General features: G+C 50.1%; 11 protein-coding genes across 28 annotated transcripts in view; 6 read left to right on the plus strand and 5 right to left on the minus strand.

Annotated features, from left to right (window-relative positions):
• Nucleotides 1-2,157: 2,157 nt before the first annotated feature.
• Nucleotides 2,158-27,984, minus strand: LOC116957903 (uncharacterized). The gene is made up of 5 exons (XM_032980355.2): nucleotides 27,876-27,984; nucleotides 22,759-23,818; nucleotides 19,943-22,063; nucleotides 18,187-18,318; nucleotides 2,158-5,768 (listed from the first exon to the last, which is right to left on the minus strand). The coding sequence occupies exons 2-5, from the start codon at nucleotides 23,360-23,362 to the stop codon at nucleotides 5,428-5,430; spliced, it is 3,198 nt and encodes a 1,065-aa protein (XP_032836246.1). The 5' UTR covers nucleotides 23,363-23,818; nucleotides 27,876-27,984; the 3' UTR covers nucleotides 2,158-5,427.
• Nucleotides 27,985-30,593: 2,609 nt separating this feature from the next.
• Nucleotides 30,594-53,585, plus strand: LOC116957892 (uncharacterized). Of its 5 annotated transcripts, none has more exons than XM_032980333.2 (5): nucleotides 30,594-30,725; nucleotides 31,303-31,356; nucleotides 34,854-34,931; nucleotides 45,856-46,035; nucleotides 49,800-53,585. In XM_032980333.2, the coding sequence occupies exons 2-5, from the start codon at nucleotides 31,311-31,313 to the stop codon at nucleotides 51,029-51,031; spliced, it is 1,536 nt and encodes a 511-aa protein (XP_032836224.1). In that variant the 5' UTR covers nucleotides 30,594-30,725; nucleotides 31,303-31,310; the 3' UTR covers nucleotides 51,032-53,585. The 5 variants fall into 5 exon arrangements, with proteins under 5 accessions (XP_032836224.1, XP_032836225.1, XP_032836223.1 ...); XM_032980334.2 differs by having other exon boundaries at nucleotides 34,857-34,931; XM_032980332.2 differs by having other exon boundaries at nucleotides 30,598-30,725; nucleotides 31,240-31,356.
• Nucleotides 53,586-57,216: 3,631 nt separating this feature from the next.
• On the plus strand, nucleotides 57,217-79,299 carry LOC116957893 (uncharacterized). The gene is made up of 4 exons (XM_032980335.2): nucleotides 57,217-57,367; nucleotides 63,783-63,862; nucleotides 68,088-68,237; nucleotides 72,208-79,299. Exons 2-4 carry the CDS (start codon nucleotides 63,835-63,837, stop codon nucleotides 73,335-73,337), a joined length of 1,308 nt encoding a protein of 435 aa, XP_032836226.1. The 5' UTR covers nucleotides 57,217-57,367; nucleotides 63,783-63,834; the 3' UTR covers nucleotides 73,338-79,299.
• Nucleotides 79,300-82,674: 3,375 nt separating this feature from the next.
• Nucleotides 82,675-98,598, plus strand: LOC116957894 (uncharacterized). Of its 7 annotated transcripts, none has more exons than XM_076054565.1 (10): nucleotides 82,675-83,313; nucleotides 85,482-85,584; nucleotides 88,242-88,421; nucleotides 89,076-89,168; nucleotides 89,351-89,494; nucleotides 89,766-90,089; nucleotides 92,034-92,219; nucleotides 94,358-94,450; nucleotides 94,626-94,769; nucleotides 96,559-98,598. In XM_076054565.1, exons 3-10 carry the CDS (start codon nucleotides 88,274-88,276, stop codon nucleotides 97,602-97,604), a joined length of 2,178 nt encoding a protein of 725 aa, XP_075910680.1. In that variant the 5' UTR covers nucleotides 82,675-83,313; nucleotides 85,482-85,584; nucleotides 88,242-88,273; the 3' UTR covers nucleotides 97,605-98,598. The 7 variants fall into 7 exon arrangements, with proteins under 7 accessions (XP_075910680.1, XP_075910681.1, XP_032836232.1 ...); XM_076054566.1 differs by having other exon boundaries at nucleotides 82,675-83,300; XM_032980341.2 differs by lacking the exon at nucleotides 85,482-85,584.
• Nucleotides 98,599-109,325: 10,727 nt separating this feature from the next.
• Nucleotides 109,326-119,848, minus strand: LOC142906539 (uncharacterized). 3 transcript variants are annotated; one of them, XM_076054575.1, is made up of 5 exons: nucleotides 119,727-119,848; nucleotides 117,615-117,892; nucleotides 115,934-116,745; nucleotides 110,789-110,914; nucleotides 109,326-109,902 (listed from the first exon to the last, which is right to left on the minus strand). In XM_076054575.1, the coding sequence occupies exons 1-5, from the start codon at nucleotides 119,735-119,737 to the stop codon at nucleotides 109,555-109,557; spliced, it is 1,575 nt and encodes a 524-aa protein (XP_075910690.1). In that variant the 5' UTR covers nucleotides 119,738-119,848; the 3' UTR covers nucleotides 109,326-109,554. The 3 variants fall into 3 exon arrangements, with proteins under 3 accessions (XP_075910690.1, XP_075910691.1, XP_075910689.1); XM_076054576.1 differs by lacking the exon at nucleotides 119,727-119,848 and adding an exon at nucleotides 119,406-119,720 and having other exon boundaries at nucleotides 109,326-109,887; XM_076054574.1 differs by lacking the exon at nucleotides 119,727-119,848 and adding an exon at nucleotides 119,406-119,720.
• Nucleotides 119,849-119,983: 135 nt separating this feature from the next.
• LOC116957902 (uncharacterized) lies at nucleotides 119,984-124,629 on the plus strand. Of its 3 annotated transcripts, none has more exons than XM_076054584.1 (2): nucleotides 119,984-120,381; nucleotides 121,610-124,629. In XM_076054584.1, exon 2 carries the CDS (start codon nucleotides 121,620-121,622, stop codon nucleotides 122,601-122,603), a length of 984 nt encoding a protein of 327 aa, XP_075910699.1. In that variant the 5' UTR covers nucleotides 119,984-120,381; nucleotides 121,610-121,619; the 3' UTR covers nucleotides 122,604-124,629. The 3 variants fall into 3 exon arrangements, with proteins under 3 accessions (XP_075910699.1, XP_075910700.1, XP_075910701.1); XM_076054585.1 differs by having other exon boundaries at nucleotides 119,984-120,222; XM_076054586.1 differs by having other exon boundaries at nucleotides 119,996-120,035.
• A 4,606-nt stretch (nucleotides 124,630-129,235) lies between these two features.
• LOC116957899 (uncharacterized) lies at nucleotides 129,236-143,700 on the minus strand. The gene is made up of 2 exons (XM_032980352.2): nucleotides 143,529-143,700; nucleotides 129,236-131,637 (listed from the first exon to the last, which is right to left on the minus strand). The coding sequence occupies exon 2, from the start codon at nucleotides 131,627-131,629 to the stop codon at nucleotides 130,838-130,840; it is 792 nt and encodes a 263-aa protein (XP_032836243.1). The 5' UTR covers nucleotides 131,630-131,637; nucleotides 143,529-143,700; the 3' UTR covers nucleotides 129,236-130,837.
• A 7,172-nt stretch (nucleotides 143,701-150,872) lies between these two features.
• Nucleotides 150,873-153,744, plus strand: LOC142906525 (uncharacterized; the record flags this gene model as incomplete). The annotated part of the gene is made up of 2 exons (XM_076054529.1): nucleotides 150,873-151,501; nucleotides 153,645-153,744. Coding segments are annotated over 2 exons (729 nt in total), but the record flags the coding sequence as incomplete, so codon positions are not given.
• A 12,842-nt stretch (nucleotides 153,745-166,586) lies between these two features.
• Nucleotides 166,587-187,297, minus strand: LOC116957896 (uncharacterized). Of its 3 annotated transcripts, none has more exons than XM_032980347.2 (4): nucleotides 186,615-187,297; nucleotides 182,684-182,861; nucleotides 181,486-181,572; nucleotides 166,587-168,151 (listed from the first exon to the last, which is right to left on the minus strand). In XM_032980347.2, the coding sequence occupies exons 2-4, from the start codon at nucleotides 182,859-182,861 to the stop codon at nucleotides 166,842-166,844; spliced, it is 1,575 nt and encodes a 524-aa protein (XP_032836238.1). In that variant the 5' UTR covers nucleotides 186,615-187,297; the 3' UTR covers nucleotides 166,587-166,841. The 3 variants fall into 3 exon arrangements, with proteins under 3 accessions (XP_032836238.1, XP_032836237.1, XP_075910688.1); XM_032980346.2 differs by having other exon boundaries at nucleotides 181,486-181,575; nucleotides 186,615-187,295; XM_076054573.1 differs by lacking the exons at nucleotides 182,684-182,861; nucleotides 186,615-187,297 and having other exon boundaries at nucleotides 166,587-169,534; nucleotides 181,486-181,575.
• Nucleotides 187,298-196,496: 9,199 nt separating this feature from the next.
• On the minus strand, nucleotides 196,497-212,541 carry LOC116957895 (uncharacterized). 2 transcript variants are annotated; one of them, XM_032980344.2, is made up of 5 exons: nucleotides 212,475-212,541; nucleotides 208,967-209,068; nucleotides 207,947-208,079; nucleotides 206,195-206,398; nucleotides 196,497-201,526 (listed from the first exon to the last, which is right to left on the minus strand). In XM_032980344.2, the coding sequence occupies exons 3-5, from the start codon at nucleotides 208,077-208,079 to the stop codon at nucleotides 200,172-200,174; spliced, it is 1,692 nt and encodes a 563-aa protein (XP_032836235.1). In that variant the 5' UTR covers nucleotides 208,967-209,068; nucleotides 212,475-212,541; the 3' UTR covers nucleotides 196,497-200,171. The 2 variants fall into 2 exon arrangements, with proteins under 2 accessions (XP_032836235.1, XP_032836236.1); XM_032980345.2 differs by lacking the exon at nucleotides 212,475-212,541 and adding an exon at nucleotides 212,107-212,397.
• Nucleotides 212,542-278,333: 65,792 nt separating this feature from the next.
• LOC116957897 (uncharacterized) overlaps nucleotides 278,334-288,358 on the plus strand; it is a 20,709-nt gene continuing 10,684 nt past the window's right edge. The window contains exons 1-3 of the mRNA XM_032980350.2: nucleotides 278,334-278,573; nucleotides 280,706-280,826; nucleotides 285,558-285,650. Coding sequence (XP_032836241.1) covers nucleotides 280,706-280,826; nucleotides 285,558-285,650 — 214 coding nt within the window. The 5' untranslated portion in view covers nucleotides 278,334-278,573. The remainder of the gene's footprint in view (nucleotides 278,574-280,705; nucleotides 280,827-285,557; nucleotides 285,651-288,358) is intronic.

Raw genomic sequence — 288,358 nt, forward strand, 5'->3', positions numbered from 1 at the left:
TTATTATTCTTGGTTCTTTCGGTAAAGTCACCACGTAGAAGGGAAACAATAAAATAATAAAAATATAAAGCAATAAAATTCTTCTTCTTTGGTTCTTTCGGTAAAGTCACGTAGAATGATAATAAAATAATAAATTGATAAAATATCAATATCAATTTATTATTTTATTCTCATTCTACGTGACTTTACCGAAAGAACCAAAGAAGATGAATCATTGCAGTCACGAAAGCTTTAAATCGAAATTCAATAAAATTCTCACGACGTTTGGACTGCAACACAAGCAATCATCATCAGGTGTGAAAACCACAGCAAGAACAAAAGAATAAAAATATAAAACAATAAAATTCTCACGACGTTTTCGACTGCAAGAACAATTTGAAAAAAGTTCTGAATGCAACGCGCAGCAGGGAGCCCGATGCGACGTCGCGCGTTTAAATCCAGCTCGACAAACGCGCTCCGGTCACTTTGCTTGCTCCGTTGTGAGATTATTTTGTCGTTTATTTTCATCATCGCCGCCGCCGCCGCCGCCGCCGTCGCCATCACCTGCTGTCGTTGTCTATCGCGAGTGCGGCCGTTGTTACCATTCTCTATCATCATCGCCAACTAAACGCAAACTGGAGCGGAGGAAAGTTTGGTCGGGGGAGGACGGGACACCCTCCTCACCCTCGTCACCCTCCTCACCCTCTTCACCCTCCTCCTCGCCGTGACCTCGGCGTCGAACACCGAACGGAACGGAAGGGAAATTTGCGATCCCGAGTGTCATCATCCCCCCAGACCACGTTCCCTTCTCAACGTCATGAGAAGAATTGCAGCCTCTCACCCCCGCCCCCCGTAGATCACTCCCATCGCGGCCACCTACCCCTTTGTCTTCCCAGTGCTATGTTGGCCCATTGCCTTTCAGGCCCCCCCCCCTTCCTCCTCCTCCAACTAGGACCAGGTCTACCCCCCCCCCCCCCCACTATCCCTCTCTAGCCAATCGATCATCCGTCTCGGATCGCTGAATCAACACGCCGCCGATGACCCAACTCTCGTTCTTTGGCTCTTTCGGCGAAGTCGCGTGGACGGGCTCAGAGGAAACAAAAAACACCACGACGCTTCGTAGAGGTTAGGAGCACACCCCCCTTGAAGAGTGTGCTCATAATCGCAGCTCGTTGCCTGTACAAAAGACACCTGGGAGCCAGAAATCTTTCCGATTGAGAAGGGGGTCAAATACTTATTTCCCTCATTAAAATGCAAATCGATTTATAACATTTTTGACCTGCGTTTTTCTGGATTTTTTGTTGTTATTCTGTCTCTCGCTGTTCAAATAAACCTACCATTAAAATGACAGACTGATCATTTCTTTGTCAGTGGGCAAACGTACAAAATCAGCAGGGGATCAAATACTTTTTTCCCTCACTGTAACTACCTCGCCTGGTACGCAGGTCGTGGGTTCCAACCCGACCATGACGATGCCTGCTGCTGCTGTATATTTGCAGTGTGTGTGTCTCTCTCTCATCATCATCACGGCGGCTAGATGTTGACTACCTCGCCTGGTGTACAGGAGGTCGTGGGTTCCACCACCACCATCATCACGGTGGCTAGGAGATGTTGACTGCCTCGCCTGGAGTACAGGAGGTCGTGGGTTCCACCATCATCACGGTGGCTAGATGTTGACTACCTCGCCTGGTGTACAGGAGGTCGTGGGTTCCACCATCATCATCACGGTGGCTAGGAGATGTTGACTACCTCACCTGGTGTACAGGAGGTCGTGGGTTCCACCACCACCATCACGGTGGCTATGAGATGTTGACTACCTCGCCTGGTGTACAGGAGGTCGTGGGTTCCACCACCATGATCATCACAGTGGCTAGGAGATGTTGACTACCTCGCCTGGTACACAGGAGGTCGTCGGTTCCATCATCACCACGGTGGCTAGATGTTGACTACCTTGCCTGGTGTACAGGAGGTCGTGGGTTCCACCACCACCATCATCAGGGTGGCTAGATGTTGACTACCTCGCCTGGTGTACAGGAGGTCGTGGGTTCCACCACCACCATCATCATCACGGTGGCTAGGAGATGTTGACTACCTCGCCTGGTGTACAGGAGGTCGTGGGTTCCGTTCCGACCCTGCTGGTTTGCGAGTGACGCTGTGCCATGGATTGCGAGGGACAAGTTTTCTCTCGATTCTTTTTTATTTCTGTCTTGTACAGCGTTAGGAGATTTGCATGAATGACGCTTTATTAAAAAAACATTATTATAAACTCCACTCACTAACTCTGTAGAACAGGGGGAAGATCAGACAAACTCCACTCACTCACTGTGTAGAACGGAGGGAGATCACACAAACTCCACACAGTCTGTAGAACAGGGGGAGATCACACAAACTCCACTCAGTCACTCTGTAGAACAGGAGGAGATCACACAAACTCCACTCACTCTGTAGAACAGGGGGAGATCACACAAACTCCACTCACTCTGTAGAACAGGGGGAGATCACACAAACTCCACTCACTCACTTTGTAGAACAGGGGGAGACCACACAAACTCCACTCACTCACTTTGTAGAACAGGGGGAGATCATACAAACCCCACTCACTCACTCTGTAGAACAGGAGATCACACAAACTCCACTCACTCTGTAGAACAGGGGTAGATCACACAAACTCCACTCACTCTGTAGAACAGGGGGAGATCACACAAACTCCACTCACTCACTTTGTAGAACAGGGGGAGATCACACAAACTCCACTCACTCACTTTGTAGAACAGGGGGAGATCATACAAACCCCACTCACTCTGTAGAACAGGGGAAGATCACACAAACTCCACTCTGTAGACCAGGGGGAGATCACACAAACTCCACTCACTCGCTGTGTAGAACAGGAGGAGATCACACAAACTCCACTCACTGTAGAACAGGTGGAGATCACACAAACTCCACTCAATCACTCTATAGAACAGGGGGAGATTACATAAACTCCACTCACTCTGTAGAACAGGGGGAGATCACACAAACTCCACTCACTCTGTAGAACAGGGGCAGATCAAACAAACTCTACTCACTCTGTAGAACAGGGGGAGATCACACAAACTCCACTCACTCACTCTGTAGAACAGGGGGAGATCACACAAACTCCACTCACTAACTGTAGAACAGGGGGAGATCACACAAACTCCACTCACTCACTGTGTAGAACAGGGGGAGATCACACAAACTCCACTCACTCACTGTGTAGAACAGGGGGAGATCACAAACTCCACTCACTCTGTAGGACAGGGGGGGATCACACAAACTCCACTCACTCACTCTGTAGAACAGGGGGAGATGACACAAACTCCACTCACGCACTCTGTAGAACAGGGGGGTATCACACAAACTCCAATCACTCTGTAGAACAGGGGAGATCACACAAACTCCACTCACTCACTCTGTAGAACAGGGGGAGATCACACAAACTCCACTCACTCACTCTGTAGAACAGGGGGAGATTACATAAACTCCACTCACTCTGTAGAACAGGGGGAGATCACACAAACTCCACTCACTCTGTAGAACAGGGGCAGATCAAACAAACTCTACTCACTCTGTAGAACAGGGGGAGATCACACAAACTCCACTCACTCACTGTGTAGAACAGGGGGAGATCACAAACTCCACTCACTCTGTAGAACAGGGGGAGATCACACAAACTCCACTCTGTAGACCAGGGGGAGATCACACAAACTCCACTCACTCGCTGTGTAGAACAGGAGGAGATCACACAAACTCCACTCACTGTAGAACAGGTGGAGATCACACAAACTCCACTCAATCACTCTATAGAACAGGGGGAGATTACATAAACTCCACTCACTCTGTAGAACAGGGGGAGATCACACAAACTCCACTCACTCTGTAGAACAGGGGCAGATCAAACAAACTCTACTCACTCTGTAGAACAGGGGGAGATCACACAAACTCCACTCACTCACTGTGTAGAACAGGGGGAGATCACAAACTCCACTCACTCTGTAGGACAGGGGGGGATCACACAAACTCCACTCACTCACTCTGTAGACCAGGGGGAGATCACACAAACTCCACTCACTCACTGTGTAGAACAGGGGGAAATCACACAAACTCCACTCACTCTGCAGAACAGGGGGAGAACACACAAACTCCACTCACTCTGTAGAACAGGGGAGACCACACAAACTCCACTCACTCACTCTGTAGAACAGGGGGAGATCACACAAACTCCACTCACGCACTCTGTAGAACAGGGGGGTATCACACAAACTCCAATCACTCTGTAGAACAGGGGAGATCACACAAACTCCACTCACTCACTCTGTAGAACAGGGGGAGATAACACAAACTCCACTCACTCACTCTGTAGAACAGGGGGAGATCACACAAACTCCACTCACTCTGTAGAACAGGGGGATATCACACAAACTCCAATCACTCTGTAGAACAGGGGAGATCACACAAACTCCACTCACTCTGTAGAACAGGGGGAGATCACACAAACTCCACTCACTCACTCTGTAGACCAGGGGGAGATCACACAAACTCCACTCACTCACTGTGTAGAACAGGGGGAAATCACACAAACTCCACTCACTCACTCTGTAGAACAGGGGGAGATCACACAAACTCCACTCACTCTGTAGAACAGGGGGAGACCACACAAACTCCACTCACTCTGTAGAACAGGGGAGACCACACAAACTCCACTCACTCACTCTGTAGAACAGGGGAGATCACACAAACTCCACTCACTCTGTAGAACAGGGGGAGATCACACAAACTCCACTCACTCTGTAGAACAGGGGGAGATCACACAAACTCCACTCACTCACTCTGTAGAACAGGGGGAGATCACACAAACTCCACTCACTCACTCTGTATGACAGGGAGAGATCACACAAACTCCACTCACTCTGTAGAACAGGGGGAGATCACACAAACTCCACTCACTCACTCTGTAGACCAGGGGGAGATCACACAAACTCCACTCACTCACTGTGTAGAACAGGGGGAGATCACACAAACTCCACTCACTCACTCTGTAGACCAGGGGGAGATCACACAAACTCCACTCACACACTTTGTAGAACAGGGGGAGATCACACAAACTCCACTCACTGTGTAGAACATGCAGAGATCACACAAACTCCTCTCACTCTGTAGAACATGCAGAGATCACACAAACTCCACTCACTCTGTAGACCAGGGGGAGTTCACACAAACTCCACTCACTCTGTAGAACAGGGGGAGATCACACAAACTCCACTCACTCTGTAGAACAGGGGGAGATCACACAAACTCCACTCACTCTGTAGAGCATGCAGAGATCACACAAACTCCTCTCACTCTGTAGACCAGGGGGAGATCACACAAACTCCACTCACTCTGTAGACCAGGGGGAGTTCACACAAACTCCTCTCGTGCTCACTCTCAAACTCCCGGGCAATCGGCCCGCGCCGATCCCTTCGACAGCGACCGTCCCTCCTCTCCGGCCTGCGTCATCTTCCTCCTCCTCCTACTCCTCCTCCTCCTCCTCTTCTTCCGACGTTGCCCGTCATCGCTCTCCTCCTCGTCCTCGTCGTCGTCCTCCTCGTCGTCGTCGCCGCCGCCGCCGCCGTGATCGTCGCCGGCGCCGCCCGCGCCTGCCGGCGGCGCCTTCCGGCACTGGGCGCATCCTCGCCGCGCGGGCCTGGCGCGTCTCCCCCTGCCGGGCCTCGCCCTGGCGACGCCGACGCCGCCCGCGGCTCCCGTCGGCCGCTCCGCCACTTCGTCTGCCGCGCGGGAGGTGAAGAGAACGATCAGGAAGATAATAAAGACAATACAATAAAGACAATGCAATAAAGACAATGCAATGAGACAATGCAATAAGACAATACAATAAGACAATGCAATGAGACAATGCTATAAGACAATGCAATAAGGCAATGCAATAAGACAATGCAATAAGACAATGCAATGAGACAATGCTATGATACAATACAATAAGACAATGCTATAAGACAATGCAATAAGACAATGCAATAAGACAATGCAATAAGACAATGCACTAATACAATGCAATAAGACAATGCAATAAGACAATGCAATGAGACAATGCTATGAGACAATCCAATAAGACAATGCAATAAGACAATGCAATGAGACAATGCAATAAGACACTACAATAAGACCATGCAATGAGACAATGCAATAAGACAATGCAATAAGACAATGCTATGAGACAATACAATAAGCCAATGCTATAAGACAATGCAATAAGACAATGCAATAAGACAATGCAATGAGACAATGCAATAAGACACTACAATAAGACAATGCTATAAGACAATACAATAAGACAATGCAATGAGACAATGCAATGTATCAATGAAATAAGACAATGCAATAAGACAATACAATAAGACAATACAATAAGACAATGCTATAAGACAATACAATGAGACAATGCAATGAGACAATGCAATGAGACAATGCAATACGACAATGCAATGAGACAATGCACTAATACAATGCTATAAGACAATACAATGAGACAATGCAATGAGACAATGCAATAAGGCAATACAATGAGACAATGCAATAAGACAATGCAATGAGACAATGCAATGAGACAATGCAATAAGACAATGCAATGAGACAATGCAATAAGACAATGCAATGAGACAATGCAATGAGACAATGCAATGAGACAATACAATAAAGACAATGCAATGAGACAATGCAATGAGACAATGCAATGAGACAATGCAATGAGACAATACAATAAACACAATGCAATGAGACAATGCAATGAGACAATGCAATGAGACAATGCAATGAGACAATACAATAAGACAATGCTATAAGACAATACAATAAAGACAATGCAATGAGACAATGCAATAAGACAATGCCATAAGACAATGCAATGAGACAATGCAATGAGACAATGCAATAAGACAATGCAATAAGACAATGCAATGAGACAATGGTATGAGACAATACAATAAGACAATGCTATAAGACAATGCAATAAGACAATACAATAAGACAATGCAATGAGACAATGCAATGAGACAATGCAATGAGACAATGCAATAAGACAATGCAATGAGACAATGCAATGAGACAATGCAATAAGACAATGCAATGAGACAATGCAATAAGACAATGCAATGAGACTATGCAATGAGACAATGCAATAAGACAATGCAATGCGACAATGCAATGAGACAATGCAATGAGACAATGCAATGAGACAATGCTATAAGACAATGCAATAAGACAATTCTATAAGACAATGCTATAAGACAATGCAATGAGACAATGCAATAAGACAATGCAATAAGACAATGCAATGAGATAATGCAATGAGACAATGCAATAAGACAATGCAATGAGACAATGCTATAAGACAATACAATGAGACAATGCAATGAGACAATGCAATGAGACAATGCAATAAGACAATGCAATAAGACAATGCTATAAGACAATGCAATGAGACAATGCAATGAGACAATGCAATGAGACAATGCAATGAGACAATGCAATGAAACAATGCAGTGAGACAATGCAATAAGACAATGCAATAAAAAATGAAATAAGACAATGCAATGAGACAATGCAATAAGGCAATACAATGAGACAATGCAATAAGACAATGCAATGAGACAATGCAATGAGACAATGCAATAAGACAATGCAATGAGACAATGCAATAAGACAATGCAATGAGACAATGCAATGAGACAATACAATAAAGACAATGCAATGAGACAATGCAATGAGACAATGCAATGAGACAATGCAATGAGACAATACAATAAACACAATGCAATGAGACAATGCAATGAGACAATGCAATGAGACAATGCAATGAGACAATACAATAAGACAATGCTATAAGACAATACAATAAAGACAATGCAATGAGACAATGCAATAAGACAATGCCATAAGACAATGCAATAAGACAATGCAATGAGACAATGCAATAAGACAATGCAATAAGACAATGCAATGAGACAATGGTATGAGACAATACAATAAGACAATGCTATAAGACAATGCAATAAGACAATACAATAAGACAATGCAATGAGACAATGCAATGAGACAATGCAATGAGACAATGCAATAAGACAATGCAATGAGACAATGCAATGAGACAATGCAATAAGACAATGCAATGAGACAATGCAATAAGACAATGCAATGAGACAATGCAATGAGACAATGCAATAAGACAATGCAATGCGACAATGCAATGAGACAATGCAATGAGACAATGCAATGAGACAATGCTATAAGACAATGCAATAAGACAATTCTATAAGACAATTCTATAAGACAATGCAATGAGACAATGCAATAAGACAATGCAATAAGACAATGCAATGAGATAATGCAATGAGACAATGCAATAAGACAATGCAATGAGACAATGCTATAAGACAATACAATGAGACAATGCAATGAGACAATGCAATGAGACAATGCAATAAGACAATGCAATAAGACAATACTATAAGACAATGCAATGAGACAATGCAATGAGACAATGCAATGAGACAATGCAATGAGACAATGCAATGAGACCATGCAATGAAACAATGCAGTGAGACAATGCAATAAGACAATGCAATAAAAAATGAAATAAGACAATGCAATGAGACAATGCAATAAGGCAATACAATGAGACAATGCAATAAGACAATGCAATGAGACAATGCAATGAGACAATGCAATAAGACAATGCAATGAGACAATGCAATAAGACAATGCAATGAGACAATGCAATGAGACAATACAATAAACACAATGCAATGAGACAATGCAATGAGACAATGCAATGAGACAATGCAATGAGACAATACAATAAGACAATGCTATAAGACAATACAATAAAGACAATGCAATGAGACAATGCAATAAGACAATGCCATAAGACAATGCAATAAGACAATGCAATGAGACAATGCAATAAGACAATGCAATAAGACAATGCAATGAGACAATGCTATGAGACAATACAATAAGACAATGCTATAAGACAATGCAATAAGACAATACAATAAGACAATGCAATGAGACAATGCAATGAGACAATGCAATAAGACAATGCAATAAGACAATGCAATGAGACAATGCAATAAGACAATGCAATGAGACAATGCAATGAGACAATGCAATAAGACAATGCAATGAGACAATGCAATAAGACAATGCAATGAGACAATGCAATGAGACAATGCAATAAGACAATGCAATGCGACAATGCAATGAGACAATGCAATGAGACAATGCAATGAGACAATGCTATAAGACAATGCAATAAGACAATTCTATAAGACAATGCTATAAGACAATGCAATGAGACAATGCAATAAGACAATGCAATAAGACAATGCAATGAGATAATGCAATGAGACAATGCAATGAGACAATGCAATAAGACAATGCAATGAGACAATGCTATAAGACAATACAATGAGACAATGCAATGAGACAATGCAATGAGACAATGCAATAAGACAATGCAATAAGACAATGCTATAAGACAATGCAATGAGACAATGCAATGAGACAATGCAATGAGACAATGCAATGAGACAATGCAATGAGACAATGCAATGAGACCATGCAATGAAACAATGCAGTGAGACAATGCAATAAGACAATGCAATAAAAAATGAAATAAGACAATGCAATGAGACAATGCAATGAGACAATGCAATAAGACAATGCAATGAGACAATGCAATGAGACAATGCAATTATACAATGCAATAAGACAATGCAATGAGACAATGCAATGAGACAATGCAATGAGACAATGCAAGAAGACAATGCAATGAGACAATGCTATAAGACAATACAATGAGACAATGCAATGAGACAATGCAATGAGACAATGCAATAAGACAATGCAATAAGACAATGCAATAAGACAATACAATAAGACAATGCAATGAGACAATGCAATGAGACAATGCAATAAGACAATGCAATAAGACAATGCAATGAGACAATGCAATGAGACAATGCAATGAGACAATGCAAGAAGACAATGCAATGAGACAATGCTATAAGACAATACAATGAGACAATGCAATGAGACAATGCAATGAGACAATGCAATAAAACAATACAATACAACAATGCAATGAGACAATGCAATAAGACAATACAATAAGACACTACAATAAGACAATGCAATGAGACAATGCAATAAGACAATGCTATAAGACAACGCAATAAGGCAATGCTATAAGACAATGCAATAAGACAATGCTATAAGACAATACAATAAGACAATACAATAAGGACAATACAATAAAGACAATGCAATGAGACAATGCAATAAGACAATGCAATGAGACAATGCAATGAGACAATGCAATTAGACAATGCAATGAGACCATGCAATGAAACAATGCAATAAGACAATACAATAAAAATGCAATAAGACAATGTAATGAGACAATGCAATGAGACAATGCAATAAGACAATGCAATGAGACAATGCAATAAGACAATGCAATGAGACAATGCAATGAGACAATGCAATAAGACAATGCTATGAGACAATGCAATGAGACAATGCAATGAGACAATGCAATAAGACAATGCAATAAGACAATGCAATGAGATAATGCAATGAGACAATGCAATGAGACAATGCAATAAGACAATGCAATAAGACAATGCAATGAGATAATGCAATGAGACAATGCAATAAGACAATGCAATGAGACAATGCTATAAGACAATGCCATAAGACAATGCAATAAGACAATGCAATGAGACAATGCAATAAGACAATGCAATAAGACAATGCAATGAGACAATGGTATGAGACAATACAATAAGACAATGCTATAAGACAATGCAATAAGACAATACAATAAGACAATGCAATGAGACAATGCAATGAGACAATGCAATGAGACAATGCAATAAGACAATGCAATGAGACAATGCAATGAGACAATGCAATAAGACAATGCAATGAGACAATGCAATAAGACAATGCAATGAGACAATGCAATGAGACAATGCAATAAGACAATGCAATGCGACAATGCAATGAGACAATGCAATGAGACAATGCAATGAGACAATGCTATAAGACAATGCAATAAGACAATTCTATAAGACAATGCTATAAGACAATGCAATGAGACAATGCAATAAGACAATGCAATAAGACAATGCAATGAGATAATGCAATGAGACAATGCAATAAGACAATGCAATGAGACAATGCTATAAGACAATACAATGAGACAATGCAATGAGACAATGCAATGAGACAATGCAATAAGACAATGCAATAAGACAATGCTATAAGACAATGCAATGAGACAATGCAATGAGACAATGCAATGAGACAATGCAATGAGACAATGCAATGAAACAATGCAGTGAGACAATGCAATAAGACAATGCAATAAAAAATGAAATAAGACAATGCAATGAGACAATGCAATAAGGCAATACAATGAGACAATGCAATAAGACAATGCAATGAGACAATGCAATGAGACAATGCAATAAGACAATGCAATGAGACAATGCAATAAGACAATGCAATAAGACAATGCAATAAGACAATACAATAAGACAATGCAATGAGACAATGCAATGAGACAATGCAATAAGACAATGCAATAAGACAATGCAATGAGACAATGCAATGAGACAATGCAATGAGACAATGCAAGAAGACAATGCAATGAGACAATGCTATAAGACAATACAATGAGACAATGCAATGAGACAATGCAATGAGACAATGCAATAAAACAATACAATACAACAATGCAATGAGACAATGCAATAAGACAATACAATAAGACACTACAATAAGACAATGCAATGAGACAATGCAATAAGACAATGCTATAAGACAACGCAATAAGGCAATGCTATAAGACAATGCAATAAGACAATGCTATAAGACAATACAATAAGACAATACAATAAGGACAATACAATAAAGACAATGCAATGAGACAATGCAATAAGACAATGCAATGAGACAATGCAATGAGACAATGCAATTAGACAATGCAATGAGACCATGCAATGAAACAATGCAATAAGACAATACAATAAAAATGCAATAAGACAATGTAATGAGACAATGCAATGAGACAATGCAATAAGACAATGCAATGAGACAATGCAATAAGACAATGCAATGAGACAATGCAATGAGACAATGCAATAAGACAATGCTATGAGACAATGCAATGAGACAATGCAATGAGACAATGCAATAAGACAATGCAATAAGACAATGCAATGAGATAATGCAATGAGACAATGCAATGAGACAATGCAATAAGACAATGCAATAAGACAATGCAATGAGATAATGCAATGAGACAATGCAATAAGACAATGCAATGAGACAATGCTATAAGACAATGCCATAAGACAATGCAATAAGACAATGCAATGAGACAATGCAATAAGACAATGCAATAAGACAATGCAATGAGACAATGGTATGAGACAATACAATAAGACAATGCTATAAGACAATGCAATAAGACAATACAATAAGACAATGCAATGAGACAATGCAATGAGACAATGCAATGAGACAATGCAATAAGACAATGCAATGAGACAATGCAATGAGACAATGCAATAAGACAATGCAATGAGACAATGCAATAAGACAATGCAATGAGACAATGCAATGAGACAATGCAATAAGACAATGCAATGCGACAATGCAATGAGACAATGCAATGAGACAATGCAATGAGACAATGCTATAAGACAATGCAATAAGACAATTCTATAAGACAATGCTATAAGACAATGCAATGAGACAATGCAATAAGACAATGCAATAAGACAATGCAATGAGATAATGCAATGAGACAATGCAATAAGACAATGCAATGAGACAATGCTATAAGACAATACAATGAGACAATGCAATGAGACAATGCAATGAGACAATGCAATAAGACAATGCAATAAGACAATGCTATAAGACAATGCAATGAGACAATGCAATGAGACAATGCAATGAGACAATGCAATGAGACAATGCAATGAAACAATGCAGTGAGACAATGCAATAAGACAATGCAATAAAAAATGAAATAAGACAATGCAATGAGACAATGCAATAAGGCAATACAATGAGACAATGCAATAAGACAATGCAATGAGACAATGCAATGAGACAATGCAATAAGACAATGCAATGAGACAATGCAATAAGACAATGCAATGAGACAATGCAATGAGACAATACAATAAAGACAATGCAATGAGACAATGCAATGAGACAATGCAATGAGACAATGCAATGAGACAATACAATAAACACAATGCAATGAGACAATGCAATGAGACAATGCAATGAGACAATGCAATGAGACAATACAATAAGACAATTCTATAAGACAATACAATAAAGACAATGCAATGAGACAATGCAATAAGACAATGCCATAAGACAATGCAATAAGACAATGCAATGAGACAATGCAATAAGACAATGCAATAAGACAATGCAATGAGACAATGGTATGAGACAATACAATAAGACAATGCTATAAGACAATGCAATAAGACAATACAATAAGACAATGCAATGAGACAATGCAATGAGACAATGCAATGAGACAATGCAATAAGACAATGCAATGAGACAATGCAATGAGACAATGCAATAAGACAATGCAATGAGACAATGCAATAAGACAATGCAATGAGACAATGCAATGAGACAATGCAATAAGACAATGCAATGCGACAATGCAATGAGACAATGCAATGAGACAATGCAATGAGACAATGCTATAAGACAATGCAATAAGACAATTCTATAAGACAATGCTATAAGACAATGCAATGAGACAATGCAATAAGACAATGCAATAAGACAATGCAATGAGATAATGCAATGAGACAATGCAATAAGACAATGCAATGAGACAATGCTATAAGACAATACAATGAGACAATGCAATGAGACAATGCAATGAGACAATGCAATAAGACAATGCAATAAGACAATGCTATAAGACAATGCAATGAGACAATGCAATGAGACAATGCAATGAGACAATGCAATGAGACAATGCAATGAGACCATGCAATGAAACAATGCAGTGAGACAATGCAATAAGACAATGCAATAAAAAATGAAATAAGACAATGCAATGAGACAATGCAATAAGGCAATACAATGAGACAATGCAATAAGACAATGCAATGAGACAATGCAATGAGACAATGCAATAAGACAATGCAATGAGACAATGCAATAAGACAATGCAATGAGACAATGCAATGAGACAATACAATAAACACAATGCAATGAGACAATGCAATGAGACAATGCAATGAGACAATGCAATGAGACAATACAATAAGACAATGCTATAAGACAATACAATAAAGACAATGCAATGAGACAATGCAATAAGACAATGCCATAAGACAATGCAATAAGACAATGCAATGAGACAATGCAATAAGACAATGCAATAAGACAATGCAATGAGACAATGCTATGAGACAATACAATAAGACAATGCTATAAGACAATGCAATAAGACAATACAATAAGACAATGCAATGAGACAATGCAATGAGACAATGCAATAAGACAATGCAATGAGACAATGCAATGAGACAATGCAATAAGACAATGCAATGAGACAATGCAATGAGACAATGCAATAAGACAATGCAATGAGACAATGCAATAAGACAATGCAATGCGACAATGCAATGAGACAATGCAATGAGACAATGCAATGAGACAATGCTATAAGACAATGCAATAAGACAATTCTATAAGACAATGCTATAAGACAATGCAATGAGACAATGCAATAAGACAATGCAATAAGACAATGCAATGAGATAATGCAATGAGACAATGCAATGAGACAATGCAATAAGACAATGCAATGAGACAATGCTATAAGACAATACAATGAGACAATGCAATGAGACAATGCAATGAGACAATGCAATAAGACAATGCAATAAGACAATGCTATAAGACAATGCAATGAGACAATGCAATGAGACAATGCAATGAGACAATGCAATGAGACAATGCAATGAGACAATGCAATGAGACCATGCAATGAAACAATGCAGTGAGACAATGCAATAAGACAATGCAATAAAAAATGAAATAAGACAATGCAATGAGACAATGCAATGAGACAATGCAATAAGACAATGCAATGAGACAATGCAATGAGACAATGCAATTAGACAATGCAATAAGACAATGCAATGAGACAATGCAATGAGACAATGCAATGAGACAATGCAAGAAGACAATGCAATGAGACAATGCTATAAGACAATACAATGAGACAATGCAATGAGACAATGCAATGAGACAATGCAATGAGACAATGCAATAAGACAATGCAATAAGACAATGCAATAAGACAATACAATAAGACAATGCAATGAGACAATGCAATGAGACAATGCAATGAGACAATGCAATAAGACAATGCAATAAGACAATGCAATGAGACAATGCAATGAGACAATGCAATGAGACAATGCAAGAAGACAATGCAATGAGACAATGCTATAAGACAATACAATGAGACAATGCAATGAGACAATGCAATGAGACAATGCAATAAAACAATACAATACAACAATGCAATGAGACAATGCAATAAGACAATACAATAAGACACTACAATAAGACAATGCAATGAGACAATGCAATGAGACAATGCAATAAGACAATGCTATAAGACAACGCAATAAGGCAATGCTATAAGACAATGCAATAAGACAATGCTATAAGACAATACAATAAGACAATACAATAAGGACAATACAATAAAGACAATGCAATGAGACAATGCAATGAGACAATGCAATGAGACAATGCAATTAGACAATGCAATGAGACCATGCAATGAAACAATGCAATAAGACAATACAATAAAAATGCAATAAGACAATGTAATGAGACAATGCAATGAGACAATGCAATAAGACAATGCAATGAGACAATGCAATAAGACAATGCAATGAGACAATGCAATGAGACAATGCAATAAGACAATGCTATGAGACAATGCAATGAGACAATGCAATGAGACAATGCAATAAGACAATGCAATAAGACAATGCAATGAGATAATGCAATGAGACAATGCAATGAGACAATGCAATAAGACAATGCAATGAGACAATGCAATGAGACAATGCTATAAGACAATACAATGAGACAATGCAATAAGACAATGCAATGAGATAATGCAATAAGACAATGCAATGAGACAATGCTATAAGACAATACAATGAGACAATGCAATGAGACAATGCAATGAGACAATGCAATAAGACAATGCAATAAGACAATGCTATAAGACAATACAATACAACAATGCAATGAGACAATGCAATGAGACAATGCAATGAGACAATGCAATGAGACAATGCAATAAGACAATGCAATAATACAATGCTATAAGACAATACAATAAGACAATACAATAAGACAATGCAATGAGACAATGCAATGAGACAATGCAATAAGACAATGCTAAGACAATGCTATAAGACAATACAATAAGGACAATGCAATGAGACAATGCAATAAGACAATGCTATAAGACAATGCCATGAGACAATCCAATAAGACAATGCTATAAGACAATACAATAAGACAATGCTATAAGACAATACAATAAGACAATACAATAAGGACAATACAATAAGACAATACAATAAAGACAATGCAATGAGACAATGCAATGAGACAAAACGAGGACGGCGGGCTAGCGTCAAGCGAGCCGAGTCCGTGACCATTGTGAGGCGGTCCTCCTTCAAGGCGCTGGCACAGCAGTAGGGGGAGGAGGAGAGGTGGGGGGGGATGGGGAGGAGGGGGGCAGTAGTAGAAGGTGGGGAGGGAGTAGGGGGAGAGGGGAAGGGAGGGGGAGGGAGTAGGGGGAGGGAGGAGGGGGAAGGGAGTAGGGGGAGGGAGGAGGGGGGAGGGAGTAGGGGGAGGGGGGAGGCAGTAGGGGGAGGGAGGAGGGGGAAGGGAGTAGGGGGAGGGAGGAGGGAGTAGGGGGGGGGAGGGAGTAGAAGGAGGGGGGTGGGAGTAGGGGGAGGGGGGAGGGAGTAGGGGGAGGGGGGAGGGGGAGGGAGGAGGGGGGAGGGAGTAGGGGGGGGAGTAGGGGAGGGAGTAGGGGAGGGGGAGGGAGTAGGGGAAGGGAGGGGGAGGGAGTAGGGGGAGGGAGGGGAGGGAGTAGGGGGAGGAGGCGTCAAAGCGAATGGCGGCGTTGCTGAGCACAAACGTCGCGACCTCCGATGGACAGAAAATGTGGCATCTGTGCGGGGCCGCCGTATTCCTGAAACCTCGCCCACTCAATGAGTCTCACTCACAGTCTCACAGTCTCACTCACAGTCTCACTCTCACACACTCTCACTCACTCACAGTCTCACAGTCTCACTCACAGTCTCACTCTCACACACTCTCACTCACTCACAGTCTCACAGACTCACTCACAGTCTCACTCTCACACACTCTCACTCACTCACAGTCTCACAGTCTCACTCACAGTCTCACTCTCACACACTCTCACTCACAGTCTCACAGTCTCACTCACAGTCTCACTCTCACACACTCTCACTCACAGTCTCACAGTCTCACTCACAGTCTCACTCTCACACACTCTCACTCACTCACAGTCTCACAGTCTCACTCACAGTCTCACTCTCACACACTCTCACTCACTCACAGTCTCACAGTCTCACTCACAGTCTCACTCTCACACACTCTCACTCACTCACAGTCTCACAGTCTCACTCACAGTCTCACTCTCACACACTCTCACTCACTCACATGCTCACAGTCTCACTCACAGTCTCACTCTCACACACTCTCACTCACTCACAGTCTCACAGTCTCACTCACAGTCTCACTCTCACACACTCTCACTCACAGTCTCACAGTCTCACTCACAGTCTCACACTCACACACTCTCACAGTCTCACAGTCTCACTCACAGTCTCACTCTCACACACTCTCACTCACTCACAGTCTCACAGTCTCACTCACAGTCTCACTCTCACACACTCTCACTCACTCACACACTCTCACTCACTCACAGTCTCACACCACCGCCACCACCACCACCGCGTGCAAGTGATCGTCAGACTAGAGGCGGAGTCTCACCTTCACTGAATGACAACTCCACCTCGATGAAGTTCTGGTCTGCAGTGGCCAGGCACCCACGTTGGGACTCTTCCCCCGTGTCCTCTGGGTCCTCGCTGGCTCCTTCCACCTTGATGATCCTCAGATCCGGAGCTGCGATCGACACAGACGCGGCGCGTCTCGCTGCCGTGACGAGCGGGGCGACGTGGCAGCGGAAGGCGTGTGCCTCCGAAGAAGGACCCCGGCGGGCCCATCGACACTCAGGGCCGCCGGGTCAAGGGGCGAGAGCCAGAAAGGGTAAAAACCCTTTCTGTATGCCAAGTTTGTAGTCCATACCACATCGGAAAGTGGGTTCAAATCGAGTTACAAGATTTGAGGATACAAGAACAACAGCGAGTTAAATGAAAGCGTGTAAAATGGCCATTATTCCACACAAACGTTGCCTCGTGTGGCGGAGTGCGTGCGGCGTACCCATTAGGCTGGAGAGAGGAACTTTGTCCTTTGTGCGGAGCCAGGAGCCACCACGGCGTGGTCAGACCGGCGTGGGGGGGGAGGGAATCTCAGACCATTTACAGTCGGACCTCACACGTGATTGCACCGCGGGCTAAACAATGGGCTGAAGAGCAGCACTATAAAAGGAGCACCCAAATCGGCAGCGTGGATGGGGGCAGTTTGGGCAGAGCTCAACGCGGAAGCAGCGACGGCGGTGGTGGCGGCGGCGTTTCTCCACCACCACCAACACCACCACCACCTCCACCACCACCACCAACACCACCACCACCACCACCACCCAGTAGTGGCTGGGCGACCTCCCGCCCTCAAGCAGCGACACGAGTGAGGACCAGGGGATCTTCACTCGGCCGACCTGGGGATTGAACCGGGGCAGGTGGGACTTCGGGGACGGAGCAAGTGGGGCATGACAGGAGCGGGAGGAGACTGTCGCCATCTGGTTCCCCCTGGGTGGCTGTGGACATCTCCCAACTGCTCCAAGAGGGGATAAGCTCGAGGCACGAGCTGACCACCGCGGGGGGTTAGCGGGCGAGGGGTGGAAACCCGAGCGAGGAACACGGGGGTCGTCTGTAAAGCAGAGTTGCGTGTGGGAGAGCCTTAGGAATGCTCAGTGTGATTGTATGCGTGTGGGTGACCCCTGTGTTGATTCTTATTCGTTCGATGGTCTTTGTGGTAGCCAGGCTATAAACTCCCCTGCTTGGGCTGGTCGGTGTCAGCTCGTGTAGAAATAAAAGCTGACATCACTAAACAGCCAGGGGTCTCCCGAGTGGACTAACGCCGGCTCGACGCAATGCACCCCAACCGTCAGCCCTCCGTGGATAGGCAACGTGACACCTTGGGGAACTTAACATTCAACTCTGGAATCATCTATACAAACTGTTGCTTCCATGCCACATAGAAGAGGAAGAAGATCTGGTCACTGCCACCCACTCGGAGGAGCCGGAGGCTGGTCAATGCCCAGGTGTAACTATGGCCGAGGGGCACCCCCAGTGGCTTATGTCCCTGTGCATTATTAGTCTGTTGCCAGTACAGGGGGGTGACGATTGCTACTGCTGCTGCTGCTGCTTCTGCTGCTGCTGCGCGTGATCCTAATCGAGTAACCCGCGGTGCAATTTCTCAAATGTGGGACACCGCGCCAGAGACACCGAGAGGCTGGGTTGAAGCCCTGGGTCCGGGTGTCCCTCTGCCTCGAGGAGGAGGTCCATGACAGCACCACCACCACCACCACCCCACCGACGGCGGCAGGGGACGGGTTTAGAGGCCTCACCGGTTGCTTCGGAGGCCGAGGCGTCTTCGCGTTTCACCACCAGCTGAGGACTCGTCCCAGGGCCTGGGCTCTGCTCTCGTTTGACGAGAGGCGGAGGCGGAGGAGTAAGCGGAGTAGTAAGCGGAGGGGGCTGCCTCTCCGCACCTCCCGCGTTGCCGCTCGCAGGGCTTTTAACGAGCCGGGCCAGAGCCCTCCTCGCCGCGTACTTCTTCTTCTGCTTGTACAGCTCCTTGTAGCAGTGAACGGCGCCGGCGAGCGTCCGGTTCACCTTGAAGCTGCGCTCCCTGTTGGGGTCGTCCTCCCTGAAGATGTCCATCGCCGCCTCCAGGTGAACGAACGCCTCCGACAGCCGCGCCGCGGTCAGCGTCCGCCTGGGCGGCCCCTCGGCGCCTCCCCCGCCCTCGTCGCCACCCTCCCCCGAGCGCTGCTGCAGCAGCTCCACGAGGTCGTCGTTGGACAGCTCGCCGCCGTGCGATTCCAGCAGCTCGGCGACGTCCCGCTCCTCGACGTTGTCGAGGCCGGCCGACCTCGCCAGCCCCACGATGTCCCGCAGGACCTCCGCCGCCGACGCCGACGCCGACGCCGCCGCCGACGCCTCCGCCGGGCCCGGGCCCGCGGGGCGGGCGACGACGCACCGGGGCCAGATCTTGAGCCACGCGGCGTTCACGTCCGACGGCCTCACCTCCCGCCACGCCTCGGCGATGTTGTCGACCGCCGCCCTGATGTTGTAGCCGCGCCAGAAGTCCCGCGCCGAGCGCCGCCCGCCGGCGGTGTCCCCCGCGAGGCGGGCGAAGGTGCGCCGCAGGTAGTAGGCCTTGAAGGCGGCGACGACGCCCTGGTCCATGGGCTGCAGCAGGGCCGTGGTGCTGGGCGGCAGGAAGGCGACGCGGACGTTCTCCGACAGCTCCTCCAGGTTGACCGGGTGGGCCGGGGCGCTGTCCAGGACGAGCAGGGCCCTGTTCGGCAGGCCCCTGCGGCCGCAGTAGTCCGCGACGGCCGGGCAGAAGTGCGTCGCGAACCACTCCCGGAAGACCGTCGCGGTCACCCAGGCCCTCCTGTTGGAGCGCCACACGACGGGGAGGTGCTCCTTGGAGCACCCCTTGATGGCCCTCGGCGTCTCCGAGCGGTACACGAGCAGCGGCTTGAGCTTGAGGTCGCCCGAGGCGTTGGCGGCGAGCAGGAGGGCCAGGCGGTCCTTGGCCGCCTTGAAGCCCGGGGCGGTCTTCTCCTCGGCCGCGATCGAAGTCCTCGCCGGCATCCGCTTCCAGTACAGCTCCGTCTCGTCCACGTTGAACACCTGGCCCGGCACGTAGCCCCCCTCCTCGATGACGCCCCTCAGGACGTCGGGGTAGCCCGCCGCCGTGCCGGCGGCGGGCGACGCGGCCGACGGCGACGCCGCCGAAGCGGCGTCGCCGCCGCCGCCCGCGGCCTCGCCCGGCGGGCCGAGGCTCCCCAGGCCGCTGCGCTTCTTGAAGCGCTCGAACCACCCGCGGCTCGCGCCGAACGTCTCGCCGGCGCCGCCGCCGCCGCCGCCGCCGCCGCCGCTCATCTGCCGGAGGTCCTCGAAGAGGCTCCGCGCCTTCTCCTGGACGGCGGGCGCGCTCAGCGCCGCGCCCCGCTGGCTCTGGTCCTCGATCCAAACCCCGAGGAGCCTCTCCATGTTCTCGAGGACGGCCGAGCGGCTCCGGAAGATCTTGGTGGCGGTGAGCGGCGCCGCGTTCTGCGCCGACTCCAGGATCTTGCCCGCGTTCACGCAGATGGAGCGCGCCGAGCTGGCGGGCAGGCCGAGCGCCTGGGCGATCGCGGCCACCTTCTGCCCGGCCTCGAACCGCTTCACGACCTCCAGCTTCACCCCGAGGTTGATGCTCCTCCGCCGGCGTTTCTTGCCGGCGGCGGCGGCGGCGGCGTCGGCGGCGTGCATCGTTCCGGACGATCCTCTTTGCGCTCCGTGTGGTTCTTCAAAAGGTAACGACGGTGGCGACAGCGGGAGATCCGCATCGCCCGCTCGTGGGCGACGCGGGTTGGTAGGACGGAGGTGCGGTGGTGGCGGAGGAGGGGAGCCGGGCAGCGCTCGCACGGCGTTCACGTCGCAAAGCGCTCCCTTGACGACCGCGCTGGTTCCTACGTTCGAGAGGAAACAGCGGCGAGGGCAAAAAAGTGTTCGCCCGTTGTTGTACCACATCCACACAGTACTACGTCACTGCAGTGCACAGCACTGCATTACCACATCACCAAAGTACTACATTACCACATCACCACAGTACTACACCACTGCAGTACACAGCACTGCATTACCACATCACATAAACACAGTACTACATCACTGCAGTGCACAGCACTACATTACCACATCACCACAGTACTACATCACCACAGTACTACATCACTGCAGTGCACGGCACTACATTACCACAGTACTACATCACTGCAGTACACAGCACTACATTACCACATCACCACAGTACACATCACCATATCACCACAGTACACATCACCACATCACCACACACATCACTACATCGCCACACACATCCCTACAGTACAGTGGTACCCCGGAGATCGAACTTAATTCGTTCCAGAAGGCCATTCCAACGCCGAATTGTTCCAACACCGAATTAATTTTCCCCATAAGAATTAATGTAAATGACATTAATTAGTTCCAGACGCAATAAATCTCTCATTGTAAAGCATTTTTACGCGAGGTTTACAGTACTTACACGCACGCAATCGCACGAAAAAACCAACAAACACAAGAAAATAAATGGAATAAATACGTGTAACAAATGGCACAAACGAACACTGAACTTCAACTTTACCTGTGGCAAGGAGAGCTGGTGGCTTGAGTGGAAGGTGGCCAGGAGGAGGGATTAAGCCCTCGGCCTCCACCAACTCTTTAAATTCCCCAACAAATTTCTTGGAGCCTTCCGTATCGGCACCGGCACCCTCCGCGTGCCTTACGGCACTCTCAATGCCGCTTCTCTTTTTAAATTTATCAAACCAGCCTCGGCTAGCCTTGAACATTTCACCGGGACCTGGGTCGTCGCCCGTTCCTGGGGCCTTTTGGACGATGTCCGAATGCAACCTCTTGGCCTTCTCGCATATCACAGCCTCCGAAATGCCATCGCCCGCCAGCTGCGTTTCGTTGATCCAAAGCAGCAGCGATTTCTCAACCTCCTCGATTGCTTTCGTCCTTTGCTTCGACAGGGAGGACACTCCCTTGGCTACGTTGGCCCCCTTGATGGCTTCCTTATTTTTGAGCATGGTGCAGATGGTCGATTTCGGCATGCCGTACTGTTCGGATATCTCGGTGACGCGAACACCCCTCTCTGCCTTTGCAATGATCTCTTTTCTCAATTCTATCGTGGTTCTCACAACTTTCCTTTTCGGCTTCTCACTACCGCCGACCTTCTTGGGAGACATCGCGTGCGGATGAAACGCGCCCAAAACAAAACAAAAAAGACGTTAAAATACGGCGGGGCCCCGATTTACGATGCGCAGGGCTTGAGGCATTTCGATCTCTGCGATCGCTAGCGATACGCGACGAAGTGGCTGCCGCCCTGCGCGACGCCTCACCCTCACCAGCGGTCGACGGAGTCCGGTTGCCCGCAGATCATACGGGAGGGCTGAGAATTTACCTTGGATTTTTTTTTAAAGCTTGACATTTGACCGTGCAACACAGCATCGTAATTGACAAATACGTGCGGTCTGTCGTCCGTACAGTACGGTACTGTGAATTGGTCTGGTTTTTTTTTTGCTCAATTATCGCCGTCCTTTAAGGGCTCCTGGATAGGCGAGGACATCTTCGACTTACTGATACCTTTGACTTACGGTGGCGGTCGTCGGAACTTATCTCCTTGATCGTAAGTAGAGGACTCCCTGTAAAGGAAATTAACGAACACGTTAAGGGACGATGCTTTGCGGGTAACTGCACCGGGTGACAGCGACGCGTTAACCGAAGCCTCTCGCACGGCGAAACCTTTTTTTTTGTCTGGGCAAGCGTCGTGCACCCTGGGCCATGCGCGTCTCAGCTGTGTACAGGTTCCGTTGAACGTTCGACCTCCGAATTTCGTTCGGTTTCCGGGGCTAAAAATTGTTGGGGAATACTACAGTGGAGGAAAAAAAAGTATTTGATCCCCTGCTGATTTTGTACGTTTGCCCACTGACGAAGAAATTATCCGTCTATAATTTTAATGGTACAGTGAGGGGAAAAAGTATTTGATCCCCTGCTGATTTTGTACGTTTGCCCACTGACGAAGAAATGATCAGTCTATAATTTTAATGGTAGGTTTATTTGAACAGTGAGAGACAGAATAACAACAACAAAATCCAGAAAAACGCATGTCAAAAATGTTATAAATTGATTTGCATTTTAATGAAGGAAATAAGTATTTGACCCCTCTGCAAAACATGACTCAGTACTTGGTGGCAAAACCCTTGTTGGCAATCACAGAGGTCAGGCGTTTCTTGTAGTTGGCCACCAGGTTTGCACACATCTCAGGAAGGATTTTGTCCCACTCCTCTTTGCAGATCTTCTCCAAGTCATTAAGGTTTCAAGGCTGACGTTTGGCAACTCGAACCTTCAGCTCCCTCCACAGATTTTCCATGGGATTAAGGTCTGGAGACTGGCTAGGCCACTCCAGGACCTTAATGTGCTTCTTCTTGAGCCACTCCTTTGTTGCCTTGACCGTGTGTTTTGGGTCATTGTAATGCTGGAATACCCATTCACGACCCATTTGCAATGCCCTGGCCGAGGGAAGGAGGTTCTCACCCAAGATTTGACGGTACATGGCCCCGTCCATCGTCCCTTTGATGCGGTGAAGTTGTCCTGTCCCCTCAGCAGAAAAACACCCCCAAAGCACAATGTTTCCACCTCCATGTTTGACGGTGGGGATGGTGTTCTTGGAGTCATAGGCAGCATTCCTCCTCCTCCAAACACGGCGAGTTGAGTTGATGCCAAAGAGCTCCATTTTGGTCTCATCTGACCACAACACTTTCACCCAGTTGTCCTCTGAATCATTCAGATGTTCATTGGCAAACTTCAGACGGGCATGTATATGTGCTTTCTTGAGCAGGGGGACATTGCGGGCGCTGCAGGATTTCAGTCCTTCACGGCGTAGTGTGTTACCAACTGTATTCTTGGTGACTATGGTCCCAGCTGCCTTGAGATCATTGACAAGTTCCTCCTGTGTAGTTCTGGGCTGATTCCTCACCGTTCTCCTGATCATTGCAACTCCACGAGGCGAGATCTTGCATGGAGCCCCAGGCCGAGGGAGATTGACAGTTCTTTTGTGTTTCTTCCATTTGCGAAAAATCGCACCAACTGTTGTCACCTTCTCACCAAGCTGCTTGGCAATGGTCTTGTAGCCCATTCCAGCCTTGTGTAGGTCTACAATCTTGTCCCTGACATCCTTGGAGAGATCTTTGGTCTTGGCCATGGTGGGGAGTTTGGAATCTGATTGATTGATTGCTTCTGTGGACAGGTGTATTTTATACAGGTAACAAGCTGTGATTAGCAGCACTCCCTTTAAGAGTGTGATCATAATCTCAGCTCGTTACCTGTATAAAAGACACCTGGGAGCCAGAAATCTTTCTGATTGAGAGGTGGTCAAATACCTATTTCCCTCATTAAAATGCAAATCAATTTATAACACTTTTGACATGCGTTTTTCTGGATTTTTTTGTTGTTATTCTGTATTACACTGTTCCAATAAACCTATCATTAAAATTAGACTGATCATTTCTTTGTCAGTGGGCAAACGTACAAAATCAACAGGGGATCAAATACTTTTTTCCCCTCACTGTAGGTTTATTTGACCGGTGAGAGACAGAATAACAACAAGAAAATCCAGAAAAGGCATGTCAACAATGTTATATTTGCATTTTAATGAGCGAAATAAGTATCACCACATCACCACACCACTACATCACCATCACCACATTACTACATCACCATCACCACATCACCAACACATCATCACCATCACCACCACATCACTACATCACCATCATCACTACATCACCATCATCATCACTACATCACCATCACCACATCACTACATTACTACATCACCATCACCACATCACCACCACATCACCATCACCACATCACTACATCATCACCAAATCACTACATCACTACTGTACTACATCACTACATCACCACACCACTACATCACCATCATCACTACATCACCACATCACTACATCACCACATCACTACATCACCATCGCATCACCATCACCACACTACATCACCATCATATCACCATCACCACCACATCACCATCACCACATCACTACATCACCATCACTACATCACCATCACCACACTACATCATCACTACATCACCATCATCACATCACCACACTACATCACCACATCACACTACATCACTATCACCACACTACATCACCATCATATCACCATCACCACCACATCACTACATCACCATCACCACACTACATCATCACTACATCACCATCATCACACTACATCACCACATCACACTACATCACCATCACCACATCACCATCACCACACTACATCACCATCACCACACTACATCACCATCACCACACTACATCACCACACTACATCACCATCACCACATCACCACCACATCACCACATCATATCACCACACACCACATCACATCACCACCACCACAATACATCACCACATTACACTACATCACATCACCACATCACCATCACCACGACATCACCACATCATCACCACACTACATCACCATCACCACATCACCATCACCACGACATCACCATCACCACACTACATCACATCACATCACCACACTACATCACCATCACCACCACACCACACACCACATCATCACCATCACCACATCACACACCATCACCACGACATCACCATCATCACCACATCACCATCACCACATCACCACCATCACCACGACATCACCATCATCACCACATCATCACCATCACCACATCACCATCACCACATCACCACCATCACCACGACATCACCATCATCACCACATCATCACCACCACCACAATACATCACCACATTACACTACATCACATCACCACATCACCATCACCACGACATCACCACATCATCACCACACTACATCACCATCACCACATCACCATCACCACGACATCACCATCACCACACTACATCACATCACCACACTACATCACCATCACCACCACACCACACACCACATCATCACCATCACCACATCACACACCATCACCACGACATCACCATCATCACCACATCACCATCACCACATCACCACCATCACCACGACATCACCATCATCACCACATCATCACCATCACCACATCACCATCACCACATCACCACCATCACCACGACATCACCATCATCACCACATCATCACCATCACCACATCACACACCATCACCACACTACATCACATCACATCACCACTACACCATCACCACACCATCACCACATCACCACGACATCACCACCATCACCACATCACCACCACATCACCACCATCACCACATCACCACCACATCACCACCATCACCACATCACCACCACATCACCACCATCACCACATCACCACCACATCACCACCATCACCACATCATCACCACATCACCACCATCACCACCACACCACATCACCATCACCACCACACCACATCACCACCATCACCACATCACCACCACATCACCACCATCACCACATCATCACCACATCACCACCATCACCACCACACCACATCACCATCACCACCACACCACATCACCACCATCACCACATCACCACCACATCACCACCATCACCACATCATCACCACATCACCACCATCACCACCACACCACATCACCATCACCACCATCACCACGACATCACCACCATCACCACATCATCACCACATCACCACCATCACCACGACATCTCTCACCGTGCCCTGCTGCTGCTGCTCTCGTGCTAAGCGAGCTACGGGGCGCGCGAGGCGCGTTAAGCGAAACGCGTTCTGGGCGACGGCGACGGGAGGGGAGGGGCAGGGATAGGGGGAGGGGTTACAGGGGGAGGGTTTACAGGGGGAGGGGTTACAGGGGGGGTGGGGGAGGGGTTACAGGGGGAGGGGTTACAGGGGGGTGGGGGAGGGGTTACAGGGGGAGGGGTTACAGGGGGGGTGGGGGAGGGGTTACAGGGGGAGGGGTGAGAGGGGGGAGGGGTGAGAGGGGGGCGGGGTGAGAGGGGGGAGGGGTGAGAGGGAGAGCGGCAAGATGCGAGGTAATAAAAGGCGCTGACGCAAAACTCAGATTACCCCTCCACCAAACACACCACCCCATGCCCCCACCACCACCAAGAGGGAGTCACCCACACTTTACACCACCAAGAGGAGTGAGTCACCCACACTTTACCCTACCACCACCACCAAGAGGAGGGAGTCACCCACACTTTACCCCACCACCAAGAGGAGGGAGTCACCCACACTTTACCCCACCACCATCATCACGTGGCTGTGATTGCGATTCGCGTCTTGGCCGGCTTCTTGCCGCTCTCTTGTGAGAAGCGAGTCCAGTGCAGAGACACACACAGAGACACAGACACACAGAGAGACACAGAGACAGAGAGACACAGATACAGAGACATAGAGACAGAGAGACACAGAGACACACAGAGACACAGAGAGACACAGAGACACAGACACACACAGAGAGACAGATACACACAGATACACACAGAGAGACACAGAGACATAGAGACACAGAGAGACACAGAGAGACACAGAGACACAGAGACACAGAGACAGAGAGACACAGAGACACAGAGACAGAGAGACACAGATACACACAGAGACACACAGAGACACAGATACACACAGAGAGACACAGATACAGAGACATACAGAGACACACACAGAGACACAGATACACAGAGACACACACAGAGACACAGATACACAGAGACACACACAGAGACACAGAGGCACACAGAGAGACACAGAGACACAGAGACACACAGACACACAGAGACACACAGACACACAGAGACACAGATACAGAGACATACAGAGACACACACAGAGACACAGATACAGAGAGACACAGATACAGAGACACATACAGAGACACACAGAGACACATACAGAGAGACACACAGAGACAGAGAGACACACAGAGAGACACACAGAGAGACACAGAGAGACAGAGACGCACACAGAGACACACAGAGACAGAGAGACACATACAGAGACAGAGAGACACACAGAGACACACAGAGACACATACAGAGACAGAGAGACACAGAGACACACACAGAGACACAGAGACACACACAGAGACACAGAGAAACATACAGAGACAGAGAGACACATACAGAGACAGAGAGACACACACACAGAGACACATAGAGAGACACAGAGACACACACAGAGACACATACAGAGACAGAGAGACACATACAGAGACAGAGAGACACACACAGAGACACATAGAGAGACACAGAGACACATACAGAGACAGAGAGACACATACAGAGACAGAGACACACACAGAGACACACAGAGACACATACAGAGAGACACAGAGACATACAGAGACACACAGAGACACACACAGAGACATACAGAGAGACACACACACAGACACACAGAGACAGAGACACAGAGACACATACAGAGACACACAGAGACAGAGAGACACACACAGAGACAGAGACACACACAGAGACACACACAGACAGAGAGACACACACAGAGACACATACAGAGACAGAGACACAGGGAGACACACAGAGAGAGACAAAGAGACAGAGACACACAGAGACAGAGAGAGACACAGAGACACAAAGAGACAGAGAGACACACAGAGACACATACAGAGACAGAGAGACACACACACAGAGGCACAGAGACACATACAGAGACAGAGAGACACACACAGATACACACACACAGAGAGACACACAGAGACAGAGGGACACAGAGACACATACAGAGACACACACAGAGACACATACAGAGACAGAGAGATACAGAGACACACAGAGACTCACACAGAGACACATACAGAGACAGAGAGATACAGAGACACACAGAGACAGAGAGACACAGAGACACATACAGAGACACACACAGAGACACATACAGAGATATACAGAAAGACACAGAGAGACACACACAGAGAGACAGAGACACACAGAGAGACACACAGAGACAGAGAGAGACAGAGACACACACAGAGACAGAGAGACACAGAGACACATACAGAGACACACAGAGAGACACAGAGACAGAAAGATACAGAGACACAGAGAGACACACACAAAGACAGAAAGATACAGAGAGACACAGAGACACACACAGAGACACATACAGAGAGACAGAGATACACACAGACACACACAGACACAGAGACTCACAGAGAGAGACACAGAGACACACAGAGAGACACACACAGAGAGACACAGAGACAGAGAAACACAGACACAGAGACACAGACACACGCAGAGAGATACAGAGACACAGAGAAAGAGAGACACACAGAGACACAGAGAGAGATAGAGACACACAGAGACAGAGAGAGACACACAGAGACAGAGAGACACAGAGACAGAGAGAGACACAGAGACACACAGACAGAGAGACACACAGAGACACAGAGAGAGACAGAGACACACACAGAGAGAGACACACAGAGACAGAGAGAGACACAGAGACACACTGCTAGAGACAGACACACAGAGAGAGACACAGAGACACACTGCTAGAGACAGAGACAGGGAGTGAGACACAGACACGAAGGTAAGAGACAAGGACACCAGAGTGAGACACGGAGACAGTTGTCTCTGTGTGTGTCTCTATCCCTGTCTCTCTCCGTTTGTATCTGTGTGTGTCTCTGTCTCTGTTTGTGTCTCTGTGTCTCTGTGTGTGTCTCTATCCCTGTCTCTCTCCGTTTGTGTCTCTGTATCTCTCTGTGTGTCTCTATCCCTGTCTCTGTCTCCGTTTGTGTCTCTGTGTGTGTCTCTCTGTGTATCTGTGTGTCTCTGTGTGAGTCTCTGTCTCTGTGTTTGTCTCTGTGTGCGTCTCTGTGTCTCTGTGTGTGTTTCTGTGTCTCTCTTTCTCCGTGTGTCTCTCTGTCTCTGTGTGTCTCTGTGTCTCTGTGCGTGTCTGTGTGTCTCTCTGTGTGTCTCTGTGTCTGCGTGTGTCTGTCTTTGTGTCTCTGTGTGTTTCTGTGTCTCTGTGTGTCTCTGTCTGTGTCCCTGTATGTGTCTCTGTGTCTCTCTCTGTCTGTGTCTCTCCGTGTGTGCATTCAAAGTGCACTTGCCCCCAGAGTCTGGTGAAGGCTACACAGGGGACCTTTGTCTTTGTGCGAGTCCAGCCGGAGACATGACGGAAGAGACACTCAGAGCCGTGGTGAAGATTGAAGCAGAACGTGAGGCTCACAGACTCACACAGAGACCCACAGACTCACACAGAGACCCACAGACTCACACAGAGACAGAGAGACCCACAGACCCACAGACTCACACAGAGACCCACAGACTCACACAGAGACACACAGACTCACACACACTCACACAGAGACCCATAGACTCACACAGAGACCCACAGACTCACACAGAGACTCACAGACTCACACAGAGACCCACAGACTCACACAGAGACCCACAGACTCACACAGAGACCCACAGACTCACACAGAGACACACAGACTCACACAGAGAGCCACAGACTCACACAGAGACACACAGACTCACACACACTCACACAGAGACCCACAGATTCACACAGACTCACACAGAGACCCACAGACTCACACAGACTCACACAGAGACCCACAGACTCACACAGACTCACACAGAGACACACAGACTCACACACACTCACACAGAGACCCACAGAGACACACAGACTCACACAGAGACACACAGACTCACATAGAAACACACAGACTCACACAGAGACCCACAGACTCACACAGAGACCCACAGACCCACACAGAGACCCACAGACTCACACAGAGACCCACAGACTCACACAGAGACCCACAGACTCACACAGAGACCCACAGACTCACACAGAGACCCACAGACTCACACAGAGACCCACAGACTCACACAGAGACCCACAGACTCACACAGAGACACCCAGACTCACACAGAGATACACAGACTCACACAGAGACCCACAGACTCACACAGAGACCCACAGACTCGCACAGAGACCCACAGACTCGCACAGAGACCCACAGACTCGCACAGAGACCCACAGACTCACACAGAGACCCACAGACTCACACAGAGACCACAGACTCACACAGAGACCCACAGACTCACACAGAGACACACAGACTCACACAGAGACACACAGAATCACACAGAGACCCACAGACTCACACAGACACCTACAGACTCACAAAGAGACACACAGACTCACACAGAGACCCACAGACTCACACAGAGACCCACAGACTCACACAGAGACCCACAGACTCACACAGAGACCCACAGACTCACACAGAGACCCACAGACTCACAGAGACCCACAGACTCACACAGAGACCCACAGACTCACACAGAGACCCACAGACTCACACAGAGACCACAGACTCACACAGAGACCCACAGACTCACACAGAGACCCACAGACTCACACAGAGACCCACAGACTCACACAGAGACACACAGACTCACACAGAGACACACAGACTCACACAGAGACACACAGACTCACACAGAGACCCACAGACTCACACAGAGACCCACAGACTCACACAGAGACACACAGACTCACACAGAGACCCACAGACTCACACAGACTCACACAGACCCACAGACTCACACAGAGACCCACAGACTCACACAGAGACCCATAGACTCACACAGAGACCCATAGACTCACACAGAGATTCACAGACTCACGCAGAGACCCAAAGATTCACACAGAGACCCACAGGGTAAAGTGTGGGTGACTCCCACTTCTTGGTAGTGGTGGTGGGGTAAAGTGCCAAACAACAGGGAGTGGCGGATGTGGGCCCATGTCCTTGACACCAGGACCTACCGTGGAGCTGATCTGCCCTTTGACCATCGACTAGTCATCTGTAAGATGCGCCTGCCATTCTTCCACTCCGGTGGTGGGTGTACACCTTGTAGGCCATTCCAACCTAAAGTGGCCTGGTCTCAGTTATCTGATGAAAGTTGCAAGCGAGAATTTCATCATCGCTTGCGGCTGGGATTGGCATTGTCCCCAACTCCTCCTGATGTCGAGGGTAAATGGGCGAGGTTTAGGACTGTGGCTCAAGTCGCTGCAATGGCTGCTTTGGTTACACGGTCCAGACCTCCCCAGAGACCCTGGCTGACAGAGGAGGTGTTCAGGCTGGCTGAGTAAAAGCGACAGGCCCACTCTCATTGTGTACAGCATCCCACGTCAGAGAATGAGGAGGCTTACCGCAGCCTTCGCTCGGAGGTGAGGAGAGCCGTGAGGTGCTGCAAGGATGGGTGGTGGTCACGGGATGCTGACTAGATCGAGTCTGCCTTAATGGCCCGCGATCACAAATCGCTCTTTAATTCTATAACGAAAAGTTACCTGCAGCGCTACACCTATTACCATCATTAGGGGAAAGAACGGTGATCCAATCTCCGACCCCCAGGAACAGGTTTGCAGATTTTCTGAGCATTTCTGTGAGCTCCTGGGGGAGGGGAAATCCCTCAGCCTGGAAAACATCATGGGACAAAGTGGGGATGACCCTGCTGAGGCTGCGGTGCCTCAAATATTGGAAAAAGTCACCCCCTGTGAGTGACTGGCTGAGGTGCCATCTGTTGAGAAAGTACTGAAGGCGACCCAGTGCCTGAGACCAGGAAAGGCACCGGGCAGAGATGATCTCCCAAGCGAAATGCTGAGGGAGGGTGGCGTTTGTGCATGACATCATAACAACAGTCTGGACCACTGGACGGGTTCTGCAGGATCTAAGGATGCCCTGGTGGTCCCCCTCTTTCAGAAGGGGGACCGCACAGACTGTAACAACTACAGGGGCATCTCACTCCTCAGTGTGCCAGGAAAGGTCCTGGCAAGGATTATTCAACATCGCCTTGCCAGGCACGCTGAGGAGAGGCTTGCGGAGCCCCAGGAAAGGGCGGTCCTGCACGGATGCCATATTTTCTGTCCGTCTATTCCAGTGGAGGTGTAGGGAATTCCAACAAGAATTACATCTCTGCTTTATTGACCTGGTCAAGGCCTATGATACCTCTGTGGAGGAGGCTCGTGAAGGACGCTGCTGGGCAGTTGGAGGCAGTCGCCCTCCAACAACAACGGAGGGCGGAGGAGCGACGCTCACAACAACGAGCGGAGCGTCGGGTGGCTAAAGCACAGCAAGTTGGCACAGTAGGGGGCACAGGTGGTGCACCAGCCAGTCGTCTCAGTCAGTCGACCCGTGGCACCTGGGTCTGCCCCGTGACCTCCTCCCAGCGGGCGTTTGCACTTCACGTGGCCTCAATGTGCACATGTCCTGGCACAAGCGTTGTGGTGACGTCACTGCCAATTAGTGGCGAATAGCGGTTGTTGTTGTTTGGGTAAAGTGTGGGTGACTCCCACCTCTTGGTGGTGGTGGTGGGGTAAAGTGTGGGTGACTCCCTCTTGGTGGTGGTGGTGGTGGGGTAAAGTGTGGGTGACTCCCTCCTCTTGGTGGTGGTGGTGGGGTAAAGTGTGGGTGACTCCCTCCTCTTTGTGGTGGTGGGGTAAAGTGTGGGTGACTCCCTCCTCTTGGTGGTGGTGGTGGGGTAAAGTGTGGGTGACTCCCTCCCTTTCGTGGTGGTGGTGGTTGTGGAGTTGCATCTGAGTTGCGTCTGAATTGCTGTGTCTGAGTTGCCGTGTCTGAGTTGCCGCGTCTGAGTTGCGTCTGAGTTGCGTCTGCGTGCCGCTGTCGTTGCCAAGGAGACGTCAGCGTGGGTCCTGTCCGGGAGACATCGCGGCCGCTGAGGGTGAAGGCCGAACAGCAGGAGGGAGGCTCCGGTGAGGTCCCACAGACTCACACAGAGACCCATAGACTCACACAGAGACCCATAGACTCACACAGAGACCCATAGACTCACAGAGACACATAGACTCACACAGAGACACATAGACTCACACAGAGACCCATAGACTCACAGAGACCCATAGACTCCCACAGAGACCCATAGACTCACCACACAGAGACCCATAGACTCACACAGACCCATAAACTCACACAGAGACCCACAGACTCACACAGAGACCCATAGACTCACACACAGAGACCCATAGACTCACACAGAGGCCCATAGACTCACACAGAGACCCATAGACTCACACAGAGACCCATAGACTCACACATACCGATAGACTCACACAGAGAGACCCCTTGGACTCACACAGAGACCCATAGACTCACACAGAGCCCCACAGACTCACACAGAGACTCATAGACTCACACAGAGACCCATAGACTCACACAGAGACCCATAGACTCACACAGAGACCCATAGACTCACACAGAGAGACCCGTAGACTCACACAGAGACCCGTAGACTCACACAGAGACCCATAGACTCACACAGAGACACACAGACTCACACAGAGACCCATAGACTCACCACACAGAGACCCATAGACTCACACAGAGACCCATAGACTCACACAGAGACCCATAGACTCACACAGCGACCCACAGACTCACACAGAGACCCACAGACTCACACAGAGACCCATAGACTCACACAGAGACCCATAGACTCACACAGAGACCCATAGACTCACACAGAGACCCATAGACTCACAGAGGCCCATAGACTCACACAGAGACCCATAGACTCACCACACAGAGACCCATAGATTCACACAGACCCATAAACTCACACAGAGACCCACAGACTCACACAGAGACTCATAGACTCACACAGAGACCCATAGACTCACACAGAGACCCACAGACTCACACAGAGACCCACAGACTCACACAGAGACCCATAGACTCACACAGAGACCCATAGACTCACACAGAGACCCATAGACTCACAGAGGCCCATAGACTCACACAGAGACCCATAGACTCACACAGAGACCCATAGACTCACAGAGGCCCATAGACTCACACAGAGACCCATAGACTCACCACACAGAGACCCATAGATTCACACAGACCCATAAACTCACACAGAGACCCACAGACTCACACAGAGACCCATAGACTCACACACAGAGACCCATAGACTCACACAGAGACTCATAGACTCACACAGAGACCCACAGACTCACACAGAGACCCATAGACTCACACAGAGACCCACAGACTCACACAGAGACTCATAGACTCACACAGAGACCCATAGACTCACACAGAGACCCATAGACTCACAGAGAGACCCATAGACTCACACAGAGACCCATAGACTCACACAGAGACCCATAGACTCACAGAGACCCATAGACTCACACAGAGGCCCATAGACTCACCACACAGAGACCCATAGATTCAGTTTAACACGTAGGCTTTCGCGACCAATATTATTCATAATAAAGGTTTTTGGGTTAGATCGCGTTTATTTATAAATGTGTCGTAACCCTCCACCACCCGACACGGCCAATCAGCAAAAAAAGTGTCACGTTGACAAAAGACAAATAATTCACTACTTTAGCCGACCGGTGTGTTGAAGAGTGAATCCACATTTACAGTTTGAGTACGACGTTTCGCTGGTAAATACATCCAGCATCATCGGGCAATTCGCCAGAATGGTAAAGCCCTCGCTTGCTCCCGGTTTTATATAGAGCAGCAGGGTGCCGTCATCACTTAACTCATATCAGGTGCAGTGATTAGAGGCGGAGGGGGGGGGGTATTGTAATTATATAATCGATTAGTAATCAGTCATTGGTTATGATTAGTAATGAGTTGTAGATTAGTAATTATTTAAATCAAAATGTAACGTGTATTATTAAATAATACACATTACATTTTAAAGAATTACTAATCTACAACTCATTACTAATCATAAGCAATGACTGATTACTAATCGATTATATAATTACAATACCCCCCCTCCGCCTCTAATCACTGCACCTGATATGAGTTAAGTGATGACGTCACCCTGCTGCTCTATATAAAACCGGGAGCAAGCGAGGGCTTTACCATTCTGGCGAATTGCCCGATGATGCTGGATGTATTTACCAGCGAAATGTCGTACTCAAACTGTAAATGTGGATTCACTCTTCAACACACCGGTGGGCTAAAGTAGTGAATTATTTGTCTTTTGTCAACGTGACACTTTTTTTGCTGATTGGCCGTGTCGGGTGGTGGAGGGTTACGACACATTTATAAATAAACACGATCTAACCCAAAAACCTTTATTATGAATAATATTGGTCGCGAAAGCCTACGTGTTAAACTGACTAACCTCTATGGGGAGGATACTTTTCTTATAACCAGAAAATTGGAGAAGCTTCGCATTAAGCGGATGAAATTGATATCTTCACTGGCGTTCCTCAAAAGGTGCAGAGATTCAAAGGTAATACCAAACGCAGTTAAAATAACACGTCACATAAAGTCTTCTAAAGCTAACCAAATACTACACAAAGCTAGCAAATTATTATTAATAGAGAGAATACAGCACAATAGGAGTGAATTATCTTACATTTCGGAATCGCTAAAGCAGTTACACTTAGATATAAGCAATAGTGTATCTATGCATTATTGGAATATAATCGATAACATAACACAACAATCGGCTGATAATGTGTTTAAATTAACAAAAACTAACCAAATTAATAAATTTTCTAGACTACATAATAAACAAATCCCTACTGAAAACCAAAAATTTAAAAACAAAACTGTACTGAAATTGACTAACACTGTATTAACCGGTGACATGGTCTCTATCCTTTCTAAAGGCCTTAACTTTGCCGTTACCCCACGCACAATTCCAGTGGATGAGATAATTGCTGAGGTAGAATCAGCAGTTAGACTCCTTCCACATAATGAGGCAGAGATGACTAGACATGAGGTTGCTAAAATAATTGAGAATAGCAAAGTTCCAAAAGTAAATATTAGCTCTAACGAGGCAAAAGCCTTAAGAGAGCTGCGTGTAAACAAGGATATCCAAATCCTAGCAGCTGATAAAGGCCGCACTACTGTAGTGATGTCACGAGCCGATTATGATAATAAAATTAGAAATTTACTAGAGGAAAGTACCTACATTAAAATTAAACGAGATCCAACTAATACTTTAGAATGTAAGCCCACTGCAATAATTGCAAATTCATTAATCCCTAAAAATGAGCAATACCTAATTAAGCCAAGGGCCTCAAAACCACCTAGACTCTATGGGCTACCAAAGATTCATAAAATCGGCATCCCATTACGACCCATAGTCAGTACAATTGGCTCTGCCACATATCAATTAGCAAAATATATAACCAAACAAATACAGCCCTACATCGGTAAGACATCTTCATTCATAAAAAATTCAGAACATCTTGTGAATGTGATTAAAGATATTAAACTTACTCCTGATGATATTCTGGTAAGTTTTGATGTGATTTCTCTATTCACTAAGGTTCCAGTGGACGAATCGCTTAAATTACTTGATACACTAGTAAAGAATACCGGTTTACCAAAAGATATTCCGAAACTTGCTGGCCATTGTTTAAATAACACTTACTTCTTATGGAGAGGGGATTTCTTGAAACAAAAGGAAGGAGCAGCAATGGGTTCTCCTTTATCCCCTGCTATAGCAAATTTGTACATGGAAATCTTTGAAATAAGAGCACTTGCCTCGAGCACATTAAAACCATCCTTTTGGTTTAGATATGTGGATGACACTTTGGTTGTCTGGCCACATGGTAAAGATACACTTAATGATTTTCTAAATCATCTCAATGCACAAAATCCGGCCATCCAGTTCACCATGGAAATGGAGGTGAATAACACACTCCCATTCCTAGATATTTTGCTTGGACATGGCCTGAACGGTAAAATAACACACAGCGTTTATAGAAAGCAAACGCACACTGATGCCTATCTGAATGCAGAATCACATCATCATCCAGCTCAGAAATCCTCTCTTATCAAGACGCTCATACATCGGGCTAAAACAGTGTCAGATGGTGAGAGTCTAGTGAGAGAGATTAAACACGTTAAAGACGCACTACGACAGAATGGCTACAATAATGCTCAAATTAACAGAGCACTGAATGCCAAATCACGATCGCAAAGCAATACTGCTGAAAGCGACCAGATTGTTAAAACAATAAAAATTCCATATATCTCAGGAGTAACTGACAAATTAGCCCGTGTTTTGCAAAAGCAAAACATTACAGTAAGATTTGGTACAGTACACAAAATTCAAAAACTAGTATCTTGCACTAAAGACGCATTACCTAAACTATCAACAGACGGTGTATATCGGATTCATTGTTCATGTGGCAGCTGCTACATTGGGCAGACGGGACGTAACATCAGCGTAAGACTAAAAGAACATCAGAGAAATATTAAATTATTTCAAACACAACTGTCGGCAGTGGCAGAACATGCTTGTCAACAAGGACACTGAATTAATTTTGACAATGTTGCAGTGGTGTGTAAAACTAATTATTACTGGCAAAGACTAATTAGAGAATCCATTGAAATTGAGAGGAACAAGAATAACTTTAATCGCTCTGACAGCTACAGGCTTAGTGCGGCCTGGAAGCGTATTATTAAATAATACACATTACATTTTGATTTAAAGAATTACTAATCTACAACTCATTACTAATCATAAGCAATGACTGATTACTAATCGATTATATAATTACAATACCCCACCCTCCGCCTCTAATCACTGCACCTGATATGAGTTAAGTGATGACGTCACCCTGCTGCTCTATATAAAACCGGGAGTAAGCGAGGGCTTTACCATTCTGGCGAATTGCCCGATGATGCTGGATGTATTTACCAGCGAAACGTCGTACTCAAACTGTAAATGTGGATTCACTCTTCAACACACCGGTGGGCTAAAGTAGTGAATTATTTGTCTTTTGTCAACGTGACACTTTTTTGCTGATTGGCCGTGTCGGGTGGTGGAGGGTTACGACACATTTATAAATAAACGCGATCTAATCCAAAAACCTTCATTATGGACCCATAGATTCACACAGACCCATAAACTCACACAGAGACCCACAGACTCACACAGAGACCCATAGACTAACACACAGAGACCCATAGACTCACACAGAGACCCACAGACTCACACAGAGACCCATAGACTCACACACAGAGACCCATAGACTCACACAGAGACTCATAGACTCACACAGAGACTCATAGACTCACACAGAGACCCACAGACTCACACAGAGACCCATAGACTCACACAGAGACCCATAGACTCACACAGAGACCCATAGACTCACACAGAGACCCATAGACTCACACAGAGACCCATAGACTCACTCAGAGAGACCCATAGACTCACACAGAGACCCATAGACTCACACAGAGACCCATAGACTCACACAGAGACTCATAGACTCACACAGAGACCCACAGACTCACACAGAGACCCATAGACTCACACAGAGACCCATAGACTCACACAGAGACCCATAGACTCACACAGAGACCCATAGACTCACACAGAGACCCATAGACTCACTCAGAGAGACCCATAGACTCACACAGAGACCCATAGACTCACACAGAGACCCATAGACTCACACAGAGACCCACAGACTCACACAGAGACCCATAGACTCACACAGAGACCCATAGACTCACACAGAGACCCATAGACTCACACAGAGACCCATAGACTCACACAGAGACCCACAGACTCACACAGAGACCCATAGACTCACACAGAGACCCATAGACTCACACAGAGACCCACAGACTCACACAGAGACCCACAGACTCACACAGAGACCCATAGACTCACACAGAGACTCATAGACTCACACAGAGAGATCCATAGACTCACACAGAGAGACCCATAGACTCACACAGAGACACATAGACTCACACAGAGACTCATAGACTCACACAGAGATCCACAGACTCACACAGAGATCCATAGACTCACACAGAGGCCCATAGACTCACACAGAGAGACCCATAGACTCACACAGAGACCCATAGACTCACACAGAGACCCATAGACTCACACAGAGACCCACAGACTCACACAGAGACCCATAGACTCACACAGAGACCCATAGACTCACACAGAGACCCATAGACTCACACAGAGACCCACAGACTCACACAGAGACCCATAGACTCACACAGAGATCCATAGACTCACACAGAGACTCATAGACTCACACAGAGAGATCCATAGACTCACACAGAGAGACCCATAGACTCACACAGAGACACATAGACTCACACAGAGACTCATAGACTCACACAGAGATCCACAGACTCACACAGAGATCCATAGACTCACACAGAGGCCCATAGACTCACACAGAGAGACCCATAGACTCACACAGAGACCCACAGACTCACACAGAGACCCACAGACTCACACAGAGACCCACAGACTCACACAGAGAACCATAGACTCACACACAGAGACCCATAGACTCACAGAGTCTCATAGACTCACACAGAGACCCATAGACTCACACAGAGAGACCCATAGACACACACAGACCCATTAACTCACACACAGACCCATAGACTCACACAGAGACCCATAGACTCACACAGAGACCCATAGACTCACACAGAGACCCATAGACTCACACAGAGAGGCCCATAGACTCACACAGAGAGACCCATAGACTCACACAGAGACCCATAGACTCACACAGAGACCCATAGACTCACACAGAGAGACCCATAGACTCACACAGAGACCCATAGACTCACACAGAGATCCATAGACTCACACAGAGAGACCCATAGACTCACACAGAGACCCATAGACTCACACAGAGACCCATAGACTCACACAGAGATCCATAGACTCACACAGAGACCCATAGACTCACACAGAGACAATTGGCTCTGCCACATATCAATTAGCAAAATATATAACCAAACAAATACAGCCCTACATCGGTAAGACATCTTCATTCATAAAAAATTCAGAACATCTTGTGAATGTGATTAAAGATATTAAACTTACTCCTGATGATATTCTGGTAAGTTTTGATGTGATTTCTCTATTCACTAAGGTTCCAGTGGACGAATCGCTTAAATTACTTGATACACTAGTAAAGAATACCGGTTTACCAAAAGATATTCCGAAACTTGCTGGCCATTGTTTAAATAACACTTACTTCTTATGGAGAGGGGATTTCTTTAAACAAAAGGAAGGAGCAGCAATGGGTTCTCCTTTATCCCCTGCTATAGCAAATTTGTACATGGAAATCTTTGAAATAAGAGCACTTGCCTCGAGCACATTAAAACCATCCTTTTGGTTTAGATATGTGGATGACACTTTGGTTGTCTGGCCACATGGTAAAGATACACTTAATGATTTTCTAAATCATCTCAATGCACAAAACCCGGCCATCCAGTTCACCATGGAAATGGAGGTGAATAACACACTCCCATTCCTAGATATTTTGCTTGGACATGGCCTGAACGGTAAAATAACACACAGCGTTTATAGAAAGCAAACGCACACTGATGCCTATCTGAATGCAGAATCACATCATCATCCAGCTCAGAAATCCTCTCTTATCAAGACGCTCATACATCGGGCTAAAACAGTGTCAGATGGTGAGAGTCTAGTGAGAGAGATTAAACACGTTAAAGACGCACTACGACAGAATGGCTACAATAATGCTCAAATTAACAGAGCACTGAATGCCAAATCACGATCGCAAAGCAATACTGCTGAAAGCGACCAGATTGTTAAAACAATAAAAATTCCATATATCTCAGGAGTAACTGACAAATTAGCCCGTGTTTTGCAAAAGCAAAACATTACAGTAAGATTTGGTACAGTACACAAAATTCAAAAACTAGTATCTTGCACTAAAGACGCATTACCTAAACTATCAACAGAAGGTGTATATCGGATTCATTGTTCATGTGGCAGCTGCTACAATGGGCAGACGGGACGTAACATCAGCGTAAGACTAAAAGAACATCAGAGAAATATTAAATTATCTCAAACACAACTGTCGGCAGTGGCAGAACATGCTTGTCAACAAGGACACTCAATTAATTTTGACAATGTTGCAGTGGTGTGTAAAACTAATTATTACTGGCAAAGACTAATTAGAGAATCCATTGAAATTGAGAGGAACAAGAATAACTTTAATCGCTCTGACAGCTACAGGCTTAGTGCGGCCTGGAAGCGTATTATTAAATAATACACATTACATTTTGATTTAAAGAATTACTAATCTACAACTCATTACTAATCATAAGCAATGACTGATTACTAATCGATTATATAATTACAATACCCCACCCTCCGCCTCTAATCACTGCACCTGATATGAGTTAAGTGATGACGTCACCCTGCTGCTCTATATAAAACCGGGAGTAAGCGAGGGCTTTACCATTCTGGCGAATTGCCCGATGATGCTGGATGTATTTACCAGCGAAACGTCGTACTCAAACTGTAAATGTGGATTCACTCTTCAACACACCGGTAGGCTAAAGTAGTGAATTATTTGTCTTTTGTCAACGTGACACTTTTTTGCTGATTGGCCGTGTCGGGTGGTGGAGGGTTACGACACATTTATAAATAAACGCGATCTAATCCAAAAACCTTCATTATGGACCCATAGATTCACACAGACCCATAAACTCACACAGAGACCCACAGACTCACACAGAGACCCATAGACTCACACACAGAGACCCATAGACTCACACAGAGTCCCACAGACTCACACAGAGACCCATAGACTCACACACAGAGACCCATAGACTCACACAGAGACTCATAGACTCACACAGAGACCCACAGACTCACACAGAGACCCATAGACTCACACAGAGACCCATAGACTCACACAGAGACCCATAGACTCACACAGAGACCCATAGACTCACACAGAGACCCATAGACTCACTCAGAGAGACCCATAGACTCACACAGAGACCCATAGACTCACACAGAGACCCATAGACTCACACAGAGACCCACAGACTCACACAGAGACCCATAGACTCACACAGAGACCCATAGACTCACACAGAGACCCATAGACTCACACAGAGACCCATAGACTCACACAGAGACCCACAGACTCACACAGAGACCCATAGACTCACACAGAGACCCATAGACTCACACAGAGACCCACAGACTCACACAGAGACCCACAGACTCACACAGAGACCCATAGACTCACACAGAGACTCATAGACTCACACAGAGAGATCCATAGACTCACACAGAGAGACCCATAGACTCACACAGAGACACATAGACTCACACAGAGACTCATAGACTCACACAGAGATCCACAGACTCACACAGAGATCCATAGACTCACACAGAGGCCCATAGACTCACACAGAGAGACCCATAGACTCACACAGAGACCCATAGACTCACACAGAGACCCATAGACTCACACAGAGACCCATAGACTCACACAGAGACCCATAGACTCACACAGAGACCCATAGACTCACACAGAGACCCATAGACTCACACAGAGACCCACAGACTCACACAGAGACCCATAGACTCACACAGAGATCCATAGACTCACACAGAGACTCATAGACTCACACAGAGAGATCCATAGACTCACACAGAGAGACCCATAGACTCACACAGAGACACATAGACTCACACAGAGACTCATAGACTCACACAGAGATCCACAGACTCACACAGAGATCCATAGACTCATACAGAGGCCCATAGACTCACACAGAGAGACCCATAGACTCACACAGAGACCCACAGACTCACACAGAGACCCACAGACTCACACAGAGACCCACAGACTCACACAGAGAACCATAGACTCACACACAGAGACCCATAGACTCACACAGAGTCTCATAGACTCACACAGAGACCCATAGACTCACACAGAGAGACCCATAGACACACACAGACCCATAGACTCACACAGAGACCCATAGACTCACACAGAGACCCATAGACTCACACAGAGACCCATAGACTCACACAGAGAGGCCCATAGACTCACACAGAGAGACCCATAGACTCACACAGAGACCCATAGACTCACACAGAGACCCATAGACTCACACAGAGAGACCCATAGACTCACACAGAGACCCATAGACTCACACAGAGATCCATAGACTCACACAGAGAGACCCATAGACTCACACAGAGACCCATAGACTCACACAGAGATCCATAGACTCACACAGAGACCCATAGACTCACACAGAGACCCATAGACTCACACAGAGACCCATAGACTCACACAGAGACCCATAGACTCACACAAAGACCCATAGACTCACACAGAGACCCATAGACTCACACAGAGAGACCCATAGACTCGCACAGTGACCCATAGACTCACACAGACCCATAAACTCACACAGAGACCCACAGACTCACACAGAGACCCATACCCTCGCACAGAGACCCATAGACTCACACAGAGACCCATAGACTCACACAGAGACCCATAGACTCACACAGAGACACATAGACTCACACAGAGACCCATAGACTCACACAGAGACCCCTAGACACACACAGAGACCCATAGACTCACCACACAGAGACCCATAGACTCACACAGAGACCCACAGACTCACACAGAGACCCATATACTCACCACACAGAGACCCATAGACTCACACAGAGACCCATAGATACACACACAGAGACCCTCCCTCCCTCCCCCCCTCCCCCCTCCTCCCTCCCCCCCTCCCGCCTCCCTCCCCCCTCCCTCCCCCCTCCATCCCCCCCTCCCCCCTCCTCCCTCCCCCCTCCATCCCCTCCATCCCTCCTTCCCTGTTGACCCACAGCTCCGGACGTGAATTTGATCAAAGTGGAGCTGCCCGAGGACAGTGGAGAGCCTTGCGATGGACCGGCGCTCTCTCCGGATCGGAACTTCATCGAGGTCGAGCTATCGGAGCTGTCGGAGCAGGACGAGGAGGAGGATGATGTCGACGATGATGATGATGATGATGTCGACGATGGCGGAGGTGAGAGCCCCATAATGGAGGTCTAATTAAATCAATTTAAATCTCAAATCTTGCAACTTGATTTGAACCTTTCGTGGCTTACAGGAATTACCCTTTGGTCATTTCGGTAAAGTCACGTAGAAAAGGGAAAATAATAATTAAATAATAGAGCACACCGTTTCGATTGCAACACAAGCAACCTCCATCAGGTAAGAATGAATGAGAAAATAAACCCAGTGAACTTAGAATTATAATGCAGCACAACACAGAGAGCTGGCCAACACGGCAGTCAACACCCCACCTGGTCGATTGACGTTCTTCCAAAGATTGCTACATTTGAGAGAGAGTGAGAGAGACAAAACACAGACACGGAGACACACAGACAGACACACAAGCAGAGAGAGACACACAACATAGACACACAGAGACACAACATAGACACACAGAGACACACAACATAGACACACAGAGACACACAACATAGACACACAGAGACACACAACATAGACACAAGCAGAGAGAGACACACAGACAGACACACAAGTTGAGAGAGACACACACGGAGACTCACAGAGAGAGACACAAAACATAGACACAAGCAGAGAGAGACACAGACAGACACACAAGCTGAGAGAGACACACGGAGACACACAGAGAGAGACACTCACAGAGACTCACCGGCGTAGATGTTCCATTAAGGAAGTCCACATTTCACAAGCATAGAGAAGGGATAGCATGACCGTGGCCAAGAAGACCCGAAGCTTCGTGTGGAGTGACAGACCAGGTAGCTTTTACACAGCGTTACGCAACCGATGAAAATATAATGCTGCTTGACTGATTCGGAGCGAGACTTCTGCTTTCAAACTGGAGCTGGTCATAAGCAAACTGCCCAGGTATGGAAACTCTCCACTGTCTCTACAGCTGCCCTGCCAATAGGGAGTTGAGGGGGTGGAGTGTTTGATGATACAAATTCCCAGGCAGGTGCTTAGTTTTGGAGGGGCTGATGGTAAGGCCCCATCTCATAGTAGTACACTCCAGATCAAACAGCAGCGCCTCCAACTCCTCTAAGTAAGGAGCAATCAGCAGATCATCAGCATACCTAACATGGTTGACCAATAGGGAGCCATCCCTTGACCACACCTGGGCATCGAGGAGCCTTCCATTGTATCTGTACCAGATGGAGATTCTTCCGGTACAGCCATAGAAGGCTTCTCAAACTACGTGGTCGAAAAATATGTTAAATAATGTGGGAGCCAGAGGACATCCCTGTCGCACCCCAAGGTGAACAGGAACTCCTGGCCTCGTAGCTTTACCCAGGCCTGCCCATCATCATGAAGGTCCTTAATGATCGTGAGCAGAGAGTCAAGTACTCTGAAAGCACAAATAATAACCCAGAGCCCAGGCCCATTGATGGTATCATAGGCCTTGACCAGGTCAATAAAGCAGAGATGTAGGTCTTGTTGGAATTTCCTACACCTCTGCTGTAGCAGCCAGACAGAAAATATGGCATCTGTGCAGGACCACCCTTTCCTGAAACCACATTGGGGCTCCGCAAGCCTCTCCTCAGCATGCCCGGCAAGGCGATGTTGAATAATCCTTGGCAGAACCTTTCCCGGCACAATGAGGAGTGAGATGCCCCTGTAGTTGTTACAGTCTGTGCGGTTCCCCTTCTTAAAGAGGGGGACCACCAGGGCATCCTTCCAATCCTGCAGAACCCGTCCAGTGGTCCAGACCGTTGTTATGATGTCATGTCGGGCAGTCTGCGCACAAACGCCACCCTCCCTCAGAATTTCGCTTGGGAGATCATCTCTGCCCGGTGCCTTTCCTGGTGTCAGACTCTGGATCGCCTTCCGTACTTCCTCAACAGATGGCACCTCAGCCAGCCACTCACAGGGGGTGACTTCTTCCAATATTTGAGGCACAGCAGCCTCAGCAGGGTTATCCCCCCTTTGCCCCAAGATCTCACAGAAATGGTCAGTAAACATGCAAAGCTGTTCCTGGGGGTCGGAGATTGGATCATCTTTCTTTCCGCTAAGGATGGCAATAGTTGTGGTGCTGCAAGATACTTTTTGGATGGAATTAAAGAGTGATTTGTGATTTCGGGCTACTGAGGCAGACTCCATCTCCTCAGCAACCCGCGACCACAACCATCCTTGCAGCGGCTCACGGCTCTCCGAACCTCCAAGTGAAGACTGCGGTAAGCCTCCTTATTCTCTGACATGGGATGCTGTAGACGATGAGAGTGGGCCTGTCGCGTTTTTCTCAGCCAGCTTGAACACCTCTTTTGTCAGCCAGGGTCTTTGGGGAGTTATGGACCGTGGACCCAAAGCAGCCATTGCAGCTGCATGAGCCACAGTCCTAAACCTCGTCCATTTCCCTTCGGTATTTCGAGGAGTGGGGGACGATGCAAACTCCAGCTGCAAGTGATGATTAATTTCTCGCAGGTGACTTTCATCAGTTAGCTGAGACCAGGCCACCTTGAGTTTGAATGGGGTCCTAGGTGTACACCCACCACCGGAGTGGATGAATGGCAGGCGCATCTTACAGATGACAAGACGATGGTCAGTGGGCAGATCAGCTCCACGGTAGATCCTGGTGTCAAGGACATGGGCCTGCATCTGCTCGCTGTTCTGTCACTATGTAGTCCAGCAGATGTTCTTTCTTGGACCGGGTGTGCATCCATGATGTGTGATTGTGCCGATCTCAGAACAGCGTGTTGGCAATTACAAGCCCATGGGCAGCACAGAAGTCTAGCAGCCTCCTACCGTTGTTATTGAGCTGATCTGGCCCATGCCTTCCAATCACTCCAGACCAGGTGCCAGCATCATGACCAACTCGGGCATTGAAGTCACCCAACAGGATGACTCTATCCTGAGGAGCCATTTTAGCTAGCATCTGACTCATCGGCCTTGCCTGCATCCCTCCACTGATGTTCATTTTCGGTGGAAGCATACGCAACCACCACTCCTCGCCTCCGGTTGATGGGAAGGCGAGCCCACGGTAGCCTGGGGCTTACAGCTTCCCACACCTCACCGCCACGCTCCCACACCCCCTTCATTATTTTGTTCAGAAGAAGAGCCACTCCTTGCTGTTTCACACTCTCCTGCCCCGAGTAGAGGACTGTCCACCCCTCATGGTGACTGGAGCAAGAGGCAGTCCACCAGACCTCCTGATTGCCACAGAGATCCACGCGGTACCAATCCAGCTCCCGACAAAGGAGTGGCAGCCTCTTCTCTGCAGAGAGCGTTCGAGCATTCCACTTGGCCACTTGCAGTGTTTTTTTTTGCCGTATCTGGAGGAGCCCCGAGTGTACGGGTTCAGTCTCCTGGCTCCGCCAAATGGGGTTTGGCTAGGAGAGGTCACAGATGTCTGTCCCCCCCCCTGGGGCCTCCGGCACAAGCTTGGTTCGATTTTTTAAAACGTTTTTTACTCGTAATTGAATTGAAAGTGGAGGGGTTACCCACCCACCATCTTCACCCACCCACCATCTTCACCCACCCACCATCTTCACCCACCCACCATCTTCACCCACCCACCATCTTCACCCACCCACCATCTTCACCCACCTACCATGTCACCCACCCACCCACCATCCCACCCACCCACCCACTCAATCAATAAATAACCCATTCGCTCACTCACAAGTGAGACTCCATCCTGGTCTCTCTCTCTCTCTCTCTGGAGTTCTCACCTGGGGGTAGGTGGGGAGGGTCCCGCAAAATCGACTTGACTCTCACACCGAGGGAGGGGCCCTGTGTTCCTTTCTAACAAAAACGCTGCGACAGACGAAGTCGGTGCGACGGAGCGGCCGCCGTGCGCGGAGTGCGGCGGTGCCGGCGGTGCCGGCGGTGCCGGCGGTGCCGGCGGTGCCGGCGGTGCCGGCGGTGCCGGCGGTGCCGGCGACGTCGCGACCCCGAGAGCCTGCGCGGAGTGCGGCACGGCCCCGCGAGGCGACCGCGGTCACGGCCCCGGCCAACGGCAACAGCGGCCGCGGGCTAAGAAGGAGAAGCAGAAACAGCGGCAGCAGAAGGGGATGAGGACACCCGGCGGGCAGGAGCGGCGTGCACGATCGGCGATGGGGAAGGAGCCGGCACGGGTCGCCGACGACGCGGGACGGCGGCAAGAGAGGAGCGACGGCACCGCCGCCGGCGCTTCGGGGAGGAAGAAACCGAAGCCGGGGGTGACGTGCGCGGAGTGCGGCAAGGACTTCTCGTACCGCTGCCTCCTTCGCAAGCACGCGGCCACGCACACGGGCGAGCGGCCGCACGCCTGCGCCGAGTGCGGCCGCGCGTTCTCGCAGCGCTACAACCTGGAGGCGCACGCCCGCGTCCACACGGGCGAGCGGCCCCACGTGTGCGCCGAGTGCGGCCGGGGCTTCGCGCAGCGCTTCGCCCTGGCCAGGCACGCGCGGGCCCACGCCGGGGAGCGCCCGCACGCCTGCGGCGAGTGCGGCAGGCGCTTCGGGGAGCTCTCGGACCTGCGGGCGCACTCGGCGGCGCACGCCGGCGACAGGCCGCACGCCTGCCCCGAGTGCGGCAGGCGGTTCGCGCGGCGCTCCGTGCTGCGCAAGCACGCCCTCACCCACACGGGCGAGCGGCCGCACGCCTGCGCCGAGTGCGGCCGGGCGTTCGCCCGGCGTTACGCCCTGGAGGCGCACGCGAGGACGCACGCGGGCGGCCGGCCGCACGCCTGCGCCGAGTGCGGCCGGCTCTTCGCGCGGGCGTCCTACCTGAGGAAGCACGCGAGGACGCACGCCGCCGAGCGGCCGCTCGCGCGCGCCGAGCGCGGCGGGGGGCTCGCGCGGAGCTGCGGCCCGGGGGCCGGAGCGAGGCCGCACGCGGGCGAGCGGCCGCACGCCTGCGGCGAGTGCGGCAGGGGGTTCGCGCGGCGCTCGGACTTGAAGAAGCACGCGAGGACGCACTCGGGCGAGAGGCCGCACGTGTGCGCCGAGTGCGGCAGGGGGTTCGCGCGGAGCGACTATCTGAAGAGCCATTCGAGAACTCACCGCCGGCTGTAGAGACGCGATGGCGGGAGCGCCCGTAAGGGATTGGGACGCGGTGGCGGGCGCTTCAGCCGCGAAGCGTTTGGCAAGTTAGCTCGCGAAGTGCCGTGCCTTCTTCATTTTCTTCTGACCCTTCTGCTAATTCCTTTTGTTCTAAGCCTTCTTCTCATGCCAATTCTTCTGCTGCTAATTCTTCTACAACTAATTATTCTTCTAATTCTTCTTCTAATCCTTCTTCTACTACTAGTTCTTCTTCTAATTCTTCTACTAATTCCTATACTAATTATTGTTATAATTCTTCCACTAATTGCTATACTAATTATTCTTATAATTCTTCTACTAATTCCTATACTAATTCTTCTAATTCTTCTACTAATTCCTATACTAATTCCTATACTGTCTTCTAATTCTTTTACTAATTCTTCAACTAATTATTTTTCTAATTTTTCTTCTACTAAATCTTTTAATTCTTATTCTTCTAATTCTTATTCTTCTAATTCCTCTTCTAAGCCGTCTTATTCTAAACCTTATTCTTCTTCTTCTTCGTACGGCTGCTGGAGTAGACGCAGAGCAACGGCCACATTGTCACATTCGGGTGGTCAAGCCAGCGGGTACCCGCGTCGGTGGGAGCAGCGGAGTAGCAGTGCATCGCCGCGATGTCTCCTCCGTGTGCCTCGCGGAGTCTCGGGGCGTTGCGTCGCTACGTGCTTCGTACGGCCTGGCCGAATGCATTCATTGGGCTGTGCCGGGCCTCGGCTACTTCCTCCGTCCTTCGAGGTGCCGCAAATTTTTAGTTTGTGCCGAGACAGACGGCTTGACTCCTCGCAAGGACGCACACGCAGGCACACACACACGCAGGCACGCACGCACACGCGCACACACACGCACACGCAGGCACACACGCACACGCAGGCACACACGCACACACACACGCACACACACGCAGGCATGCACACGCACGCACACGCGCACACACGCACGCAGGCATGCACGCACTCACACGCGCACGTACGCACGCACACACGCAGGCACGCACGCAGGCACGCATGCACACGCACACACGCACACACGCACACACGCAGGCACGCACGCACACACACGCAGGCATGCACGCACACACACGCAGGCATGCACACGCACACACGCACACACGCACGCACGCACACACGCACGCACGCACACGCTTTGGTCCCACGTGCCCCGGAGCGGAACGGGTCCGGGTGTCGTGCGGCGCCAACCTCCCGCACCTCCGATTGGCGCGCTTGGCTACATTATACGGTGCAGAAAGAAGTTCAACGTAACTACATACACACTGCCTGTAGACTCTTTAACACCGCACCATAGACTCAACACTGCCTGTAGACTCAACACTGCACCATAGACGTAACACTGCACCATAGACTCATTGATTGATTGAATCAATCAATCAGATTCCAAACTCTCCACCATGGCCAAGACCAAAGAGCTCTCCAAGGATGTCAGGGACAAGATTGTAGACCTACACAAGGCTGGAATGGGCTACAAGACCATTGCCAAGCAGCTTGGTGAGAAGGTGACAACAGTTGGTGCGTTTATTCGCAAATGGATGAAACACAAAAGAACTGTCAATCTCTCTCGGCCTGGGGCTCCATGCAAGATCTCACCTCGTGGAGTTGCAATGATCATGAGAACGGTGATGAATCGGCCCAGAACTACACAGGAGGATCTTGTCAATGATCTCAAGGCAGTTGGGACCATAGTCACCAAGAAAACAATTGGTAACACACTACGCCATGAAGGACTGAAATCCTGCAGCGCCCACAAGGTCCCCCTGCTCAAGAGAGCACATATACATGCCCGTCTGAAGTTTGCCAATGAACATCTGAATGATTCAGAGGACAACCGGGTGATTGTGTTGTGGTCAGATGAGACCAAAATGGAGCTCTTTGGCATCAACTCAACTCTCCGTGTTTGGAGGAGGAGGAATGCTGCCTATGACCCCAAGAACACCATCCCCACCGTCAAACATGGAGGTGGAAACATTATGCTTTGGGGGTGTTTTTCTGCTAAGGGGACAGGATAACTTCACCGCATCAAAGGGACGATGGACGGGGCCATGTACCATCAAATATTGGGTGAGAACCTCCTTCCCTCAGCCAGGGCATTGAAAATGGGTCGTGGATGGGTATTCCAGCATGACAATGACCCAAAACACACGGCCAAGGCAACAAAGGAGTGGCTCAAGAAGAAGCACATTAAGGTCCTGGAGTGGCCTAGCCAGTCTCCAGACCTTAATCCCATAGAAAATCTGTGGAGGGAGCTGAAGGTTCGAGTTGCCAAACGTCAGCCTCGAAACCTTAATGACTTGGAGAAGATCTGAAAAGAAGAGTGGGACAAAATCCCTCCTGAGATGTGTGCAAACCTGGTGGCGAACTACAAGAAACGTCTGACCTCTGTGATTGCCAACAAGGGTTTTGCCACCAAGTACTAAGTCATGTTTTGCAGAGGGGTCAAATTTATAACATTTTCTGGATTTTGTTGTTGTTATTCTGTCTCTCGCTGTTCAAATAAACCTACCATTAAAATTATAGACTGATCATTTCTTCGTCAGTGGTCAAACGTGCAAAATCAGCAGGGGATCAAATACTTTTTTCCCTCACTGTACAGATACACTCATATACATATGCAGTGTAGCTCTCAGAGACACCGTCTTGTGCAGTTATATGTATATATTATCGTGAATAAAGTCCACCGACTCACTGATAACTTAACGGGTAACCGCGAGTGACTATACACACCTGGGTAACGCTACGCTCCCTGCCTAGTTGGCTGGTTACACAGGAGCGGACGCATAGCAGTCACGGAGACGAGATGTAACGCTCGCCTGGCAAGACCACAAGGTGACAACGACGACAACAGCTCCTCGGCTTCCCCAAAACAGCAGCAGCAGCCCAGAGCGACGACACGTCCTTGAACGCGTAGCAGTCACGGAGACGAGTTGTACCGTATTTTTCCCGCATATAACCTGCGTGGTATACCACTTTTTACAAACAAAACAAGACCCTGCGGGGGTATATGGAGGTGCGGGCTATCCCAAAAATATTTTACACTCGTTTAATTTTTTCATGGTACGACTATCCACTATGCGACACTTACCTTTGACTAAAGCACTGCTGAATAAACCATTCATACTAAAATTGCACTGTCATCACGTTTTAAATGATTCGAATTGTTTGTACAATGAAACGACAATGTTTGAAGTGGGCGCACTTTGTTTACCGGCGACGGGAGAGCTGGGGGAGAGAGAGGTGGGGGGGTTGGGGGCGAGGCGATGGCGTTACCGTAGTGCCGCTATTGTCTGCGCAGTGCGCAATCTACCAGTGCTAAAACTGTACTTACATAGCTATGTGTTACTTATTAGATATTTACTTTTGTTACTTATTTACTGTTTTTAGTTCACTCGTTTCCGGTTCGTTTGTTTTATTTGTGCACGTTATGATTTTAATGTTAACGATTGATAGTGGAATGTATTACAAATGTAAACTTCGTATTAATATGATGGTATTAAGGTGCGGTAACGACGTTAAATATATGAATGCATGCGGGGTATGTGGAGGTGCCGGCTGTCTGAAATTTGTTTTACACAAAACGCTATTTTTGCGGGGTATATGCGTCCGCGGGTTATATGTGTATGCGGGCGATATGCGGGAAACTCTCGCCTCGCAAGACCACAAGGTGCCCGGTCCAAGACGATGAAGACGACCCACTCCAAGGTGACGATGATGATGGAGGCGGCGGCGGCAGCTCCTCGGTTCCCCCACAGCAGCAGCAGCCCAGAGCCCCGTTCCACGCCGGCTTTTATCCCCCCTCACGACCCGGCCACGCCCCTTTCCCCCCCCTCCCCTCGAACTCTCTATCACCGCACCTGGCCCTGTCTGTCTCTGTCCCAGTTACTATTGACGACCACTTATCCTCACGTGACCCTGTCTGTTCCTGTCAAGGCAATTAGTAACCATGGCCACGGGGAGCCGTCCTGTCCTTACACGTATATAGACTCATCGATATCCATCGAAACCCATATACAGAGAGATATCGAGACTCGTAGAGACATGGGCTAAGTGGACTACGGTTTGCCCAATCCTGGCCCAGCCGGATCAACAAACTTAATAAACTAACATAGAGACGCATAGACATACATAATGACTCATTGAAATACATAGAGACTCGTGGAGATACATAGACTCATAGAGATACATAGAGACTCAGAGACGCATAGAGACTCGTATGGATAGAGACTCATAGAGATACATAGAGACTCAGACGCATAGAGACTCGTATGGATAGAGACTCACAGAGATACATAGAAACTAATAGAGACTCGTAGAGATAGACTCATAGAGAAACATAGAGACTCATAGAGATACATAGACTCATAGAGATACATAGAGACTCGTAGAGATACATAGACTCATAGAGATGCATAGAGACTCAGAGACGCATAGAGACTCGTATGGATAGAGACTCATAGATATACATAGAAACTCATAGAGACTCGTAGAGATAGACTCATAGAGATACATAGAGACTCATAGAAATGCATAGAGACTCAGAGACGCATAGAGACTCGTATGGATAGAGACTCATAGAGATACATAGAAACTCATAGAGACTCGTAGAGATAGACTCATAGAGATACATAGAGACTCATAGAAATGCATAGAGACTCAGAGACGCATAGAGACTCGTATGGATAGAGACTCATAGAGATACATAGAAACTCATAGAGACTCGTAGAGATAGACTCATAGAGATACATAGAGACTCATATAGATACATAGAGACTCATATAGATACATAGAGACTCAGAGACGCATTAGAGACTCGTAGCGATAGAGATTCATAGAGACTCGTAGATATATAGAGAGATGTATAGGGTTACACTGATACATAGAGATACACATGGACTCATAGAGATACATGTAGGCTAATAGAGATACATATAGACTCGTATACATAGACTAGCTCTACTGTCCGGTTTCACTCGAGACTTGGATTCTTCTCTTGGATTAATACACGGCCTTGCATTGTGTACAGTCTGGAAGCTACCCACATGGCAAATTTCAAGTGTGTTGCATTTTGGGAAGTATGCTAAACATTTAGAACGGACACACATTCACAAATTTCCCTTTTATATCTACAGACTCAGAGATACATAAAAACCCATACACAGAGATAGCAAGACTCATAGAGATACATAAATATATAGGGACTCGTGGAGGTAGAGATTGGGTGAAAAGTGGGGCTAAGTTTTGCCTAACTGGCCCAGCTGGTTCAAGAAACTTAGTGAAAGAATGAGACGATCATGGATCTAAACGTCAACGATTTGTTAGCCTGGCACAGCAGGGGGGGGGGGGTCACATCTGATGGTGGTGCCTCTACCACGCATCTCAGTCGACCCGTGGCACCTGCTGGGTCTGTCACGTGACCTCCTGGTGCACCTAGCCTGGCACAGCAGGGGGGGTCACAGCTGATGGTGGTGCCTCTACCACGCATCTCAGTCGACCCGTGGCACCTGCTGGATCTGTCACGTGACCTCCTGCCAGCAGCGAGAGCCTTCGACACTTCACGTGGCAGCCTCAAAGTGCACCTAGCCTGGCACAGGCGAGGTGGTGACGCCACAATCACTTCGTGTGTGGGTGAATGGGCACGTGCTAGAGAACAGATGGGATGACGCGAGGGCGGTGACGTCATCGCCCATGGTAACACCACCACACTGAGGAATCACGTCCCCACCAGATATGCGATGACGTCATCAACGGTGGTAACACCCCTACATAGGAATGACGTACCCACAAGGTCTGCGATGACGTCATCGACGGTGGTAACACCCCACAAGGGAATGACGTCCCCATAAGATCTGTGAAGACGTCATCACGCGTGGTAACACCCCACAGAGGAATGATGCCCCCACCAGATCTGCGATGGCGTCATCACGTGTGGTAACACCCCCTCGAACTGAAAAACAACGTCACCATCAGATTGGCGGTTGACTTCATCACGCATGGGACCACCCCCACAGAGGAATGACGTCCCCACCAGATCTGCGAGACGTCATCACGTGTACTAACCCCCCCCCCCCCCTACTGAGGAATGACATCACCACCAGATTGGCTGGTGACGTCGTCACGTATGGCAACCCCCCACCTACGGAGAAATGACGTCCCCACCAGATCGGCTGATGACGCCATCACGTATGGTAACATCCCCGCCTACTGAGAAATGACGTCACCACCAGATTGGCGGTTGACGTCACGGGGCGAGAGGTCGCAGCTGGTGGCGCGAGGAGCAGGCGAGGGGCAGGAGGCGCTAGAGGTGAGGGCCCAACTCCTCTTCCACCTCCACCTCGTCAACACCTCCACCTCGTCAACACCTCCACCACCTCCTCGTCAACCTCCTACTCCTTCACCACCACCACCTCGTCAACACCTCCACCACCTCGTCAACACCAACTCCTCTTCCTCCACCTCGTCAACACCTCCACCACCACCTCGTCAACACCTCCACCTCGTCAATACCAACTCCTCTTCATCCACCTCGTCAACACCTCCACCTCGTCAACACCAACTCCTCTTCCACCTCCACCTCGTCAACACCTCCACCACCTCGTCAACCTACTCCTTCACCACCTCCTCCACCTCGTCAACACCGAATCCTCCACCTCGTCAACACCGACTCCTCCTCCACCTCGTCAACACCACCACCACCACCTCGTCAACACCGACTCCTCCACCTCTTCACCACCACCTCTTCACCACCACCTCGTCAACACCAGCTCCTCTTCCACCTCCACCTCGTCAACACCACCTCGTCAACCTCCTACTCCTTCACCACCTCCTCCACCTCGTCAACACCGACTCTTCCACCTCGTCAACACCAGCTCCTCTTCCATCTCCACCTCGTCAACACCAACTCCTCCACCTCGTCAACACCAACTCCTCCATCTCGTCAACACCGACTCCTCTTCCACTTCCACCTCGTCAACACCACCACCACCTCGTCAACCTCCTACTCCTTCACCACCTCCACCTCGTCAACACCGACTCCACCTCGTCAACACCAACTCCTCTTCCACCTCCACCTCGTCAACACCACCTCGTCAAGACCGACTCCACCTCCTCTACCTCCACCATCACCACCATCACCATCGTCACCACCATCATCACAAACACCATCATCACAAACACCATAATCATCACCATCATCATCACAAACACCATCATCGTCACAAACAACATCACCACCATCATCATCATCGTCACCACCATCATCACCATCGTCACCATCACCACCATCATCACAAACACCACCACCATCATCACAAACACCATCACCACCACCATCACAAACACCATCACCACCATCACCATCGTCACCACCATCATCACAAACACCATCATCACAAACACCATAATCATCACCATCATCATCACAAACACCATCATCGTCACAAACAACATCACCACCATCATCATCATCGTCACCACCATCATCACCATCGTCACCATCACCACCATCATCACAAACACCACCACAATCATCACCATCATCATCACAAACAACATCATCACCATCATCATCACAATCACCATCATCATCACCACCACCATATCACCAACACCATCACAAACACCATCATCATCACCACCATCATCATCACCATCATCACCACCACCTCTGTTGGTCAGATTCACAGAAGTCGTGAACGAGTGGGTGGGAGTGGTGGTGTAGTGGTTAGCGCACTGTGTGTGTGTGTGTGGGGAGTGGTGGTGCAGTGGTTAGCGCACTGTGTGTGTGGGGAGTGGTGATGCAGTGGTTAGCGCACTGTGTGTGAGTGGTGGTGCAGTGGTTAGCGCACTGTATGTGTGTGTGGGGAGTGGTGGTGCAGTGGTTAGCGCACTGTGCATGTGTGTGGGGAGTGGTGGTGCAGTGATTAGCGCACTGTGTGTGTGTGGGGGGAGTGGTGGTGCAGTGGTTAGCGCACTGTGTGTGTGGGGAGTGGTGGTGCAGTGGTTAGCGCAGTGTCTGTGTGTGGGGAGTGGTGGTGCAGTGGTTAGCGCACTGTGTGTGTGGGGAGTGGTGGTGCAGTGGTTAGCGCACTGTGTGTGGGGAGTGGTGGTGCAGTGGTTAGCGCACTGTGTGTGTGTGTGTGGGGAGTCGTGGCACAAAGTGATGATGACCCTGCTGAGGCTGCGGTGCCTCAAATATTGGAAGAAGTCACCCCCTGTGAGTGGCTGGCTGAGGTGCCATCTGTTGAGGAAGTACTGAAGGCGATCCGGAGTCTGAGACCAGGAAAGGCAACGGGCAGAGATGATCTCCCAAGCGAAATGCTGAGGGAGGGTGGCGTTTGTGCACAGACTGCCCTATATGATATCATAACAACAGTCTGGACCACTGGACGGGTTCCGCAGGATTGGAAGGATGCCCTGGTGGTCCCCCTTTTAAGAAGGGGGACCGCACAGACTGTAACAACTACGGGGGCATCTCACTCCTCAGTGTGCCGGGAAAGGTCCTGGCAAGGATTATTCAACATCGCCTTGCCAGGCACGCTGAGGAGAGGCTTGCGGTGCCCCAATGCGGTTTCAGGAAAGGGTAGTCCTGCACAGATGCCATATTTTCTGTCCGTCTGCTACAGCAGAGGTGTAGGGAATTCCAACAAGACCTACACCTCTGCTTTATTGACCTTGTCAAGGCCTATGATACCATCAGTAGGCCTGGGCTCTGGGTTCTTCGTGCTTTTGGAGTACCTGACCCTCTGCTCACGATCATTAAGGACCTTCATGATGGTGAGCGGGCCCGGGTAAAACTACATGGTCGGGAGTTAGAGCCATTCCCTGTACACCTTGGGGTGCGACAGGGGTGTCCTCTGGCTCCCACATTATTTAACATCTATTTTGACCACGTAGTTCGTGAAGCCTTCAATAGCTGTACCGGGGGAATCTCCATTTGGTACAGATATAATGGGAGGCTGATCGATGCCCGGGTGCGGTCAAGGGATGGCTCCCTATTGCTCAACCACGTTATGTATGCTGATGATTTGGTAATAGCTGCTCATTCAGAGGAGGAGTTGGAGACGCTGCCGCTGAGACTGGAGCATGCCACTAAGAGGTGGGGCCTTACCATCAGCCCCACCAAAACTAAGCACCTGCCTGGGTATTTTGTACCATCGGACACTCCACCCCCACAACTCCCAATCGGTGATGGGGCAGTTGTGGAGATAGTGGAGTTTCCCATACCTGGGCAGTGTGCTTATGACCGGCTCCAGTTTAATAGCAGAGGTCTCACTCCGAATGAGTCGAGCGGCAATATCTTTTCATCGGTTGCATAACGCTGTGTGGAAGCTACCTGGTCTGTCGCTCCGCACTAAGCTTCAGGTCTTCTCGGCCACGGTCATTCCCTCTCTTCTCTACGCTTGCGAAACGTGGACCCCCCTAATGGAACATCTTCGCCAGTTAGAAACATTTAGGCTGGCCTGCCTACGATCCATCCTGGGTTTAACCAGATTGGATTGTGTGAGGAGCTCACAAATCCTTGGAAGATCTGGGCAAGGTCCCATCGGTGAGCTCCTCCGGCGGGCAAGGCTGCGATGGCTGGGTCATGTAGCCTGCATGTCCAGCCATCGCATGCCGAAACAGCTTTTGTTCGGCCGGATTGAGGGGGCTAAACGGGCGCGGCACGTGCTAGAGAAGAGATGGAGTGATGTGGTACAGGAGGACGTGGAGCTGAGTGGACTTGCCAATGACTGGTACCAGCGGTGTCAAGATCGGCCTCTGTGGAGGAGGCTCGTGAAGGACGCTACTGGGCAGTTGGAGGTAGTCGCCCTCCAACAACAACGGAGGGCGGAGGAGCGACGCTCACAACAACGAGCGGAGCGCCGGGTGGCTGAAGCACAGCAGGTTGGCACAGTAGGGGGCACAGGTGGTGCATCAGCCAGTCATCTCAGTCAGTCGACCCGTGGCACCTGGGTCTGCCCCGTGACCTCCTGCCAGTGGGCGTTCGACACTTCACGTGGCCTCAGGGTGCACATAGCCTGGCACAAGCGTCGTAGTGACGTCACCGCCACTTAGTGGCGAATGGCGGTTGTTGTTGGTGCAGTGGTTAGCGCACTGTGTGTGTGGGGTGTGGTGGTGCAGTGGTTAGCGCACTGTGTGTGTGTGGGGAGTGGTGGTGCAGTGGTTAGCGCACTGTGTGTGTGTGGGGAGTGGTGGTGCAGTGGTTAGCGCAGTGTCTGTGTGTGGGGAGTGGTGGTGCAGTGGTTAGCGCACTGTGTGTGTGGGGAGTGGTGGTGCAGTGGTTAGCGCACTGTGTGTGGGGAGTGGTGGTGCAGTGGTTAGCGCACTGTGTGTGTGTGTGTGGGGAGTCGTGGCACAAAGTGATGATGACCCTGCTGAGGCTGCGGTGCCTCAAATATTGGAAGAAGTCACCCCCTGTGAGTGGCTGGCTGAGGTGCCATCTGTTGAGGAAGTACTGAAGGCGATCCGGAGTCTGAGACCAGGAAAGGCAACGGGCAGAGATGATCTCCCAAGCGAAATGCTGAGGGAGAGTGGCGTTTGTGCACAGACTGCCCTATATGATATCATAACAACAGTCTGGACCACTGGACGGGTTCCGCAGGATTGGAAGGATGCCCTGGTGGTCCCCTTTTTAAGAAGGGGGACCGCACAGACTGTAACAACTACGGGGGCATCTCACTCCTCAGTGTGCCGGGAAAGGTCCTGGCAAGGATTATTCAACATCGCCTTGCCAGGCACGCTGAGGAGAGGCTTGCGGTGCCCCAATGCGGTTTCAGGAAAGGGTAGTCCTGCACAGATGCCATATTTTCTGTCCGTCTGCTACAGCAGAGGTGTAGGGAATTCCAACAAGACCTACACCTCTGCTTTATTGACCTTGTCAAGGCCTATGATACCATCAGTAGGCCTGGGCTCTGGGTTCTTCGTGCTTTTGGAGTACCTGACCCTCTGCTCACGATCATTAAGGACCTTCATGATGGTGAGCGGGCCCGGGTAAAACTACATGGTCGGGAGTTAGAGCCATTCCCTGTACACCTTGGGGTGCGACAGGGGTGTCCTCTGGCTCCCACATTATTTAACATCTATTTTGACCACGTAGTTCGTGAAGCCTTCAATAGCTGTACCGGGGGAATCTCCATTTGGTACAGATATAATGGGAGGCTGATCGATGCCCGGGTGCGGTCAAGGGATGGCTCCCTATTGCTCAACCACGTTATGTATGCTGATGATTTGGTAATAGCTGCTCATTCAGAGGAGGAGTTGGAGACGCTGCCGCTGAGACTGGAGCATGCCACTAAGAGGTGGGGCCTTACCATCAGCCCCACCAAAACTAAGCACCTGCCTGGGTATTTTGTACCATCGGACACTCCACCCCCACAACTCCCAATCGGTGATGGGGCAGTTGTGGAGATAGTGGAGTTTCCCATACCTGGGCAGTGTGCTTATGACCGGCTCCAGTTTAATAGCAGAGGTCTCACTCCGAATGAGTCGAGCGGCAATATCTTTTCATCGGTTGCATAACGCTGTGTGGAAGTTACCTGGTCTGTCGCTCCGCACTAAGCTTCAGGTCTTCTCGGCCACGGTCATTCCCTCTCTTCTCTACGCTTGCGAAACGTGGACCCCCCTAATGGAACATCTTCGCCAGTTAGAAACATTTAGGCTGGCCTGCCTACGATCCATCCTGGGTTTAACCAGATTGGATTGTGTGAGGAGCTCACAAATCCTTGGAAGATCTGGGCAAGGTCCCATCGGTGAGCTCCTCCGGCGGGCAAGGCTGCGATGGCTGGGTCATGTAGCCTGCATGTCCAGCCATCGCATGCCGAAACACCTTTTGTTCGGCCGGATTGAGGGGGCTAAACGGGCGCGGCACGTGCTAGAGAAGAGATGGAGTGATGTGGTACAGGAGGACGTGGAGCTGAGTGGACTTGCCAATGACTGGTACCAGCGGTGTCAAGATCGGCCTCTGTGGAGGAGGCTCGTGAAGGACGCTACTGGGCAGTTAGAGGTAGTCGCCCTCCAACAACAACGGAGGGCGGAGGAGCGACGCTCACAACAACGAGCGGAGCGCCGGGTGGCTGAAGCACAGCAGGTTGGCACAGTAGGGGGCACAGGTGGTGCATCAGCCAGTCATCTCAGTCAGTCGACCCGTGGCACCTGGGTCTGCCCCGTGACCTCCTGCCAGTGGGCGTTCGACACTTCACGTGGCCTCAGGGTGCACATAGCCTGGCACAAGCGTCGTAGTGACGTCACCGCCACTTAGTGGCGAATGGCGGTTGTTGTTGTTGGTGCAGTGGTTAGCGCACTGTGTGTGTGGGGAGTGGTGGTGCAGTGGTTAGCGCACTGTGTGTGTGTGGGGAGTGGTGGTGCAGTGGTTAGCGCGCTGTGTGTGTGAGGAGCGGTGGCGCAGTGGTTAGTGCACTGCGTGTGTGCATTTGGGGAGCGGCGGTGCAATGGTTAGCGCACCACACTGCGCTACGAAGCCAGCACAGACCCGAGATCAATTCCCGCTCACGGCCAGCAACACCAACGACAGAGAATATGCGACCTGGTTCTGGTGCACCCCCAAGGTTGACTGCTTGGTGCTGTTTGCCTCGCGCCTCACCACGGGTGGGGGGGGGGGTACAAAGGCGGCCGGGCACGGCCTTCAATCGGTGCCACTGGCTTACAATACTTGGCCCAACAACCCCCATCAAGGTTACTTGTTTTTGTGTCGTGCGAAGGTCCCTCAAGCATAGCGAGGGCGGCCCCATTCCAGGGTGGAACCGTGCAGTGATGGTGAGGACCAAGAAGAAGATCACAGGTAGACTCAACACTGCACCGTAGACTCAACACTGCACCGTAGACTCAACACTGCACCGTAGACTCAACACTGCACCGTAGACTCAACACTGCACCGTAGACTCAACACTGCACCGTAGACTCAACACTGCACCATAGACTCAACACTGCACCGTAGACTCAACACTGCACCGTAGACTCAACACTGCACCATAGACTCAACACTGCACCATAGACTCAACACTGCATCATAGACTCAACACTGCACCATAGACTCAACACTGCACCATAGACTCAACACTGCACCATAGACTCAACACTGCACCATAGACTCAACACTGCACCATAGACTCAACACTGCACCATAGACTCAACACTGCACCATAGACTCAACGCTACACCATAGATTCAACGCTGCACCATAGACTCAATGCTGCACCATAGACTCAACGCTGCACCATAGACTCAACGATGCACCATAGATTCAACGCTGCCCCATAGACTCAACACTGCCCCATAGACTCAACACTGTACCGTAGACTCAACGCTGCACCATAGACTCAACACTGTACCGTAGACTCAACACTGCCCATAGACTCAACACTGCCCCATAGACTCAACACTGTACCGTAGACTCACCACTGCCCCATAGACTCAACACTGCACCATAGACTCAACACTGCACCATAGACTCAACACTACTCAGACTCGACACTGCACCATAGACTCAACACCGCACTATGGACTCAACACTGCACCATAGACTCAACACTGCCCATAGACTCAACACCGCACCATAGACCCAACACTGCACCATAGACTCAACACTGCACCATAGACTCAACGCTGCACCATAGACTCAACACTGCACCATAGACTCAACGCTGCACCATAGACTCAACACTGCACCATAGACTCAACGCTGCACCATAGACTCAACACTGCACCATAAACTCAACACTGCCATAGACTCAACACTGCACCGTAGACTCAACACTGCACCGTAGACTCAACACTGCACCGTAGACTCAACACTGCACCGTAGACTCAACACTGCACCGTAGACTCAACACTGCACCGTAGACTCAACACTGCACCGTAGACTCAACACTGCACCGTAGACTCAACACTGCACCGTTGACTCAACACTGCACCATAGACTCAACACTGCACCATAGACTCAGCACTGCATCATAGACTCAACACTGCACCATAGACTCAACACTGCACCATAGACTCAACACTGCACCATAGACTCAACACTGCACCATAGACTCAACACTGCACCATAGACTCAACACTGCACCATAGACTCAACACTACACCATAGATTCAACGCTGCACCATAGACTCAACGCTGCACCATAGACTCAACGCTGCACCATAGACTCAACGATGCACCATAGATTCAACACTGCCCCATAGACTCAACACTGCCCCATAGACTCAACACTGTACCGTAGACTCAACACTGCACCATAGACTCAACACTGTACCGTAGACTCAACACTGCCCATAGACTCAACACTGCCCCATAGACTCAACACTGTACCGTAGACTCAACACTGCACCATAGACTCAACACTGTACCGTAGACTCAACACTGCCCATAGACTCAACACCGCACCATAGACTCAACACTGCACCATAGACTCAACGCTGCACCATAGACTCACCACTGCCCCATAGACTCAACACTGCACCATAGACTCAACACTGCACCATAGACTCAACACTACTCAGACTCGACACTGCACCATAGACTCAACACCGCTCTATGGACTCAACACTGCACCATAGACTCAACACTGCACCATAGACTCAACACTGCCCATAGACTCAACACCGCACCATAGACCCAACACTGCACCATAGACTCAACACTGCACCATAGACTCAACGCTGCACCATAGACTCAACACTGCACCATAAACTCAACACTGCCATAGACTCAACACTGCACCGTAGACTCAACACTGCACCGTAGACTCAACACTGCACCGTAGACTCAACACTGCACCGTAGACTCAACACTGCACCGTAGACTCAACACTGCACCGTAGACTCAACACTGCACCGTAGACTCAACACTGCACCGTAGACTCAACACTGCACCATAGACTCAGCACTGCACCATAGACTCAGCACTGCATCATAGACTCAACACTGCACCATAGACTCAACACTGCACCATAGACTCAACACTGCACCATAGACTCAACACTGCACCATAGACTCAACACTGCACCATAGACTCAACGCTACACCATAGACTCAACGCTGCACCATAGACTCAACGCTGCACCATAGACTCAACGCTGCACCATAGACTCAACGATGCACCATAGATTCAACACTGCCCCATAGACTCAACACTGCCCCATAGACTCAACACTGTACCGTAGACTCAACACTGCACCATAGACTCAACACTGTACCGTAGACTCAACACTGCCCATAGACTCAACACTGCCCCGTAGACTCAACACTGTACCGTAGACTCAACACTGCACCATAGACTCAACACTGTACCGTAGACTCAACACTGCCCATAGACTCAACACCGCACCATAGACTCAACACTGCACCATAGACTCAACGCTGCACCATAGACTCACCACTGCCCCATAGACTCAACACTGCACCATAGACTCAACACTGCACCATAGACTCAACACTACTCAGACTCGACACTGCACCATAGACTCAACACCGCTCTATGGACTCAACACTGCACCATAGACTCAACACTGCACCATAGACTCAACACTGCCCATTGACTCAACACTGCACCATAGACTCAACACCGCACCATAGACTCAATACCGCACCATAGACTCAACACCGCACCATAGACTCAACACTGCACCATAGACTCAATACTGCCATAGACTCAACACTGCCCATGGATTAATATTCTTGGTTTTTTCGGTACAGTCACGTAGAAGGGAAACAATAAAATAATACGTGATATTTTTATTATTTTTATAAATTTATTGTTTCCCTTCTACGTGACTTTACCGTAAGAACTAAGAATATGAATCCCTGCAGTCACGAAAGCTTTTAATAAAAACTGCCCATAGACTCAACACTGCCCATAGACTCAACACTGCACCATAGACTCAACACTGTACCATAGACTCAATACTGCACCATAGACTCAACACTGCACCATAGACTTAACACTGCACCATAGACTCAATACTGCACCATAGACTCAACACCGCACCGTAGACTCAACACCGCACCATAGACTCAACACCGCACCATAGACTCAACACTGCCCATAGACTCAACACTGCACCATAGACTCAACACTGCACCATAGACTCAGCACTGCACCATAGACTCAACACTCCCCGATAGACTCAACACTGCCCCATAGACTCAACACTGCCTATAGACTCAACACTGTACCATAGACTCAATACTGCACCATAGACTCAACACTGCACCATAGACTCAACACTGCACCGTAGACTCAGCACTGCACCGTAGACTCAACACTGCACCGTAGACTCAACACTGCACCATAGACTCAACACTGCACCATAGACTCAACACTGCCCATAGACTCACCATAGACTCAACACTCCCCGATAGACTCAACACTGCCCCATAGACTAAACACTGCACCATAGACTCAACACTGCACCATAGACTCAACACTGCACCATAGACTCAACACTGCACCATAGACTCAGCACTGCACCATAGACTCAACACTGCACCATAGACTCAACACTGCACCATAGACTCAACACTGCACCATAGACCAAACACTGCACCATAGACTCACCACCGCACCATAGACCCAACACTGCACCATAGACTCAACACCGCACCATAGACTCAACACTGCCCCATAGACTCAACACTGCACCATAGACTCAACACTGCACCATAGACTCAACACTGCACCATAGACCAAACACTGCACCATAGACTCACCACCGCACCATAGACCCAACACTGCACCATAGACTCAACACCGCACCATAGACTCAACACTGCCCCATAGACTCAACACTGCACCATAGACTCAACACTGCACCATAGACTCAACACTGCACCATAGACTCAACACTGCACCATAGACTCAACACTGCAACACAGGGTCACACACAATCAGTGCAAATGAGACTCCTATGCTGGTCCCTTTTGAGTTTCCGGCGGCGCGGACTCAACCGGAATCGTGGCATCTTCACACAACGGCGCTCGCTTTGCACTTTGTTCCGAGAGCGCAGCACGGAGCGTGAAGTCCGTGAAGCTCGAGCGAGCCAATGAGACTCCAGAGGAGGAGCTGGAGGAGGCTGCCCAAGATTCCCCCGAGTACCTGGACGACGCGGAGCAAGGCTACATCAAGATGGAGTTCTCGGACGAGGACGTAGACCAAGGTTAGTGGGGGGGGGGGGGTGGTGAGAAACGTCGCCGTCAATGACGTCGGGCGCGGGGGCGAGGGGCGAGCGCTCGAGTTGACGGTGTCCTGGGCCGAGGCTGAGAGAGCCGTTTCACGTCAGGTGGCGCCGCCGCAGCAGCAGGAGGTCGTGGGTTCGTGTTCAGTCTATGGTGCCGTGTTGAGTCTATGGTGCAGTGCTGAGTCTATGGTGCAGTGCTGAGTCTATGGTGCAGTGTTGAGTCTATGGTGCAGTGTTCAGTCTATGGTGCCGTGTTGAGTCTATGGTGCAGTGCTGAGTCTATGGTGCAGTGTTGAGTCTATGGTGCAGTGTTGAGTCTATGGTGCAGTGTTGAGTCTATGGTGCAGTGCTGAGTCTATGGTGCAGTGTTGAGTCTATGGTGCGGTGTTGAGTCTATGGTGCGGTGTTGAATCTATGGGCAGTGTTGAGTTTATGGTGCAGTGTTGAGTCTATGGTGCAGTGTTGAGTCTATGGTGCAGTGTTGAGTCTATGGTGCAGTGTTGAATCTATGGTGCAGTGTTGAGTCTATGGTGCAGTGTTGGGTCTGTGGTGCAGTGTTGAGTCTATGGTGCAGTGTTGAGTCTATGGTGCAGTGTTGAGGCTATGGTGCAGTGTTGAGTCTGTGGTGCAGTGTTGAGTCTATGGTGCAGTGTTGAGTCTATGGTGCAGTGTTGAGTCTATGGTGCAGTGTTGAGTCTATGGTGCAGTGTTGAGTCAATGGTGCAGTGTTGAGTCTATGGTGCAGTGTTGAGTCTATGGTGCAGTGTTGAGTCTATGGTGCAGTGTTGGGTCTATGGGGCTGTGTTGAGTTTATGGTGCAGTGTTGAGTCTATGGTGCAGTGTTGGGTCTATGGTGCTGTGGTGAGTCTATGGTGCGGTGTTGGGTCTATGGTTCGGTGTTGAGTCTATGGTGCAGTGTTGAGTCTATGGTGCAGTGTTGAGTCTATGGGCAGTGTTGAGTCTATGGTGCAGTGTTGAGTCTATGGTGCGGTGTTGAGTCTATGGTGCAGTGTTGGGTCTATGGTGCGGTGGTGAGTCTATGGTGCAGCGTTGGGTCTATGGTGCGGTGTTGAGTCTATGGTGCAGTATTGAGTCTATGGTGCAGTGTTGAGTCTATGGTGCAGTGTTGGGTCTATGGTGCGGTGGTGAGTCTATGGTGCAGTGTTGGGTCTGTGGTGCAGTGTTGAGTCTATGGTGCAGTGTTGAGTCTATGGTGCAGTGTTGAGTCTATGGTGCAGTGTTGAGTCTATGGTGCAGTGTTGAGTCTATGGTGCAGTGTTGAGTCTATAGTGCGGTGTTGAGTCTATGGTGTGGTGTTGAGTCTATGGTGCGGTGTTGAGTCTGGGAAGTAGTGTTGAGTCTATGGTGCAGCGTTGAGTCTATGGTGCAGTGTTGAGTCTATGGTGCAGCGTTGAGTCTATGGTGCAGTGTTGAGTCTATGGTGCAGTGTTGGGTCTATGGTGCGGTGGTGGGTCTATGGTGCGGTGGTGAGTCTATGGTGCAGTGTTGAGTCAATGGTGCGGTGTTGAGTCTATGGTGCGGTGTTGAGTCTATGGTGCGGTGTTGAGTCTGTGGTGCGGTGTTGAGTCTATGGTGCGGTGTTGAGTCTATGGTGCGGTGTTGAGTCTATGGTGCGGTGTTGAGTCTATGGTGCGGTGTTGAGTCTATGGTGCGGTGTTGAGTCTATGGTGCGGTGTTGAGTCTATGGTGCGGTGTTGAGTCTATGGTGCGGTGTTGAGTCTATGGTGCAGTGTTGAGTCTATGGTGCGGTATTGAATCTATGGTGCGGTGTTGAGTCTATGGTGCGGTGTTGAGTCTGGGAAGTAGTGTTGAGTCTATGGTGCAGCGTTGAGTCTATGGTGCAGTGTTGAGTCTATGGTGCAGTGTTGAGTCTATGGTGCAGTGTTGAGTCTATGGTGCAGTGTTGAGTCTATGGTGCAGTGTTGAGTCTATGGTGCGGTTTTGAGTCTGGGAAGTAGTGTTGAGTCTATGGTGCAGCGTTGAGTCTATGGTGCAGGGTCTGAGTCTATGGTGCAGCGTTGAGTCTATGGTGCAGTGTTGAGTCTATGGTGCAGTGTTGGGTCTATGGTGCGGTGGTGGGTCTATGGTGCGGTGGTGAGTCTATGGTGCAGTGTTGAGTCAATGGTGCGGTGTTGAGTCTATGGTGCGGTGTTGAGTCTATGGTGCGGTGTTGAGTCTGTGGTGCGGTGTTGAGTCTATGGTGCGGTGTTGAGTCTATGGTGCGGTGTTGAGTCTATGGTGCGGTGTTGAGTCTATGGTGCGGTGTTGAGTCTATGGTGCGGTGTTGAGTCTATGGTGCGGTGTTGAGTCTATGGTGCAGTGTTGGGTCTATGGTGCGGTGGTGAGTCTATGGTGCAGCGTTGGGTCTATGGTGCGGTGTTGAGTCTATGGTGCAGTATTGAGTCTATGGTGCAGTGTTGAGTCTATGGTGCAGTGTTGGGTCTATGGTGCGGTGGTGAGTCTATGGTGCAGTGTTGGGTCTGTGGTGCAGTGTTGAGTCTATGGTGCAGTGTTGAGTCTATGGTGCAGTGTTGAGTCTATGGTGCAGTGTTGAGTCTATGGTGCAGTGTTGAGTCTATGGTGCAGTGTTGAGTCTATGGTGCGGTGTTGAGTCTATGGTGTGGTGTTGAGTCTATGGTGCGGTGTTGAGTCTGGGAAGTAGTGTTGAGTCTATGGTGCAGCGTTGAGTCTATGGTGCAGTGTTGAGTCTATGGTGCAGCGTTGAGTCTATGGTGCAGTGTTGAGTCTATGGTGCAGTGTTGGGTCTATGGTGCGGTGGTGGGTCTATGGTGCGGTGGTGAGTCTATGGTGCAGTGTTGAGTCAATGGTGCGGTGTTGAGTCTATGGTGCGGTGTTGAGTCTATGGTGCGGTGTTGAGTCTGTGGTGCGGTGTTGAGTCTATGGTGCGGTGTTGAGTCTATGGTGCGGTGTTGAGTCTATGGTGCGGTGTTGAGTCTATGGTGCGGTGTTGAGTCTATGGTGCGGTGTTGAGTCTATGGTGCGGTGTTGAGTCTATGGTGCGGTGTTGAGTCTATGGTGCGGTGTTGAGTCTATGGTGCAGTGTTGAGTCTATGGTGCGGTATTGAATCTATGGTGCGGTGTTGAGTCTATGGTGCGGTGTTGAGTCTGGGAAGTAGTGTTGAGTCTATGGTGCAGCGTTGAGTCTATGGTGCAGTGTTGAGTCTATGGTGCAGTGTTGAGTCTATGGTGCAGTGTTGAGTCTATGGTGCAGTGTTGAGTCTATGGTGCAGTGTTGAGTCTATGGTGCGGTTTTGAGTCTGGGAAGTAGTGTTGAGTCTATGGTGCAGCGTTGAGTCTATGGTGCAGGGTCTGAGTCTATGGTGCAGTGTTGAGTCTATGGTGCAGTGTTGAGTCTATGGTGCGGTATTGAGTCTATGGTGCGGTGTTGAGTCTATGGTGCGGTTTTGAGTCTGGGAAGTAGTGTTGAGTCTATGGTGCAGCGTTGAGTCTATGGTGCAGGGTCTGAGTCTATGGTGCAGTGTTGAGTCTATGGTGCGGTATTGAGTCTATGGTGCGGTGTTGAGTCTATGGTGCGGTGTTGAGTCTGGGAAGTAGTGTTGAGTCTATGGTGCAGCGTTGAGTCTATGGTGCAGTGTTGAGTCTATGGTGCAGTGTTGAGTCTATGGTGCAGTGTTGGGTCTATGGTGCGGTGGTGAGTCTATGGTGCAGTGTTGAGTCTATGGTGCAGTGTTGAGTCTATGGTGCGGTGTTGAGTCTATGGTGCGGTGTTGAGTCTATGGTGCGGTGTTGAGTCTATGGTGCGGTGTTGAGTCTATGGTGCGGTGTTGAGTCTATGGTACGGTGTTGAGCCTATGGTGCAGTGTTGAGTCTATGGTGCAGTGTTGAGTTTGTGCTTCATCGCTAACCACCACCAGCACCGCCTAACGCTCCCCGCGCTGTGCCGCAGACGAGGCGGCGGCGGCGGCGGGGCCGCTGTGCGAGCGCTGCAAGAAGGACGGCGTGGGCACGGGACGGGGCCGGCTCGGCTCCCACGGCCAGCAGAGCCGACGCGCCTGCGCCCACTGCGGAAAGTCCCTGCACGGCGCCACCTGGTCCATCAACCGGCAGCAGAGGAGGAGGACGGCGACGGTCGAGGAGCGGCGCCTGCGCTCGGCCCGGGCCTCCGTCAAGGGCTCCGCGCAGGCGAACTCGAGCAGCAGCAGCAGCAGCAGCAGCGGCAGCAGCGTCAGCAGCGGAAGCAGCGGCGGCGGCAGCGGCGGCGGGAAGCCGGCGGGCGCGGCGCAGAAGGTGACGAGCGTGACGAGCGAGGTGAGGCACGTGTGCGACGAGTGCGGCAAGCTCTTCTCGCACTACTTCAAGCTGAAGCGCCACGTGAAGACGCACACGGGCGAGAAGCCCTTCTCCTGCAAGGAGTGCGGCCGCGGCTTCACGCGGCGCGCCGTGCTGGAGACGCACGCCAAGATGCACACGGGCGAGCGGCCGCACTCGTGCGCCGAGTGCGGCCGGGCGTTCCTGCACGCGTCGTCGCTGCGCGTGCACGCCAAGAAGCACTCGGGCGAGCGGCCCTTCTCGTGCGGCGAGTGCGGCAAGGGCTTCACGCAGCGCTGCATCCTGGACGCGCACGCCAAGATCCACACGGGCGAGAGGCCGCACGTGTGCGAGGTGTGCGGCCGCGGCTTCCTGCACGCCTCCTCGCTCAAGGCGCACGCGCAGAAGCACACGGGCGAGCGGCCGCACGCGTGCGCCGAGTGCGGCAAGGGCTTCGCGCAGCGCTCGCACCTCAAGAGGCACGCGCGATCCCACTCGGGCGAGAGGCCGCACGTGTGCGACGAGTGCGGCAAGGCGTTCACGCGGCCCTCCATCCTGGCGACGCACGCGCGGACCCACACGGGGGAGTGGCCGCACGCGTGCGACGAGTGCGGCAAGGGCTTCGCGCACCGCTACAACCTGGAGACGCACTACAGGACCCACACGGGCGAGAAGCCGCACGTGTGCAAGGAGTGCGGCAAGGGCTTCTCCTGGATCAACAACCTCAAGAGGCATTCCAAAACGCACTCCGTCGACTGGAGCAATTGAGAGTCGGGACGGCTGGCCGGGTGGCCGCGGGGCGGAGAGGTGGTCGGGAGGTGGTGGTGGTGGTGGTGGTGTTTGCCAGGCGGTGGTGGTGGCCAGGTGGCGGCGGCGGCGGCGGCGGTGGTGGCGGCCGGGGCAAGGCTTTGTTGGAGAAGGAATCCAAACGAAGGAATTTGCGCGAGTCGCTTAAGTGACGGCGGTCACGCCGGCGACTTCCCGATTTCCGGGTTTTCTGAATGACATCTGAAAGATCCGCAAATGATTTTTAGTCCCTCCCCCCTCGTTTGCAAAATGTTGTACGAACCGCCGAGACGGAGCCACCTCCTCGCGTCTGTCACGCTGAGAGACGCGCCGGAGCGCGCTGCGTCCCTAGCCGTGTTGGGACAAAAACAACTCCGGGCCGGTTTTCGACCTCCCCCCCCCCCCCCCACCCGGGGTTTTCGTCGCGCCGCGGAGCCGAGCTCGTCGCTGGACCTGACGCCGCCGAGGTTGCGGCTGCCGCTGAGGTCGCCCTCCCGCAGGCGCTGCGGACGAGCGGCGCGTTGAGCGGACGCCACGGCGAACTTGGCCGCCGGCCACGGCGAACGTGGCGGCGGTGGAGAGAGAGCGCGGACGTGGCGCCCCCCACCCACCCCCCCGCGGTTTGCGACTCTGTGAAAAGCGCCTCGCGGGTAGGGAAAGAGGCGGCGCAAGCAGCAACAGCAGCAGCAGCAGCCCATACAGCCGCAGATTCTGCAGCAGCGGGGCCAACGTGCAGCAGTTGCGGACTGAGCAGCAGCTGATAATGAATTTCTAGCAGTGGCAGCAGCAGATGCTGCAGCAGCGCAAAACGATTGGACGGCAACAGCTGCCGGGAGCGGATCATGCAGCCGCGGGGAATACTGTGCAGCTGCAGTTCTGTGATAGCAGCCGCTGCGGCAGCAGAATGTGCGGACTTCGAGGGTCCGGTTTGCGTGAAGCCTCGCGTGGCATCCGGACTCGCGTGTCGTGCCGCAGAGGGCGAGCGGGGATCGTGACGGTGCCGGACGAGGGCCGAAAGGTCACGCGCGCCATCAACCAAACGAACACCGGGGTCACGCTGGGCGTGTGACTCGCGCGTCCACGGCCCGCGGACAACCTTCGGCGCAAATGCTGCCGGGTTTTTCCCGGATTATGATTATTAGCGAGAGCACTCCACCCACAGCATTGGGGCCGCATAGCATGGCTGAGGTGGTAAATTAAAAGAGAAAAGTGTTCACTGCATTCTCCGGATTGTACGAAGATGCACTTTGTCCCTCCCCCTGTGTTTTAGACCTTTAACGTTGCCGGGAGGGTTGTCTTATAATCGGGTGCGAGTGTGCGGTGGAGTGGTGGCACATTGGTTAGCTCGCCGCGCTACGAGGCCTGCGACCCAGAGTTCTATTACCAATAACAGTGACTGCGAATACCTTGAACCCGGTCCTGGGTCTCTTCTCCCCCCCCCCGCGTCGAATGAGTACCTGGTGCGGTGTGTGTAGTCAACCTCGGCGCTGGTGAGACAAAGGCAGCCGGGCGTGGTGTTAACCACACCATCCCTCCTCGTGTGCTGCACTTACCATAACAGGCGCTTGCTCGCACCGCTCGTCCTAACAGCCTGTTACAGGCAACGCGGGGGAATGAGGCCAGGTCTGCGCAACTTTGTCGACACTGGGCACACGTTTGGGGTGTGCCTTGCTTTTCCGGAGGGTCTTCCGATCCGGATTGAGACGAGCGTTAGGCGGTCGAGTGAATTGGAAATGGCAAAGGTCAGCCCCGTGATTGGTTTTGGCCTCTCGACGCTACGTGGAAGTTGATCTGTGGCGTTTGCCATCCTCTTGAAACTTGTAGCGGTGTATAACAACCGACGATAATCTTGCACGAATTTAACATAAGATTCGTGAATTGCCTGACGGATTGATTGCATGCATCGTGAAGCATAAGACTTATTTTTGCCGAATCCGTATGACGTGAATATTTACATGCGCGCACACACACACTCACACGGGTATGAGCTCGGTTGTAATATCTGTTGGGATCGGTTTTTGTTGTTTGAATAGTTTTTGAGGAAGTGCTGAACTTGTGACGGAAGCTCGCTCCCGAGTGTGGGCAACAAACAAGTACCTCTTGAAGGTGACATAGATGAGAGTGTTAATGCCTTTCTTGAATTGAGCGAGGTTACTCTGCGAACTTCGGGATGATGGGGGGGGGGAATTGAGGCGGCGATGATGACGATGAGAGGAGGGAATTCCCAAGTGGAGTAGTGCAAGGGAAGAAGCATTCGAAGAAGTGTTTGTGACTTTGTAGTGTGGTGCGTGAGTGAATTATGGAGCGAGTGGGTGAGTGAGTGAGTGGGTGGGGATGGGTTGGGTGAGTTTGTGAGTTGTTGTGACCGGCAGGTGCGGTCGTTGGACAATGTGATGGGTGAGATGAAACAGTCTGGTGGTCCGGGTCCTCAACATGGATAGAGGAATTATTGGGTGAGGTTCACGGAATTGGTGGCCCCCGGGTGTTGTTTTTCGAGAGAGGTGGAATAAAGCAGAAGTTGGCCCTGGAAGATGGCCTCAGAACTAATTCTGAATCCCCTTGAGACTCTGTGAGGCTTAATTATACTTAATGAAATTAAGTATCATTTATTGCAATACACACACTGGGACTCCAAACAAAGACAACAAACGGGACCGAATTATTATTCTAGTGGGAGAAACCGCCATTGCCAGTCTGTCCGACTCAGCTGACTGGTTTGTTACTTGATGTATCAGACCTCTCCTTAAGTTCGTGGGAGAATCTTTAGCGGATGTGCCGAGCATTTGGCTGTGTGGTTCCTCCTAAGAGAAAGCTGACATGTGTTACACAGCCATCGGCAATGCACCGTGTTTCGGTTGGGATCGTATCTCATTAGCAGCGACGCCTTCAGATGCTTTACAGGAAGGCGGATGGATGCAGCAATACCACTTGTTATTTGGTACAGCATGCTGCCACAGAGATTGGCAACGGACTTTTGGAACGGCCACACGGCTTGCAAATTGACGGCTGGGTTCATTGGGCGTTCGGCCACGTTTGTTCTCGGCCGATGAGTTGCTTTGTTGCCGCTGTTCAGCGGTCTTGGTGGATGACAGCCACCCATGGTGTTTGTTCTGCTCCGCGTGGATCACAGTGACACTGGTGAGATGTTAAACAATACGGGGTAGGGCAAGAGTCGGTGAAAACGTGGGAGAGAGAGAGGCTAACACGGGTACGGCCCCCATCGCCCTTTGAGGCCATTTGTCTATGGGTGTTGGTGCAGTTGGGTTGGGCAAATTGCGGGTATAAGGTCAGGTGATGGCCAGAGTACAGAACGTGCTACGACATAGTAGCAATGTCCTAAGTTCGGTTTAAGATCCGATTTTCTCTTAACTCAAAGTAAATAGAGCATTACGACGATGAAACGTACGTTTGGTCTGGAGCACTCGTCACAATAACGCAGCCTAATGACAATAACAACGCTAAAATCAACATTACTAACAAACCAGCTGGGATTTACCGAGTGATGACGTGCCGGCAATGTTGCAATTGGGACGTCGCGGTGGCCATGTTGTTTGAGAGAAAGTCACCTTGGTCATGACGCTTGAGGGTTGTCTTGAGAAGCGATTGTCTGGTCCAGTGAGAGTGATGGTGCAACCCCTAGCAACGTGGCCATGACGCCTGAGGGTTGTCTTGACAAGCGATTGTCTGGTCCGGTGGGAGTGATGGTGCAGTCCCTAGCAACGTGGCCATGACGCCTGAGGGTTGTCTTGACAGGCGATTGTCTGGTCCAGTGGGAGTGATTGTGCAACCCCTAGCAACGTGGCCATGCCGCCTGAGGGTTGTCTTGACAAGCGATTGTCTGGTCCAGTGGGAGTGATGGTGCAACCCCTAGCAACGTGGCCATGCCGCTTGAGGGTTGTCTTGACAGGCGATTGTCTGGTCCAGTGGGAGTGATGGTGCAACCCCTAGCAACGTGGCCATGCCGCTTGAGGGCTGTCTTGACAGGCGATTGTCTGGTCCAGTGGGAGTGATGGTGCAGTCCCTAGCAACGTGGCCATGACGCTTGAGGGTTGTCTTGATAGGCGATTGTCTGGTCCAGTGGGAGTGATGGTGCAGTCCCTAGCAACGTGGCCATGACGCCTGAGGGTTGTCTTGACAGGCGATTGTCTGGTCCAGTGGGAGTGATGGTGCAACCCCTAGCAACGTGGCCATGCCGCGTGAGGGCTGTCTTGACCAGCGATTGTGTGGTCCAGTGGGAGTGATGGTGCAACCCCTAGCAACGTGACCATGCCGCCTGAGGGTTGTCTTGACAGGCGATTGTCTGGTCCAGTGGGAGTGATGGTGCAGTCCCTAGCAACGTGGCCATGCCACCTGAGGGCTGTCTTGACAGGCGATTGTCTGGTCCAGTGGGAGTGATTGTGCAACCCCTAGCAACGTGGCCATGATGCTTGGGGGTTGTCTTTACAGGTGATTGTCTGGTCCAGTGGGAGTGATGGTGCAGTCCCTAGCAACGTGGCCATGCCGCCTGAGGGCTGTCTTGAGAAGCGATTGTCTGGTCCAGTGGGAGTGATTATGCAGTCCCTAGCAACGTGGCCATGACGCCTGAGGGTTGGCTTGATAGGCGATTGGCTGGTTCAGTGGGAGTGATTGTGCAGTCCCTAGCAACGGCTCTTACGAGTGTATGGCTGTCACGATCTCAGTACGACACCCATACTTTGACTTTGGATACGTTTTTTTCTACTTGTGACATGTTATGATCGCTCTATAATTTTAGACTGCCCGTCAGGGGTCGTGGGAGTGATGACGTCACCCTGAACAACGGGCAGTCCGGGACTTGAGAGAATTACGAGCTCACTGCGACTCGTCACGTAACTTTAAGGAGTCGCGATCTCGCTACCGGACTCCTTTAACATTACTTTGACTTACAATCAGTTTTCTCCTAAGCAACGAATCTTATTTGAGTTGAGAGTGTTACGATTTCACCACTACGTCATATGTAAAGTTCAAGTAATAACATTCTCACTACGACACACTCATTTTACATTACTTTGATTTGCAATCAGTTTTCTCTTAAGGAATCTTACTTTCGTTAAGAGTTAACGATCTCACTGCGACATATGTAAGTTTAAGGCGTTACAATCTCACTACAGTGCCCAACTTTTACCTGACTTTGACTCGCGATCAGTTTCCTCTTCAGCAAGGACTTTTACTTTTAGACAGAGTTATGACCTATATAAGTTTATGGAGTTATGATCACACTACAACGTCCCCGTTCCACAGTTCTTTGACTTACGGATTCGCCTCCTCTTCCGTCAGTTTTCATCGTACCATCATTTGTAGCCTGGCGGACTTAGCGCGAATCTTAAGGGCGTTTGATGTACTCTAGCCCCCAGAGGTAGGTTAACAGGTGGGGCGGCGAGAGTAAATCTACAATATGGAAAGAAGAAAAAGCAAAGTAGATTGGTCGTGGAGTGGAGGGCTGTGGACAGGCATTGTTTGGGCAGCAGTAATCTCATTTATATTGATTTATTTTGTTCTCCTGCTTTTTACTGGGGTTGCCGGCTTCCTACTGGCGCCCATAGCGCACACTCGTCCAACGCAAAGAGTGGATTTATCGAACAGCGACGCGTGATGAAAATCTCTCGCGATAAGATACGATCCCCTTCCAAATACGTCTGGCAGCGTGGAAGAGTAGGCCATTTATACCCCCCCCCCCCCCACCGTTTAGAGCTTCCTCTTGTGAATGCTCCTTCCACAAGCAGCGGCGTGAGTGGGCAGTTGCAGGTCTGAAACATCTACAATACGATATGACATTTCGCGACTTGACGGTTATCGCGATATCGCTTGCTCCATGAACGACTCTGTAATTGTGTTTCACGATTCGTGTCGTGTTTATGTGATTTGCTGTACCGCCCCACGAATAAAGATTCACGCGCGCGAGTTCATTAAATCACCGTTAATGCAACACGGGCCTCCCACGAGTCGTCTGTCATTGCGATGCCATAGTCCGCTTCGTGCATATTTGTCGTCGTCGTCGGCGGCGGCAGTCGTCCCTCTTGGTTCGAGGATGATGTCCATCAAGTTCGGTGGCGGCTCTTGAGGTGGCTGATGAGTCCCAGTTGTGGATCTGCAGATTTTTGGGCACGAGGAGCCACGCGGTCTCCCGGGTGGAAGTGGGGATCCGCAGTGCCCCGTTGGCTTCCTTTTCCTTTCTCTTTTTGGCGGCGATTCAAACCTCCGGCGTCGAGACGTTGGGTCTCGAAGTGGGCCATGGATGTTGCAGCCGTAGAGCTGGGCGGGGGGGGGAATCCTCGATCCCGGTGCGGGTGCCCAAAGAACCATCCACGCGTTTTGCCTCCTGCGTGCGGAGTCTTGACCGAGGGCTTCGAGGTTTCACGGGCCCAGCCTCCTTCGCCAATCGTCCCATCGCCTGCTGTGACTTTTCCTGACCTGGCGAAAGCCTGCGTTGGGGGGTTGATTTACGTGGGTTGGGGGGGGGTCTCCCGGTGCGCGAGGGGTGGGATCGACGCCACCTTGACGCATTTGGGTGGCCGAGTCGAGTGGCTCGACTCAGCCACCTTGACGCGTTTGGGTGGCTGAGTCGAGGCAACCGGAGCCACTTCCAGCCTTCGTCGTCCGCCTTCGCAGCCGTTGAGACCCAAAGCCCCCCCCCCCGTCCACATGTTCCACAGCCATGGAGGACTTCTTGTATAGCTTTTAGTCTGGAACCTCTCGTTTCGCTTTGCCGCCAGGCTCCCGAGGACTTCGCTCTTGGGATCGGTGGAACGCCCAAACCTCTCCACTACGACAAGGTGGCGATCCTCGGGGATTACTGTTGCGACGACACCGCCCTCGGTAGGGTAAAACTCGCCTGTCCCACGGCGGTATAGATCCAGCTCGTGTTCCCCATTAGTTGGGGGGGGAACAATCCAACGCTTGGTGAATTCTGCTTCGCAATGACAGGAAGAGCCGACGTTGAAGGAACGCTTGGCCGCCACAAGCCAGTTTACCCCTGTGGTAACTTTTACGACACCTCTTGCTTTTTAACTCTAAGTTAATAAGTAATATTTAAACAAATTTAAAAAAAAACAAAAACACGCTTTAATGAAATGTACCCTACTAGTAATGGCAGAACTTCACGATTCCAGGAAGTGGCCGAGAAGCTTTGCCACAACGTAAGGGGACCGTGGTGATTTACAGCCAACGTCAGTTGAGCGTGGACAATTAGACCCAAGCCGAAACATAACATACACAAAATAATGTTTAAAAATATGTATATTTTTATGATAGAATATAGTGTTGTCATCGGTGTGACACAAGTATACCAAGTTTACAGTCGATACCGCATTGGGAAGTGGGTTAACATTGAGTTACAAGATTTGAGGATACAACAACAACAGACAGTGAGTTAATAAAAAGCGTGTAAAAGATTGTTTAAAAATTGTATTTTTTATTTTAATGATAGAATCTAGTATTGTTATCGGTATGACATTAGTATACCAAGTTTGCAGTCGATACCGCATTGGGAAGTGGGTTAATATTTGTTGCAAGATTTGAGGATACAACAACAGACAGTGAGTTCATAGAAAGCGTGTAAAAATATATATTCTTGGTTATTTCGGTAAAGTCACCACGTAGAAGGGAAACAATACAATAATTAAAATATATATAAAACAATAAAATTCTCGCGACGTTTCGACTGCAACACAAGCAATCATCATCAGGTGTGAAAACCACAGCAAGAAAAAAGCGTGTCAAAACATCGCGAGACCCCGTTTTCACGGTCTGCACTCGTATTGAAAATGAAGATCAAGTGAACTTTGTGCCCTTCTGCTCCCTGGGAGGCTTCTTTCCTCCCCGAGCTCGCCTTAGGGAACCTGCATTACCGTTTGACAGGCGTGTACCGCCCAGCGTTACAGATTGCGTGACACGTGCTATCATGCGACGTATGGACGTTCCACTTCCATCGCACCGTAAGTAGCCAAACGTGCGAATTGACGGCGCGATCTGTAACTCATCGTGGTAATGCTGTCGGACAAAAGCTAAGATCCCCCGTGCAGCCGTACAAGTTTTGGAGAGGGTGCTGTTAGCGAGTAGCAGCTAAGAAGGTCGGCCAGAATCGCCACCAGCCCCCTTTGTCTCCTCGATGGGCGACGTTTATTTACACACCGCACCAGGTACTCATTGTTGAAGCTGAATCGACTCAGGGGAGGTCCAGGACCGGTTCCCGTGAAAGCGATCGCTGTCCTTGGTGTTAGCCATGAGCAGGAATCGACATTTGATATCTGCCGGGTTCGTATCGCAGCGCTCACCGCTGCGCCACCGCTCCCCACACGCTGTCAGTCGCTCTAGAGAATGAATCAAATAATAGATAAGCAGACTATATATATACATCTTCATACATTTGACTCTGCACGATCTAAATACGGAGTAAACACCTTGGATTGCGAGTAACTTGGTCTGCGAGCGTTTTGCAAGACGAGCAATTTTTTTTTCTCTAAATGAATATTAATTTGATATACGAGCGAGGGTCTTGCATTACGAGCAGTGTACTGCCGAGCATCACGTGATCACAACTGATTATACGACGGGTGCTTTGATGTACGAATGCTTTGATGTACGAGTACTTTGGATTACAAACACGTTTCGGGAACGAATTGTGCTCGCAATCCAAGGTCTTACTGTATTTTATTTTGCACATCCCGTCAGCCACACAGCCTCCTAGGGGTTAATCATTTTAACAGCATTTGTTCAACACAATGCTAGACCGGTTTTGATTTACGACGCCTCATCAGTAGGACGATGTGAGTATTGCCATTATTCGTCTGCGCAGTGTTGAGTCTGGTGCAGTGTTGAGTCTATCGTGCAGTATTGAGTCTATGGTGCAGTGTTGGGTCTATGGTGCAGTGTTGAGTCTATGGTGCAGTGTTTAGTCTATGGGCAGTGTTGAGTCTATGGTGCAGTATTGAGTCTATGGTGCAGTGTTGGGTCTATGGTGCGGTGTTGAGTCTATGGTGCAGTGTTGAGTCTATGGTGCAGTTTTGAGTCTATGGTGCGATGCTGAGTCTATGGTGCAGTGTTGAGTCTATGGTGCAGTGTTGAGTCTATGGTGCAGTGTTGAGTCTATGGTGCAGTGTTGAGTCTATGGTGCAGTGTTGAGTCTATGGTGCAGTTTTGAGTCTATGGTGCAGTTTTGAGTCTGTGGTGCAGTGCTGAGTTTGTGGTGCAGTGTTGAGTCTGTGGTGCAGTGTTGAGTCTGTGGTGCAGTGTTGAGTCTGTGGTGCAGTGTTGAGTCTGTGGTGCAGTGTTGAGTCTGTGGTGCAGTGTTGAGTCTATGGGCAGTGTTGAGTCTATGGTGCAGTGCTGAGTCTATGGTGCAGTGTTGAGTCTATGGTGCAGTGTTGAGTCTATGGTGCAGTGTTGAGTCTATGGTGCAGTGTTGAGTCTATGGTGCAGTGCTGAGTTTATGGTGCAGTGTTGAGTCTATGGTGTAGTGTTGAGTCTATGGTGCAGTGTTGAGGTGCAGTGTTGAGTCTATGGTGTAGTGTTGAGTCTATGGTGCAGTGTTGAGTCTATGGTGCAGTGTTGAGTCTATGGTGCAGTGTTGAGTCTATGGTGCAGTGTTGAGTCTATGGTGCAGTGTTGAGTCTATGGTGCAGTGTTGAGTCTATGGTGCAGTGTTGAGTCTATGGGTAGTGTTGAGTCTATGGGGCAGTGTTGAGTCTATGGTGCAGTGTTGAGTCTATGGGTGGTGTTGTCTTGTACCCCATCTTGCCTTCTGCTTCTCTTGTTCCACATCCTTTCGTCTTGTTCCGCATCTTGCTGCTAAACTCCCCACCCCCCCCTCCACTCTGTCCGGTCAACTCGTGCTGCTTTTTGTTGCCCGCTTGACGTTTCGCTTCGTGGAACTTATCCACCGCTGGATGAGAGGGCCACGTGACAGCCTGACCATACTTCACCACGCAGGTCAGCCACAGAGGTGCGGTGCTGTGCAAGGTGCAGGCCCAGCCCCGCAATCGCTACCAACTCTTGCAAGAGACCCACAGATTCATGTGGAGGAGACCCATCTCCATATATATGAAAGGCAAAGTTGTGAATGTGTGTCTGTTCAAAATGTTTAGCGTACTTCCCGACATGCAACAAACTGCACTTTTTCTACGTGGGTACTTTCCAGACTGTACACCGTGCAAAAAATATTTTTAAAAATACACTTTTTTGGGGGGGGGAGGGGGGGGTGGAGCTCAATAATGCATTTTTTTGCACGGCAAGTGAGCTGTGACGTCAAATCTGTCACGTGACCCGCGCACGTGGAAGCGTAACGCATTGTAGTGTAGCGGTTAGCGCGCTGTCTGTATCTGTGTGTCTGTGTGTGTGTATCTGTGTGTGTGTCTGTGTGTGTGTGTGTCTGTGTGTGTGTATCTGTGTTTAACTCGTGGTTTCGTGGTAATTAATTGAAGGTCCTGGCAAGGATTATGCAGCATCGCCTTGCCAGGCACGCTGAGGAGAGGCTTGCGGAGCCCCAATGCGGTTTCAGGAAAGGGCGGTCCTGCACAGATGCCATATTTTCTGTCCGTCTGCTACAGCAGCGGTGTAGGGAATTCCAACAAGACCTACATCTCTGCTTTATTGAACTGGTCAAGGCCTATGATACCATCAGTAGGCCTGGGCTCTGGGTCGTTCTTCGTGCTTTTGGAGTACCTGACCCTCTGCTCACGATCATTAAGGACCTTCATGATGGTGAGCGGGCCCGGGTAAAACTACGTGGCCGGGAGTCAGAGCCATTCCCTGTACACCTTGGGGTGCAACAGGGATGTCCTCTGGCTCCCACATTATTTAACATCTATTTTGACCACGTAGTTCGTGAAGCCTTCAATAGCTGTACCGGGGGAATCTCCATATGGTACAGATATAATGGGAGGCTGATCGATGCCCGGGTGCGGTCAAGGGATGGCTCCCTATTGCTCAACCACGTTATGTATGCTGATAACTTGGTAATAGCTGCTCATTCAGAGGAGGAGTTGAAGACCCTGCTGCTGAGACTGGAGCGTGCCACTAAGAGGTGGGGCCTTACCATCAGCCCCACCAAAACTAAGCACCTGCCTGGGTATTTTGTACCATCGGACACTACACCCCCACAACTCCCAATCGGTGATGGGGCAGTTGTGGAGAGAGTGGAGAGTTTCCCGTTCATGGACAGTGTGCTTATGACTGGCTCCAGTTTAACAGCAGAGGTCTCACTCCGAATCAGTCGAGCGGCAATATCTTTTCATCGGTTGCGTAACGCTGTGTAGAAGCTACCTGGTCTGTCGCTCCGCACTAAGCTTCAGGTCTTCTCGGCCACGGTCATTCCCTCCCTTCTCTACGCTTGCGAAACGTGGACCCCCCTAATGGAACATCTTCGCTGGTTAGAAACATTTAGGCTGGCCTGACTACGATCCATCCTGGGTTTAACCAGACTGGATTGTGTGAGGAGCTCACAGATCCTTGAAAGATCTGGGCAAGGTCCCATCGGTGAGCTCCTCCGGCGGGCAAGGCTGTGATGGCTGGGTCATGTAGCCCGCATGCCCAGCCACCACATGCCGAAACAGCTTTTGTTCGGCCGGATCGAGGGGGCTAAACGGGCGCGGCACGGGCTAGAGAAGAGATGGAGTGATGTGGTACAGGAGGACGTGGAGCTGAGTGGACTTGCCGATGACTGGTACCAGCGGTGTCAAGATCGGCCTCTGTGGAGGAGGCTCGTGAAGGACGCTACTGGGCAGTTGGAGGTAGTCGCCCTCCAACAACAACGGAGGTCAGAGGAGCGACGCTCACAACAACGAGCGGAGCACCGAGTGGCTAAAGCACAGCGGGTTGGCACAGTAGGGGGCACAGGTGGTGCATCAGCCAGTCATCTCAGTCAGTTGACCCGTGGCACCTGGGTCTGCCCGTGACCTCCTGCAAGCGGGCGTTCGACACTCCACGTGGCCTCAAGGTGCACATGTCCTGGCACAAGCGTCGTAGTGACGTCACCGCCACTTAGTGGCGAATGGCGGTTGTTGTATCTGTGTGTGTGTCTGTGTGTGTGTATCTGTGTGTGTATCTGTGTGTGTATCTGTGTGTGTGTCTGCGTGTATTTTATTATTTTAACCGGTCCTTGGCCTCCCCTAGGTTGACTCAGCCTCAAACGAGTAACTGCTCTGCTGTGTGAACATCGCCACTGGGGAGACAAAGGCGGCCGGGCATGGTGGATCCAAGTCCCGGGCGAAGCCGGGTAGCACAGCTAGTACACATATATATTACCTTTTCGACTAATATACTTATATATAAACCTATACACTAATATACTTATATATAAACCTATACACTAATATAGAGTCAGCATGTACTACTGCGGTGATTGCAGGTACCACCACAGTATGCACTGCTGTAGTGAAAGCAGGTACCACCGCAGTATTCACTGTTGTAATCATAGCAGGTACCACCACAGTCAGTATGCACTGCTGTAATCATAGCAGGTACCACTACAGTCAGTATGCACTGCTGTAATCATAGCAGGTACCACCGCAGTCGGTATGCACTGCTGTAGTGATAGCAGGTACCACCACAGTCGGTATGCACTGCTGTAGTGATAGCAGGTACCACCACAGTCGGTATGCACTGCTGTAGTGATAGCAGGTACCACCACAGTCGGTATGCACTGCTGTAGTGATAGATGGTAACCACCACAGTCGGTATACACTGCTGTAATCATAGGTACCACCACAGTCAGTATGCACTGCTGTAATCATAGCAGGTACCACCACAGTCGGTATGCACTGCTGTAATCATAGCAGGTACCACCACAGTCAGTATGCACTGCTGTAGTGATAGCAGGTACCACCACAGTCGGTATGCACTGCTGTAGTGATAGTAGGTAACCACCACAGTGGTTACCTACTATCTGCAAGCGGGTCTCGCCCGCCTGCAGATGAGATGGGGAGCCGTTCTGGTGAGGTGAGCCCCGATGGGCTGGCTCCGGTGAGCCGACCGAACTCAGCTCCGATGGGCCGGCTGAACTGATGATGAGTCGAGCCGACCCGCCGGTCGCAGCTCGCTCCTGAGCCGACCCACCGGTCGAACTGAGGTTTCGATGGGCCGGCTCCGGTGAGCCGGCCGAACTCCTCCGAGTTCCGACCGAACTGAGGTTTCAATGCTGCAGGGTCCACTCTTTATGCCAAAAATCCCTTCACTTGGATCCTGCCCACAAGGCGGAGCTTCTTCCGATTTTGCTGTGTCATGATCTGTCCATATGTGTGTGTCCGTACGTGTGTCAGTGTGTGTCCTTGTGTGCGTCACCCACGGCCAATACCGCTGTCCTCCTTCCATAAACCATCAAAAAGTAAAACAACCAGATGTTACAAATTGTCTCGAAGGCGTATCTTGGTCTGCCTCTCTGTCTGCCGGTGCGAGAGGGAGGGCAAGCTTCCCCCCCTGCATCATGTCCCCGACACACAAGGGAATGGTTAAAAAGTTTTAAGTTAACATTTCATTTCACCACCGTTCCACAGTTATGATTTGCTACGTAACACAAGGTCTGTGTCAGCTTTCCGTCGTGGTGTTTGACTCATGTCAAGGGAAGGTGCTCCCTTAAGCGTAAGCATATTCTTATCATGTACTGCAGGGATACAAAGGCGGCCGGGATCTCCCTTTCTCTCTGACCCTGGGTTTAACATCGCCCAAGTCATGCAGTTTATGTTTAGCAAAGTTGTGTAAACGTAGTATAGTTTTCGGTGAATAGCGCCAACATGAATGTTATGTATGAAATGATGTATTGTGAATTTTATTTATTAACTTTGCCTTGTGTTTTCGCTGACATGCTGGCATTCCAAGCATCTCTTTTCTGCTCGCCCTTATTCCTGCTCGCGCGGGGTCCGCCACCCTTTGCCCCCACTCTCTCTACCCGCCCGTTGTGGCCGCTGTCTCGCTGACGCCGCCAATTCAAGGCCTCATTAATTTCCGTCACTCCATGTAGGTGAGGGAGTGTTAGTTATCGCCGTTTTCGGCCTTGTTGAGTGCAGGTGTCAGTGACAATGAGTTGTTTGATTCATGCCACTCTTATTCTTATCTCTAGTGTCCCGATGTCAGCTTCACAAGCTGGCATTCATTTGCCTCTCTTTCCACGCCCATGGGTTTTTCCAGGCTCTTTGCTTACGTTTGCAGTTTTGCTGTGCTCTTGTTTTTTCCCCTCTCTAATCTTATATTAACTCTGCTTATTATTCGCTTATGGCTGGAGGTTAGAGCATTCATTTTGACTTAGGAAAATTCTGATTGTCATACGCTTCGGGTCAAGTTGTATAGAAAGTATTAAAACATGGAAACAACATTTCATTTCGAATTAATAGATGGGTGATGGCTCGCTATGTAGCTTGTGGCCTGGTTTAATTGGAGTGGGTGTGAAGATTAATAACTTTAGCCTACCCTGTTGTTAAATTCCGAACTTTAATGTTACTTTGATAGCAATGCAGAATAAATTAGCTTTTTGACTTAACTATGTCTAGGCTAACGCAAACTCTTGGTGACCCTAGGCTCCTTTGCATTTACGTCAGTCTCCTGCAATTCGCTGTGCTCTGCTCTGTCTGCTCCCTCTGGCCCTGGGAGTTTGTGAACTGTCACCAGTAGGTCATGGCAAATGGCTTTTCATGACCTCCACATGCCATGCTGAGGCCTGGGTTGGTGTTGTTTTTATTCATTATTAAAATTAAATATAAACAACAGAAATATGTATCTATATGTATCGGAAAATTACCTGTTAATATTAAGGTGGAAAAAGGGGGGGCATATATACAACATGACGTCACCGCCACGTCGCGGTGAACGGCGGTCGTTGTTGAGTGAATGGGTCCGGTGGTGGCGAGGAGGCCGCAAGACGGGCGCTGTTGTTTGTTTCAGCTGCCTCGCCACGAGATCGGACGGCTCCTCAGATGGCTTCGCCACTTCCTGCACCTCCTCCTCCTCCGCTCATCAAACGAGAGACCGATGACGAGGAGAACCCAGGCACTGGAAGGAGTCCTGAGCTGCCGGTGAAACGTGAAGACGCCGCCGCTGATGACGGCGACGATGAAGCAGCCGGTGAGATCGCTCGGCTCGTCTCCTGTCACCGTCAGCTGGTTTGGACCAGGGGTGGTGAACCGCCTGAGACAGCGAGAGAGAGACACCCAGACCCAGGGCTTGAACCCAGCCTCTCTGTGTCTCTGGCTTGGTCATCATGAACCCCCTGAGACAGAGAGAGACACCCAGACCCAGGGATCGAACCCAGCCTCTCTGTGTCTCTGACTCGGTCATCATGAACCCCCTGAGACAGAGAGAGACACCCAGACCCAGGGCTTGAACCCAGCGTCTCAGTGTCTCTGGCTTGGTCATCATGAACTCTTGAGAGACAGCTAGAGACACCCAGACCCAGGGCTTGAACCCAGCCTCTCTGTGTCTCTGGCTTGGTCATCATGAACCCTCTGAGAGACAGAGAGAGACACCCAGACTCAGGGCTTGAACCCAGCGTCTCAGTGTCTCTGGCTTGGTCATCATGAACCCCCTGAGACAGAGAGAGACACCCAGACCTAGGGCTTGAACCCAGCATCTCCGCGTCTCTGGCTCAGCCACCGTCTCCCTGAGCCTCTCGGTCTCCTCTCGTCAGTGCAGCAACAGCAGCAGCAGCAGCGTGTGTGTGTGCAGCAGCAGGAGCGTGTGTGTGTGCGTGCAGCAGCAGCAGCGTGTGTGTATGTGCAGCAGGAGCAGCGGTGAAGCAGGAGGAGGGTGAGGGCCCTCTGGGCCGCGAGATCGTGAGGACGCTGGTGAAGAGCGAGGTGGAGGAGGAGGACGGTGAGTGAGGCAGCGAGAGAATTTTACTTTGCGCAGTGATGGCAGAAACCTTGACAAGATATTTCCAGAGGGGCCAAACATCTTGTGTCTCTCTCCTCGCCAGCTTGAGCCATCGGTTGCGCAACTGAATCAGTGTGGATCCCGCACGCCCCACGCCCGACGATGCACTCTGTCACCCGCAGCTCCAGACCTGAAGATCGTTAAGGTTGAAGACGCAACCGAGATTTCGGATGAGGCGGCGGCGGATTCCCGCGATGGGCGTCCGGAAGCACCGGATCGGAACTTCGTCGAGGTTGAGTTGTCCGAAGAGGACGACGTCGGTGGAGGTGAGAGTTCCCCCGGTGATTGCCTCACGCGCAGAGAGACAAAGATCCCCCGTGTAGCCCCTAACGGGCTGTTGGAGCGAGTGCCGTTAGCGAGTGGCGCCGTGGGAAGGCCGCCGCGTTGCGAGCGCGGAGGCACGGGAATCTAACCGGCCCCCGGCGGATTCGGGTACCTCGGAGGCTCGCGAGGCACCGGTCGGCCGGCCTCCCCCCGTGACGGAGCCGTGCGCTGTGCGTTCCCCAAACCGTGCGGCGGCGGCGGCGGCCGCGGCAGACGGAGCCCGCCCGAGGACGCGGCACGACCTGGCGACGCGCGCGCCGAGCCGCGCGGGCGAGCGGCCGCACGCCTGCGGCGACTGCGGCCGCCGCTTCGCGCGGCGCGGCGACCTGAGGAGGCACGGGCGGACGCACGCGGCCGGCGGCAGGGAGAAGCCGCACGCCTGCGGCGACTGCGGCCGCCGCTTCGCCCGGCGCGGCGACCTGTGGAACCACGCGCGGACCCACGCGGCGGCGGATTCCCGCGACGGGCGCCCGGAAGCGCCGGACCGGAACTCCGTCGAGGTTGAGTCGTCCGAAGGGGAGGACGACGTCGGTGGAGGTGAGAGTTCCCCCCGGTGATTTGCGTGACGCGCAGAGAGGCAAAGGTCCCCCGTGTAGCCCCCTAACGGGCTGCTGGGGCGAGTGCCGTTAGCGAGTGGCGCCGTAGGGAGGCCGCCGCGGTACACGAGGGGGCGGGGTGGCCGTGCCTGGCCGCCTTTGACGCCCTAGTGGCAGTGTTTTCTAAGCACCGCGCCAGGTGTTCATTTGAGGTTGAGTTGACCTAAGCGGAGACCCAGGTCCGGTTCACGTAATCGCCACTGGTGGTGGCGCTGGTGGTGGCCGTGAGCGGGAATGGAATTGCGGTCTCCGCCGGGTTCGTAGCGCGGCGTAGCGCTAACCGCTCCACCGTGAAAGCGCATCATTACTCTTTGGCGTCTTTCTCTGGTCTCTCACCGTTTTTGACTGGGCTCTGAAGAAAGCTGTCTCTGGTGTGGACCAATCACTTTCAAAGACAATGCATCAGATACTATCAGAGCAGTGTGTTTTCTTTTTGTATTTTCGCCACGGCAGTGGGACTGCTGAGCCAAGCAGTTCTGCTGCTGGATTATTTTTTTCCGCCTGAGGACGACCGCTTGTGTTGCGATCGAAACGTCGTGATGTATATTATTATTATTCCTTGTTTCATTTTTATTTTTCTAACCACGCGACTTTACCGAAGGAACCAAAGGGTTGGGATTCCCGCAGTCACGAAAGCTTCAAATCAAGGTGGGGCCTTTTACCATCAGCCCCACCAATAATAGCACCTGCCTGGGTATTTTGATCCATCAAACACTCCACCCCCCCACAACTCCCCATTGGCGATGGAGCAATTGTGGAGAGAGTTGAGAGTTTTCCTCACCTGAGCAGCGTGCTCATGACCAGCTCTGGTTTAACAGCAGACATCTCACCACGAATGATTTGGGCGGCATCAATTCGTCGGCCGCGTAACGCTGTGTGGAAGGTACCTGGTCTGTTGCTCCACACGAAGCTTCGGGTCTTCTCGGCCACGATCATTCCCTCCCTTCTCTTTGACTGTGAAACGTGGACCCCTCTAATTGAACATCTTCGCCAGTTATAAACATTCAGGCTGGCCTGCCTACAATCCATTCTAGGTTTAACCAGGCTGGATTGTGTGAGGAGCTCACAGATCCTTGAAAGATCTGGACAAAGTCTCATCAGTGAGCTCCTTTTGGCAGGCAAGGCTGCATTGGCTGGGTCACGTAGCCCGCATGCCCAGCCACTGCATGCCCAGCCACTGCATGGCCAAGTAACTTCTGTTTGGCCGGATAGAGGGGGCTAACCGGGCGCGGCACGGGCTAGAGAAGAGATGGACTGTTGCATTACAGGAAGATGTGGAGCTGTGTGGACTTGCCGATGACTGGTACCAGCGGTGTCAAGATCGGCCTCTGTGGAGGAGGCTCGTGAACGATGCTACTGGGCAGTTGGAGGCAGTCGCCCTCCAACAACAATGAAGGGCGGAGAAGCGACGCTCACGACAACGAGCGGAGCGCCGGGCGGCTCAGGTGCAGCAAATTGGCACAGTAGGGGGCACAGGTGGTGGCGCATCTGCCAGTCATCTCAGTCAACACATGGCACCTGCTGGGTCTGTCCCGTGACCTCCTGTCAGTGAGCCTTCGACACTTCACGTGGCCTCAAAGCGCACCCGGCCTGGCACGGGTGCCGTGGTGACGTCACCATAGCTTAGTGGCGAATGGCGGTTGTTGTTGTTGTTGATAGTGGCGAGCGGATAGGCGGTGGCGAGTGGCTGGGTGGGTGGCGTGGCTATGGTGGTGGTCGTAGTGTTGGTGGTGGGCGGGGTCGTTGTGGGTGGGTGTGCGGCCTGGCACGGCACAAGCGCCGAGGTGACGTCACCGCCACGTCGCAGTGAACGGCGGTCGTTGTGGAGTGAATGGGTCCGGTGGTGGCGAGGAGGCCGCAAGACGGGCGCCGTTGTTTGTTTCAGCTGCCTCGCCACGAGATCGGACGGCTCCTCAGATGGCTTCGCCACTTCCTGCACCTCCTTCTCCTCCTCCTCCGCTCATCAAACGAGAGACCGATGACGAGGAGAGCCCAGGCACTGGGAGAAGTCCTGAGCTGCCGGTGAAACGTGAAGACGCCGCCGCTGATGACGGCGACGATGAAGCAGCCGGTGAGATCGCTCGGCTCGTCTCCTGTCACCGTCAGCTGGTTTGGACCAGGGGTGGTGAACCGCCTGAGACAGCGAGAGAGAGACACCCAGATCCAGGGCTTGAACCCAGCCTCTCAGTGTCTCTTGCTTGGTCATCATGAACCCCTGAGAGACAGCGAGAGACACCCAGATCCAGGGCTTGAACCCAGCCTCTCAGTGTCTCTTGCTTGGTCATCATGATCCCCCTGAGACAGAGAGAGACACCCAGACCCAGGGATCGAACCCAGGGTTCTCCGTGTCTCTGGCTTGGTCATCATGAACCCCCTGAGACAGAGAGAGACACCCAGACCCAGGGCTTGAACCCAGCATCTCAGTGTCTCTGGCTTGGTCATCATGAACCCCCTGAGACAGAGAGAGACACCCAGACCCAGGGCTTGAACCCAGCATCTCAGTGTCTCTGGCTTGGTCATCATGAACCCCCTGAGACAGAGAGAGACACCCAGACCCAGGGATCGAACCCAGCATCTCAGTGTATCTGGCTCAGTCATCATGAACCCCCTGAGACAGAGAGAGACACCCAGACCCAGGGCTTGAACCCAGCGTCTCAGTGTCTCTGGCTTGGTCATCATGAACCCCCTGAGACAGAGAGAGACACCCAGACCCAGGGCTTGAACCCAGCATCTCAGTGTCTCTGGCTTGGTCATCATGAACCCCCTGAGACAGAGAGAGACACCCAGACCCAGGGATCGAACCCAGGGTCCTCCGTGTCTCTGGCTTGGTCATCATGAACCCCCTGAGACAGAGAGAGACACCCAGACCCAGGGCTTGAACCCAGCGTCTCAGTGTCTCTGGCTTGGTCATCATGAACCCCCTGAGACAGAGAGAGACACCCAAACCCAGGGATCGAACCCAGCCTCTCAGTGTATCTGGCTCGGTCATCATGAACCCCGTGAGACAGAGAGAGACACCCAGACCCAGGGCTTGAACCCAGCCTCTCAGTGTCTCTAGCTTGGTCATCATGAACCCCCTGAGACAGAGAGAGACACCCAGACCCAGGGATCGAACCCAGCCTCTCAGTGTCTCTAGCTTGGTCATCATGAACTCCCTGAGACAGAGAGAGACACCCAGACGCAGGGCTTGAACCCAGCGTCTCAGTGTCTCTGACTTGGCCATCATGAACCCCCTGAGACAGAGAGAGACACCCAGACCCAGGGTTCGAACCCAGGGTTCTCCGTGTCTCTGGCTTGGTCATCATGAACCCCCTGAGACAGAGAGAGACACCCAGACCCAGGGCTTGAACCCAGCGTCTCAGTGTCTCTGGCTTGGTCATCATGAACCCCCTGAGACAGAGAGAGACACCCAGACCCAGGGCTTGAACCCAGCATCTCAGTGTCTCTGGCTTGGTCATCATGAACCCCCTGAGACAGAGAGAGACACCCAGACCCAGGGCATGAACCCAGCTTCTCAGTGTCTCTGACTTGGCCATCATGAACCCCCTGAGACAGAGAGAGACACCCAGACCCAGGGATCGAACCCAGGGTCCTCCGTGTCTCTGGCTTGGTCATCATGAACCCCCTGAGACAGAGAGAGACATCCAGACCCAGGGCTTGAACCCAGCGTCTCAGTGTATCTGGCTCGGTCATCATGAACCCCCTGAGACAGAGAGAGACACCCAGACGCAGGGCTTGAACCCAGCGTCTCAGTGTGTCTGACTTGGCCATCATGCACCCCCTGAGACAGAGAGAGACACCCAGACCCAGGGTTCGAACCCAGGGTTCTCCGTGTCTCTGGCTTGGTCATCATGAACCCCCCGAGACAGAGAGAGACACCCAGACCCAGGGCTTGAACCCAGCTTCTCAGTGTCTGACTTGGCCATCATGAACCCCCTGAGACAGAGAGAGACACCCAGACCCAGGGCTTGAACCCAGCTTCTCAGTGTCTCTGGCTTGGTCATCATGAACCCCTGAGAGACAGCGAGAGACACCCAGACCCGGGGCTTGAACCCAGCGTCTCAGTGTCTCTGGCCCAGCCACCGTCTCCCTGATCCTCTCGGTCTCCTCTCGTCAGTGCAACAACAGCAGCAGCAGCAGCGTGTATGTGTGCAGCAGCAGGAGCGTGTGTGTGTGCGTGCAGCAGCAGCAGCGCGTGTGTGTGTGCAGCAGGAGCAGTCGTGAAGCAGGAGGTGGGTGAGGGCCCTCTGGGCCGCGAGATCGTGAGGACGCTGGTGAAGAGCGAGGTGGAGGAGGAGGATGGTGAGTGAGGCAGCGAGAGAATTTTACTTTGCGCAGCGAGGGCAGAAACCTTGGCAAGATATTTCCAGAGGGGCCTTGATCATCCAGCCAAGCATCTTGTGTCTCTCTCCTCGCCAGCTTGAGCCATCGACTCTGCAACTGAATCACGCCCCACGATTCACTCTGTCACCCGCAGCTCCAGACCTGAAGATCGTTAAGGTTGAAGATGCGACCGAGATTTCGGATGAGGCGACGGCGGATTCCCGCGATGGGCGTCCGGAAGCGCCGGACCGGAACTCCGTCGAGGTTGAGTTGTCCGAAGAGGACGACGTCGGTGGAGGTGAGAGTTCCCCCCGGTGATTGCCTCACGCGCAGAGAGACAAAGATCCCCCGTGTAGCCCCTAACGGGCTGCTGGGGCGAGTGCCGTTAGCGAGTGGCGCCGTGGGAAGGCCGCCGCGGTGCACGAGGGGGCGGGGTGGCCGTGCCTGGCCGCCTTTGACTCCCTAGTGGCGATGTTTTCTACGCACCGCGCCAGGTGTTCATTTGAGGCTGAGTTGACCTAAGGGGAGACCCAGGCCCGGTTCACGTAATCGCCTCTGGTGGAATCGAATTGCGGTCTCCGCCGGGTTCGTAGCGCGGCGTAGCGCTAACCGCTCCACCGTGAAAGCGCGTCATTACTCTTTGGCGTCTTTCTCTGGTCTGACACTGTTTGAGACTGCGCTCTAAAGAAAGCTGTCTCTGGTGTGGACCAATCACTTTCAAAGACAATGAATCATCATCAAATGCTGTCAGAGCGTGTATTGTTTTGTATTTTCACCGCAAGTATCTGTGGTTAATGCAGCCGTTTGGCGCTTCGACATCTTAACACGACTGTTTTGTCGCCGGTTAAAAGGGAAAAAACCTATTCTCATATGTTGACACTGGCAAAGGAGGTCCCGTGACTAGCGTCGCCCTCTCGCAAGGCGGCGTCGCGGGATATTTTTTAATATTTAGCGTTCGCCGCGAGCGTGGAGGACCGCCGCTGCCGGGTGGCGTTGTCGCCGCTCGTCCACGCGTTCGTCATCGGCCACGGCAGCATCTTCGGCTGGGCCAGCGCTGTTCCACCTGCGGCCACTCGCTTCGGCGTTTAAACGCTGCGGCTCGCCCCGATGGTCGTGAAGCAGAAATACGATCCGATCACGAGTTTGATAGCCGACGGGACGCACCGGCCCACCTATTGAATTCCCCGATTGTGCATCGACGATGCCCGCTCGTCTTCAAGCGTCTCGACTTGAAGCTTTCGCGACCGCAGGGATTCATTTTTTCCTCGCGTCTTTTGGTAAAGTCACGTGGATGGGCTCAAAGATTGCGACGCAAAAACGACGACGTTTCGATCGTCGTCAGGAGGATGACGGCCGCTTGCGTTGCGATCGGAACGTCCTGGGTCTTGTTTGCCATTCTCTGTGAACCCATCCACGTGACTTTGCCGAAAGACCCAAGGAATATTCGAGAGTCCCCGTCAATCTGCTCCGTCCTATCTCGCCTGATCGGCGAGTACCGGCTTCAACAGGTCCTCCGCCCCACTCTCTTCGATCGCAACACAACCGTCATGAGGTAGAACTAAAGCTGAGAGGGAGACAAAACGCAGGCTCTGTGTGTTGTCTCTCTCTCTGTTTGCGCGTCTGTCTGCGCGGTGTCTCCGTGTCTGCGTTTTGTCTCCCAAATTTAGTCCTACCTCATGACGGTTGCTTGTGTCGCGATCGTAACGCCGCGTTCTGCTGTCTTAATTTATTTTCTTTCCGCGTCACTTCACCGGAAGAACCAAAGGGTAATTGCTGCAGTCGCAAAAGCCTCAAGTCAAGTTCTAGACCCAAAACGGTGGCGGTGTCGTTGGTGTCGCTGGTGTTTCAGAGAGCCGACGCGAGCGCGTGATCGACGCGCGTTCGCGACGGACGACTCACGGCGGCGCTCAACGAGAAACGTTCTTACTTTCACTCATCCACGCTAACGAGGCCGGCCGCCGCGTTGCGACCGGCCCCGGCGGATTCGTATACCTCGGAGGCTCGCGAGGTACCGGTCGGCCGGCCTCCCCCCGTGACGGAGCCGTGCGCTGTGCGTTCCCCAAACCGTGCGGCGGCGGCGGCGGCAGACGGAGCCGACCCGGGGACCGAACCGCGGCCTGGGCGCCCCGCGGCGACGACGGCCGCGGACGCCGCCGACGGCGGGCGGCACGCCTGCGCGGAGTGCGGCAAGCGGTTCGCCCGCGCGTACGGCCTGAAGACGCACGCGCGGACGCACACGGGGGAGCGGCCGCACGCCTGCGGCGCCTGCGGCAAGCGGTTCGGGACGCGGCACAACCTGGCGACGCACGCGCGCGTCCACACGGGCGAGAGGCCGCACCCCTGCGGCGCCTGCGGCCGCGCCTTCTCGCAGCTCGGCGACCTGCGGAAGCACGCGCGGACCCACACGGGCGAGCGGCCGTACGCGTGCGGCGTCTGCGGCCGCGGCTTCGTCAGGCGCTTCGCCCTGAAGACGCACGCGCGGACCCACGCCCGGCCGCCCGACGTCGCGAACGCGCGCCGGGCGGCCGTTGGAGCGGGCTCCCCGAAACGCCGACAACGCCGCGGGCCTCCGGCGCGCGGCGGGGAGAGGCCGCACGCCTGCCCCGAGTGCGGCCGCGGCTTCGCCCACCGCTACCTCCTGGAGATCCACGCGCTGAGCCACACGGGCGAGCGGCCGCACGCGTGCGGCGTCTGCGGCCGGGGCTTCGCGCGGCGCGGCGACCTGAGGAAGCACGCGCGGACGCACGCGGCCGGCGGCGGGGAGAAGCCGCACGCGTGCGGCGACTGCGGCCGAGCGTTCTCCCACCGCTACCTCCTGGGGATCCACGCGCGCGTCCACACGGGCGAGCGGCCGCACGCGTGCGGCGTCTGCGGCCGCTCGTTCGCCCAGCGGAACGTCCTGAAGAGCCACGCGCTGACGCACACGGGCGAGAGGCCGCACGCCTGCGCCGAGTGCGGCCGCGCGTTCTCGCAGCGCTCCAACCTGGAGGCGCACGCCCGCGTCCACACGGGCGAGCGGCCCCACGCCTGCGGCGACTGCGGCCGGGGCTTCTCGCGCCGCTCCGACCTGAGGAGGCACGCTCGGACGCACGGCGCGGGGGGCGCCGATGCCGCTTCCGCGCCCGGGAGCTGACCGGGCGCGCAAACGTTGGGGACCGCAGGAGCTTGGGCGATCTTCAGAGACGATTCTTCGCTGCTGCTGCCGCTGCTGCTGCTGCCTTCCCACGCTCGTCTGCGCCTCTGTGGGACCACTGCGCGCGTTGAAAATTCTCCAGCGGTTTTGCTCGAATGAGCCCGCCAGCGGCCGGGCTTTGAAGGCGGCGCCGCGGTGCCGGGATGTTATCTCGCTCGCCCGGCATGCAGGAGGCCGTGGGGGTTGATCCCAACCCCTGATGCTTCTACCTCTCACTCCTTAACCTCTCTACCTACCTCCCTCCCTACCTACCTACCGCCCTCCCCTCCTTTGTTTCTAAAAACAAATTTTTATCGATCAGAAGAAAGACAAAAAAATGCTCGGTTACGCGGCACTCGGCTTCGTTCATCATGTCGTTTTTTTTTTAATTTTTAAATGTCCGGCTTTCACGGCGTTTTCCTTTTTCATATATACACGAAATATTACGCGTGTACTCCCCCTCTTCCCATGTAACAGAAACCCCTTTGTGGGCTGTGTTCACAGACGCAGCGTAAAAAAACAACAACCTTTAAACACCCGTCGGTCACATCGCACGGAGCACCCACCGCGGCCGAACGCGTCGAAAAGGACGGAACTCGCCCGTCAACTGAGCGGAGCGAAATTCCGGCCAAATTCTGGCAGAAACCGGGGCTTTGAACATGCGGCAGTGGCTGAATTAGGCCAGTGCCCTCTCTTGCACGCTGCCCGGCTGCTATAGATCGCCAGTTTCGCATCGTTTGTGACCAAGGTCACGAAGCCCTCTTATAAACTTTGGAGTCTGCATTCTCGCAATGTCCAAAATTAAGAATCGCGGGAGAGAAATGAAGCTTGAATTACGTGAAGTTGTTTTGTATCAATTTGAATAAGTGAGTCGGGGGATTTGACGATGCATGCACCGATGCGCTTCTGTTTCATTCAAGCGTGGAATAAACATTCTGGCTTCATATCTGTGAAACATGCCCGAAAATGACTTGTGGTCACAGTTGTCACGTTGACCGTGTTGGGTTGCGCTTACGGTAGACCACTCGGAGGCCCGACTGTTAAGGGATGCCAGCTTTTATTTCCCGTGAGAGCCGACACCAGCCCCCACCAGTACAGGGGGGCTAATCGCCTGGAAAAAGACGGCTAACACATTCATATTCTTGGGTCTTTCGGTAAAGTCACGTAGATAGGTTCAAAGACAGTAACAAAAAAATAACAAAGAAACTACGACGTTTCGATCGCGACACAAGCGGTCGTCTTCTTTGAACCGATCTACGTGACTTTACCGAAAGATCCAAGAATATGAATTCCTGCAGTCACGAAAGCTTTAAGTCAAGGGCTAACACATTAGCGGGCGTACACGTAACAACAACAACCGCCATTCACCACTAAGTGGCGGTGACGTCACCACGTCGCTTGTGCCAGGCCATGTGCACATTGAGGCCACGTGAAGTGCAAACGCCCGCTGGCAGGAGGTCACAGGGCAGACCCAGGTGCCACGGGTCGACTGACTGAGATAACTGGCTGGTGCACCACCTGTGCCCCCTACTGTGCCAGCTTGCTGTGCTTTAGCCACCCGGCGCTCTGCTCGTTGTTGTGAGTGTCGCTCCTCCACCCGCCGTTGTTGTTGGAGGGCGACTGCCTCCAATTTCCCAGTAGCATCCTTCACGAGCTTCCTCCACTCAGCTCCACATCCTCCTGGACCACATCACTCCATCTCTTCTCTAGCCCGTGCCGCGCCCATTTAGCCCCCTCTAGCCGGCCGAACAAAAGCTGTTTCTGCATGCGGTAACTGCGCATGCGTGCTACATGACCCAGCCAACGCAGCCTTGCCTGCCGGAGGAGCTCACCGATGGGACTTTGTCCAGATCATTCAAGGATTTGTGAGCTCCTCACAATCCAGCCTGGTTAAACCCAGGATGGATCGTAGGCAGGTCAGCCTAAATGTTTCTAACCGGCGAAGATGTTCCATTAGGGGGGGTCCACGTTTCGCAAGCATAGAGAAGGGAGGGAATGACTGTGGCCAAGAAGACCCGAATCTTCGGGCGGAGCGACAGACCAAGTAGCTTCCACACGTTACACAACCAATGAAAAGATTATGCCGCGCGACTGATTCGGAGTGAGACCTCTGCTGTCAAACCGGAGCCGGTCATGAGCACACTGCCCAGATATGGGAAACTCTCCACTCTCTCTACAAGTGCCCCATCACCAATTGGGAGTTGTGGGGGTGGAGTGTCCGATGGTCCACAATACCCAGGCAGGTGCTTAGTTTTGGTGGGGCTGATGGTAAGGCCCCACCTCTTAGTGACATGCTCCAGGTTCAGCAGCAGCGCCTCCAACTCCTCCTTTGAGTGAGCGGCAATTACCGGGTCATCGGCATACATAATGTGGCTGACCGCACCCGGGCATCGATCAGCCTCCCATTGCATCTGTACCAGATGGAAATTCCTCCGGTACAGCTACTGAAGGCTTCACGGACTACGTGGTCAAAATAGATGTTAAATAATGTTGGAGCCAGAGGACATCCCTGTCGCACCCCAAGGTGAACAGGGAATGGCTCCGACTCCCGGCCACGTAGTTTTACCCGGGCCCACTCACCATCATGAAGGTCCTTAATGATTGTGAGCAGTGGGTCAGGGACTCCGAAAGCACGAAGAACAACCCAGAACCCAGGCCTACTGATGGCATCATAGGCCTTGACAAGGTCAATAAAGCAGAGATGTAGGTCTTGCTGGAATTCCCTACACCTCTGCTATAGCAGACGGACAGAAAATATGGCATCTGTGCAGGACCACCCTTTCCTGAAACCACATTGGGGCTCCGCAAGCCTCTCCTCAGCGTGCCTGGCAAGGCGATGTTGAATAATCCTTGCCAGGACCTTTCCTGGCACACTGAGGAGTGAGATGCCACTGTAGTTGTTACAGTCTGTGCAGTCTCCCTTCTTAAAGATGGGGACCACCAGGGCATCCTTCCAGTCCTGCAGAACCCGTCCAGTGGTCCAGACTGTTTTATGATGTCATGTAGGGCAGTCTGTGCACAAACGCCACCCTCCCTCAGCATTTCGCTTGGGAGATCATCTCTGCCCGGGCATTAAAGTTACCCAACAATTTGACTGTCCCGAGGGGCCACTTTACACAGGACCTATGACAGGAGGTCATAGAAGGCATCTGACTCATCAGCCTTGCCTGCATCCCTCCACGGATGTTCATCTTCAGTGGGGGCATAAGTAACCACGACCACCACTCCTCGCCTCCGGTTGATGGGAAGGCGAGCCCAAAGTAGCCTGGGGCTTACAGCTTCCCACACCTCAACGCCACGCTCCCACGCCCCCTTCATTCTTTTGTTCAAAAGAAGAGCCACACCCTGTTGTTTGGCAGTCTGCTGCCCCGAGTAGAGGACTGTCCACCCCTCATGGTGGCAGGAGCCAGAGCCGGTCCACCAGACCTCCTGAATGCCACAGAGATCCAGGCGGTACCGGTCCAGCTCCCGACAGAAGAGTGGGCAGCCCCTCCTCCGCAGTGAGCGTTCGAACATTCAATGTGGCCATCCGTAATGGCTTTTCGTTGTTTCTGGAGGATCCCCGCGGGTAAGGATTCAATCTCCTGGCTCCGCCAAATGGGGTTTGGCCAGGAGACGTCACAGACGCCTGTCCTCCTGGGGCCTCCGGCACAAGCTTGTTAATTACATTTTTCAGTCGTAGTTTAGTGGTAGTTAATTGAAGGTGGAGGGGTTACCAGCCCCTCGCACCCGTCCAGAGCCCCCATTTAGCCGCTGTGGTGGTCACAGACGCCATGAGGGGAAAGAGCAATCGGATTTGGCCCTCCCCCCCCCCACAGCACTGTCCACGACAACGTTGCCCGTCCGGCACCACGAAGAGGTAGGGGGTTGTTTTACCGGACAGACTCACCACACAGAGACCCACAAACTCACCACACAGAGACCCACAGACTCACCACACAGATACCCACAGAATCAACACACAGAGACCCACAGACTCACCACACAGAGACCCACAGACTCACCACACAGAGACCCACAGACTCACCACACAGAGACCCACAGACTCACCACACAGAGACCCACAGGCTCACCACACAGAGACCCACAGACTCACCACATAGAGACCCACAGACTCACCACACAGAGACCCACAGACTCACCACACAGACCCACAGACTCACCACACAGAGACCCACAGACTCACCACACAGAGACCCACACTCACCACACAGAGACCCACAGATTCACCACACAGAGACCCACAGACTCGCCACACAGAGACCCACAGACTCGCCACACAGAGACCCACAGACTCACCACACAAACCCACAGACTCACCACACAGAGACCCACAGACTCACCACACAGAGACCCACAGACTCACCACACAGAGACCCACAGACTCACCACACAGAGACCCACAGACTCACCACACAGAGACCCACAGACTCAACACACAGAGACCCACAGACTCACCACACAGAGACCCACAGACTCACCACACAGAGACCCACAGACTCACCACACAGAGACCCACAGACTCACCACACAGAGACCCACAGACTCACCACACAGAGACCCACAGACTCACCACACAGAGACCCACAGACTCACCACACAGAGACCCACAGACTCACCACACAGAGACCCACAGACTCACCACACAGGGAACCACAGACTCAACACAGACCCACAGACTCACCACACAGAGACCCACAGACTCACCACAGATACCCACAGAATCAACACACAGAGACCCACAGACTCACCACGCAGAGACCCACAGACTCACCAGAGACCCACAGACTCACCACACAGAGACCCACAGACTCACCACACAGATACCCACAGAATCAACACACAGAGACCCACAGACTCACCACACAGAGACCCACAGACTCACCACACAGAGACCCACAGACTCACCACACAGAAACCCACAGACTCACCACACAGAGACCCACAGACTCACCACAGATACCCACAGAATCAACACACAGAGACCCACAGACTCACCACGCAGAGACCCACAGACTCACCAGAGACCCACAGACTCACCACACAGAGACCCACAGACTCACCACACAGATACCCACAGAATCAACACACAGAGACCCACAGACTCACCACACAGAGACCCACAGACTCACCACACAGAGACCCACAGACTCACCACACAGAGACTCACAGACTCACCATACAGAGACCCACAGACTCACCACACAGAGACCCACAGACTCACCACGCAGAGACCCACAGACTCACCACGCAGAGACCCACAGACTCACCACACAGAGACCCACAGACTCACCACATAGAGACCCACAGACTCAACACACAGAGACCCACAGACTCACCACACAGAGACCCAGACTCACCACACAGAGACCCACAGACTCACCACACAGAGACCCACAGACTCACCACACAGGGACCCACAGACTCAACACAGACCCACAGACTTACCACACAGAGACCCACAGACTCACCACACAGAGACTCACAGACTCACCATACAGAGACCCACAGACTCACCACACAGAGACCCACAGACTCACCACGCAGAGACCCACAGACTCACCACACAGAGACCCACAGACTCACCACACAGAGACCCACAGACTCACCACACAGGGACCCACAGACTCAACACAGACCCACAGACTCACCACACAGAGACCTACACTCACCACAGATACCCACAGAATCAACACAGAGACCCACAGACTCACCACGCAGAGACCCACAGACTCACCAGAGACCCACAGACTCACCACACAGAGACCCGCAGACTCACCACACAGAGCCTCACAGACTCACCATACAGAGACCCACAGACTCACCACGCAGAGACCCACAGACTCACCACACAAGCAAATAATTCCAATTTTGTTTTTATTCATCAGCAGTGCCACTGGCTCTACCTGAAGCCACGGGGAAGGGGCAGTCCCCCCGTCACTTAGAGTGCAGCACAGCAACAACTAAACAGCTACACAACAACTAACCAACAGCTACACAACAACTAACCAACAGCTACACAACAACTAACCAACAGCTACACAACAACTAACCAACAGCTACACAACAACTAACCAACAGCTACACAACAACTAACCAACAGCTACACAACAATTAACCAACAGCTACGCAGTGAATGGGTGGGTTAGTGAGGGAGTGAGTGGGTGGGTGAGTGATTGGGTGAGTGGGTGAGTGAGTGGGTGAGTGGGCGAGTGAGTGAGTGAGTGGGCGAGTGAGTGGGTGGGTGAGTGGGTGGGTGAGTGGGTGGGTGGGTGAGTGGGTGGGTGGGTGAGTGGGTGAGTGAGTGGGTGGGTGAGTGGGTGGGTGAGTGAGTGGGTGAGTGGGCGAGTGAGTGTGTGAGTGGGTGAGTGTGTGAGTGGGTGAGTGAGTGTGTGAGTGAGTGTGTGAGTGAGTGGGTGAGTGAGGTGAGTGTGTGAGTGGGTGAGTGTGTGAGTGAGTGGGTGGGTGAGTGAGTGAGCGAGTGGGTGGGTGGGTGAATGGGTGGGTGAATGGGTGAGTGGGTGAGTGAGTGGGTGGGTGAGTGAGTGGGTGGGTGAGTGGGTGAGTGAGTGGGTGGGTGGGTGAGTGGGTGGGTGGGTGGGTGAGTGAGTCAGTGGGTGGGTGGGTGAGTGGGTGGGTGGGTGAGTGAGTGAGTGAGTGAATGGGTGAGTGAGCGAATGGGTGAGTGAGTGAATGGATCAGTGGGTGAGTGAGTGAGGGAGTGAGTGGGTGAGTGAGTGAGTGGGTGGGTGGGTGAGTGTGTGGGTGAGTGAGTGAGTGTGTGGGTGAGTGAGTGGGTGAGTGTGTGAGGTGAATGGGTGTGTGGGCGAGTGTGTGTGTGTGTGTGAGTGAGTGGGTGAGTGAGTGTGTGAGTGAGTGTGTGAGTGTGTGAGTGGGTGAGTGGGTGAGTGTGTGGGTGAGTGAGTGGGTCGGTGAGTGTGTGGGTGAGTGAGTGTGTGGGTGAGTGAGTGGGTGAGTGTGTGAGGTGAGTGAGTGGGTGAGTGAGTGTGTGGGTGAGTGGGTGAGTGTGTGAGTGAGTGTGTGGGTGGGTGAGTGTGTGGGTGAGTGTGTGGGTGAGTGGGTGAGTGAGTGTGTGAGTGAGTGTGTGAGTGGGTGAGTGTGTGGGTGAGTGAGTGGGTGAGTGTGTGGGTGAGTGAGTGTGTGGGTGAGTGAGTGGGTGAGTGGGTGAGTGAGTGTGTGGGTGAGTGGGTGAGTGTGTGGGTGGGTGGGTGAGTGTGTGGGTGAGTGAGTGTGTGGGTGAGTGAGTGGGTGAGTGTGTGGGTGAGTGAGTGGGTGATTGGGTGAGTGTGTGAGTTGAGTGAGGTTATTTTCTTTCTCGGGGCCAGGTCTCCAACAGGAGCAGCTCCACATTCGGGCCTCCTTTTCACTCTGGGACAACTTTACAAATCTCACTCCAGGTCATACACAGACACACACAGAGAGAAACACAGAGACACACACAGACACACACACCGCAGACACACACAGACACACACAGCCACAGACACACACACACAGCAGACACACACAGACACAGAGACACACAGCAGACACACAGAGACACAGATAGACACAGAAACACACACACAGACACAGAGACACACACAGACACAGAGACACACACACAGACACAGAGACACACACGGACACACACAGCTGACACACACACAAACACACACACAGACACAGCTGACACACACAGACACACACAGACACACACACAGCTGACACACACAGCTGACACACACTGACACACACAGCTGACAACAACCGCCATTCGCCACTAAGTAGCGGTGACGTCACCACGACGCTTGTGCCAGGACATGTGCACCTTGAGGCCACGTGGAGTGTCGAACGCCCGCTGGCAGGAGGTCACGGGGCAGACCCAGGTGCCACGGGTCGACTGACTGAGATGACTGGCTGATGCACCACCTGTGCCCCCTACTGTGCCAACCTGCTGTGCTTTAGCCACCCGGCGCTCCGCTCGTTGTTGTGAGCGTCGCTCCTCCGCCCTCCGTTGTTGTTGGAGGGCGACTGCCTCCAACTGCCCAGTAGCGTCCTTCATGAGCCTCCTCCACAGAGGCCGATCTTGACACCGCTGGTACCGGTCATCGGCAAGTCCACTCAGCTCCACGTCCTCCTGTACCACATCACTCCATCTCTTCTCTAGCCCGTGCCGCGCCCGTTTAGCCCCCTCGATCCGGCTGAACAAAAGCTGTTTCGGCATGCGGTGGCTGGGCATGCGGGCTACATGACCCAGCCATCGCAGCCTTCCCCGCCGGAGGAGCTCACCGATGGGACCTTGCCCAGATCTTTCAAGGATTTGTGAGCTCCTCACACAATCCAGTTTGGTTAAACCCAGGATGGATCGTAGACAGGCCAGCCTAAATGTTTCTAACCGGCGAAGATACAGCTGACACACACAGACACACACACACTGACACACACAGACACACACACAGCTGACACACACTGACACACAGACACACACTGACACACACACAGACACACAACTGACACACTCAGACAGCTGACACACACTGACACACACACACTGACACACACACTGACACACACAGACACATACACACTGACACACACACACACACAGAAACACAGCTGACACACACACAGCTGCCCATGATCCATCCTAGGTTTAACCAGGCTGGATTGTGTGAGGAGCTCACAAATCCTTGAAAGATCTGGGCAAGGTCCCTTCGGGGAGCTCCTCCGGCAGGCAAGGCTGCGTTGGCTGGGTCATGTAGCCCGCATGCCCAGCCACCGCATGCCGAAACAGATTTTGTTCGGCCGGATTGAGGGGGCTAAACGGGCGCGGCACGGCCTAGAGAAGAGACGGAGTGATGTGGTACAGGAGGAGAGGACGTGGAGCTGAGTGGACTTGCCGATGACTGGTACCAGCGGTGTCAAGATCGGCCTCTGTGGAGGAGGCTCGTGAAGGACGCTACTAGGCAGTTGGAGGCAGTCGCCCTCCAACAACAACGGAGGGCGGAGGAGCGACGCTCACAACAACGAGCGGAGCGCCGGGTGGCTAAAGCACAGCAGGCTGGCACAGTTGGGGGCACAGACACACACACAGACACACACACACAGACACACACACAGAGACACACACTGAGACACGCACACACACAGACACAGACACACACAGAGAGACACACACACAGACACACACACAGACACACCTACAGAAACACACACACAGAGACACACACAGAGACACACACACACAGACACACACACACAGACACACACACACAGACACACACACACACAGACACACACAGACACACACACACAGACACACACACAGACACAGACACACACACACAGAGACACACACACAGAGACACACACACAGACACACAGACACACACACAGACACACACACACAGACACACACACACAGACACACACACAGACACACACACACAGACACACACACAGACACACACACACAAAGACACACACACAGACACACACACACACAGACACACACACAGACACACACACAGACACACACACAGACACACACACACACACAGACACACACACAGAGACACACACACAGACACACACACACACAGACACACACACACAGACACACACACAGACACACACACAGACACAGACACACACACAGACACACACACACACACAGACACACACACACAGACACACACAGAGACACACACACACACAGACACACACACAGAGACACACACACACAGACACACACACAGAGACACACACAGACACACACACAGAGACACACACAGACACACACACAGAGACACACACACATAGACACACACACACAGACACACACACAGAGACACACACACACAGTCACACACACACAGACACACACACACACAGTCACACACACACAGAGACACACACACACAGTCACACACACACAGAGACACACACACACAGTCACACACACACAGACACACACACACAGTCACACACACACAGAGACACACACACACAGTCACACACACACAGACACACACACAGTCACACACACACACACAGTCACACACACACAGACACACACAGACACACACACACAGACACACACACAGTCACACACACACACAGTCACACACACACAGAGACACACACACACACAGTCACACACACACAGAGACACACACACACAGTCACACACACACACAGTCACACACACACAGACACACACAGAGACACACACACACAGACACACACACACACACAGTCACACACACACAGAGACACACACAGAGACACACACACACAGAGACACACACACAGACACACACACAGAGACACAGACACACACACAGACACACACACACACAGTCACACACACAGACACACACACAGACACACACACAGAGACACAGCTGACACACACAGAGACAGGAAGCATCCCGACGGGAGTGGATCACTCATCGCAGTCCTCCTCGTTGCTGCGGCAATGACGAGGAGGAGGTGATGGAGGAGGTGATGGAGGAAGTGATGTAGGAGGTGATGGAGGAGGTGATGGAGGTGGTGATGGAGGTGGTGCTGGAGGAGGTGATGGAGGAGGTGACAGAGGTGATGGAGGAGGTGATGGAGGAGGTGATGGAGGTGGTGATGGAGGTGGTGATGGAGGAGGTGACAGAGGTGATGGAGGAGGTGATGGAGGAGGTGATGGAGGAGGTGATGGAGGAGGTGATGTAGGAGGTGATGTAGGAGGTGATGGAGGAGGTGATGGAGGAGGTGATGGAGGAGGTGATGGAGGAGGTCATGGAGGTCATGGAGGAGCTGATGGAGGAGGTGATGGAGGAGGTGATGGAGGTGGTGATGGAGGTGGTGATGGAGGAGGTCATTGAGGAGGTCACGGAGGAGGTGACGGAGGAGGTGACGGAGGTGACGGAGGAGGTGACGGAGGAGGTGATGGAGGAGGTGATGGAGGTGGTGATGGAGGTGGTGATGGAGGAGGTGACGGAGGTGATGGAGGAGGTGATGGAGGAGGTGATGGAGAAGGTGATGGAGGAGGTGATGGAGGAGGTGATGTAGGAGGTGATGTAGGAGGTGATGGAGGAGGTGATGGAGGAGGTGATGGAGGAGGTGATGGAGCAGGTGATGGAGGTCATGGAGGAGCTGATGGAGGAGGTGATGGAGGAGGTGATGGAGGTAGTGATGGAGGTGGTGATGGAGGAGGTCATTGAGGAGGTGATGGAGGAGGTGATGGAGGAGGTGACGGAGGAGGTGACGGAGGTGACGGAGGAGGTGATGGAGGAGGTGATGGAGGAGGTGATGGAGGAGGTGATGGAGGAGGTGATGCAGGAGGTGATGGAGGAGGTGATGGAGGAGGTGACGGAGGAGTTGATGGAGGAGGTCATGGAGGAGGTGATGGAGGAGGTGATGGAGGTCACGGAGGAGGTCACGGAGGAGGTGATGGAGGAGGTGATGGAGGAGGCGATGGAGGAGGTGACGGAGGAGGTGATGGAGGTGGTGATGGAGGAGGTGACGGAGGAGGTGACGGAGGAGGTGATGGAGGTGGTGATGGAGGAGGTCATGGAGGAGGTGATGGAGGTCACGGAGGAGGTCACGTAGGAGGTGATGGAGGAGGTGATGGAGGAGGCGATGGAGGAGGTGACGGAGGAGGTGATGGAGGTGGTGATGGAGGAGGTGACGGAGGAGGTGACGGAGGAGGTGATGGAGGTGGTGATGGAGGAGGTCATGGAGGAGGTGATTGAGAAGGTGATGGAGGTGACGGAGGAGGTGATGGAGAAGGTGACGGAGGTCATTGAGGAGGTCATTGAGGTCATTGAGGAGGTCACGGAGGTGATGGAGGAGGTGACGGAGGTCATTGAGGTTATTGAGGTCATTGAGGAGGTCATTGAGGTCATTGAGGAGGTCATTGAGGAGGTGGCGGCTGCGAAGTCAGCCGCAGCCGTTTGGGGGGCCGCCGCCGCACCAACAAGGGGGGGCACAGCAGGCGGACGCAGTCGAGGCAGAACAGGGGGTGGGTGTCCATGAGGGGTCCCAGCGCCAGGCGCAGGACGCGCTGCGGACTCCCAACGATCACCTCCCCGTGCTCCACCTCCTCCCCGTGCTCCACCTCCTCCCTGTGCTCCACCTCCTCCCCGTGCTCCACCTCCTCCCCGTGCTCCACCAGCCCCGCCACGTGCACAGCGTCCAGCATGCTCAGCAAGAAGTAGGAGTTGTCGTACAGGGCAGCCGCCCCCGTCTGGGGAGATGGAATCTGTCTCTGTCTCACCGCTCTGTCTCACCGCTCTGTCTCTGTCTCACCGCTCTGTCTCACCGCTCTGTCTCTGTCTCACCGCTCTGTCTCTGTCTCTGTCTCACCGCTCTGTCTCTGTCTCACCGCTCTGTCTGTCTCTGTCTCACCGCTTTGTCTCTGTCTCATCGCTCTGTCTGTCTTGTCACTCTGTCTCACCGCTCTGTCTCTGTCTCACGTCTCTGTCTCACCGCTCTGTCTCTGTCTCACCGCTCTGTCTCTGTCTCACCGCTCTGTCTCTGTCTCACCGCTCTGTCTCTGTCTCACCGCTCTGTCTCTGTCCCACCGCTCTGTCTCTGTCTCACCGCTGTCTCTGTCTCACCGCTCTGTCTCACCGCTCTGTCTCTGTCTCACTGCTGTCTATGTCTCACCGCTGTCTCTGTCCCACCGCTGTCTCTGTCTCACTGCTGTCTCTGTCTCACCGCTCTGTCTCTGTCCCATCACTCTGTCTCTGTCTCACCGCTCTGTCTCTGTCTCACTGCTGTCTCTGTCTCACCGCTCTGTCTCTGTCTCACCGCTCTGTCTCTGTCTCTGTCTCACCGCTGTCTCTGTCCCACCGCTGTCTCTGTCTCACTGCTGTCTCTGTCTCACCGCTCTGTCTCTGTCCCATCACTCTGTCTCTGTCTCACCGCTCTGTCTCTGTCTCACTGCTGTCTCTGTCTCACCGCTCTGTCTCTGTCCCATCGCTCTGTCTCTGTCTCACCGCTGTCTCTGTCTCACCGCTCTGTCTCTGTCTCACCGCTCTGTCTCTGTCCCACCGCTGTCTCTGTCTCACCGCTCTGTCTCTGTCTCACCGCTCTGTCTCTGTCCCATCGCTCTGTCTCTGTCTCACCGCTGTCTGCCTACTCACCATGGTGAGTGCGCGTGCCGTGGTCTCGAGGTGGCGCAGGAGAGCAGCGGAGAGAACCTGGCGCAGCGACGCGGAGGACGCAAAGAGGCGGACGACGCAGTCGGCGAGGGAGTGCAGGCGGTCGAACTGCACGCACGAGCAGAGACACACAGACACAGAGAGACACACACAAACAGACACACAGAGACACAGAAAGACACACACAGAAAGACACACACAGAGACACACAGAGACACACAGAAACACACACAGACACACACACAGAGACACACACACAGAGACACACACACAGACACACACACAGAGACACACACACAGACACACACAGACACACACAGACACACACAGAGACACACACACAGACACACACACAGACACACACACAGACACACACAGAGACACACAGACACACACACAGACACACACACACACATACAGAGACACACACACACATACAGAGACACACACACAGACACACACACAGACACACACACACAGAGACACACACAGACACGCACACAGACACACATACAGAGACACACACAAAGAGACACACACACAGACACACACACACACAGACACACACACACACAGAGACACACACACAGACACACACAGAGACACACAGACACACACACAGACACACACACAGACACACATACAGAGACACACACACACATACAGAGACACACACAGACACACACACAGACACACATACAGAGACACACACACACAGACACGCACACAGACACACATACAGAGACACACACAGACACACACACAGACACACACACAGTCACACACAGACACACACACACACAGACACACACAGACACACACACACACAGACACACACACACACAGACACACACACAGACACACACACACAGACACACACACACAGACACACATACAGACACACACAGAGACACACAGACACACACACAGACACACATACAGAGACACACACACATACAGAGACACACACAGACACACACAGACACACATACAGAGACACACACACACACAGACACGCACACAGACACACATACAGAGACACACACACAGACACACATACAGAGACACACACAGACACACACACACAGACACACACACAGACACACACACACAGAGAGATGATGGTGCCGCCGTGGCGGAACGCCGACGGCCGATCTCCCTGTGCTGACGACGCAGTGGTGGTGGTTATGGTGTTTGTGGTGGTGGTGGCGGTGGTAGCGGTGGTGGTTGTGGTGGTAGTGGCGCTGGTGGTGGCGGTTGTGGTGGTGGCAGTTATGGTGGCGGTTGTGGTGGTGTCCGGCAAAAACCCCCTACCTCCTCGTGGTGCCGGACGGCAAAGCTGTGGTGGGCAGTGCCGTGGGGGAATGGCCAACTGAGATTGGCCATTCCCTTCACGGCGTTTGTGACCACCACAGCGGCCAAATGGGAGCTCTGGACAGGTGCGAGAGGCTGGTAACCCTTCTACCTTCAATTAACTACCACCAAACTACGATTAAAAAAAATGTATTAAGCTTTTGCCGGAGGCCCCGGGGGGCAGGCGTCTATGACGTCTCCTGGCCAAACCCCATTTGGCGGAGCCAGGAGACTGAATCCTTATCCCCGGGCCTCCTCCAGAAATAACAAAAAACCACACTACGTGTGGCCACGTGGAATGTTCAAACGCTCACTGAGGAGGAGAGGCTGCCACTCCTCTGTCGGGAGCTGGACCGGTACCGCCTGGATCTCTGTGGCATTCAGGAGGTCCGGTGGACCGGCTCTGGCTCCTGCCACCATGAGGGGTGGACAGTCCTCTACTCGGGGCAGCAGACTGCCAAACAACAGGGTGTGGCTCTTCTTCTGAACAAAATAAATAAGGGGGCGTGGGAGCATAGCGGTGAGGTGTGGGAAGCTGTAAGCCCCAGGCTACTTTGGGCTCGCCTTCCCATCAACCGGAGGCGAGGAGTGGTGGTCGTGGTTACTTATGCCCCCACCGAAGACGAACATCCGTGGAGGGATGCAGGCAAGGCTGATAAGTCAGATGCCTTCTATGACCTCCTTTCACAGGTGCTGGCTAAAATGGCCCCTCAGGATAGAGTCATCTTGTTGGGTGACTTCAATGCCCGAGTTGGTCATGATGCTGGCACCTGGTCTGGAGTGATTGGAAGGCATGGGCCAGATCAGCTTAATAACGGTAGGAGGCTGCTAGATTTGTGCAGCCCATGGGCTTGTAATTACCAACTCGCTGTTCCGGCATCGGCGCATCCACACGTCATGGATGCATGCCGGGTCCAAGCAAGAACATCTGCTGGACTATGTAGTGACGAAACAGCGGATACGGGCCCATGTCATTGGCACCAGGACCTACCGTGGAGCTGATCTGCCCTCTGACCATCGACTTGTCATCTGTACGATGCTCCTGCCATTCTTCCATTCCGGTGGTAGGTGTACACCCAGGACCCCATTCAAACTCATAGTGGCATGGTCTCAGCTAGCTGATGAAAGTTGCAAGTGCGAATTTCATGATCGCTTGCGGCTGGGGTTGGCATCGTCCCCCACTCCTTCTCATGTCGAGGGGAAATAGGCGAGGTTTAGGAATGTGACTCAGGCAGCTGCAATGGCTTTGGGTACACGGTCCAGAGCTCCTCAGATACCCTAGCTGACACAGGAGGTGTTCAGACTCGCTGAGAAAAAGCGACAGGCCCACTCTCATCGTCTCCAACATCCCATGTCAGTGAATGAGGCCTACCGCAGCCTTCGTTTGGAGGTTTGGAGAGCCGTGAGGCGCTGCAAGGATGGGTGGTGGTCACGGGCTGCTGAGGAGATGAAGTCTGCCTCAATGGCCCGCGATCACAAATCGCTCTTTAACTCCATCAAAAAAGTAACCTGCAGCGCCACACCTATTACCATCATTAGGTAAAAGAACGGTGATCCAATCTCCGACCCCCAGGAACTGGTTTACAGATTTGCTGAGCATTTCAATGAGGTCCTGGGGGAGGGGAAATCCCTCAGCCTGGAAAATATCGTGGGACAAAGTGGGGATTACACTGTGAGTGGCTGGCTGAGGTGCCATCTGTTGAGGAAGTACTGAAGGCGATACAGAGTCTGAGACCAGGAAAGGCAGCGGGCAGAGATGATCTCCCAAGCGAAATGCTGAGGGAGGGTGGCGTTTGTACACAGACTGCCCTACATGACATCATAACAACAGTCTGGACCACTGGACGGGTTCCGCAGGATTGGAAGGATGCCCTCGTGGTCCCCCTCTTTAAGCAGGGGGACCGCACAGACTGTAACAACTACAGGGGCATCTCACTCCTCAGTGTGCCGGGAAAGGTCCTGGCAAGGATTAATCAACATTGCCTTGCCAGGCACGCTAAGGAGAGGCTTGCGGAGCCCTAATGCGGTTTCAAGAAAGGGCAGTCCTGCACGGATGTCATATTTTCTGTCCGTCTGCTACAGCAGAGGTGTTGGGAATTCCAACAAGACCCACATCTCTGCTTTATTGACCTGGTCAAGTCCTATGATACCATCAGTAGGCCTGGGCTCTGGGTTGTTGTTTGTGCTTTCGGCGTCCCTTACCCGCTGCTGACAATTATAAAGGACCTTCATGATGGTGAGCGGGCCCGGGTAAAACTACGTGGTCGGGAGTCGGAGCCATTCCCTGTTCACTTTGGGGTGCGACAGGGATATCCTCTGACTCCTACATTATTGAACATCTATTTCGATCACGTAGTTCGTGAAGCCTTCAATAGCTGGGAGGCTGATCGATGCCCGGGTTCGGTCAAGGGATGGCACCCTATTGCTCAACCATGTTATGTATGCCCATGATCTGGTAGTTTCTGCTCACACAGAGGAGTTGGAGGCACTGCTGCTGAACCTGGAGCTTGCCACTAAGAGGTGGGGCCTTACCATCAGCCCCACAAAAACTAAGCACCTGCCTGGGTATTTTGAACCATTGGACACTCCACCCCCACAACTCCCAATTGGTGATAGGGCAGTTGTGGAGAGAGTGGAGAGTTTCCCATACCTGGGCAGTGTGCTCATGACCGGCTCCGGTTTGACAGCAGAGGTCTCACTCCGAATCAGTCGAGCGGCAATATCTCTTCATCGGTTGTGTAACGCTGTGTGGAAGCTACCTGGTCTGTCGCTTCGCACGAAGCTTCAGGTATTCTCGGCCATGGTCACTCCCTCCCTTCTCTACGCTTGCGAAACGTGGACTCCCCTAATGGAACATCTTCGCCGGTTAGAAACATTTAGGCTGGCGTGCCTACGATCCATCCTGGGTTTAAACAGGCTGGATTGTGTGAGGAGCTCACAAATCCTTGAAAGATCTGGACAAAGTCCCATCGGTGAGCTCCTCCGGCAGGCAAGGCTGCGATGTCTGGGTCATGTAGCCCGCATGCCCAGCCACCACATGCCTAAACAGCTTTTGTTCGGCCGGATCGAGGGGGCTAAACGGGCACGGCATGGGCTAGAGAAGAGATGGAGTAATGTGGTACAGGAGGACGTGGAGCTGAGTGGACTTGCCGATGACCGGTACCAGCGGTGTCAAGATCGGCCTCTGTGGAGGAGGCTCGTGAAGGACGCTACTGGGCAGTTGGAGGCAGTCGCCCTCCAACAACAACAGAGCGGAGGAGCGACGCTCACAACAATGAGCGGAGCGCCGGGTGACTAAAGCACAGCAGGTTGGCACAGTAGGGGGCACAGGTGGTGCATCAGCCAGTCATCTCAGTCAGTCGACCCGTGGCACCTGGGTCTGCCCCGTGACCTCCTGCAGCGGGCGTTCGACACTTCACGTGGCCTCAAAGTGCACATAGCCTCGCACAAGCGTCGTGGTGACGTCACCGCCATTGAGTGGCGAATGACGGTTGTTGCTGTTGGTTGTGGCGGTGGTGGCGGTGGTTGTAGTGGTGGCGGTGGAGAGCCGCATCCAGAATGGGAATAATTTTCTCCTCCAGCAAGAGGACTCTGGTGTTGTGTTGTTGCGATGTTGCGTTGTTGCTGTGTTGTTGTTGTGTTGTTGTTGTTGATGACACAGCTGTCCGGCAGGGGGACACGGGGTCACGACGAGGCACTCGTTTAGGGCCGAGGCGACCTGGGGGTGGGGGGTGGGGGGGTGGGGGTGGGGTGGGGGGTGGACCCCGCACGCACCCTGTCCAGGCTGTCGTCGCTCACGATCTGCACGCAGGCGCGGTCCGCAAACTCGGCGGCGAAGGCTCCTCCACCTCCTCCTCTTCTTCCTCCTCCCTCACCTCTTCCTCCCTCACCTCTTCCTCCTCCCTCACCTCTTCCTCCTCCCTTACCTCTTCCTCCTCCCTCACCTCTTCCTCCTCTCTCTCCCCCTCCTCCTACCGCCTCTCCCAGCCGCCTCCCGGCCTCCCGCAGCGCCACCCTCAACGCCGCCAGCAGCGTGGCCCTGGACCCCGACTCCCACGGCCAGACCCGGGCACCCGGCCCGGGCTCCCGGCCCCGGCCGGGGGGCTCCTCGGGGCCGTGAATCGTCAGCGTCGTGGAGCAGATGTGCCGGAGGTAGCGCGACCATCGCCCCTCCGCTCCCTCCTCCGCTGGTGAGCGGGCACCGCCGCCGCCGCCGCCGCTGCCGCCGTCGTCATCGCCGTCACCATCATCACTACCATTGCGACCATCATCCATGCCAACAGCACCACCACCACCACCGTCGTCGTCATCACCACCACCATCATCATCATCAACATCATCACCACCACCACAGCCACAACCACCATCACCATCACCACCGTCAAGCCGATCGGTGATGTCGCCCTGGCGATGGTGATGGTGACGATGTCGTTGATGGGGGAGGACGCCGGTGATGTCATTGTTGACGTCACTGTTGACGTCATTGTTGACGTCATTGTTGACGTCACTGTTGACGTCATTGTTGACGTCAACAGTGACGTCGTCCTGGATGCTCGTCGTCGGTGTTTGAGCGGCGACCTGGCCAACTGGGACACATCGACATCACCACCATCAACATCGTCATCGCCATCATCATCACCATCATCATCGCCATCATCATCACCATCATAATCACCATCATCATCATCACCATCATTAACATCATCACTATCATCAACATCATCAACACATCAACATCATCAACATCATCACCGTCAACCCACAGACTCACAGACTCACACACAGACCCATAGACTCACACACAGACCCACAGACTCACACAGGGAGACCCATAGACTTACACAGAGACTCATAGACTCACACACAGAGACCCATAGACTCACACAGAGACCATAGACTCACACAGAGACCCATAGACTCACACACAGAGACCCATAGACTCACACACAGACCCATAGACTCACACACAGAGACCCATAGACTCACACACAGAGACCCATAGACTCACACACAGAGACCCATAGACTCACACACAGAGACCCATAGACTCACACACAGAGACCCATAGACTCACACAGAGACCCATAGACTCACACAGAGACCCATAGACTCACACAGAGACTCATAGACTCACACACAGAGACCTATAGACTCACACAGAGACCCATAGACTCACACAGAGACTCATAGACTCACACAGAGACCCACAGACACACACAGAGACCCACAGACTCACACAGAGACCCATTCACTCACACACAGAGACCCATAGACTCCGTGTGCCCGTGTCTCCGTTTCTCCCTGTCCCAGTGTCTCCCTGTCTCCGTGTCTCCCTCTCCCAGTGTCTCCCTGTCTCCCTGTGTTCCCGTGTCTCCGTGTCTCCGTGTCTCCGTGTCCCCGTGTCTCCGTGTCTCCATGTCTCCGTGTCTCCATGTCCCCGTGTCTTCGTCCTCACGCTGTATCAGCCGAAACGGCTCCAGCTGCTGTCCCGGTCCCCGCGCTCTGTCCCCACGTCTCCCCACGCGGCCTCCGCCTCCACCTCCACCGCCTCCTCCACCGTCTCCTCCACCTCCTCCACCTCCTCCGCACGGCCTCGCCGCGTCTTCGCCGAGCTCTATCCACTGCTGCAGCTCCCTCGCTCGCTCGACCGCCCGCCCGGGGGGAGCCCCCCGGATCACCGCGACCGCCAGGGCCATGGAGAGCATGGGGGGCACACACACAGGGGGTGGGGCTCTGGGGGGGGGGGGGGGGGGAGACGTTACCCACACCACGTGACACACACACCACGTGACACACACACCACGTGACACACACCACGTGACACACACACCACATTACTCACACCACGTGACACACACACCACGTGACACACACCACGTGACACACACACCACGTGACACACACACCACGTGACACACACACCACGTTACTCACACCACGTTACCCACACCACGTGACACACACACCACGTTACACACACCACGTGACACACACACCACGTGACACACACACACCACGTGACACACACACCACGTGACACACACCACGTGACACACACCACATTACCCACACACCACGTTACCCACACCACGTTACCCACAACAACGATAACAACCGCCATTCGCCACTAAGTGGCGGTGACGTCACCACGACGCTTCTGCCAGGCTATGTGCACCTTGAGGCCACGTGAAGTGTCGAACGCCCGCTGGCAGGAGGTCACAGGGCAGACCCAGCAGGTGCCACGGGTCGACTGACTGAGATGACTGAGATGACTGGCTGATGCACCACCTGTGCCCCCTACTGTGCCAACCTGCTGTGCTTTAGTCACCCGGTGCTCCGCTCGTTGTTGTGAGCGTCGCTCCTCCGCCCTCCATTGTTGTTGGAGGGCGACTGCCTCCAACTGCCCAGTAGCGTCTTTCACGAGCCTCCTCCACAGAGGCCGATCTTGACACCGCTGGTACCGGTCATCGGCAAGTCCACTCAGCTCCACGTCCTCCTGTACCACGTCACTCCATCTCTTCCCTAGCCCGTGCCGCGCCTGTTTAGCCCCCTCGATCCGGCCGAACAAAAGCTGTTTGGGCATGCGGTGGCTGGGCATGCGGGTTACATGGTTCAGCTAACGCAGCCTTGCCTGTCGGAGGTGCTCACCGATGGGACTTTGTCCAGATCTTTCGAGGATTTGTGAGCTCCAGACACAATCCAGCCTGGTTAAACCCAGGATTGATCGTAGGCAGGCCAGCCTAAATGTTTCTAACCGGCGAAGATGCTCCATTAGGGGGGTTCACGTTTTGCAAACATAGAGAAGGGAGGGAATGATCGTGGCCGAGAAGACCTGAAGCTACATGCGGAGCGACAGACCAGGTAGCTTCCACACAGCGTTACGCAAGCGATGAAAAGATATTGCCGCTCGACTGATTCGGAGTGAGACCTCTGCTGTTAAACCGGAGCCGGTCATGAGCACACTGCCCAGGTATGGGAAACTCTCCACTCTCTCCACAACTGCCCCATCACCGATTGGGAGCACCACGTTACCCACACACCACGTTACCCACACACCACGTTACCCACACACCACGTGACACACACACCACGTTACCCCCACACCACGTGACACACGTTACCCACACAACACGTGACCCACACACCAGGTGACACACGTTACCCACACACCACGTTACCCACACACCACGTTACCCACACACCATGTTACCCACACACCAAGTTACCCACACACCACGTGACCTACCTCGATTCCATGGCGCGCGCTGCCTCCCCGGCATACACACACCACGTGACCCCACCACTGTACCCACACACCACGTTACCCACACACCACGTTACCCACACACCACGTTACCCACACACACGTTACTCACACACACGTGACCCACACACCACGTTACCCACACACCACGTGACCCACACACCACGTTACCCACACACCACGTGACCCACACACCACGTGACCCACACACCACGTTACCCACACACCACGTGACCCACACACCACGTTACCCACACACCACGTTACCCACACACCAAGTTACCCACACACCACGTGACCTACCTCGATTCCATGGCGCGCGCTGCCTCCCCTGGCCTCGAGAGCTGCCGTAAACCGTATATTTTGGTATTGTGTTTTACGACACCAGCTGTAATTTTACGACACTCGACGTAAACACAGCTTGCCTGACGCCTGCCGCAAAGCCGAGGGTTTTTTTTACGACACCTGCCGTAAACCAGTGCGTTGTGTTTTACGACACCCTCCGTAATTTTTACGCCACTTCACGAGGTAATGAATTTACGACACCTGTCGTAAATCTCAGGGTTGTGTTTTACGACATCCGCCGTACATTTTTACGACACCTGCCGTAAGGTAAACGAATCTCTGAATGAACATCCCTTCAGGACGGTGATGAATCAATGATGAATCTATAACAGATCTATCATTAATCTATAAATAATCTATAGCAGATCTATACTTAATCTATAGCTACGACGGAGCAGATCAGCGAGGATCTCACAGCTGGTATCAAACAACCACAGTCTTGGGCAGGGCGTTCGTAAGTCGGGGACTGTACACTGCGTAAGATAAGAGTATTTTTTTTAAATAAATGTATAACACATTTATAATTAAGATGTAAGAGTATTTAGATGATTAGCTGACTGCCGACGTTAACGTTGAAAGCAGCCGGAGCAGACCGATGGGTAGCAACGCGTTCGTAAGTCGGGGACGCATACTTGTTAAGATTTAAGATAATTTAGATGATTTGGCTTGCGGCTTAATTGAACGTCCGCGGCCTTGAGCCATCTCCGTCGAAAGCGGCCGCAAGCTTCGTGGCAGCTACGACGGAGCAGATCGCCTTAATAAAACAAAGCCGCCGCGTCCGTACGTCGGGGCGTCCGTACGTCGGGGCGTCCGTACGTCGGGGCGTCCGTACGTCGGGGCGTCCGTACGTCGGGGCGTCCGTACGTCGGGGCGTCCGTACGTCGGGGCGTCCGTACGTCGGGGCGTCCGTACGTCGGGGCGTCCGTACGTCGGGGCGTCCGTACGTCGGGGCGTCCGTACGTCGGGTACCACATCTTGGGGAGATTCGAGATACGAACGCGGCGTCTGCCGTTAAGTGAAATTGAAGTTTGACTTCGAACTGGTGATGTTGGAGCGGTCTCCACGTTCCGGTGTCTCATCAGCAGCGTGTGGCTGTGGGGGTGTCGGGTGATGTTGGAGCGGTCTCCACGTTCCGGTGTCTCATCAGCAGCGTGTGGCTGTGGGGGTGTCGGGTGATGTTGGAGCGGTCTCCACGTTCCGGTGTCTCATCAGCAGCGTGTGGCTGTGGGGGTGTCGGGTGATGTTGGAGCGGTCTCCACGTTCAAGTGTCTCATCAGCAGCGTGTGGCTGTGGGGTGTCGGGTGATGTTGGACCGGTCTCCACGTTCCGGTGTCTCATCAGCAGTGTTGTATGTCGGTGTGTCCGGTGATGTTGGACCGGACTCCACGTTTCAGTGTCTCATCAGCAGTGTGTGGCTGTGGGGTGTCGGGTGATGTTGGACCGGTCTCCACGTTCCGGTGTCTCATCAGCAGTGTTGTATGTCGGTGTGTCCGGTGATGTTGGACCGGACTCCACGTTTCAGTGTCTCATCAGCAGCGTGTGGCTGTGGGGGTGTCGGGTGATGTCCGAGCGGTCTCCACGTTTCAGTGTCTCATCAGCAGCGTGTGGCTGTGGGGGTGTCGGGTGATGTCCGAGCGGTCTCCACGTTTCAGTGTCTCATCAGCAGCGTGTGGCTGTGGGGGTGTCGGGTGATGTTGGAGCGGTCTCCACGTTACGGTGTCTCATCAGCAGCGTGTGGCTGTGGGGGTGTCCGGTGATGTTGGAGCGGTCTCCACGTTCCGGTGTCTCATCAGCAGTGTTGTCTGTCGGTGTGTGGGGTTGGTGGGCCGCGTGGAGAGCAGAGCGCCGGCCATGTGCGTGGGCTGCGTCGTGACGGCGTTCCCCGCCCGGGGCTCCACCTGCCTGGAGACCGGCGCCTTCCTCCTCAACTTCGCCGCCTGTGCCGCCTGCAGGCGCCGCGACACCGTGGACGCCCGCGGCCGGCAGGTGCGGCGGCCCGGGGGCGGTGGCCGCCGGCAGCGCCGCCGTGGGGCGACCGGTGCCGTGACCGCCGGCGGTGGTGGCGGCGGTGGTGGCGGTGAAGGTGGTGATGATGGCGAAGGGATTGGTGGTGGTGGTGGTGGTGACGGTGGTGGTGGAAGAGGTAGTGGTGGCAGTGGTGGTGAAGGCGTTGATGGTGGCGGCAGTGGCGGCGGTGGTGGCTGTGAAGGTGGTGATGGTGGTGATGGTGGTGAAGGGATTGGTGGTGGTGGTGGTGACGGTGGTGGTGGAGGAGGTGGTGGTGACAGTGGTGGTGAAGGCGTTGATGGTGGTGGTGGCGGTGGTGGCGGCGTTGATGGTGGTGGTGGCGGTGGTGGCAGTCGTGATGAAGGCGTTGGTAGCAGTGGTGGCGTTGATGGTGGTGGTGATGGTGGTGGTGGCAGTCGTGGTGAAGGCGTTGGTAGCGTTGTTGGTGTTGATGGTGGTGGTGGTGGCGTTGATGGTGGTGGTGATGGCGGTGGTGGCAGTGGCGGTGGTGGCGAGCGGCGCACGCGAGAGGCGCGGGAGGGAAGCAATGACGGCGACGGCGACGACGATGATGACGACGACGACGAAGACGACGAGGAGGAGGAGGACGACGATGAGGACGACGACGATGACGACGAGGAGGAGGAGGTAGTGACGTACGAGCACGTGTGCGCGGCGTGCGGCCACACGGTGGCCACGCACGAGTTCACGTGCGCGCTGTCCGGGGGCTACCGGGCGTACGCCATGCACTGCCTGCTGTGCGGGCGTGCCGAGCGCGAGGTCAGCGTGATGCCACACGACCCGCGCTGGGCACTCGCCTCGTTCTGAGGCACGCGGGCGCGCGGATTGATGGAGGGGTTGGTGGGCCGATTGACTGATTGATGGGCTGAGTGATGAACTAATTGATGGACTGTTTGATGAACGAATTGATGGTTGCATGCACTGATTGATTAATGGACGGATTGATATATAGATTGATTTACTGATTGATGGGCTGACTGATAAACTAATTGATGGACTGATTGATGGGCTGATTGATGAACAAATTGATGGATGCATGCACTGATTGATTAATGGATGGATTGATGGACAGATTGATTGACTGATTGATGGGCTGTGATAAACTCATTGATGGACTGTTTGATGAACGAATTGATGGTTGCATGCGCTGATTGATTAATGGACGGATTGATGGACAGATTGATTGACTGATTGATGGGCTGAGTGATAAACTAATTGATGGACTGTTTGATGAGCAAATTGATGAATGCATGCACCGATTGATTAATGGATGGATTGATATATAGATTGATTGACTGATTGATGGGCTGACTGATAAACTAATTGATGGACTGATTGATGGGCTAATTGATGAACAAATTGATCGATGCATGCACTGATTGATTAATGGATGGATTGATTGACTGATTGATGGGCTGAGTGATAAACTCATTGATGGACTGTTTGATGAACGAATTGATGGTTGCATGTGCTGATTGATTAATGGATTGATGGACAGATTGATTGACTGATTGATGGGCTGAGTGATAACCTAATTGATGGACTGTTTGATGAACGAATTGATGGTTGCATGCACTGATTGATTAATGGACGGATTGATGGACAGATTGATTGACTGATTGATGGGCTGACTGATAAGCTAAGTGATGGACTGATTGATGGGCTGATTGATGAACAAATTGATGGATGCATGCACTGATTGATTAATGGATGGATTGATGGATAGATTGATGGGCTGAGTGATAAACTAATTGATGGACTGATTGATGGACTGTGATGAACAAATTTATGGATGCATGCACTGATTGATTAATGGATGGATTGATGGATAGATTGATTGACTGATTGATGGGCTGACTGATAAACTAATTTATGGACTGAATGATGGGCTGATGAACAAATTGATGGATGCATGCACTGATTAATGGACGGATTGATGGACAGATTTATTGACTGATTGATGGGCTGAGTGATAAACTAATTGATGGACTGATTAATGGACTGTTTGATGAACAAATTTATGGATGTATGTGTAGTGACTCAACCCGGAGACAGTAATACTTAGAGGCACTTATTTTTTATTAACAAACACCATCGGAGTAACACAACACCCTACGTGGGTGCACACTATGATTATTATGAAGACCGTCTATTGTCGGCGGCACTACTAGGTTAGAACAGTTGGTAGGCCGTCTGACTAACAGCGCCCCGGGATGGTGAAGACGGAGATGACGACGAGGAGATGACGACGACGGTGGCCTTGAGCAGCACGACGGGGATCCCGCTTCCAGCGACAGCCCCCGAGCTCCCGCTCAGGGCCCCCTTTTATACTCCCAGCGCGGATTTGCTCCGCCCCGGCCACGCCCCCTTTCTGGAACCTCCTGGCGGGTTCCCGGGGCTCCCCGATTGGCCCCTTCTATGAACTTTCCCCGAGATCTCCCCCTCTCGTATATACCGTGGCCTGCTGGCCTGAGTACTTCTGTTCACCGCAGTTCCCCTTTTCCGCCAGCAGCCAGCGCTATACTCCTACATATGCACTGATTGATGAATGGACGGATTGATGGACAGATTGATTGACCGATTGATGGACTGAGTGATAAACTAATTGATGGACTCATTGATGGACTGCTTAATGAACGAATTGATGGATGCATGCACTGATTGATTAATGGGCAGATTGATGGATGGATTTATGGAATGATTGATTGCTGGGTGGATAGTTGTATTGAATGGTGAATGGATTGATGGATGTGGTTGATTGACGTGTTTTTGTTATAGTTTGGTGGTCGTATTGCCCAATAAAATTCGCACTCCTGGGCGCTCAAGGACTGGATGTCCTCTGTCTGTGCGTCTTCGTCCCTCTCCCTCGCTGCTTTCTCGCAAATTCATTTTCTCAAAGGCGAAACATGGACACACCTCCCGTTTATTACAGATTCGTTTTATTCGTTCATATACCCCACCACCACCACTCCTCTGCACACCCCAAAGAATTCACCCCTTCTACCATGATCCTAGTAGCAAAAGTAACAAATGCTACGGGCCCCGGCAACTTTCAAGGGCCCCGCGCTAAACGCTTTCAAGCTATAAATTCCGGTTCAGTGATTCTGCACTTGCTCTATTACTATAGTACTATACCGCCCTTCAACTTATGAACGACTGGGTGTTTAAGGTTTGCGATTTGTCGTATTATCTAGTTGTATAGAAAATGAAAACATACAATTACTTTACTCTGCAAGTTAAACATATATGTGTTTGAATATTTACATGTTTTAATATATATTTTTAAATCTAGGGCCCCTTTATAACAACGCATGCTGCAGGCCCCGTACTAGCTTCGTCCGGCACTGTCTGTTACTATAGTACTATACTGCCTTTCAACTTTTAGCCTTCATCCGGCGCTGACAGCGGTGCCGGGAAAAATGTTGCCACGTTTCATCAAAATTCACCGGCAGGAGCGCTTCCTTCTGTGGGCGAGGCCCCTCGTTGGCAACACGATCCCTGACTGGCAGGGTGACATCGAAATTCGGTCACAGTCCTTTGTGATCACTGTTACGTTGCAATTATGGCCTTATTTTTTTTGGTGATTTGGAAAAGTTTTATTGGTTTGGACATGTTTGTGTTGTAGTACAGAGTTAGACTGATGGCCTTAATCTGAGTTTTCTTGTGGTTGTTGTTGTTTGACTTGCATCCCCACTGGGATTGTTTGCACACACAGCGTTGGTGGTGTACGGTGCTTTTTTCAGGAATATTTTTGCTGGGTTTTTTTCCATGGATTTTCTGTTTTGCGCACAGTCAACACACGTAGTAGTCACTTTAAGATGTTTTTCTTGTTCGTGTTTTTGTTTGTTGTGGTTGCACCCGATTCAAGAGCCGAATGGCTCACAGGGCTATACCAAAATAAACTGAACTGAACTGACTGCTCCACGCCTTCTGCCACGCAGGCACTGCTGCCCTCTGGACGGCGGAGTGTTGTGTATATTGGGTCTTGAAAAATTCTACAAATTAAATGCAAATTGAACGTGCAATTTTCCGATATTATGCTAATTTGTGTAATTATGCAAAGTATGCGCTTATGCTCATTTGGAAGGTGTACTGTATGAAGTTATGCAAGTGCATGTAATTATGCTAATTTTTGATAATTAGGCTCGGCTTTGTTATCTAGGGTTGTAATATCAATCAGGATATTATCGTTGAGTTTCACTTTAACGTTTGCTGATTATGTTTTAGTGCGTTTATGTCAGCTCTCAAAATTCAGATCTCGCCGCAGGAACAGTTCTTAGAATTAAGATTCTTAAGCATGAACTTAGGAAGGCACCACTCAGACACTTCTGTGTTAAGCAACTTTAATTTCTAAATAAAAACACGCAACACTCCAATATGCGAACTCTTATGCTAGGAATGTCAACACAGTACTCCTGGAGATGTCCTCCTCATTGATCCGTACATTTAAGCCTCAATGGTTTTGTTTGTTAAACTGGATAACAGAACAGGCGGCTAATTCCTCGGTGAAGTAAAGCGAGCATATACGGCGATAGGAAAAGGTCCTTAAAAATTAATGAGACAATATTCACGCGAACAGTAATAAAGAAACGTCCCGAAAGCAAAAGTAGACCTCGATGAATTTATTGGCAAGATCATGCAATTAACGGCATGTCTTGGAACAATGTTGTACGGAAGTGTGCCTGTCTGTCTAGAAAATGCTTATCAATTGCCTAAGGCTTCAATAAATTCGCGGATTCTGTGATCAAAAGAAAGATTGCAACACAATATTCTCCCTGTGAATGTGTAGATTCGTAACATAGATGTCTCTAAATGTTTAATTTCATCAATGAATTCATTGGTACAGTTATGCAATTAACAAAAATAATTACTAAAATAATAATTCTTGGTTCTTTCAGTAAAATCACGTAGAATGGAAATAAAATAATAGAAATAAAACATTAAAATTCTACGTGGTGACTTTACCAGAAGAACCAAGAAGATGAATCCCTGCAGTCACGAAAGCTTTAAATCGAAATAATTACTAAAATACTTCAAACGACCATATCCACGCAGCTCAATGGGTAGCAATGCTGTTCACGATCAGCTAAGGTTTAGCGCACCACCTCAGGATGGCCCTGTTCGAAACACAAGGAGAACTTTTGGAGTACTCTTATTAGTCCCGACATGTGCGCCGGTCACACTCTCTTTTTTGCACCAGGCACGGTTGGTCCTTTCAGACTTGACCTTTGCAGGAGTGTGAGCTGCCACTCTCTTTCTGCCCCCCCCCCCAACCTTATTTCTTATTTAAGCTGCTGTTCATCCCTCTCTCTCTCCTTGCCTCTGTCCGTCTTTCTTACTGACCATGTACCTCGTATTTTCACTCTGTCTATGCTGGTTTGTGCAATCCAGAAGTTGAACACGAAATTTAACACTCTTCTGAAATTCGTAGTCCGCCAGGAAGTGTCTAACTGTGTTGTTGGCCTGACTGGTTGTGCTCCACATAATGTTTTTTAGGTTTGTTAAATTCTCGTCTCTCATCTTTTTTGTTGTATTTACCTCCATGATTTGTTCTTTCCATGATTTGTTCTTGACACCTGATGAAGATCGCTTGTGTTGTGATCCAAACGTCGTGATTGTTTTGTTTTAATGTAATTGTATTGTATTTCTACATACGTGACTTTACCGAAAAAAAACAATGAGTCGTGGGGGTAGTCGTTAGCCGCCGCTGCTGCTGGTCCTGTAGCGATGCTCGCTTGGTCGATGCTTGGCGCTGTTCCGCCCTTTCTCCATGTTGATTGCTTGTCGTTCTTCTCTCTGGCTGCAGCCGCTGGTGGGGGGCTGGCACTCAATGTATTATACAACTTTTTAGCGATGCTTCGTTTTGTCAGCGCCGAACTCGTACTCGGTGACACATCGCTACCCTGCAAGCCTCGCCGTGCTTGGTCGACTGCGTGGCTCACCCCCCGGAGTTTGCCGCAGCAAGACTCCGTTGGTCTTCGTAGACTCGTGGCTACTGCCGATGCAGCTCCCTATCGGTGTGCCTGTCACGGGGGCAGATTCCCGGAGCCTGCCGCTTGCAGAACTGAATTGTGTGTGTTGTGTCCCTGCCTATATCTGAAATACTCTCCCCTCGGCTTGCCTTCTCACAAAGGACCGGAATTCCTTTGATTTCGCTCTCAGCTTGTGGGGGCAGTTGTTTTTGTTCGGTGTACGTGCGTGTGTGCGCGTGCGTGTATGTTCTGATTTATTAAAGGAACTGTTACGTTTCATCAAGGCCTGGTTCCTGTCCCCCTCCTCAAGCCATCTCGCCAACTGTGGAAACAGATGCTTCAATTGCCCCTAAGTATGTTTTTCTAGTTTTTCAACTTTCGCAAGTTGGGGTGTTACATTCTCTTGTCTCTCACAAAGAGAGGGGTACTGTGGCCTTTGAAGTCCTCTCATGCACCGGTTGGAAGTAAAAAATATAATTTTACATCTTACAGCTTGGGTTTACGGTACTTCCATCGTGTTTTGGACTTTTCGTGGTGTTTGATATTTCAAGTGGAGGCGCCCTCCCTGCATTTGTGATGTATTGCTGCCACGTGCTTCTGGAAGACAAAGGCGGTTGGGGGGCTCTTATTCTATGGAACACATTATCTTGGTCGTGTGTGATTGACCTGTTTGGCATTGTATTCTTCTGGATGACCCTCGGTCTAATACTCTTTGGTTTTATTCGGTAAAGTCACGTAGGTAAAAAAAAAAACATTAAAATAAAAGAAAACAATTAAAACACGACGTTTCGGCCACAACACAAGTGGCCTTCTTCAGGTGAAGGAACGGAAACGGTCGGGACGACGGCGCTTCAGTGACCGCTGCTAAGATTCGCAACGTCTTTTAAGCTCGGTGGGAGGAGCAGGGCGCCTTGACAAAGGAGTTTACATGTCAACAATAGCTGTGTTGAAGTGTTGAAGCAGCAGGGTGTTAAAGTCAGAAAATTAGCATGTAACTGGGGGATTAGCATGTTTTTGTTGTGTAGAGGGTGCGGGAGATGGGTCACTGTGTGTGTGCAATAGAAACGGAAATTGGAAAAATTAAAGATCGGCAAGAATGTGCTGTAAGGGGGGGAGCAGGAAACATGGGAAAAAGAAAAGCTTAAATACAGGTTAAGGGGGGGGGGGTGGGAGGAGCCATGTAGGGGGACCTTGGTGGGGTGCGCGGCTGAGTTAATCCGTCTATTGTTGTGTAGAGGTCTAATACTTCATAATTGTTATTTGAATTTTGATTTAAAGCTTCCGTGACTGCAGTAATCCATATTCTTAGCTCTTTCGGTAAAGTCACGTTGAAGGGAAACAATAAAATAATAAAATATATATAAAACAATAGAAATTCTCACGACGTTTCGACCATAACCTGATGACGACCGTTTGTGTTATGGTCGAAACGTCGTGAGAATTTTTATTGTTTTGGGGGGAGCTGACTTCAATATTCTGAGATATCTCAGCGCGTTTATGTTTTCCAATGGGCGCCACAAATGTATAAAACAAATTTTATTGGATTTGAACGCGGAGTTTATGAATAGGTCGGAGCCGCCGACGTGGCTAATAAGTTCGGTAAGTTCGAAAGGCTGCCGCTCAAGCAGCCTGCAGGGCAGCAGCACAAGGTGGTAGCCTGCAGGGCAGCACAAGGTGACAGCCTGCAGGGCAGCAGCACAAGGTGGCAGCTAGCAGGGCAGCACAAGGTGGCAGCTAGCAGGGCAGCACAAAGTGGCAGCCTGCAGGGTAGCACACAAGGTGGCAGCCTGTAGGGCAGCACGAGGTGGCAGCTTGCAGGGCAGCACACAAGGTGGCAGCCTGCAGGGTAGCACGAGGTGACAGCCTGCAGGGTAGCACACAAGGTGGCAGCCTGCAGGGTAGCACGAGGTGACAGCCTGCAGGGCAGCACGAGGTGGCAGCCTGCAGCATTTTGCAACAGCCGGATATATCCGGTTATCCCAGTTACCGACTTTCCCAAAATTTCAAGGGGGGCTGAGCCCCAGCCCCCCAGCCCCCCCCCTATGGCTCTGCCCCTGCTGTATATCCAACAGGAGGAGGGGTCCACTTAGCTTGAGGTGGTGGGCAAACGAAGTAAAGAGAAGAGGAATTTTTTTTCGGATTCGGTTAAAATAAATAAAACCTCGAAATCACGGGGTGCTTCCAAAAAGATGTTTTAACGCTTCTGAAAAATTTGCAACAACACCACAAGAAATGTGCCTCCGCCAGGCTCTGGAGGACCACCTGGAGAATATTCCAGGCGTGTGTTGACAATGATGGCGAACAAGTGAGATAGATCTTGACTTAAAGCTTTCATGACTGCAGGAATTCATATTCTTTGGGGCTTTCGGTAAAGTCGCGTAGATAGGCTCAAAGAAAATAACCAAAAGATATGCCAAGATATTTTGTTCGTTATTCAAAGAAAATAACCAAAAAAATATACCGATATGTTTTTTTCGTTATTCAAAGAAAATACCAAAAAAATATACCAAAATATTTTTTTGTTATTCTCTTTATACCAAAAAATATACCAAAATATTTTTTTTTGTTATTCTCTTTGTACCAAAAAATATACCAAAATATTTTTTTGTTATTCTCTTTATACCAAAAAATATACCAAAATATTTTTTTGTTATTTTCTTTATACCAAAAAATATACCAAAATATTTTTTTGTTATTCTCTTTTTACCAAAAAATATACCAAAATATGTTTTCGTTATTTTCTTTGAACCTATCTACGTGACTTTACCGAAAGACCCAAAGAAGTGGGATAGACTCTGACCCTTTGAAGCTATTAACATTACATTTGTCATGTCACGCTGTATTATTATCCATTCCTTTTTCATTAAAAACGACGGTCCCATTTAAGCGATAAAATAACATTTTAAGCAGCCCGCATTTCGAGAGCCTCCAACGTGCGCTGCTGTGGAATACCGGACGGCCGACGGTCCGTGATAAACGAAGAGAGCCACCGGCAGGTCGCCTGGCCCCCTGCCGTGAGCTAGACTGCGGTGGGGCCGTGCCAACGCCTGACGCGAGGCTGCGAGCCGCTTAACCAAGCCCCACCTGGGACCCAAAAGCTGCCCCCGCCATCATCCCGGGGCCGCCGGGCCTCTCGGTGAGTTTGATGACCGCTCTCGTGAAGTAGATCGCCTTGACGACGACTCGCAGCCACTTGCCCGACTGGATCCACCCGAACCTATCCATCAGCTCGGCCACCAGGTCCAGTCCCGTTTGCAGCGCGAACAGAACGTTATCCACGTAGACGCGCCACTTGGGCGACGGCCCGAAGGGACCCGCGTCCGGCCCTTCGGCTTCGGCCGCTGCCGCCCCCGGGAGGTCGGGCAGCGTCTTCTGGAGCGCGCTCAGAACCTTGACGGCCATCGCCAGGTCCAGCGCCTCGCCGCCCCTCTTCCTCTCGTCGTCCCCCCGCTCGGATTCCCCCAGACACTCTGCGAGGGCCGCCACCACCGCGGCCACCTTCCGCAACGCCACGGCCTCTTCTGCCCGGCTCTCCACGTCCGCCGAGAGGCCCAGGGCCTTGACGAGCAAGCGGAGCGCCTTGACGACGGCCTCGGAGGCGACGGCGGTCGATGTGGCGGTTGAACCCGTGGTCAAGGTCGGGCCTTCCACGGTCGCCGCGCCGATCGGCCCGATTGCCCGGAACAACCTGCCGGCCCTCGCCAAGCCCTCGACCTTGGAGCCCAGCTCGTCCCGGCTCTCCGCCAACCTCCCGTCCAGCGCGCCAAGCATCAGGTTCATCGCCTCCGTGCCAACCACGTGGAGGGTCCAGTGGGGCGCGGCTGTCGTCGGAGTGGCCGCGTGCTTGGGTCCGCCGGCCATTTTGTTATCTGGGTGGGGAGGTTGGGGGGGGGTGGAGAGAAACAAAATGGTGGCCGTTTCCTAGCCTAGAGCCGCGTCGTTTGGGCAATTTGGTGACACTTTTGGTTTCATTCCGCTGGGGGATCACAGTCTCCCCGTACTTGGGGCGACTGACTGTGTGGGTTAGAAACGAGGTGGATAGGTGCATCATTCACCGTCAGCAACAGCCATGATAAATCGACTGCTGGATGAAGGCATCGCTCCCTGCCCATAGGCTCAACACTGCACCATAGACTCAACACTGCACCATCAACTTAACACTGCCCATAGACTCAACACTGCACCATCAACATAACACTGCGCATAGACTCAACACTGCCCATAGACTCAACACTGCACCATTAACTCGAAACTGCACCACAGACTCAACACTGCACCATAGACTCAAAACTGCCCATAGACTCAACATTGCACCATAGACTAAACATTGCACCAAAGACTCAACACTGCACCATAGACTCAACACTGCACCATAGACTCAACACTGCACCATAGACTAAACACTGCACCATAGACTCAACACTGCACCATAGACTCAACACTGCACCATAGACTCAACACTGCACCATAGACTCAAAACTGCACCATCGACTCAACACTGCCCATAGACTCAACACTGCACCATAGACTCAACACTGCCCATAGACTCAACACTGTCCATAGACTCAACACTGCACCATAGACTCAACACTGCACCATAGACGCAACACTGCACCATAGACTCAACACTGCACCATAGACTCAACACTGCCCATAGACTCAACACTGCACCATCAACTCAACACTGCCCATAGACTCAACACTGCACCAAAGACTCAACACTGCACCATCAACTCAACACTGCACCATAGACTCAACACTGCACCATAGACTCAACACTGCACCATAGCCTCACACTGCCCATAGACTCAACACTGCACCATAGACTCAACACTGCACCATAGACTCAACACTGCACCATAGACTCAACACTGCACCAAAGACTCAACATTGCACCATCAACTCAACACTGCCCATAGACTCAACACTGTCCATAGACTCAACACTGCACCATAGCCTCACACTGCCCATAGACTCAACACTGCACCATAGACTCAACACTGCACCATAGACTCAACACTGCACCATAGACTCAACACTGCACCATAGACTCAACACTGCACCATAGACTCAACACTGCACCAAAGACTCAACATTGCACCATCAACTCAACACTGCCCATAGACTCAACACTGTCCATAGACTCAACACTGCACCATAGACTCAACACTGCACCAAAGACTCAACACTGCACCATCAACTCAACACTGCACCATAGACTCAACACTGCACCATCAACTCAACACTGCACCATAGACTCAACACTGCACCATAGACTCAACACTGCCCATAGACTCAACACTGCCCATAGACTCAGCACTGTCCATAGACTCAACACTGTCCATAGACTCAACACTGCACCATAGACTCAACACTGCACCATCGACGCAACACTGCACCATAGACTCAACACTGCCGATAGACTCAAAACTGCCCATAGACTCAACACTGTCCATAGACTCAACACTGCACCATAGACTCAACATTGCCCATAGACTCAACACTGCACCAAAGACTCAACATTGCACCATCAACTCAACACTGCCCATAGACTCAACACTGCACCATAGACTCAACACTGCACCAGAGACTCAACACTGCCCATAGACTCAACACTGCCCATAGACTCAACACTGTCCATAGACTCAACACTGCACCATAGACTCAACATTGCCCATAGACTCAACACTGCACCAAAGACTCAACATTGCACCATCAACTCAACACTGCCCATAGACTCAACACTGTCCATAGACTCAACACTGCACCATAGACTCAACACTGCACCAAAGACTGAACACTGCACCATCAACTCAACACTGCACCATAGACTCAACACTGCACCATCAACTCAACACTGCACCATAGACTCAACACTGCACCATAGACTCAACACTGCCCATAGACTCAACACTGCCCATAGACTCAACATTGTCCATAGACTCCACACTGTCCATAGACTCAACACTGCACCATAGACTCAACACTGCACCATAGACTCAACACTCCATAGACTCAACACTACACCATAGACTCAACACTGCCCATAGACTCAACACTGCCCATAGACTCAACACTGCACCATAGACTCAACACTGCACCATAGACTCAACACCGCGCCATAGACTCAACACTGCCCATAGACTCAACACTGTCCATAGACTCTACACTGTCCATAGACTCAACACTGCACCATAGACTCAACACTGCACCATCGACGCAACACTGCACCATAGACTCAACACTGCCCATAGACTCAACACTGCCCATAGACTCAACACTGCACCATAGACTCAACACTGCACCATAGACTCAACACCGCACCATAGACTCAACACTGCCCATAGACTCAACACTGTCCATAGACTCAACACTGTCCATAGACTCAACACTGCACCATAGACTCAACACTGCACCATCGACGAAACACTGCACCATAGACTCAACACTGCCCATAGACTCAACACTGCACCATAGACTCAACACTGCACCATAGACTCAACACTGCACCATAGACTCGACACTGCACCATAGACTCAACACTGCCCATAGACTCAACACTGCCCATAGACTCAACACTGCCCATTGACTCAACATTGCACTATAGACTCAACACTGCACCATAAACTCAACACTTCACCATCAACTCAACACTGCACCATAGACTCAACACTGCACCATAGACTCAACACTGCACCATAGACTCAACACTGCCCATAGACTCAACACTGCCCATAGACTCAACACTGTCCAAAGACACTGTCCATAGACTCAACACTGCACCATAGACTCAACACTGCACCATAGACGCAACACTGCACCATAGACTCAACACAGCCCATAGACTCAACACTGCACCATAGCCTCAACACTGCACCATAGACTCAACACTGCACCATAGACTCAACACTGCACCATAGACTCAACACTGCCCATAGACTCAACACTGCCCATAGACTCAACACTGTCCATAGACTCAACACTGCACCATAGACTCAACATTGCCCATAGACTCAACACTGCACCAAAGACTCAACATTGCACCATCAACTCAACACTGCCCATAGACTCAACACTGTCCATAGACTCAACACCGCACCATAGACTCAACACTGCACCAAAGACTCAACACTGCACCATCAACTCAACACTGCACCATAGACTCAACACTGCACCATCAACTCAACACTGCACCATAGACTCAACAATGCACCATAGACTCAACACTGCCCATAGACTCAACACTGCCCATAGACTCAGCACTGTCCATAGACTCAACACTGTCCATAGACTCAACACTGCACCATCGACGCAACACTGCACCATAGACTCAACACTGCCCATAGACTCAACACTGCCCATAGACTCAACACTGCACCATAGACTCAACACTGCACCAAAGACTCAACACGGCACCATCAACTCAACACTGCACCATAGACTCAACACTGCACCATAGACTCAACACTGCACCATAGACTCAACACTGCACCATAGACTCAACACTGCACCATAGACTCAACACTGCCCATAGACTCAACACTGCCCATAGACTCAACACTGCCCATTGACTCAACATTGCACTATAGACTCAACACTGCACCATAAACTCAACACTTCACCATCAACTCAACACTGCACCATAGACTCAACACTGCACCATAGACTCAACACTGCACCATAGACTCAACACTGCCCATAGACTCAACACTGCCCATAGACTCAACACTGTCCAAAGACACTGTCCATAGACTCAACACTGCACCATAGACTCAACACTGCACCATAGACGCAACACTGCACCATAGACTCAACACAGCCCATAGACTCAACACTGCACCATAGCCTCAACACTGCACCATAGACTCAACACTGCACCATAGACTCAACACTGCACCATAGACTCAACACTGCCCATAGACTCAACACTGCCCATAGACTCAACACTGTCCATAGACTCAACACTGCACCATAGACTCAACATTGCCCATAGACTCAACACTGCACCAAAGACTCAACATTGCACCATCAACTCAACACTGCCCATAGACTCAACACTGTCCATAGACTCAACACTGCACCATAGACTCAACACTGCACCAAAGACTCAACACTGCACCATCAACTCAACACTGCACCATAGACTCAACACTGCACCATCAACTCAACACTGCACCATAGACTCAACACTGCACCATAGACTCAACACTGCCCATAGACTCAACACTGCCCATAGACTCAGCACTGTCCATAGACTCAACACTGTCCATAGACTCAACACTGCACCATAGACTCAACACTGCACCATCGACGCAACACTGCACCATACACTCAACACTGCCCATAGACTCAACACTGCACCATAGACTCAACACTGCACCATAGACTCAACACTGCACCATAGACTCAACACTGCACCATAGCCTCAACACTGCCCATAGACTCAACACTGCACCATAGACTCAACACTGCACCATAGACTCAACACCGCACCATAGACTCAACACTGCCCATAGACTCAACACTGTCCATAGACTCATCACTGTCCATAGACTCAACACTGCACCATAGACTCAACACTGCACCATCGACGCAACACTGCACCATAGACTCAACACTGCCCATAGACTCAACACTGCCCTTAGACTCAACACTGCACCATAGACTCAACACTGCACCAAAGACTCAACACGGCACCATAAACTCAACACTGCACCATAGACTCAACACTGCACCATAGACTCAACACTGCACCATAGACTCAACACCGCACCATAGACTCAACACTGCACCATAGACTCAACACTGCCCATAGACTCAACACTGCACCATAGACTCAACACTGCACCATAGACTCAACACTGCACCATAGACTCAACACTGCACCATAGACTCAACACTGCCCATAGACTCAACACTGCCCATAGACTCAACGCTGCCCATTGACTCAACATTGCACCATAAACTCAACACTTCACCATCAACTCAACACTGCACCATAGACTCAACACTGCACCATAGACTCAACACTGCACCATAGACTCAACACTGCCCATAGACTCAACACTGCCCATAGACTCAACACTGTCCAAAGACACTGTCCATAGACTCAACACTGCACCATAGACTCAACACTGCACCATAGACGCAACACTGCACCATAGACTCAACACTGCCCATAGACTCAACACTGCACCATAGCCTCAACACCGCACCATAGACTCAACACTGCCCATAGACTCAACACTGTCCATAGACTCAACACTGTCCATAGACTCAACACTGCACCATAGACTCAACACTGCACCATCGACGCAACACTGCACCATAGACTCAACACTGCCCATAGACTCAACACTGCCCATAGACTCAACACTGCACCATAGACTCAAAACTGCACCAAAGACTCAACACTGCACCATCAACTCAACACTGCACCATAGACTCAACACTGCACCATAGACTCAACACTGCACCATAGACTCAACACCGCACCATAGACTCAACACTGCACCATAGACTCAACACTGCCCATAGACTCAACACTGCACCATAGACTCAACACTGCACCATAGACTCAACACTGCACCATAGACTCAACACTGCACCATAGACTCAACACTGCCCATAGACTCAACACTGCCCATAGACTCAACGCTGCCCATTGACTCAACATTGCACCATAAACTCAACACTTCACCATCAACTCAACACTGCACCATAGACTCAACACTGCACCATAGACTCAACACTGCACCATAGACTCAACACTGCCCATAGACTCAACACTGCCCATAGACTCAACACTGTCCAAAGACACTGTCCATAGACTCAACACTGCACCATAGACTCAACACTGCACCATAGACGCAACACTGCACCATAGACTCAACACTGCCCATAGACTCAACACTGCACCATAGCCTCAACACTGCACCATAGACTCAACACTGCACCATAGACTCAACACTGCACCATAGACTCAACACTGCCCATAGACTCAACACTGCCCATAGACTCAACACTGTCCATAGACTCAACACTGCACCATAGACTCAACATTGCCCATAGACTCAACACTGCACCAAAGACTCAACATTGCACCATCAACTCAACACTGCCCATAGACTCAACACTGTCCATAGACTCAACACTGCACCATAGACTCAACACTGCACCAAAGACTCAACACTGCACCATCAACTCAACACTGCACCATAGACTCAACACTGCACCATCAACTCAACACTGCACCATAGACTCAACACTGCACCATAGACTCAATACTGCCCATAGACTCAACACTGCCCATAGACTCAGCACTGTCCATAGACTCAACACTGTCCATAGACTCAACACTGCACCATAGACTCAACACTGCACCATCGACGCAACACTGCACCATACACTCAACACTACCCATAGACTCAACACTGCACCATAGACTCAACACTGCACCATAGACTCAACACTGCACCATACACTCAACACTGCACCATAGCCTCAACACTGCCCATAGACTCAACACTGCACGATAGACTCAACACTGCACCATAGACTCAACACCGCACCATAGACTCAACACTGCCCATAGACTCAACACTGTCCATAGACTCAACACTGTCCATAGACTCAACACTGCACCATAGACTCAACACTGCACCATCGACGCAACACTGCACCATAGACTCAACACTGCCCATAGACTCAACACTGCCCATAGACTCAACACTGCACCATAGACTCAACACTGCACCAAAGACTCAACACTGCACCATCAACTCAACACTGCACCATAGACTCAACACTGCACCATAGACTCAACACTGCACCATAGACTCAACACCGCATCATAGACTCAACACCGCACCATAGACTCAACACTGCCCATAGACTCAACACTGCACTATAGACTCAACACTGCACCATAAACTCAACACTGCACCATCAACTCAACACTGCATCATAGACTCAACACTGCACCATAGACTCAACACTGCACCATACATTCAACACTGCCCATAGACTCAACACTGCCCATAGACTCAACACTGTCCATAGACTCAACACTGTCCATAGACTGAACACTGCACCATAGACTCAACGCTGCACCACAGACTCAACACTGCACCATCAACTCAACACTGCACCATAGACTCAACACTGCACCATAGACTCAACACTGCACCATAGACTCAACACTGCCCATAGGCTCAACACTGCCCATAGACTCAACACTGTCCATAGACTCAACACTGTCCATAGACTCAACACTGCACCATAGACTCAACACTGTACCATAGACGCAACACTGCACCATAGACTCAACACTGCCCATAGACTCAACACTGCACCATAGACTCAACATTGCCCATAGACTCAACACTGCACCATAGACTCAACACTGCACCATAGCCTCAACACTGCCCATAGACTCAACACTGCACCATCAACTCAACACTGCACCATAGACTCAACACTGCACCATAGACTCAACACTGCACCACAGTCTCAACACTGCCCATAGACTCAACACTGCCCATAGACTCAACACTGTCCATAGTCTCAACACTGTCCATAGACTGAACACTGCACCATAAACTCAACGCTGCACCACAGACTCAACGCTGCACCACAGCCTCAACGCCGCACCATAGACTCAACACAGCACCATAGACTCAACACCGTCCATAGACTAAACACTGCACCATAGACCCTTCGCTGCACCACAGGCTCAACGCTGCACCATAGACGCAACATTGCCCATAGACTCAACACTGTCCATAGACTCAACACTGCGCCATAGACTCAACACTGCCCATAGACTCAACACTGCACCATAGACTCAACACTGCACCATAGACTCAACACTGCACCATAGACTCAACACTGCACCATAGACTCAACACTGCCCATAGACTCAACACTGCCCATAGACTCAACGCTGCCCATTGACTCAACATTGCACCATAAACTCAACACTTCACCATCAACTCAACACTGCACCATAGACTCAACACTGCACCATAGACTCAACACTGCACCATAGACTCAACACTGCCCATAGACTCAACACTGCCCATAGACTCAACACTGTCCAAAGACACTGTCCATAGACTCAACACTGCACCATAGACTCAACACTGCACCATAGACGCAACACTGCACCATAGACTCAACACTGCCCATAGACTCAACACTGCACCATAGCCTCAACACCGCACCATAGACTCAACACTGCCCATAGACTCAACACTGTCCATAGACTCAACACTGTCCATAGACTCAACACTGCACCATAGACTCAACACTGCACCATCGACGCAACACTGCACCATAGACTCAACACTGCCCATAGACTCAACACTGCCCATAGACTCAACACTGCACCATAGACTCAACACTGCACCAAAGACTCAACACTGCACCATCAACTCAACACTGCACCATAGACTCAACACTGCACCATAGACTCAACACTGCACCATAGACTCAACACCGCACCATAGACTCAACACTGCACCATAGACGCAACACTGCCCATAGACTCAACACTGCACCATAGACTCAACACTGCACCATAGACTCAACACTGCACCATAGACTCAACACTGCACCATAGACTCAACACTGCCCATAGACTCAACACTGCCCATAGACTCAACGCTGCCCATTGACTCAACATTGCACCATAAACTCAACACTTCACCATCAACTCAACACTGCACCATAGACTCAACACTGCACCATAGACGCAACACTGCACCATAGACTCAACACTGCCCATAGACTCAACACTGCACCATAGCCTCAACACTGCACCATAGACTCAACACTGCACCATAGACTCAACACTGCACCATAGACTCAACACTGCCCATAGACTCAACACTGCCCATAGACTCAACACTGTCCATAGACTCAACACTGCACCATAGACTCAACATTGCCCATAGACTCAACACTGCACCAAAGACTCAACATTGCACCATCAACTCAACACTGCCCATAGACTCAACACTGTCCATAGACTCAACACTGCACCATAGACTCAACACTGCACCAAAGACTCAACACTGCACCATCAACTCAACACTGCACCATAGACTCAACACTGCACCATCAACTCAACACTGCACCATAGACTCAACACTGCACCATAGACTCAATACTGCCCATAGACTCAACACTGCCCATAGACTCAGCACTGTCCATAGACTCAACACTGTCCATAGACTCAACACTGCACCATAGACTCAACACTGCACCATCGACGCAACACTGCACCATACACTCAACACTGCCCATAGACTCAACACTGCACCATAGACTCAACACTGCACCATAGACTCAACACTGCACCATACACTCAACACTGCACCATAGCCTCAACACTGCCCATAGACTCAACACTGCACGATAGACTCAACACTGCACCATAGACTCAACACCGCACCATAGACTCAACACTGCCCATAGACTCAACACTGTCCATAGACTCAACACTGTCCATAGACTCAACACTGCACCATAGACTCAACACTGCACCATCGACGCAACACTGCACCATAGACTCAACACTGCCCATAGACTCAACACTGCCCATAGACTCAACACTGCACCATAGACTCAACACTGCACCAAAGACTCAACACTGCACCATCAACTCAACACTGCACCATAGACTCAACACTGCACCATAGACTCAACACTGCACCATAGACTCAACACCGCATCATAGACTCAACACCGCACCATAGACTCAACACTGCCCATAGACTCAACACTGCACTATAGACTCAACACTGCACCATAAACTCAACACTGCACCATCAACTCAACACTGCATCATAGACTCAACACTGCACCATAGACTCAACACTGCACCATACATTCAACACTGCCCATAGACTCAACACTGCCCATAGACTCAACACTGTCCATAGACTCAACACTGTCCATAGACTGAACACTGCACCATAGACTCAACGCTGCACCACAGACTCAACACTGCACCATCAACTCAACACTGCACCATAGACTCAACACTGCACCATAGACTCAACACTGCACCATAGACTCAACACTGCCCATAGGCTCAACACTGCCCATAGACTCAACACTGTCCATAGACTCAACACTGTCCATAGACTCAACACTGCACCATAGACTCAACACTGTACCATAGACGCAACACTGCACCATAGACTCAACACTGCCCATAGACTCAACACTGCACCATAGACTCAACATTGCCCATAGACTCAACACTGCACCATAGACTCAACACTGCACCATAGCCTCAACACTGCCCATAGACTCAACACTGCACCATCAACTCAACACTGCACCATAGACTCAACACTGCACCATAGACTCAACACTGCACCACAGTCTCAACACTGCCCATAGACTCAACACTGCCCATAGACTCAACACTGTCCATAGTCTCAACACTGTCCATAGACTGAACACTGCACCATAAACTCAACGCTGCACCACAGACTCAACGCTGCACCACAGCCTCAACGCCGCACCATAGACTCAACACAGCACCATAGACTCAACACCGTCCATAGACTAAACACTGCACCATAGACCCTTCGCTGCACCACAGGCTCAACGCTGCACCATAGACGCAACATTGCCCATAGACTCAACACTGTCCATAGACTCAACACTGCACCATAGACTCAACACTGCCCATAGACTCAACACTGCCCGTAGACTCAACACTGCCCATAGACTCAACACTGCCCATAGATTCAACACTGTCCATAGACTCAACACTGCACCATAGACTCAACACTTTCCATAGACTCAACACTGCACCATAGACTCAACACTGCACCATAGACTCAACACTGCACCATAGACTCAACACTGCCCCATAGACTCAACACTGCCCATAGACTCAACACTGCACCATGGAATCAACACTGCACCATAGACTCAACACTGCCCATAGACTCAACACTGCACCATAGACTCAACACTGCCCATAGACTCAACACTGCACCATAGACTCAACACTGCACCATGGAATCAACACTGCACCATAGACTCAACACTGTCCATAGACTCAACACTGCACCATAGACTCAACACTGCCCATAAACTCAACACTACACCATAGACTCAACACTGCACCATAGACTCAACACTGCTCATAGACTCAACACTGCTGTAGACTCAACACTGCACCATAGACTCAACACCGCACCATAGACTCAACACCGCACCATAGACTCAACACCGTCCATAGACTCAACACTGCACCATAGACTCAACACTGCACCATAGACTCAACACTGCACCATGGAATCAACACTGCACCATAGACTCAACACTGCCCATAAACTCAACATCACACCATAGACTCAACACCGTCCATAGACTCAACGCTGCACCATAGACTCAATGCTGCACCATAGACTCAATGCTGCACCATAGACTCAACACCGCACCATAGACTCAACACCGTCCATAGACTCAACACTGCACCATAGACTCAACGCTGCACCACAGACTCAACACTGCTCATAGACTCAACACTGCACCATAGACTCAGCACTGCACCATAGACTCAACACTGCACCATAGACTCAACACTGCACCATAGACTCAACACTGCACCATAGACTCAGTACTGCACCATAGACTCAACACTGCACCATAGACTCAACACTGCTCATAGACTCAACACTGGACCATAGACTCAGCACTGCAGAACAGACTCAACACTGCACCATAGACTCACCACAGGGCTTTATCAGAAAGATAATTCGTGTAATTATGCTGTTGTTGCTCCTCCGTTGATGCAGCGTGGAGACCAAAGTCGTTTTACTTTATGGCCAATGTTCGTGCAGATACTGGCGCCGACTTGAGAGACACAGGGACTGTGCGAGCTCGCCTCCTCTCTCCTCCTCCTCCCTCTCTCCTCCCCCTCCTCCTCCCCCCTCCTCCTCCTCCCCCCTCCTCCTCCTCCCCCCTCCTCCTCCCCCTCTTCGCCCCCTCCTTTCTCCTCCAACCTCCCATCTCCTCCTCCTCCCCCCTCTCTCCACCTCCTCTCTCTACCTTCTCCTCCCTCTCTCCTCCTCCCCCTCTCCTCCCCCTCTCCTCCCTCTCTCCTCCTCCTCCTCCCTCTCTCCTCCTCCTCCCCCTACTTCCTCCTCCAACCTCCCACCTCCTTTCCATCTCCTCCTCCCTCTCTCCACCTCCTCTCTCTACCTTCTCCTCCCTCTCTCCACCTCCTCCTCCCTCTCTCCACCTCCTCTCTCTACCTTCTCCTCCCTCCCTCCACCTCCTCTTCCCTCTCTCCAACTCCTCTCTCTTCCTCCTCCTCCCTCTCTACCTCCTCCTCCCTCTCTCCTCCTCCTCTCTCCACGTCTTCCTCCTCCCACCTCCTCATTCCCCCTTTCCATGACCACCTGACAAAAGGTCGCCGCTTGGACCGCAACGAGGGCTCAACCAGGTCCAGCGAATGAGCAAGCCAGGGGCGGAGCCAAGATTTTCAGCCCCGGGGTGACATTCAACAAATGTTAATTTCAAGAATTATTGAATGAGAAATCGGCTGTACCCCACGCCATCGGTTGGCGACACACTCTGACAGTGCAGTTGCACTGAGTCCGCCAGACCGAGTGTCGTACACATACGCAGAATGTTTCAGATTTTCTCGGGGGTGACAATTGTCTTTCCTGTTACCCCCCTGGCTCCGCCCCTGGAGCAAGCTCAAAGCTGGGGAGCGTCGGCACCCAGTGCCACGGACGTCGACGATGGCCCTTTGCGTAACTCTGTAGCCCGAGTATGGAATGGGGACCAATGGCAGAGCCAAGATTTTCAGGGGGGGGCAACCCCTCCAGCAATGAAAAATGATAGAGGAGTTGTTAGCGACTAAGGACTTGTCCCTTGGTTATCGATTCGACGCGTGTGCGTTCGATGGCGCAGCCGTCGATCGAGCGTCAAATTCGCACCGCGTTGTGTGATCGGCATCGCGCTCGCTGAAGATGAATGCCTTCAGGGAAGTCGTGTACCGTATACGAGACTTCGCACAATTCTGTGAGTCACTTATAACTCCTTTGCCGTTACTTATTCCTATCATCTCCTAGAATCCCTGGCACGTAATCATATGCTACACGGTGGCAGTGGGGGTCGCAAAATGCCGATTTATCTATATTTTATATATATAAGTCAAAAGTTGTGTGTGGGTTTGTGGCGGGGTTTGTGTGTGTGGGTTTGTGGCGGGGTTTGTGTGTGGGTTTGTGTGTGGTCGCGCGCTTAGCTCTCCAACGGTGGAGTTTACGTTAAAAAAATAATTGCCAGTTACCACGCCGTAAGCCCAGCAGTGAGCAAGCGCTATTCCTTTTTCACACCCGTCAACTTTAAATTAGTTTAGGTAGCGATTTTGTGCGATTTCTGTGCGCTTTCTTATTTATTTATGACGCGTGTACGGCCATACCAACTCACGCGCCTTTGGTGGGAGGGACGGCCCATGCCAAGTCGCACGCCTTCGGTGGGAGTGAGGGGGACATTTTCTTTCGCGTTAAAAATCCTATAAAAATACACTAAACGCTCAGGTAATTATTCACTGTCCCATGTCCCCCCACCCCGATGCTTGCAGTTATTACTACTATATAGTCGCTAGCTGCTACCACTATAGGCCACAGATATTACTGCAGAGCGGCCAGGGACATCGTGCCTGGGGGGGGGGGGGGGAGGGGGGGGGGTCAGGGGTAGCAGCCCAGCCTGCCAAGGTGCCACCTCGACCGGCTGGACTATCTAGGCAAGGCCGGAGGCTCTGCACGGGACTAGGCCTCACCACGCCACTCTGTCAGGTGAGTACTTTGTGTGCTATAGAGTCGATAAATACTGCTATAGAGTCAGCATGTACTACTGTGGTGATAGCAGGTACCACCACAGTCGGTATGCCCTGCTGTAATCATAGTAGGTACCACCGCAGTTAGTATACACTACTGTAATAATAGCATGTACCACCACAGTCAGTATGCACTGCTGTAATCATAGCATGTACCACCACAGTCAGTATGCACTGCTGTAATCATAGCAGGTACCACCGCAGTCAGTATGCACTGCTGTAATCAGCAGGTACCACCGCAGTCAGTATGCACTGCTGTAATCATAGCATGTACCACCGCAGTCAGTATGCACTGCTGTAATCATAGCAGGTACCACCACAGTCAGTATGCACTGCTGTAATCATAGCAGGTACCACCGCAGTCAGTATGCACTGCTGTAATCATAGAAGGTGCCACCACAGTCAGTACGCACTGCTGTTAGATTTTTAAGAGTAGTTTTGAAATATTTTTAAGACCTGGGCAACGCCGAGTACTTCCCGCTAGTTACCAATAAACCCCAATGATCCGATTGAAATTAGGGATTTCGATCAGATAATTGGGGGGGGGGCACGTACCACCCCCCCCCCCACCCACTGGCTCCGCCAGTTGTATGGAGCAGTCGGTAAGTCACCACCCGTGTCCAGTCGATGTAAACCAACTGAACGCTGCGATGCGGCGGATGGATCGCCGGGGAAACCTCGAGTCGACGACCCCCAACACCGCGGGCCGCCCGTAACGTTGCCACACCTCTCCCCCTCGGCCCATCCGTCGCAACCCCTGCGGAGAAGTCCCCTCCCTGCGAGTCGATGAAGACGGTCGCCCCTCGCCACATTCGCCGTGGACCTCAATGACATCCCCCGCGATCACTTTGAAGTCACGGCGCGAGCCCCCCTTTTGGACCCCACGCGATTATAACCCTTCAATGATGTCGCGTTCAATCCAACCAACCCCGCCCCCCCCCCCCCGACGAAGATTGGGAGAGGTGAATGAAGTTGAAAGGAACTCGCAAGCGAACACCGCCCCCGTTGTGAAAGGCATCAACGCAGAAGATCCCCCTGAGGTTTGTTTGATCTTCCGCGAAGCTGCTCGTGGGCAGCAGCAGATGATGCACAAATGGGAAATGAAAGGCTCTCTCCGGTGTTCCTGGTTCTTTCGGTAAAGTCACGTAGATAGAAAGTAAAAATTATAAAATTGAATTAAACAAAAAATATACTGAAAATAATAAAAGCAAAAAAACACGATAAAAAAATTTTAATAGGAAAATAAAATTGAAAATAAAATTAAATTGAAAGTAATAAAAGTAAAAAAATGCCACGACGTTTCGATCGCAACACAAGCGGTCTTCATAATTTTGCTATTTTTATTTTTTATCGTGGTTTTTTTTGCTTTTATTTTTTTAAATGTATTTATATTTAAATTTTTTATTAAATTTCAATTTTTTTTTATTTTCTATCTACGTGACTTACCGAAAGAACCGAGAATACGAATCCCTGCAGTCACGAAAGTTTTAAGTCGAAAAAAAAGAAAAACCTCTCTCCGTTAAGACCCCCAGGGCCGGTAACGCAACGTGGATCCTCATCACTTTACCACACCATCACTTTACCATACATAGCAGGGGTTGCCAAAAAATATTTCCGACCACCATCCAGCCCAAAATAATTCACAAGGGAGCAGACAATCGTGCTGCTCGCAGCAGATAACGCAGTTATCGCGATTGTCACCTGAAGACAAACGCTTGGGTGTTGCGTTCGAAACGTCGTGATTTTGTTACTTTACCGAAAGAACCAAAGAGTATGGATTATTGTAGTCACGGAAGCTTCAAATCAAGATGGCCCATAGACTAACAACATTGCCCATAGACTAACAACATTGCCCATAGACTAACAACATTGCCCATAGACTAACAACATTGCCCATAGACTAACAACATTGCCCATAGACTAACAACATTGCCCATAGGCTAACAACATTGCCCGTAGACTGACAACATTGCCCGTAGACTAACAACATTGCCCATAGACTAACAACATTGCCCATAGAGTAACAACATTGCCCATAGACTAACAACATTGCCCATAGACTAACAACATTGCCCATAGACTAACAACATTGCCCATAGACTAACAACATTGCCCATAGACTAACAACATTGCCCATAGACTAACAACATTGCCCATAGACTAACAACATTGCCCATAGACTAACAACATTGCCCATAGACTAACAACATTGCCCATAGACTAACAACATTGCCCATAGACTAACAACATTGCCCATAGACTAGCAACATTGCCCATAGACTAACAACATTGCCCATAGACTAACAACATTGCCCATAGACTAACAACATTGCCCATAGACTAACAACATTGCCCATAGTCGTCTAACATTGACCATACACTAACATTGACCATACACTAACATTGACCATAGACTAACATTGACAATACACTAACATTGACAATACACTAACATTGACAATACACTAACATTGACCATACACTAACATTGACAATACACTAACACTAACCGTACACTAACATTGACTATACACTAACATTGACCATACACTAACATTGACAATACACTAACATTGACCATACACTAACATTGTCCATACACTAACATTGTCCATACACTAACATTGACAATACACTAACATTCACCATACACTAACATTGACTATACACTAACATTGACGATACACTAACATTGACAATACACTAACATTGACAATACACTAACATTGACGATACACTAATATTGACCATACACTAACATTGACAATACACTAATATTGACAATACACTAACATTTACCATACACTAACATTGACCATACACTAGCATTGACAATACACTAACATTCACCATACACTAACATTGACTATACACTAACATTGACGATACACTAACATTGACAATACACTAACATTGACAATACACTAACATTGACGATACACTAATATTGACCATACACTAACATTGACAATACACTAATATTGACAATACACTAACATTTACCATACACTAACATTGACCATACACTAGCATTGACAATACACTAACATTGACAATACACTAACATTGACAACACACTAACATTGACGATACACTAACATTGACAACACACTAACATTGACAATACACTAACATTGACAACACACTAACATTGACGATACACTAACATTGACAATACACTAACATTCACAATACACTATCATTGACAATACACTAACATTGACGATGCACTAACATTGACAATACACTAACATTGACCATAGACCAACATTGACAATACACTATCATTGACAATACACTAACATTGACGATACACTAACATTGACAATACACTAACATTGACAATACACTAACATTGACAATACACTATCATTGACCATAGACCAACATTGACAATACACTAACATTGACCATACACTAACATTGACGATACACTAACATTGACAATACACTAACATTGACCATAGACCAACATTGACAATACACTAACATTGACCATACACTAACATTGACCATAGACCAACATTGACAATACACTAACATTGACCATAGACTAACATTGACAATACACTAACATTGACCATACACTACCACTAACACTATTAGACATTATTGTAAAACATAAATTAAAATTCCATCCCACGTGCTAGTGAGTTTTTTATATTTTAGGCAGGAAATTCGTTTTCAAATTTATAAAAAAATTTCCGGGGTGGGATGGGGGGGATCCCCCCAGACCCCCTGTAAGATTCCCACCCCCCCCCCCCCAATGTTGAATCCATGGCTAACGCAGTTGTCTTGACCACTTGGAATGACTCCCTCGCTCCAGCCGTACGAGAAGAAGCTGAAGAAGCTGAAGTAGCTGAAGAAGAAGCTGAAGAAGCTGTAGCTGAAGAAGGAGAAGAAGAAGCTGTAGCTGAAGAAGAAGAAGCTGAAGTAGCTGAAGAAGAAGAGGCTGAAGAAGCTGAAGTAGCTGAAGAAGAAGAAGCTGTAGCTGAAGAAGAAGAAGAAGAAGCTGTAGCTGAAGGAGAAGAAGAAGCTGAAGAAGCTGAAGAAGCTGAAGTAGCTGAAGAAGAAGAAGCTGAAGAGGCTGTAGCTGAAGAAGAAGCTGAAGAAGCTGTAGCTGAAGAAGAAGAAGCTGAAGTAGCTGAAGAAGAAGAAGCTGAAGAAGCTGAAGAAGAAGAGGCTGAAGAAGCTGAAGTAGCTGAAGAAGAAGAAGCTGTAGCTGAAGAAGAAGAAGCTGTAGCTGAAGGAGAAGAAGAAGCTGAAGAAGCTGAAGAAGCTGTAGCTGAAGAAGAAGAAGCTGAAGAAGCTGTAGCTGAAGAAGAAGAAGCTGAAGTAGCTGAAGAAGAAGAAGCTGAAGAAGCTGTAGCTGAAGAAGAAGAAGCTGAAGAAGGAGAAGCTGTAGCTGAAGAAGAAGCTAAAGAAGAAGCTAAAGAAGAAGCTGAAGAAGAAGCTGAAGAAGCTGTAGCTGAAGAAGCTGAAGTAGCTGAAGAAGAAGAACCTGAAGAAGAAGCTGAAGAAGAAGAAGCTGAAGAAGAAGAAGAAGCTGAAGAAGAAGAAGCTGAAGAAGGAGAAGCTGAAGAAGAAGCTGTAGCTGAAGAAGAAGAAGCTGAAGTAGCTGAAGAAGAAGCTGAAGAAGAAGCTGAAGAAGAAGCTGTAGCTGAAGAAGAAGCTGTAGCTGAAGAAGAAGCTGAAGAAGCTGTAGCTGAAGAAGAAGAAGCTGAAGAAGAAGCTGAAGAAGAAGAAGCTGTAGCTGAAGAAGAAGCTGTAGCTGAAGAAGAAGCTGAAGAAGAAAAAGCTGAAGCTGAAGAAGCTGAAGAAGGAGAAGAAGAAGAAGAAGCTGAAGCTGAAGAAGAAGGAGAAAGAGAAGCTGAAGAAGCTGTAGCTGAAGAAGAAGAAGCTGAAGAAGGAGAAGCTGTAGCTGAAGAAGAAGAAGCTGAAGAAGAAGCTGAAGAAGAAGCTGAAGCTGAAGAAGCTGTAGCTGAAGAAGAAGCTGAAGAAGAAGAAGAAGCTGTAGCTGAAGAAGAAGAAGCTGTAGCTGAAGAAGAAGCTTAAGAAGAAGCTGAAGAAGCTGTAGCTGAAGAAGAAGCTGAAGTAGAAGAAGATGAAGTAACTGAAGAAGAAGCTGAAGAAGCTGTAGTTGAAGAAGAAGAAGCTGAAGAAGGAGAAGCTGCAGCTGAAGAAGAAGAAGCTGAAGAAGAAGCTTAAGCTGAAGAAGCTGAAGTAGCTGAAGAAGCTGAAGTAGCTGAAGAAGAAGAAGCTGAAGAAGAAGCTGAAGAAGCTGTAGCTGAAGCAGAAGAAGCTGAAGAAGAAGAAGCTGAAGGAGAAGAAGAAGCTGAAGAAGGAGAAGAAGAAGCTGAAGAAGAAGAAGCTGTAGCTGAAGAAGAAGCTGTAGCTGAAGAAGAAGCTGAAGTAGCTGAAGTAGCTGAAGAAGAAGAAGCTGAAGAAGAAGCTGAAGAAGAAACAGCTGAAGCTGAAGAAGCTGAAGAAGAAGAAGAAGCTGTAGCTGAAGAAGAAGCTGAAGAAGCTGAAGTAGCTGAAGAAGAAGAAGCTGAAGAAGCTGAAGAAGCTGTAGCTGAAGAAGAAGCTGAAGAAGAAGCTGTAGCTGAAAAAGCTGAAGCTGAAGAAGGAGAAGAAGAAGCTGAAGCTGAAGAAGAAGGAGAAGCTGAAGAAGCTGTAGCTGAAGAAGCTGTAGCTGAAGAAGAAGAAGCTGAAGAAGAAAAAGCTGAAGCTGAAGAAGGAGAAGAAGAAGCTGAAGCTGAAGAAGAAGGAGAAGCTGAAGAAGCTGTAGCTGAAGAAGAAGAAGCTGAAGCTGAAGAAGCTGAAGCTGAGAAGCTGAAGCTGAAGAAGAAGAAGAAGCTGAAGAAGGAGAAGAAGGAGAATCTGAGATAGGAGGAGGGCTCGCAGACTCACCTCTTCACTGCTGCTTTCCTCTGTCGCCGTGCAGGCTGATGGTGGTGATGATGGTGGTGATGGTAGTGATGATGGTGATGGTGGTGATGATCGTGGTGGTGATGGTGGTGATGGTAGTGGTGATGGTGGTGATGGTGGTGATGGTGATGATGTTGATGATGGTGGTGATGGTGATGATGGTGGTGATGATGGTAATGATTGTGGTGATGATGGTGGTGATGATGGAGCGTGTGGAGTAACTGCCGCTGGTGATGATGGTGGTTGTGGTGGAGCGTGTGGAGTGGCTGGTGGTGGTTGTGGTGGTGGTGGTGATGGAGCGTGTGGAGTGACTGGTGGTGGTTGTGGTGGTTGTGGTGGTGGTTGTGGTGGTGGTGATGGAGCGTGTGGAGTGACTGGTGGTGGTGGTTGTGGTTGTGGTGGTGGTGATGGATCGTGTGGAGTGACTGGTGGTGGTTGTGGCGGTGGTGATGGATCGTGTAGAGTGGCTGGTGGTGGTGGTGGTTGTGGTGGTGATGGAGCGTGTGGAGTGACTGGTGGTGGTGGTTGTGGTGGTGGTGGTGATGGATCGTGTGGAGTGACTGGTGGTGGTTGTGGTGGTGGTGATGGATCGTGTGGAGTGGCTGGTGGTGGTGGTGGTTGTGGTGGTGGTGGTGATGGAGCGTGTGGAGTGACTGGTGGTGGTGGTTGTGGTTGTGGTGGTTGTGGTTGTGGTGGTTGTGGTCAGCGCCTTGCGGTTGGAACCGTGAAGTTGGCTCGACCCCACGAAATAATGAACGCGTTGTAGAATTATTTAACTAATTTTCTACGGGATTAAAACTCATTATAATTTGTTTTTTTTTCTATAGAAACTAAAACGCAATTTCTTTAGAAAAAACGAATTATAAAAAAACTAATGATAATTTTTTTCTAAAAAATCTCATTATAATTTATTTTTTGAAAACAAATTTATTATAATTACTACATATATACGCAGTGTATATACTGCATCTTTACATAGTGTACATATATACTGCATATATACACAGTATGTATATACTGCATATATACACACTATATATACAGTGAGGGAAATAAGTATTTGATCCCCTGCTGATTTTGTACGTTTGCCCACTGACAAATAAATGATCAGTCTATATCCAGAGATGTGTGTAAACCAAACCTGGTGGCCAACTACAAGAAACGTCTGACCTCTGTGATTGCCAACAAGGGTTTTGCCACCATGTACTAAGTCATGTTTTGCAGAGGGGTCAAATACTTATTTCTCTAATTAAAATGCAAATTAATTTATAACATTTTTGTCATGCGTTTTTCTGGATTTTTTTGTTGTTATTCTGTCTCTCACTGTTCAAATAAACCTACCATTAAAATTATAGACTGATCATTTCTTTGTCAGTGGGCAAACGTACCAAATCAGCAGGGGATCAAATACTTTTTTCCTTCACTGTATACCCTAACCGCAACCTTCATGGAGCTGACGCAGCGGCGAAGCTATCGGGGGCGGCGATCTCCATCGCCTCGGCCCGGCTGCCTCATCGCGTGGGCGAATGCTGCCTGGCCTTTGATTGGTGGAGCCTCGTGGCGACGTCACAGGGTGGGCTAGGAGATTTTGACGACCTCGCTTGGTGTACAGGAGGTCATGGGTTCCACCACCACCACCATCATCATCACGGTGGCTAGGAGATGTTGACTACCTCGCCTGGTGTACAGGAGGTCGTGGGTTCCACCACCATCATCACGGTGACTTGGAGATGTTGGCTACCTCGCTTGGTGTACAGGAGGTCGTGGGTTCCACCACTATCATCATCACGGTGGCTAGGAGATGTTGACTACCTCGCCTGGTGTACAAGAGTTCGTGGCTTCCACTACCATCATCACGTTGGCTAGGAGATGTTGACTACCTCGCCTGGTGTGCAGGAGGTCGTGGGCTCCATCCCGACCACTGACGCCTTTTGCTGCTGCTGTATATTTGGAGTCTGCGTGTCTCTCTCTACCCCGTGGTCACGTGTCTTTATCTACCCGTGGTCACGTGTCTCTCTCTACCCCCTCCTCCCCTCCACATTTATAATCGACATCATGACGCGTTCAGAGTCCTTTGTTTTCGGTGCCGCTGCTGTCAATTTCTAACACGACGAGCCCGCTGGGCTTGAGCTCTGCCTCTACCACCACCTCTACCACCTCCACAACCACCACCACCACCTCCACCACCACCACCACCTCTACCACCTCCACAACCACCACCACCACCACCTCTACCACCACCTCTACCACCTCCACAACCACCACCACCTCCACCACCACCTCCACCACCTCCACAACCACCACCACCACCTCCACCACCACCACCTCTACCACCACCTCTACCACCTCCACAACCACCACCACCTCTACCACCACCTCTACCACCTCCACAACCACCACCACCTCTACCACCACCTCTACCACCTCCACAACCACCACCTCCACCACCACCACCACCACCTCTAACACCACCTCTACCACCTCCACAACCACCACCACCACCACCACCTCTACCACCATCTCCACCACCTCCACCTCTACCACCACCACCTCTACCACCACCACCTCTACCACCTCCATCACCACCACCACCACCTCTACCACCACCTCTACCACCACCACCACCATCTCGCCGTTTGTGGCGGGCTCACGGTCCGCTTCCTGGAACTGAAATCTGCACACGCCGCACAATGCTCTCTGGGATCTTTTTTTCATCGTCGTGGTCGTGGTCGCTGTAAATTTCACTGCGTCTCTCTCACGCGCACGCACAGGGGTGGTGCTTCTTTCGGCAAAGTCACGCAGGTAGAAAAACTAAAGTAAAACAAGATAGTAAACATCACAACGTTTCCATCGCAACACAAATAACCCAACAGTGGAACTGCTGAACCAGCGACTGCTGCGATAGAAACGTCGTGATATTATATTTAGCTTCATTTTAGTTTTTCCACCTACGTGACTTTGCCGAAAGAACCAAAGAGTATGGATGTTCATAGCTTCACAAAATATATAGTAGTGTATAGTGTAGTGTATAGTGTAGTGTGTAGTGTCGTGTATAGTGTAGTGTAATATATAGTAGTGTATAGTGTAGTGTATAGTGTAGTGTATAGTGTAGTATAGTGTAGTGTATAGTAGTGTATAGTGTAGTGTATAGTGTAGTGTATAGGGTAGTGTATAGTAGTGTATAGTGTAGTGTGTAGTGTCGTGTATAGTGTAGTGTAATATATAGTAGTGTATAGTGTAGTGTATAGTGTAGTGTATAGTGTAGTGTATAGTGTAATGTATAGTGTAGTATAGTGTAGTGTATAGTGTAGTGTTTCGTGTAGTGTATAATGTAGAGTGATGTGTGTAGTGTAGTGTATAGTGTAGTGTATAGTAGTGTATAGTGTAGTGTATAGTGTAGTGTACAGTGTAGTGTATAGTGAAGTGTCGAACGCCCGCTGGCAGGAGGCCACGGGGCAGACCCAGCAATTGCCACGGGTCGACTGACTGAGATGACTGGCCGATGCACCACCTGTGCCCCGTACTGTGCCAACTTGCTGTGCTTTAGCCACCCGGCGCTCCGCTCGTTGTTGTGAGCGTCGATCCTCCGCCCTCCTTTGTTGTTGGAGGGCGACTGCCTCCAACTGCCCAGTAGCGTCCTGGCCTGCCTACGATCCAGGCTGGATTGTGTGAGGAGCTCACAAATCCTTGAAAGATCTGGGTAGAGTCCCATCGGTGAGCTCCTCCGGCAGGCAAGGCTGCGTTGGCTGGGTCATGTAGCCCGCATGCCCAGCCACCGCATGCCGAAACAGCTTTTGTTTGGCCGGATCGAGGGGGCTAAACGGGCGCGGCACGGGCTAGAGAAGAGATGGAGTGACGTGGTACGGGAGGACGTGGAGCCGAGTGGACTTGCCGATGACCGGTACCAGCGGTGTCAAGATCGGCCTCAGTGGAGGAGGCTCGTGTATACACACACACATGGACAACCACTAACATGTTGTGTGCGTGCAGATACATTTACGTTAACTTACACACCCGTTACTCTCACACAGACACACACAGATACGTTTGACATAGGCAGCTAAACTTACTTGGGTAAACATACGCACATACCAAGATGAAATTCCCAGCCATTGGCCACTACCGTGACTGTGACATCACCACGGCGCCTGTGCCAGGCTAGGTGCACTTTGAGGCTGCCACGTGAAGTGTCGACAGGAGGTCACGTGACAGACCCAGCAGGTGCCACGGGTCGACTGAGATGCGTGGTAGAGACACCACCATCAGCTGTGACCCCCCTGCTGTGCCAGGCTAGGTGCACCAAGAGGTCACGTGACAAACCCAGCAGGTGCCACGGGTCGACTGAGATGCGTGGTAGAGACACCACCATCAGCTGTGACCCCCCCCCCTGCTGTGCCAGGCTAGGTGCACCAGGAGGTCACGTGACAGACCCAGCAGGTGCCACGGGTCGACTGAGATGCGTGGTAGAGGCACCACCAATCAGCTGTGACCCCCCCCCTGCTGTGCCAGGCTAGGTGCACCAGGAGGTCACGTGACAGACCCAGCAGGTGCCACGGGTCGACTGAGATGCGTGGTAGAGACACCACCACCATCTGTGACCCCATCCCTGCTGTGCCAGGCTAGGTGCACCAGGAGGTCACGTGACAGACCCAGCAGGTGCCACGGGTCGCTCCTCTGCCCTCCGTTGTTGCTGCTGAAGGGCGACTGCCTCCAGCTGCCCGGTAGCCTCGAGGTGCACCTAGCCTGGCACTGCCCAGTAGCAGCAGCAGCAGCGTCCTTCACGAGCCTCCTCCTTGACACCGTTGGTGCCAGGCCTTTGGCACGCGCACCAAGGCCGTAGCATTGGAGTCAACATTGGGGGGGGGGGGACGAAATCTTGCAGTGGGTCTGGGCGGGGGGGGGGGGTCCCCCTCCTAGAAAAAAATAAAATCTACATTTGAAAACGAATTTCCTGCCTAAAATATAAAAAAAAAATTCACTAACACATGGCACGGACTCTTTTTTATTTATGTTTTACAAGAATGTCTAAGTGTGTATTATTGTATTTATTACATTGCTCTGTTTTTATCTCTTTTTTTCTTCTTTCATTGTATGTCATGGCAGAGGTGAGGGATTTATAAAGTACAACCATAACCACAATCACATAAACACACATCTAGTTTATAGCAATATATTGTGGGGTGGGGGGGGGGGAGATTTTGAGCATATTTGAATATTGGGAGGGATGTGTCCCCCAACATTTATTATAATGACGGCCTTGACGCACAGGCGCGACTCACGCACACGCGGACGCTTCTCCAGCTTACAACTCCTCTACAACTGGGGCCTCCTCGTATTAGTGCTGGGTCACTGCCGGTGGTGTCCTTGACGGGGCTCACCTGTACAGGTGTCTGTGCTGGGTGGGTGGCGTCCTTGACGGGGCTCACCTGTACAGGTGTCTGTGCTGGGTGGGTGACGCCCTTGATGGGGCTCACCTGTACAGGTGTCTGTGCTGGGTGGGTGGGTGGTGTCCTTGACGGGGCTCACCTGTACAGGTGTCTGTGCTGAGGTGGGTGGCGGTGATGTCCTTGACGGGGCTCACCTGTACAGGTGTCTGTGCTGAGGTGGGTGGGTGGCGTCCTTGACGGGGCTCACCTGTACAGGTGTCTGTGCTGGGTGGGTGACGCCCTTGACGGGGCTCACCTGTACAGGTGTCTGTGCTGGGTGGGTGGGTGACGTACTTGATGGGGCTCACCTGTACAGGTGTCTGTGCTGGGTGGGTGGCGTCCTTGACGGGGCTCACCTGTACAGGTGTCTATGCTGGGTGGGTGACGTCCTTGACGGGGCTCACCTGTACAGGTGTCTGTGCTGGGTCACTGCGGGTGGCGTCCTTGACGGGGCTCACCTATACAGGTGTCTGTGCTGGGTGGGTGGCGGTATCGTCCTTGACGGGGCTCACCTGTACAGGTGTCTGTGCTGGGTGGGTGTCGTCCTTGACGGGGCTCACCTGTACAGGTGTCTGTGCTGGGTGGGTGACGTCCTTGACGGGGCTCACCTGTACAGGTGTCTGTGCTGGGTGGGTGGTGTCCTTGACGGGGCTCACCTGTACAGGTGTCTGTGCTGAGTGGGTGGGTGACGTCCTTGACGGGGCTCACCTGTACAGCTGTCTGTGCTGGGTAGGTGGCGTCCTTGACGGGGCTCACCTGTGCAGGTGTCTGTGCTGGGTGGGTGGGTGACGTCCATGATGGGACTCACCTGTACAGGTGTCTGTGCTGGGTGGGTGGCGTCCTTGACGGGGCTCACCTGTACAGGTGTCTGTGCTGAGTGGGTGGCGGTGACGCCCTTGATGGGACTCACCTGTACAGGTGTCTGTGCTGAGTGGGTGACGTCCTTGACGGGGCTCACCTGTACAGGTGTCTGTGCTGGGTGGGTGGGTGTCGTCCTTGATGGGGCTCACCTGTACAGGTGTCTGTGCTGGGTGGGTGGGTGTCGTCCTTGACGGGGCTCACCTGTACAGGTGTCTGTGCTGGGTCACTGCCGGTGGTGTCCTTGACGGGGCTCACCTATGCAGGTCTCTGTGCTGGGTGGGTGACGTCCTTGACGGGGCTCACCTGTACAGGTGTCTGTGCTGGGTGGGTGGTGTCCTTGACGGGGCTCACCTGCACAGGTGTCTGTGCTGGGTGGGTGGGTGACGTCCTTGACGGGGCTCACCTGTACAGGTGTCTGTGCTGGGTAGGTGGCGTCCTTGACGGGGCTCACCTGTACAGGTGTCTGTGCTGGGTGGGTGGGTGACGTCCTTGACGGGGCTCACCTGTACAAGTGTCTGTGCTGGGTGGGTGGCGGTATCGTCCTTGACGGGGCTCACCTGTGTAGTGATGGTAGCATCACTACTGTGTACACACGCACAAGCGTGACGTCACTATGCGGGGGAGCATCATGACCACGCGGGTCTACACACATGCATGACGTCATCCCGGCTGGAGGCGGGAATGACGTCAGGGCCGGTGCTGGGCTCGGGAGGCCACGAGGGTGGTGTGAGGCCGTGGCACTCTCTGTGACCCCGGCTGGACACGTGACTGGACCCCAGTGGGGGCCGGGGGCCTAGGGGGCACCTCGGAGGGCATGTGGACAGCAGGGGCGCTTCGAGAGGGTTCTCGAAGGGAGGTGTGGCCGGGGTGGGGCCCGGGCACGCCGAGGCCCATATAAGCAGCCTCCTCACGAGGTTCGAGGCTGCCCGTATCAAGAACGAAGATGCATCGTGAAGACGCCAAGAAGAGTCAAGCATCCAGTCAGCGGACCTGGCAGTAGCCCACCTGGCTGGGTCACGCTAGAGTATTTGAGAAGTATGTGTTAGCTAGAGTAGGTCGGTGGTCACCACCTTATGTGCAGTGTTATATTACTTACCGTTCTAATAAATCAGCGTTGCCTCCCAAGGAGTCGTGTGTGCACCTAATTCGAACCCACTACATTTGGTGTCAGAAGTTGCGGAAAAATAAATAACGTTAGGTGTTATCCTAGTCAGCTTATTATATGTGCACGATTACTACAACTTACCTGCTCGCTTTCACACGACGAGGAGGCGAGACGATCATCTTCGGGGCAGCCCCGGGGTTCTGCAGCCTCGGTGAAGGAGGGAGATGGCGCTGCAGGCGGGGCAGCAGCACGCACATCACGTCGCTGCTTCGCCGCCATCGAGAGAGAGAGAGCGCGACGGAGCTGGAGGAGAGAGGACGCCGCCGCCGCTGCTGCTGCTGCGGGTGCCTGGGCGGGAAATTCGCGCGCGCATGGTGCACGCGCCGCCGCCATTTTGGCGGGCGGTCGGGACGCGGTTCCCGCCAAAACGCCGTTCCCGCCATTCTCAACGGCTGTGGAGGGAGATCTTGGGCCGTCTTGGTGGCATCCTGTGCTCACCATCCAAGAGTCTTCAAGTTCCACAGTGCAGCCTCCGTTCCTCACAGCCTCTCAGGCGAGTCGTGACACAATGCACCCGGCCCTAAAAACACACTTCACCCATCTTGCGTGTGCCGGGTTGCGATTAGGTGGTTTTTTTTTACTCGCTGGGTTGCGAAGCGTGTTAGTTGGGTTGGGTGCGTGGCAGATTGACGCGGCGCCCGTGCGTGTGTCTGCTTTGTAACAGTGTTAAGTACGGCGTCGGGATTGTTATCTTAAGGAGCCGGTTAATGATTAATTCGGCTATGTGGGGGGTCTCGGGCTCCGTTAAGATCCAGTGAATTGCCGGGTTAATGATTTGTTGACACTTTGTTTGATTGCCGTTGCGGAGTCGCCATTGTTTTTGGGTATACGGTATGGAGCTTCGCTCGTGAATGTCGTCAATGTGTGACTGTGCGAAACTTTGCTTGTGAGTGTTAACAATGTATGCTTTGTATGGAGCTTTGTTCGTGATTGTTAATATATAGCTTGTGCCACATTTGTTAACGAAGTGTTGATTGTATGGGATTTTTCTCGAGATCGCGATGTGTGGACTGTATGTACTGCATAGACTGTCTCTCTGCACTGATACGGGTTGTGACGTACATTGTTGTGATCCTTGGTACGGATCGTTAAATTGTGATGATGACATATGGTGCCAGTGATTTGGATTGTGCTGCTGGCTGTGGCTAATCTGGGTCAAAGATCCTGACCAGAATGCCCCTGTCATTGTTGCGTGTTGACACGAGTGTGGTCCCGTCATGGTGTGGCTGATGGCTTGACCTGGCGGCCCGGAGATCGAGACACTCCGAGGCGCGTTTGAGACAGTGAGCCAGAGGCTCAGGGAGCTTGTGGTGAGTTGCTCTCTCAGCTCGGTTGGTACAGCTAAATGCTGCAATGCGAGTCCTGGAGAGAGGTGTTCTTGTGTCTTCTCAGCTCGGTCGGAACAGCTACATGCTGCGATGCGAGTCTTGTGAGAGAGACTGGGTTATAATTTCCCCGATACGGCCGACAGGTGCGCGTCGGAAAGGCTGGGGGTGCTACCGAGTGGCATGAGATGTCTGGGTTGGCCTTCAAGGGAGGGCTTCTGAGTTGTGCGAGCGCGGGAAACCGCAGGGGATGCGGGTCGTGCATGCGGCCGCCATTTTGTACGTGCATGGGTATTTGTGTGAACCATTTCTGGGCAAGAGCAGGCATTTTTTTTGTCACGTCGATTTAACATTTTTTTTGCAAAAAATGTAGATACTGAGGCAACGCTGAAGTGCGACTTCTTTGCCCAGTACATGGGTCAACCTGGAAGCATGACTTACTTGACCCGGGATGTTGTACAACATCCAACGGTTGTACCTTTGGTTGCAGCATACTGGCTCGACCTTGAAGAGTGACTTCCTTGAGCCAGTACATGGGTCGAGCCTGAAGTGCGACTTCTTGACCTGGGACGTAGGGAGACGTCCGGAATGTTAAGTGGTGTTTGTAGGTGGGTGTTAGACTTTCGGTCTTCGCCCTATTGCCACCTGTGGGGTGGAACGGTAACAGGGCGGTGTGAGACCCTGCCATCTATGGGGTGGTTGTGTGGTTTTGGTTTGATTTACCGGTGTTGGTTGTGCATCCAATGCGTCGGAATCTATGTATTTTTGTTTTTATTTCTTCCGCCGGGCGGAATACGATCATCTCCACTTCTCTGGGCCGGGTTGCTGTCGTGTCCGACGAGCTGAGGCGTGGGCTTGTGGTGCTGTGCCTCAGGAGGTGGTTTCTTCTTGTCACAGGATTCCTGCACCTGCCGCCCTTGGAGTCGCCGGTTGTGCTGACCGGATGTGGACTTGAAGGGGAGAGTGGAGCGCCCGTACGTCACTCCTGCTCATCCTGTTGCCCAACTCCTGGGGAGGGGCCGTGCCCTTTTTGGGCCTTTTTCAAGTTCCCCCAGGACCTCCAGGGAGAGCGTGCTCGCCTCCCCTGGGGGCTCGGCCACGCGAACTCGTTTGAAGACTGGCCGCTGTCCATGACTCTCACACCTTGTTGATTGCCTACACCGTTGGCAAGCAGCCACATTCATATGTCGGTGCATGTGTACAAATTCACACGGATGGGCTGTGCTGAGGGATAAGTGGGTTGACCAATTCTTTTGGTGTACATGTGGTTGTTGGTTCCCCTCATTCTCTACATTCTTCCCTTTCCCCCCTCTCGGTGTGTGTACATGTTTCTCGGGGTGATTATTGTCGGTCGCTGGTTGTTTGTTGACGTTCTTGTTGGAGGCACACTGTTTTTTTTCTGTATTGTCACAGCTGAGACGGCTGTTTTTTTACATGGGGGAGGGTGATGTAGTGATGGTAGCATCACTACTGTGTACACACGCACAAGCGTGACGTCACTATGCGGGGGAGCATCATGACCACGCGGGTCTACACACACGCATGACGTCATCCCGGCTGGAGGCGGGAATGACGTCAGGGCCGGTGCTGGACTCGGCAGGCCACGAGGGTGGTGTGAGGCCGTGGAACTCTGTGACCCTGGCTGGACACGTGACTGGACCCCAGTGGGGGCCGGGGGCCTAGGGGGCACCTTGGAGGGCACGTGGACATTAGGGGGGCTTCGAGAGGGTTCTCGAAGGGAGGTGTGGCCGGGGCGGGGCCCAGGCACGCCGAGGCCCATATAAGCAGCCTCCTCACGAGGTTCGAGGCTGCCCGTATCAAGAACGAAGATGCATCGTGAAGACGCCAAGAAGAGTCAAGCCTCCAGTCAGCGGACCTGGCAGTAGCCCACCTGGCTGGGTCACGCTAGAGTATTTGAGAAGTATGTGTTAGCTAGAGTAGGTCGGTGGTCACCACCTTATGTGCAGTGTTATATTACTTACCATTCTAATAAATCAGCGTTGCCTCCCAAGGAGTCGTGTGTGCACCTAATTCGAACCCACTACACCTGTACAGGTGTCTGTGATGGGTGGGTGGTGTCCTTGACGGGGCACACCTGTACAGGTGTCTGTGCTGGGTCACTGCCGGTGGTGTCCTTGACGGGGCTCACCTGTGCAGGTGTCTGTGCTGGGTGGGTGACGTCCTTGATGGGGCTCACCTGTACAGGTGTCTGTGCTGGGTGGGTGGGTGACGTCCTTGATGGGGCTCACCTGTACAGGTGTCTGTGCTGGGTGGGTGGCGTCCTTGACGGGGCTCACCTGTACAGGTGTCTGTGCTCAGTGGGTGGCGGTGACGTCCTTGACGGGACTCACCTGTAGAGGTGTCTGTGCTGAGTGGGTGACGTCCTTGACGGGGCTCACCTGTACAGGTGTCTGCTGGGTGGGTGTCGTCCTTGACGGGGCTCACCTGTACAGGTGTCTGTGCTGGGTGGGTGGGTGGTGTCCTTGACGGGGCTCACCTGTACAGGTGTCTGTGCTGGGTCACTGCCGGTGGTGTCCTTGACGGGGCTCACCTGTGCAGGTCTCTGTGCTGGGTGGGTGACGTCCTTGACGGGGCTCACCTGTACAGGTGTCTGTGCTGGGTGGGTGGTGTCCTTGACGGGGCTCGCCTGTACAGGTGTCTGTGCTGGGTGGGTGTCGGTGATGTCCTTGACGGGGCTCACCTGTACAGGTGTCTGTGCTGAGGTGGGTGGGTGGCCATCTCAATCCTGCCACCTGCGGCTCGCGTGTTTTATATTTTTTTTCCCCGACGCCGAAGGCCGCCGTCCCAGGCACCGCTGCCACCGCCGTTGCTCCATCGGCGCCACCTCATGGTGCCCTTCGTCCCCCGTGGGGGGGGGCGGGGCTCTGAGGCGTCGTCATGTCCCCGCCCCCCCCTCCCCGCCTCTCATCCTCTGCACCTGATGGGATTCACAGTGAAGTCTTCGTCCGGCAGCAGCTGCTGCTCTACTTGAGGCCGCCAGCGGGTGGATGGCTTCGATGTTCCGGCAAATCGCCCGACGATGGTTCCATCGGTAAAGTCACGTAGGTAGGAATGAAATCAAATGAATCATCCTCAGGTGAGGATGGCGACAGCTGCGATGTTTGCTCCCTTGTGACTTCATCGGAGGAACCACAGAGTATGGATTCCTGCAGTCGCGAAAGCTTCAAATCACGATTGATGATGATGCTGGTTGATGTCATTACCGGCGAAACGTCACGGTACTACTCACGTTGTGAATGTTGTGGATTTACTCTCCAACATGCCGGTGGGCTGTAGTCTCCTACACTATACACTACACTACTATATAGTACACTATACACTACACTACTATATAGTACACTATACACTACACTGCTAAATACAACACTATTATACACTACACTACTACACACCATACTATTCACTACACTACCCCACACTACACTATACACTACACTACTATATACTACACTATACACTACACTACTACACACTACACTACTATACACTACACTACTATATACTACACTATACACTACTATATACTACACTACTATACACTACTGCACACTACAACATGCACTACACGACTATACACTACACTACTATATACTACACTAAATACTGTATACTACACTACTATATACTACAATATACACTACACTACCACACACTACACTATACACTACACTACTATACACTACGCTATACACTACACTACTACAAGCTACACTATACACTACATTATATACTAAACTATACACAACACTATACACTACTATACACTACACTACTATACACTACTACACACTACACTATACACTACACTACTATACACTACACTACTACACTATACACTACACTACTACACTATACACTACACTACTATATACTACACACTACACTATACACTAGACTACTACACACTACACTATACACTGCACTACACACTACACTACTATACGCTACACTACTATATACTACACTATACACTACACTACTATACACTATACTACACACTACACTATACACTCCACGACTATACACTACACTACTATATACTACACTATACACTACACTACTACATACTACACTATACACTACACTACTATATACTAAACTATACACAACACTATACACTACACACTATACTATACGCAACACTACTATAAACTATAATACACACTACACTATACACTACACTATACACTACACTATATACTAAACTATACACACTACTAAACACTACACTACTACACTATACTACTATATACTACACTGTACACTACACTACTACACACTACACTATACACTACACTACTATAGACTACACTACTATATACTACACTACTATATACTACACTACACTACTATACACTACACAATACACTACACTATACTACTATATACTACACTATACACTACTATACACTACACTATTATACACTACACTACTATACACTACACTATACACTACACTATACACTACACTATACACTACACTACTATATACTACACTATACACTACACTACTATACACTACACTACTATACACTACACTACTATATACTACACTACACTATATACTACACTATACACCACGCTACTACACACTTTGGCGTTTTGCTTACGTGACAAATCCCTTACTAATTGGCTGTGTCGGGTGGTGGAGGGTTACGATGCAACGCTCAGCGATCCGACCCCAACAAACACTCCGTCACCATGGGCCCTGTACGATTCCTCTCCTTTTCCCCTTCTCCACAAGCGTCACCTCTTCTGTCCGACCGCGGCAGGGCACGGGCAGCGGGATGACCGCTCTACCCGAGCAAAAAATGTAGATACTGAGGCAACGCTGAAGTGCGACTTCTGTGCCCAGTACATGGGTCAACCTGGAAGCATGACTTACTTGACCCGGGATGTTGTACAACATCCAACGGTTGTACCTTTGGTTGCAGCATACTGGCTCGACCTTGAAGAGTGACTTCCTTGAGCCAGTACATGGGTCGAGCCTGAAGTGCGACTGCTTGACCTGGGACGTAGGGAGACGTCCGGAATGTTAAGTGGTGTTTGTAGGTGGGTGTTAGACTTTCGGTCTTCGCCCTATTGCCACCTGTGGGGTGGAACGGTAACAGGGCGGTGTGAGACCCTGCCATCTATGGGGTGGTTGTGTGGTTTTGGTTTGATTTACCGGTGTTGGTTGTGCATCCAACGCGAGAGCGACTTGAACGGGTGCACTCCGGCGGGTCGTCTCTGATGGCCTCGCTGTAATCCACGGTCGCGCTTTTCGTTTGAACCCCCCCCCCCCCCCGCCGACGTAACCTCCGCTTGTGTCTTGAAGCTTTCGTGACCGCAGGAATCCACGCGCTTTGGTTCTTTCGGTCAAGTCTTCACGTAGCGGATGGAAATTAAACGAAATAAGTCACCTATGTGTCGACCGCAACGGAAGTGGTCCTCGTGATCCTGACGGGGACCGTTTTTGTTTGTTTGTAAATATCCTTCGAGCCGTTAAGGTAACGCCGCGCGCACAGCGCCGTTCGTCGCGAATTGCCCCCCCCCCCGCTCCGTTCCCGAGTCGCTATTTTAACAATCACGCAGATAGAAAAATTATGACGCGAAATAAAGTGAATAAAAATGATTTTAAAAAATTACAAAAATATTTTAAAAAGCACCAAAAAAAGCACTAATGTAGACTGTAGCCTGGTTCTTAATCGGAGTGAGTGTACTGACAGTCTATAATGCAGACTGTAGCCTGGTTCTTAATCGGAGTGTACTGGCTGTCTATAATGTAGACTGTAGCCTGGTTCTTAATCAGAGTGTACTGGCAATCTATAATGTAGACTGTAGCCTGGTTCTTAATCGGAGTGTACTGGCAGTCTATAATGCAGACTGTAGCCTGGTTCTTAATCGGAGTGTACTGGCTGTCTATAATGTAGACTGTAGCCTGGTTCTTAATCGGAGTGTACTGGCAATCTATAATGTAGACTGTAGCCTGGTTCTTAATCGGAGTTTACTGGCAGTCTATAATGTAGACTGTAGCCTGGTTCTTAATCGGAGTGAGTGTACTGGCAGTCTATAATGCAGACTGTAGCCTGGTTTAAAGCTGGCCAATACGCTCACCAGCAGAAAATTCTACCGGATGATGATTTGCGACATCACTCGGATCCACGTCGCCTTACGCCGCAGCGTGCAGAGAGTGTCGGGCGTCGGGCACAGATCACCAAAACTACATCGATAATTCGTTTTAGTTTTTCATTTTATTGGCATTTCGAGTGTAGTCGTTGACATCATTATTTATCGGCTGTCCACGTTGAGCTTCTTTCGCACGGTGCGCAGCCGACTGCGCACCAATCGGATTTCATCTCTACTTGCGAGTTTCATTTCTACGCACGGCGCTTTGAGATGCTTCAATATGAAAGGCGCTTCGTGAAACGGAGGCGGTTATTATTTGCGCATCGCGTAGGCGAACGCGGGCTCGATAGGAACGGGGCCGTCAGTGGGCGGGCGAGGCCATGGACGGCTCCCCGTCGGGCCCTATCACGACGGAAAAAAATCCGTCGCCCCGCACCGCCTCCCGGCCGTGCTTTCTCGAGTGCCTCGCGAGCGTGTCCCTCCGCGCGTAACGTCGGCCGCACTCGGCGCACGCGTGCGGCTTCTCGTCGCCGCCGGCGTGCGTCCTCGCGTGCTGCTCGCGGTAGGAGCGCCGCGCGAAGCGCCGGCCGCACTCGGCGCACGCGTGCGGCCTCGCGACTCCGCCGTCGGCGGCGTGCGCCCGCCCGTGCCTCGTCAGGTCGGAGCGCCGCGCGTAGCGACGGCCGCACTCGGCGCACGCGTACGGCTTCGCCCCGGCGTGCGTCCCGAAGTGCCGCTCGAGCGCCGAGCGACGCCGGAAGCGCTCGCCGCAGAGGCCGCAGGCGTGCGCCTCCGCGCCGGCGTGCGTCCGCGCGTGCCGCTCCAGGTTGGAGCGCCGCTCGAAGCGCCGGCCGCACTCGGCGCACGCGTGCGGCTTCTCGACGGCGCCGGGGCCGCCGGCGGCGTGCGTCCTCGCGTGCCGCTCCAGGTTGGAGCGCTGCGAAAAGCGGCGGCCGCAGTCCTCGCACGCGTACGGCCGCTCGCCCGTGTGGGTCCGCGCGTGCTTCTCCAGGCTCGAGCGCTGCGAGAAGCCCCGGCCGCAGTCCTCGCACGTGTACGGCCGCTCCCCCGTGTGGGTCCGCGCGTGCTTCTCCAGGCAGGACCGCTCCAGGAACGCCTTCCCGCACTCACCGCAGGCGTGAGGGCGCTCGTCCGCGTGGGTCCTCGCGTGCCTCCTCAGGTAGCAGCGCAGGGAGAACGCCTTCCCGCACTCCCCGCAGACGTGCGGCCGCTCGTCCCCCGGGGTCCTCGCGTGCTGCCGCAGCTCCGGGCGGTGGGCGAAGCGCTCGGGGCAGCGCTCGCGGGCGTGCGGCCTCTCGCCCGTGCGCGCCGTGACGCGCGCCCTCGGGTGGCAGCGCTGCGCGAACCGCTCGCCGCACTCGTGGCTCCGCCGTCCGCCGCCGTCGTCGTCGCCGTCGTTGGCGGCCCCCGGCCGGCTCGCCCCCGACGCCTCGGCACGCGCGGGGAAGTTCCCGAGCGACGGACGCGTCCGCGGGGTCTCCGCGCGTTCCCTCTCTCCGCGTGCGACGCGTTCAGGGGCGGGACTCTCAACTTCGCCAGCGTCCTCCTCCGACAGCTCCACCTCGATGAAGCCGCCGTCCGCAGGGGCCAGACGGCCTTCCCGGGAATGCCGCGACTCCTCCGGCCGCTCGCTCTTCACGACGTTCGAATCTGGAGCGGCGTCAAATTGAACGGTCAGCACGTTTACCGTGGAACTGGACTCCCATGATAAACGGGACTCCTCTAGTATACTAGACTCCCATGGTAAACCAGACATTTCATGGTAAACTGGACTCCCGTGGTAAACTGGACCCCCATGGTAAACTGGACTTCCATGGTAAGCTTTACTCCCACGGTCAACTGGACTTCCATGGTAAACTGGACTCCCATGGTGAACTGGACTTTCAAGGTGAATTGGACTTCCATGGTGAATTGAACTTCCACGCCGTTTATTTCCAATTTCAAGAGCCGCACTACAGCCCTCAAAGAGCGAACACCTGGACCAAGCATTACCAACCTAGAATTCAAACCAATGATAACGTATTTAAGAATTACAGCTTGAGAGACACCATTGTGTATACACACCATTGTGTAAACAACAACAACCGCCATTCGCCACTAAGTGGCGGTGATGTCACCACGGCGCTTGTGCCAGGCTATGTGCACCTTGAGGCCATCACGTGAAGTGTCGAACGCCCACTGGCAGGAGGTCACGGGGCAGACCCAGGTGCCACGGGTCGACTGAGACGACTGGCTGATGCACCACCTGTGCCCCCTACTGTGCCAACTTGCTGTGCTTTAGCCACCCGGCGCTCCGCTCGTTGTTGTGAGCGTCGCTCCTCCGCCCTCCGTTGTTGTTGGAGGGCGACTACCTCCAACTGCCCAGTAGCGTCCTTCACGAGCCTCCTCCACAGAGGCCGATCTTGACACCGCTGGTACCGGTCATCGGCAAGTCCACTCAGCTCCACATCCTCCTGTACCACGTCACTCCATCTCTTCTCTCAGCCTATATATTGGCACACACTATTAAAAATAATTAAAACGTTTATTTTTAAACTAAATGAATCCGCCGTTCCAGTACCCAACCAGGATGCTATATATATATAAAAAAAAAAAAATGAAAACGCCGAGAGCCAACCGACCAATCCCATTTTCCCTTCCGATACTCTGTGCCTCGAATCGTCATTGTTTTTTGTCGTCTTTTGGCCTCGCTGCAAAAGCGACGGGCGCCACCGGAGCGGCCGCCCCCGTTCGCTTGCGATGGCTCTGGCAAGGATTTCACCCTCGGGGGGTGGCCTACCAAGCCATCCAATGGCGCTGCAAAACCCACAGCTGACCTCGTGCGGCACAAAAAATAAATTGTCTCTGTTGTGCACGCAGGCCTTATTATTGGGATTTTGGAAATGGCCTCGTTGTAACATTCTTACCCCGTACCCCGACTGGAAGATCCGTGAACAGAAAGCCTCACAGCTCATCGGATTCCTCCAGGATGAATAACGATTTTCAATTCCGACGAAGGCGCCGCCGTGTCCCCCGCCGGACGGAATGGCCACTCTGGAGGAAATTCGATCCTGTTTGTTTCTCTTTCTGCGCGAGTATAAACTCTATCTCTCTACGTATATATAATATGAGGTGTTTCACGCTTTCTGGCCGTAATAAAAAAACAGTTGTCGTGTTAAGATGTTCAGATGCCAAACTGAAACCTTTTGCAAGGAATTGTGTCGCTGCATTAACCACACATACTCTTGGCGGACATGCAAACACAAACTATGCTCTGGTAAATTTTGATTTAAAGCTTTCGTGACTGCAGGGATTCATATTCTTGGTTCTTTCGGTAAAGTCACATAGAAGGGAAACAATACAATAATAAAAATATAAAACAAATACAATTCTCACGACGTTTCGACTGCAACACAAGCAATCATCGTCAGGTGTGAAAACCACAGAGATTTTCCGAACATAGATGGACTCTGATTTAAAGCTTTCATGACTGCAGGGATTCATATTCTTGGTTCTTTCGGTAAAGTCACGTAGAAGGGAAACAATAAAATAATAAAAAAATAAAACAATACAATTCTCACGACGTTTCGACTGCAAAAAAGTGGCGGTTATTTTTATTATTATTTTATTGTTTCCCTTCTACGTGACTTTACCGAAAGAACGAAGAATATAGATGGACTCTTCCATCTATGTTCAGAAAGAGAGGAGGGGGTAGCCATCTGGCTACCATGAGAGATTCGTTCATGAGGCTATCCACATATACAAACACAGAGGCAATTTCAACCGAGAAGATGGATTCTGGCTTAGCAATCATTGGAAGGATTTGATCAACCATTTCATGTCTTAATTGATCGTTCACGCTTAAGGTTACCATGATAGATTCGTTCGTGAGGCTATCCACATATACAAACACAGAGACAATTTCAACCGAGAAGATGGATTCTGGGCTTAGCAATCATTGGAAGGATTTGATAAACCATTTCATGTCTTAATTGATCGTTCACGCTTACGGTTACCATGAGAGATTCGTTCGTGAGGCTATCCACATATACAAACACAGAGACAATTTCAACCGAGAAGATGGATTCTGGGCTTAGCAATCATTGGAAGGATTTGATAAACCATTTCATGTCTTAATTGATCATTCACGCTTGCGGTTACCATGAGAGATTCGTTCGTGAGGCTATCCACGTATACAAACACAGAGACAATTTCAACCGAGAAGATGTATTCTGGCTTAGCAATCATTGGAAGGATTTGATAAACCATTTCGGGTCTTAATTGATTGTTCACGCTTACGGTGGCTTTCAGACTGTATCCATTATTTTCGTCTCCCCCCTCCTCTTTTCCGAACATAGATGGACTCGTCCATTTGAGTAACTGCCAAATCGCTCTCCATGGTGCTAACGTAAAAAAAAAACGCCACTTCTTTCAAATTTTCTTGCTGTGGTTATCACACCTGATGATGATTGCTTGTGTTGCAGCCAAAACGACGTGATAATTTTATTGTTTTATATTTTTATTATTTTATTGCTTCCCTTCTACATGGTGACTTTACCGAAAGAACCAAGAATATGCTCTGGCAGTAGATGATGATGATGCGTTGTCTTTGCAACTGATTGGTCCACAGCAGGGACAGCTTTCTTTAGAGCCTCGTCTCAAACGGCATGAGACCAGAGGAGGACCCCAAAAAGCGAACAGCACAAGACAACGCCACTATCAGGACACTGAGAGATTGGGGTTCAGCAGCAACATCATGGGACCACCTTTGCCAGTGTCACAAGAAAGAAGAGGTTTGACCCTTACTGGCAATAAAACAGTTGTTGTGTTAAGATGTTTGAACACCAATCGGAAACATTTTGCAAGGATTAATGCACTGCATTAACCGCACGCGTACTCATGGTGAACATGCAAACAACAAACGCGCAAAAGGTTTCTGATTGGTGTTTTAACATCTTAACAGAAATGATATAACCTTTATTTAATTTATTTTATTTATTTTCTTTCTACGTGACTTTAACGAAGAGAACCCAGGAGTTATTTTTTTATTTTTTGATACTGGCGAGGGAGGTCCCATTAAACTCGTTCTGTCTGTTTAGAATAAACGTCGCGTGCGTTTAAGAGTATTTAGCGACTGCGGTAAATTTCCACGTGGTGATGGTGATGAAGATAGCAAGCCCACTTCTACGAGTTGCTATTATTTGCGTGGCCAGGTCGCGTCTGCAAAAGGGCTACACAGGGAACGCTCTACTTAAGAACGAGTCGGGTTCCAGAGGTTCTGTGTCCACAAGTCGACTTGTTCGTAGGCCCAACTTTACTCCTGACTATTCTCAGCGTGTTTTACGGCGCGCACACTAAACACGGGGGAATGGCTTTAAAAGTTGTAGAATCTCCTGTAGATGTAGATGCCACTGGTTCTTCATCTTCTGCAGATGTAGATGCCACTGGTTCGTCACCTTCTGCAGATGTAGATGCCACTGGTTCTTCACGTCTTCCAGATGTAGATACCACTGGTTCTTCATGTTCTGCAGATGTAGATGCCACTGGTTCTTCACGTTCTACAGATGTAGATGCCACTGGTTCTTCATGTTCTCCAGACGTAGATACCACTGGTTCTTCATGTTCTGCAGATGTAGATGCCACTGGTTCTTCATGTTCTGCAGATGTAGATGCCACTGGTTCTTCATGTTCTGCAGATGTAGATGCCATTGATTCTTCATGTTCTGCAGATGTAGATGCCACTGGTTCTTCATGTTCTGCCGATGTAGATGCCACTGGTTCTTCATATTCTGCAGATGTAGATGCCACTGGTTCTTCACGTTCTGCAGATGGAGATGCCACTGGTTTTTAACGTTCTGCAGATGTAGATGCCACTGGTTCTTCATGTTCTGCAGATGTAGATGCCACTGGTTTTTAACGTTCTGCAGATGTAGATGCCACTGGTTCTTCACTTCTGCAGATGTAGATGCCACTGGTTCTTCATGTTCTGCCGATGTAGATGCCACTGGTTCGTCACCTTCTGCAGATGTAGATGCCACTGGTTCTTCACGTCCTCCAGATGTAGATACCACTGGTTCTTCATGTTCTGCAGATGTAGATGCCACTGGTTCTTCACGTTCTACAGATGTAGATGCCACTGGTTCTTCACGTTCTCCAGATGTAGATACCACTGGTTCTTCATGTTCTGCAGATGTAGATGCCACTGGTTCTTCATGTTCTGCAGATGTAGATGCCACTGGTTCTTCATGTTCTGCAGATGTAGATGCCATTGGTTCTTCATGTTCTGCAGATGTAGATGCCACTGGTTCTTCATGTTCTGCCGATGTAGATGCCACTGGTTCTTCATATTCTGCAGATGTAGATGCCACTGGTTCTTCACGTTCTGCAGATGGAGATGCCACTGGTTTTTAACGTTCTGCAGATGTAGATGCCACTGGTTCTTCATGTTCTGCAGATGTAGATGCCACTGGTTTTTAACGTTCTGCAGATGTAGATGCCACTGGTTCTTCACTTCTGCAGATGTAGATGCCACTGGTTCTTCATGTTCTGCCGATGTAGATGCCACTGGTTCTTTATGTTCTGCAGATGTAGATGCCACTGGTTCTTCACGTTCTGCAGATGGAGATGCCACTGGTTTTTAACGTTCTGCAGATGTAGATGCCACTGGTTCTTCATGTTCTGCAGATGTAGATGCCACTGGTTCTTCATGCTCTGCAGATGTAGATGCCACTGGTTCTTCACGTTCTGCAGATGTAGATTCCACTGGTTCTTCATGTTCTGCAGATGTAGATGCCATTGGTTCTTCATGTTCTGCAGATGTAGATGGCACTGGTTTTTAACGTTCTGAAGATGTAGATGGCACTGGTTCTTCACGTTCTGTAGATGTAGATGGACCTGGTTCTTCACGTTCTGACATATGTAGATGCTACTGGTTCTTCACGTTCTGCAGATGTAGATTCCACTGGTTCTTCACGTTCTGCAGATGTAGATTGCACTGGTTCTTCATGTTCTCCAGATGTAGATGCCATTGGTTCTTCACGTTCTGACATATGTAGATGCCACTGGTTCTTCACGTTCTACAGATGTAGATGCCACTGGTTCTTCACGTTCTGCAGATGTAGATGGCACTGGTTTTTAACGTTCTGCAGAGGTAGATGCCACTGGTTCTTCATGTTCTACAGATGTAGATGCCACTGGTTCTTCACGTTCTGCAGATGTAGATGCTACTGGTTCTTCACGTTCTGCAAATGTAGATGCCACTGGTTCTTCACGTTCTGCAGATGTAGATTCCACTGGTTCTTCACGTTCTGCAGATGTAGATGTCACTGGTTCTTCACGTTCTACAGATGTAGATGCCACTGGTTCTTCACGTTCTTTAGATGTAGATGCCACTGGTTCTTCACGTTCTGCAGATGTAGATTCCACTGGTTCTTCACGTTCTGCAGATGTAGATGTCACTGGTTCTTCACGTTATACAGATGTAGATGCCATTGGTTCTCCACGTTCTGACATATGTAGATGCCACTGGTTCTTCACGTTCTACAGATGTAGACGCCACTGGTTCTTCACGTTCTGCAGATGTAGATGCCACTGGTCCTTCACGTTCTGCAGATGTATATGCCACTGGTTCTTCATGTTCTGCAGATGTAGATGCCACTGGTTCTTCATGTTCTCCAGATGTAGAATCCACTGGTTCTTCATCTTCTGCCGATGTAGATGCCACTGGTTCTTCATGTTCTGCCGATGTAGATGCCACTGGTTCTTCACGTTATACAGATGTAGATGCCACTGGTTCGTCACATTCTACAGATGTAGATGCCACTGGTTCTTCACGTTCTGCAGATGTAGATGCCACAGATTCTTCATGTTCTGCAGATGTAGATGCCACTGGTTCTTCACATTCTGCAGATGTACATGCCACTGGTTCTTCACGTTCTGACATATGTAGATGCCACTGGTTCTTCACGTTCTACAGATGTAGATGCCACTGGTTCTTCACGTTCTTTAGATGTAGATGCTACTGGTTCTTCACGTTCTGCAGATGTAGATTCCACTGGTTCTTCATGTTCTGCAGATGTAGATGCCATTGGTTCTTCATGTTCTGCAGATGTAGATGGCACTGGTTTTTTAACGTTCTGAAGATGTAGATGGCACTGGTTCTTCACGTTCTGTAGATGTAGATGGACCTGGTTCTTCACGTTCTGACATATGTAGATACTACTGGTTCTTCACGTTCTGCAGATGTAGATTCCACTGGTTCTTCACGTTCTGCAGATGTAGATTGCACTGGTTCTTCATGTTCTCCAGATGTAGATGCCATTGGTTCTTCACGTTTTGACATATGTAGATGCCACTGGTTCTTCACGTTCTACAGATGTAGATGCCACTGGTTCTTCACGTTCTGCAGATGTAGATGGCACTGGTTTTTAACGTTCTGCAGAGGTAGATGCCACTGGTTCTTCATGTTCTACAGATGTAGATGCCACTGGTTCTTCACGTTCTGCAGATGTAGATGCTACTGGTTCTTCACGTTCTGCAAATGTAGATGCCACTGGTTCTTCACGTTCTGCAGATGTAGATTCCACTGGTTCTTCACGTTCTCCAGATGTATATGCCATTGGTTCTCCACGTTCTGACATATGTAGATGCCACTGGTTCTTCACGTTCTACAGATGTAGACGCCACTGGTTCTTCACGTTCTGCAGATGTAGATGCCACTGGTCCTTCACGTTCTGCAGATGTAGATGCCACTGGTCCTTCACGTTCTACAGATGTAGATGCCACTGGTTCTTCACGTTCTCCAGATGTAGATACCACTGGTTCTTCATGTTCTGCAGATGTAGATGCCACTGGTTCTTCATGTTCTGCAGATGTAGATGCCACTGGTTCTTCATGTTCTGCAGATGTAGATGCCATTGGTTCTTCATGTTCTGCAGATGTAGATGCCACTGGTTCTTCATGTTCTGCCGATGTAGATGCCACTGGTTCTTCATATTCTGCAGATGTAGATGCCACTGGTTCTTCACGTTCTGCAGATGTAGATTCCACTGGTTCTTCACGTTCTCCAGATGTAGATGCCATTGGTTCTCCACGTTCTGACATATGTAGATGCCACTGGTTCTTCACGTTCTACAGATGTAGACGCCACTGGTTCTTCACGTTCTGCAGATGTAGATGCCACTGGTCCTTCACGTTCTACAGATGTAGATGCCACTGGTTCTTCACGTTCTCCAGATGTAGATACCACTGGTTCTTCATGTTCTGCAGATGTAGATGCCACTGGTTCTTCATGTTCTGCAGATGTAGATGCCACTGGTTCTTCATGTTCTGCAGATGTAGATGCCATTGGTTCTTCATGTTCTGCAGATGTAGATGCCACTGGTTCTTCATGTTCTGCCGATGTAGATGCCACTGGTTCTTCATATTCTGCAGATGTAGATGCCACTGGTTCTTCACGTTCTGCAGATGGAGATGCCACTGGTTTTTAACGTTCTGCAGATGTAGATGCCACTGGTTCTTCATGTTCTGCAGATGTAGATGCCACTGGTTTTTAACGTTCTGCAGATGTAGATGCCACTGGTTCTTCACTTCTGCAGATGTAGATGCCACTGGTTCTTCATGTTCTGCCGATGTAGATGCCACTGGTTCTTTATGTTCTGCAGATGTAGATGCCACTGGTTCTTCACGTTCTGCAGATGGAGATGCCACTGGTTTTTAACGTTCTGCAGATGTAGATGCCACTGGTTCTTCATGTTCTGCAGATGTAGATGCCACTGGTTCTTCATGCTCTGCAGATGTAGATGCCACTGGTTCTTCACGTTCTGCAGATGTAGATTCCACTGGTTCTTCATGTTCTGCAGATGTAGATGCCATTGGTTCTTCATGTTCTGCAGATGTAGATGGCACTGGTTTTTAACGTTCTGAAGATGTAGATGGCACTGGTTCTTCACGTTCTGTAGATGTAGATGGACCTGGTTCTTCACGTTCTGACATATGTAGATGCTACTGGTTCTTCACGTTCTGCAGATGTAGATTCCACTGGTTCTTCACGTTCTGCAGATGTAGATTGCACTGGTTCTTCATGTTCTCCAGATGTAGATGCCATTGGTTCTTCACGTTCTGACATATGTAGATGCCACTGGTTCTTCACGTTCTACAGATGTAGATGCCACTGGTTCTTCACGTTCTGCAGATGTAGATGGCACTGGTTTTTAACGTTCTGCAGAGGTAGATGCCACTGGTTCTTCATGTTCTACAGATGTAGATGCCACTGGTTCTTCACGTTCTGCAGATGTAGATGCTACTGGTTCTTCACGTTCTGCAAATGTAGATGCCACTGGTTCTTCACGTTCTGCAGATGTAGATTCCACTGGTTCTTCACGTTCTGCAGATGTAGATGTCACTGGTTCTTCACGTTCTACAGATGTAGATGCCACTGGTTCTTCACGTTCTTTAGATGTAGATGCCACTGGTTCTTCACGTTCTGCAGATGTAGATTCCACTGGTTCTTCACGTTCTGCAGATGTAGATGTCACTGGTTCTTCACGTTATACAGATGTAGATGCCATTGGTTCTCCACGTTCTGACATATGTAGATGCCACTGGTTCTTCACGTTCTACAGATGTAGACGCCACTGGTTCTTCACGTTCTGCAGATGTAGATGCCACTGGTCCTTCACGTTCTGCAGATGTATATGCCACTGGTTCTTCATGTTCTGCAGATGTAGATGCCACTGGTTCTTCATGTTCTCCAGATGTAGAATCCACTGGTTCTTCATGTTCTGCCGATGTAGATGCCACTGGTTCTTCATGTTCTGCAGATGTAGATGCCACTGGTTTTTAACGTTCTGCAGATGTAGATGCCACTGGTTCTTCACGTTCTGCAGATGTAGATGTCACTGGTTCTTCACGTTCTGCAGATGTAGATGTCACTGGTTCTTCACGTTATACAGATGTAGATGCCACTGGTTCTTCACGTTATACAGATGTAGATGCCACTGGTTCGTCACATTCTACAGATGTAGATGCCACTGGTTCTTCACGTTCTGCAGATGTAGATGCCACAGATTCTTCATTTTCTGCAGATGTAGATGCCACTGGTTCTTCACATTCTGCAGATGTACATGCCACTGGTTCTTCACGTTCTGACATATGTAGATGCCACTGGTTCTTCACGTTCTACAGATGTAGATGCCACTGGTTCTTCACGTTCTTTAGATGTAGATGCCACTGGTTCTTCACGTTCTGCAGATGTAGATTCCACTGGTTCTTCATGTTCTGCAGATGTAGATGCCATTGGTTCTTCATGTTCTGCAGATGTAGATGGCACTGGTTTTTAACGTTCTGAAGATGTAGATGGCACTGGTTCTTCACGTTCTGTAGATGTAGATGGACCTGGTTCTTCACGTTCTGACATATGTAGATACTACTGGTTCTTCACGTTCTGCAGATGTAGATTCCACTGGTTCTTCACGTTCTGCAGATGTAGATTGCACTGGTTCTTCATGTTCTCCAGATGTAGATGCCATTGGTTCTTCACGTTCTGACATATGTAGATGCCACTGGTTCTTCACGTTCTACAGATGTAGATGCCACTGGTTCTTCACGTTCTGCAGATGTAGATGGCACTGGTTTTTAACGTTCTGCAGAGGTAGATGCCACTGGTTCTTCATGTTCTACAGATGTAGATGCCACTGGTTCTTCACGTTCTGCAGATGTAGATGCTACTGGTTCTTCACGTTCTGCAAATGTAGATGCCACTGGTTCTTCACGTTCTGCAGATGTAGATTCCACTGGTTCTTCACGTTCTCCAGATGTAGATGCCATTGGTTCTCCACGTTCTGACATATGTAGATGCCACTGGTTCTTCACGTTCTACAGATGTAGACGCCACTGGTTCTTCACGTTCTGCAGATGTAGATGCCACTGGTCCTTCACGTTCTGCAGATGTATATGCCACTGGTTCTTCATGTTCTGCAGATGTAGATGCCACTGGTTCGTCATGTTCTGCAGATGTAGAATCCACTGGTTCTTCATGTTCTGCCGATGTAGATGCCACTGGTTCTTCATGTTCTGCAGATGTAGATGCCACTGGTTTTTAACGTTCTGCAGATGTAGATGCCACTGGTTCTTCACGTTCTGCAGATGTAGATGTCACTGGTTCTTCACGTTCTGCAGATGTAGATGTCACTGGTTCTTCACGTTATACAGATGTAGATGCCACTGGTTCTTCACGTTATACAGATGTAGATGCCACTGGTTCTTCACATTCTACAGATGTAGATGCCACTGGTTCTTCACGTTCTGCAGATGTAGATGCCACAGATTCTTCATGTTAGATGTAGATGCCACTGGTTCTTCACATTCTGCAGATGTACATGCCACTGGTTCTTCACGTTCTGACATATGTAGATGCCACTGGTTCTTCACGTTCTACAGATGTAGATGCCACTAGTTCTTCACGTTCTTTAGATGTAGATGCCACTGGTTCTTCATGTTCTGCAGATGTAGATGCCACTGGTTCTTCACTTCTGCAGATGTAGATGCCAATGCTTCTTCACATTCTGCAGATGTAGAAGCCACTGGTTCTTCACGTTCTGTAGATGTAAATGCCACTGGTTCTTCACGTTCTGTAGATGTAAATGCCACTGGTTCTTCACATTCTGCAGATGCAGATGCCATTGGTTCTTCACGTTCTACAGATGTAGATGCCACTGATTCTTCACGTTCTGTAGATGTAAATGCCACTGGTTCTTCACTTCTGCAGATGTAGATGCCACTGGTTCTTCACATTCTGCAGATATAGATGCCACCGGTTTTTCACGTTCTGCAGATGTAGATGCCACCTGTTCTTTATGTTCTACAGATGTAGATGCCACTGGTTCTTCACGTTCTGTAGATGTAGATGCCACTGGTTCTTCACGTTCTGTAGATGTAGATGTCACTGGTTCTTCACGTTCTGCAGATGTAGATGTCACTGGTTCTTCACGTTCTGCAGATGTAGATGCCACTGGTTCTTTATGTTCTACAGATGTAGATGCCACTGGTTCTTCATGTTCTGTAGATGTAGATGCCACTGGTTCTTCACGTTCTGCAGATGTAGATGCCACTGGTTCTTCACGTTCTGCAGATGTAGATGCCACTGGTTCTTCATGTTATGTAGATGTAGATGCCACTGGTTATTCACGTTCTACAGATGTAGATGCCACTGGTTCTTCACGTTCTGCAGATGTAGATGCCACTGGTTCTTCACGTTCTGCAGATGTAGATGCCACTGGTTCTTCATGTTCTGTAGATGTAGATGCCACTGGTTCTTCACGTTCTGCAGATGTAGATGCCACTGGTTCTTCACGTTCTGCAGATGTAGATGCCACTGGTTCTTCACGTTCTGCAGATGTAGATGCCACTGGTTCTTTATGTTCTACAGATGTAGATGCCACTGGTTCTTCATGTTCTGTAGATGTAGATGCCACTGGTTCTTCACGTTCTGCAGATGTAGATGCCACTGGTTCTTCACGTTCTGCAGATGTAGATGCCACTGGTTCTTCATGTTATGTAGATGTAGATGCCACTGGTTATTCACGTTCTACAGATGTAGATGCCACTGGTTCTTCACGTTCTGCAGATGTAGATGCCACTGGTTCTTCACGTTCTGCAGATGTAGATGCCACTGGTTCTTCACGTTCTACAGATGTAGATGCCACTGGTTCTTCACGTTCTGTAGATGTAGATGCCACTGGTTCTTCACGTTCTGTAGATGTAGATGCCATTGGTTCTTCACGTTCTGCAGATGTAGATGCCACTGGTTCTTCACGTTCTGCAGATGTAGATGCCACTGGTTCTTCACGTTCTGCAGATGTAGATGCCACTGGTTCTTCACGTTCTGCAGATGTAGATGCCACTGGTTATTCACGTTCTAGAGATGTAGATGCCACTGGTTATTCACGTTCTACAGATGTAGATGCCACTGGTTATTCACGTTCTACAGATGTAGATGCCACTGGTTCTTCACGTTCTACAGATGTAGATGCCACTGGTTCTTCACGTTCTGTAGATGCCACTGGTTCTTCACGTTCTGTAGATGTAGATGTCACTGGTTCTTCACGTTCTGCAGATGTAGATGTCACTGGTTCTTCACGTTCTGCAGATGTAGATGCCACTGGTTCTTTATGTTCTACAGATGTAGATGCCACTGGTTCTTCATGTTCTGTAGATGTAGATGCCACTGGTTCTTCACGTTCTGCAGATGTAGATGCCACTGGTTCTTCACGTTCTGCAGATGTAGATGCCACTGGTTCTTCATGTTCTGTAGATGTAGATGCCACTGGTTATTCACGTTCTACAGATGTAGATGCCACTGGTTCTTCACGTTCTGCAGATGTAGATGCCACTGGTTCTTCACGTTCTGCAGATGTAGATGCCACTGATTCTTCACGTTCTACAGATGTAGATGCCACTGGTTATTCACGTTCTGTAGATGTAGATGCCACTGGTTCTTCACGTTCTGTAGATGTAGATGCCATTGGTTCTTCACGTTCTGCAGATGTAGATGCCACTGGTTCTTCACGTTCTGCAGATGTAGATGCCACTGGTTATTCACGTTCTACAGATGTAGATGCCACTGGTTCTTCACGTTCTGTAGATGTAGATGCCACTGGTTATTCACGTTCTACAGATGTAGAATGCCACTGGTTCTTCACGTTCTACAGATGTAGATGCCACTGGTTCTTCACGTTCTGCAGATGTAATGCCACCACCGCCATCTATTGTGCGGCAGTTGAACTTACGACTCTCAGTCTGAACATGCTGCAACTGGACATACGGACCACGTTTGTTCATATCTTTGAGAGCTCATAAGTCAAATGTTCGTAAGTAGAGGGGTCCCTGTGTAGCTCAGTGGGCCTTACAGGGTATCATAAAAAAATAGTTCATGGTTTAGCAAATGGTTTGGCCGTATGAGTTGAGTCTTGGTTTTTTCTCCACGTGCCGGTAGAGAGAGCTCTTACCCTCCTCCTCCTCCACTTCGCCCTTCACCAGAATCCTCACGATCTCAGAGTCCACGCACCTCTCACCCTCCTGCTTCACGGCCGCTCCTGCTGCACACGCACACACATGCTGCTGCTGCTGCACACACACACGCTGGTGATGCTGCACACACACACACGCTCCTGCTGCACACACACACACATGCTGCTCATGCTGTACACACACAAACACGCTCCTGCTGCACACACGCACACACACATGCTCCTGGTGCACACACACACACGCACGCTCCTGCTGCACACACACATGCTGCTCCTACTGTACACACACACACACGCTCCTGCTGCACACGCCCACTCACACTGCTGCACTGCTCCTGCTGCTGCTGCGGAGAGACGAGAGGAGACCGAGGGGTTCAGGGAGACGGTGGCTGAGCCAGAGACACGGAGGACCCTGGGTTCGATCCCTGGGTCTTGGTGTCCCTCTGAGAGGGTTCATAATGGCCATGTCAGAGACACTGAGCCAGAGACACTGGGAGCCTGGGTTCAAGCCCTGGGTCTGAGTGTCTCTCTCTGGCTCGGGGGGTTCATGATGACCAAGCCAGAGACACTGAGAGGCTGGGTTCAAGCCCTGGGTCTGGGTGTCTCTCTTTGTCTCAGAGGGTTCATGATGACCAAGCCAGAGACACTGAGATGCTGGGTTCAAACCCTGGGTCTGGGTGTCTCTCTCTGTCTCAGGGGGTTCATGATGACCAAGCCAGAGACACTGAGAAGCTGGGTTCAAGCCCTGGGTCTGGGTGTCTCTCTCTGTCTCAGGGGGTTCATGATGACCAAGCCAGAGACACGGAGGACCCTGCGTTCGATCCCTGGGTCTTGGTGTCCCTCTTAGAGGGTTCATGATGGCCATGTCACAGACACTGAGCCAGAGACACTGGGAGCCTGGGTTCAAGCCCTGGGTCTGGGTGTCTCGCTGTCTCTCAGGGAGTTTATCATGACCGAGCCAGAGACACTGAAAGCACTGGGTTCAATCCCTAGGTCTGGGTGTCTCGCTCTGTCTCTCAGGGAGTTCATAATGACCGAGCCAGGGACAATAAGCCAGAGATACTGAGAGCCTGGGTTCAATCCCTGGGTCTGGGCGTTTCTCTCAGGAGGCTCACGGATGCACCGTTCCTGGTCCAAGTCAGCTGACGACGGCAGGAGATGAGCCGAGAGATCTCACCGATTGGCGCTGCCACTGCTGCCATTGCTGATTCATCGTCTTCGTCATCGTCAGGGGCGGCGTCTTCACATTTCACCACCAGGTGAGGGTTCATCCCAGACTCTGGGCTCTCCTCCTCATCAGCCTCTTGTTTGATGAGCAGAGGAGGAGGTGGAGGAGACTTGCCGAGTGAAGCCATCTGAGAGGCAGGGACAAGGAATCTCAGACGACAACTTAGATAGAGTACACACACACTAACACACACTAACACACAGACTAACACACACACTAACACACACACTAACAAACACACTAACACACACACTAACACACTAACAACAAAAACCGCCATTCGCCACTAAGTGGCGGTGACGTCACCACGACGCTTGTGCCAGGCCATGTGCACCTTGAGGCCACGTGAAGTGTCGAACACCCGCTAGCAGGAGGTCACAGGGCAAACCCAGGTGCCACGGGTCGACTGAGATGACTGGCTGATGCACCACCTGTGCCCCTTACTGTGCCAACCTGCTGTGCTTTAGCCACCCGGCGCTCCGCTCATTGTTGTGAGCGTCGCTCCTCCACCCTCTGTTGTTGTTGGAGGGCGACTGCCTCCAACTGCCCAGTAGCGTCCTTCACGAGCCTCCTCCACTGAGGCCGATCTTGACACCGCTGGTACCAGTCATCGGCAAGTCCACTCAGCTCCACGTCCTCCTGTATCACATCACTCCATCTCTTCTCTAGCCCGTGCAGCACCCGTTTAGCCCCCTCTATCCCGCTGAACAAAAGCTGTATAGGCATGCGGTGGCTGGGCATGCAGTCTACATGACCCAGCCAACGCAGTCTTGCCTGCCGGAGGAGCTCACCGATGGGACTTTGCCCAGATCTTTCAAGGATTTGTGAGCTCCTCACACAATCCAGCCTGGTTAAACCCAGGATGGATCGTAGGCAGCCCAGCCTAAATGTGTATAACTGGCGAAGATGCTCCATTAGGAGGGTCCACGTTTCACAAGCGTAGAGAAGGGAGAGAATGACCGTGGCCGAGAAGACCTGAAGCTTTGTGCGGAGCGACAGACCAGGTAGCTTTCACACAGCGTTACGCAACCGATGAACATATATTGCCGCTCGACTGATTCGGAGTGATACCTCTGCTGTTAAACCAGAGGCGGTCATGAGCACACTGCCCAGGTATGGGAAACTCTCCACTCTCTCCACAACTGCCCCATCACCGATTGGGAGTTATGGGGGTAGAGTGTCCGATGGTACAAAATACCCAGACAGATGCTTCGTTTTGGTAGGGCTGATGGTAAGGCCCCACCTCATAGTGGCGTGCTCGAGTTTCAGCAGCAGCATCTCCAACTTCTCCTCTGAATGATCAGCAATTACTAAATCATCGGCATACATAATGTGGTTGACCAATCGGGAGCCATCCCTTGACCGCACCCGGGCATCAATCAGCCTCCCATTATATCTGTACCAAATGGAAATTCCCCCGGTACAGCTATTGAAGGCTTCATGAACGACGTGGTAAAAATGAATGTTAAATCATGTTGGAGCCAGAGGACATCCCTGTTGCACCCCAAGGTGTACAGGGAATGGCTCAGACTCCCAGCCCCGTAGTTTTACCCGGGCCTGCTCACCATCATGAAGGTCCTTAATGAGCGTGAGCAGAGGGTCAGGGACTCCGAAAGCACGAAGAACAACCCAGAGCCCAGGCCTACTGATGGTATCATAGGCCTTGACCAGGTCAATGAAGCAGAGATGTAGGTCTTGTTGGAATTCGCTACACCTCTGCTGTAGCAGACGGACAGAAAATATGGCATCTGTGCAGGACCACACTTTCCTGAAACTGCATTGGGGCTCCGCAAGCCTCTCCTCAGCATGCCTAGCAAGGCGATGTTGAATATTCCTTGCCAGGACCTTTCCCCGCACACTGAGGAGTGAGATGCCCCTGTAGTTGTTACAGTCTGTGCGGTCCCCCTTCTTAAAGAGGGGGACCACCAGGGCATCCTTCCAGTCCTGCAGAACCCGTCCAATGGTCCAGACTGTTGTTGTGATGTCATGTAGGGCAGTCTGTGCACAAACACCACCCTCCCAGTGCCTGTCCTGGTCTCAGTCTCTGGATCGCCTTCAGTACTTCCTCAACAGATGGTACCTCAGCCAGCCACTCACAGGGGGTGACTTCTACTTGCAATATTTGGGGCACTGCAGCCTCAGCAGGGTCATCCCCACTTTGTGCCACAATGTTTTCCTGGCTGAGGTATTTCCCCTCCCTCAGCACCTCACAGAAATGCTCAGCAAATCTGTTCCTGGTGGTCGGAGATTGGATCACCGTTTTTTCCCCTAATGCTGGTAATAGGTGTGGCGCTGCAGGTTACTTTTTTGATGGAGTTAAATAGGGATTTGTGATCGCGGGCCAATGAGGCAGACTCCATCTCCTCAGCAACCCGCGACGACCACCCATCCTTGCAGTGCCTCACGGCTCTATGAACCTCCGAGCGAAGGCTGCGGTAAGCCTCCTCATTCTCTGACGTGGGATGCTGTAGCGGATGAGAGTGGGCCTGTCGCTTTTTCTCAACCATCCTGAACACCTCCTCTGTCAGCCAGGGTCTCTGGGGAGGTCTGGACAGCGTACCCAAAGCAGCCATTGCAGCTGCATGAGTAACAGTCCTAAACCTTGCCCATTTACCCTCGACATCAGGAGGAGTGGGGGACGATGCCAACCCCAGCCACAAGCGATGATGAAATTCTCACTTGCAACTTCATCAGCTAAATGAGACCAGGCCACCTTAGATTGGAATGAGGTCCTGGGTGTACACCCACCACCAGAGTAGAAGAATGGCAGGCGCATCTTACAGAAAAACTAGTCGATGGTTAGAGGGCAGATCAGCTCCACGGTAGGTCCTGGTGTCAAGGACATGGGCTCGCATCCGCTGGTCTGTCACTATGTAGTCCAGCAGATGTTCTTGCTTGGACCCGGCATGCATCCATGATGTTGTGTGGATGCACCGATGCCGGAACAGCGTGTTGGTAATTACAAGCCCATGGGCTGCACAAAAATCTAGCAGCCTCCTACAGTTGTTATTGAGCTGATCTGGCCCATGCCTTCCAATCACTTCAGACCAGGTGCCAGCATCATGACCAACTCGGGCATTGAAGTCACCCAACAAGATGACTATCCCGAGGGGCCACTTTAGCCAGCACCTGTGAAAGGTCATAGAAGGCATCTGACTCATCGGCCTTGCCTGCATCTCTCCACGGATGTTCGTCTTCGGTGGAGGCATAAGTAACCACGACCACCACTCCTCGCCTCCGGTTGATGGGAAGGCGAGCCCAAAGTAGCCTGGGGCTTACAGCTTCCCACACCTCACCGCTACGCTCCCACGCCCCCTTATTTCTTTTGTTCAGAAGAAGAGCCACACCCTGTTGTTTGGCAGTCTGCTGCCCCGAGTAGAGGACTGTCCACCCCTCATGGTGGCAGGAGCCAGAACTGGTCCATTGGACCTCCTGAATCCCACAGAGATCCAGGCGGTACCGGTCCAGCTCCCGACAGAGCAGTGGCAGCCTCCTCCTCAGTGAGCGTTCGAACATTCCACGTGGCCATCCGTAGTGGCTTTTCGTTGTTTCCTGAGGAGCCCCGAGGGTAAAAATTCAATCTCCTGGCTCCGCCAAATGGGGTTTGGCCAGGAGACGTCACAGACGCCTGTCCCCCCGGGGCCTCCTTCACAAGCTTATTAGTTAGATATTTCAGTCGTGGTTTATTAACACACACACTAATACACCACACACTAACACACACCACACTAACACACTATAGACACAAACAAACCAACGCACACAGACACATACACACACACACACGTGTACATGCACAGCAAAGACAAAGCTTCGCCCGGCCGCCTTTGTCTCCCCAGTGCTGATGTGATGAGATCACTGCGAGTGATGGTCGACTCACCTCGTGTCTCTGTACGTCCACGTTGCTTTTCTCTCTAGGTCTCTGTGTGTCTCTGTGTCTCTGTGTGTCTCTGTCTCTCAAGGTCTCTGTGTGTCTCTGTCTCTCTGTGTCTCTCTAGGTCTCTGTGTATCTCTGTCTCTCTGTGTCTCTGTGTGTCTCTGTCTCTCTCTGTGTCTCTGTGTGTCTCTGTGAGTCTCTCTGTGTCTCTCTCCCACTGTCTCACTCTCTCTGTGTGTCTCTCTCTGTCTCTCTGTGTGTCTCTCTCTGTGTCTCTCTGTGTCTCTGTGTGTGTCTCTCTCTGTGTGTCTCTCTGCGTGTCTCTCTCTGTGTGTCTCTGTGTCTCTCTCTGTGTCTCTCTGTCTCTCTCCCACTGTGTGTCTCTCTCTGTCTCTGTGTGTCTCTTTGCGTGTCTCTCTCCGTCTCTCTCTGCGTGTCTCTGTGTCTCTCTCTGCGTGTCTCTGTCTCTCTCTCTGTGTGTCTCTCTGCGTGTCTATGTGTCTCTGTCTCCCTCTGTGTCTCTGTCCGTGTCGTGGCCCCACCTCCGCCTCTCTCCAGCAAGGGACAAGATGCAGAACAAAACGAAACAACAAGACACTGGGCAATGTTGAGTCTTTGGTGCAGTGTTGAGTCTATGGTGCAGTGTTGAGTCTATGGTGCAGTGTTGAGTCTATGGTGCAGTGTTGAGTCTATGGTGCAGTGTTGAGTCTTTGGTGCAGTGTTGAGTCTATGGTGCAGCGTTGAGTCTATGGTGCAGCGTTGAGTCTATGGTGCAGCGTTGAGTCTATGGTGCAGCGTTGAGTCTATGGGCAGTGTTGAGTCTATGGTGCAGTGTTGAGTCTATGGTGTAGCGTTGAGTCTATGGTGCAGCGTTGAGTCTATGGTGCAGCGTTGAGTCTATGGTGCAGCGTTGAGTCTATGGTGCAGCGTTGAGTCTATGGTGCAGCGTTGAGTCTATGGGCAGTGTTGAGTCTATGGTGCAGTGTTGAGTCTATGGTGTAGTGTTGAGTCTATGGTGCAGTGTTGAGTCTATGGGGCAGTGTTGAGTCTATGGGGCAGTGTTGAGTCTATGGCAGTGTTGAGTCTATGGTGCAGTGTTGAGTCTATGGTGCAGTGTTGAGTCTATGGCAGTGTTGAGTCTATGGTGCACTGTTGAGTCTATGGTGCAGTGTTGAGTCTATGGTGCAGCGTTGAGTCTATGGTGCAGCGTTGAGTCTATGGTGCAGTGTTGAGTCTTTTGTGCAGTGCTGAGTCTATGGTGCAGTGTTGAGTCTATGGTGCAGTGTTGAGTCTATGGGCAGTGTTGAGTCTATGGTGCAGTGTTGAGTCTATGGTGCAGTGTTGAGTCTATGGTGCAGTGTTGAGTCTATGGCAGTGTTGAGTCTATGGGCAGTGTTGACTCTATGGGCAGTGTTGAGTCTATGGGCAGTATTGACTCTATGGCAGTGTTGATTCTCTGGTGCAGTTTTGAGTCTATGGGCAGTATTGACTCTATGGCAGTGTTGATTCTCTGGTGCAGTTTTGAGTCTATGGGCAATGTTGAGTCTATGGTGCAGTGTTGAGTCTATGGCAGTGTTGAGTCTATGGTGCACTGTTGAGTCTATGGTGCAGTGTTGAGTCTATGGTGCAGCGTTGAGTCTATGGTGCAGCGTTGAGTCTTTTGTGCAGTGCTGAGTCTATGGTGCAGTGTTGAGTCTATGGTGCAGTGTTGAGTCTATGGGCAGTGTTGAGTCTATGGTGCAGTGTTGAGTCTATGGTGCAGTGTTGAGTCTATGGTGCAGTGTTGAGTCTATGGGCAGTGTTGAGTCTATGGGCAGTGTTGAGTCTATGGGCAGTATTGACTCTATGGCAGTGTTGATTCTCTGGTGCAGTTTTGAGTCTATGGGCAGTCAAGCCGCTTGGCGTGGCGGCGAGGGTTCAGTAGATCTGAATCATGCTTCTCTTCACAAGGGAGCAGACATCGCGGCCATCGCGATTTTCACCCGAAGATGGACGCTTGTGTTGCGTGTTTTGAAACGTCGCGAATGCATTTTATTTTATTTCCAGCTACGTGACTTTACCAAAAGAACCAAAGAGTCTGAAGGGTTTGGTAGTCGACGCGGCTGTGCGCAATTGGTGGAAGTTGAGGTCGACAAAAAGTCAGGGCTTACGTTAACGATGTTACAGTGTTCCGATTTGGGGGGTGGGGGGGGCGCTGCACGGGCTAAGTAGCTTGACAGAGACTGCTAAGGGGAGACCAAAATGTTTGCATTTAAGTGAGCCGCTACCTCGTGTACCAGGGCGAGGGCGGTCGGGGTTCGTCGGGGTGCACCGGCAACCTACTCTACACACATCAATCATCGCTCCAACTCCTCCACAGTGGTCCGTCCTCACCTCTTAACTGCATTCCGATGCGTGGCCCGTCTCTCCGTGATCAGCCTCGACCACCTGAGCTGGTCAGGAAAGCCTCTTGAGGGTTTGCGGTGAGGGTTTGGTGGCCGACGTGGCTGTGCGCGATTGGTGGGAATTGGGGTCAGCATGAGGTGGCCTTGACGCGTCCTGCACCGACATCTCTATCCTGCGCGCGTTCTCCAACTTAATCGATGCGTTCCCCTTTCTCAGTTGCAATTCCGAGCAAGCGTCTCTGCGAGCTTCTTTGCGCACTTCCGATCCAGCGGTGGAGTGACCGTGGCTGGTGATTACCGGTAAATGGGTCGCTGTCAGAACCAGCGTCTCCCTTGCCTGCCTCATCGTCCGACGGTTCCACGCGAATACGTGGAACTGTCGGGGTACACAGGAGGTCGTGGGTTCGATCCCGAGCCCCGACGCCTCTCTCTCTCTCCCCATCGACTCCCGACTACGAACCCGCGGCTAGCGGCCACCTGCTCCTGTCCCCCCGCTGCGCGTAAAAACCTCGCGAGGGATGTGCCCCAGCGCAGTTTGGGGTGTCCCCGGCCCAAAGGACTGGAACACCGCTGCCGGGCTCACGTTCGGGACCCATCCCTGAGCCTGAGCCAGTTCTGCGACAAGACTCAAAACATATTCTTGGTTCTTTCGGTAAAGTCACCACGTAGAAGGGAAACAATAAAATAATATATATAACAAAACTTTTATATTGATTTAAAGCTTTCGTGACTGCAGTAATTCATATTCTTAGTTCTTTCGGTAAAGTCACGTTGAACGTGACTTTTTCGAAAGAACTAAGAATATAAAAAAACTTTTATCGTTTCATATTTTTATTGTTACTTTTTTGTTTCCCTTCTACGTGGTGGCGACTTTACCGAAAGAACCAAGAAGATGAATCCCTGCAGTCACGAAAGCTTTAAATCGAAAAGACTCAAAACGGTGGTGTTATTTCAGGCAGCCCACTTCAACGTGTGATCGACGCGCATTCGTGATGGACTGCACTCCTTAGAGTGCGCAATGAGAAATGTTCCTACTTTTCTGCGGGGCCTGCGGATTTTCCCTCCGCATTTACAAGCAGCGTTCAGATTCTTTGGCTACTGCTATCAATATGCACGTGATGATGATAAGCTCACTTCGTTGGAACTATAATTTGTGATAGGCAAGTGGCTTGTGACAAAGAGCTGGACGTCTCAGTGAGGCCTTACCTGGTAAAGCCAAACTTGTTGAGTTTAGTATGAATTTCTGTGGGTCTGTGTGGATCTCTGCTTCTATATGAGTATGGGTATCTGTGGGTATGTGTGGATCTCTGTTTCTATATGAGTATGGGTATCTGTGGGTCATGTGGATCTCTGTTTCTATATGAGTATGGGTATCTGTGGGTCTGTATGGATCTCTGTTTCTAAATGAGTATGGGTATCTGTGGGTCTGTATGGATCTCTGTTTCTATATGAGTATGGGTATCTGTGGGTCTGTGTGGATCTCTGCTTCTATATGAGTATGGGTATCTGTGGGTCCGTGTGGATCTCTGTTTCTAAATGAGTATGGGTATCTGTGGGTCTGTTTGGATCTCTGCTTCTATAGGAGTATGGGTATCTGTGGGTCTGTATGGATCTCTGCTTCTATATGAGTATGGGCATCTGTGGGTCTGTATGGATCTCTGTTTCTAAGTGAGTATGGGTATCTGTGGGTCTGTATGGATCTGTTTCTATATGAGTATGGGTATCTGTGGGTCTGTATGGATCTCTGTTTCTATATGAGCATGGGTATCTGTGGGTCTGTATGGATCTCTGTTTCTATATGAGTATGGGTATCTGTGGGTCTGTATGGATCTCTGTTTCTATATGAGTATGGGTATCTGTGGGTCTGTGTGGATCTCTGTTTCTATGTGAGTATGGGTATCTGTGGGTCTGTGTGGATCTCTTCTATAGGAGTATCTGTGGGTCTGTATGGATTGCAGTGCGTATTTAATGTGGCGCTGCACTCTGGTATTGTAGGAGAAAACATTTATTAAAAAGTATATTTAATTAACTAGAACGTGTTGTCTGTATTTATTTAAAGTTGCGCATTTTGATGTGACGTCACATTTCTCAACCCCCCCCCCACCTCGTCGCACATCGTCACAAATGTCTGACCCCCCCCCCCCCAGGTGTGTGACGTCATTTATGGACGGCCCCTTAGAGGATTTGGCTGCTGCTATGTCAACGTGATGATGACGACGACGTCTCTACTATCAACTCCCCCACCTATAAACTGGCACGTTTTCTTGCTGATATACTGCGACCTTTCACTGGAAAAACCACCTCTGCGGTACTAAATTCTACTCACCTGGTATCGACAATCAAAGGCATTTCCCTGTCCCCAGACGACCTGTTTGTCAGTTTTGATGTGGTGTCCTTGTTCACCAAAGTCCCGGTACCTGACACCATCGCTATCATTGAAGACCTGGTTCATCAAGGACTGCACACTGATGTACCCCCCCCTGGTGAGACATTGCTTAACCAACACATACTTCACCTGGAATGGAACTTTCTACAAACAAACTGAGGGCACCCCAATGGGCTCCCCCCTATCTCCGGTTGTAGCCAACGTATTCATGGAAAAAATTGAAACTGACGCCATCCAGACTGCCACTCTACGCCCGACCTTATGGAAGAGGTACGTGGATGACACCTTTGTCATCTGGCCACAAGGCCAGCCTGCTCTAGACCAATTCCACGACCACATCAATTCCATACACCCAGCCATCAGATTTACCATGGAGGTCGAAAAATATGGCAAACTACCCTTTTTGGATGTCTTAATTAAAAGGAGACATGATGGTTCAATGAGCCACTCTGTCTACAGGAAAGCTACCCATACAGATGCTTACTTGAAACCGGATTCCCACCACCATCCATCCCAGAAGAACTCCCTCATCAAGACTCTATACCATAGAGCCCAATGCATTTCCGACCAGGAACACATTACCAGTGAACTCAAGCACGTACACCAGACTCTCAGGGCTAATGGTTACTCCGACTACACAATCCGCAAAGCCATCACTCCAGTCATGAAGAAGGATCCTCTTGTGGAGCCACTCAAAACCATCACCTTACACTACATTGCAGGGGTCACTAAAAAGATCTCCAAAATCCTGAATAAACACAAGATCCAGGTCCGATTCAACACAGTACATAAAATCCGTGATCTAGTTCCATCTGCAAAAGATGCTGTTCCAGACATACAGTACCTGGGCGTTTACAAACTAAAGTGCCTCTGTGGTAGTAGCTACATTGGAGAAACCAAACGACATATCTCGGACCGCATCCGCGAACATAAAGCAGACTTGAAACACGGTAGAACGAACTCCTCTGCCGTGGCAGATCACTGTTATAATTCAGTGGGCTCACATGACATTGACTTCTCCAAGACGGAGGTTCTTTGCAAACCAACCGGCTACCATGAGAGATTCGTTCATGAGGCCATTCACATATACAAGCACAGAGACAATTTCAACCGAGAAGATGGATTCTGGTTTAGTAACCATTGGAAAGATGTTTTAAACCATTTCCGTTCTTAATTAATTGTATTTTACGATGACCTTCAGACCGCAGCTCTTTCGCTGGCATTGACTCTTAATACATCTCACCACGGTTAATGGTATGGTTTACAACATGGAGTATAACAGCGCCTCACAGCTGTCTCTCTCCCCCTCCTCTGTTCCGACCATGGATGAACTCGTCTGTCTGAACGGGACCCGTAGCTATCCGTGTTGCTAAAGTTGAGGGTAAGAATCCACCTATTTTTCGCCATATAGCATTGTGATATATAATGACTTATTGTTGGTAGCTTAGCTGATTGGAGAATATATAGAGTTTATTGATAACATTGAGGTAATTTATATTTTAGTTTTTTATTGGTTCACTATATAGTATTCATTATATATTGTATTGTATACCCAGCTACTGTGAATAGCTCAGATGTGTAGGCCTTAACTTCACCAGTCACAAGCTAATCACTCAGTTATTTCAATGCTAAATTCGCCTAGTTATTTCAATGCTAAATTCTCCTGTTTGATTTGTACTAGGTGCCTCGGTGAATGTATATGCTCTGACTTTAACATAGCTATTTCTGTGACCAGTTACAAGCTAATCACTCAGCTATTTCAATGCTAAATTCTATGCTAATTCCTTTGTCAAGGAGTGCCTCTGCGGATGTGTATACTTTAACTTACCTATTTCAATGCTAAATTCTATGCTAATTCCTTTGTCAAGGGGTGCCTTTGCGGATGTGTATGCTTTAACTTTAACATAGCCTTTTCTGTGACCAGTCACAAGCTAATCACTCAGCCATTTCAATGCTAAATTCTATGCTAATTCCTTTGTCAAGGCGCTTTGTTTCTTCTCACACAGCTTAAAGGTCGTGATCTCAGCGTGGCTTTCTCACTCCAGCGCTGTCCTCCAGACAGTCTCGTCCCCTTCACCTGATGAAGGCCGCTTGTGTTGTGGCCGAAACGTCGTGAGAATATTATTGTGTTATTTAATTTTATCAATTTATTATTTTATTCTCATTCTACGTGACTTTACCGAAAGAACCAAAGAAGAATAATAATTTTATTGTTTTACAATAATTGTATTGTTTTACAATAATTTTATTGTTTTATATTTGTATTCTTTTATTGTTTCCCTTCCACGTGGTGGTGACTTTACCGAAAGAACCAAGAATATGAATCCCTGCAGTCACGAAAGCTTTAAATCAAAATTATTTTTTATATCTTATGTTTCGGCTTGGGTCTTAATTGTCCACGTTCAACTGACGTTGGCTGTGAATCACCACGGTCCCCTTACGTTCTGGGCAAACTTCGGGGCCACTGCCTGGAGTCGTGGATTTCTTACATTACTAGGAGGGTACATTTCATGAAAGCGTGTTTTAAAAAAAACTAAGTTTTGCTTTTTAAATATTACTTTTAATTGTTTTAAATCGTTTACAGTGCATTTCAAACTCGTGAGTTGGCAGTAACTTGAGGCAGGTGCCATCACCGGGCAGTGGATTGATCATGGCTGATGGTGGCGGAATGCGGTGGCTATGCACGCGGCTGCCTGTCATCCAGCGCTGTGGAGGCAACAGTGGGTGGACTAATCTCCATCTGTTCCATGTCACTCCCTTCTACACCGTGTGTGGACTAATCTCCATCTGTTCCATTTCGCTCCCTTCTATACCCGTGGGTGGACTAGTCTCCATCTGTTCCATCTCACTCCCTTCTACACCCGTGTGTGGACTAATCTCCATCTGTTCCATCTCGCTCCCTTTCCTGTGGGTGGACTAATCTCCATCTGTTCCATCTCATTCCCTTCTATACCCGTGGGTGGACTAGTCTCCATCTGTTCCATCTCAATCCCTTCTACACCGTGGGTGGACTAATCTCCATCTGTTCCATCTCACTCCCCTTCTACACCGTGTGTGGACTAGTCTCCATCTGTTCCATCTCACTCCCTTCTACACCCGTGTGTGGACTAATCTCCATCTGTTCCATTTCGCTCCCTTCTATACCCGTGGGTGGACTAGTCTCCATCTGTTCCATCTCACTCCCTTCTACACCCGTGTGTGGACTAATCTCCATCTGTTCCATCTCGCTCCCTTCCCTGTGGGTGGACTAATCTCCATCTGTTCCATCTCATTCCCTTCTATACCCATGGGTGGACTAGTCTCCATCTGTTCCATCTCAATCCCTTCTACACCGTGGGTGGACTAATCTCCATCTGTTCCATCTCACTCCCTTCTACACCGTGTGTGGACTAATCTCCATCTGTTCCATCTCAATCCCTTCTACACCGTGGGTGGACTAATCTCCATCTGTTCCATCTCACTCCCTTCTACACCGTGTGTGGACTAATCTCCATCTGTTCCATCTCACTCCCTTCTACACCCGTGTGTGGACTAATCTCCATCTGTTCCATCTCACTCCCTTCTACACCGTGTGTGGACTAATCTCCATCTGTTCCATCTCACTCCCTTCTACACCGTGTGTGGACTAATCTCCATCTGTTCCATCTCGCTCCCTTCCCTGTGTGTGGACTAATCTCCATCTGTCCCATCTCACTCCCTTCTATACCCGTGTGTGGACTAATCTCCATCTGTTCCATCTCACTCCCTTCTACCCCGTGTCTGGACTAATCTCCATCTGTTCCATCTCACTCCCTTCTACCACGTGTGTGGACTAATCTCCATCTGTTCCATCTCACTCCCTTCTACCTGTGGGTGGACTAATCTCCATCTGTTCCATCTCACTCCCTTCTAGACCGTGTGGACTAATCTCCATCTGTTCCATCTCGCTCACTTCTACACCGTGTGTGGACTAATCTCCATATGTTCCATCTCACTCCACCTTCTACCCCGTGTGTGGACTAATCTCCATCTGTTCCATCTCACTCCATCTTCTACACCGTGTGGACTAATCTCCATCTGTTCCATCTCACTCCACCTTCTACACCGTGTGTGGACTAATCTCCATCTGTTCCATGTCACTCCCTTCTATACCCGTGGGTGGACTAATCTCCATCTGTTCCATCTCACTCCCTTCTACACCGTGTGTGGACTAATCTCCATCTGTTCCATCTCACTCCCTTCCCTGTGTGTGGACTAATCTCCATCTGTCCCATCTCACTCCCTTCTATACCCGTGTGTGGACTAATCTCCATCTGTTCCATCTCACTCCCTTCTACCCCGTGTCTGGACTAATCTCCATCTGTTCCATCTCACTCCCTTCTACCACGTGTGTGGACTAATCTCCATCTGTTCCATCTCACTCCCTTCTACCTGTGGGTGGACTAATCTCCATCTGTTCCATCTCACTCCCTTCTACACCGTGTGGACTAATCTCCATCTGTTCCATCTCGCTCACTTCTACACCGTGTGTGGACTAATCTCCATATGTTCCATCTCACTCCACCTTCTACCCCGTGTGTGGACTAATCTCCATCTGTTCCATCTCACTCCATCTTCTACACCGTGTGGACTAATCTCCATCTGTTCCATCTCACTCCACCTTCTACACCGTGTGTGGACTAATCTCCATCTGTTCCATGTCACTCCCTTCTATACCCGTGGGTGGACTAATCTCCATCTGTTCCATCTCACTCCATCTTCTACACCATGTGTGGACTAATCTCCATCTGTTCCATCTCACTCCACCTTCTACACCGTGTGTGGACTAATCTCCATCTGTTCCATCTCACTCCCTTCTATACCCGTGGGTGGACTAATCTCCATCTGTTCCATCTCACTCCACCTTCTACACCGTGTGTGGACTAATCTCCATCTGTTCCATCTCACTCCACCTTCTACACCGTGTGTGGACTAATCTCCATCTGTTACAACTCTCCACCCGAGTCGTCCTCTCTCTCTCTCTCCGCGTCTCTGTTGGGAGAGCGATCGCTTCGTCGCGGTGCAGTGTTTCAAGTCGACACAAATTCCGACGTGTTGACGCAAGCGGACGCGAAAGTTGAGACAAGTTGACACAAGTTCGATCATCGGTGGCGTTGGCCAGCGAAGCCGACCAGTTGCCTTGCACCGTCGCCGCAAAACACCGCAACAAATCGGCGCTCGCGAGAGGGCACAGCGGCTTTATTGACACGGCGACTACACACACGGAGAGAGCGGAGGCCCGGACACGGTCGCCGCCGCCGCCACCACGACATCAAGAGCACCAACGGGGTGAACGGTTAGACAACAAATAATTTAAATGTACAAAGCGCCGTTCAGAGACAATCGTCCTCAGGGCACTCACAAAGACCAAGATTCACCTCCCCACCCCACCCCCCTCCCCCCCTCCCCTCCCATGTACAGCCTTAAATAGACTGTTGGGGCAAGTGCTGTCAGCGGGTAGCAGCGCCTACGAAAAGGCCGGCAATGGCGTACAAAAGGGTGGGTGTCCAACGCCACGTCCGGCCGCCTTTGTCTCCCTAAGCGGCGATGTCCATGCGTCGCACCGGTACTCGATTTGAGGCCGAGTCGGCTCCGGGGAGGCCCACGAGCGATCCGGATGTTCGGTCGCCGGCGTTGGCCGCGAGCGGGACTCCAACTCAGGTCGCCGGGTTCGCAGCGCGCTAACCGCTACGCCGCCGCTCCCCACACTCATTCGGTCACTGGTACCATCACGCCACGCTCCCTCCTACCGATAGGAATGATCGCACGCCAATGCACGAGGCTACATCGTGGATTTCAAAATGTCGCTGCGGGTTGGGGGTGGAGGGGGGGGGGCTCCACAAATTCCAGGCGCAACGTTGTGAAACACTTTCAAAGATGCGGGAAAACATCGTCGTCATCGTCGTCGTCATCACCCCCATCACCCGTCGTCATTCCGCGTCCAGTGCACCGCGGTGGAGGTGGAGCACTGCCCCTTAACCCTAACTAAGCTAAACCACTTCACTCGTAATATCAACAACAATACGAATACGATGCCGAGTCACAATATGCATTGCTTGGCTAAAGCCTAAAATCTACAACCGACGACGGGCACGCTCCCGATTGCACATGCGGCGCATGCAGCGAGGTCCACATTCTGCTAAGAGAGGTCGACCGCTCCAGACAATCACCATCCCTCACTCCGGGGTCAACGAACCAGCCAATCGTCATGGCTGACCCTTTGAGCCACACAGGGGCAGCTGCCACTGGGGGGGGGGGGGGTCCCCTAAACTAGACCACAGCAGGGCATTGGGAACGATCGACGCCTTGAGCCACACAGGCGCAGCTGTCACTGGAGGAGTCCCCCTAAACTAGACCACAGCAGGGCATTGGGAATGATCGACGCCTTGAGCCACACAGGGACAGCTGCCACTGGGGGGGGGGTCCCCCTAGGCTAGACCACAGCGGGGCATTGGGAACGATCGACGCCTTGAGCCACACAGGGGCAGCTGCCACTGGGGGGGGGGGTCCCCCTAGGCTAGACCACAGCAGGGCATGGGGAATGGTTGAGAGTAGCTGTACGGTGCTCCAATGCCCTGGCAAATGCAAAGCCCATCATCAACACCGAGCCAATGTACCCGGACATCTCGTCACTATACCCGTCTGTTAAACACAGCGCCAGCCGGGTTAGCCTCTGCGCTGTAAGATTTGGCGAGGAATATCCACGCGCGTGCGCTGATCTCACCGGATTAAGATACTTAAAACGTGATTCCGATGTAAACAAATAGACAACCTACGAAGCCGTGTGCGTATGTGTATATATATATCTATATATAAATATGCAACAATTCATTAAGAGTCTCACATGCTGCGATACGTGCACTAGGTCATGCATTTCACCGGTTGATTATTTAACGGTGAGACTTCTCGTTAATATGCGAGTCGACGCTGGGCCAAGCAAAGCTCGCGATAAACTTCCGAGCAGTCGGGGCTCCTCCCTAGGTCGACCGATCGTAACACCGATAACAACTGGGCGACGGGACCTGATCAATATAGATTGGTCAACGAATCAAGCCGTCGATGGTTACACTTGTCAAAGTTCCTTCCACGCATGGCGTCGCCTCTGCTTTCCTCGGCCACGCAAAATGGCCGAGGGGCGCGCAGCACGCGGGGAGGGGGGGGAGGGGCTATGACGTCACGCAGGGCCGTGCCGCCTGGGCGCCTTCAGCTCCCGCTGGCGGCCGATTGGCCGGTGCGGTGTGAGCGGGCGATGCAGCGCCCAGCGACGGCAACGCCCGCCGGCGGCGCAGCGGTTACAGAGCGAACCCCGGCTCCCACGTTCACTTCTGACTCGCGATCCTTTTTTTGCGATCGTACTGTATACTCTTTGGTTCTATTTGGTAAAGTCACGTCGGTAAAAAATAAAACAACAAAAATCACGACGTTTCGGCCACAACACAAGCGGCCTTCATCAGGTGAAGGGACCAGGCTGTCTCTTATTTTTTACCTACGTGACTTTACCGAATAGAACCAAAGAGTATGGATCCTTGCAGTCACAAAAAGCTTTAAATCTAGGATCGTACTGTAATCGTAGCCCTTCGCCGGAGCTTTCGACGCATCTTCACGAGCGTTCTCTGTGCCCGGGGCCCCTGATCCCGAGACCCGGTCACACTATGAGACCCGGATTTACTGTGAGTCACGATCCGATTTCCCCCTCTCACGGTGTTTACGATCGTACCACAATCGTAGCCCTTCGCCAGGCTTATCCACACATTCTAGATTTGAAGCTTGAGGGGGGTTGTAATTGCTTTCGTGCAGCGCGCCATCGCTCCCCCCAAACACCCCCTTGCAGCATAACAAAAGGCGGCTTAACCCAGCCTTCCCCTCCCCACCCACGTCCCTTCCTGGCTCCTCCCCCCCCCCCCTTAACCTGTATATAATCCCGGTCGTCTCAAGAGCTCTCCACTTGACGCAGCTATTCTGCTGTGACTGTTCCACCTGTGGACGGAAGCTTGCGTTGCCTCCGAAACGTCGTGATTTCATTAAGTTGTTTTATTTTATTTTACCTACGTGACTTTACCGAAAAAACCAAAGAGTATTATCCACACATCTTAAACAGAGTACGCACGTGCTCTGACCCCCCCACCAGGGTAGCCGGTGAAGCGACTTCTCAACGGCGCGCGCGCGTCCCAGACTGCCACGCTGGAACGTGTACTTACGTTTGGCAATCACCGGGGGTCGACAAGATCACCATCCCGTGCGTTGCGTGCAATGCGCTGGCGTCGCCGACGCCTGCCCGATGTTGAGAGCCGGCGCCGACCTTGGACCGGACAGCCCTTGAGTACAAAGTCCACGGGCTCCGGACTGACCTCTGGCCTCTGCGCCCTCTTCGGCTGTCAACTCCTAGTCTGGTCATCCCCACCTGCTAAATCTCGGGCAACAGGCCAGACGGGGAGACTAAGATCCACGGCTGAAGGAGACGAGGCCTCCCTCCCTTCCGCCGGGGGGGTTTGAACCGGGGACCCCATGTCCATCAAACAGTGAAACCAATTCCAATGCCGATAAAGATGAGCCAATGTCTGACATGGCCGTTGTTCACAATTTGCACCCAATGGAAAAACAAAACAACGAAAAAACCGCGCGCAATGAAATGCGGCGCGGGTAGAGAGCCCGGCGTGTAGCGTACGCACGTTGCACTTCGTTCCCGCCGCGAGTAGCCCGCCGTGTTCAGCGGGGGGGAGGCGCGGGGAAGGATAACGGAACTGAGCGGGGCCGGGGGACGACGACTCCTCCTCAGCTCGGAACTTTTCGAGGGCCCCTGCGCGCTCGCGGCTTCCCGGCGGCGTGCGTGAGCGCGTGCGTCTTCAGGTTGGAGTGCTGCGTGAAGCCCCGGCCGCACTGGACGCACACGTGCGGCCGCTCGCCCGTGTGCGTCAGGGCGTGGATGTTGAGGTTGGAGCGCTGCGCGAACGCCTTGCCGCACTCCTTGCACGCGTGCGGCCTCTCCCCCGTGTGGGTGCGCGCGTGCGTGATCAGGTACGAGCGGTGCGAGAAGCCCTTGCCGCACCCCTCGCACACGTACGGCTTCTCGGTGGCGTGCGTCAGGACGTGGATCTTGAGGTTGGAGCGCTGCGTGAACCTCTTGCCGCAGTCGAGGCACGCGTGCGGCCGCTCGCTCGTGTGGATGCGCGCGTGCGTCTCCAGGTGCGAGCGCTGCGTGAAGCCCTTGCCGCACTCGGCGCACGCGTGCGGCCGCTCGCCCGTGTGCGTCCTGCTGTGCCGCTTCAGCTGGTAGCGGTAGCAGAAGCCCTTGCCGCACTGGACGCACGGGTGCGGCAGGTCGCCGGCGTGCGCCAGCGCGTGCGTCTTCAGGTTGGAGCGCTTCGCGAAGCCCCTGCCGCACTCGGCGCACGCGTACGGCTTGACGCCGGCGCGGGGCGGCGAGTGCACGCTGAGGCTCGAGCGCTTGGAGAACGCCCGGGCGGCCCCGGCGCGGGGGGCGCCGGGGCCCCCGGCCGCGCCGTGCGTCCTCGAGTGCGCCGCGAGGTGCGAGCGGTGGGAGAAGCGCTCGCCGCAGTCGGCGCAGGCGTGCGGCCGCTCGCCCGTGTGCGTCGCCGCGTGGATCTTGAGGTTGGAGCGCTGGCGGAAGCCCTTGCCGCACTCGGCGCAGGCGTGCGGCCGCTCGCCCGTGTGGATGCGGGCGTGCGTCTCCAGGTGGGAGCGCTGCGAGAAGCGCTTGCCGCACTCGGCGCAGGCGTGCGGCCTCTCGCCCGTGTGCGTCCTGCTGTGGCGCTTCAGCTGGCACCGGTAGAGGAACGCCTTGCCGCACTCCCGGCACGCGTGCTTCCTGCCGTCGGACGCCGGCGACGCGGGGCGCCGCGTCGGCGGCGTCGCCGGCGGCGGCGGCCGCTCCTCCTCCTCCTCCTCTCCGCGGGCCTCCGTCGGCCTCGTCCGCTGGCCGTAGACAAACGCTGCGGCGCCGACGGCGATCGCGTCGCCGCACCGCGCGCAGGCCCGCGGTGACCGCGGTGACGGCGGTGGCGGTGCCGCCGCCAGTGCGTCGTCCACCTTCAGGCGGAGGCATCGGCGGCCGAGCTCCAGGCCGCAGCCCTCGCACAGCGGCCACGTGTCTTGGGCCTCGTGCCGCGCTGCACTCACGGTGCCACGCGGGGGGGCGGGGGGGCGGGGAGGGGGGAACGCGTCGGTGTGACGTTGGGGGGGGTGTCGCCTGCCAGCGGACGTCCACCCCCGCGCGCTCGCTGGAGCCGCGTGCTTTTACATGCGAAGTTGAAGACTCGTTACTTTTAGAATACATTTTTACACTGCACTACACGACACGCACTACGCTACACACTACACTATACACTAGGCTACACTATACACTACGCCATACACTATACACTACGCCATACACTATATACTATACTATACTACACATACACTACACTATACACTACACTATGCACTACACTACACTATACACCACACACAATACACTAATTAACTATGCACTACACCAGAGGTGTCCAAACTCTTTTTCCAGAGAGCCCCATCCGTTGCAATTCCACACAGCTTGTCCCATTTAAATCCAGCCTGGTCAATTGCATGTGACACAGCTTCAAACATGTCCTTCCCAGTTGTTGTCCCCTTTAGACTCCGAAGATCGAGCAGTTCCTCCGTAATGCAAAAATTATCAACTCCCCGCAAAAAAAATTACGGCTGTGCAGTGTCCGTGGCTTCTGTGCTCTCATCACATGCAATCGAGTAAAAATCGAAAGCACAAGCTTTATCTGACACTTGCTGTTGTAAGTTAGCCGACAAGTCTTCAATTCGCCGCACAACCGTATTTCTGGACATGCTATCATCGTTGAAATCCTGAATTTTCTCCGGGCACATTATTCCCACGACTTTAGCGAGGCACTGTTTGATGAAGTCACCGTCTGAGAAAGGTTTTCCGTGTAGGGCAATGAGTCGAGCTACTTCATAACTGGCCATTGTTGCATTTTCTTGAGCTTTGTTAGCACGGAAAAAAACCTGCTGCTGCGTTAGCAGGCTAGCTGCCATTTGCTTTACCTTCTCTTTACGCTCGGCGCCAGTGTAGGACGTGAAGGTCTGATGTTTCATATTCTTGGTTCTTTCGGTAAAGTCACATTATTGTTTCCCTTCAACGTGACTTTACCGAAAGAACCAAGAATATGAATCACTGCAGTCACGAAAGCTTTAAATCAAAATTTAAAGTCTGATGTTTCGTTTCATAATGCCGTCGTACATTATACTCTTTCATCACGGCAACACTCTCATTACAAATCAAACAAACACACTTCCCCTTGGTTTCTATGAAAAAATATTAATTCTTCCACCGAGTCTGAAATTTTCTGCACTCGCTTGCAATCTTGCGTCTCTTCGGTTCCGGCATTTCTGGTGACCCTGAGCAATTTTTTTCTTCGATTGCTTGGTTTGTGGAGACGCTGCCTTGATCAAGACAATAGCGCCACCTAGTGTTTAAACTAAGAAGTGCAATACAGTGGGCCATAGTCCATTATATTTTTAGACTTTGATACGGGCCAATTAAAAATGGATGGCGGGCCGCAGTTGGCCCGCGGGCCGAAGTTTGGACACCCCTGCACTACACTATACACTACAGTAGTGCTGTACTAGTATACTACACTATACACTACAGTAGTGCTGTACTAGTGTACTACACTATACACTACAGTAGTACTGTACTAGTGTACTACACTATACACTACAGTAGTGCTGTACTAGTACACTACACTATACACTACAGTAGTGCTGTACTAGTATACTACACTATACACTACACTAGTGCTGTACTAGTATACTACACTATACACTACACACTAGTGATGTACTAGTATACTACACTATACACTACAGTAGTGCTGTACTAGTATACTACACTATACACTACAGTAGTGCTGTACTAGTGTTCCACACTATACACTACAGTAGTGCTGTACTAGTATACTACACTATACACTACACTACTAGTGCTGTACTAGTATACTACACTATACACTACACTACACACTAGTGCTGTACTAGTATACTACACTATACACTACACTATACACTAGTGCTGTACTAGTATACTACACTATACACTACAGTAGTGCTGTACTAGTATACTACACTATACACTACACTAGTGCTGTACTAGTATACTACACTATACACTACATACCACACTACACACCGGTGCGCCGTACATACACAAAGGGAGTGAAGGGATGGTGAGTGAGAGGGTGGTGTAGCTACACACAGGAAGTGAAGGGATGGTGACTGAGAGAGTGGTGTAGCTAGGGAGTGAAGGGATGGTGAGTGAGAGAGTGGTGTAGCTAGGGAGTGAAGGGATGGTGGGTGAGAGAGTGGTGTAGCTACACACAGGGAGTGAAGGGATGGTGACTGAGAGAGTGGTGTAGCTAGGGAGTGAAGGGATGGTGAGAGAGTGGTGTAGCTATACAGGGAGTGAAGGGACGGTGAGTGAGAGGGTGGTGTAGCTAGGGAGTGAAGGGATGGTGAGTGAGAGGGTGGTGTAGCTAGGGAGTGAAGGGATGGTGAGTGAGAGAGTGGTGTAGCTAGGGAGTGAAGGGATGGTGAGAGGGTGGTGTAGCTAGGGAGTGAAGGGATGGTGAGTGAGAGAGTGGTGTAGCTAGGGAGCGAAGGGATGGTGAGTGAGAGAGTGGTGTAGCTAGGGAGTGAAGGGATGGTGAGTGAGAGAGTGGTGTAGCTAGGGAGCGAAGGGATGGTGAGTGAGAGAGTGGTGTAGCTAGGGAGTGAAGGGATGGTGAGTGAGAGGGTGGTGTAGCTAGGGAGGGAAGGGATGGTGAGTGAGAGAGTGGTGTAGCTAGGGAGTGAAGGGATGGTGAGTGAGAGAGTGGTGTAGCTAGGGAGTGAAGGGATGGTGAGTGAGAGAGTGGTGTAGCTAGGGAGTGAAGGGATGGTGAGTGAGAGAGTGGTGTAGCTAGGGAGCGAAGGGATGGTGAGTGAGAGAGTGGTGTAGCTAGGGAGTGAAGGGATGGTGAGTGAGAGGGTGGTGTAGCTAGGGAGCGAAGGGATGGTGAGTGAGAGAGTGGTGTAGCTAGGGAGCGAAGGGATGGTGAGTGAGAGAGTGGTGTAGCTAGGGAGTGAAGGGATGGTGAGTGAGAGGGTGGTGTAGCTAGGGAGGGAAGGGATGGTGAGTGAGCGGGTGGTGTAGCTAGGGAGTGAAGGGATGGTGAGTGAGAGAGTGGTGTAGCTAGGGAGCGAAGGGATGGTGAGTGAGAGAGTGGTGTAGCTAGGGAGTGAAGGGATGGTGAGAGAGTGGTGTAGCTAGGGAGTGAAGGGATGGTGAGTGAGAGAGTGGTGTAGCTAGGGAGTGAAGGGATGGTGAGTGAGAGAGTGGTGTAGCTAGGGAGTGAAGGGATGGTGAGAGGGTGGTGTAGCTAGGGAGTGAAGGGATGGTGAGTGAGAGAGTGGTGTAGCTAGGGAGCGAAGGGATGGTGAGTGAGAGAGTGGTGTAGCTAGGGAGTGAAGGGATGGTGAGTTAGAGAGTGGTGTAGCTAGGGAGCGAAGGGATGGTGAGTGAGAGAGTGGTGTAGCTAGGGAGTGAAGGGATGGTGAGTGAGAGGGTGGTGTAGCTAGGGAGGGAAGGGATGGTGAGTGAGAGAGTGGTGTAGCTAGGGAGTGAAGGGATGGTGAGTGAGAGAGTGGTGTAGCTAGGGAGTGAAGGGATGGTGAGTGAGAGAGTGGTGTAGCTAGGGAGTGAAGGGATGGTGAGTGAGAGAGTGGTGTAGCTAGGGAGCGAAGGGATGGTGAGTGAGAGAGTGGTGTAGCTAGGGAGTGAAGGGATGGTGAGTGAGAGGGTGGTGTAGCTAGGGAGCGAAGGGATGGTGAGTGAGAGAGTGGTGTAGCTAGGGAGCGAAGGGATGGTGAGTGAGAGAGTGGTGTAGCTAGGGAGTGAAGGGATGGTGAGTGAGAGGGTGGTGTAGCTAGGGAGGGAAGGGATGGTGAGTGAGCGGGTGGTGTAGCTAGGGAGTGAAGGGATGGTGAGTGAGAGAGTGGTGTAGCTAGGGAGCGAAGGGATGGTGAGTGAGAGAGTGGTGTAGCTAGGGAGTGAAGGGATGGTGAGAGAGTGGTGTAGCTAGGGAGTGAAGGGATGGTGAGTGAGAGAGTGGTGTAGCTAGGGAGTGAAGGGATGGTGAGTGAGAGAGTGGTGTAGCTAGGGAGTGAAGGGATGGTGAGTGAGAGAGTGGTGTAGCTAGGGAGTGAAGGGATGGTGAGTGAGAGAGTGGTGTAGCTAGGGAGTGAAGGGATGGTGAGAGGGTGGTGTAGCTAGGGAGGGAAGGGATGGTGAGTGAGAGGGTGGTGTAGCTAGGGAGTGAAGGGATGGTAAGTGAGAGATATGAAATTGGAGCTTCTCTGTCAACCACAAGGACATCAAAGGTGAGGAACCAGGCACACGGAATATCTCTCCTCTCAATATCTCTCTTCTCTCTGTATATATCTCTCAATATTTCTCTTCTCTCTGTATATATCTCTCAATATATCTCTTCTCTCTGTATATATCTCTAAATATTTCTCTTCTCTCTGTATATCTCTCAATATTTATCTTCTCTGTATATATCTCTCAATATCTCTCTTCTCTCTGTATATATCTCAATATTTCTCTTCTCTCTGTATATATCTCTCAATATTTCTCTTCTCTCTGTATATATCTCTCAATATCTCTCTTCTCTCTGTATACATCTCTCAATATATCTCCTTTCTTTCTCTCAATCTCTCCTTGATCTCCCCTCCGCCCTGTGCCCTCTCACCTCGGCCAACGTCCTCTTCCAGCAGCTCCACCTCGACAAACTTCTTGACGTCCTCCGCCCAGACCTCCACCTTGACCGGGACTCGTCCCGGAGTCTCCGGGAATCCTGGGCGGTCCCCCGTCACCTCCTCCTCCTCCTCGCCCTCCTCCTGCTGGGGTCTCTCCGGAGTGCCTTCCACTTTAACGATGTTCAGGCATGGAGGAGCTGCGGTTCGGGGAGAGAATGCGTCTTGTGTTCATCGTGCGATGATGATGATGATTACAGTAGCGATGTGGTGATGTGGTGATGATGATGATTACAGTAGTGATGTAGTGATGTGGTGATGATGTTGATTACAGTAGTGATGTAGTGATGTGGTGATGTTGTGATGATGATTACAGTAGTGATGTAGTGATGTGGTGATGTTGTGATGATGATGATGATGATTACAGTAGTGATGTAGTGATGTGATGATGATGATTACAGTAGTGATGTGGTGATGTAGTGATGTTGTGATGATGATGATTACAGTAGTGATGTGGTGATGTTGTGATGATGATGATGATTACAGTAGTGATGTGGTGATGTTGTGATGATGATGATGATTACAGTAGTGATGTGGTGATGTTGTGATGATGATGATTACAGTAGTGGTGTAGTGATGTGGTGATGTTGTTATGATGATTACAGTAGTGATGTAGTGATGTGATGTTGATGATGATGGTGATGATTACAATAGTGATGTAGTGATGTTATGATGATGATGATTACAGTAGTGATGTAGTGATGTGGTGATGTTGTTATGATGATGATTACAGTAGTGATGTGGTGATGTTGTGATGATGATGATGATTACAGTAGTGATGTGGTGATGTTGTTATGATGATGATGATGATTACAGTAGTGATGTAGTGATGTGGTGATGTTGTGATGATGATGATTACAGTAGTGATGTAGTGATGTGGTCATGTTATGATGATTAAAATAGTGATGTAGTGATGTTGTGATGATGATTACAGTAGTGATGTGGTGATGTGATGATGATGATTACAGTAGTGATGTAGTGATGTGGTGATGTTGTTATGATGATGATTACAGTAGTGATGTGGTGATGTTGTGATGATGATGATGATGATTACAGTAGTGATGTGGTGATGCAGAACCACGGATATTGGATGCACCAGAACTCGAACAAATCGGTGTTTGAACGACACAGATCGTCCCCGACTTACGACACTTCCATCTTACGGTGGGGTCGTGGTAACCCATCTCCATCGTAAGTAGAGGACTGCCTGTGTAGTGTAGTGTGTAGTGTAGTGTGTAGTGTATAGTGTAGTGTATAGTGTAGTGTATAGTGTGTAGTGTATAGTGTAGTGTATAGTGTAGTGTGTAGTGTATAGTGTAGTGTATAATGTAGTGTATAGTGTAGTGTATAGTGTGTAGTGTATAGTGTAGTGTGTAGTGTATAGTGTAGTGTATAGTGTAGTGTATAGTGTAGTAGTGTAGTGTAGTGTATAGTGTAGTGTGTAGTGTATAGTGTAGTGTGTAGTGTATAGTGTAGTGTATAGTGTAGTGTATAGTGTAGTATATAGTAGTGTATAGTGTAGTGTATAGTAGTGTAGTGTATAGTGTAGTGTGTAGTGTATAGTGTAGTGTATAGGAGGGGGGAGGGAGGAGGAGGGGGGAGGGAGGGAGGAGGAGGGGGGAGGGAGGAGGAAGAAACCGGAGATGCCCTGAGGAAGCAACGTGCGAGGGAGCAACGTGCGATCTCACCGACGCCGTCGCCGCCACCGGCGTCGTCGTCCGTCTCCTCGAACTTGACGATGAGGTCTGGGCAAGCGTCGGCGCTGAGCTGCCCTTCCTCGTACTCCTCCTTGATGAGCGTCACTTTGACGCACCCCTCCATCTGCGGGAAGCGCAGCAGAAGGCCCACACATCGGCCTAGAGCCGGCCTGGCACGGGAGCACTCTGTGGTGGTGGTGGTGGTGCTGGTGGTGGAGGTGGTGGTGGTGCTGGTGGTGGTGCTGGTGGTGGTGGTGCTGGTGGTGGTGATGGTGGTGGTGCTGGTGCTGGTGGTGATGGTGCTGGTGGTGGTGGTGCTGGTGGTGCTGGTGGTGGTGCTGGTGGTGGTGCTGGTGGTGCTGGTGGTACTGGTGGTGGTGATGCTGGTGGTGGAGGTGGTGCTGGTGGTGGTGCTGGTGGTGGTGGTGCTGGTGGTGGAGGTGCTGGTGGAGGTGGTGCTGGTGGTGGCGGTGGTGCTGGTGCTGGTGGTGGTGCTGGTGGAGGTGGTGCTGGTGCTGGTGGTGGTGGTGCTGGTGGTGCTGGTGGTGGAGGTGATGGTGCTGGTGCTGGTGGATGTGGCGGTGCTGGTGCTGGTGGTGATGGTGGAGGTGGTGCTGGTGATGGTGCTGGTGGTGATGGTGGAGGTGGTGCTGGTGGTGGTGCTGGTGCTGGTGGTGCTGGTGGTGGTGCTGGTGATGGTGGTGGAGGTGGTGGAGGTGGTGATGGTGGTGGAGGTGATGGTGGTGCTGGTGCTGGTGGTGGTGGTGCTGGTGGTGGTGATGGTGGAGGTGGTGCTGGTGGTGGTGCTGGAGGTGGTGCTGGTGGTGGTGCTGGTGGTGCTGGTGGTGGTGGTGCTGGTGGTGGTGCTGGTGGTGGTGGTGCTGGTGGTGCTGGTGGTGGAGGTGGTGGTGCTGGTGATGGTGGAGGTGGTGCTGGTGATGGTGGCGGTGCCCCACCACTACCGGTGATGCCACGACCGGTGACACCGCAGCCCTGCAACTGTCGACTCACCGCCACTGCTGTTGCAGAGGCCCCCTCGCCCACTCTGTAGAGTTGTACTTTGCCTACTCTTCCTCTCCTCCTCCTCCTCCTCGCCGCTCAATCAGCGGCGTCCTGAGAGTTAACAGGTTCGGCATCATCAGAGGCGGAGCCAGGATTTTCAGGCGGGGGGCGGCAACCCCTCCAGCAAATGAAAAATTATAGAGGAGTTGTTAGCAAGCAAGGACTTGTCCCTTGCTGTCTATTGGATGCGCGCGCGGCGTTCGACGGCGCATGAAGAGTAAGCGGTGGACCGGCTCGGTGTGTGGAACGAGCATTCGAGGCAATGGCACGTCTCAAACCACGACTCAAACCACGTCTCTAACCACGACTCAAACCACGTCTCAAACCACGTCTCTAACCACGACTCAAACGACGTCTCAAACCACGTCTCAAACCACGTCTCTAACCACGACTCAAACGACGTCTCAAACGACGTCTCAAACCACGACTCAAACCACGTCTCAAACCACGTCTCAAACCAGGTCTCAAACCACGTCTCAAACCACGTCTCAAACCACGTCTCAAACCACGACTCAAACCACGTCTCAAACCACGTCTCAAACCACGTCTCAAACCACGTCTCAAACCACGTCTCAAACCACGACTCAAACCACGTCTCAAACCACGTCTCAAACCACGTCTCAAACCACGACTCAAACCACGTCTCAAACCACGTCTCAAACCACGTCTCAAACCACGTCTCAAACCACGACTCAAACCACGACTCAAACCACGACTCAAACCACGACTCAAACCACGTCTCAAACGACGTCTCAAACCACGTCTCAAACCACGTCTCAAACCACGACTCAAACCACGTCTCAAACCACGACTCAAACCACGTCTCAAACCACGACTCAAACCACGTCTCAAACCGCGTCTCAAACCACGTCTCAAACCACGACTCAAACCACGTCTCAAACCACGACTCAAACCACGTCTCAAACCACGACTCAAACCACATCTCAAACCACGTCTCAAACCACGTCTCAAACCACGTCTCAAACCACGTCTCAAACCACGTCTCAAACCACGACTCAAACCACGTCTCAAACCGCGACTCAAACCGCGACTCAAACCGCACCTCAAAAAGCGTCTCAAACCGCGTCTCAAACCACGACTCAAACTACGACTCAAACCACGTCACAAACCACGACTCAAACGACGACTCAAACCACGTCTCAAACCGCGTCTCAAACCACGACTCAAACCACGACTCAAACCACGTCACAAACCGCGTCTCAAACCACGACTCAAACCACGTCACAAACCGCGTCTCAAACCACGACTCAAACCACGACTCAAACCACGTCACAAACCACGACTCAAACGACGACTCAAACCACGACTCAAACCGCGTCTCAAACCGCGTCTCAAACCACGACTCAAACCACGTCTCAAACCACGACTCAAACCGCGTCTCAAACCACGTCTCAAACCACGACTGCTTTGCGGGCAGCGCTTTTGTTCGCCCCATCATCTCTGCACTACCCAACTGCGCACAATCCCGTGAGTCGCTGGTAACCGCTTTGCCGTTACTTATCGACAATTATGGACTCCGACTATTGTCCTGTCATCTCGTGGAGTCCCGGGCACGTCATAAAACGCTACACGGTGGCAGTGGGTGGGGGGGGGAGGGTCGCAAAATGTCGATTTATTACTAATAATTATCCGATCGAAATCGCTCATTTCGATCGGATCATTGGGGGGGGGGGGGGGGCACGTGTCACCCCACCCCCCACCCTACTGGCTCCGCCACTGGGCATTACCCACACTTCACTGCACCACTACCACCACTACGGAGAGGGAGTCACCCACACTTTACCCCACCACCACCACCACCAAGAGGAGGGAGTCACCCACACTTCACCCCACCACCACCACCAAGAGGAGGGAGTCACCCACACTTTACCCCACCACCACCACCAAGAGGAGGGAGTCACCCACACTTTACACCACCACCACCACCACCACCAAGAGGAGGGAGTCACCCACACTTTACCCCACAACCACCACCACCAAGAGGAGGGAGTCACCCACACTTTACCCCACCACCACCACCACCAAGAGGAGTGAGTCACCCACACTTTACCCCACCACCACCACCAAGAGGAGGGAGTCACCCACACTTTACACCACCACCACCACCAAGAGGAGGGAGTCACCCACACTTTACCCCACCACCACCACCATCACCACCAAGAGGAGGGAGTCACCCACACTTTACCCCACAACCACCACCACCAAGAGGAGGGAGTCACCCACACTTTACCCCACCACCACCACCACCAAGAGGAGTGAGTCACCCACACTTTACCCCACCACCACCATCACCAAGAGGTGGGAGTCACCCACACTTTACCCCACCACCACCACCAAGAGGAGGGAGTCACCCACACTTTACCCCACCACCAAGAGGTGGGAGTCACCCACACTTTACTCCACCACCATCACCAAGAGGGAGTCACCCACACTTTACCCCACCACCACCACCACCAAGAGGTGGCAGTCACCCACACTTTACCCCACCACCACCACCACCAAGAGGTGGGAGTCACCCACACTTTACCCCACCACCACCATCACCAAGAGGTGGGAGTCACCCACACTTTACTCCACCACCACCACCAAGAGGAGGGAGTCACCCACACTTTACCCAAACAACAACAACCGCTAAGTGGCGATGACGTCACCACGACGCTTGTGCCAGGCTAGGTGCCCGTTGAGGCCACGTGAAGTGTCGAACGCCCGCTGGCAGGAGGTCACGGGGCAGACCCAGGTGCCACGGGTCGACTGACTGAGATGACTGGCTGATGCACCACCTGTGCCCCCTACTGTGCCAACCTGCTGTGCTTTAGCCACCCGGCGCTCCGCTCGTTGTGAGCGTCGCTCCTCCGCCCTCCGTTGTTGTTGGAGGGCGACTGCCTCCAACTGCCCAGTAGCCTCAAGGTGCACCTAGCCTGGCACTGCCCATTAGCAGCGTCCTTCACGAGCCTTCTCCCGTTTAGCCCCCTCGATCCGGCCGAACAAAAGCTGTTTCGGCATGCGGTGGCTGGGCATGCGGGCTACATGACCCAGCCATCGCAGCCTTGCCTGCCGGAGGAGCTCACCGATGGGACCTTGCCCAGATCTTTCAAGGATTTGTGAGCTCCTCACACAATCCAGCCTGTGTGTGTCTGTGTGTCTCTCTGTCTATCTGTGTGTCTCTCAGTTTAACACGTAGGCTTTCGCGACCAATATTAGTCGGGTGGTGGAGGGTTACGACACATTTATAAATAATGCGATCTACCCAAAAACCTTTATTATGACTGTGTCTCTATCTGTCTCTGTGTGTCTGTGTCTCTCTGTGTGTCTCTCTGTCTGTGTGTGTCTCTCTGTCCCCCTCTTATTTGTCCCCCTTGTCTCCCCCCCGCCCCCCCCCCCCCGTGTCTCCCCCTCCGTCTTTGTCTCCCCGTGTCCCCCCGTGTGCGCCTCTCACCGCCTCTTTGTCCTGCGTCTTCGTCTCTCGCAGCGAGCGGCAAGATGCCGCACAAGGCGCCTCGAACAGACGCCGCTACCAGTAGGGTCAGAATCTGTAGTATTTAGACTGTAGGATCAGAATCTGTAGTATTTAGACTGTAAGATCAGAATCTGTAGTATTTAGACTGTAGGATCAGAATCTGTAGTATTTAGACTGTAGGATCAGAATCTGTAGTATTTAGACTGTAGGATCAGAATCTGTAGTATTTAGACTGTAGGATCAGAATCTGTAGTATTTACACTGTAGGATCAGAATCTGTAGTATTTACACTGTAGGATCAGAATATGTAGTATTTACACTGTAGGTCAGAATCTGTAGTATTTACACTGTAGGTCAGAATCTGTAGTATTTACACTGTAGGGTCAGAATCTGTAGTATTTAGACTGTAGGGTCAGAATCTGTAGTATTTAGACTGTAGGATCAGAATCTGTAGTATTTAGACTGTAGGATCAGAATCTGTAGTATTTACACTGTAGGATCAGAATCTGTAGTATTTACACTGTAGGATCAGAATATGTAGTATTTACACTGTAGGTCAGAATCTGTAGTATTTACACTGTAGGTCAGACTCTATAGTATTTACACTGTAGGGTCAGAATCTGTAGTATTTAGACTGTAGGATCAGAATCTGTAGTATTTACACTGTAGGGTCAGAATCTGTAGTATTTAGACTGTAGGATCAGAATCTGTAGTATTTACACTGTAGGGTCAGAATCTGTAGTATTTAGACTGTAGGGTCAGAATCTGTAGTATTTAGACTGTAGGATCAGAATCTGTAGTATTTAGACTGTAGGGTCAGAATCTGTAGTATTTACACTGGAGGGTCAGAATCTGTAATATTTAGACTGTAGGGTCAGAATCTGTAGTATTTAGACTGTAGGATCAGAATCTGTAGTATTTAGACTGTAGGGTCAGAATCTGTAGTATTTAGACTGTAGGGTCAGAATCTGTAGTATTTAGACTGTAGGTCAGAATCTGTAGTATTTAGACTGTAGGTCAGAATCTGTAGTATTTACACTGTAGGATCAGAATCTGTAGTATTTAGACTGTAGGGTCAGAATCTGTAGTATTTAGACTGTAGGGTCAGAATCTGTAGTATTTACACTGTAGGATCAGAATCTGTAGTATTTAGACAGTAGGATCAGAATCTGTAGCATTTAGACTGTAGGATCAGAATCTGTAGTATTTACACTGTAGGGTCAGAATCTGTAGTATTTAGACTGTAGGGTCAGAATCTGTAGTATTTAGACTGTAGGGTCAGAATCTGTAGTATTTAGACTGTAGGTCAGAATCTGTAGTATTTACACTGTAGGGTCAGAATCTGTAGTATTTAGACTGTAGGATCAGAATCTGTAGTATTTACACTGTAGGGTCAGAATCTGTAGTATTTAGACTGTAGGGTCAGAATCTGTAGTATTTAGACTGTAGGATCAGAATCTGTAGTATTTACACTGTAGGGTCAGAATCTGTAGTATTTAGACTGTAGGTCAGAATCTGTAGTATTTAGACTGTAGGGTCAGAATCTGTAGTATTTACACTGTAGGATCAGAATCTGTAGTATTTAGACTGTAGGATCAGAATCTGTAGCATTTAGACTGTAGGATCAGAATCTGTAGTATTTACACTGTAGGGTCAGAATCTGTAGTATTTAGACTGTAGGGTCAGAATCTGTAGTATTTAGACTGTAGGGTCAGAATCTGTAGTATTTAGACTGTAGGTCAGAATCTGTAGTATTTACACTGTAGGGTCAGAATCTGTAGTATTTAGACTGTAGGATCAGAATCTGTAGTATTTACACTGTAGGGTCAGAATCTGTAGTATTTAGACTGTAGGTCAGAATCTGTAGTATTTAGACTGTAGGGTCAGAATCTGTAGTATTTACACTGTAGGATCAGAATCTGTAGTATTTAGACTGTAGGATCAGAATCTGTAGTATTTAGACTGTAGGATCAGAATCTGTAGTATTTAGACTGTAGGATCAGAATCTGTAGTATTTAGACTGTAGGATCAGAATCTGTAGTATTTACACTGTATGATCAGAATCTGTAGTATTTACACTGTAGGATCAGAATATGTAGTATTTACACTGTAGGTCAGAATCTGTAGTATTTACACTGTAGGATCAGAATCTGTAGCATTTAGACTGTAGGATCAGAATCTGTAGTATTTACACTGTAGGGTCAGAATCTGTAGTATTTAGACTGTAGGGTCAGAATCTGTAGTATTTAGACTGTAGGGTCAGAATCTGTAGTATTTAGACTGTAGGTCAGAATCTGTAGTATTTACACTGTAGGGTCAGAATCTGTAGTATTTAGACTGTAGGATCAGAATCTGTAGTATTTACACTGTAGGGTCAGAATCTGTAGTATTTAGACTGTAGGGTCAGAATCTGTAGTATTTAGACTGTAGGATCAGAATCTGTAGTATTTACACTGTAGGGTCAGAATCTGTAGTATTTAGACTGTAGGGTCAGAATCTGTAGTATTTACACTGTAGGATCAGAATCTGTAGTATTTAGACTGTAGGGTCAGAATCTGTAGTATTTAGACTGTAGGATCAGAATTTGTAGTATTTAGACTGTAGGATCAGAATCTGTAGTATTTACATTGTAGGTCAGAATCTGTAGTAGTGTAGGTGTCGTGTAGAATCACACAGGCGGACACATAACAGGTCACCTGCTTACACTTTATTAGCCAATTCTTGTACCAGTTGTAGGCACTCCTATCTCTGTGTATTGGGTCACTTCTGTTAACCAAATTCCCCTATCTACTTTACACCTCGCTAACCTACCTACGGCAGCTCTTGCTCTCAGCAGCTCCGCACTCACTGCTCCACACACAGCAGCGCTCACACAGAGGCTTGCACACACCAGCACTCACACAGAGACTTGCACACAGCGGCACTCACACAGAGACTTGCACACAGCGGCGCTCACACGGAGACTCGCACACAGCAGCGCTCACACAGAGACTTGCACACAGCAGCACTCACACAGAGACTTACACAGCTTCACTCACACAGAGACTTGCACACAGCAGCGCTCACACAGAGACTCGCACACAGCAGCGCTCACACAGAGAATAGCACACAGTGGCACTCACACAGAGACTTGCACACAGCGGCACTCACACAGAGACTCGCACACAGCAGTGCTCACACAGAGACTCGCACAGAGACTTGCACACAGCTTCACTCACACAGAGACTTACACACAGCTTCACTCACACAGAGACTTGCACACAGCAGTACTCACACAGAGACTTGCACACAGCTTCACTCACACACACAGAGGCTTGCACACAGCGGCACTCACACAAAGACTAGCACACACCAGCACTCACACAGAGACTTACACACAGCGGCACTCACACAGAGACTCGCACACAGCAGCGCTCACACAGAGACTTGCACACAGCAGCACTCACACAGAGACTAGCACACAGCAGCTCTCACACAGAGACTAGCACACAGCGGCACTCACACAGAGACTTGCACACAGCGGCACTCACACAGAGACTTGCACACAGCGGCACTCACACAGAGACTTGCACACAGCGGCACTCACACAGTGGCCTGCACACAGCAGCGCTCACACAGAGACTTGCACACAGCAGCACTCACACAGAGACTTGCACACAGCTTCACTCACACACACAGAGGCTTGCACACAGCGGCACTCACACAAAGACTAGCACACACCAGCACTCACACAGAGACTTACACACAGCGGCACTCATACAGAGGCTTGCACACAGCAGCACTCACACAGAGACTTGCACACAGCAGCACTCACACAGAGACTAGCACACAGCAGCTCTCACACAGAGACTAGCACACAGCAGCTCTCACACAGAGACTTGCACACAGCAGCGCTCACACAGAGACTTACACACAGCGGCACTCACACGGAGACTTGCACACAGCGGCACTCACACAGTGGCCTGCACACAGCAGCGCTCACACAGAGACTTGCACACAGCAGCACTCACACAGAGACTTACACACAGCTTCACTCACACAGAGACTTACACACAACTTCACTCACACAGAGACTTACACACAGCTTCACTCACACAGAGACTTGCACACAGCAGCTCTCACACAGAGACTCGCACACAGCAGCGCTCACAGAGACTAGCACAGAGACTTGCAAACAGCAGCGCTCAAACAGAGACTAGTACAGCACTAATGTATAGTGTAGTGTATAGTGTAGTGTATAGTGTAGTATACTAGTACAGCACTAGTGTATAGTGTAGTGTATAGTGTAGTATACTAGTACAGCACTAGTGTATAGTGTAGTGTATAGTGTAGTGTGTAATGTATAGTGTAGTGTATAGTGTAGTGTATAGTGTAGTATACTAGTACAGCACTAGTGTGTAGTGTAGTGTATAGTGTAATATACTAGTACAGCACTACTGTAGTGTATAGTGTAGTGCAGGGGTGTCCGAACTACGGCCCGCGGGCCAACTGCGGCCCGCCATCTATTTTTAATTGGCCCGTATCAAAGTCTAAAAATATAATGGACTACGGCCCACTGTATTGCACTTCTTAGTTTAGGTGGCGCTATTGTCTTGATCAAGGCAGCTTCTCCACAAAGCAAGCAATCGAAGAAAACATTTGCTCAGGGTCACCAGAAATGCCTGAACCGAAGAGACGCAAGATTGCAAGCGAGTGCAGAAAATTTCAGACTCGGTGGAAAAATGAATATTTTTTTCATAGAAACCAAGGGGAAGTGTGTTTGTTTGATTTGTAATGAGAGTGTTGCCGTGATGAAAGAGTACAATGTACGACGGCATTATGAAACGAAACATCAGACTTTAAATTTTGATTTAAAGCTTTCGTGACTGCAGTGATTAACATTCTTGGTTCTTTCGGTAAAGTCACGTTGAAGGGAAACAATAACGTGACTTTACTGAAAGAACCAAGAATATGAAACATCAGACCTTCACGTCCTACACTGGCGCCGAGCGGATAGAGAAGGTAAAGCAAATGGCAGCTAGCCTGCTAACGCAGCAGCAGGTTTTTTTTCCCGTGCTAACAAAGCTCAAGAAAATACAACAATAGCCAGTTATGAAGTAGCTCAACTCATTGCCCTACACGGGAAACCATTCTCAGACGGTGACTTCATCAAACAGCGCCTCGCTAAAGTCGTGGGAATAATGTGCCCGGAGAAAATTCAGGATTTCAACGATGATAGCATGTCCAGAAATACGGTTGTGCGGCGAATTGAAGACTTGTCGGCTCACTTAAAACAGCAAGTGTCAGATAAAGCTTGTGCTTTCGATTTTTACCCGATTGCATGTGATGAGAGCACAGATGCCACGGACACTGCACAGCTGTTAATTGTTTTGCGGGGAGTTGATGATAATTTTTGCATTACGGAGGAACTGCTTTAGACTCTTCGGAGACTAAAGGGGACAACAACTGGGAAGGACATGTTTGAAGCTGTGTCAGATGCAATTGACCAGGCTGGACTTAAATGGGACAAGCTGTGTGGAATGACAACGGATGGGGCTCCAGCAATGACAGGCGAGCGCAAAGGAATGGCCTCTATGGTGAGTGCCAAGGTGCGGGAGAGCGGAGGTGAGGCTGTCATAATGCACTGTATCATCCACAGAAGCCCTCTGTGCCAAGATAATCCCGCTTGGCGATGTGATGAACACAGTTGTGAAAACTGTCAACGTAATTCAGGCACGAGGGCTTTACCACAGAGAATTTCAAGCGTTCCTCTCTGACGTCGATGCTGAATACGGGGACCTACTCTACCATTCTGTAGTGCGCTGGCTCAGTCGCGGCTCCGTGCTGCAGCGGTTTTATTCCCTGAGATCAAATATCGACAAGTTTTTGAAAGAAAAGGGCAGACCTCTCCATGAGATCAGTGACCCTTTATGGTTGGCAGACCTGGCTTTTTTTAGTTGATCTCACTGGACCATCTCAACACCCTGAACAAGAGACTACAAGGCAAAGAGCAGCTGGTACCACAGCTGTATGAAAGCATTCCGTTTCGAAGCTCCGTCTCTTCGAGTCACAAACTGCGAACTTCAATGTAGCGCACTTCCCCATGCTGACCCAAATCAAAAGCGCATTTCAAAATGCCAAGCTCTCTGAAAAAACGTGAGAATGTGTCTGTGATCACATCTCTCATGACATAATTCAGTCAGCGCTTCCAATATTTTTCTATCATTGAGAAGGAAATCACACTGTTTGCGGCTCCGTTTTCAATGGATGCAGACGAAGTGGAGGAGAGTCTGCAATTAGAACTGATCGAAATTCAGTGTGATGATTCTCTGAAGAATCAGCATCAGCTTCTCTCCCTACCTGGCTTCTACCGGAGCTTGGAAAAGGCCAAGTTTCCTCTGATGAGACGCCACGCAAAGCGAATGATGAGTCTGTTCGGCTCAACATACATCTGTGAGCAGACATTCTCTCTGTTAACGCTGAACAAAAGCAGACTGAGAACCAGAACGGTCGACACCCATCCCCGTGACGTCCTTCGCATCTCAATCACCAAACTTACTCCTGACCTGCCAGTATAGTGTAGTGTATTGTGTGTGTATAGTGTAGTGTATAGTGTAGTGTATAGTGTAGTGTATAGTATAGTAGTGTGTAGTGTATAGTGTAGTGTATAGTGTAGTGTAGTGTATAGTGTAGTGTATAGTGTCGTGTATAGTGTAGTGTATAGTGTAATATACTAGTACAGCACTAGTGTGTAGTGTAGTGTATAGTGTAGTGTATAGTGTAGTATACTAGTACAGCACTAGTGTTCAGTGTGATCTATAGTGTAGTGTATAATGTAGTGTATAGTGTAGTGTATAGTGTAGTATACTAGTGCAGCACTAGTGTATAGTGTAGTATATAGTGTAGTGTATAGTGTAGCGTACTAGCACAGCACTAGTGTATAGTGTAGTATACTAGTACAGCACTACTGTAGTGTATAGTGTAGTATACTAGTACAGCACTAGTGTATAGTGTAGTATACTAGTACAGCACTAGTGTATAGTGTAGTGTATAGTGTAGTATACTAGTACAGCACTACTGTAGTGTAAAGTGTAGTATGCTAGTACAGCACTAGTGTATAGTGTAGTGTATAGTGTGGTATACTAGTACAGCACTAGTGTGTAGTTTATAGTGTAGTATACTAGTACAGCACAAGTGTGTAGTGTAGTGTATAGTGTGGTGTACTAGTACAGCACTAGTGTAGAGTGTAGTGTATAGTGTAGTGTACTAGTACAGCACTAGTGTGTAGTGTATAGTGTAGTGTATAGTGTAGTATACTAGTACAGCACTAGTGTATAGTGTAGTGTATAGTGTAGTATACTAGTGCAGCACTAGTGTGTAGTGTATAGTGTAGTATACTAGTACAGCACTAGTGTATAGTGTAGTGTATAGTGTAGTATACAAGTACAGCACTAGTGTATAGTGTAGTGTGTAGTGTAGTATACTCGTACAGCACTACTGTGTAGTGTAGTGTATAGTGTAGTATACTAGTACAGCACTAGTGTATAGTGTAGTGTATAGTGTAGTATACTAGTACAGCACTAGTGTGTAGTGTAGTGTGTAGTGTAGTGTATAGTGTAGTGTATAGTGTAGTGTATAGTGTGGTATACTACTACAGCACTACTGTGTAGTGTAGTGTATAGTAGTATAGTTTTCAGTTGATTTATTTTGGTATAGCCCTGTGAGCCATTCGGCTCTTGAATCGGGTGCAACCACAAAAAAACACGAACATAATGTAGTGTATAGTGTAGTGTATAGTGTAGCCCACTAGTACAGCACTTACCGGTGCGTTGGAGAGCAAAGCCACAACATTTACAATATGACTCTTTCGGTAAAGTCACGTCGGTATAAAGTAAAATAAAATGTATTTTATTTTCTACCTACGTGACTTTACCGAAAGACTACCAAAGAGTATGGATTCCTGCAGTCACGAAAGCTTCAGATCAAGATTTACAATCTTGAGTGTGACGTTCCGTCAGCAATTACAACCACCTTCATCAGGCGGCCGCCAAATTTGTGACCATTGCGTTTCCGCCGTCACGTGCCCGCGTCGCCCATTTTTTGGGGGGGCGTGGTTTGTGACGCAAGTGACGGAAGTGACGCAGCGGCGGAAGTGACGGAAGCGGCGTCGCGTTTTATTATTTTTCCGCAAAGTCACTCTTCGCGTTTCTCTTGAGCTCTCGCTTTGTGCAACTCACGTGGACACACAAAGACAAAGGTCCCCCGTGTAGCCTGTGACAGACTGGAGGAGCAAGTGCTGTTAGCGAGTGGCAGCACCTGTAAAGGCCGGCACGGCACACGAGGGGGTGGGTGGCCAGCAGCACCACCACCAACACCACCACGCCCGGCCGCCTTTGTCTCCCGCCAGTGACGTTGCGCATCACACACAGCACCAGGTTACTCGTTTGAGGCTGAGTCGACCTAGGGGTAAGCCCAGGACCGGTTCAGAGTAATCGTCATCGTGGGTGTTGGCCGGGGTTCGTAGCGCTAACCACTACACCCACCGCTCCTTCTACACAAACACCAAGCAGACACGCACGCAAACATACAAACACATAAATACTCTTTGGTTCTATTGGGTAAAGTCACGTAGGTAAAAAATAAAATAACCAAAATCACGACGTTTCGGCCACAACACAAGCGGCCTTCATCAGGTGAAGGGACCAGGCTGTCTGGAGAACAGCGCTGGAGTGAAAAAAGCCACGCTCAGATCACGACCTTTAAGCTGTGTGAAAGCGATGGGTATTACCTTGTGATCGCGGCATCTTTTGAGGAAGGTCAGCGTCTACGATGAGCTGTGACTTCTTGTCCCGTTGTCTGTTAAAAGCTCTAACAGATAGGTGAAAGCCGTCCCCATAGAGGTTATCAATTCTAGATTTAAAGCTTTCGTGACTGCTAGGATCCATACTCTTTGGTTCTATTGGGTAAAGTCACGTAGGTAAAAAAATAAAATAACAAAAATCACGACGTTTCGGCCACAACACAAGCGGCCTTCATCAGGTGAAGGGACAAGACTGTCTGGAGGACAGCGATGGAGTGAAAAAAGCCACGCTCAGATCACGACCTTTCTGCTTAAAGGTCGTGACAGTCTCGTCCCTTCACCTGATGAAGGCCGCTTGTGTTGTGGCCGAAACTTCGTGATTTTTGTTATTTAATTTTTTTACCTACGTGACTTTACCCAATAGAACCAAAGAGTATGGATCCTAGCAGTCACGAAAGCTTTAAATCTAGAAACACATAACAAACAAGCAGAGAGAGGGAGGGAGTTTGTACACGATAGGACACCGACACACTTTTTCAAAGTTCGACCCAAGGGAGGCTTCGAAACTTTCCCTCACTCGCCCAGCGATGGCGCTGCCGTGCTCGACGCCGGCCCTCGACGCGAACCCTCGACGCCTGCCGCAACGGGAGATCGACTCGCGAGCGGCGAAGCAACCCCGTGAGGCTCGCGCAGACGCAGCCTGTCGCGACGGCCTCGAACGGAACGTCGGACACGCCCGCTCCGATGTTTGGTGGTGGGGGTAGGGCAACTAGGAAGGTTTAAAGAAAAAAGCGCACGCGCGCGTGTGTGTGTGTCTGTGTGTCAGCTGTGTGTGTGTGTGTCAGCTGTGTGTGTGTGTCAGCTGTGTGTGTGTGTCAGCTGTGTGTGTGTGTCAGCTGTGTGTGTGTCTGTGTGTCAGCTGTGTGTGTGTCTGTGTGTGTGTGTCTGTGTGTGTGTTAAACTGTTTAACAGCAGAGGTCTCACTCCGAATCAGTCGAGCGGCAATATCTTTTCATCGGTTGCGTAACGCTGTGTGGAAGCTACCTGGTTTGTCGCTCCGCACTAAGCTTCAGGTCTTCTCGGCCACGGTCATTCCCTCCCTTCTCTACGCTTGCGAAACGTGGACCCCCCTAATGGAACATCTTCGCCGGTTAGAAACATTTAGGCTGGCCTGCCTACGATCCATCCTGGGTTTAACCAGACTGGATTGTGTGAGGAGCTCACAAATCCTTGAAAGATCTGGGCAAGGTCCCATCGGTGAGCTCCTCCGGCAGGCAAGGCTGCGATGGCTGGGTCATGTAGCCCGCATGCCCAGCCAACGCATGCCGAAACAGATTTTGTTCGGCCGGATTGAGGGGGCTAAGCGGGCGCGGCACGGGCTAGAGAAGAGATAGAGTGATGTGGTACAGGAGGACGTGGAGCTGAGTGGACTTGCCGATGACTGGTACCAGCGGTGTCAAGATCGACCTCTGTGGAGGAGGCTCGTGAAGGATGCTACTGGGCAGTTGGAGGTAGTCGCCCTCCAACAACAACGGAGGGCGGAGGAGCGACGCTCACAACAACGAGTGGAGCGCCGGGTGGCTAAAGCACAGCAGGTTGGCACAGTAGGGGGCACAGGTGGTGCATCAGCCAGTCATCTCAGTCAGTCGACCCGTGGCACCTGGGTCTGCCCCGTGACCTCCTGCCAGCGGGCGTTCGACACTTCACGTGGCCTCAGGGTGCACATAGCCTGGCACAAGCGTCGTGGTGATGTCACCGCCACTTAGTGGCGAATGGTGGTTGTTGTTGTGTGTGTGTGTCAGCTGTGTGTGTGTCAGCTGTGTGTGTCTGTGTGTGTCAGCTGTGTGTGTGTGTCTGTGTGTGTGTCTGTGTGTGTGTCTGTCTGTGTGTGTGTGTAACTGTGTGTGTCTGTGTGTGTGTGGTTTAATTTCGCCCGAGTCGTAAGTTCGTAATTTAAGGGTCTGTTACTCTTTCGTTCTTTCGGTAAAGTCCACGTAGGTATAAAATGAAATAAATCACGACGTTTCGGGCGCAACACCCAAGCGTCCGTCATCAGGTGGTTCATAGTTCATATTTTCATTTATTTGGTATAGCCCTGTGAGCCAATTCGGCTCTTGAATCGGGTGCAACCGCAACAAACAAAAAACCAAAAACATGAACAAGAAAACATTTTAAAGTGACTTTGTGTTGACTGTGCACACAGAAAATCCAGGAAAAAACATCAAAATATTCCTGAAATCGCACCGTACACCAACGCTGTGTGCAAAAATCCCAGTGGGATGCAAGTCAAACAACAAGAAACTTAGATTAAGGCCATCAGTCTATCTCTGTACTACAATAAACAAAAACATGGCCAAACCAAAAAACTTTTAGAAATCACCAAAATAAAGCCATAAATGCAATATAACAGTGATCATAAGAACTGTGACCGAATTTTTAACAAACTACATAAATAACATGTAACACCAAACCCTAGAGCCATAGCTGGCTGCATGAGTCACTCCACAAACAACAGGAGCATCAGTCGGAGTATCAAATTTTTCAATGCACCTTTAAGATCAGCACGCTAAATCAAAATACAGATAATACTTTGCAGCATCATCCGGAGCGAAACATTTTATTTTATTTTAGGCCACTGAATAGCAGTGGCAGCTAGGGGTGTACAACTCCTCTTGAGCAGTTTTGAGTGAAGATCTCATTGGTAGTGATTCAAGTTGCAGTTTATTGGCAATAGCATTCCAGACCCTGGGGGCATCAATAGCAAAGGCCCTTCCTCCGGTTTTTGTACGGCAATAGGGAATGTGAAGCAGGTAGATGAGCGAAGACCTAAGGTCAAATTTGTTCTTTGAAAGAGAGAGGAGATCCAGTAGGTAGTCTGCGGATTTTTTTGTAAGTACATCGTGAATAAATAAGATCTGGTGCACAAGCCGTTGAACATTAAGAGATGTTAAGTTTGACCCAATGTAGAGATCACAGTGGTGAGTCCTATATGGGCAGTTCAATGCAAATCTTAAGGGCGAGTGATAGATGGAATCAAGCTTCTTCAGTACAGTACTTGGGGCTGATTTATACACGATATCACAGTAATCAAGTAGAGGCAGTATGGTAGCTTTTATCAATTACAAACGGAACATAGAGGAGAAGCAGTGCTTGTGTCGATACAGAGAACCAATTTTTATTTTTGTCTTTTTACCAATATAATCAATGTGATCTTCAAAATTCAGTTTTGAATCCAGGATGACCCCAATATACTTATAGATCTTGACTTGCTCTATTTGACAATTATTTAAGGAATGTAATTTGGGAAAAATTACTTCCTGCTTTAGTCCCGGTGAGAAGCATAGCACCTTGGTTTTGGAGGTATTTAGGACTAGTTTAAGAGCAACTAGCTGATGTTGTAGTTTGTTGAAATCACCCTGGAGCTTAGCAATCACGTCATCCGGAGAGCGGCCAGCAGTAATCAGTATCGTGTCATCTGCAAAAAGATTTACCCTGGAATGATCCAGGTCAGTGCCCAAGTCATTGACATAAAGAGAGAACAAGAGGGGGCCGAGGATGGAACCCTGTGGAACCCCTTTTATTATCTTAACACTGTTTGACCTCCAACCATCTGTGAATACAGTTTGGGTGCGAGAAAAGAGGTATTTTTTAACCATTTTACTGTCTTTTTGGAAAAACCGAGGCAACTTAGTTTACCAAGCAGGGTGTTGTGGTCTGCTGTATCAAAAGCTTTGGACAGGTCAAGAAAAAGGCAGGCACAGTACTGCTTATTATCAAGGCTACTGTAAATTTGATTCAGAGAGTCTAATGCAGCAGATGTGGTGCTGTATTTTTTTCGGAACTCAGATTGTTTTAGATGTAGTAGATTGTTGGTGGACAGGAAACTGCTAATTTGGTAGTTCAATAATTTTTCAAAAATTTTCATCAATGGGGACAAAATTGAGATAGGTCGGTAGTTATTGGGATCATCTTTAGGGGCCCCCTTTGTGAAGTGGACGGACATAGGAATGTTTCCATTCTAGAGGAACTGATGCTTCTTTGATGGACAGGTTGAAAATATGGGCTATAGGTTTGTATATTAGGTGACCAACAGTTAGTAGAGCAAAGACGGGAAAACTATCTGCTCCGGTAGAGGAGGACCCTTTGAGGTAGGACAGCTGTTTCAGAACATTACTTTCGTGGATTGGCTGGAAACTAAATTCATTTAATGTTTGGACAGGGGTGTAGGAATTTGCATGAGCAGGGGTGACTCCCAATACATTATCAAAAAGATTACCAGCTTCAGAAAAATGAAGGTTAAAATTGTCAACCATTTTTTTGGGATCTGAAAAATATTCCCCATTTCGGTTTAGCTCAACGGGCAGATTGTCTGTTTTGGATGCCTTTTCGATACATTTGATTGTTTTCAAAAAAATCCTGGCATTTCCATGTGATTCCAGGAGAGTGGAGGAAAAGTAGGCATTTTTTGCATGCCGTATTTTTTTGGTCTGCTGCTGAGGCAGACTGTTTTAAAGGGTTTGAAATGGGTGTAGCCCAAGGGTCCTAAAGGGCTTCTTTACCGAAAGAACCAAAGAGTATGGATTCCTGCAGTCACGAAAGCTTCAAATCGCCATTGTTCTACTTATAATTGTTATACGACGTTGTTAAGCGAGGTTGTTATACTTCGTATATTTCAACAGGAAGAGCCCGATCTGCTAGTTTTAAATGCCGCGCGTGTTCTGTTGCGACAGAGATGTCGCCACCCTAGACTGCTAGGCCGTGGTGACAACTTGGTCACATTCATGAATGAATGAGTAACATTAATAAACAATGAATTAATGTGTAACAATAACAATGAATTAATAACATTAATAAACAATGAATGAATGTAACATTAAACAATTAATGAATGTGTAACAATAACAATGAATGAGTAACATTTATAAACAATGAATGAATGTAACAAACAATGAATGAATATGTAACAATAACAATGAATGAGTAACAATAAACAATGAATGAATGTAACATTCATTTAAAAAATAATGAATGTGTAACAAGGATTGACTAACATAAATAAGTAATAAATGTAACATTCATGAAAAAAATTATGAATGTGTAACAATGAATGAGTAACATTAATAAACAATGAATGTAACATTAATACACCTAGTACTCATCAAATAGGAGAACTAGGTGCCTCGGTCAATGTGTATGCTCTAACTTTAACATAGCTATTTATGTGACCAGTTACAAGCTAATCACTCAGCTATTTCAATGCTAAATTCGATGCTAATTCCTTTGTCAAAGGGTACCTCTGCGGATGTGTATACTTTAACTTAGCTATTTCAATGAGCCATTTCAATGCTAAATTATATGCTAATTCCTTAGCAAAGGCGCTTGGTCTTTTTCTTCTCACACAGCTTAAAGGTCGTGATCTAAGCGTGCTTCTTCCACTCCAGTGCTGTCCTCCAGTCTCGTCCCTTCACCTGATGAGGGCCGCTTGTGCTGTGGCCGAAACGTCGTGATTTTTTGTTATTTTATTTTCACTTACGTGACTTTACCCAATAGAACCAAAGAGTATGGATCCTAGCAGTCACGAAAACTTTAAATCTAGAATCGATTTTAAGCATGTTTTATTTTTTTGAGGGGGGGGGGTGGGGCAGAGCTTTGTGACGTCATATTTGAGGGGGGGGAGGGGGGTCTGACTTTGTGTGACGCCGCGTGACGAGGGCGGTCGAGGGGGTCAAAAAAATCGTCCAAAATGGCGTGACGTCATTTATGGACGGCCCCTTGATCCGTGCGTGTGAGTGCAGAATCGGCAGGGAAGGCGAAGTTCGAGGCTGGCGCCGCGGCCGAGGATCCAGGGCGGCATCCGATACGCGTGGTGTCTGGAGATGACTGCTGCTGGGTTATTGGTACGAGCCCCACCTGCTTCACTGCCTGCAGATTCGATCAACACCAACACGCTAACACACATGCATGCTAACACACTCGCGTGCTAACACGTGATAACACGCTAACACACGTGCATGCTAACACACGTGATAACACGCTAACACACGCACATGCGAACAAACTCGTCGCTATCTCGTCCCCCCCCACCCCCCCACCCCCGTCATCCGCAAGATCCCAACTCGTCCCACGTCAACCATTACTTGAAGATCGGCGAACAGAACCCTGCGTGGAGCTCCCAGATTGCCGAGCTCGCGTCCACGCCTCCGCCGAAGGTAACCGCTGACGCGTTCCCATCGCCGACGAGCTGCCAGGCTCCCCCCCCCCCCCCCCCGTCCGTCCGTGCCCTTTCCGCTCTGCCCATTTTTTTTTGCTTCGCCAAACAGCAAGAAAATGCTGAAGCGGGCGAGAGAATTGCCGTGGCAAGAGGTTATGTAGGTAAGAAAGGGGGGAGAGAGAGAGAGGGTGGGGGGGGGGGTAGTGGGGAGGGAGGGGGCCGCGTGAGCACTAGGGGAAGAGGACGTGAGGCTGGGAGGGGGGGGAAGTGGGCGGGGCTAGAAGTGGGAAGCTGAGTGTGGGACACGGGGAGGGGGGGGGAAACAGAAAAAAAGGTGCTAGTAGACCGGCGGTTACGATGGAAATAACCACAACCAGTTGAGGCATTACCTGGTTAATAACATCCTTCCAATGAACCACCATTGCGGGTTGCGGGCGTTCGCGACCGGCGTTACGGTCCGTGACTGATTTTTGTTGTTCGGGGGGGGGGGGGGGGGTTGAGATCGCCGCGTAAGTAAAAACCTTTCGTTATATAAACTCCCCCCCTTGCCTTCCACCGCCGACACGGCCCGGGTTAACACAGCGAGCGACGCGATGAACAATCGCGGCCAATCGGTCACTATTTCGGCACCACGGGCGGCGTTGTTGTTGGACAGCCATCCACGGCGACGTTTAACAATCGGGGAGTGTGGCGGGGGGGGGGTGCTGAGTCGGAGGCTCCAGGAGGTGGAACCTCCAGACGAGCGGGGAAGGCAGCAGCAGGTGGTGAAGAGCCGGCACCATCAACGAGTTCCCAGCGGTCCTCTGTGCCCGTAGCCTCTCGGTTGACAGCGACGTCATCGGCTCACGTTTCTTTTTTTTTGCGGTCAACGCTTCGCCTCACGTAGAACTTACCCACCCCCCCCGCGACTAACGTTAACTTTTAGATTAGCGGCGGTGACGTACTTCCTTTATACACGCGGTGGGTTGGGGGTGGAGCACCAATCTCGGCCAATCGGAGCGCTCGTTAAGTTAGGCTAAGCCATGCTCTCAGCCAATCGGTGATGCCCATTCATGAGGCGTTTGGACCTGGACTTGGCTTTGTTTAAGTTTTTTTGTTTTGGCAGTGGAAACGGCTCTCTTGCAAGACCCGCAGATGTTTGATTATTCAACTTATAAGTGAATTCGATGAATCAGTTTTTGTCGGTTAACGGTAGTTTTTGTGGAACGGATTAAAAAAAAAACGTTAACCAAGGGACTACTGTATACAAAGTTGTTATCGATCCAATTAATAAGCGGTTTATCGACGTGGGAGGGAAATGGAGTGCCTGGCGAAAAACAACGCGCATCAGCGAGGGGGAAATGCTCGATCCTGTACAGACAGGAAGAGATGGAGATTAGTCCACCCACGGGTATAGAAGGAAGTGAGAAGGAACAGATGTAGATTAGTCCACCCACGGGTGTAGAGGGGAGTGAGATGGAACAGATGGAGATTAGTCCACACACGGGTCTAGAAGGGAGTGAGATGGAACAGATGGAGATTAGTCCACACACGGGTGTAGAAGGGAGTGAGAAGGAACAGATGGAGATTAGTCCACCCACGGGTGTAGAAGGGAGTGAAATGGAACAGATGGAGATTAGTCCACACACGGGTATAGAAGGGAGTGAGAAGGAACAGATGGAGATTAGTCCACCCACGGGTGTAGAAGGGAGTGAGACGGAACAGATGGAGATTAGTCCACACACGGTGTAGAAGGGAGTGAGATGGAACAGATGGAGATTAGTCCACCCACGGGTCGAGAAGGGAGTGAGAAGGAACAGATGGAGATTAGTCCACACACGGTGTAGAAGGGAGTGAGATGGAACAGATGGAGATTAGTCCACACACAGGTGTAGAAGGGAGTGAGAAGGAACAGATGGAGATTAGTCCACCCACGGGTGTAGAAGGGAGTGAGATGAAACAGATGGAGATTAGTCCACCCACGGGTATAGAAGGGAGTGAGAAGGAACAGATGTAGATTAGTCCAAACACGGGTCTAGAAGGGATTGAGATGGAACAGTTGGAGATTAGTCCACACACGGGTATAGAAGGGAGTGAGAAGGAACAGATGGAGATTAGTCCACCCACGGGTATAGAAGGGAGTGAGAAGGAACAGATGGAGATTAGTCCACATACGGGTCTGTAGAAGGGAGTGAGAAGGAACAGATGGAGATTAGTCTACCCACGGGTATAGAAGGGAGTGAGAAGGAACATATGGAGATTAGTCCACCCACGGGTATAGAAGGGAGTGAGATGGAACAGATGGAGATTAGTGCACACACGGGTATAGAAGGGAGTGAGATGGAACAGATGGAGATTAGTCCACCCACGGGTATAGAAGGGAGTGAGAAGGAAGAGATGGAGATTAGTCCACCCACGGGTATAGAAGGAAGTGAGATGGAACAGATGGAGATTAGTCCACCCACGGGTCTCTAGAAGGGAGTGAGAAGGAACAGATGGAGATTAGTCCACACACGGTGGAGAAGGGAGTGAGATGGAACAGATGGAGATTAGTCCACACACGGGTGTAGAAGGGAGTGAGAAGGAACAGATGGAGATCAGTCCACCCACGGGTGTAGAAGAGAGTGAGATGGAACAGATGGAGATTAGTCTACCCACGGGTATAGAAGGGAGTGAGAAGGAACAGATGGAGATTAGTCCACACACGGGTCTAGAAGGGAGTGAGATGGAACAGATGGAGATTAGTCTACCCACGGGTATAGAAGGGAGTGAGAAGGAACAGATGGAGATTAGTCTACCCACGGGTATAGAAGGGAGTGAGAAGGAACAGATGGAGATTAGTCCACATACGGGTCTGTAGAAGGGAGTGAGAAGGAACAGATGGAGATTAGTCTACCCACGGGTATAGAAGGGAGTGAGAAGGAACATATGGAGATTAGTCCACCCACGGGTATAGAAGGGAGTGAGATGGAACAGATGGAGATTAGTGCACACACGGGTATAGAAGGGAGTGAGATGGAACAGATGGAGATTAGCTCACCCACGGGTCTAAAATGGAGTGAGATGGAACAGATGGAGATTAGTCCACACACGGGTCTCTAGAAGGGAGTGAGAAGGAACAGATGGCGATTAGTCCACCCATGGGTATAGAAGGGAGTGAGAAGGAACAGATGGAGATTAATCCACACACAGGTGTAGAAGGGAGTGAGATGGAACAGATGGAGATTAGTCCACCCACAGGTATAGAAGGGAGTGAGATGGAACAGATGGAGATTAGTCCACACACGGTGTAGAAGGGAGTGAGATGGAACAGATGGAGATTAGTCCACACACAGGTGTAGAAGGGAGTGAGAAGGAACAGATGGAGATTAGTCCACCCACGGGTGTAGAAGGGAGTGAGATGAAACAGATGGAGATTAGTCCATCCACGGGTATAGAAGGGAGTGAGAAGGAACAGATGGAGATTAGTCCAAACATGGGTCTAGAAGGGATTGAGATGGAACAGATGGAGATTAGTCCACACACGGGTATAGAAGGGAGTGAGAAGGAACAGATGGAGATTAGTCCACCCACGGGTGTAGAAGGGAGTGAGAAGGAACAGATGGAGATTAGTTCACACATGGTGTAGAAGGGAGTGAGATGGAACAGATGAAGATTAGTCCACCCACGGGTCTAGTAGGGAGTGAGAAGGAACAGATGGAGATTAGTCCACCCACGGGTATAGAAGTGAGTGAGAAGGAACAGATGGAGATTAGTCCACCCACGGGTATAGAAGGGAGTGAGATGGAACAGATGGAGATTAGTCCACCCACGGGTCTCTAGAAGGGAGTGAGAAGGTACAGATGGAGATTAGTCCACACACGGTGCAGAAGGGAGTGAGATGGAACAGATGGAGATTAGTCCACACACGGGTGTAGAAGGGAGTGAGAAGGAACAGATGGAGATTAGTCAACCCACGGGTGTAGAAGGGAGTGAGATGGAACAGATGGAGATTAGTCTACCGACGGGTATAGAAGGGAGTGAGAAGGAACATATGGAGATTAGTCCACATACGGGTCTGTAGAAGGGAGTGAGAAGGAACAGATGGAGATTAGTCCACATACGGGTCTGTAGAAGGGAGTGAGAAGGAACAGATGGAGATTAGTCTACCCACGGGTATAGAAGGGAGTGAGAAGGAACATATGGAGAATAGTCCACACACGGGTCTCTAGAAGGGAGTGAGAAGGAACAGATGGAGATTAGTCCACCCACGGGTATAGAAGGGAGTGAGATGGAACAGATGGAGATTAGTGCACACACGGTGTAGAAGGGAGTGAGATGGAACAGATGGAGATTAGTCCACACACAGGTGTAGAAGGGAGTGAGAAGGAACAGATGGAGATTAGTCCACCCACGGGTGTAGAAGGGAGTGAGATGAAACAGATGGAGATTAGTCCACCCACGGGTATAGAAGGGAGTGAGAAGGAACAGATGTAGATTAGTCCAAACACGGGTCTAGAAGGGATTGAGATGGAACAGTTGGAGATTAGTCCACACACGGGTATAGAAGGGAGTGAGAAGGAACAGATGGAGATTAGTCCACCCACGGGTGTAGAAGGGAGTGAGAAGGAACAGATGGAGATTAGTTCACACACGGTGTAGAAGGAGTGAGATGGAACAGATGAAGATTAGTCCACCCACGGGTCTAGAAGGGAGTGAGAAGGAACAGATGGAGATTAGTCCACCCACGGGTATAGAAGGGAGTGAGAAGGAAGAGATGGAGATTAGTCCACCCACGGGTATAGAAGGAAGTGAGATGGAACAGATGGAGATTAGTCCACCCACGGGTCTCTAGAAGGGAGTGAGAAGGAACAGATGGAGATTAGTCCACACACGGTGGAGAAGGGAGTGAGATGGAACAGATGGAGATTAGTCCACACACGGGTGTAGAAGGGAGTGAGAAGGAACAGATGGAGATCAGTCCACCCACGGGTGTAGAAGAGAGTGAGATGGAACAGATGGAGATTAGTCTACCCACGGGTATAGAAGGGAGTGAGAAGGAACAGATGGAGATTAGTCCACACACGGGTCTAGAAGGGAGTGAGATGGAACAGATGGAGATTAGTCTACCCACGGGTATAGAAGGGAGTGAGAAGGAACAGATGGAGATTAGTCTACCCACGGGTATAGAAGGGAGTGAGAAGGAACAGATGGAGATTAGTCCACATACGGGTCTGTAGAAGGGAGTGAGAAGGAACAGATGGAGATTAGTCTACCCACGGGTATAGAAGGGAGTGAGAAGGAACATATGGAGATTAGTCCACCCACGGGTATAGAAGGGAGTGAGATGGAACAGATGGAGATTAGTGCACACACGGGTATAGAAGGGAGTGAGATGGAACAGATGGAGATTAGCTCACCCACGGGTCTAAAATGGAGTGAGATGGAACAGATGGAGATTAGTCCACACACGGGTCTCTAGAAGGGAGTGAGAAGGAACAGATGGCGATTAGTCCACCCATGGGTATAGAAGGGAGTGAGAAGGAACAGATGGAGATTAATCCACACACAGGTGTAGAAGGGAGTGAGATGGAACAGATGGAGATTAGTCCACCCACGGGTATAGAAGGGAGTGAGATGGAACAGATGGAGATTAGTCCACACACGGTGTAGAAGGGAGTGAGATGGAACAGATGGAGATTAGTCCACACACAGGTGTAGAAGGGAGTGAGAAGGAACAGATGGAGATTAGTCCACCCACGGGTGTAGAAGGGAGTGAGATGAAACAGATGGAGATTAGTCCACCCACGGGTATAGAAGGGAGTGAGAAGGAACAGATGGAGATTAGTCCAAACATGGGTCTAGAAGGGATTGAGATGGAACAGATGGAGATTAGTCCACACACGGGTATAGAAGGGAGTGAGAAGGAACAGATGGAGATTAGTCCACCCACGGGTGTAGAAGGGAGTGAGAAGGAACAGATGGAGATTAGTTCACACATGGTGTAGAAGGGAGTGAGATGGAACAGATGAAGATTAGTCCACCCACGGGTCTAGTAGGGAGTGAGAAGGAACAGATGGAGATTAGTCCACCCACGGGTATAGAAGTGAGTGAGAAGGAACAGATGGAGATTAGTCCACCCACGGGTATAGAAGGGAGTGAGATGGAACAGATGGAGATTAGTCCACCCACGGGTCTCTAGAAGGGAGTGAGAAGGTACAGATGGAGATTAGTCCACACACGGTGCAGAAGGGAGTGAGATGGAACAGATGGAGATTAGTCCACACACGGGTGTAGAAGGGAGTGAGAAGGAACAGATGGAGATTAGTCAACCCACGGGTGTAGAAGGGAGTGAGATGGAACAGATGGAGATTAGTCTACCCACGGGTATAGAAGGGAGTGAGAAGGAACATATGGAGATTAGTCCACATACGGGTCTGTAGAAGGGAGTGAGAAGGAACAGATGGAGATTAGTCTACTCACGGGTATAGAAGGGAGTGAGAAGGAACATATGGAGATTAGTCCACACACGGGTCTCTAGAAGGGAGTGAGAAGGAACAGATGGAGATTAGTCCACCCACGGGTATAGAAGGGAGTGAGATGGAACAGATGGAGATTAGTGCACACACGGGTATAGAAGGGAGTGAGAAGGAACAGATGGAGATTAGCTCACCCACGGGTCTAGAATGGAGTGAGATGGAACAGATGGAGATTAGTCCACACACGGGTCTCTAGAAGGGAGTGAGAAGGAACAGATGGAGATTAGTCCACCCATGGGTATAGAAGGGAGTGAGAAGGAACAGATGGAGATTAATCCACACACAGGTGTAGAAGGGAGTGAGATGGAACAGATGGAGATTAGTCCACCCACGGGTATAGAAGGGAGTGAGATGGAACAGATGGAGATTAGTCCACCCACGGGAGTGGAATTTCACAGCTCATCTGTGCGGCGATCCACGAGCCCCCCGCTGCTGCTACTCCCTCCATAGCGCTGGGTTACCACAGGCAGCAGCGACAGCAACCGTAGCCACGCGTAGCAGCGTAGCCTCCACCACTACGGCCACCGCCTGCCGGCTAAACACCCCCACCCCACCCCGGGATGTTGTTGACCGGAATTTGTTTTTCAAGCGTTAAGAGATGGATTCGCTTCATAAGTCCATGATTTTTGTGTTTCAGCTCGCCAACAAACTGACCACCTACACCCTGATCGCCATGGCCATCTTCTTGCGTAGGTCTACCGCATGCAGAGACTCGCGTGGAGACCCGTAGGCTCACGCAGAGAGACACAAAGACTCGCACAGACTCGCGTAGAGACGGACTCGCATTGAGAGATCCACACTCACGTAGACACAGAGACAGACTCGTGTAGAGACCCACAGACCTGCACAGAGACCCATAGACTAACATACAAAATAACACTCGCTTATAGCGATGTTTAGATCATGGCTGATGATTATGATGGTGCGAATGATGCTGCTGCTGCTAATAATCCTTCTGATGATGACGATGATGACACTTCTGAAAAACGATTTTATCATTTCCCAGATGCTGGTGGCGGTGCTGCTGCTGCTGCTGATGATGATGACGCTGCTGATGTTACGATACGGGAAGGTCTGAACGTCACGGTTCCATTCGAAATGAGTCACCCCGACACCAAGCAAGTCTCCCTGCTCAGAGGCAACGCTTCGCTGGCGAGTGGCACAAACGGGGTGCACAGTGGCCGTGCCAAACGCCACCGACTCGCACGCAGGGACCCAGCGATGCACGCCGAGAGCCACGGACTCGCTCAGAGCGGGAGAGAGAGAGACGCGGAGGAGGCTCGCGAATTGACCCCACGGGGCCACGTTTGGAGGCAGTCGGTCCTCCAGCAACAACAGCGGAGGAGAGAAGGGGGGCGGGGCGGGGCAGAGCGACGCTCACAACAACGAGCGGAGTCGCCGGGCGGATAAAACGGAGAGTTGGTGCAGTGGGGAACACAGGTGGTGCATCTGCGAGTGATCTCGGTCAGTCAACCCATGGGTGTTGTTTAGCTGCTGTAAATTTCCACATGATAAAGCCACTAAGTTGCGCTATCATTTGTGGCCAGGTCGCTTCTGAAAAATAGCTATTAACTCAGTGGGCTTTACCTGGTAAAACTAAAACTAAATCGTAAAAATAGAAACTGGCTCTGCCCCGTGACCTCCTGCACCTAGCCTGGCTCAGCAGTCAACCCACAGCATTTGGGACTGTCCCGTGACCTCCTCCTGCACCTAGCCTGGCACAGCAGTCAACCCATGTCACCTGGGTCTCTCCCGTGACCTCTTCCTCCTGCACCTAGCCTGGCACAGCAGTCATCCCATGTCACCTGGGTCTCTCCCGTAACCTCTTCCTCCTGCACCTAGCCTGGCTCAGCAGTCAACCCATGTCACCTGGGTCTCTCCCGTAACCTCTTCCTCCTGCACCTAGCCTGGCTCAGCAGTCAACCCATGTCACCTGGGTCTCTCCCGTGACCTCTTCCTCCTGCACCTAGCCTGGCACAGCAGTCATGCCATGTCACCTGGGTCTCTCCCGTAACCTCTTCCTCCTGCACCTAGCCTGGCTCAGCAGTCAACCCACAGCATTTGGGACTGTCCCGCGTTTTCCTCCTGCCAGCAAGCAATGAGAGTCTTCCACACTTCACTTGACAGCCTCAAAAGTGCACCTGGCCTGGCACGAGTGCCGTGGTGAGGTCACCGTCACTTGGTTGCAAACAGCTGCTGCCGATGGCGAGATGTTAACTACCTCGCCTGGTACGCAGGAGCTCGTGGGTTCAATCCTGACCCTGTGACGCCTGCTGCTGTATATTTGGAGTTTGCGTCTCTACTCCCCCGTGAGCGCGTGGATTTTTTTCCTTCGAGTCCTCCGGTTTTGTCCCTCCACGTTGAGAATCTGCATCGCGCGTTTAGATGATTTGACTGCCGCTATAAATGTCCACATGATGATGATGAGCCCACTTAGTTGAGCTGTTGTTTGTCAAGGGCAGGTGGCTTGTGAAAAAGAGCTACGCATCTCAGTGGGCGTTACCTGGTAAAGTAAAAATTGATAAGTTTAGTATGAATTTATGTGGGTCTCTATGGTTCTGTATGAATATGGGTATCTGTGGGTGTGGAGATATCTGCTTCTATATGAGTATGGGTCTCTATACATTTAGAGGATTTGGCTGCTGATATAAATGTCCACGTGATGATGATGATGATGATAAGCCCATTTGGTTGAGCTGTCATTTGAGATGACCGGGTCGCTTCTGAAAAAGATACATTGCTCAGCGGGGCCATACCTGGTAAAGTAAATATTGTTGAGTTTAGTATGAATTTCTGTGGGTCTCTATGGTTCTAGGGTTTGTATGGATATCTGCTTCTATATGAGTGTAGTGGGTTCACGGGACACGGAGACGGTGGAGTAGAGGCAGCACTGTTTATTCAACTTAACAGGGGTTACATTGGAAGGGGTAACGGCCCCTTCACCCATATACACGCTGGGACACCCCCTAGCCTATCTAGCCTAACTCCTGTGCTCCCAGTTCCTCCAGCTACAGGCGCTAGAGGACGCTATCTGATCTGGCCCTGGTCAAGCACAGATCACGGCACCCCACCCACCAGACCGACCCTTAAAAGGGCTCCGGCTCTGAGGCTCTGGGGCCGCACCACCGGCTTACCCTGCCGGCCCTCAAAAGGACAGCGGTCAGTGAAGTCCCAGGGTCTATCTAGCCGGCCTTCCTTCTTCACTGGTTCTTCATTCTTGGCCCCAACACACTGCCCCGAGCTCTCTGGCTCTCCCCGCCCTTTATACCCACACACCACTGAGGGCGGGGCTATAGCGGACGTGGTTGTAGCCACCAAGGTGTTGCTGTGTTACCTTCCCACACTGTGTGTTTCCTTCCCACAACACCCCTACATGAGTATGGGTCTCTATACATTTAGAGGATTTGGCAGCTGCCATAAATGTCCACGTGATGATGATGATATGCCCACTTGCTTGAGCCATCATTTGTGATTGGCAGGGGTCGCTCCTGAAAAAAGAGCTACTCAGCTCAGCGGGGCGGGGCCTCACCTTCGTAAAATAAAAATGGCTTCTTAAGTTTTAGTCGTCGTCTTGTTGCTGGTTTCTCCCGGCGCGTGAGCTGCGTGACTCTGTCCCACTGCAGGCCACGTGCTACACGATGGGCACGACGAGCTGCCACGCGTCGACCGGCGCCACCCTCGCTGTGATGGACTGGTCCCCCCTCCGAGGACTGGTTTTCTTCCCCATAGGCGAGCATCGGAATTTACATCGTGACGCCTCTAGACGCCAACGGGCACTTGGGTGCAAGGCTCCGCATCAACGGTGTGTACGCGCGTGCGCCTGTATGTGTGTGCACGTGCATGAATGTGCGCGTGTTGGAGTGCGTGTGAGCGTGCATTTGTGCGAGTGTGTGTGTGTAACGTAGGTCGAAAAAATGATAGATCACGAACGTTTCGATCGCAACACAAGCAGTCGTCGTCGGGTGGGGACGATTGCTTGTGTTGCGATCGGCGGTTGTTGTTGTTGTGTGTAAATGTGTGTGTGTGTGCGTTGCTCACACCATGGTGCTGGCCACTCACCCCCTCTGTGTGTGCCACAGTACCGGCCTTCATAAGTGCTACTCGCGAACAGCACTTACCCCAACAGTCTGTTTAAGGCTATACGGGGAATCTTTGTTGCTCACGGCATTTGTCCTAACGGTCTATTAAAGGCTATACGGTGGATCTTTGACATTGTCTTTGTGTATGTATGCGTGTGTGTGTGTTTGTGCGCAGCTGCTGCTGCTGTTGTGTTTATTGACGCAAGGTGTCTGTTGTTGGTTCCTGCGTTCACAGTGAAGCCCCTTCCCACGGCGACTCCTCCCGTTCACCCATCGGACCGGCCACCCTCCTCCACCACTTCGTGGTTAAAGTCTAATGTCACCCGTCTGGTCGTAGGGCTATTTGCCACATTTTCCACACTAGCCACAGCCACAGGCATTTTCTATGCCGTGCGTGTGTCAATTGCCGTGGTGAATACCGCTGTGTGATGAAACGAGACCTCACTGAGCTTGCGACCGCCCGGTAGAACGCCGCGGATTTGTAGTGACGCTGTTTTTTTTGTCGTTTGGGGAACAATTTTTTAGTTTATTTACAAACAAATTTTTTTAAAGATAATCCCAATACAGGAACTCCTCTACTCACGAGCATTCGACTTACGAACTTTCAGTTATACAAACAGACCTCTTCGCATGACTAGTTGCCTGTTCGGACCGAGAGTTGGACGTTCAACTGCCCCGCAATAGATAACCAGTGGCATCTACATCTGCAGATCATGAAGAACCAGTGGCATCTACATCTGTAGAACGTGAAGAACCAGTGGCATCTACATCTGCAGAACGAGAAGAACCAGTGGCATCTACACCTGTAGAACGTGAAGAACTAGTGGCATCTACATCTGCAGAACGAGAAAAACCAGTGGCATCTACACCTGTAGAACATGAAGAACCAGTGGCATCTACACCTGTAGAACGTCAAGAGCCAGTGACATCTACATCTGCAGAACGTGAAGAACCAGTGACATCTACATCTGTAGAACGTGAAGAACCAGTGGCATCTACATCTGCAGAACGTCAAGAACCAGTGGCATCTACATCTGTAGAACATTAAGAACCAATGGCATCTACATCTACAGAACGTGAAGTACCAGTGGCATCTACACCTGCAGAACATGAAGAACCAGTGGTATCTACACCTGCAGAACGTGAAGAACCAGTGGCATCTACACCTGTAGAACGTGAAGAACCAGTCGCATCTACACCTGTAGAACGTGAAGAACCAGTGGCATCTACACCTGTAGAACGTCAAGAACCAGTGGCATCTACACCTGTAGAACGTGAAGAACCAGTGGCATCTACACCTGTAGAACGTGAAGAACCAGTGGCAACTACATCTGCAGAACGTGAAGAACCAGTGGCATCTACATCTGCAGAACGTGAAGAACCAGTGGCATCTACATCTGTAGAATGTGAAGAACCAGTGGCATCTACATCTGCAGAACGTCAAGAACCAGTGGCATCTACATCTGTAGAACGTGAATAACCAGTGGCATCTACATCTGCAGAACGTGAAGAACCAGTGGCATCTACATCTGCAGAACGTCAAGAACCAGTGGCATCTACATCTGTAGAACGTGAAGAACCAGTGGCATCTACATCTGTAGAACGTGAAGAACCAGTGGCATCTACATCTGTAGAACGTGAATAACCAGTGGCATCTACATCTGTAGAACGTGAAGAACCAGTGGCATCTACATCTGTAGAACGTGAAGAACCAGTGGCATCTACATCTGCAGACTGTGAAGAACCAGTGGCATCTACATCTGTAGAACGTGAATAACTAGTGGCATCTACATCTGTAGAACGTGAAGAATCAATGGCATCTACATCTGTAGAACGTGAAGAACCAGTGGCATCTACATCTGCAGAACGTCAAGAACCAGTGGCATCTACATCTGTAGAACATGAATAACCAGTGGCATCTACATCTGCAGAACGTGAAGAACCAGTGGCATCTACATCTGTAGAACGTGAATAAGCAGTGGCATCTACATCTGTAGAACGTGAAGAACCAGTGGCATCTACATCTGTAGAACGTGAAGAACCAGTGGCATCTACATCTGTAGAACATGAATAACCAGTGGCATCTACATCTGCAGAACGTGAAGAACCAGTGGCATCTACATCTGTAGAACGTGAATAAGCAGTGGCATCTACATCTGTAGAACGTGAAGAACCAGTGGCATCTACATCTGTAGAACGTGAAGAACCAGTAGCATCTACATCTGCAGAACGTCAAGAACCAGTGGCATCTACATCTGTAGAACATGAATAACCAGTGGCATCTACATCTGTAGAACGTGAAGAACCAGTGGCATCTACACCTGCAGAACGTGAAGAACCAGTGGCATCTACATCTGTAGAACATTAAGAACCAGTGGCATCTACATCTACAGAACGTGAAGAACCAGTGACATCTACATCTGCAGAACGTCAAGAACCAGTGGCATCTACATCTGCAGAACGTGAAGAACCAGTGGCATCTACATCTGTAGAACGTGAAGAACCAGTGGCATCTACATCTGTAGAACGTGAAGAACCAGTGGCATCTACATCTGTAGAACGTGAAGAACCAGTGGCATCAACATCTGCAGAACGTGAAGAGCCAGTGGCATCTACATCTGTAGAACGTGAATAACCAGTGGCATCTACATCTGTAGAACGTGAAGAACCAGTGGCATCTACATCTGTAGAACGTGAAGAACCAGTGACATCTACATCTGCAGAACGTCAAGAACCAGTGGCATCTACATCTGTAGAACATGAATAACCAGTGGCATCTACATCTGCAGAACGTGAAGAACCAGTGGCATCTACATCTGTAGAACGTGAATAACCAGTGGCATCTACATCTGCAGATCATGAAGAACCAGTGGCATCTACATCTGTAGAACGTGAAGAACCAGTGGCATCTACATCTGCAGAACGAGAAGAACCAGTGGCATCTACACCTGTAGAACGTGAAGAACTAGTGGCATCTACATCTGCAGAACGAGAAAAACCAGTGGCATCTACACCTGTAGAACATGAAGAACCAGTGGCATCTACACCTGTAGAACGTCAAGAGCCAGTGACATCTACATCTGCAGAACGTGAAGAACCAGTGACATCTACATCTGTAGAACGTGAAGAACCAGTGGCATCTACATCTGCAGAACGTCAAGAACCAGTGGCATCTACATCTGTAGAACATTAAGAACCAATGGCATCTACATCTACAGAACGTGAAGTACCAGTGGCATCTACACCTGCAGAACATGAAGAACCAGTGGTATCTACACCTGCAGAACGTGAAGAACCAGTGGCATCTACACCTGTAGAACGTGAAGAACCAGTGGCATCTACACCTGTAGAACGTGAAGAACCAGTGGCAACTACATCTGCAGAACGTGAAGAACCAGTGGCATCTACATCTGCAGAACGTGAAGAACCAGTGGCATCTACATCTGTAGAATGTGAAGAACCAGTGGCATCTACATCTGCAGAACGTCAAGAACCAGTGGCATCTACATCTGTAGAACGTGAATAACCAGTGGCATCTACATCTGTAGAACGTGAAGAACCAGTGGCATCTACATCTGTAGAACGTGAATAACTAGTGGCATCTACATCTACAGAACGTGAAGAACCAGTGACATCTACATCTGCAGAACGTCAAGAACCAGTGGAATCTACATCTGCAGAACGTGAAGAACCAGTGGCATCTACATCTGTAGAACGTGAAGAACCAGTGGCATCTACATCTGTAGAACGTGAAGAACCAGTGGCATCTACATCTGTAGAACGTGAAGAACCAGTGGCATCAACATCTGCAGAACGTGAAGAGCCAGTGGCATCTACATCTGTAGAACGTGAATAACCAGTGGCATCAACATCTGTAGAACGTGAAGAACCAGTGGCATCTACATCTGTAGAACGTGAAGAACCAGTGACATCTACATCTGCAGAACGTCAAGAACCAGTGGCATCTACATCTGTAGAACATGAATAACCAGTGGCATCTACATCTGTAGAACGTGAAGAACCAGTGGCATCTACACCTGCAGAACGTGAAGAACCAGTGGCATCTACATCTACAGAACGTGAAGAACCAGTGACATCTACATCTGCAGAACGTCAAGAACCAGTGGCATCTACATCTGCAGAACGTGAAGAACCAGTGGCATCTACATCTGTAGAACGTGAAGAACCAGTGGCATCTACATCTGTAGAACGTGAAGAACCAGTGGCATCTACATCTGTAGAACGTGAAGAACCAGTGGCATCAACATCTGCAGAACGTGAAGAGCCAGTGGCATCTACATCTGTAGAACGTGAATAACCAGTGGCATCTACATCTGTAGAACGTGAAGAACCAGTGGCATCTATATCTGTAGAACGTGAAGAACCAGTGACATCTACATCTGCAGAACGTCAAGAACCAGTGGCATCTACATCTGTAGAACATGAATAACCAGTGGCATCTACATCTGCAGAACGTGAAGAACCAGTGGCATCTACATCTGTAGAACGTGAATAACCAGTGGCATCTACATCTGCAGATCATGAAGAACCAGTGGCATCTACATCTGTAGAACGTGAAGAACCAGTGGCATCTACATCTGCAGAACGAGAAGAACCAGTGGCATCTACACCTGTAGAACGTGAAGAACTAGTGGCATCTACATCTGCAGAACGAGAAAAACCAGTGGCATCTACACCTGTAGAACATGAAGAACCAGTGGCATCTACACCTGTAGAACGTCAAGAGCCAGTGGCATCTACACCTGCAGAACATGAAGAACCAGTGGTATCTACACCTGCAGAACGTGAAGAACCAGTGGCATCTACACCTGTAGAACGTGAAGAACCAGTGGCATCTACACCTGTAGAACGTGAAGAACCAGTGGCAACTACATCTGCAGAACGTGAAGAACCAGTGGCATCTACATCTGCAGAACGTGAAGAACCAGTGGCATCTACATCTGTAGAATGTGAAGAACCAGTGGCATCTACATCTGCAGAACGTCAAGAACCAGTGGCATCTACATCTGTAGAACGTGAATAACCAGTGGTATCTACATCTGCAGAACGTGAAGAACCAGTGGCATCTACATCTGCAGAACGTCAAGAACCAGTGGCATCTACATCTGTAGAACGTGAAGAACCAGTGGCATCTACATCTGTAGAACGTGAAGAACCAGTGGCATCTACATCTGTAGAACGTGAATAACTAGTGGCATCTACATCTACAGAACGTGAAGAACCAGTGACATCTACATCTGCAGAACGTCAAGAACCAGTGGCATCTACATCTGCAGAACGTGAAGAACCAGTGGCATCTACATCTGTAGAACGTGAAGAACCAGTGGCATCTACATCTGTAGAACGTGAAGAACCAGTGGCATCTACATCTGTAGAACGTGAAGAACCAGTGGCATCAACATCTGCAGAACGTGAAGAGCCAGTGGCATCTACATCTGTAGAACGTGAATAACCAGTGGCATCTACATCTGTAGAACGTGAAGAACCAGTGGCATCTACATCTGTAGAACGTGAAGAACCAGTGACATCTACATCTGCAGAACGTCAAGAACCAGTGGCATCTACATCTGTAGAACATGAATAACCAGTGGCATCTACATCTGCAGAACGTGAAGAACCAGTGGCATCTACATCTGTAGAACGTGAATAACCAGTGGCATCTACATCTGCAGATCATGAAGAACCAGTGCCATCTACATCTGTAGAACGTGAAGAACCAGTGGCATCTACATCTGTAGAACGTGAAGAACCAGTGGCATCTACATCTGTAGAACGTGAATAACCAGTGGCATCTACATCTGTAGAACGTGAAGAACCAGTGGCATCTACATCTGTAGAACGTGAATAACTAGTGGCATCTACATCTACAGAACGTGAAGAAACAGTGACATGTACATCTGCAGAACGTCAAGAACCAGTGGCATCTACATCTGCAGAACGTGAAGAACCAGTGGCATCTACATCTGTAGAACGTGAAGAACCAGTGGCATCTACATCTGTAGAACGTGAAGAACCAGTGGCATCTACATCTGTAGAACGTGAAGAACCAGTGGCATCAACATCTGCAGAACGTGAAGAGCCAGTGGCATCTACATCTGTAGAACGTGAATAACCAGTGGCATCTACATCTGTAGAACGTGAAGAACCAGTGGCATCTACATCTGTAGAACGTGAAGAACCAGTGACATCTACATCTGCAGAACGTCAAGAACCAGTGGCATCTACATCTGTAGAACATGAATAACCAGTGGCATCTACATCTGCAGAACGTGAAGAACCAGTGGCATCTACATCTGTAGAACGTGAATAACCAGTGGCATCTACATCTGCAGATCATGAAGAACCAGTGGCATCTACATCTGTAGAACGTGAAGAACCAGTGGCATCTACATCTGCAGAACGAGAAGAACCAGTGGCATCTACACCTGTAGAACGTGAAGAACTAGTGGCATCTACATCTGCAGAACGAGAAAAACCAGTGGCATCTACACCTGTAGAACATGAAGAACCAGTGGCATCTACACCTGTAGAACGTCAAGAGCCAGTGACATCTACATCTGCAGAACGTGAAGAACCAGTGACATCTACATCTGTAGAACGTGAAGAACCAGTGGCATCTACATCTGCAGAACGTCAAGAACCAGTGGCATCTACATCTGTAGAACATTAAGAACCAATGGCATCTACATCTACAGAACGTGAAGTACCAGTGGCATCTACACCTGCAGAACATGAAGAACCAGTGGTATCTACACCTGCAGAACGTGAAGAACCAGTGGCATCTACACCTGTAGAACGTGAAGAACCAGTCGCATCTACACCTGTAGAACGTGAAGAACCAGTGGCAACTACATCTGCAGAACGTGAAGAACCAGTGGCATCTACATCTGCAGAACGTGAAGAACCAGTGGCATCTACATCTGTAGAATGTGAAGAACCAGTGGCATCTACATCTGCAGAACGTCAAGCACCAGTGGCATCTACAACTGTAGAACGTGAATAACCAGTGGCATCTACATCTGCAGAACGTGAAGAACCAGTGGCATCTATATCTGCAGAACGTCAAGAACCAGTGGCATCTACATCTGTAGAACGTGAAGAACCAGTGGCATCTACATCTGTAGAACGTGAAGAACCAGTGGCATCTACACCTGCAGAACATGAAAAACCAGTGGTATCTACACCTGCAGAACGTGAAGAACCAGTGGCATCTACACCTGTAGAACGTGAAGAACCAGTGGCATCTACACCTGTAGAACGTGAAGAACCAGTGGCAACTACATCTGCAGAACGTGAAGAACCAGTGGCATCTACATCTGCAGAACGTGAAGAACCAGTGGCATCTACATCTGTAGAATGTGAAGAACCAGTGGCATCTACATCTGCAGAACGTCAAGAACCAGTGGCATCTACATCTGTAGAACGTGAATAACCAGTGGCATCTACATCTGCAGAACGTGAAGAACCAGTGGCATCTACATCTGCAGAACGTCAAGAACCAGTGGCATCTACATCTGTAGAACGTGAAGAACCAGTGGCATCTACATCTGTAGAACGTGAAGAACCAGTGGCATCTACATCTGTAGAACGTGAATAACTAGTGGCATCTACATCTACAGAACGTGAAGAACCAGTGACATCTACATCTGCAGAACGTCAAGAACCAGTGGCATCTACATCTGCAGAACGTGAAGAACCAGTGGCATCTACATCTGTAGAACGTGAAGAACCAGTGGCATCTACATCTGTAGAACGTGAAGAACCAGTGGCATCTACATCTGTAGAACGTGAAGAACCAGTGGCATCAACATCTGCAGAACGTGAAGAGCCAGTGGCATCTACATCTGTAGAACGTGAATAACCAGTGGCATCTACATCTGTAGAACGTGAAGAACCAGTGGCATCTACATCTGTAGAACGTGAAGAACCAGTGACATCTACATCTGCAGAACGTCAAGAACCAGTGGCATCTACATCTGTAGAACATGAATAACCAGTGGCATCTACATCTGCAGAACGTGAAGAACCAGTGGCATCTACATCTGTAGAACGTGAATAACCAGTGGCATCTACATCTGCAGATCATGAAGAACCAGTGCCATCTACATCTGTAGAACGTGAAGAACCAGTGGCATCTACATCTGTAGAACGTGAAGAACCAGTGGCATCTACATCTGTAGAACGTGAATAACCAGTGGCATCTACATCTGTAGAACGTGAAGAACCAGTGGCATCTACATCTGTAGAACGTGAATAACTAGTGGCATCTACATCTACAGAACGTGAAGAACCAGTGACATGTACATCTGCAGAACGTCAAGAACCAGTGGCATCTACATCTGCAGAACGTGAAGAACCAGTGGCATCTACATCTGTAGAACGTGAAGAACCAGTGGCATCTACATCTGTAGAACGTGAAGAACCAGTGGCATCTACATCTGTAGAACGTGAAGAACCAGTGGCATCAACATCTGCAGAACGTGAAGAGCCAGTGGCATCTACATCTGTAGAACGTGAATAACCAGTGGCATCTACATCTGTAGTACGTGAAGAACCAGTGGCATCTACATCTGTAGAACGTGAAGAACCAGTGACATCTACATCTGCAGAACGTCAAGAACCAGTGGCATCTACATCTGTAGAACATGAATAACCAGTGGCATCTACATCTGCAGAACGTGAAGAACCAGTGGCATCTACATCTGTAGAACGTGAATAACCAGTGGCATCTACATCTGCAGATCATGAAGAACCAGTGGCATCTACATCTGTAGAACGTGAAGAACCAGTGGCATCTACATCTGCAGAACGAGAAGAACCAGTGGCATCTACACCTGTAGAACGTGAAGAACTAGTGGCATCTACATCTGCAGAACGAGAAAAACCAGTGGCATCTACACCTGTAGAACATGAAGAACCAGTGGCATCTACACCTGTAGAACGTCAAGAGCCAGTGACATCTACATCTGCAGAACGTGAAGAACCAGTGACATCTACATCTGTAGAACGTGAAGAACCAGTGGCATCTACATCTGCAGAACGTCAAGAACCAGTGGCATCTACATCTGTAGAACATTAAGAACCAATGGCATCTACATCTACAGAACGTGAAGTACCAGTGGCATCTACACCTGCAGAACATGAAGAACCAGTGGTATCTACACCTGCAGAACGTGAAGAACCAGTGGCATCTACACCTGTAGAACGTGAAGAACCAGTCGCATCTACACCTGTAAAACGTGAAGAACCAGTGGCAACTACATCTGCAGAACGTGAAGAACCAGTGGCATCTACATCTGCAGAACGTGAAGAACCAGTGGCATCTACATCTGTAGAATGTGAAGAACCAGTGGCATCTACATCTGCAGAACGTCAAGAACCAGTGGCATCTACAACTGTAGAACGTGAATAACCAGTGGCATCTACATCTGCAGAACGTGAAGAACCAGTGGCATCTATATCTGCAGAACGTCAAGAACCAGTGGCATCTACATCTGTAGAACGTGAAGAACCAGTGGCATCTACATCTGTAGAACGTGAAGAACCAGTGGCATCTACATCTGTAGAACGTGAAGAACCAGTGGCATCTACATCTGTAGAACGTGAATAACTAGTGGCATCTACATCTGTAGAACGTGAAGAATCAATGGCATCTACATCTGTAGAACGTGAAGAACCAGTGGCATCTACATCTGCAGAACGTCAAGAACCAGTGGCATCTACATCTGTAGAACATGAATAACCAGTGGCATCTACATCTGCAGAACGTGAAGAACCAGTGGCATCTACATCTGTAGAACGTGAATAAGCAGTGGCATCTACATCTGTAGAACGTGAAGAACCAGTGGCATCTACATCTGTAGAACATGAATAACCAGTGGCATCTACATCTGCAAAACGTGAAGAACCAGTGGCATCTACATCTGTAGAATGTGAATAAGCAGTGGCATCTACATCTGTAGAACGTGAAGAACCAGTGGCATCTACATCTGTAGAACGTGAAGAACCAGTGGCATCTACATCTGCAGAACGTCAAGAACCAGTGGCATCTACATCTGTAGAACATGAATAACCAGTGGCATCTACATCTGTAGAACGTGAAGAACCAGTGGCATCTACACCTGCAGCACGTGAAGAACCAGTGGCATCTACATCTGTAGAACATTAAGAACCAGTGGCATCTACATCTACAGAACGTGAAGAACCAGTGACATCTACGTCTACAGAACGTCAAGAACCAGTGGCATCTACATCTGCAGAACGTGAAGAACCAGTGGCATCTACATCTGTAGAACGTGAAGAACCAGTGGCATCTACATCTGTAGAACGTGAAGAACCAGTGGCATCTACATCTGTAGAACGTGAAGAACCAGTGGCATCAACATCTGCAGAACGTGAAGAGCCAGTGGCATCTACATCTGTAGAACGTGAATAACCAGTGGCATCTACATCTGTAGAACGTGAAGAACCAGTGGCATCTACATCTGTAGAACGTGAAGAACCAGTGACATCTACATCTGCAGAACGTCAAGAACCAGTGGCATCTACATCTGTAGAACATGAATAACCAGTGGCATCTACATCTGCAGAACGTGAAGAACCAGTGGCATCTACATCTGTAGAACGTGAATAACCAGTGGCATCTACATCTGTAGAACGTGAAGAACCAGTGGCATCTACATCTGTAGAACGTGAAGAACCAGTGGCATCTACATCTGCAGAACGTCAAGAACCAGTGGCATCTACATCTGTAGAAGATTAATAACCAGTGGCATCTACATCTGCAGAACGTCAAGAACCAGTGGCATCTACATCTGTAGAACGTGAATAACCAGTGGCATCTACATCTGTAGAACGTGAAGAACCAGTGGCATCTACATCTGTAGAACGTGAAGAACCAGTGGCATCTACATCTGCAGAACGTCAAGAACCAGTGGCATCTACATCTGTAGAAGATTAATAACCAGTGGCATCTACATCTGCAGAACGTCAAGAACCAGTGGCATCTACATCTGTAGAACGTGAAGAACCAGTGGCATCTACACCTGTAGAACGTGAATAACCAGTGGCATCTACATCTGTAGAACGTGAAGAACCAGTGGCATCTACATCTGTAGAACGTGAAGAACCAGTGGCATCTACATCTGCAGAACGTCAAGAACCAGTGGCATCTACATCTGCAGAACGTCAAGAACCAGTGGCATCTACATCTGTAGAACGTGAATAACCAGTGGCATCTACATCTGTAGAACGTGAATAACTAGTGGCATCTACATCTGTAGAACGTGAAGAACCAGTGACATCTACATCTGTAGAACGTGAAGAACCAGTGGCATCTACATCTGCAGAACGTCAAGAACCAGTGGCATCTACATCTGTAGAACGTGAAGAACCAGTGGCATCTACATCTGTAGAACGTGAAGAACCAGTGGCATCTACGTCTGTAGAACGTGAAGAACCAGTGGCATCTACATCTGCAGAACGTCAAGAACCAGTGGCATCTACATCTGTAGAACGTGAATAACCAGTGGCATCTACATCTGAAGAACGTGAAGAACCAGTGGCATCTACATCTGTAGAACGTGAAGAACCAGTGGCATCTACATCTGTAGAACGTGAAGAACCAGTGGCATCTACATCTGCAGAACGTTAAGAGCCAGTGGCATCTACATCTGTAGAACGTGAATAACCAGTGGCATCTACATCTGTAGAACGTGAAGAACCAGTGGCATCTACATCTGTAGAACATGAATAACCAGTGGCATCTACATCTGCAGAACGTGACGAACCAGTGGCATCTACATCTGTAGAACGTGAATAACCAGTGGCATCTACATCTGTAGAACGTGAAGAACCAGTGGCATCTACATCTGTAGAACGTGAAGAACCAGTGGCATCTACATCTGCAGAACGTCAAGAACCAGTGGCATCTACATCTGTAGAAGATTAATAACCAGTGGCATCTACATCTGCAGAACGTCAAGAACCAGTGGCATCTCCATCTGTAGAACGTGAAGAACCAGTGGCATCTACACCTGTAGAACGTGAATAACCAGTGGCATCTACATCTGTAGAACGTGAAGAACCAGTGGCATCTACATCTGTAGAACGTGAAGAACCAGTGGCATCTACATCTGCAGAACGTCAAGAACCAGTGGCATCTACATCTGCAGAACGTCAAGAACCAGTGGCATCTACATCTGTAGAACGTGAATAACCAGTGGCATCTACATCTGTAGAACGTGAATAACTAGTGGCATCTACATCTGTAGAACGTGAAGAACCAGTGACATCTACATCTGTAGAACGTGAAGAACCAGTGGCATCTACATCTGCAGAACGTCAAGAACCAGTGGCATCTACATCTGTAGAACGTGAAGAACCAGTGGCATCTACATCTGTAGAACGTGAAGAACCAGTGGCATCTACGTCTGTAGAACGTGAAGAACCAGTGGCATCTACATCTGCAGAACGTCAAGAACCAGTGGCATCTACATCTGTAGAACGTGAATAACCAGTGGCATCTACATCTGAAGAACGTGAAGAACCAGTGGCATCTACATCTGTAGAACGTGAAGAACCAGTGGCATCTACATCTGTAGAACGTGAAGAACCAGTGGCATCTACATCTGCAGAACGTTAAGAGCCAGTGGCATCTACATCTGTAGAACGTGAATAACCAGTGGCATCTACATCTGTAGAACGTGAAGAACCAGTGGCATCTACATCTGTAGAACGTGAAGAACCAGTGGCATCTACATCTGTAGAACGTGAAGAACCAGTGGCATCTACATCTGCAGAACGTCAAGAACCAGTGGCATCTACATCTGTAGAACATGAATAACCAGTGGCATCTACATCTGTAGAACGTGAAGAACCAGTGGCATCTACACCTGCAGCACGTGAAGAACCAGTGGCATCTACATCTGTAGAACATTAAGAACCAGTGGCATCTACATCTACAGAACGTGAAGAACCAGTGACATCTACATCTACAGAACGTCAAGAACCAGTGGCATCTACATCTGCAGAACGTGAAGAACCAGTGGCATCTACATCTGTAGAACGTGAAGAACCAGTGGCATCTACATCTGTAGAACGTGAAGAACCAGTGTCATCTACATCTGTAGAACGTGAAGAACCAGTGGCATCAACATCTGCAGAACGTGAAGAGCCAGTGGCATCTACATCTGTAGAACGTGAATAACCAGTGGCATCTACATCTGTAGAACGTGAAGAACCAGTGGCATCTACATCTGTAGAACGTGAAGAACCAGTGACATCTACATCTGCAGAACGTCAAGAACCAGTGGCATCTACATCTGTAGAACATGAATAACCAGTGGCATCTACATCTGCAGAACGTGAAGAACCAGTGGCATCTACATCTGTAGAACGTGAATAACCAGTGGCATCTACATCTGTAGAACGTGAAGAACCAGTGGCATCTACATCTGTAGAACGTGAAGAACCAGTGGCATCTACATCTGCAGAACGTCAAGAACCAGTGGCATCTACATCTGTAGAAGATTAATAACCAGTGGCATCTACATCTGCAGAACGTGACGAACCAGTGGCATCTACATCTGTAGAACGTGAATAACCAGTGGCATCTACATCTGTAGAACGTGAAGAACCAGTGGCATCTACATCTGTAGAACGTGAAGAACCAGTGGCATCTACATCTGCAGAACGTCAAAAACCAGTGGCATCTACATCTGTAGAAGATTAATAACCAGTGGCATCTACATCTGCAGAACGTCAAGAACCAGTGGCATCTCCATCTGTAGAACGTGAAGAACCAGTGGCATCTACACCTGTAGAACGTGAATAACCAGTGGCATCTACATCTGTAGAACGTGAAGAACCAGTGGCATCTACATCTGTAGAACGTGAAGAACCAGTGGCATCTACATCTGCAGAACGTCAAGAACCAGTGGCATCTACATCTGCAGAACGTCAAGAACCAGTGGCATCTACATCTGTAGAACGTGAATAACCAGTGGCATCTACATCTGTAGAACGTGAATAACTAGTGGCATCTACATCTGTAGAACGTGAAGAACCAGTGACATCTACATCTGTAGAACGTGAAGAACCAGTGGCATCTACATCTGCAGAACGTCAAGAACCAGTGGCATCTACATCTGTAGAACGTGAAGAACCAGTGGCATCTACATCTGTAGAACGTGAAGAACCAGTGGCATCTACGTCTGTAGAACGTGAAGAACCAGTGGCATCTACATCTGCAGAACGTCAAGAACCAGTGGCATCTACATCTGTAGAACGTGAATAACCAGTGGCATCTACATCTGAAGAACGTGAAGAACCAGTGGCATCTACATCTGTAGAACGTGAAGAACCAGTGGCATCTACATCTGTAGAACGTGAAGAACCAGTGGCATCTACATCTGCAGAACGTTAAGAGCCAGTGGCATCTACATCTGTAGAACGTGAATAACCAGTGGCATCTACATCTGTAGAACGTGAAGAACCAGTGGCATCTACATCTGTAGAACGTGAAGAACCAGTGGCATCTACATCTGTAGAACGTGAAGAACCAGTGGCATCTACATCTGCAGAACGTCAAGAACCAGTGGCATCTACATCTGTAGAACATGAATAACCAGTGGCATCTACATCTGTAGAACGTGAAGAACCAGTGGCATCTACACCTGCAGCACGTGAAGAACCAGTGGCATCTACATCTGTAGAACATTAAGAACCAGTGGCATCTACATCTACAGAACGTGAAGAACCAGTGACATCTACATCTACAGAACGTCAAGAACCAGTGGCATCTACATCTGCAGAACGTGAAGAACCAGTGGCATCTACATCTGTAGAACGTGAAGAACCAGTGGCATCTACATCTGTAGAACGTGAAGAACCAGTGTCATCTACATCTGTAGAACGTGAAGAACCAGTGGCATCAACATCTGCAGAACGTGAAGAGCCAGTGGCATCTACATCTGTAGAACGTGAATAACCAGTGGCATCTACATCTGTAGAACGTGAAGAACCAGTGGCATCTACATCTGTAGAACGTGAAGAACCAGTGACATCTACATCTGCAGAACGTCAAGAACCAGTGGCATCTACATCTGTAGAACATGAATAACCAGTGGCATCTACATCTGCAGAACGTGAAGAACCAGTGGCATCTACATCTGTAGAACGTGAATAACCAGTGGCATCTACATCTGTAGAACGTGAAGAACCAGTGGCATCTACATCTGTAGAACGTGAAGAACCAGTGGCATCTACATCTGCAGAACGTCAAGAACCAGTGGCATCTACATCTGTAGAAGATTAATAACCAGTGGCATCTACATCTGCAGAACGTCAAGAACCAGTGGCATCTACATCTGCAGAACGTGAAGAACCAGTGGCATATACATCTGCAGAACGTGAAGAACCAGTGGCATCTACACCTGTAGAACGTGAATAACCAGTGGCATCTACATCTGTAGAACGTGAAGAACCAGTGGCATCTACATCTGTAGAACGTGAAGAACCAGTGGCATCTACATCTGCAGAACGTCAAGAACCAGTGGCATCTACATCTGCAGAACGTCAAGAACCAGTGGCATCTACATCTGTAGAACGTGAATAACCAGTGGCATCTACATCTGTAGAACGTGAATAACTAGTGGCATCTACATCTGTAGAACGTGAAGAACCAGTGACATCTACATCTGTAGAACGTGAAGAACCAGTGGCATCTACATCTGCAGAACGTCAAGAACCAGTGGCATCTACATCTGTAGAACGTGAAGAACCAGTGGCATCTACATCTGTAGAACGTGAAGAACCAGTGGCATCTACGTCTGTAGAACGTGAAGAACCAGTGGCATCTACATCTGCAGAACGTCAAGAACCAGTGGCATCTACATCTGTAGAACGTGAATAACCAGTGGCATCTACATCTGAAGAACGTGAAGAACCAGTGGCATCTACATCTGTAGAACGTGAAGAACCAGTGGCATCTACATCTGTAGAACGTGAAGAACCAGTGGCATCTACATCTGTAGAACGTGAATAACCAGTGGCATCTACATCTGTAGAACGTGAAGAACCAGTGGCATCTACATCTGCAGAATGTCAAGAACCAGTGGCATCTACATCTGTAGAACATGAATAACCAGTGGCATCTACACCTGCAGAACGTCAAGAACCAGTGGCATCTACATCTGCAGAACGTGAAGAACCAGTGGCAAATACATCTGCAGAACGTGAAGAACCAGTGGCATCTACATCTGCAGAACGTGAAGAACCAGTGGCATCTACATCTGTAGAACGTGAAGAACCAGTGGCATCTACACCTGTAGAACGTGAATAACCAGTGGCATCTACATCTGTAGAACGTGAATAACCAGTGGCATCTACATCTGTAGAACGTGAAGAACCAGTGGCATCTACATCTGTAGAACGTGAAGAACCAGTGGCATCTACATCTGCAGACTGTGAAGAACCAGTGGCATCTACATCTGTAGAACGTGAATAACTAGTGGCATCTACATCTGTAGAACGTGAAGAATCAATGGCATCTACATCTGTAGAACGTGAAGAACCAGTGGCATCTACATCTGCAGAACGTCAAGAACCAGTGGCATCTACATCTGTAGAACATGAATAACCAGTGGCATCTACATCTGCAGAACGTGAAGAACCAGTGGCATCTACATCTGTAGAACGTGAATAAGCAGTGGCATCTACATCTGTAGAACGTGAAGAACCAGTGGCATCTACATCTGTAGAACGTGAAGAACCAGTGGCATCTACATCTGTAGAACATGAATAACCAGTGGCATCTACATCTGCAGAACGTGAAGAACCAGTGGCATCTACATCTGTAGAACGTGAATAAGCAGTGGCATCTACATCTGTAGAACGTGAAGAACCAGTGGCATCTACATCTGTAGAACGTGAAGAACCAGTAGCATCTACATCTGCAGAACGTCAAGAACCAGTGGCATCTACATCTGTAGAACATGAATAACCAGTGGCATCTACATCTGTAGAACGTGAAGAACCAGTGGCATCTACACCTGCAGAACGTGAAGAACCAGTGGCATCTACATCTGTAGAACATTAAGAACCAGTGGCATCTACATCTACAGAACGTGAAGAACCAGTGACATCTACATCTGCAGAACGTCAAGAACCAGTGGCATCTACATCTGCAGAACGTGAAGAACCAGTGGCATCTACATCTGTAGAACGTGAAGAACCAGTGGCATCTACATCTGTAGAACGTGAAGAACCAGTGGCATCTACATCTGTAGAACGTGAAGAACCAGTGGCATCAACATCTGCAGAACGTGAAGAGCCAGTGGCATCTACATCTGTAGAACGTGAATAACCAGTGGCATCTACATCTATAGAACGTGAAGAACCAGTGGCATCTACATCTGTAGAACGTGAAGAACCAGTGACATCTACATCTGCAGAACGTCAAGAACCAGTGGCATCTACATCTGTAGAACATGAATAACCAGTGGCATCTACATCTGCAGAACGTGAAGAACCAGTGGCATCTACATCTGTAGAACGTGAATAACCAGTGGCATCTACATCTGCAGATCATGAAGAACCAGTGGCATCTACATCTGTAGAACGTGAAGAACCAGTGGCATCTACATCTGCAGAACGAGAAGAACCAGTGGCATCTACACCTGTAGAACGTGAAGAACTAGTGGCATCTACATCTGCAGAACGAGAAAAACCAGTGGCATCTACACCTGTAGAACATGAAGAACCAGTGGCATCTACACCTGTAGAACGTCAAGAGCCAGTGACATCTACATCTGCAGAACGTGAAGAACCAGTGACATCTACATCTGTAGAACGTGAAGAACCAGTGGCATCTACATCTGCAGAACGTCAAGAACCAGTGGCATCTACATCTGTAGAACATTAAGAACCAATGGCATCTACATCTACAGAACGTGAAGTACCAGTGGCATCTACACCTGCAGAACATGAAGAACCAGTGGTATCTACACCTGCAGAACGTGAAGAACCAGTGGCATCTACACCTGTAGAACGTGAAGAACCAGTGGCATCTACACCTGTAGAACGTGAAGAACCAGTGGCAACTACATCTGCAGAACGTGAAGAACCAGTGGCATCTACATCTGCAGAACGTGAAGAACCAGTGGCATCTACATCTGTAGAATGTGAAGAACCAGTGGCATCTACATCTGCAGAACGTCAAGAACCAGTGGCATCTACATCTGTAGAACGTGAATAACCAGTGGCATCTACATCTGTAGAACGTGAAGAACCAGTGGCATCTACATCTGTAGAACGTGAATAACTAGTGGCATCTACATCTACAGAACGTGAAGAACCAGTGACATCTACATCTGCAGAACGTCAAGAACCAGTGGAATCTACATCTGCAGAACGTGAAGAACCAGTGGCATCTACATCTGTAGAACGTGAAGAACCAGTGGCATCTACATCTGTAGAACGTGAAGAACCAGTGGCATCTACATCTGTAGAACGTGAAGAACCAGTGGCATCAACATCTGCAGAACGTGAAGAGCCAGTGGCATCTACATCTGTAGAACGTGAATAACCAGTGGCATCAACATCTGTAGAACGTGAAGAACCAGTGGCATCTACATCTGTAGAACGTGAAGAACCAGTGACATCTACATCTGCAGAACGTCAAGAACCAGTGGCATCTACATCTGTAGAACATGAATAACCAGTGGCATCTACATCTGTAGAACGTGAAGAACCAGTGGCATCTACACCTGCAGAACGTGAAGAACCAGTGGCATCTACATCTACAGAACGTGAAGAACCAGTGACATCTACATCTGCAGAACGTCAAGAACCAGTGGCATCTACATCTGCAGAACGTGAAGAACCAGTGGCATCTACATCTGTAGAACGTGAAGAACCAGTGGCATCTACATCTGTAGAACGTGAAGAACCAGTGGCATCTACATCTGTAGAACGTGAAGAACCAGTGGCATCAACATCTGCAGAACGTGAAGAGCCAGTGGCATCTACATCTGTAGAACGTGAATAACCAGTGGCATCTACATCTGTAGAACGTGAAGAACCAGTGGCATCTACATCTGTAGAACGTGAAGAACCAGTGACATCTACATCTGCAGAACGTCAAGAACCAGTGGCATCTACATCTGTAGAACATGAATAACCAGTGGCATCTACATCTGCAGAACGTGAAGAACCAGTGGCATCTACATCTGTAGAACGTGAATAACCAGTGGCATCTACATCTGCAGATCATGAAGAACCAGTGGCATCTACATCTGTAGAACGTGAAGAACCAGTGGCATCTACATCTGCAGAACGAGAAGAACCAGTGGCATCTACACCTGTAGAACGTGAAGAACTAGTGGCATCTACATCTGCAGAACGAGAAAAACCAGTGGCATCTACACCTGTAGAACATGAAGAACCAGTGGCATCTACACCTGTAGAACGTCAAGAGCCAGTGGCATCTACACCTGCAGAACATGAAGAACCAGTGGTATCTACACCTGCAGAACGTGAAGAACCAGTGGCATCTACACCTGTAGAACGTGAAGAACCAGTGGCATCTACACCTGTAGAACGTGAAGAACCAGTGGCAACTACATCTGCAGAACGTGAAGAACCAGTGGCATCTACATCTGCAGAACGTGAAGAACCAGTGGCATCTACATCTGTAGAATGTGAAGAACCAGTGGCATCTACATCTGCAGAACGTCAAGAACCAGTGGCATCTACATCTGTAGAACGTGAATAACCAGTGGCATCTACATCTGTAGAACGTGAAGAACCAGTGGCATCTACATCTGTAGAACGTGAATAACTAGTGGCATCTACATCTACAGAACGTGAAGAACCAGTGACATCTACATCTGCAGAACGTCAAGAACCAGTGGAATCTACATCTGCAGAACGTGAAGAACCAGTGGCATCTACATCTGTAGAACGTGAAGAACCAGTGGCATCTACATCTGTAGAACGTGAAGAACCAGTGGCATCTACATCTGTAGAACGTGAAGAACCAGTGGCATCAACATCTGCAGAACGTGAAGAGCCAGTGGCATCTACATCTGTAGAACGTGAATAACCAGTGGCATCAACATCTGTAGAACGTGAAGAACCAGTGGCATCTACATCTGTAGAACGTGAAGAACCAGTGACATCTACATCTGCAGAACGTCAAGAACCAGTGGCATCTACATCTGTAGAACATGAATAACCAGTGGCATCTACATCTGTAGAACGTGAAGAACCAGTGGCATCTACACCTGCAGAACGTGAAGAACCAGTGGCATCTACATCTACAGAACGTGAAGAACCAGTGACATCTACATCTGCAGAACGTCAAGAACCAGTGGCATCTACATCTGCAGAACGTGAAGAACCAGTGGCATCTACATCTGTAGAACGTGAAGAACCAGTGGCATCTACATCTGTAGAACGTGAAGAACCAGTGGCATCTACATCTGTAGAACGTGAAGAACCAGTGGCATCAACATCTGCAGAACGTGAAGAGCCAGTGGCATCTACATCTGTAGAACGTGAATAACCAGTGGCATCTACATCTGTAGAACGTGAAGAACCAGTGGCATCTACATCTGTAGAACGTGAAGAACCAGTGACATCTACATCTGCAGAACGTCAAGAACCAGTGGCATCTACATCTGTAGAACATGAATAACCAGTGGCATCTACATCTGCAGAACGTGAAGAACCAGTGGCATCTACATCTGTAGAACGTGAATAACCAGTGGCATCTACATCTGCAGATCATGAAGAACCAGTGGCATCTACATCTGTAGAACGTGAAGAACCAGTGGCATCTACATCTGCAGAACGAGAAGAACCAGTGGCATCTACACCTGTAGAACGTGAAGAACTAGTGGCATCTACATCTGCAGAACGAGAAAAACCAGTGGCATCTACACCTGTAGAACATGAAGAACCAGTGGCATCTACACCTGTAGAACGTCAAGAGCCAGTGGCATCTACACCTGCAGAACATGAAGAACCAGTGGTATCTACACCTGCAGAACGTGAAGAACCAGTGGCATCTACACCTGTAGAACGTGAAGAACCAGTGGCATCTACACCTGTAGAACGTGAAGAACCAGTGGCAACTACATCTGCAGAACGTGAAGAACCAGTGGCATCTACATCTGTAGAACATGAATAACCAGTGGCATCTACATCTGCAGAACGTGAAGAACCAGTGGCATCTACATCTGTAGAACGTGAAGAACCAGTGGCATCTACATCTGTAGAACATGAATAACCAGTGGCATCTACATCTGCAGAACGTGAAGAACCAGTGGCATCTACATCTGTAGAACGTGAATAAGCAGTGGCATCTACATCTGTAGAACGTGAAGAACCAGTGGCATCTACATCTGTAGAACGTGAAGAACCAGTAGCATCTACATCTGCAGAACGTCAAGAACCAGTGGCATCTACATCTGTAGAACATGAATAACCAGTGGCATCTACATCTGTAGAACGTGAAGAACCAGTGGCATCTACACCTGCAGAACGTGAAGAACCAGTGGCATCTACATCTGTAGAACATTAAGAACCAGTGGCATCTACATCTACAGAACGTGAAGAACCAGTGACATCTACATCTGCAGAACGTCAAGAACCAGTGGCATCTACATCTGCAGAACGTGAAGAACCAGTGGCATCTACATCTGTAGAACGTGAAGAACCAGTGGCATCTACATCTGTAGAACGTGAAGAACCAGTGGCATCTACATCTGTAGAACGTGAAGAACCAGTGGCATCAACATCTGCAGAACGTGAAGAGCCAGTGGCATCTACATCTGTAGAACGTGAATAACCAGTGGCATCTACATCTATAGAACGTGAAGAACCAGTGGCATCTACATCTGTAGAACGTGAAGAACCAGTGACATCTACATCTGCAGAACGTCAAGAACCAGTGGCATCTACATCTGTAGAACATGAATAACCAGTGGCATCTACATCTGCAGAACGTGAAGAACCAGTGGCATCTACATCTGTAGAACGTGAATAACCAGTGGCATCTACATCTGCAGATCATGAAGAACCAGTGGCATCTACATCTGTAGAACGTGAAGAACCAGTGGCATCTACATCTGCAGAACGAGAAGAACCAGTGGCATCTACACCTGTAGAACGTGAAGAACTAGTGGCATCTACATCTGCAGAACGAGAAAAACCAGTGGCATCTACACCTGTAGAACATGAAGAACCAGTGGCATCTACACCTGTAGAACGTCAAGAGCCAGTGACATCTACATCTGCAGAACGTGAAGAACCAGTGACATCTACATCTGTAGAACGTGAAGAACCAGTGGCATCTACATCTGCAGAACGTCAAGAACCAGTGGCATCTACATCTGTAGAACATTAAGAACCAATGGCATCTACATCTACAGAACGTGAAGTACCAGTGGCATCTACACCTGCAGAACATGAAGAACCAGTGGTATCTACACCTGCAGAACGTGAAGAACCAGTGGCATCTACACCTGTAGAACGTGAAGAACCAGTGGCATCTACACCTGTAGAACGTGAAGAACCAGTGGCAACTACATCTGCAGAACGTGAAGAACCAGTGGCATCTACATCTGCAGAACGTGAAGAACCAGTGGCATCTACATCTGTAGAATGTGAAGAACCAGTGGCATCTACATCTGCAGAACGTCAAGAACCAGTGGCATCTACATCTGTAGAACGTGAATAACCAGTGGCATCTACATCTGTAGAACGTGAAGAACCAGTGGCATCTACATCTGTAGAACGTGAATAACTAGTGGCATCTACATCTACAGAACGTGAAGAACCAGTGACATCTACATCTGCAGAACGTCAAGAACCAGTGGAATCTACATCTGCAGAACGTGAAGAACCAGTGGCATCTACATCTGTAGAACGTGAAGAACCAGTGGCATCTACATCTGTAGAACGTGAAGAACCAGTGGCATCTACATCTGTAGAACGTGAAGAACCAGTGGCATCAACATCTGCAGAACGTGAAGAGCCAGTGGCATCTACATCTGTAGAACGTGAATAACCAGTGGCATCAACATCTGTAGAACGTGAAGAACCAGTGGCATCTACATCTGTAGAACGTGAAGAACCAGTGACATCTACATCTGCAGAACGTCAAGAACCAGTGGCATCTACATCTGTAGAACATGAATAACCAGTGGCATCTACATCTGTAGAACGTGAAGAACCAGTGGCATCTACACCTGCAGAACGTGAAGAACCAGTGGCATCTACATCTACAGAACGTGAAGAACCAGTGACATCTACATCTGCAGAACGTCAAGAACCAGTGGCATCTACATCTGCAGAACGTGAAGAACCAGTGGCATCTACATCTGTAGAACGTGAAGAACCAGTGGCATCTACATCTGTAGAACGTGAAGAACCAGTGGCATCTACATCTGTAGAACGTGAAGAACCAGTGGCATCAACATCTGCAGAACGTGAAGAGCCAGTGGCATCTACATCTGTAGAACGTGAATAACCAGTGGCATCTACATCTGTAGAACGTGAAGAACCAGTGGCATCTACATCTGTAGAACGTGAAGAACCAGTGACATCTACATCTGCAGAACGTCAAGAACCAGTGGCATCTACATCTGTAGAACATGAATAACCAGTGGCATCTACATCTGCAGAACGTGAAGAACCAGTGGCATCTACATCTGTAGAACGTGAATAACCAGTGGCATCTACATCTGCAGATCATGAAGAACCAGTGGCATCTACATCTGTAGAACGTGAAGAACCAGTGGCATCTACATCTGCAGAACGAGAAGAACCAGTGGCATCTACACCTGTAGAACGTGAAGAACTAGTGGCATCTACATCTGCAGAACGAGAAAAACCAGTGGCATCTACACCTGTAGAACATGAAGAACCAGTGGCATCTACACCTGTAGAACGTCAAGAGCCAGTGGCATCTACACCTGCAGAACATGAAGAACCAGTGGTATCTACACCTGCAGAACGTGAAGAACCAGTGGCATCTACACCTGTAGAACGTGAAGAACCAGTGGCATCTACACCTGTAGAACGTGAAGAACCAGTGGCAACTACATCTGCAGAACGTGAAGAACCAGTGGCATCTACATCTGCAGAACGTGAAGAACCAGTGGCATCTACATCTGTAGAATGTGAAGAACCAGTGGCATCTACATCTGCAGAACGTCAAGAACCAGTGGCATCTACATCTGTAGAACGTGAATAACCAGTGGCATCTACATCTGCAGAACGTGAAGAACCAGTGGCATCTACATCTGCAGAACGTCAAGAACCAGTGGCATCTACATCTGTAGAACGTGAAGAACCAGTGGCATCTACATCTGTAGAACGTGAAGAACCAGTGGCATCTACATCTGTAGAACGTGAATAACTAGTGGCATCTACATCTACAGAACGTGAAGAACCAGTGACATCTACATCTGCAGAACGTCAAGAACCAGTGGCATCTACATCTGCAGAACGTGAAGAACCAGTGGCATCTACATCTGTAGAACGTGAAGAACCAGTGGCATCTACATCTGTAGAACGTGAAGAACCAGTGGCATCTACATCTGTAGAACGTGAAGAACCAGTGGCATCAACATCTGCAGAACGTGAAGAGCCAGTGGCATCTACATCTGTAGAACGTGAATAACCAGTGGCATCTACATCTGTAGAACGTGAAGAACCAGTGGCATCTACATCTGTAGAACGTGAAGAACCAGTGACATCTACATCTGCAGAACGTCAAGAACCAGTGGCATCTACATCTGTAGAACATGAATAACCAGTGGCATCTACATCTGCAGAACGTGAAGAACCAGTGGCATCTACATCTGTAGAACGTGAATAACCAGTGGCATCTACATCTGCAGATCATGAAGAACCAGTGCCATCTACATCTGTAGAACGTGAAGAACCAGTGGCATCTACATCTGTAGAACGTGAAGAACCAGTGGCATCTACATCTGTAGAACGTGAATAACCAGTGGCATCTACATCTGTAGAACGTGAAGAACCAGTGGCATCTACATCTGTAGAACGTGAATAACTAGTGGCATCTACATCTACAGAACGTGAAGAACCAGTGACATGTACATCTGCAGAACGTCAAGAACCAGTGGCATCTACATCTGCAGAACGTGAAGAACCAGTGGCATCTACATCTGTAGAACGTGAAGAACCAGTGGCATCTACATCTGTAGAACGTGAAGAACCAGTGGCATCTACATCTGTAGAACGTGAAGAACCAGTGGCATCAACATCTGCAGAACGTGAAGAGCCAGTGGCATCTACATCTGTAGAACGTGAATAACCAGTGGCATCTACATCTGTAGAACGTGAAGAACCAGTGGCATCTACATCTGTAGAACGTGAAGAACCAGTGACATCTACATCTGCAGAACGTCAAGAACCAGTGGCATCTACATCTGTAGAACATGAATAACCAGTGGCATCTACATCTGCAGAACGTGAAGAACCAGTGGCATCTACATCTGTAGAACGTGAATAACCAGTGGCATCTACATCTGCAGATCATGAAGAACCAGTGGCATCTACATCTGTAGAACGTGAAGAACCAGTGGCATCTATATCTGCAGAACGAGAAGAACCAGTGGCATCTACACCTGTAGAACGTGAAGAACTAGTGGCATCTACATCTGCAGAACGAGAAAAACCAGTGGCATCTACACCTGTAGAACATGAAGAACCAGTGGCATCTACACCTGTAGAACGTCAAGAGCCAGTGACATCTACATCTGCAGAACGTGAAGAACCAGTGACATCTACATCTGTAGAACGTGAAGAACCAGTGGCATCTACATCTGCAGAACGTCAAGAACCAGTGGCATCTACATCTGTAGAACATTAAGAACCAATGGCATCTACATCTACAGAACGTGAAGTACCAGTGGCATCTACACCTGCAGAACATGAAGAACCAGTGGTATCTACACCTGCAGAACGTGAAGAACCAGTGGCATCTACACCTGTAGAACGTGAAGAACCAGTCGCATCTACACCTGTAGAACGTGAAGAACCAGTGGCAACTACATCTGCAGAACGTGAAGAACCAGTGGCATCTACATCTGCAGAACGTGAAGAACCAGTGGCATCTACATCTGTAGAATGTGAAGAACCAGTGGCATCTACATCTGCAGAACGTCAAGAACCAGTGGCATCTACAACTGTAGAACGTGAATAACCAGTGGCATCTACATCTGCAGAACGTGAAGAACCAGTGGCATCTATATCTGCAGAACGTCAAGAACCAGTGGCATCTACATCTGTAGAACGTGAAGAACCAGTGGCATCTACATCTGTAGAACGTGAAGAACCAGTGGCATCTACACCTGCAGAACATGAAGAACCAGTGGTATCTACACCTGCAGAACGTGAAGAACCAGTGGCATCTACACCTGTAGAACGTGAAGAACCAGTGGCATCTACACCTGTAGAACGTGAAGAACCAGTGGCAACTACATCTGCAGAACGTGAAGAACCAGTGGCATCTACATCTGCAGAACGTGAAGAACCAGTGGCATCTACATCTGTAGAATGTGAAGAACCAGTGGCATCTACATCTGCAGAACGTCAAGAACCAGTGGCATCTACATCTGTAGAACGTGAATAACCAGTGGCATCTACATCTGCAGAACGTGAAGAACCAGTGGCATCTACATCTGCAGAACGTCAAGAACCAGTGGCATCTACATCTGTAGAACGTGAAGAACCAGTGGCATCTACATCTGTAGAACGTGAAGAACCAGTGGCATCTACATCTGTAGAACGTGAATAACTAGTGGCATCTACATCTACAGAACGTGAAGAACCAGTGACATCTACATCTGCAGAACGTCAAGAACCAGTGGCATCTACATCTGCAGAACGTGAAGAACCAGTGGCATCTACATCTGTAGAACGTGAAGAACCAGTGGCATCTACATCTGTAGAACGTGAAGAACCAGTGGCATCTACATCTGTAGAACGTGAAGAACCAGTGGCATCAACATCTGCAGAACGTGAAGAGCCAGTGGCATCTACATCTGTAGAACGTGAATAACCAGTGGCATCTACATCTGTAGAACGTGAAGAACCAGTGGCATCTACATCTGTAGAACGTGAAGAACCAGTGACATCTACATCTGCAGAACGTCAAGAACCAGTGGCATCTACATCTGTAGAACATGAATAACCAGTGGCATCTACATCTGCAGAACGTGAAGAACCAGTGGCATCTACATCTGTAGAACGTGAATAACCAGTGGCATCTACATCTGCAGATCATGAAGAACCAGTGCCATCTACATCTGTAGAACGTGAAGAACCAGTGGCATCTACATCTGTAGAACGTGAAGAACCAGTGGCATCTACATCTGTAGAACGTGAAGAACCAGTGGCATCTACATCTGTAGAACGTGAATAACTAGTGGCATCTACATCTACAGAACGTGAAGAACCAGTGACATCTACATCTGCAGAACGTCAAGAACCAGTGGCATCTACATCTGCAGAACGTGAAGAACCAGTGGCATCTACATCTGTAGAACGTGAAGAACCAGTGGCATCTACATCTGTAGAACGTGAAGAACCAGTGGCATCTACATCTGTAGAACGTGAAGAACCAGTGGCATCAACATCTGCAGAACGTGAAGAGCCAGTGGCATCTACATCTGTAGAACGTGAATAACCAGTGGCATCTACATCTGTAGAACGTGAAGAACCAGTGGCATCTACATCTGTAGAACGTGAAGAACCAGTGACATCTACATCTGCAGAACGTCAAGAACCAGTGGCATCTACATCTGTAGAACATGAATAACCAGTGGCATCTACATCTGCAGAACGTGAAGAACCAGTGGCATCTACATCTGTAGAACGTGAATAACCAGTGGCATCTACATCTGCAGATCATGAAGAACCAGTGCCATCTACATCTGTAGAACGTGAAGAACCAGTGGCATCTACATCTGTAGAACGTGAAGAACCAGTGGCATCTACATCTGTAGAACGTGAATAACCAGTGGCATCTACATCTGTAGAACGTGAAGAACCAGTGGCATCTACATCTGTAGAACGTGAATAACTAGTGGCATCTACATCTACAGAACGTGAAGAACCAGTGACATGTACATCTGCAGAACGTCAAGAACCAGTGGCATCTACATCTGCAGAACGTGAAGAACCAGTGGCATCTACATCTGTAGAACGTGAAGAACCAGTGGCATCTACATCTGTAGAACGTGAAGAACCAGTGGCATCTACATCTGTAGAACGTGAAGAACCAGTGGCATCAACATCTGCAGAACGTGAAGAGCCAGTGGCATCTACATCTGTAGAACGTGAATAACCAGTGGCATCTACATCTGTAGTACGTGAAGAACCAGTGGCATCTACATCTGTAGAACGTGAAGAACCAGTGACATCTACATCTGCAGAACGTCAAGAACCAGTGGCATCTACATCTGTAGAACATGAATAACCAGTGGCATCTACATCTGCAGAACGTGAAGAACCAGTGGCATCTACATCTGTAGAACGTGAATAACCAGTGGCATCTACATCTGCAGATCATGAAGAACCAGTGGCATCTACATCTGTAGAACGTGAAGAACCAGTGGCATCTACATCTGCAGAACGAGAAGAACCAGTGGCATCTACACCTGTAGAACGTGAAGAACTAGTGGCATCTACATCTGCAGAACGAGAAAAACCAGTGGCATCTACACCTGTAGAACATGAAGAACCAGTGGCATCTACACCTGTAGAACGTCAAGAGCCAGTGACATCTACATCTGCAGAACGTGAAGAACCAGTGACATCTACATCTGTAGAACGTGAAGAACCAGTGGCATCTACATCTGCAGAACGTCAAGAACCAGTGGCATCTACATCTGTAGAACATTAAGAACCAATGGCATCTACATCTACAGAACGTGAAGTACCAGTGGCATCTACACCTGCAGAACATGAAGAACCAGTGGTATCTACACCTGCAGAACGTGAAGAACCAGTGGCATCTACACCTGTAGAACGTGAAGAACCAGTCGCATCTACACCTGTAGAACGTGAAGAACCAGTGGCAACTACATCTGCAGAACGTGAAGAACCAGTGGCATCTACATCTGCAGAACGTGAAGAACCAGTGGCATCTACATCTGTAGAATGTGAAGAACCAGTGGCATCTACATCTGCAGAACGTCAAGAACCAGTGGCATCTACAACTGTAGAACGTGAATAACCAGTGGCATCTACATCTGCAGAACGTGAAGAACCAGTGGCATCTATATCTGCAGAACGTCAAGAACCAGTGGCATCTACATCTGTAGAACGTGAAGAACCAGTGGCATCTACATCTGTAGAACGTGAAGAACCAGTGGCATCTACATCTGTAGAACGTGAAGAACCAGTGGCATCTACATCTGCAGAACGTCAAGAACCAGTGGCATCTACATCTGTAGAACATGAATAACCAGTGGCATCTACATCTGCAGAACGTGAAGAACCAGTGGCATCTACATCTGTAGAACGTGAATAAGCAGTGGCATCTACATCTGTAGAACGTGAAGAACCAGTGGCATCTACATCTGTAGAACGTGAAGAACCAGTGGCATCTACATCTGTAGAACGTGAATAAGCAGTGGCATCTACATCTGCAAAACGTGAAGAACCAGTGGCATCTACATCTGTAGAATGTGAATAAGCAGTGGCATCTACATCTGTAGAACGTGAAGAACCAGTGGCATCTACATCTGTAGAACGTGAAGAACCAGTGGCATCTACATCTGCAGAACGTCAAGAACCAGTGGCATCTACATCTGTAGAACATGAATAACCAGTGGCATCTACATCTGTAGAACGTGAAGAACCAGTGGCATCTACACCTGCAGCACGTGAAGAACCAGTGGCATCTACATCTGTAGAACATTAAGAACCAGTGGCATCTACATCTACAGAACGTGAAGAACCAGTGACATCTACATCTACAGAACGTCAAGAACCAGTGGCATCTACATCTGCAGAACGTGAAGAACCAGTGGCATCTACATCTGTAGAACGTGAAGAACCAGTGGCATCTACATCTGTAGAACGTGAAGAACCAGTGGCATCTACATCTGTAGAACGTGAAGAACCAGTGGCATCAACATCTGCAGAACGTGAAGAGCCAGTGGCATCTACATCTGTAGAACGTGAATAACCAGTGGCATCTACATCTGTAGAACGTGAAGAACCAGTGGCATCTACATCTGTAGAACGTGAAGAACCAGTGACATCTACATCTGCAGAACGTCAAGAACCAGTGGCATCTACATCTGTAGAACATGAATAACCAGTGGCATCTACATCTGCAGAACGTGAAGAACCAGTGGCATCTACATCTGTAGAACGTGAATAACCAGTGGCATCTACATCTGTAGAACGTGAAGAACCAGTGGCATCTACATCTGTAGAACGTGAAGAACCAGTGGCATCTACATCTGCAGAACGTCAAGAACCAGTGGCATCTACATCTGTAGAAGATTAATAACCAGTGGCATCTACATCTGCAGAACGTCAAGAACCAGTGGCATCTACATCTGTAGAACGTGAAGAACCAGTGGCATCTACACCTGTAGAACGTGAATAACCAGTGGAATCTACATCTGTAGAACGTGAAGAACCAGTGGCATCTACATCTGTAGAACGTGAAGAACCAGTGGCATCTACATCTGCAGAACGTCAAGAACCAGTGGCATCTACATCTGCAGAACGTCAAGAACCAGTGGCATCTACATCTGTAGAACGTGAATAACCAGTGGCATCTACATCTGTAGAACGTGAATAACTAGTGGCATCTACATCTGTAGAACGTGAAGAACCAGTGACATCTACATCTGTAGAACGTGAAGAACCAGTGGCATCTACATCTGCAGAACGTCAAGAACCAGTGGCATCTACATCTGTAGAACGTGAAGAACCAGTGGCATCTACATCTGTAGAACGTGAAGAACCAGTGGCATCTACGTCTGTAGAACGTGAAGAACCAGTGGCAACTACATCTGCAGAACGTCAAGAACCAGTGGCATCTACATCTGTAGAACGTGAATAACCAGTGGCATCTACATCTGAAGAACGTGAAGAACCAGTGGCATCTACATCTGTAGAACGTGAAGAACCAGTGGCATCTACATCTGTAGAACGTGAAGAACCAGTGGCATCTACATCTGCAGAACGTTAAGAGCCAGTGGCATCTACATCTGTAGAACGTGAATAACCAGTGGCATCTACATCTGTAGAACGTGAAGAACCAGTGGCATCTACATCTGTAGAACATGAATAACCAGTGGCATCTACATCTGCAGAACGTGACGAACCAGTGGCATCTACATCTGTAGAAGATTAATAACCAGTGGCATCTACATCTGCAGAACGTCAAGAACCAGTGGCATCTCCATCTGTAGAACGTGAAGAACCAGTGGCATCTACACCTGTAGAACGTGAATAACCAGTGGCATCTACATCTGTAGAACGTGAAGAACCAGTGGCATCTACATCTGTAGAACGTGAAGAACCAGTGGCATCTACATCTGCAGAACGTCAAGAACCAGTGGCATCTACATCTGCAGAACGTCAAGAACCAGTGGCATCTACATCTGTAGAACGTGAATAACCAGTGGCATCTACATCTGTAGAACGTGAATAACTAGTGGCATCTACATCTGTAGAACGTGAAGAACCAGTGACATCTACATCTGTAGAACGTGAAGAACCAGTGGCATCTACATCTGCAGAACGTCAAGAACCAGTGGCATCTACATCTGTAGAACGTGAAGAACCAGTGGCATCTACATCTGTAGAACGTGAAGAACCAGTGGCATCTACGTCTGTAGAACGTGAAGAACCAGTGGCATCTACATCTGCAGAACGTCAAGAACCAGTGGCATCTACATCTGTAGAACGTGAAGAACCAGTGGCATCTACATCTGTAGAACGTGAAGAACCAGTGACATCTACGTCTGTAGAACGTGAAGAACCAGTGGCATCTACATCTGCAGAACGTCAAGAACCAGTGGCATCTACATCTGTAGAACGTGAAGAACCAGTGGCATCTACATCTGTAGAACGTGAAGAACCAGTGGCATCTACGTCTGTAGAACGTGAAGAACCAGTGGCATCTACATCTGCAGAACGTCAAGAACCAGTGGCATCTACATCTGTAGAACGTGAATAACCAGTGGCATCTACATCTGAAGAACGTGAAGAACCAGTGGCATCTACATCTGTAGAACGTGAAGAACCAGTGGCATCTACATCTGTAGAACGTGAAGAACCAGTGGCATCTACATCTGCAGAACGTTAAGAGCCAGTGGCATCTACATCTGTAGAACGTGAATAACCAGTGGCATCTACATCTGTAGAACGTGAAGAACCAGTGGCATCTACATCTGTAGAACATGAATAACCAGTGGCATCTACATCTGCAGAACGTGACGAACCAGTGGCATCTACATCTGTAGAACGTGAATAACCAGTGGCATCTACATCTGTAGAACGTGAAGAACCAGTGGCATCTACATCTGTAGAACGTGAAGAACCAGTGGCATCTACATCTGCAGAACGTCAAGAACCAGTGGCATCTACATCTGTAGAAGATTAATAACCAGTGGCATCTACATCTGCAGAACGTCAAGAACCAGTGGCATCTCCATCTGTAGAACGTGAAGAACCAGTGGCATCTACACCTGTAGAACGTGAATAACCAGTGGCATCTACATCTGTAGAACGTGAAGAACCAGTGGCATCTACATCTGTAGAACGTGAAGAACCAGTGGCATCTACATCTGCAGAACGTCAAGAACCAGTGGCATCTACATCTGCAGAACGTCAAGAACCAGTGGCATCTACATCTGTAGAACGTGAAAAACCAGTGGCATCTACATCTGTAGAACGTGAATAACTAGTGGCATCTACATCTGTAGAACGTGAAGAACCAGTGACATCTACATCTGTAGAACGTGAAGAACCAGTGGCATCTACATCTGCAGAACGTCAAGAACCAGTGGCATCTACATCTGTAGAACGTGAAGAACCAGTGGCATCTACATCTGTAGAACGTGAAGAACCAGTGGCATCTACGTCTGTAGAACGTGAAGAACCAGTGGCATCTACATCTGCAGAACGTCAAGAACCAGTGGCATCTACATCTGTAGAACGTGAATAACCAGTGGCATCTACATCTGAAGAACGTGAAGAACCAGTGGCATCTACATCTGTAGAACGTGAAGAACCAGTGGCATCTACATCTGTAGAACGTGAAGAACCAGTGGCATCTACATCTGCAGAACGTTAAGAGCCAGTGGCATCTACATCTGTAGAACGTGAATAACCAGTGGCATCTACATCTGTAGAACGTGAAGAACCAGTGGCATCTACATCTGTAGAACGTGAAGAACCAGTGGCATCTACATCTGTAGAACGTGAAGAACCAGTGGCATCTACATCTGCAGAACGTCAAGAACCAGTGGCATCTACATCTGTAGAACATGAATAACCAGTGGCATCTACATCTGTAGAACGTGAAGAACCAGTGGCATCTACACCTGCAGCACGTGAAGAACCAGTGGCATCTACATCTGTAGAACATTAAGAACCAGTGGCATCTACATCTACAGAACGTGAAGAACCAGTGACATCTACATCTACAGAACGTCAAGAACCAGTGGCATCTACATCTGCAGAACGTGAAGAACCAGTGGCATCTACATCTGTAGAACGTGAAGAACCAGTGGCATCTACATCTGTAGAACGTGAAGAACCAGTGTCATCTACATCTGTAGAACGTGAAGAACCAGTGGCATCAACATCTGCAGAACGTGAAGAGCCAGTGGCATCTACATCTGTAGAACGTGAATAACCAGTGGCATCTACATCTGTAGAACGTGAAGAACCAGTGGCATCTACATCTGTAGAACGTGAAGAACCAGTGACATCTACATCTGCAGAACGTCAAGAACCAGTGGCATCTACATCTGTAGAACATGAATAACCAGTGGCATCTACATCTGCAGAACGTGAAGAACCAGTGGCATCTACATCTGTAGAACGTGAATAACCAGTGGCATCTACATCTGTAGAACGTGAAGAACCAGTGGCATCTACATCTGTAGAACGTGAAGAACCAGTGGCATCTACATCTGCAAAACGTCAAGAACCAGTGGCATCTACATCTGTAGAAGATTAATAACCAGTGGCATCTACATCTGCAGAACGTCAAGAACCAGTGGCATCTACATCTGCAGAACGTGAAGAACCAGTGGCATATACATCTGCAGAACGTGAAGAACCAGTGGCATCTACACCTGTAGAACGTGAATAACCAGTGGCATCTACATCTGTAGAACGTGAAGAACCAGTGGCATCTACATCTGTAGAACGTGAAGAACCAGTGGCATCTACATCTGCAGAACGTCAAGAACCAGTGGCATCTACATCTGCAGAACGTCAAGAACCAGTGGCATCTACATCTGTAGAACGTGAATAACCAGTGGCATCTACATCTGTAGAACGTGAATAACTAGTGGCATCTACATCTGTAGAACGTGAAGAACCAGTGACATCTACATCTGTAGAACGTGAAGAACCAGTGGCATCTACATCTGCAGAACGTCAAGAACCAGTGGCATCTACATCTGTAGAACGTGAAGAACCAGTGGCATCTACATCTGTAGAACGTGAAGAACCAGTGGCATCTACGTCTGTAGAACGTGAAGAACCAGTGGCATCTACATCTGCAGAACGTCAAGAACCAGTGGCATCTACATCTGTAGAACGTGAATAACCAGTGGCATCTACATCTGAAGAACGTGAAGAACCAGTGGCATCTACATCTGTAGAACGTGAAGAACCAGTGGCATCTACATCTGTAGAACGTGAAGAACCAGTGGCATCTACATCTGCAGAACGTTAAGAGCCAGTGGCATCTACATCTGTAGAACGTGAATAACCAGTGGCATCTACATCTGTAGAACGTGAAGAACCAGTGGCATCTACATCTGTAGAACGTGAAGAACCAGTGGCATCTACGTCTGTAGAACGTGAAGAACCAGTGGCATCTAAATCTGCAGAACGTCAAGAACCAGTGGCATCTACATCTGTAGAACGTGAATAACCAGTGGCATCTACATCTGTAGAACGTGAAGAACCAGTGGCATCTACATCTGTAGAACGTGAAGAACCAGTGGCATCTACATCTGTAGAACGTGAAGAACCAGTGGCATCTACATCTGCAGAACGTTAAGAGCCAGTGGCATCTACATCTGTAGAACGTGAATAACCAGTGGCATCTACATCTGTAGAACGTGAAGAACCAGTGGCATCTACATCTGTAGAACGTGAAGAACCAGTGACATCTACATCTGCAGAACGTCAAGAACCAGTGGCATCTACATCTGTAGAACATGAATAACCAGTGGCATCTACATCTGCAGAACGTGAAGAACCAGTGGCATCTACATCTGTAGAACGTGAATAACCAGTGGCATCTACATCTGTAGAACGTGAAGAACCAGTGGCATCTACATCTGTAGAACGTGAAGAACCAGTGGCATCTACATCTGCAGAATGTCAAGAACCAGTGGCATCTACATCTGTAGAACATGAATAACCAGTGGCATCTACACCTGCAGAACGTCAAGAACCAGTGGCATCTACATCTGCAGAACGTGAAGAACCAGTGGCATATACATCTGCAGAACGTGAAGAACCAGTGGCATCTACATCTGCAGAACGTGAAGAACCAGTGGCATCTACATCTGTAGAACGTGAAGAACCAGTGGCATCTACACCTGTAGAACGTGAATAACCAGTGGCATCTACATCTGTAGAACGTGAAGAACCAGTGGCATCTACATCTGTAGAACGTGAAGAACCAGTGGCATCTACATCTGCAGAACGTCAAGAACCAGTGGCATCTACATCTGCAGAACGTCAAGAACCAGTGGCATCTACATCTGTAGAACGTGAATAACCAGTGGCATCTACATCTGCAGAACGTGAAGAACCAGTGGCATCTACATCTGTAGAACGTGAAGAACCAGTGGCATCTACATCTGCAGAACGTGAAGAACCAGTGGCATCTGCGCCTACAGGAGATTATGCAGCTTGTAAATCCATTCCCTCATTGTTTAGTGTGCACGCTATACAGCGTGTTTGGAATTGACAGGGAGTAAAGTTGGACACACGAAGAAATCGACTTATGAAGGCAGAACTTCTGTAACCTAACTCGTTCGTAAGTAGAGGATTCCTTACTTCCGGGGTGTGGGGGTCGTCCCTCGCCCCCATTATTCGCTCCGCCAATGAGAGGGCGACGTACGGCTCCGAGCCAAATCACCAGCAACTCCAACCCCGCCCCGCCGGCGCGATTCGATTTTACTGTGTAACAAATATAATTTTTGTTCCCGGGTAGTCAGTGTTATCTTTCAAATTTCTCATGCCTCCAAAGTACAGAAAGTGGCTATTGTTCCCCACAAACTTTGCTTTTGTGACCAGGACAGTGTTATTTTGAAATGTACCTGTTTTCAATGAGAAAACGTGCTGTGCATTTGTGTCATTCCTTCACGTAAAGTGCTGGTCACAGAAGTAAAGTTTGTGGGGAACAAAAGCCACTAACGTGACTTTAACGAAATAACCCAACGAGTATAGTATAGCCACTTTCTGTACTTTGGAGGCATGAGCAATTTGGAAAATAAAACTTACTACCCAGGAACAAAAAATCGTGCTACATAGGGTTATTTTGTAACGACATTGGCGATCGCGATGACGGTTTTGAAAAAAACGTTTTGCCGGGTGAGAGCTCACGAGGCCCACGATAGAGAGAGAGGGGGGGGGAGTCTCGTGCTCCGCCCAAAAGAGACCTTCGCCAACGATATTTAGACCGAGGGCATCGCAAAGTTCCACGGAGGTTCCCGGGGAGACCTTCGGGGCTATCCATAAATGATGTCAAGCACCTGGGGGGGGGGGGGGGGGGTCAGACATTTGTGACGATGTGTGACGTGGGGGGGGGGTTGAGAAATGTGACGTCACATCAAAATGCGCAACTTTGAATAAGTATAGACAAACACGTTTCTACTTAATTAAGTAGACTTTTTAATGTTTTCTCCGACATCAGAGTGCAGCGCCACATTAAATACGCACTACGATGACAATAGCTTAAAGCGATTTGAAGCACGTTTTATTTTTGGGGGGCAGAGCTTTGTGACGTCATATTTGAGGGGGCGGGGTCTGACTTTTCGTGTCGGCGTGTGACGAAGGGGGGGGGGGGGGTCAAAAAATCGTCCAAAATCGCGTGACGTCATTTATGGACGGCCCCTTTAGCCAGGTGAGAGCTCACGAGGCCCACGATAGAGAGAGAGAGGGGGGGGGGTGATCTCGTGCTCCGCCCAAAAGAGACCTTCGCCACCGATATTTAGACCGAGGGCATCGCAAAGTTCCACGGAGGTTCCCGGGGGAGGCCACCTGCGATCCCGGGCTGCGATCGATAGAAGCTCCCCGCGACCCAGTCTCCCACCGCCGCCTTGTAGGCAGGGGGCACAGTCTGAGGCACTCGCCAGTGCAGGACACAATTGCGGATAGACAACGCAGCAGAACCCCCTCTTAACCGCGATGTAATTGGTTCCACGAAACGTAACTCTGGTCCTTAAGCGAGTGGAGGAAATGCACGCTGTAAGGGCCTAATTCGTTCCGATAGCGTCGAAAGTTACACCTCTTTAACCCAAGAAAACGTACTCTATAATGTTGCCCGTACCTTTATGTATTCGTATCCATTGTTTAAATATTACAAACACGTAACAAGAGAGCGCCATCTCCTGTATTATTGTGGGGGTTACATTACCTATCATACAGTGCACGGTTTATCGACAGTAGGGGTTATATCCGGGGTAAGGGTGAATGGGCGGATCTACCAGGAAAGCCTCTGGAACGTTCCCGAAGGCTCCAGAAGGGGCGTGGCCAGAGGCGGGGCGTGGCCAGAGGCGGGGCTTGGCCTCCGGGGAGCGAATATAAGCCGGGGGGCACGGCAACGTTAGAGAGTCGGTGTCTGAAGATCAAGAGGAGGGCGTGTCCTCACCGAGGGGGGGGGGTGTGTCTAACACGCCCCCCCTCGGTGAGGACACGCCCTCCTAAGCGAGTCCACGCCCCCCCCCCCTCCGTGAGGCCACGCCCCCCTCGGTGTGCGAATCTGCCTCTTGACACGAGCCAGTGGCCTCCGCAGCCATTGACCTCGCCGCACGTCGCCGGCTACGCTGCCGCCCCGCCGTCTTCACCGGCCACGTGGCGGCACGACCTCTGGCCTCCGGCCGCTTTCCCCGGCGCTCCGCCAGCCGGCGACGCGGCGGTGAGCCGGGGTGAGCGCCACGTGGCGCGGGGGCAGCGCAGCCGCGGCAGCGGGCAGACGTCCGCAGAGAGAGAGAGGGAGAGTGGCCGTACCGAAGATGTATTCACAAACAACTTGAAGTCTTTTATCGTGTCGGAGCCACCCGTTACACATCGATCACACCGCATTGATCACGCCGACTCCATCACACCGCATTGATCACGCCGCATTGATCACGCCGACTCCATCACACCGCATTGATCACGCCGAATTGATCACGCCGACTCCATCACACCGCATTGATCACACCGCATTGATCACACCAACTCGATCGCACCAACTCGATCATACCGCATTGATCACACCGACTCGATTGCACCGCATTGAAGGCATTGCGTCGAACCGATCAGCGATCGTGGCATGGGTCATCACCTCGGCGCTCTGTCCAAGTAACTGTCCAAGAGAATATTGCAGAGGCTCCCTTACTAGTGTCGTGGGTTCAGCTGAGGTGCAGACGGAGACTTGGAGGCAACGCATTAATTCAACACCAACACACACGGGGTGACTTTCCCCTTAACAGAATAACAACCACGCTAGTCACCACGTGACTGGTGTAGTGGCTAACCACGCTAGCCACAACGTGACTGCTGTAGTGGCTAACCACGCTAGTCACCACGTGACTGGTGTAGTGGCTAACCACGCTAGTTACCACGTGACTGGTGTAGTGGCTAACCACGCTAGCTACCACGTGACTGGTGTAGTGGCTAACCACGCTAGTCACCACGTGACTGGTGTAGTGGCTAACCACGCTAGCTACCACGTGACTGGTGTAGTGGCTAACCACGCTAGTCACCACGTGACTGGTGTAGTGGCTTACCACGCTAGTTACCACGTGACTGGTGTAGTGGCTAACCACGCTAGCTACCACGTGACAGGTGTAGTGGCTAACCACGCTAGCTACCACGTGACTGGTGTAGTGGCTAACCACGCTAGCTACCACGTGACTGGTGTAGTGGCAAACCACGCTAGCTACCACGTGACTGGTGTAGTGGCTAACCATGCTAGTCACCACGTGACTGGTGTAGTGGCTAACCACGCTAGTTACCACGTGACTGGTGTAGTGGCTAACCACGCTACTGCCAAGGGGTCCACTTTCTGCCCCCCCCCCCCTACTACCGAGGCCTACTGTTTACTATAATGGCCTCGTGCCACGTGTCACAGACCTGTCGCCTACTTTAGCAGTCTTTCTTCTCGCTGTGGTTGTCCCACCTGATGACGATCGATCGAAGCGTCGTGATCTGTTGAATGGTCTACCTTCGCTAGACCTCTAACGGGGGATGCAGATCCTCGCCGACCTGCTCGCACTGCTTTAAAAAACGCGAATCTGTCACTCTCAATGCAATATTTTTTCGTATTTTTAAGAGTTCATTTTGACCACGGGCCATGGTCAAATTCACTGCAGGATGGACACGCCTCTGCAAGCCACCAACCACCACCTCTCATGTGTCTGAAATGTATTAATACATCTAGCACCTGCACATGAACCAAGTTGTTCCATTACTCGGTGATTTCTTGCTCAAGTAAGGCAGAGGCAGTGCTCATTTTTGTTGCCGTGTGGAATATTTGCTCGGTGGAATTCCGGGATGCATTCTGTTGCGCGTCGTCGCTTTGAGGTGTTCTGTGTTCAAATGTCGTCTTGTTGCGCTTGCACCCGACTCACAGGGCTCTGCCAAAGAATGTAAATAAAGCATTTAAAGCTGCTAAAGTCTTGCCCAACACCTACCCCCGTCTTGTACCGCATCGCCTCGTCTTGTCCTGCATCTCCTCTCCGTCTTGTCCCGCATCGCCTCGTCTTGTATCCCACCACCTCTTCGTCTTGTCCCGCATCTCCTCGTCTTGTCGTCCCGCAACTCGTCTTGCCCTGCATCTCCTCTCCGCCTTGTCTCCCATCTCGTCTTGTCCCGCATCTCCTCGTCTTGTCTCCCACCACCTCTTCGTCTTGTCCCGCATCTCCTCCTCGTCGTCGAAGCCCCTCCCCCTCTCTTCTCGTCACGTGCCCCAGCGACAGCAGCAGCGGCGGCTCGCTCTCTCCACTGCTGGATGAGGTGGCTATGAGATGTTGACTACCTCGCCTGGTGTACAGGAGGTCGTGGGTTCCACCACCGTCATCATCACGGTGGCTAGGAGATGTTGACTACCTCGCCTGGTGTACAGGAGGTCGTGGGTTCCACCACCACCATCATCACGGTGGCTAGGAGATGTTGACTACCTCGCCCGGTGTACAGGAGGTCGTGGGTTCCACCATCATCACGGTGGCTAGATGTTGACTACCTCGCCTGGTGTACAGGAGGTCGTGGGTTCCACCACCATCATCACGGTAGCTAGGAGATGTTGACTACCTCGCCTGGTGTACAGGAGGTCGTGGGTTCCACCACCACCATCATCACGGTGGCTATGAGATGTTGACTACCTCGCCTGGTGTACAGGAGGTCGTGGGTTCCACCATCACCACGGTGGTTGAGATGTTGACTACATCGCTTGGTGTACAGGAGGTCGTGGGTTCCACCACCACCATCATCACGGTGGCTATGAGATGTTGACTACCTCGCCTGGTGTACAGGAGGTCGTGGGTTCCACCACCACCATCATCACGGTGGCTAGATGTTGACTACCTCGCCTGGTGTACAGGAGGTCGTGGGTTCCACCACCACCATCATCACGGTGGTTAGATGTTGACTACCTCGCCTGGTGTACAGGAGGTCGTGGGTTCCACCACCACCATCATCACGGTGGCTAGGAGATGTTGACTACCTCGCCTGGTGTACAGGAGGTCGTGGGTTCCACCACCATCATCACGGTGGCTAGGAGATGTTGACTACCTCGCCTGGTGTACAGGAGGTCGTGGGTTCCACCACCACCATCATCACGGTGGCTAGGAGATGTTGACTACCTCGCCTGGTGTACAGGAGGTCGTGGGTTCCACCACCACCATGGTGGTTGAGATGTTGACTACCTCGCCTGGTGTACAGGAGGTCGTGGGTTCCACCACCATCATCACGGTGGCTAGGAGATGTTGACTACCTCGCCTGGTGTACAGGAGGTCGTGGGTTCCATCACCATCATCACGGTGGCTAGGAGATGTTAACTACCTCGCCTGGTGTATAGGAGGTCGTGGGTTCCACCACTGTCATCATCACGGTGACTAGGAGATGTTGACTACCTCGCCTGGTGTACAGGAGGTCGTGGGTTTCACCACCATCATCACGGTGGCTAGGAGATGTTGACTACCTCGCCTGGTGTACAGGAGGTCGTGGGTTCCACCACCATCATCATCACGGTAACTAGGAGATGTTGACTACCTCGCCTGGTGTACAGGAGGTCGTGGGTTCGATCCTGACCCTGATACCCGCTGTATATTTGGAGTCTGCGTGTCTCTGTGGTCGCGTGGATTTTCTTCGGGTCATTGAGAATCAACATCACTGGGTCTGTGTGTCTCTATGGGTATCCGTGTACCACTCCCAACACACATATAGTGCGCTAACCACTGCACCACCACTCCCCACACACAGACACTGCGCTAACCACTGCACCACCACTCCCCACACACACAGTGCACTAACCACTGCACCACCACTCCCCACACACAGACACTGCGCTAACCACTGCACCACCACTCCCCACAGTGCGCTAACCACTGCACCACCACTCCCCACACACACAGTGCGCTAACCACTGCACCACCACTCCCCACACAGTGCGCTAACCACTGCACCACCACTCCCCACACACACTGCGCTAACCACTGCACCACCACTCCCCACACACATACACAGTGCGCTAACCACTGCACCACCACTCCCCACACACTCACACACACAGTGCGCTAACCACTGCACCACCACTCCCCACACACACAGTGCGCTAACCACTCCACCACCACTCCGCACACACAGACACTGCGCTAACCACTGCACCACCACTCCCCACACACACTGCGCTAACCACTGCACCACCACTCCCCGCACACACAGTGCGCTAACCACTGCACCATCACTCCCCACACACACACAGTGCGCTAACCACTGCACCACCACTCCCTACACACACAGTGCGCTAACCACTGCACCACCACTCCCCACACACACACACAGTGCGCTAACCACTGCACCACCACTCCCCACACACTCACACACACACAGTGCGCTAACCACTGCACCACCACTCCCCACTCACCCAGATGGCTTCCCGTGCCGCGCTTCTGCCGCTCGTGAAGACGGAGGAGGAGGAGGCCCCAGAGCAGTGGCCCGGCTTGGCCATGGAGTGCGAAGAGGACGATGATGATGATGGTGACGATGAAGGTGATTGTGACGATGGTGAAGGTGATTGTGATGATGATTGTGATGGCGATGAAGGTGATTGTGGTCGACGATGATGATCGTGATGACGATGATGATCGTGATGACGATGATTGTGACGATGATTGTGACGATGATTGTGATGACGATGATTGTGACAACGACGATTGTGATGACGATGGTGATGACGATAATTGTGACGACAATGATTGTGACGATGATGACGATGATTGTGACGACGACAATGATCGTGACGACGATGATTGTGATGATGACGATTGTGATGACGATGATTGTGATGACGATGATTGATTCTGATGACGATGATTGTGATAACGATGATTGATTCTGATGACGATGATTATGATGACGATGATTGATTGTAATGACGGTGACGATTGTGATGACGATGATTGTGATAACGATGATGATTATGATAACGATGCTTGTGATGACGGCAATGATTGTGACGACGATGATTTTGATGACGATTGCGACGACGAAGGTGATTGCGACGACGACGATGATTGTGACGACGATGATTGTGACGACGATGATTGTGACGACGATGATGGTGACGACGATGATGGTGACGACGATGATTGTGATGGTAAATTATTTAGAAGCGGAGGCTCGCACTCAGATCCTGGGTGCCGGTCCACGTCTTAGCCTCAGCCACAGCGATTAGCTCGGGGTCTCAACGACTCACACAGAGATCCACACACACAGAGACCCACACACTCACAACACAGAGACCCACAGACTCACACAGAGACCCACAGACTCACAGAGAGACCTACGGACTCACACAAAGACCCCACAGACTCACACAGAGACCCACACACTCACACAGAGACCCACACACTCACACAGAGACCCACAGACTCACACAGAGACCCACACACTCACACAGAGACCTACACACTCACACAGAGACCCACAGACTCACAGAGACCCACAGACTCACATAGACACCCACACACTCACACAGACACCCACACACTCACACAGACAACCACACACTCACACAGACACCCACACACTCAACACAGATACCCACAGACTCACACAGAGACCCACAGACTCACACAGAGGCCCACAGACTCACAGAGATACCCACGGACTCACACAGAGACCCACAGACTCACACAGAGACCCACAGACTCACAACACAGAGACCCACAGACTCACACAGAGACCCACAGACCCACAGACTCACACAGAGACCCACAGACTCACACAGAGACCCACACACTCACACAGAGACCCACAGACTCACACAGAGACCCACAGACTCACACAGAGACACACAGACTCACAGAGACCCACAGACTCACACAGAGACCCACACACTCACACAGAGACCCACAGACTCACACAGAGACCCATACACTCACACAGAGACCCACACACTCACACAAAGACCCACAGACTCACAACACAGAGACCCACAGACTCACACAGAGACCCACAGACTCACACAGAGACCCACACACTCACACAGAGACCCACAGACTCACACAGAGACCCACACACTCACACAGAGACCCACAGACTCACACAGAGACCCACAGACTCACACAGAGACCCACAGACTCACACAGAGACCCACACACTCACACAGAGACCCATACACTCACACAGAGACCCACACACTCACACAGAGACCCACAGACTCACACAGAGACCCACAGACTCACACAGAGACCCACAGACTCACACAGAGACCCACACATTCACACAGAGACCCACAGACTCACACAGAGACCCATACACTCACACAGAGACCCACACACTCACACAGAGACCCACAGACTCACACAGAGACCCATACACTCACACAGAGACCCACACACTCACACAGAGACCCACAGACTCACACAGAGACCCACAGACTCACACAGAGACCCACAGACTCACACAGAGACCCACAGACTCACACAGAGACCCACAGACTCACACAGAGACCCACACACTCACACAGATACCCACACACTCACACAGAGACCCACACACTCACAGAGAGTCCCACACAGACACCCACACACTCACACAGAGACCCACACACTCACACAGAGACCCACAGACTCACACAGAGACCCACACACTCACACAGACATCCACAGACTCACACAAACACCCACAGACTCACACAGACACCCACACACTCACACAGATACCCACACACTCACACAGACACCCACACACTCACACAGACACCCACACACTCACACAGACAACCACACACTCACACAGACACCCACACACTCACAACACAGAGACCCACAGACTCACACAGAGACCCACAGACTCACACAGAGACCCACAGACCCACACAGAGACTCACAGAGAGACCCATGGACTCACACAGAGACCCACAGACTCACACAGAGACCCAAAGACTCACAACACAGAGACCCACAGACTCACACAGAGACACGCAGACTCACACAGAGACCCACAGACTCACACAGAGACCCACAGACTCACACAGAGACCCACAGACTCATACAGAGACCCACACACTCACACAGCGACCCACATACTCACATAGAGACCCACAGACTCACACAGAGACCCACAGACTCACAGAAACCCACAGACTCACACAGAGACCCACAGACTCACACAGAGACCCATACACTCACACAGAGACCCACACACTCACACAAAGACCCACAGACTCACAACACAGAGACCCACAGACTCACACAGAGACCCACAGACTCACACAGAGACCCACACACTCACACAGAGACCCACAGACTCACACAGAGACCCACACACTCACACAGAGACCCACAGACTCACACAGAGACCCACAGACTCACACAGAGCCCCACAGACTCACACAGAGACCCACACACTCACACAGAGACCCATACACTCACACAGAGACCCACACACTCACACAGAGACCCACAGACTCACACAGAGACCCACAGACTCACACAGAGACCCACAGACTCACACAGAGACCCACACATTCACACAGAGACCCACAGACTCACACAGAGACCCATACACTCACACAGAGACCCACACACTCACACAGAGACCCACAGACTCACACAGAGACCCATACACTCACACAGAGACCCACACACTCACACAGAGACCCACAGACTCACACAGAGACCCACAGACTCACACAGAGACCCACAGACTCACACAGAGACCCACAGACTCACACAGAGACCCACAGACTCACACAGAGACCCACACACTCACACAGATACCCACACACTCACACAGAGACCCACACACTCACAGAGAGACCCACACAGACACCCACACACTCACACAGAGACCCACACACTCACACAGAGACCCACAGACTCACACAGAGACCCACACACTCACACAGACATCCACAGACTCACACAAACACCCACAGACTCAGACAGACACCCACACACTCACACAGATACCCACACACTCACACAGACACCCACACACTCACACAGACACCCACACACTCACACAGACAACCACACACTCACACAGACACCCACACACTCACAACACAGAGACCCACAGACTCACACAGAGACCCACAGACTCACACAGAGACCCACAGACCCACACAGAGACTCACAGAGAGACCCATGGACTCACACAGAGACCCACAGACTCACACAGAGACCCAAAGACTCACAACACAGAGACCCACAGACTCACACAGAGACACGCAGACTCACACAGAGACCCACAGACTCACACAGAGACCCACAGACTCACACAGAGACCCACAGACTCATACAGAGACCCACACACTCACACAGCGACCCACATACTCACATAGAGACCCACAGACTCACACAGAGACCCACAGACTCACAGAAACCCACAGACTCACACAGAGACCCACATACTCACACAGAGACCCACAGACTCACACAGAGACCCACAGACTCACACAGAGACCCACAGACTCACACAGAGACCCACACACTCACACAGAGATGCACAGACTCACACAGAGACCCACAGACTCACAGAGACCCACAGACTCACATAGACACCCACACATTCACACAGATACCCACACACTCACACAGACACCCACACACTCACACAGACAACCACACACTCACACAGACACCCACACACTCACAACACAGATACCCACAGACTCACACAGAGACCCACAGACTCACACAGAGACCCACAGACTCACACAGAGACCCACAGACTCACAGAGAGACCCACGGACTCACACAGAGACCCACAGACTCACAGAGAGACCCACGGACTCACACAGAGACCCACAGACTCACACAGAGACCCACAGACTCACAACACAGAGACCCACAGACTCACACAGAGACCCACAGACCCACAGACTCACACAGAGACCCACAGACTCACACAGAGACACGCAGACTCACACAGAGACCCACAGACTCACACAGAGGCCCACAGACTCACACAGAGACCCACACACTCACACAGAGACCCACACACTCACACAGAGACCCACACACTCACACAGAGACTCACACACTCACACATAGACTCACACAGACACCCACACACTCACACAGACACCCACACACTCACACAGACACCCACACACTCACACAGACACTCACACACTCACACAGAGACCCACCCACTCACACAGAGACCCACACAGACACCCACACACTCACACAGACACCCACACACTCACACAGAGACCCACAGACTCACAGAGACCCACAGACTCAAGCGTGTGTGTGTGTGCAGCAGGAGCGGCGGTGAAGCAGGAGGAGGGTGAGGGCCGTCTGGGCTCCGAGATCGTGAGGACGCTGGTGAAGAGCGAGGTAGAGGACGGTGATGATGGTGAGTGAGAGAGGATGGTGGTGATGGTGAGTGAGAGAGGGTGATGGTGATGATGGTGAGTGAGAGAGGATGGTGGTGATGAGGGAGAGAGGATGGTGATGATGGTGAGTGAGATAGGGTGATGTTGATGGTGGTGATGGTGAGTGAGAGAGGATGATGGTGATGGTGGTGGTGATGGTGAGTGAGAGAGGATGGTGGTGATGGTGTTGATGATGGTGAGTGAGTCATGGTGATGATGGTGATGGTGGTGAGTGAGAAAGGATGGTGGTGATGGTGGTGATGATGGTGAGTGAGTCATGGTGATGGTGGTGGTGATGGTGAGTGAGAGAGGGTGATGGTGGTGATGATGGCGAGTGAGTCATGGTGATGGTGGTGATGATGGTGAGTGAGAGAGGATGGTGGTGATGGTGAGTGCGTCATGGTGATGGTGGTGGTGATGGTGAGAGAGGATGGTGGTGATGGTGGTGATGATGGTGAGTGAGTCATGGTGATGATGGTGATGGTGGTGAGTGAGAGAGGATGGTGGTGATGGTGGTGTTGATGGTGAGTGAGTCATGGTGATGGTGGTGGTGATGGTGAGTGAGAGAGGGTGATGGTGGTGATGATGGTGATGATGGTGAGTGAGTCATGGTGATGGTGGTGATGGTGAGTGAGAGAGGGTGATGGTGGTGATGATGGTGAGTGAGTCATGGTGATGGTGGTGGTGATGGTGAGTGAGCGAGGGTGGTGATGATGGTGATGGCTGTGAGAGAGGATGGTAGTGATGGTGGTGATGATGGTGAGTGAGTCATGGTGATGGTGGTGGTGATGGTGAGTGAGAGAGGGTGATGGTGGTGATGGTGGTGGTGATGGTGGTGAGAGCGGTCTGAGCCGGGCGGTGGCTTCCAGAGGCAGAGACGTGGAGCCTCCCAGACCTGGGATCCGGTCCGGGTCTCGAGCGCCGCGCTGGCTAGGAGATGTTGACTACCTCGCCTGGTGTACAGGAGGTCGTGGGTTCCACCACCACCACCATCATCACGGTGGCTAGGAGATGTTGACTACCTCGCCTGGTGTACAGGAGGTCGTGGGTTCCACCACCACCACCACCACCATCATCACGGTGGCTAGATGTTGACTACCTCGCCTGGTGTACAGGAGGTCGTGGGTTCCACCACCACCATCATCATCATCACGGTGGCTAGGAGATGTTGACTACCTCGCCTGGTGTACAGGAGGTCGTGGGTTCCACCACCACCATCATCATCACGGTGGCTAGGAGATGTTGACTACCTCGCCTGGTGTGCAGGAGGTCGTGGGTTCCACCACCATCATCACGGTGGCTAGATGTTGGCTACCTTGCCTGGTCTACAGGAGGTCGTGGGTTCCACCACCACCATCATCATCACGGTGGCTAGGAGATGTTGACTACCCCGCCTGGTGTACAGGAGGTCGTGGGTTCCACCACCATCATCACGGTGGCTAGGAGATGTTGACTACCTCGCCTGGTGTACAGGAGGTCGTGGGTTCCACCACCATCATCATCACGGTGGCTAGGAGATGTTGACTACCTCGCCTGGTGTACAGGAGGTCGTGGGTTCCACCACCACCATCATCACGGTGGCTAGGAGATGTTGACTACCTCGCCTGGTGTACAGGAGGTCGTGGGTTCCACCACCATCATCACGGTGGCTAGGAGATGTTGACTACCTCGCCTGTTGTACAGGAGGTCGTGGGTTCCACCACCACCACCATCATCACGGTGGCTAGGAGATGTTGACTACCTCGCCTGGTGTACAGGAGGTCGTGGGTTCCACCACCACCATCATCATCACGGTGGCTAGGAGATGTTGACTACCTCGCCTGGTGTGCAGGAGGTCGTGGGTTCCACCACCATCATCATCACGGTGGCTAGATGTTGACTACCTTGCCTGGTCTACAGGAGGTCGTGGGTTCCACCACCACCATCATCATCACGGTGGCTAGGAGATGTTGACTACCTCACCTGGTGTGCAGGAGGTCGTGGGTTCCACCACCATCATCACGGTGGCTAGGAGATGTTGACTACCTCGCCTGGTGTACAGGAGGTCGTGGGTTCCACCACCACCATCATCACGGTGGCTAGATGTTGACTACCTCGCCTGGTGTGCAGGAGGTCGTGGGTTCCACCACTATCATCACGGTGGCAAGGAGATGTTGACTGCCTCGCCTGGTGTACAGGTGGTCGTGGGTTCCACCACCACCATCATCACGGTGGCTAGGAGATGTTGACTACCTCGCCTGGTGTACAGGAGGTCGTGGGTTCCACCACCACCACCATCATCATGGTGGCTAGGAGATGTTGACTACCTCGCCTGGTGTACAGGAGGTCGTGGGTTCCACCACCACCATCATCATCATGGTGGCTAGGAGATGTTGACTACCTCGCCTGGTGTGCAGGAGGTCGTGGGTTCCACCACCATCATCATCATCATCACGGTGGCTAGGAGATGTTGACTACCTCGCCTGGTGTACAGGAGGTCGTGGGTTCCACCACCACCATCATCATCACGGTGGCTAGGAGATGTTGACTACCTCGCCTGGTGTACAGGAGGTCGTGGGTTCCACCACCACCATCATCACGGTGGCTAGATGTTGACTACCTCGCCTGGTGTGCAGGAGGTCGTGGGTTCCACCACCATCATCATCACGGTGGCTAGATGTTGACTACCTTGCCTGGTCTACAGGAGGTC

This window comes from Petromyzon marinus, chromosome 66 (assembly GCF_048934315.1).
Source record: "Petromyzon marinus isolate PM22_M1 ecotype Great Lakes invasive population chromosome 66, UKy_Petmar_22M1.pri1.0, whole genome shotgun sequence".
In the NCBI taxonomy this organism is placed as follows: domain Eukaryota; kingdom Metazoa; phylum Chordata; class Hyperoartia; order Petromyzontiformes; family Petromyzontidae; genus Petromyzon; species Petromyzon marinus.

Coding starts and splice junctions, on each gene's coding strand:
- LOC116957892 (XM_032980333.2), top strand. CDS start 31,311: ATGACGGAAGAGACACTCAGAGCCGTGGTGAAGATTGAAGCAGAAC. Junction 31,357..34,853: donor GGTGAAGATTGAAGCAGAAC/GTGAGGCTCACA, acceptor GTCGTTGCCAAG/GAGACGTCAGCGTGGGTCCT. Junction 46,036..49,799: donor TGATGTCGACGATGGCGGAG/GTGAGAGCCCCA, acceptor ACGCTGCGACAG/ACGAAGTCGGTGCGACGGAG.
- LOC116957899 (XM_032980352.2), bottom strand. CDS start 131,629: ATGGCCGGCGGACCCAAGCACGCGGCCACTCCGACGACAGCCGCGCCC.
- LOC116957893 (XM_032980335.2), top strand. CDS start 63,835: ATGGTGAGGACCAAGAAGAAGATCACAG. Junction 63,863..68,087: donor GACCAAGAAGAAGATCACAG/GTAGACTCAACA, acceptor CCGAGAGCGCAG/CACGGAGCGTGAAGTCCGTG. Junction 68,238..72,207: donor GGACGAGGACGTAGACCAAG/GTTAGTGGGGGG, acceptor GCTGTGCCGCAG/ACGAGGCGGCGGCGGCGGCG.
- LOC116957902 (XM_076054584.1), top strand. CDS start 121,620: ATGTGCGTGGGCTGCGTCGTGACGGCGTTCCCCGCCCGGGGCTCCACC.
- LOC142906539 (XM_076054575.1), bottom strand. Junction 116,746..117,614: donor GCCGTTTCGGCTGATACAGC/GTGAGGACGAAG, acceptor GATGTGTCCCAG/TTGGCCAGGTCGCCGCTCAA. Junction 110,915..115,933: donor GCGACGACAGCCTGGACAGG/GTGCGTGCGGGG, acceptor TCGTGCGTGCAG/TTCGACCGCCTGCACTCCCT.
- LOC116957895 (XM_032980344.2), bottom strand. CDS start 208,079: ATGGAGGGGTGCGTCAAAGTGACGCTCATCAAGGAGGAGTACGAGGAA. Junction 206,399..207,946: donor CGGTGGCGGCGACGGCGTCG/GTGAGATCGCAC, acceptor CCCGAACCGCAG/CTCCTCCATGCCTGAACATC. Junction 201,527..206,194: donor GGAAGAGGACGTTGGCCGAG/GTGAGAGGGCAC, acceptor CCGTGAGTGCAG/CGCGGCACGAGGCCCAAGAC.
- LOC116957894 (XM_032980337.2), top strand. CDS start 83,258: ATGAGAGGGCCACGTGACAGCCTGACCATACTTCACCACGCAG. Junction 88,422..89,075: donor CGGCGACGATGAAGCAGCCG/GTGAGATCGCTC, acceptor GTGTATGTGCAG/CAGGAGCAGCGGTGAAGCAG. Junction 92,220..94,357: donor CGGCGACGATGAAGCAGCCG/GTGAGATCGCTC, acceptor GTGTGTGTGCAG/CAGGAGCAGTCGTGAAGCAG.
- LOC116957896 (XM_032980346.2), bottom strand. CDS start 182,861: ATGGCTTCACTCGGCAAGTCTCCTCCACCTCCTCCTCTGCTCATCAAA. Junction 181,576..182,683: donor AGCAGTGGCAGCGCCAATCG/GTGAGATCTCTC, acceptor GTGCGTGTGCAG/CAGGAGCGGCCGTGAAGCAG. Junction 168,152..181,485: donor CGAAGTGGAGGAGGAGGAGG/GTAAGAGCTCTC, acceptor ACGCCGCTCCAG/ATTCGAACGTCGTGAAGAGC.
- LOC116957903 (XM_032980355.2), bottom strand. CDS start 23,362: ATGTCTCCCAAGAAGGTCGGCGGTAGTGAGAAGCCGAAAAGGAAAGTT. Junction 22,064..22,758: donor ACCAGCTCTCCTTGCCACAG/GTAAAGTTGAAG, acceptor TCTCGAACGTAG/GAACCAGCGCGGTCGTCAAG. Junction 18,319..19,942: donor CTCGGCCTCCGAAGCAACCG/GTGAGGCCTCTA, acceptor TGTCGATCGCAG/CTCCGGATCTGAGGATCATC.